This window comes from Simochromis diagramma, unplaced genomic scaffold (assembly GCF_900408965.1).
Source record: "Simochromis diagramma unplaced genomic scaffold, fSimDia1.1 OVJJ01000302.1, whole genome shotgun sequence".
In the NCBI taxonomy this organism is placed as follows: Eukaryota; Metazoa; Chordata; class Actinopteri; order Cichliformes; family Cichlidae; genus Simochromis; species Simochromis diagramma.
The window spans coordinates 11696555-11973591 of record NW_024386792.1 but is presented as its reverse complement, the minus strand read 5'-3'; the positions used below and the strand labels follow the sequence as shown (position 1 = coordinate 11973591).

Sequence of the window (277037 nt, the reverse complement as noted above, 5' to 3'; positions counted from 1 at the left end):
AACAGTGAAGCCTCAGTGTCGAGGTATGGAGAGAATGGCACTTGTGTGCCCACTACTTCCTACTGCTCTGCTCCAAGTCTCACACACTGTGCCTTGTTTACTCTCTCAGTCTGTCAGCAGCAGACACGGGGCATCATCGCCACACGTCAGGTCAGTGTCTTTTTCTGCAGCTCTAACTAAAGAACAAAAAACAGTTGTTTTTTTCATAGTAAACACTGTTTTGTGCTGGTATTTTCAGTGTTGGCGCATACCAGCCATGCTGCCTCAGACTGCAGTGTTTAAAAGTAATTTAATGCACTCATAAAAGTGCTGCACTTTTACATAACTTGAGTGCTACGATTTTATGCAATTATGTGGTACTTAAGCCCTACTACATATTTTCTGTACAGACATAAGTGCTTATTTCATATTTCAATATATATATAAAAAAACATAGTCAGTTGATAAAATGTGGTGTATTGGCTTAGACTTCCTAGACGTGTTTTTATTTTTAAACAGATTAACACTGGATTCGCTTCACCTGCACTTATCGATGACATTAAACCATTAAAGTAAATAAATCTAACACTCCTTTGGAACTACAGTAAGATTTTCAAACTTTTGATAAGTGTAGTTTGCAGATATTTCTGTTCTTTATCTTACCCCTTTAATATTTATTAAAAGTTTGTCCTGTTTGTCATTTGCAGTCTCTCTATGTTTCTCTTTCCTCCCTTCTCCTTAAGTGGAGAGTTCTTCCTCCCCGCTGTTGCCGTGTTTCTCTCTACATTGATTATCTGATTTTTGGGTCCTACCTCTAACACTGTATGGTCTAAAATTGTGAAGTGCTGCTTGTTAAGTAAAATTCAATAGGAAAAAATCTAATTGAAACTTGCACTTCAGTTAATTTGAGTATTTTTTTTAAGAATGTTATTCCCACATTTTCTATTAATTTGGACAGTGTTTATAGAAATGATGTTTGGCATAAAGTTGAATTCTATTCTATTCTATTCTATTCATATAAAACAAGTTATATTTTTTCTTAGTTTCTTCATTCTCATCATGTGATTAGTCTTTCTTTGCATCTTTGTCTTGCTAAAACAGAATGAGTGTTTTTAACCGTCTGGCACCTTTGATCCCACGAGTGCCTGACTCCAGCAGACAAACAAAGGAGCATCCAAAAGTGTGTTTGTCACCTCCTCTGCCACTTTCTTCTCCCGTCATTAAGAAGAAAGCCATTCACATCCCATCATTTGATGAGAAGGGACTTATCTTTGAAAAACACAACACAAAGCTGTACACGGCGGACAGGTAAATTAATGTGAGGTTTGTTTTTCTGTCTTGGATTTATGTGCTACATAATCTAGTAATTATTGGTACATTTTTTTCTTTCCAGATCATTTGATTCAATTTGGACATCCAAGACACCAAGCCCGCCCTCGAGGAGTAAATCATGTCAGCTTTCACAGAGAAACCATGGAGAAAGAGCTTCAACCCTCCCAAGGACCAAACCTAAAACATGCAGCTCTCAGTCTCTCTCTGCAAAACCCAGCACCTCCATTTCTCCTTCTCCTAAGCCAAATTCCTCTCTCACTCTTCCCGCTGTCAAACCAAAGCCAAGTGATTCTCTTCATCTTCCCGCCTCACAGGCGAGTGATCTTTCTCCATTACTGCACCAGCCAGCACCAAAGCCGAGTGTATCTCCAACTCTGACAGTCCCAACACCCAGGCTAAGCCCATCTCCAACGTCCCTTTGCCAAGGGACGAGCTCAGACGGTGCACCAGTAAAACAGCCTTCTCCTATTGCAAAAGAAAGACGTGCTAAATCGATTCCCATCTGTAATGTCATAGCGGAGACATCAAATGAGATAAAGCATGAAATTCTTGACCAGGATGCTTTACTGGACTTTACTCACCCCGAGATGAGAAAAGGTCGTATGAACAGAGAGTCTCAACATCAGACTTACTCAGAATCCTACAGACGCCCGGTCACATCTTCGAATCCTTGCTTTCTGCAAAGCAAACTTGGACTAAGTAAAAAAGAAAATACTGCCAAAGATGAAGCAAAGGCTCTGCAAAGGAGTACAGACATTACTGCATTACCTAAACCAAAGTGGAACATCAATCAGCACCAGGAATTTCAACCCAGTAGAATGACAGGTACACAAATATCCACTAACTCTAAAGGCATTAAGTCTGCTAACGTTGATCACCGGGAGTCTCCGTCAGTGTTTGATGGACCGGCCACTCTGTCAGGTCCTCAAAGAAAATATAAAAACTACCCTCAGAAGAGCAATTACTCTCAGACCTTACATTTTACCTCAGCTCACCCACCATATGAGCAACTGTATTGTGAGAAAAAAGCAGCTTTACCCGTGACTCCTCAAACATCCTTTTCCACTGAGCCTCTTTTTAATCAGTCAGGCGTTTCGCCAAGCATCGAGGCAAGGAGGAGACGGTTCGACCTGCACAGTGAAACAAGAGCAGAAGGAGCATTTCTATCAGCTTCTCGTCCCAGGAAACAGCAGGAAGAAGAGAACAATAATCAGACAATTACAGGAAACTCTCATAAAATCTTTCATGAAACTGGTGCATCTCAAAACATCAAGTCCCCACAGAGACCCCTCAGGTTCCCGTCGAAGGCACAGAGTCAAACTGTGGATGTAAGGTGTGCAGTGAGTCAGTCTCAATGTTTATCAAAGGATTACAGCTGCCAGTCAAGAGAAGCTGATCAGAAAATGGAGGCTTCCCAGTGCACACACAGGTTAAATCAGCTTAAGACATGTCAGGTGGCACCTCAGACCCAGGAGGCCTCCCACCCTCCCTCTGGTGTGTGCACCACCTCACAAAGGGGATCCTTTTTGAAACCTGACCTTCAGTCACACAGATGTGGCTTAGATCAGGAACAGTCTCCTCCTGACAAACAGATGAAGGTCAGCAGCACAGGACTGAATCAAACAGACAAGTTAGCACCACCTGACCACCGTGGGGTGCCAGCAAAGCTACCAGAACATCCCTCAGAGAAATATGTTGCAAGCTGGCCCCCGTCTGTAGCGCACTGCCCATTCAGCACAGACAGTTTTGGCCTAAGCTCAAAGGGGGTCTTTGACAGAGTATACCAGAGCCTGGAAAAGACAACAACAGCAACAACAGCTTCCAGTCTACTAAATCAGCTGAATGACTCTGAAACAGGCAAAGTATTTTTCTCAGAGGAATCAGAAGACCCCTATTACGTCACGATGTATTACCCAGGCTCAATTTATGTGGGTGAGTACAAATATATCCAAGTCACCTGCAAGATTTTAACAGAACAAACCCAGCGACAGCGCCTCTTTGATGCCCCTGCTTTTATTTGGAGTGGGAGTTGAATAATTTTCTAACTTCTAGGGGGGGTGGGAACTCTGATGAGGGGGTGGTTAAAGAGGATAGCAGAGGGACTAAAGGCAGCGCTTCTTATCAGTAGAGTAACAGACGTGGCGAGGAGAGATGTGACAAAGTTGGTTAGCAGACTGTTTCAAAGTGAATAGCATCGGAAGACGTGCCAAAGCAGTTTTACACTAAAACACGCCGAAAACATGCAGAAAGGAAGGCGGGACGAAAGGAGAGCAGCTCGGAGATAAAGTGTGAGTACGGTGCTGCAGCTGTATTTTTCTTCCTCTAACACCTAAAGAGTAATAACAACACAATATCACACAAACACTGGGAAGTACAGACTAACAGATGTGTCAAACTTAAATCATGTCGTAACATAGCAGGGTAGAGATTAAACAGTAAAACAAAGCACACATAGTACCTCAGCACTGCCTGGATGTTGTATGCCTATGAGTTAAAATGAGAGCTTCTGAGGCCCAACAAGGGAAAAACTACCAGACGTATTTGACACAGCAAAGAAAATATAAACTAACAGCTTCATCTGGAGTCTTCATTAGTAGATTTCTTGCAGTTAGATCTGTTAATATATTTTCTGTCTTACAAGACCCTCAGATTCAGGGTCTCTCGTGGGATCGCACCGCTCAGAAAGCCCTGTTACACTCGCTGTTAATCATTACACACTGAGCTTCCACCGGTGGCAGGATACATCAGAGCACATTTGCATTAAATTTGAAGTGCTTTAGTTCACGGCATGTCACAGCTGATAGTGTGTCTCTTCACAGAAAAGGAAGCGCGGCACATACAGACAACGTCTACATATTCAGCCATCATTATTTTAATTATTCAGCACTGTAGTTTTCCTGCTGTGACAAAATGTATTTGGGGGAAAACTTCTCTATACTGCACTTCTTTCTACATTTTAAACAGTGCATTTAGCAGACATGCAGTTGTTACTTTGCAGATAAGACTTCAAACTTTAGGAGCCTGTTTATGTACCTGTGCAAAGCCATTAAAGCTATAAGCTCTTTCTGCTCAAACGATAATGCAGCAGTAATAATGTCCCACATAGCAGTAATGTTTTTGTTAAGCTTTGCATCTACATTAACCCGTACACACACTTTAGGGTCAAATTTGACTCATTTTGATAGTTGACCGCAGCAAAAAAATCAAAAAAATTCAATATCATTCTTTTAGCTTGAAATTTGATGACTTTTCCTAAAGTGACCCAAAAATGAGTATTGTAAAGACTATAAAACAACAGAGAGCAGAATTCATCGTTGCATTAATTACTGCAAGTTGTCCAGGTCGTGAAGCAGCAAAGCAGCCCCAGAACATCACACTATCACCACCATGTTTGACTGTTGGCATGTTGTTGGAACTCAGACCTTCCAAAAGTCCACAGTCCACAGAATATTTTGCCAAAAGTCTTGGGGATCATCAAGATGTTTGGGTGTTTGTTTTTTTTTAACAAATGTCAAACGAGCCTGTGCGACCTTTTTCTCCTTGGAACTCTCCCATGGATACATATATTTCCCCAGTCCCTTATTGTTGAAGCGCGAACACTGACCTAAACTGAGACAAGTCTCAGTTTAGGTCACCAATTGAGTCACCAATGCACTCTTGGAGTAATTTTGGTTGGTCAGTTACTCCTGGGAAGGTTCCAAGTTTTCTCCATTTGTGGATAATGGCTCTCACCATCATTTGCTGGAATCCCAAAGCCCTAGAAATGGCTCTGTAACCATTTCCAGACCGATAGATGTCAATGACTTTGTTTCAAATCTGTTTCTGTAGACTGTCGCATTGCGTGTTTCTTTTTGAGATCTTTTAGCCTACATCACTTTGTCAGGCAGGTTCTGTTTAAGTGATTTCTCAATTCAGCAGGTCTGGCAGTAATCAGGCCACAGAATTAAAAACAGATAATTCACGATTTAAGAGGCAAGTGTGACAAATGTTGCACATATGAAAAAAAAAAAGAGAGAGAGAAAATAAATCAGGAATTGGGCAAGTACTTTTTCACAACATTATTAGTAAAGGATCCATCTTCTTTATCCACCAACACTGTTAAAGATCATCTCCCATGTCTGGACTTGACACTGATTATAACACAATTCAAATTGCTCGCTATAAATACTCTAGCTCTGACAGAAGACACTGTACCCAAAAAAAAATGTCCCTTTGAGATAAAGTCATATTGCGCATGTGCGCTGCATCTCCCCACTCCCTCTCCTCTTGTCGCCTTGGTAACGGAAAAGGAGGGGGCTCACGGCCAGAGGGAAGGAGAGGTACCCGGACTCCTCTTTACATGAGCGTTCCTGTTATTGTTATCAGTGTGGTGGATATATATTACTGCTTCTCGAATTCAGAGCGCCTGTAGGTCGCCCGCTGTCTCCACGAGCTCGTTTGGTCAGTTGAACGGGAGCTGGTGAGTGTGACGACCGTTAGCGGGTGCACGCTAGCAGCTAGCCGTTAACGTTATTATCCAGCGTGACTGGTGAGAGAAACAATGAGGGCGACAGGCTTTGGTAGAGCTAACGTTGGGTAGTCACTTAAAACACGCAGAAAAGGGCGCTTTTATTCATGTTATATGCTAAAGCACGTTTGCTCTTAACTTTCATGAGCTTGGCCATTTTATTATTTTTTCAAACAGGGATTTAAAAAAGGGAGTTTTAGCCTTCATGTAGCCAGAGCATCCTCAGATATCGTACGCTTCAGTTTCCTACATTTGCTGTAGTGTGTAGCTCGAAATAATTGCATTGCAGTGTGGGCTTGTGAGGGCAGGCAGGGAGGGGGCAGAGCTGCATGGCCAGTGAATGAATCAAAGTGACAGCCTCTGCCTCAGTGACCTGTATGTATGATCAGGACTCATGTATCTAGGACTGTGACTTAAAGCATGGCAGCAGGCTGTACACCCTGAAGGACTAAGCTCATCAACATCTTGGCTCGGCCTGCTGCCTGTTACTGTTACCATCTGCCTGCACTGCTTGCTTCACTTAAAGGCTGAGCTCACAAAAACATCTTTTCTTGCTTAGACCCGACTGGTGTCAAAGCCTTGCTCGCAGAGGTTTTTTTTGCATTTCTGGTCAGGCTTTTGAGATTTTTGTGTCCCATGTTTGACATTTCTGCTGCCAACCCAAAGACTAGACAGCTGATTGTAATTTCATCTGTGGTTCTCTGCCAGAATTATTATATCTGTTTTTTCCAATTAGTTTCCTGTTTTGCTTTTTTCCAAAGTGCAAATTTTAGTTTCGTTTTCATTCGTTTTTAATGATTAAAACTTGAGGTGGGACTCACCAGACGATTTAATTACAATACTCAACTCACGATACAGTATCATTGCGATTTTTAACATCTATGCTGAGCATTGCAATAACAAAAATTGCCAATCATGCCCTCAAAGTTAAACTTTGTCAATATCAGATAGAGTCAGTCTGCTATCAGTTTGGGATCAGTCTGGGATTGAATGGAGTGAAGTTGGCAGTTACATCTGCGATCTGCAATAATACATCATTTAACTGTTGTCTAAATCAGCAGGAATTCACATTTAACTATTACATTTATGCTCAACAACCTTCCAGGTCTATAGGAATAACCAGAACTGACTGACAGCCAGCTAAGTCGAGTCCCCTTGAGTTGTGCAAATTGACATCAACTCATTCAGACCGATAATAACATGTCGGCAATGTATCTGCATTTATCAATTAGACAGCAAACCTTTGACAATCTCTTTAAGAGTGACTGCAGTCAGTTCAAGTCAGACTGTGACTGTTTGCAGAAAGTTTGCCTCGTATTAGACAACCTGTGCATTTACCTTGAGATCAAAAGTAGTTGTGAATGTACAACAGGCTCAAGCTTTGGGAATTTATACAAGGAGGTTGTCGTCCTATTTTTACTTGTGTGACTGAGCCTTTAGCTTCCTCTGAATTAGGGGGTATATTTGTCAAGCAAAGTGTGTCCATTGTTGGATGGATTTTTGATTAAATGCAAGTTTGCTAGGCTAACTAATAAATAAAGCCTTTTTAGACAGGGAAATTTCTATTTATGTTTCTGTTTTATGTTAGATTTCTACACTTTTAGGCGTTCTGAATTGCTGTAAATTTGGTAGTTTTATTGGAAAAAAAAAACATAATATTAAAAATGCTGGCTATTATCTTTGCCCCTATAGTATCAGCTATTTATTAAGTATCACACTGTAAAATATAATAATTTCTTTTATTTTAAAAAAGAAAATAATCTTCAAATCAACATCAGAGTTGCTCTCAGAGGTATTTGTAATTCCACTGTATAAACATTGAAAATGTGAAAGAAAAGAAGAGTTAGTTCAGTTTTGGGGGTTAAAATGAAATGTAAATGATTTTTCATTGTTTTGACTTTTTTTTTTTTTTTTTTTGGAGTGGAGGACACCTTTATTAAGAAGACCTGAGTTTGTTCAGTCAGGCATTGATTTCTACACTTGGGGGGTGATCAGGGCTGAGACATACTCTGCTGTGTTGAGCAGATAGAAATAATAGATGGGCAACCTGGGTGTGATGAAGGCTGGAGGTTAGAGCAGCGCTTTTGTAACTCAGGTCAGGTCAGATGCTGCCCCACCTCTGCAGTCTTTCGGAGTAGTTGTTACTCATTAGTGCAAGAACTTCCCCGATTATAAATGCTAGATTTCCAGGAATCAATTAAATTATTCACAGTGCCCTAATTTCAGGTTCTGTCAGGCACTTCTGTACACCGATAGTGGATTTTACTGTTTACACTGTCTGTGTAATATGTGATAACGTAATAAAATAATAACAGCTTAACTCTCCAGTCATTATTCTCAGCTATTCTCATTTGATTTCCTACCTGCTGAGTTAAATGCTTAAGGTCGTGTGGACTCTTGTGGTTAGATGTGAGCATAACGAGTTGATTCAGTTCTGTCTCATATGTTATGTTCAAGCTCAAACTGTGCATGAGTCATCTTTTTATAAATTGATTTATTAACCCCTGGACTTTAACAGCTGATCTGTGTTTCATCAAGATTTCTGCTTATGTTCAAAACATTCTGCACACTTTTAGGAATAAGGTTTATCTCAACCTTTGAGGCAAACTCAAAAAGCACAGGCAGCATTAATCCGAAGATGAATCTTATTTTTAAACTAGAAACTATGCTGCTAAACTCAAATACTGTGTCTCAGAGCTATTTTGCTTTCAGACTTGGACCTCCCTCTCCCTTTTCCTTCCATCTCTGTCATATTCTTCAGCTTTTCTTTTTGTATATGGATGTGTGTGAAATATGAGCGCAGACATACAGTAACATCTATCTGTTGGTAAAAAAGAAACAAATGATGTTATAGCAGTTTTTCTTCTCAGTCATCAGCTTTCTTTTGTGCTTTTGTTGTGTGGGGTTTGGGTCGGATGAGGCAGTGGACTGGATCCCTCCTGAAATGTACATCTGTGTCCATGTTGGGACCTTCAGATGTCTTGATTTGTTTGATTGAACACTCAAAGATATTTACTTTATTACATAACTGACAAAGAAAAAAAAATGTTAGCCACATTTAAGTCTCTTCAACTTCTCTTAACTTTTATTTTAATCAGTTGTTCATTCATTCATTCATTCATTCATTCATTCATTCATTCATTAATACAGTTCACATGGTTATGAAACTTGAAAGTGACAGTTATGCATTAATTACATTTTTCATACGTAAACTCCATGTGTCTGCTAGCCTTGAGTACCACAGCTCCAGTCAGTACCAGATTTTTTTAGGAAGGAGGAAGGGGAGGAGTTCATAAACTGTGATCATAACGTATTCTCCTTTTCAGTCCTTTTTCAATGCCTCAGTATAATGTCAAAAACAGAAGATGTTCCTAATATGCTCATCTCAGACATGAGAACAGAAATCCCTTTTGTTTACAAGAGGCAGCCAATGAGAAGAAGACTTTATGGGAGAGAATAGGGCTAAAATAGTATTTCAGACAGTGGATGAAATAAGCGGTAATTGAGACTCACTTTAAAGTAAAGAAACATTATTCTGAACTGTGAATCATGCAAAGCTACTCTAGTAGAGTCTAAGAATAACAGCATGGAGTTGGACATGAGCACAGTAGGCGCTCTTCAAGGAAAACTTTATTGTAAACATCTGATTTTGCTCACCTCATAATGTTTGTATAGCTCCAGCTTCATATTTTTAAAATAAACAGATAAAACGTTTGTTTTACAAGCACCTTTCATCATAACCATCAAAATCTGGGAAGCAAATTATACAACTACACAAATTATACAAAGCAGTGTTTGCCTGACTAGATGAATGTGAGGATTTTTCTGTTGTTTGGGTGATCGAAGCCTGCTGCAATAACCCATTTCTTCAATGTAGAACGAGTAACTAGAGGAGAGGCCTCGGCTGATCCACTGACCTACTTCCTCGTCATTTTTTCAGTGTGACTTATTTTCATCTTCCTTCCTTTTCTGTAGACATGTCAGACATCGTTCCTCCAGAGGTTAGACCCAAACCAGCTGTCCCTGCCAAACCCCCAAACGTGGGGGCTCCTTCTCCTTCTAGCCCCTTCCCACCCCAGGGCCTGGGTATCGGAGGAGGCGGCATCTCTGCTCCCCCACCGAGCGCCATTCCAGTTCCCATTGGAAGTCATGGTCCGAGCCACGGTGGCAGTCACAGCGTGGGTCATGGCATAGGACACAGCGTTAGTCACGCTGGAAGTCATGCTGGAAGTCACGCTGCACCACACAGCGGCGGTCATGGTGGCTCCCACAGCTCCAGCGGGGGATCCACTCTGCTGGGATACATTGGTATCGACACCATCATTGAGCAGATGAGGAAGAAGACCATGAAGACGGGTTTTGACTTCAATATCATGGTAGTAGGTACGTCACAGTAGACTTGCTTTATGCCTGGACACTTTCTGCCTCTATGGTGCTCCAACCTTAATTCTTCTGCCTTTCACTTCAGGTCACAGCGGTCTGGGAAAGTCAACCCTGGTGAACACCTTATTCAAGTCCCAAGTGAGCAGGAGGAGTGCAGGATGGGCTCGTGATGAGAAGATCCCCAAAACTGTGGAGATCAAGGCAGTGTCTCACGGTGAGTGCAAGGACAGAGAGGCTGCTCTTTCTTTAGAGCCAGGCATTTATATAGCACTTAATTAAAGAGAGAAAATTAACAATCTTTGGCCATGTTCTTAAAAGTCCCACATAGCCTACTTATAGTTCATCAGTGCACCCTGGAAGCTGCCAAGAAATCTAAGCAGCTGAAGGATGGGCCAACTTCTCCCTCTCCTGCAGGCACTTTTAATCACTTGTTGTTTTCGACTGTCCGTGTGCTGGGAATTTAATTGTCATGAATTAATTTTTCAAGCTGCTCTGTAATAACTCTCTTATGTGTCATATAAATCAATCAATGCTGAGACCTACCTTATTTGCGTTCTGTAGCTGTACAGACAAAGTCGAAAGAAGGTTAGGTTTTCATCGCTGTCTGTTGGTGAAATCTCTAAAAATGAACAGATGCTGAAATTCAGTTCAGAGATGGCTGAAAAACAGCAAACAGATCTTTGCTCAGTTTTCTGCTGTCATGTGCCAGTGCACAGTTGGGCACACTGTGGGTTTCCAGGCAATGTGTACAATGTAGACAAGTTTTTCATTAAAGACAGGCACAAAATCAAGGGCAGGGATTGCTCAGTAGGTAGAGTATTCTCCCCATGATCGGAAGCTTGGGGGTTCAAATCCACTGAACGGCTACCCTGAGGTACTATTGAGCAAGGGTCTCTACACACTGCTCCCTGGGCGCTGGATTGGTAGTTGCGTACTGCTTCACTGAATGAATGGGTTAAGTGCAGAGGACTAAGCAATCCCCTACGGTATTAATAAAGTATACATTATTATTATAAAGGTACAATATCCAAAAATAAATAAATAGATAATAATAACATTTAAAAAACAAGCTGACAGGAACATGTAGCAAGAAATATGATGGAAAACCAAGGCTAAAGATCTGATAGTAGCTGATTGGCAGCAGAGGTGTAGAGGTCAGGTGGTGCTGAATGATCCTCCTGGCATGGTACTTGAGTAGTCGATGTTCAATGCAGAGATTTGCACACATGTCTACATGTTGTTGCTGCATGCTGTCACCAGGAGGCAGTGTTACATGCATGTGGAAGAACCTCTAATGTGGTCACTGCTGTTTGTGCTTGTTTGTCCTTTAGCTTAGCCTCTGCAACAAAGACAATAGTAAGAATATACAAAACAAACTGTTTTATCTTTATTGTTATTTTATGCTTCCTCTCCTGTTTGTGGTTGACTTTGATGTTCAAGCCAACTTAAAAAAAGAAAACTAAAACTGTTTGTTTGGATATTTTGTGTTCTGTTGCAAAAAAGAAAATACTTTGCCTTGTGGATATCCATTGGATTTGTCAATCTCAGGCTGCTGGAGTTTCATGCACACTTAAGATAATCCTTTGAATATGTTTTTGCTCATACTAAAGACTGCAGATTTCTGCTGCCGCCCTGTTTACTTTGAAAGTACAGTGATAGTGGTGGAATAACTTCAGCAAAACAAAATAGCTATAGTGTTTTAGGATAGACTTGGGAAGTTGTGAGCTTACCTTTTAAGGCTGGGTCATCATGTTTTATAACACAACATCAAGTAAAATAGGCTTCTGATATTTCTACACTTTTTTTACATCTCGTTTATGATGGACTGTTTGGAGTTTGACAGATTAAAAAGGAGCTTCAATTTTGTATTAAAACTTTTTTGTGTTATTTTCTTATCCAACGTTTAGATTGTATGGCAGATTTGTTTGGTCTGCTGCTGCTTATAGTTTATTCTGTCTTTCTGTCTGTAATTGTTTCTCCAATACACAGATTAATTAAGAAGAAATCCTTTGGAAGAATTAAACATGATTTTTTTGAGATACAGAATCAGTTATAATATTTGGCAATTAGACCCATCATAGCAGGACAGAATGCCAGCGTCCAGAGTCCAGACACTGGTGGTGGTGAGGATGAAGATGAAGGCTTGGATGGAGCTCTGAGATGGTGAGGAAGTGGGTTGCCGAGATTTAAAGTATGCAGAATGCAGGCTTATTGGTTCGCTGAAGGCAAGCAAGAAGATGATTGGGAAAGAGCAATGATATCAGTATTGACTTTGACAGCATTGGAAAAGTGGATGTGTTGAAAAGTATAGATCATAGCAGCTGAACACCCAGGATAGCAGGCAGATGAGTGATAACAGTCTTTTTTTAAGCTCCAGTGCATTTGACCTCACAGGGCCAACATATTGCAGGGTGTTGCTCACTATCATTTTAAGATCTGCTGGCGTGCTGCGTGTGCTTTCATTTCACTGTTGTTTGACTGACTGGGGGTTTAAAAGGGTCTTACTTAACCTCAGTGAAGTTTCTGAGAGTGCGGGCAGTCGGTCATATTTCACAGGAGTCACAAAGCACCATATCGCTGAGCTCAGTTTGTGGAGTCTGATCAAAGCTAGGACCAACCATGACCCAATTTAAAGCCCAAAGTATTTGTGAGTAAAATGCGAGACAACCTCAGAGCTCAGAGTTATGTCTCCATGGTAACAACCGTAGATCAGCCTGACAGCTGATGCAAAGATGTAAACATAGCTCAATTTGTGGCTCACTTTCAAAGTTACAGGATGAGGAATCAGAAAGCTGTTCTTGTAGAACATCTGTGTAACTGAGAAGCTTTCCACTCAAGTAACAGGGGCAAGCAGTGACAGTCAGCCGTGTGCTTGATTTGAATAAAGTTTTAAATTATCCACAGTGCAGCCCAAACGAATCGCTATTTACAGCTACTCTGTATAACATTTGAAAATGTCGTATTTTGGTGCCCCTCCCCCACTATTAGTATCAAATCCTCACTGTGGCAGACAGCTCACTATGTAGCATTCAAGCCTGTGCTCATTATGCCTTCTGGGACCTAGCTGCCATTTGCACGTCCTTGACGACTTATGAGCTCCCGAGGAAACTGTAGGGACATGTCAAGCCCGTGGGCTGCTACAGTTTACGTGATCATGCTCCCATTGCCTGCGGATGACAGTGACCTGATATTATTATGCCAGGAGACGAAGCATAAAAAATTCTGGCCATACTATTAATATTGTATTTGCTGTTTGTGTGATTATAGCAAACACGAACATTCAGTCAATATGTTGAATATTCAAGTTTTTATTTGTTTTTAAATAAAAACATTAAATGTGTTCTTCTTCTGTGGTAAAGGTAAGTACATCCTTGGTTTAGACACTACCTTTGCCCCCTTCAGCATACATAACTTCTTGTAGGTGTGTAATTGCCCAAGAGACTCTGGGATCAGCTTTCTGCGACTTTCTATGTGAAATTCCTTCAGTTATTGGATGTTAGAGGATGTTGGCTGTGCAGGAATTGGTAGTTGCACAGACTGCGTCACATCATCCTGAAGAGCACTTTGAAATGATGCAGACGCTGCCCAGACCCCGGACATCTCCTAAACTGCTTTTGCCACTGTCTTGTTTATATAAAAGAGCTGGTCTTTGCCTTTATTGCCACTGGTAAACAGTCAGTTTTCTCTGATGCTCTCTTTGAAAAGCAGAAGCTATTTCCTGGCATGGAGGTGCATGCACTACCTTACCTGCAAATCCTGTGATGAAATTTTGCAGCTCTGTGAGATTTTAAATAATGGGCAGCATAGTGGTTAGTGAAATCATCTCACTGATTGGCTTGGGCCTCTGTATATGGAGTTTTTGGGTCAGTTTTGACTCTGGCTTCAGGCGATAGATTGATTGATCCTGGACAAACGAATTTCTTGTAGCCACTTGTAGATTTTTTATTTTTATAGTAGAACATCCTAAATCTCTGAGGTTTAGTTCCACTACTTGGTACATAATCTGGAAAATTTCAAGGTGAAAATCATGTACCTTATTTTTCCAAATAATTTGTTTATTATATAATTAAGTTTTAAAATGACTTCTGAATATGATGTTTATCTCTCACTGTATCACTTGTATCTATGGCCATTGTTCAAAAAAGAAGAGAAAGATTTGCATGTCGAGTGCACTGCCTCACAAATGTGCTTCAGGAAGAATGGTTACATATTCCCATAAACACAGGCCTATACCTTGTGCAAAACCTTCCCAGAAGACTTGAAGCTGTTATTATTTATTTTGCTGATTTCTTTGTGTGAACATGTTTTTTTTTTTCTTTTTAGTTATTGAAGAGGGTGGTGTGAAGATGAAGCTGACAGTTGTCGACACTCCGGGCTTCGGAGACCAAATCAATAACGACAACTGGTGAGATTTCCAGCTCCGGCACTGTTAAAGCATCATAAATGTCATAATAACTGCCTTATATCACCGAGGACAAATCTCCACCTTTCATCTTTAAAAACTGTATTCAAGGTTTAGGAGTGAATCAGTGCTCCCTCAAACATGTTTTTTCCTGCCTCGGTGATGTTTTGCTTCTGTTGTATCCACAGCTGGGAGCCCATCTCCAAATACATCAATGAGCAGTATGAGAAGTTCCTGAAGGAGGAGGTCAACATCACCAGAAAGAAGCGAATCCCGGACACCAGGGTGCACTGCTGTCTCTATTTTATCTCCCCAACCGGACACTCGTAAGTTAAGCTTTGGCTGTATGGAAGTAAATCAATCAGACCATCTTTAAGTATCTGATTCTTTAAGGGATGTGGGTTTTTTTTTAAGTAATCTGTAAATGGTAAATGGCCTGTATTTGTATAGCGCTTTACTTGGTCCTTAAGGACCCCAAAGTGCTTTACACATTCACCCATTCACACACACATTCACACACTGTATGCTGGTGAGACACACACGCACAAAGCTCACAGTGTTAATGTCTCTTTATTCAAAAAACATTTAATTTCACATTATCAAAGCCTTAAATTGAGTGTGCTACTTTATATTGCAGACAGCACACACCTCTCTCTCCTTTTCACAATTAGCTCCTGCTGACAAGTGTGAAATTGCTTTCTAATGAATAAGTGGATACAGTCTTTTGTGTATTACTGCCAGCGTATCTCATCTTTCTTAGCCAGGGTAATTGAGACCGACAGGATGTCTTATGTGCAGGCAAACAAGAGCTGGGACACAACCTTTGTTCAATGATAAGCCCACTTGAAAAAAAAAAAGATTCTCACTGTAAGTCTTCTGTAATCGCTGCAAGGCCAAGGAAAGGTAATGAGACGTATGAGAAATGACAAATGAATTCCAGACGCCTCCTTCTTTTATTCAGTGTTTATGAGCTTCCACATCTCCTATATCTGCCCTCATGACTCACTGTAATTATTTGTCCTTCTGCTTCAGTCTTCGACAGCTAGATACTGAGTTCATGAAGCGCCTGAGTCACTCGGTCAACATTATTCCCATCATTGCCAAAGCAGATACACTGACCATTGAGGAGAGACAGGAGTTCAAGCAGAGGGTGAGTTTCACCAGTAATCTGACTTCAAAATGTCTTTCTTCATAGATATTTACTGATGAGTGTGCAAAGCTGCTGTAATAAACATTTTATACCAGCAGTGGATCCAAGTTACTAAACTCTACAGCTAAAAAGTTTTCTTAGTGATTTGACTTCTCATCCAGAACCTCAGTGACCTTCAGTAAACATTTTTCTGATCACTTCATGGTCTCAGGCACTAATTTTTAAGTCTTATTCAATGATCCCAAGGCCAGTAAACACAGTATGTTGGGCGAACTGTTTGCCAGCCACTAGCAATTTGGCCCAGTGACAGTGATTTACCTGTCAAGTCATACACCTGAAAATACCAACAAACGTCAATCATCAAACCGATTGTTCAGATAGTTTTAAATGTGAAGAAATGCAGTATTTTTACCTGTTCCTGTCCATCCAACGCAACAGAATTAAGAAGGAGCTAAAAGAACATCTGTGTGCAGATAAACTATTAGTTTAATTTGCTAAGAAATTCAATTCAATTCAATTTCCCAGATTTCTTGTATGCTTTGCTGATAGTAGTCATCCACCCCAGGATTCGGTGTTTACTCCACTACATTTATTTTAAAGTTTCAGTTACTAATTACATTTCTGACATAGATTTATAATATTAAATCTAAATCTACTAATAGATTATTAATCTATGGTAGGTTTATAAATTAAGCTAGCAATGTATGAAATCATTTTCCTGGTTGTAGGCCAGTAAAAATACACAAGGGGCTGGTAAAAGTCTGTCCTGGCTGTTTCCCAGTAGAGAAAAACTGAATGAATTAATTAAAAAAGACTTTTGGTCCTTTGTGCAGTGTTGGGTACCATTGTGACTAGTGGTTTTTTTTTTAATTCATTTTTCCTTGCTTTTGTCTGCACTCCAGGTAAGGAAGGAGCTGGAGATGAGCGGGATTGAATTTTACCCACAAAAAGAGTTTGATGATGACATGGAAGACAAGAGTGACAACGATAAAATCAGAGTAAGTCGCTTTTTTGTCTCACGCGATATTTGTCGAGCGATTTTCTTCCTTGGCATTAGAATGAATCTTTGATACTCAGCTTTAACCCAGCCTCTTTCACAAACATGCAGCGAGTCCCCTAAGCAGAATGCCAGGGCACTTGGGCGTGTGGTGTATTTGTTTCATCTCATAAACCTCGCGTAGCTCTCTTCGGTACACTGAACCATGTTCAAATGTCTCTGTTCACAGGAGGCGATGCCCTTTGCTGTGGTGGGGAGCGACAAAGAATATCAAGTGAACGGCAAACGGGTTCTGGGGAGGAAGACAGCGTGGGGAATTGTGGAGGGTGAGTCAAACGCTCTCCATGAACGAGTTTCTCTGTTTGGTTTTTTACACAGGACTGATGTTGATGGATTTCTGTCTCTGTTTTTCTGCTTTGTGCAGTTGAAAATCCAAACCATTGTGAGTTTGCTCAGCTGAGAGATTTTCTGATCAGGTAAAACTTTCTTTTAAAGCATCTTTTTAAATAATGCAAAAAAGTGGAATAAAGAAATGAAATAAAACAAAGAAAAAAATCACTTTTCTCTATTAGTAAACTTTCTCAGCATTTTAACAGTAACACAAATGTATTGATCGCCAGTAACTGGTCACTTTATTAGGTACACAGTGCTAGTATTGGGTTGCCCAATACCGCCTGACTGAACTAATGATACAAGGCAGAGTATCCATGCTTTCAGGATGTTAAGGCCAAAATTCTGACTCTAGCATCTGAATGTCACAGCAGAAATCAGCCCTTTTCAGACCAGATGACATTTTTTAATTTTCCATTGTTTTGTAAGCCCCTGCAAACTGCAGCATCAGTTTCCTGTTTCTAGCACTGCTGAAGTGACACCTAGAGTGCTCTTCTGCTGCTGTACCCCATCTGCTTCAAGATTCAGTGTGCTGTGCATTAAGAGATGCTCTTCTGCATGCCTGGGTTGTAACAATTATTTAATTGAGTTAATGTTTCATTCCTACCAGCTTGAAGCAGTCTGGCCACTCTCCTCTGTTCTCTGACATCAACAAACCTTTTTCTCTAAGAGAATTTCCACTCACTGGATATTTTCTTGCTTTCAGACTACTCTCTGTAAACTCTAGTTATGATTTCTGATCCTCAATTTGAACTTCTACGTGCCTGGATGCATTGAGTTGCTGCCATCTGATTAGCTAATTAGATATTTGTGTTAACAAGCAGTTGAGCAGGTGTACCTAACAACGTGGCCAGTGAGTATAAATTTTATTTAAGTGACCATTTGGTCTCTGAAACGTCAGAAAAACAGTTAAATTTGTAGGGTGGATTTTTGTTCTGATAAACTGGGATAGTTTAACATCACAGAAAGAGCAAATATTCACATTTAAAATAAATTACATTAATTAATTATAGTTTTATGAAGATGGGTCCTGATCAACTATTTGATAAAGCGATTAAAGTTATTTCCTCTCTAAAAAAAAATTAAAGCACTTTTATTATAATAAATGTGAAATGTTTTCAAAGCGGTTTTTGAATATAAGACTATGCAATTTTCTTTGATTGTGAGAAAACGTTTGTTTCTTGTGTTTGCTGTTGTGGAGGATTTTACCATTTTATTACCACAACACAAGAACAACAATACTGTATTTCAAAACACAGTAACTCTTGTCCCTTCCTCTGTCAAATGAACGTACTTAACTAATAACTCGCCCACTCTCTGTATTTACATTCATCTTTTGAAGGTCTCACCTGCAGGATCTGAAGGAAGTCACTCATAACATTCACTATGAAACGTACCGTGCCAAGAGACTGAATGAGAACGGAGGTCTGCACCCCATATCGTCCGCTGATACCCAGGAGAGCAACCTGTAGTCAGAGAGAGAGTGAAAACAATGAGTCCAATAGATGAATCTACAAAATACTATAATCCTTATCACCACAGCATTGCTGCATGCGTGGAAAAGAAAATTAATGTGTTAAGAATTGGTGTCATTTAATCCCCAAACTCCACCCATCCTTTTCTTCATATTCTTCCCCACCAAGCATATCAAACCCCTCTGTTACCATTTTCCATTCATCCCAGTGAGTCTTTGGAGGAAAGACATAATGTAAAAGAGACTTACTGCCGGTAACGTTTTTTCCACTGCCAGCGCCTTTTCTCATTGTTCAGAGTGTACATGGAAAGTGCTCGTGTCTCTCGTGTACGGGAGGCTGATTTTTAAGCCTGTGTGTTGTGTAGCAACTGACAGCCGAGTTTAGACAAACAAAGTGATTTGCTCTAAATATTAAAATCATAATTCCTGTGTAGCAACGGTGCATTAGCCGGCTCTGCGGCTGGCTCTGTTGAAATTGCCAATTTTAAATTCTGAGCAGCAGCTGTTCATTTAAAGGAAGAATCCCAGCGGCTTTGCTGTCAAGAGGGTTTAACGAACATTACAAGCTGTGCTGCCTTCTTTAATAACCGAGTCCACGAAGGAAAATAATGAACTTTCTCTTGAGAGTTGCAGCATTAGTCACATGTAAAATGCAGTTTATAAGGAGTCCACATGGTGAGTGACTGCTCGCTGACGATTCAGTGATTCACAGGTAACAAACACAAATTTAGCTGTTCATGCAGATGCAGCTCACCGTGTTTTGTTTCAGCACGGTACTCATACAGGAAACTGCATCTGTGTTCACTTGCAGCAGTGAGCTGTGCTCTTGCACTTCCACCATGCATATTTTATCAAGGTTCAGACTGATTTTTGTTAGATGTTTCCTGTTTAAATAGTTGACAGGCAGTAGATGCAGGATTTATAACAAATTGCATATACAAGCTTTCCCAGCTGGAATGACTTGTTTTTGGTCTTTGAGAGCCACTACTATCAGTGCAAACGTTGTTTTGTTTAAATATTTTTGGTTGTTGTTTTTTTCTTTATCATGACCATTCATGGCAAGTAGCCATTCAATAAAATATTATATTAAACCCGAAAGAAATCCCATCACTGGTTTGGTCATCGCATCTTTTTTTGCACACAGGAAAGCAGGAGAATTGAAATATTTTTGATATATTTGTATTAATATTCAATTCCTGCTGTGCACCACTTGGTGGCAGCACGCTGCCACATTAAAGAAGTTTAACGGAGCAGCTCCATCTGCCCCAGATGTTCTGACTGCTGAGATTTTTTTCTCAAATATGTCACATCCAGTTCTGATGAAGTTTACTCTTCTGCTGTCAGCAGCAAAGACATTGGGTTTACAAAAAACTTTGATAATATCACCCTTTTCATAATATTATAACATTGCCAAGGTGTTTACCAGGTTTTCTTCAGGAACTAAATATGATATTCTGCCACAGGCTGTCTGCATTAGAACACAAACTACAAATCTTTTAACATATCTCAATCTTTTTTTAAATCCATTCAGCCTTTTTAATCAATCATATGTATTTGTATGATTTTGAAATCAAGTGTGTGCAACAGTATGGTAGTAGTTGTCCGTGATTGTAGTGCAGTCAGAGGTTTTCGAGCAGAAATCTGAAACAGTGTTAATGAACCATTGTTCCTACCGTGTTTGTGTGCATGCTTGTGTTAATATTGCCTGTTTGATTACAGCCAGTCGGTTCACTCATTCCTGCAACTTCACATCCACTAACAGTTACTGTGTTTCTGAATGTGTGATGTGTAAATTTAATTGATATATCACAAGGTAAAGCGCTGCTGTCTTACCCCCAAACTAAGCTGATGGCCCCCACGCACACACGTATCACCCAGCCCTGTCACTCAGTGAAAACTCGCAATGTACATTTATTTAACAACTTCTCACAAAGTTGCTGTGACACACCGATGTATGATTTCCTGTCTTGTATGGAGTTATTTTTACATTATGTCTTATTATTGTAACTTATTCTTTATTTAATAAAAACACATGATCATGTTCTTAGAATTTTGTCATGATTTCTCTTCTGAATGTTCACATAACCACCTGTGTGTTGTTGTCTTTGTTGTTTATAATGATGTTACATACTGTGTCAGTGAGGTCCATAATTTATTGGAAAAAGATGCTCTTTTTATAGTTTTAGTGTACACCACCACTGTGGATTGTAAATCAATCAATATGCGATTGACGTGCAGACTTTCAGCTTTAATTTGAGAGGTTTTACAATTTCAGAGGTTAAAAATTAATGGGACAATTGACTCACAAGCAGTTCATGGCCAGGTGCTCCCTTGTTGTTTCATCAGAAATGAAGCAGACATGAAGTCAATTCAAAGTGATTAATTTTTATTTTATAGCTTTTCATTGCAATTTTAAATATGAATCCAAAAATAATCTCAAGTGCAAGCGAAGAAGATCATCATTAGACAGAAAAAGACTGAAGAAAAAACTTGGATGAGTGACGACACATTTCTCCTACTGAAAACACTCCGTCCAAATGAAGAGAATCAGCTGTCTAGGATGTCCTTAACTTGATGAGCATCAAGACAACAATACGTATTCTTAAAAAGAATTAACGTACTGAACAGCTCAGCAGTACATGCATGGTGACAAAATTATTTACACCATTAAAAACAACATTATATTATCTAATCAAGTCCAAAACTTGAGGAGGTGTCATTGTCAAACTCTAATATCAACAGACACCTTGAAATAAAGGAGGTTTACAGCAAGGTGCAGACCACTGGTTAAAAAAAAACAGAAAAGCCTGCACAAGTTTGTAAATGAAAATTAAAAAGAAATATTTGGACAGATGAAACCAAGATGAACTTGTACCAGAATGATGCGAAGAGAAAAGTGTGCAAAATGAGAGAAACAGGTCTTAATGAAGCATATCACGTCATCTGTCAAACATGGTCAAGGCAGTGTGGTGGCACGGGCATTTGCGGCTTCCAGTTATTGATCACTAGTAGTTATTTATCATGTGACTGCCAATAGAAGAAGCAAGCACTCTCTGCTGATTCCACCAAATGCTGCAAAACTGACTGCACAGAGCTTTCAAGGATTCAAGGAAGCTTTATTGTCATTCACATCACATGTTTAAGCCCTGTGTTTTCCTTTGTCTCTGTTGTGATCTTCATCAACCCTCATTTCATGCTGTGTGTTCTGTCTGCCTGCTTAGTTTTTTTGTGTTTTCAGTTTAGTTTTTGTATTCTCAGTTTAGTCAGTTTTCTGTTTTGCCATCTAGCAATAAATCTAAGTTTGAGTTGACTTTCTGTCTCCAAGTGTCTGCACATCCTCCTTACCACCACTCCTGCCTGCACACAGCCTTCACGTGACACCCAAGAGCATCTGGACTTCTTTAAGTTTCATGAAGACGTTTCACCTGGCACAACATAGAAGAGCCACCTCGATGGGACAAGACTCAGCTGTCCATCTGCATCTAAAGGACAAAGGTCACTCTTTCAAGGATGCCAATGTTCAGATGGTTTGAAAGAAGCCATCTATGTCCAATGTTAACAACCATCTTTGAACAGAGGCGGTGATTTACGACACCAACTGTTTGCCATCTATAATCCAGTTTTGAGATCCCTTCCCAGACGCCTTAACGCCCCCTCACATCCTGGGCCATCTGACCTCAGGAAATCACATGATAGGGTGGGGGTAGGTTTCACAATGGTTTCACCTGAAACCCTGGCTAATTGTGACCTACACCCGTTTTCACACCTTGGCTCGTGTGATTATGTAGAGGATCAATAGGGGGTCCATGACCCCCTTGGGGGGACACTCCCATAAGGCTTAAAAATCATAGGGTTTAAAAATCTGGGACTCTCCACCATTTTCTGTTAGAACTAGAGTTGGATGTCTCGAGACCACTTTTGCGTGGTCTTGGTCTCATCTTGGTCTCGACGGACTTTTGTCTCGGTCTTGTCTTGGTCTCGACTGACCTTGGTCTCGGTCTTGGTCTTGCGTTCTCAAATCGACAGAGTGTTCGGGCGATTTGGAGTCAACCATCAGCGGAGCGGGGGGGGGGAGGGTGGCTTACTGGGCTTAAGCCCGGGTCATTTTTTCAGAAGCATGGGGTCTTTTGCAGTGCAATTTGTTAGTTAGATGCCTGACTGACAACTGTATAAAACAAACAAAACAAAACAAAAAAACACACGAAGCACAGAGCGCACCGTCGTAAATTTCCCCTAATATTGGTATGATCCGAGCTCAGGCACTAGGCGACTGAGCACAGCAACAACGTGAGCGAGGGGGGAGAAGCTGCTGCTTGCGATTTTGCTGGAGACAGAGGAGAGCTTAAGTTTGACCAGGTACCAAAGCAAATCATTCATACTGTACAAATAATGTAAATATGACGGTGTATCACAAAAGATTGATATCAAACTGATCACTTGGTTGCGTTAATTGTTAATTAATAAGAAGACTCCAGACGATTCCATTCTGAGCTGAAGAAGCTTCTGATAGGTTAGTAGAGTCCATGTGAGTAAATTGGTGGCACACCTGTGGATGCATATAAGGCAAAACACAGAGTCTGTTTCTTTGACATGGGAAAAATCAAGAGATATCAACCAAAACACCAGGAAAAGAATTATGGAGCTCCATAAGTGTGGCTCAATTTTGAATACAATTTGGTGCCATTTACAATTAAGAAATACATAAAATTTCTCTCTTTACTCTTAAAGTTAACAAATATGTTTTTTATATTCATCAATCTAAAAAATAAATATTTAGTCTGATTTGATGTTACAATTAAAAAAGTGTTTGTGTTTTTATCTGAAGAGTATGTAAATATCTGGTTTCCACTGTATATTTGATGATGTTGGCATTTGGCTTGATTGTCAGCACAAAGAGGGCGAGAGAGGAACAGAGAGGGAGAGAGAGAGGAACAGAGAGGGAGAGAGAGAGGAACAGAGAGGGAGAAGGAGAATGAGGACAGAACAGAGATGGAACAAGAGCCAGGTGAGACACACATGTTAGTCAAATGGTTGTTTGCCAAAACTCATCAGAACATGTATCTAGTACTTACTGTAACTTTTTAGATACCATTTGTTACTTTTCAAATTCTACATTTATTAAGTTATGCAGGCTTGTTTGCCCAACAAGGCTAATTATACAGTCTTGATACAGTCCCGACTTTGTTCTGCCTTGCTGCTTAATTTAAAAAAACTAGTTTAAGGTGTCCTGCATATGTAATTTTTTTTTTCCTATATGAAGTCATTCTTTTTTGAACAAAACTCAAAACAGAGCCTATTAATCTTTCAGTCATTTCTACTAGGGCTGGGCGATATGACCCAAAATTCATATCTCGATATTTTTTAGCTGGATGGCGATATAAGATATATATCTCGATATTTTTTTAAAGCCATAAAGTAAGAACAAAAAGAGAGTTCTTAGTCAAAGCTGTGTCCCAGACGTCACACAGGCACTTTTATTAACATAAAGCATAGATGTACATGAAAAAAACTACTCAAAAATAAATTATGAGCATTTATTAAAAATAATGCTCCATAAATAAAAGTATGTTGTTTTTTTGCATAACAAAAAGCTCACAATTGTGCAGTCAAAATGTAAACTAAAAGACGCTGAGCACAATAACATAGGCAGATTTCACAGCTGCTCTGTTCCCAACTTCTACTGCGTGACTGGCAGCCTGGAGTTTGAAATCCGCTTCAGGTGCCATTTATGGTCCTTATACACATACAATACGGTAATATTACGTTGAAGCACAGTGCATATTACTACGCGAGGCTCCTCGGTAGCCGTAATGCTCCAACAATCCATCAAGCGGTGCAGCTCCGTAGCTTACCAAAGTCGTACTAAAACATTTTTTGACAGAATGCTGAGCGCCGTGTTCCACATAAAATCGGTTTGCGGTCATCAAGCACAACCAGAATTCATACATAAGGCGCGCTGTCAACTTTTGAGAAAATGAAAGGATTTTAGGCTGTGCAGCCCCTGTGGGCTGCATGGCGTTAGCGTGGTTAGTTCGTTACCGTGGTTAGCTCGTTACCACGTTGACGCCGTCCAGCCCCACCCACGGAGCGATGCGCAGTAACTCGTTAACGGAGATTTGCCGTGTTCATCTTGTCGTTGCCTGCAGGTGAAGCTATGGGGGAGGAGGGGGAGTTGTGTTCAGTGAAGGAGAGGCGAGGCCAAGTAACGTTGCATAAAGACAAAAGTGGACGAAAGAGAGGCAAACTTGTATATATATATACGTTATAATTATAACGTATATATCGTATATATATCGATATAAAGGATATGGTCACATCTCATATCTCGTATAAAAATGTATCGATATTTTTAAAAAACTCGATATATCGCCCAGCCCTAATTTCTACCCTCACTTAATTTCCTTTCGCTGCTCAGCTCTCACACAGTGGCTCAGCTATGCTCCAATCCCTTCATATTGTGGCCAATCACATGCGAGGATATAGGATAATATCATAATATCATTATGTGAAAAACAGAGAGGGTGAGAGACGCGACAGTCAAGTGGAGCATGCGTCTGTCCTCTCAGTAAGTGAGTGAGACAGTAGACAGCGGTGAGGAGGGCTGTGCGAAAGCAAAAACACATAAATATGCCTGACACCAGTAAACGTAGCAGAATCTGGCTGCAGTTTAAAGACTTTTTTTGTCCCGGTGTTGGTCTTGGTCTCGTCTCAACTTGGTCTTGTCTTGGTCTCGATACCCTCTGGTCTTGTCTTGGTCTCGAATTAGGCGGTCTTGACTACAAGTCTAGTTAGAGCTGAAGAAGCTTGTCAGATGAGAGGTCTTGAAGAAACTTTATGAAGTTCAGACGCTTTACTTTTCAAGCTCCTTAGACTACGATGACCTGGATGACTGAGAACCTTCGCAGACAAGCAGAGCATGCTTTTTTTCAGTTAATGAAGACAAAACTGAAGGCTGAAACCAGCAACTAAAGGCAGAAGCAACAAAGGCCAAGCAGAGCATTTAAGAGAGGAAATTTGGTATTTGGTGACTTCAAACAGTGATTGACTTTGAAGTATACAAAATGATCTGTTAAATTATTTAAAAATATAAAAATTATGATATTACAAGGGAACAGGGCTCACCTGGCCTTGAAACTGCTTGTCAATCTATTGTTTAATTATTTGAGCATCTGAAAATGGGAGACTGTGACTGTAATTCTTTACACAATTAATGAAACAATAAAATACTTTTGTTAAACTACTTGAATTAAAGCAGAAAGTCGCCACTTTAGAAACATTTTGACTGATTTGCTGTGGTCGTGTACAGAGGCAAAGCTACAAGAACTGTCTTTGTTCAGCAAATTTTGGACAATTGTGAACCATATACAGTCATGACTTTCGTTTTTGGAATGGCTTCACACGCTTTAAATATTGTATTCAAACACGTTGGTATATATTATACATACACGCACACAGTCTTTGAGCTACAAACAGTCAAAAGTTTTAGAACGCCCTAATTTTTCTAGTTATTTATTGCAATTCAAGTCCAATGAATAGCTTGAAATGGTACAAAAGGTAAGTGGTGAATTGCCAGAGGTTAAAAAAAAAAGGTAAGGTTACTCAAAACTGAAAAATGATGTACATTTCAGAATTATGCAAAAAGGGAACTAAAAATGTATTAATATGTTTAAAACTGTTCTGCAGCAATGGAGGTTGATCAAGCCTTGAAAGCTGGTGCTACTAATTGCTACAGGTGTCCAACTGGATTACTTTTTTTTTTTTCCAAAAAACTTTTCTGGATTACTAATAACCCCCTCTGAATAAAAGCAGTGTTGGAACACACTGTGGTACCATACCCTTGTGAGCATCAATTGAACAGTATTGTACTGCAGAAAGTAGTGTGTTGCTACAAAAATGGTGAGAAAAAGGTAAGTAACAATGAAAGCGAGACAGACCATCACAACACTTAGGTCTTGTGTAGGTCTTTCCTACAGAGAAATTACAAAGAAAGTCAAGTTGTCAACTTCCCTCACCATCAAAAGACACTCGGAAACTGCAGCAAACTCTGACAGGAAGAGGTCTGGCAGACCCAAAGCCACAAATGAATCCTGCCGGAGGTGAACGAGGGTCCATGCCTGCCGGAGGTGGACGAGGTGCGCGAGGACCTGCTCCTGCTGGAGATGGAGGAGCTGTGTGAGGGTCCGTGCCTGCTGGCGGTGGGGAAGGGGCCGCGCGAGTGACTGCTCCAGCCGGGAGTGGCAGTGGTGGAGGGGCGGCACACAGGGCCGCTCCAGCCGGGAGCAGGGGAGCCTGCTCGACTGGAGCCCGAGGGCAAGGCATGCGACAGCCCCCCCAAGCCAAGTCTGGCTTGCTGGCGAGACCAGCTTCATCTTCATCAGAGGCCGGTGCGCCAGTTGATCCTGTACGCCGGACGTCGGTCCAGCCACCTGTGAGCTGGGGCTCACGACCGAGTCTGCCGTGCCACATCCACCTGCCACGCAGCCGACCTACGGACCAGCTTCGACGTCACTGCTGGATACGCGTTTGGCCTCCTGAATGGACACATCCCTGTCGCTGGGCCGGGGACCGGGGGCACCGACGGTCTGGGGTGATTCCCTCTCCTGCTCGTGCACGGGGGAATAAGTTCGGATGGATGGCTCCCCGGCCTCAGTTGGGCGATGGGGGTATGTGGCGGGTGTGGTTGTGGCGCGGTTGCAGTAGAAGCAGACCCACCGGAGCTGCATCGGCTCATCACGCCGCCTGAGTGTGTGGGTGTTGTGGGTGATGTGTGCGGCTTGCAGTGGGAGAGCTGCAGCCAAGTGTGTGAAATAATAATAAAACTTTTGACCGGTAGTGTATAAACCAAATTATGACAGTATTAAAATCACCAATCATATGGTGCAGGTTTCTGACACTTGATACTTGTGGATCACTGTGTTGCAGAGTGGGCCCTCTGAGGATCAGGCTTGTTGGAGCATATTCAGGGCCATTATTTATACATCAGGGCAACCAAACAACCTCTGGCTAAGCGGATGGTACAACACAGAAAGCTAACTCGTCAGGGCAGGACTTCGCAGCCTAATAACACCTACAGGCCAGTGGCCACTCTTTCAATGACGGGAATGCTGGTTTGAGCAGGAATTTGAGGAGGGATTTGTGAAAAGGCCAAGACGATCTCTGAATAGAGATTGACAGACCACGTGACTTTCGCGCATTGCATACCGCATTTGCAGCACCGCAAAACGTTCATTCTCCGGTTCCAATACCTTCTTGCTTTTTCTTTGCCCCCCAAAAAAGGTATGTACAAAACGAAGGAGAACAATGCCGGTCCGTACAAAGACAGACTTGATGAAAAGTCAAAGAAAAGATACGAGGAAAAAATCAAAGGAGTGAAAGGGTTAGACCCTTACGAGCACACAGAGTGGACAAAATACCTTAGCGTGCTGCCCAACTTTTACCACGCTCATATTTATAATTATACAGTTCTTGGAGTGAGTGCATACATTCATGAAGTTTTTAGGAACTTCAGGTCACTGCAACAAGCCCAGGTACAGTTTACCGACAGATGGGTACAGGACCTTGAAATGCACCGTGTAGAACGAAAGACCATCGTACGAACAAACGTAAGTTTACCAGTGTCACAAATCTTCTTCATAAATACACATTCGTTAACCATTTATTAATAGGACCTTTGAGCTCAACCGTAATTAATTAGTAGTGGAAATAATTTCTGGTACGCATTACAGAAATGTAGCAGTGACAATAATATTGTATGCTGTAATCGTACTGGGCAATTAGTGATACAAAAAAACAGTTTTATACTGTGAATAAAAGTATATGTTTTTGTCAATGTACCATGGTAATAACAGAAGCGAAACGCAATATTTTGTCAGGACAATTCACTATTTATGCACAATAAACAAAGGAGCATAGCGCGACAATTTCTGTTCAGCGCCAGACTTGCTTGTAACCTATATCAACAATTATGTTAAGAAAAATGACGTATTAACTACTACAAAACACTTACCTTTGTGGGAATGCTTGGAGCAGACTAACATGTGAGCTGGAGTGTTCTGGGACGTTATATTTGGTCTTCGAATGGCTGCAATCCAGGCCATCCGTCGCCTCTTTGTTACTTCGGAAACATGGCTTGAACAATTTCTCTTCAACGACATAATCTGACAACAACTGATCTCTTTACCCGTCGGCTTCCCGTGGCTGTCATGCGACCGGCTATTGCAGTTAATAATACAACAGCTTCTTGACATTTTTTGTGTTTCTTTTTATCGCTGTGTAACTGATTTCAATTGAAAGCCCGCGTGCGCTAGTACCTCTTGCCACGAGTTCCCAGAATCCTTTGCGGTTTTACCCCTGAATGACGTCACATTTTCAATCTCTATTGAGGAAGGGGCCAAAGGGTACATCTTACACCATCTTACGCTGCTGTGATTGGTACTCATGACCATTAGTCAATGGTCATAACAATTTGCATATTAATGATCATGAAACTGACCTTACAGCCCATTGTTAGTCAGTGGTGCTAGTTCTGCTCATTATGCAAATGTACTGTTTATAAGGTTAGGGCAGGGGTGTCGAACTCCAGGCCTTGAGGGTCGGTGTCCTGCAGGTTTTAGATATCACCCTGGGTCAAATCACCTGAATCAAATGATTAGTTCATTACCAGCCCTCTGGAGAACTTCGAGACATGTTGATCAGGTAATTTAGCCATTTAAATCAGCTGTGTTGGATCAAGGACACATCCAAAACCTGCAGGACACCAGCCCTCGAGGCCTGGAGTTCGACACCTGTGGGTTAGGGAAACATGCAGTCAGCTGAGATTGAAGAAGTCCCCTCGATGAGTGACGAAACATTTCTCCCACTAAAAACGTTACGTCCGGATGAACACAATCAGCGTTTTGGGAGCTTTAGTGAAGGTTGCAAATTATTTTCTTATGGTTGCTGACAGTGGACTCTTATCTGTACTTGTCCTGATAGACCTCAGTTCAGCATTTGATGTTGACCATAATATTTTATTACAGCGAATAGAGCATGCTGTAGGAATTAAAGGTACTGTATTGCCATGGTTTGAATCATACCTACCTAACAGACTCCAATTTGTTCATCTAATCGGAGAGTCCTCTACACATACTCCAAATTAATTATGGAGTTCCACAGGGTTCCATGCTAGGACCACTTCTGTTCACATTATACATGCTTCCCTTAGTCACTATCATTAAAAGGCATAGCATACATTTTCACTGCTATGCAGATGACACCCAGCTTTATTGTCCCATGAATCTAGATAGAATAGAATAGAATAGAATAGAATTCAACTTTATTGTCATTGCACATGCACAGGTACAGGGCAACGAAATGCAGTTTGCATCCATCCAGAAGTGCTTTAGTGATATAGATATATTACAATATATATTAGCAATAATATAGATATGTAAGTATATTACAGAAATGGGTCTATTATGTTATGTTATAATGTACACGGTATGAAGTATGTTGTGAATATTCTATAACTATAAGTATGTACAGGCTGTAGTGAGTACAAGCTATGTACAGGCTATGAACAGGATATAAATATGAAATGAAAAAAACTATACAGAAATCTGAGATATACAGTTATACAGAAATGTGAACTATGGAAGTTATAAACAGTTGTAGGATTAAAAATTATCATATGTACAGAGTGATTAAGATAAGACACCAATTAAATCTCAGGAATGTCTTAAAGACATAAAGACCTGCTTCTAAATTCTAGATTATAGATACCTGGGGAGCATTACCTTGGCCTCCAGTAACCCTGCAAGGGATTTATCAGGATGTGTCCTTCAATGTGTATGTTAAACAAATATGAATGACTTTCATGCATTGTGCACAATAGCTCTAAAATTAGATGCTGAAGCTGAAGCTTCCAGGGCCCTCTTCTGTGGAACCTGATCCCAGTTTAGATTTGGGAGACAGACACTTCTCTATTTTTAGGATTAGCTTTAAAACTTAATTTTTTGACAAAGCTTATGGTTAGGGCTGGATCAGGTACCCTGAATCCTGCCCTTAGTTATGCTGCAATAGGGCTAGGCTACTCAGGGGTTCCCATGAGGCACTGATTGTTTCTTCTTAACTCACTTTTTTTCACTATGTGTTTAGATACCCTTTTGAATTTTTGCATTAGTCATTATTCATCTCCGAATCTCTTTCATAGAGTTTCTTATCCTGTCTTCCTGCCTTCACTGACCGCTGGTCACGAGAGATGGCTGCCCTTCCCTTCCCTGAGCCTGTTTCTACCAGGGGATTTTATTCCTGTTCAAAGGGAGTTTTTCCTTCCCACTGTTGCCAAGTGCTTGTTTACAGGGGGTCATTAGATTGTTGTGAGTTTTTTCTGTATTATTGTAGGGTCTTTATCATATACTATAAAGTGCCTCAGTTTGACAGTTGTTGTGATTTAGAATAACATAAATAAAACTTGTTGAAATTGTTTTACAGAGGGGAGCATGGCAGTTCTGGAAGAGCCTGCTGCAGCAGGAGGAGTTTTTCCGACAATGTTTGAGTGTATGCTTGTGCAAATTAGCATTAGATAACCAGCATCACATGTTGCCTGTTTGAATGCTGGGGCTGATTACAATGCAGTTACCACATGGTGTAAAAGAATATCCAACCTCACTTGTTTGTGGGCTGCAGGCTTATCACTTACAAAGCAAAATATAAATGGCAGTGAGAATATCTGTAAATAATAAGAAACAAATGGTTCCAAAAATGTTTTTGGTACAACAATGTTTTTGATACATTCTTATATAGTTATATAGTTCTATACTGTGTATTGTGTGTTTTGTTGTACAGTTATTTTATTTTCAACTTTAATTTATATATTTTATCTTATTCTTTCCCAGTTAAATTTACCCTTCATTCTAATTTGTGTTGTACAGTTATTTCATTTTTAACCTTAATTTTTTATATTTTATTCCTTCCTAGTTAAATTTACCCTTTTTAATTTTTCATATTTATTTCCTATCTTATTCATAGCCTTTTCCTTTTTCTTTTTTTTTTCTTTAGGTCACGAGCAGTTGTCTAAGCATTTCACTGCATATCGTACTGTGTATGACTGTGTAGGTGACAAATAAAATTTGAATTTGAACCCTACCTTCTGGGGGGGGGGGGTATAAAGTATGTCTCAGGCTACATTAAACCTCAGTGAGGTCTTAAGAAGTTCACCTGTTTTTCCTTGTTTTCTCCTTTCAATAACATTGATTATGCTTGGGTTTGCAAGCATGCACAACTTCCAGTCATAGCATTACAGCCATATTGACAGCATTGATATCACTTTTCCACAAAAACATGTGCTGAGTCACCTTGTATCAGTAATGTCACTGCATTAATGTGTGTGGAGAAGCCCAATTGGTTTTAGAGCATTTGTGCTCCACTGAGACACCTGTAAAAAGGCATGGCCATACATCAAATAGAGTGCTGAGCATTTCTGCACTCCTGCAAGCACGCTAATTAAAAAGCAAAAAAAAAAAAAACACAAAACAAACCTCCCTTATGCAAGTGAGAAAGAAGCTGCGTTGAGAGTGCTTTACCACACCGTACAAACATCTAGTCTTTTCTGTTTCACTTTTATTTTACAGTCAGTATATATGTGTGTAAAGCTTGCAGAGGCAGGAAGAGCTTTTCAAAGACACACAAAAGTAAATCAATCTGCGTATAAATGTGGACATACAACTCAAGTCAATGGAAGTCCTCTTCTGACCACTTGCACATGTGTGTATTTACCATTGACCTCAGTCATGTAGCCAGCACACCATAACTTGTGGTTTAAAGCTTTACATGTAGGACCATTACATGTGGCAACTGTTGGGTTTCCAGCGATGACTCAACAACTTTACAGCAATGCAGTGAAAAGGCAGGAGGTTGTTTTTTTTTTTTGTCCCTTACTGCCCACACTACTTGGCTCCCTGCAATTTTCCCCCAAATTAAAGTCAAGCTAAACGGTAGCACCTTTAATACAGTTGAGAGCAAATATATACAGTTGATCAAAAAAAATATTTCCAGTGAAGAGGAAAAACTGCACAAGGACATTATTATGAACAACAGAGTGGTTAAATTAAAATTTACGTACACCTGAATGCAGTTAAGAAACTATTTGATCATACCATTCATCTGTCAGTTACCACTTATCCACTCCAGGGGCGCAGCGAGAGGGACTAGAGGCTATTCTTGCTCTCTCTGTGTGAGTAGAGACACCATGAATGATGGGGAGTTCCATGTGTCAGGAACCCAGGGGGTCTCCCACACAAACTTCTGCATAGCAAGGTAAACACGTGTCTCTTCTCTTTTCCTGCTGGAGATCATGTAGGAGCCCCAGCTTGTTTAGGTTAGAAGAAATGCATGAATCATGTGGAATACTTTGTCTTTGGCCTCCAGTGCCTCATCTGCATGATTTGAGCAAGTGGGAAAATAAAAACATGTGTCCCTCAGGTGTTGCCTGTGCTCAGTTGCAGGGCTTCCTCCTTCCTTTTCCTGTAACTACATCAGGTCGTAATATTCACTAAACAACGCCAGAGGTATTAAGAGATTGGTAGAGAAACCTGAAATACTGATCTTCAGGGAAGTCAGTGTGAGTCACGGGTGTAACCAAGTCAGTGGTGTTTTGGCCATGCCTTTCCCCAAGGCTAGATAGGCAGTATTAAAAAGCAAGAGGATAGGTTCTGCTGTCCTGCAAACCTCATTCAACAATCTGACAGGGCTCTCTATGATCAGGAGGCCTCATGCAATTTCTAAACTGGTAAGCCATCAATACTAGTGTGCAAACGGTGATCCTTTGCTCACTGTAAATGTGATTTTAGAGCTATCCGGTCGTTAAGTGATGACGTGACAAATCCTACTTCCGGGCCTAAAGTAGTCCGCGTTTAATATGGCTTTTGTGTTGTTAACATGTTTAATGTTTTGTATTTTCTTCTATTTAATCTCAAAAAGCTCCTAAAACAGTCAGTGATCACTGTTGACCTCCCTTGGCTTTTATTACCGCTAAGCTCAGTTTTTAAAACCTTAGGATGTAACTACAGCCCAGCCCATGCAGCAGTATATGAATGACTAACCTCGTATTGTGGATGGATTATCTCAGTTGTTCTCCTGGCTGAAGTTTGGTCCTTTTACAGCATCCTGCCATGCGATTACATTTGTTCCTGACCACCGAGAACACTCACGTTAACTTTTATCGAATGGAAAAAAAGTTAGCTTGTTTATATTATGCTAACATAGCTGTGTCGCTAGCGGTCACGTAGCACATCATTATATACCAGCTAGCCAAACTACATTGTCAACATAATTTTCATGTGTCAAAAATTTTGAAATTATTAAATGTCATGTGGTTAGCGATTATGTCTGCAAAACTTCAAGAGAACTCAAACAGCTTTGTCTACCTCACAATTTATGACAACCTCCTGAAAATCTGAAAGTTTTATTTCTTTAACTGTTCCAGGCATCATCATGGGAATGTGAGGTGTTTGGACAATAATATTTGTGAAGTCAGTGAGCTGCTTAAGACCCAAAGGGAACATCATGAGTGTGGTTTGATGTGTTGCAGTGAGATGTTGCCACGGTTATTTAACTGTACCTAGCTTCAGGACTTTGAGGTGGACGGTTAATCTTAGCAGTAAGGAGATCGCACTACACCAAGATGGCGGCGCGTGAACAACGCGAGGCTCAGTGTTTCTCCAGAATCTGCTATTTAGCGGTTTTTTTTATCTACTTTTAACCGGATTATTCGTCCAGAATTGCTGTGCGTTGCTGACCTACAGCAGACAAGAGCTTCTGGACATCTGGACTCATAACTCCAACAGTTTTATCGCCGATCTCCGACTCATCCCAGAGATCTCCAGGACACCGGAGGCTGCCCACTCTCCCCGGCCGGGCGGAAGTGCACGCAGACGGCGCCGAGATCGTAAACAAAGGCGAGGTAGGCGCGGAGGGCTACGGGCTAAGCTAAAGCTAACACCACACCGGCTGCCTTTACCCAGTATTTTCCTCGCCAATGTCCGTTCTCTGGCAAACAAAATGGATGAGATACGGCTCTCCATCACAAACAACAGACGGATTATGGACTCAAATGTCATGTTTTTCACCGAAACATGGTTGAACAACAGCTGCCCGGACAATGTAATCGAGTTAGCAGGACGCCACACACACCGAGCCGACAGGCTAGCAGATGACTCCGGCAAGACCAGAGGTGGAGGTTTGTGCATTTATATTAACAATGCTTGGTGCATGAACTCCACTACTACTGAGAGTCACTGCTTACCTAATGCGGAGTTTTTAATGGTCAAATGCAGACCTTATTATCTCCCCAGAGAACTCACTTCGATCATACTCACTGCCGTGTATATCCCTCCCGACGCTAATGCTAGGTTGGCCATGAAAGAACTTTCTGCAGCCATTAACAAACAACAGAATAAACACCCCGAGGCTGCTTTTATTGTTGCTGGCGATTTCAACCACACCAACTTAAAGACAGTCCTCCCCAGATTCCACCAACATGTCTCCTGCCACACCAGAGGAGACAAGAGTTTAGACCATGTGTATTCCAACCTGGCTGGAGCCTACAAAGCCACACCCCTCCCCCACATTGGACAATCGGACCACCTCTCCCTGTTCCTCACACCTCGGTATTCACCACTCATCCAACGTGTGAAACCTGCTGTGAGGACAATTAAAGTGTGGCCAGAGGGGACAGACGCAGTGCTCCAGGACAGATTTAGAAACACAGACTGGAATATGTTCACCCACACAGACCTGGACCAGTACGCCTCATCTGTACTGGATTACATCTCCGAAACCACAGACAGTGTCACCACCCAGAAACGGATCACCATGTACCCCAACCAGAAGCCTTGGATGAACCGGGATGTTCGTCTCCTCCTGAAGGCCCGCAACACCGCCTTTAGGTCAGGAGATGCACACGCCTACAGTACAGCCAGGGCTAATCTAAAGAAGGGCATCAAAAAAGCCAAACACCATTACAAAACGAAGGTAGAAGAACACTTCTCCAACTCCAACCCCCGACCCATGTGGCAAGGACTCCAGACCATTACAGACTACAGGACCACCAAACCCTCCCCCGCATCCTCTGATGTCTCCTTCCTCAACGAGCTCAACAACTTTTATGCTCATTTTGAGCGAGGGAACTTCACAACCACAACCAAAGCAGACGTGACGCCAGACCACCAACCTCTGACTCTCTCCCCCACCGATGTAGGAGCGGTGCTGAGCAGGATCAATGTCCACAAGGCTGCAGGTCCCGATGGCATCCCCGGGCGTGTTCTCAGAGCGTGTTCTGAGGAGCTTGCAGGAGTGCTGACAGACATATTCAACCTGTCCTTGGCCCACGCTGTGGTACCGGCCTGCTTCAAATCCACCTCCATCGTCCCGATACCCAAAAACTCCAACCCATCTTGCCTCAATGACTACCGCCCAGTAGCACTCACCCCCATCATCACTAAGTGCTTAGAGCAGCTGGTCCTAGCACACTTCAAATCCTGTCACCCCCCACCCTGGACCCCCACCAATTCGCATACCGCCAGAACAGGAGCACAGAGGATGCAGTCTCCATCGCACTGCACTCTGTCCTCTCACACCTGGACAACAACAACACCTACGCCAGAATGCTGTTTATAGACTTCAGTTCAGCATTCAATACAATCCACCCCTCACAACTCATCAGGAAACTGACAGACCTGGTCATCAGTTCCCTCATCTGCAAATGGTTACTGGACTTCCTGACCAACCGCCCCCAACATGTCCGGCTGGATAACCGCTGCTCATCTACAATCACAATGAACACCGGTGTACCACAAGGCTGTGTGGTGAGCCCTTTCCTCTACTCCCTCTTCACCCACGACTGCAGACCAGCTGATGGTTCCAACACCATCATTAAGTTTGCAGATGACACCACGGTGATTGGCCTCATCAGTGACAACGATGAGGCCGCCTATTGGGAGGAGGTGGATCATCTGGCTGAGTGGTGCGACACAAACAACCTGCTGCTTAACACCGAGAAGACCAAGGAGCTCATCGTGGACTACAGGAGGAATGCTGACCCACATCCACCCATCCATATTAAGGGGATGGCTGTGGAGCGTGTGAGCAGCTTCAAGTTCCTGGGAGTCCACATCTCCGAGGATCTCACCTGGACGACCAACTGCTCCAAGCTGGTAAAGAAGGCTCACCAGCGCCTCTTCTTCTTAAGGACTCTGAGGAAGAACCACCTGTCCTCAGACATCCTGGTGAACTTCTACCGCTGCACCATCGAGAGCATCCTGACCAACTGTATAACAGTCTGGTATGGGAACTGCTCTGCCTCGGACCGGAAGGCGTTGCAGAGGGTCGTGAAAACTGCCCAGCGCATCGCCGGAGCACCACTTCCTGCCATAAAAGACATCTACAGGAAGCGGTGTCTGAAAAGGGCTGGGAAAATCATCAAAGACCCCAGTCACATGGACTCTTCACCCTCCTGCCCTCTGGGAGGCGCTACAGGAGCCTCCGGACTAAGACCACCAGGTACCGGAACAGCTTCTTCCCCACAGCTGTCAGACTCCTGAACTCTGCCTCCTGACATCTGACCCACGTTAAACTCATGGACTGAACATACACACACACACAATGGACAACTGTACCCTCAAACACACAATAATAACATGGAGTGAACCACCACTCACAACCACTAGCACTTTATATAGCCTCTGTAGAAATTATCCACATATCTCACTTATCTTAACTGCACTACTGTATAGCTCTGTGTAAATAATCATTCTGTACATACGATAATTTTTAACCCTACAACTGTTTACAACTTGCATAGTTCCCATTTCTGTATAACTGTATATCTCAGATTTCTGTAAAGTTATTTATTTCATATTCTGTATAGTTTTTCATATTTATATCCTGTCCATATCCTGTACATAGCTTGTACTCACTACAGCCTGTACATACTTATAGTTATAGAATATTCACAACATACTTCATACCGTGTACATTATAACATACCATAATAGACCCATTTTTGTAATATACTTACATATCTATGTTATTGCTAATATATATTGTAATATATCTATATCACTAAAGCACTTCTGGATGGATGCAAACTGCATTTCGTTGCCCTGTACCTGTGCATGTGCAATGACAATAAAGTTGAATTCTATTCTATTCTATTCTATTATGGCTGAAAGTAGGGACATCCTGGACATAAAGCTGTGAAGGAGCATCATTGCCATTGCTGTTTGAACCCAGTTTGAATAACTGTAATTTTCTAATCCCTCCATTGACGGACGCAGATGTAATCCAGATGACTGTGAATAAATGGATAATGTGACCCATATTCAGCACTAGGCATGCACCTGAACCAATATTTAACATGTTAGATGAGGCAACATGAAAGATTTAGCAAATTTCCCCATTCTATTAGGGAACAGCACAGTTTAGTTGATATTTTGGTTTTCTGGTCTACCAGTATTTTTTCTCAATGAATCGTTATGCAACTTGGCACAACCTTGTCCCTGTGTATGAGCCCTTAGTGCGCAGGGAGCCACCAGCCACCCGCACAGTACAGAGTACAGAGATGGTCGGAGAAAAGCGAGGAGGCTCTTAAGGATTGTTTTGAGTCGACTGTGTGGGAGGTGATCTGTGACGACCATGGAGAGGACATCGACAGCCTTACTACATGCATTACTGATTATATTAATTTCTGTGTGGATAACACCGTACCTACCAGGACTGTACAGTGTTTCTCCAACAGCAAACCTTGGATTACCCCAGAAATTAAAGCTGTCCTCAAGCAGAAGAGGAGGGCCTTCAAATCCAAAGACAAAGAGGAGTTGAAAAGGGTGCAGAGAGAGTTGAGGGGACTGATAAGGAATGGGAAGGACAGCTACAGGCAAAAGATGGAGAACCAGCTTCAGCAAAACAACGTTGGTGAAGTCTGGAGAGGCCTCAGAACCATCTCAGGCCACAAACATCAGAACTCTCTGCCTGGGAGGGATGTGAGGTGGGCAAATGAACTGAATAATTTCTTCAACAGATTTCATTCAGCCATGAGGCAGTCTCCAACATCGGCTGCAGACTCACCCACCCCCACTGCTGCTGTTCCACCTCTGACACCTCGGACACTTCACACCACCTCTATTCACCCTGCTCACTCCTCCCCACCCCCAACAACAGCATCCAATACACACTCAACACAAGGCTCCAGCCTGTCTCTCTCAACCACCCAGGTTAGGAGGGAACTGAGGAGGATTAATGGCAAGAAGGCAGCGGGCCCAGATGGCATCAGCTCGAGGGTCATCAGGTCCTGCGCGGACCAACTGTGTGGGGTGATGGAGCACCTCTTCAACCTGAGCCTGAGGCTGGGAAGAGTCCCACAGCTCTGGAAAACCTCCTGTGTTGTACCAGTGCCAAAGACTTCACGCCCCAAGGACCTCAACAGCTACAGGCCGGTGGCTCTGACATCCCACCTGATGAAGACCCTGGAGCGGTTGGTCCTGGCTCAGCTTCGGTGCCTAACAAGCTCATCACTGGACCCACTTCAGTTTGCCTACCAGCCTGGCATTGGAGCGGATGATGCCGTCATTCACCTCCTACATCGTTCCCTCGCTCACCTGGAGACCGCTAGAAGCACTGTGAGAATCATGTTCTTTGATTTCTCCAGTGCCTTCAACACTATTCTTCCCTTGGTTCTGAAGGACAAGCTGGAGAACTCTGGAGTGGACCATCACCTCACTACCTGGATTTTGGACTACCTCACCGACCGACCACAGTATGTGAGAACTCAGGGCTGTGTGTCAGACAGGGTCGTCTGCAGTACGGGGGCCCCACAGGGAACGGTTCTGGCTCCGTTCCTCTTCACCATCTACACTGCAGACTTCTCCCACAACTCCACCCAGTGCTTCCTGCAGAAGTTCTCTGATGACTCTGCAATAGTCGGCCTCATCACTGATGGGAACGACAAGGAGTACAGAGGACTGACTCAAGACTTTGTGGACTGGTGCCAGCTGAACTACCTCCAGATCAACGCCAGTAAAACCAAGGAGCTGGTGGTAGACTTCCGCAGGCACAAGCATTCCCCACTGCAACCACTGAACATCCAAGGTATGGACATTGAGGCTGTGGACAGCTACAGGTACCTTGGTGTTCATCTGAACAACAGACTGGACTGGACTCATAACTCAGATGCCCTCTACAGGAAAGGGCAGAACAGGCTGTACCTGCTGCGGAGACTCAGGTCGTTTGGAGTGGAGGGCCCACTCCTGAAGACCTTCTATGACTCTGTGGTGGCCTCTGCTATCTTTTATAGTGTGGTCTGCTGGGGTGGTAGCATCTCTGCTGGGGACAGGAAGAGACTGAACAGGCTGATCCGAAGGGCCAGCTCTGTTCTAGGATGCCCTCTGGACCCAGTGGAGGTGGTGAGTGACAGGAGAATGGCGGCTAAGCTGTCATCCCTGTTGGACAACATCTCCCACCCCATGCAGGACACTCTGACAGCACTGAGCAGCTCCTTCAGTGGGAGACTGCGGCACCCACGGTGTGGGACGGAGAGATTTCGCAGGTCTTTCCTCCCCACTGCTGTCAGACTCCACAACAAAGACTTTAACTGATCAAACACACACATCCACAAATGTGCAATAACACTAATGTGCAATAATCTTTTCTGGCATCGTTGTATTTTTACTCAGTTGTATATAGCATTTGTATTTTATTTTTATCTTATTGTATATTTTATTCTATTTTATTTTATTCTATTCTGTACAGTTGTGTACTGTATTTATTCTTATTGTATTCTAATTTTTGCTTCATAACTTTTGCACTGTCCACTTCCTGCTGTGACAAAACAAATTTCCCACGTGTGGGACTAATAAAGCTTATCTTATCTTATCTTATGCTGCATTGTGCAAGAGTTGACAAACAGTGCTTCAGTTGAACATTAAGCTTATTCCTATTTGTTCCTGTTTGCAAACAATAAAAACATTTTTTTTTAAAAACAGTAATTTTACTAAAAGAGAATCAGTTATGCTTTTTCTTGTCTGTGCATGTTCTCAGTCATCCAGGTTATATTAGTCTTAAGTGCTTTATCTGAAGGCAGCTCAAGAGCTTAAGACAAGGGGTTAGTGGGTCTGCCCCCTTGGAGGTGGTCCTGAGAGTTGAGGACCCTTCCTGTGATGACCGCCTTAACTGAACACTTTGTACACTGCCTTTATCTGACAACAGAGCTCTCTGCAGGTATACCGGCTATCCTCTGACTTAGAGCGGTTTCTGAACCATAAATTCCCATAATTCAGAGAATGACAGGTTGGGTCAACGAATTTTGGGAACACATCCAAGGGGACCACCTCACTAGGGGTTTTGCTGGGTTCCAGCATCAGAAATCCTGCATTCTGAATTAGAATTGTGAGCTGGAATGCCTTCTCCGGATTTCCAAACAGAAAGTTGGGAGAAGCCGCACCAACCCCATTTATAATCCAAGATGGCAACAGTGCAGAAAAACAGTAGTAATATAGTAAAATCCTGTAATCTGCAATGAAACTGTTGAGCACTGAGCAGACTATCCGTGGATGTGTTGCAGCTGTGTTTTTGAGCATCAGTGGCTCTACCACTATTTTTCCTTGCTTTTCCAACTACAACTGTAACATGGTCTGAGAGATGTGACTCCCTGCTCCAACTTTTGTGGTAAGAGGAAGACAGCATTAAAGATATGGGATACAGATACAGAATACATATACATGTATTGTTGCATCCCTAATATATACATATACATGTCACAGTGGCGGAAGCACGTCCTAAATACCGCTGTGCCATTGAGAGCATCCTCACTGGATGCATCACCACCTGATATGGCACCCCTTACAACCGCAAAGCTCTCTAGAGAGTGGTGCGGTGTGCTGAAAGGATAATTGAAGGTGAGCTTCCCTCCCTCCAGGACTTCTACAGGAAGCAGTTCCTGAGGAAAGCGGGGAGGATCATCAAAGACCCCAGTCACCCCAGCCAACTGTTCAAACTACTTCCATCAGGTACTGCAGTATCCGGTCCCAAACCAGCAGACTGAGACAGCTTTTTCCATGGCCATCAGATTGCTAAACACTTCATAGACACCTCACCTTCACTTACCGAAATGTCGACATTATGCACTCCATACTGTACATAAATGGCATTTCTTTTGCACAATATCCAACTGCTAACCTCTGTATATTTTATTTATTTTATTATATATATATGTATACACACACACACACATATATGATTTGGTATACATATTCAGTAATGCGCATGCATTCTCATATTTGTACATATATTTATTATAATTCTCATATTGCTATTCTTATATTTTGCTTTGTTATTATGTTTCTTGTATTTTGCACACCTCTGTTGCTTGTGAAGCTTGCACACAAGAATTTCACTCACATGTGCTGTACCAGTGTACCAGCACACATGATGTGACAATAAAAGTGATTTTAGTCTTTTTTTCCCCCAAACAGTCTATGATTTCAAATAAAGAGGTCAGCAAGTACAAGTTACAAGTAACCGCTGCTAGCTCAATTCTCAAGCTTCAGGTTGCTCTAAACGTTTGTTTTTTATATTCTTGGTTTGACATGATGTCAGTGACAGCAGATATCCTCAATATGGCCATCTCTGGCACACAGTGGGAGATGTAAGCACAGAACCCCCGCCTACCTGCTGTTCAAATCTTTTCTTTACAAGCACTAGCCAATAAGAGGAATGCTGGCTTGAAAAGGAGGGGGATGGGAGGTGGAAGGTCTTGTTCCACAAGCGCTGAGCTGAGGGGTTCCACCCAGGCTCATAAAGATGATTTTGAACAGTGAATCATAAAAACTCTGAGTCCAAGAATAAAATTTAGGAGTTGGACATGAGCTCTGAGTTAATGAAATGGGTCCAGTTAAAGTAGTAACCAGACCGAAAAGCAGCGCACATTTCGGTGCTTTTTTTTCCCCTGAGATGTCATACACTTTGGATTCTAGCCAATCATTTTACCTTTGCAAGCGTAGTAGGTGGGCCCAGGTACATACGTTCTTTTAGAGCAGAGCTACAGATTAAAAACGCCCAAGACGAAGCGGTCAAAAGTCTGGCTGTACTTCACAGCAAAAGATGCAAACTCAACAGCCTGCAACAAGTGCTTTAAGCCGATACTGTACAAAGAAGGTAACACCTCGAATCTGATGAAACACCTGGCGACGCGTAGCGTTTTTTTAAAAGCCGAGAAATGCACCGTATTTGATAGCTTGCTGCGAGACCTCACATTGAGCACATCTACTGCAGGTGGGTTGCCTGTTATCGGACCCTGAGTTAGCAACATCCCCCAAAACTCCGAAGAGGAGAGTCCTGGCCCCTAGCCCTGCCAGTGTAGCAGAAATGATGACGGATGATGATGGCCGCAGCAGCAGCCGTTCTTCTCTGGGTCAGTAGCTTAATGTTGTTCGTGTGTAATTTACGTTGAGTAGGCTAACCACGTTATTAAATTAATGCACGTAAGGTGAACTAGCAAACACCGTCGTAGTTACATGCGGCTGTCTTCTTGTTTGATGGCAGATACTCCCTTCACCCTGGCCAAAAAGGCTAAAATGACCAAAGAAAAAGTGGAAAACAGTTAAATGAGAGGTTTTTGGACAAAGTTGGTGTTTTGTTTTTTTCCCCCATTGTTTAAGCACTGCTTCCAGCCAAGAGTGATACCATAAATCCCCTATAGCTGCAGAAAAGGCTAACATTGTTATCTTTTTACAAAAAAAACAGCTAAACATGAGAGGTTTTTGGACAAAGTTTGTGTTCTTCATTCTTTAAGCACCGGTTCGAGCACCGTTTAAGCACCGGCACCGTTTCAAAAGTACCGGTTTGGTACTGGTATCGGATAAAACCTAAACGATACCCATCCCTAGTCCCGTCGCAGTGTGGACACTCAAAAACGCAGACTTTCTAAAACAATGACGCATTTTAGTCATGTGATGCAGTCATGTGACCAATTAAACAAAGATAGCAGTTGTTTTGATTGCTCTCAATTTTGACAGCTCTAAAAAAGATTAATATCACTTTGTATATGGTCCGGATAGCTTTTCTTCAAATTCTTTAATTCTCACTCGCTTTTGCGCATGCGCAGGACTGGAACGTAAGCGTTTTCAACTCTGTGAAAACGACTGAAAACGCTAGTGTGGACGCGGAGCGTTTTCAGACGAAAAAGCTGTTTTCAAATCTATCCGGGCTAGTGTGGACGTAGCCTAAATTGCTCCACTCCTATAGGTCTGAACGTCAGTGTGAATGGTTGCTTTGTGATTGGATGCTTCCACATATAGTGAAGTCCTGACAATTGTGAATTTCTAAACAGTGATGTCATGAAACTCCTACATCTGAACCATAGGGAAGCTGGTTCTCAAATTTGTTTCTACACAGCATTCAAATTCCGGAAACAGCTGTCCCGATGCTGAAAAACCCATGTAGGCTTGCTTTTTCCCCCACACACATAAAGGTCGATCGGGATCTAATAATTTCTCTAACAATTTTTCATCTATAAACACAAAATTGATAATAACATTGCTATATAAAAAGTGTTATCTCTACTATGGCAGGAATAAGAAATCTCTAAATGCAGCTGAGACACCTTATGTAGTTACCGCCATCTGTTCAGTCCGACCTTTATTTAGTGACAGCTTCTCCTCCTACAGTGAGGTGCCAGACTGGTGAGAGGACACAATCCCAATAAATAAGAGGATCCCACATGATAACACTGTTGCGTCAATTGGGAGCTTCAGAGAGAATTGGTTGTTATAAAGGTAACTGATTGGCTTCCTTGGGCAATAAAGAATTGAAGTGTTAAGAAGTGTGAAGTTCAGGGTTAGAGGTCTAACTCTTGAGTGTTAAAGAATGTGGAAAACTTTACAATATATATAAATTCAACACCTAAACAGCAAAATCTATTTCATGTATACCAATGAGTTCATATTTAAAAATCCTCAGAGTACTAGCAGGCTACAAACAGACTAATAAATCACCAGAGGCCTGTTTTCAGCAGTGTCCTTATCTGATGAATAAATTATGAAAATTCTAGGGTTAAAAAAAACCTTGTATTTCTACTTCTTGAAGTCCAACTATCAACTTAACATGGGTTTCTTCCCAATTTAAAAGATGAGGTCAAAAACGTTTGTAATTACACTTACTTGTCAGATGATGACACTATAACAGGTAGCCTTGGATTCAGGTAAGGTCTAAAATGGATTAGTGTTAAGAGTCAGGATTTATCAAGTAGAAAATGCATTTAAATTACTTTCACTCAATTTTCTTCTTCTTAAAGCTTTTCTGCACCTCTAAACACATGCTATTTGGAATACCTGATTTTCACTACACGATTATTGCGACAACAATTGCAGTATCTGTGGAAAATTTGAACTTTTTTAAAAGTGTTTTTCATTTCCTCTTGGCAAACCAATTTCACTCCAAATACGAGTGGAGTAGTGATGGGTCGGTCGCGAACGAAATGGCTCTTAGAGCCGGATCTTTGACGTGAACGACGCGAGCCGGCTCCTTATCGCGAGCCGTGGGTTTTTTTTTTATTCTTTCTCTCAGCCTCTCTCGCACTTTTTTTCGCTTCACTCAGCATGCGGGCCTTGTGCTTTACGCTGGGAAGAGGGGGGAGGGGCGGTAGTTACACTCAGTAGCACAGGAACAGAGCCGGAGAGAAAGAGAGCCAGGGACAACAACGTCACATTAGAAAGGTATAGTAATCATCCATAACTATTTTCATTTGCAGATGATAAAGGATTCAGAAAGTTTATTCATGCAGGTCCATATGACAGAGAATATGCATCTTCTTTTTGTTTTCATATTTTAATTTATATTTAATTGTGTTGTGGTTTGCAGTGTTTTGTGTTGTTTCACTTTAAATTTGTAAGAGGAAAAAGCTGAAAATTTAAATAGTTAAAAGTTGAAATGTGAATAGTTGATTTTTGTATTATATGATTTATTTATTACATTTTATGTGGAGTGAATAAATAAAAGTATATTTACGGTGGCCCCTACAGACAAAGCACATACAAACTTCAAATCACGTACGAACTCTGAAGCACGTACAAACTCCAAAACACGTAAAAACTCCAAAACACGTAAAAACACGTACAAACTCCAAAACACGTAAAAACTCGGAAGCACATAAAAACTTAAAACACGTACAAAACACAACAGAAGTGCTCCAGGATGCTAGGGGCAGTGTTGAACTTTTGTTACATAGAGGCAGTGTTGCCAACTTAGCAACTTTGTCGCTATATTTAGCGAGTTTTCAGACCCCCTTAGCGACTTTTTTCCTAAAAAGCGACTAGCGACAAATCTGGCGACTTTTTCTGGTGTTATTGGAGACTTATTTATGACAACTTTTTGACGTGAAAGGGCGTGTTGCTCTTACTCTCAGCAAGCAGCGGTGTGGCCGTGGGCACCTCACCCATGCTAAAGCGCTCACGGGCGGAGGATAGTCCTCCCCCAGCTGCAGGAGATGTTTACACCTATGCGTCCAAACTGCAAATGAACCGCACATGAGCGAAGCCGCTGCTCCCGCACTGACTGTAACGCAGTCAGTTCTTCTTTTACTCTTATGCTGTTTTGTGGATCACAAGGTTTAAAATTACTTATAAACACACACAGACACACACACATAAAGTAACTCCACCAGAGTGCCTATTTCGGGTCACTTTTGCCGGTCGAAGCCCGGATAAAGGAGCAGGGTTGGAATTGTGACATTAAAAAAACAATAATTGCTAAAAGAAATTTAATTTGTAGTTCTAAATAAATTCTAAATGCATTTAGGATGTTTTTTTGCTCACTTTATGTCTCTTTCACGATGTTATTTCTCTCTCCAACAGCGTAGGTTACAATTATATTAGCATGACCAATTATGCAAATTAGGTGATGACATCATTTAGCGACTTCTAGCGACTTTTAGGACAGCCAATAGCGATTTTCCTTACTGAGGAGTTGGCAACACTGCATAGAGGCTACACAAGCCAGCAAGTACCAACGACCGGATTTGGTGTGTGGTAATAACAGGTAAATGAACTTTTTTTTTTTTTAATTATTTGACTATATATGAATGCTTGTGTACACATACATACATAAACAATACACTTATGCTTTCATGCTTTCAATTGTGTAATTTAAGTGATCTAGGTAGCTCTGTTTTGGAAGTTCAGTTCATGCTAGAAATGTGTTTTGGAGTTTGTATGTGCTTTTTGGAGTTTGTCTCTAGGGGCCACCGCATATATTTATTAGGGGTGCAACGATACTCGTATCGATATTGAACCGTTCGATACAGTGCTTTCGGTTCGGGACGCATATGTATCGAACAATACAAAATAAATTTTTAATTTATTTTATCAACTTTCCTTCTGACGATGCTGTCTGTGTTGAGCGCTCAGTGGATCTGCGCTCGACAGTGCAGCCTAGGCGGAGTAGTCGAACGCAGATTCACTGAGCGCAGGGCAAGCTAGCAGACAGAAGTTAAGCTCTCCTTGCAACATGGCAAATTGAACCTCCCCCACCCTCATTCAGATCTGGCGTTTGGAACTATTTTGGTTTTCATGTGACTTATGACCCTGAAGGTAAGCGCGTCATGGACTAAAGTAAAACAGTATGTTGGATGTGCCACGCAATGCTCAATTACATGGGTGGGAGCTAGTGTGTTAGCGCAGTTAGCTCAGTTAGCTCGTTAACGTGTTGGCCGTCCAGCCCCATGCACGGGCGATCTGCGGTAGCTCGTTAACGGAGATTTGCCATGTTGTGGCGTTAACGTCATTTCAACGAGATTTACGCTGACAGCACTAGTGGGAACACAACAAATATGACTGCACATTTACAGAGGTGTGGACTCGAGTCACATGACTTGGACTCGAGTCAGACTCGAGTCATTAATTTTATGACTTTAGACTTGACTTGAAAAAATGTTCTAAGACTTGTGACTTGACTTGGACTTTTACACCAATGACTTGGGACTTGAATTGGACTTGAACCTGTTTACTTGAAAAGACTTGATATTTCACCCCAAATATAAAATTTAACATGCATATTATAGAGATTGAAAATGTGACGTCATTCACGGGTAGAACCGCAAAGGATTCTGGGAACTCGTGGCAAGCGGTACTAGCGCACGCAGGCTTTCAATTAAAATCAGTTATACAGCGATAAAAAGAAACACAAAAATGTCAAGAAGCTGTTGTATTATTAACTGCAATAGCCGGTCGCATGACAGCCACGGGAAGCCGACGGGTAAAGAGATCGGTTGTTATCGGATTACGTCGTTGAAGAGAAATTGTTCGAGCCATGTTTCCGAAGTAACAAAGAGGCGACTGGATTGCAGCCATTCAAAGAGCAAATATAACGTCCCAGAACACTCCAGCTCACAGGTTAGTCTGCTCCAAGCATTTACACGAAGGTCAGTCTGCTGTAGTAGTTAATGCGTCATTTTCATAACATAATTGGTGATATAGGTTACAAGCAAGTCTGGCGCTGAACAGAAATTGTCGCGCTATGCTCCTTTGTTTATTGTGCATAAATAGTGAATTGTCCTGACACAATATTGCGTTTCGCTTCTGTTATTATGGTACATTGACAAAAACATATACTTTTATTCACAGGATAAAACAGGTTTTTTGTATCACTAATTGCCCAGTACGATTACAGCATACAGTATTATTGTCACTGCTACATTTCTGTGATGCTACCAGAAATTATTTCCACTGCTAATTAATTACCATTGAGCTCAAAGGTCCTATTAATAAACGGTTAACGAATGTGTATTTATGACGACGATTTGTGAGACTGGTAAACTTATGATACGTACGATGGTCTTTACTTTCTACACGGTGCATTTCAAGGTCCTGTACCCATCCGTCGGTAAACTGTACCTGGGCTTGTTGCAGTGACCGGAAGTTACTAAACTTCATGAGTGTATGCACTCACTCCAAGAAGCGTATAATTATAAATATGCATATAAATATGCTACGATGAGATAGCTGACTTCATCTAACTAGCAAATGTTTTCCAGGCTACGTTGGTGATGCAGGTTTTTTTTAAAATGATATTTAAAAAAAAAAAAAATCATTTATTTATGTATGATATTTTTGTCATGCGATTTTAAAGCCGGTCCTACAAGCGCATCCAAGAATAACATGCAGCTTATCTCAGAACTGTCGGTGAAAATTATTCTTGGAGCTAGGTTTAATTGAGCTGCATTTTAAAGAGGTGCAATTTCACAATTTGTGTATATTTTCTAAGTTCACTATTTTGTCATGTGTTGAGAAAAACACAGATTTAAAAATTACATGGTCTAATATTTACATTTAGCATAACTGCAACATGCTTTTTTTCGTTGTTTTTTTTTAAAGACTCGAAAGGACTTGAAATTCAAAATTTCAGACTTGTGACTTTACTTGGACTTTTACACCAGTGACTTGAGACTCGACTCTGACTTGCCTGACATTACTTGAGACTTGACTTGAGACTTGAGGATAAAGACTTGAGACTTACTTGAGACTTGCAAAACAATGACTTGGTCCCACCTCTGCACATTTACACCGACATCATCCTAGTGCAAAGACAAGTGGAAGCAGACAAAAACAACAAGCAGGCATGCTACAAACTTTACCAGAGTCATTTAGACAGCCGTTAGCACATGATTCTCCTTATGGGGACCTGATACAGTATGTTTAATATGCTGCTGAGAATATAGCCCAGAAGAAGCATATAGTATAGCTTTTAGTTTGGAAAGAGCCATTTCTCTGTAATAAACTCTCTTTTCCAAAGATGAGTGATTCCTCAATCAGATACAGGGCTCGCAAAATCGCCTGCCTGACGTCCCGGGGCTAGCGATTTTTCCAGTTGGGCTACCAAAATCTATCTCTGCCCTGCCCGTTGGCCTATCGTAGGAAGGAAAAATATATGTCAATGCTTTTTGCATTCTTTCGGAAATGTAGCTGGGTAATTATGTCATTGGCATCGGTGAGCCACTGTCAATATGTGACATATTGAAATCGCGTTTGAATTTGCGCTTGTTTTTTGCTTTCACTTTGCAATCGCACGAACTGTGTATAGAGAGCGACAGCACTGATTGGTGAGTGATGATAATTTGCGCACCAATTCCTCTGACATCGTCTTATCAATCGTTAGCTTACTATGCAAACATGACAAGTGAAATCTCCGGCAGCAAGCTTAAACATGTGAGCGGTTGATCGCGCAGAGAATCGCTGAGCGTTATGTGAGTGCGTGTGTAAAAGCAGCAGGATATATATTGTAGCGGGTCAGGGTTCTGTTTGTAGTTATGTTTTGTTTATGTTGCCATAGTGACGGGTGACGCCCTCTCGCTGCGACGGTGTGTCCTTCCGGGGTCAGAGGGCGCCCTGTGTGGTGGTGTTGTTGTTGTTGTTGCTGTGCTGTTGCTGCGCTGAGCAGTTAGCTAACGGCAGTGTTCTTCTGCAGATGTCAATAAACGGCTGTGCTCCCTGGCTAGCTCACGGGAAGCAAGACCAAACGATACCTCCGTCTCCTCCTTGTCTGAGCTCGCCACATTGGTGTCAGAAGTGGGATGATGGTGGCACCCCATGTTCTGACCCGAGTGACTTTCTCCCCGCCGGTCGTGACCGGCCGGTGCGCCAAAAGAAGGCACCTGGACATTTGCAGGACTTTGTGTGGGGTAATGGGGTCGTCGGGGACGACTGACCCCTTAGGTGGGGGCTATGTAGCGGGTCAGGGCTGTTCGGGGTTCTGTTTGTACAGTTATGTTTTGTTTATGTTGCCATAGTGACGGGTGACGCCCTCTCGCTGCGACGGTGTGTCCTTCCGGGGTCAGAGGGCGCCCTGTGTGGTGTTGTTGTTGCTGCTGTGCTGTTGCTGTGCTGTTGCTGCGCTGAGCAGTTAGCTAACGGCAGTGTTCTTCTGCAGATGTCAATAAACGGCTGTGCTCCCTGGCTAGCTCACGGGAAGCAAGACCAAACGATACCTCCGTCTCCTCCTTGTCTGAGCTCGCCACAATATTTTAGTTCTGCTGAGCCAAATAAGACAGGTCAGGGTGAAGAAGTGACAGCCAAAGAAAAGCTTACCACAAAACGGAAAAGTTATGACAAATCAGACTATAAGGCAAAAAGAAAGTGCAGCTTTATGGTTTCATGGACTGTGGCTGCAATATGACAAGCGAAATAACCAGGGCTGCACATAAGTGGTCCGCAGGTGCGCATTCGCTGTCAAAATAAAAAACAGGCACAAGATAAGAAGTTGCAATGCATGTTTGCGTACATAAGATTTTCAGGAGGAGGACAGACATTTGTTTAGAACTCTTAAAGATGTCGAAGAAGCAAGCTCCTTTAAGCAATTACTGTGATGTTCCTCCACCTCCAAAGAAATGTCAGAAGGAGTCCGAACCACAAAAGAAGCACGTATTCTCGGAAAAGTAGTTACAGGAGGTGAGCTGGCTTCAAACAAATGATGAATGCACAGAGATGTGGTGCGGAATGTGCCGTGAAAATGTAATAAATGACAAATTAAAAAGGCATGAACATTTTTTTTGTATTGAAAAAATATCGAACCGTGACACCAAAGTATCGAACCGAACCGAACCGTGAATTTTGTGTATTGTTGCACCCCTAATATTTATATATAAACATATATAAATAAAACCACTTTTTTTGTACATTAGGAATTCCTTTTGTGCATAATTTTATATTATTGTTAATAATAAATTAATTAAAGCAACAAAACAACCTGAAGAGCCGGTTCGGAGCCGAAAGAGCCGGTTCTCTTTCTGAATACAATAGTGAAAATGATAGTGAAAATGCAACCAGATGAACTGATAAAAGAGTGACAGAGCCAAACATCTGCCACCAACACAATGCCAACTGAATCAAAATTACTTGTGAATGTGTGTGTGTGTTTAAGGAAAGACTGATGATGAGCTTGTTTGATTTACAGTGACTGTTTTAGAGCCTCTGTGTTTGGTGTCTATTTGCTAGCTAGTTACTGACTGTCTTTTTGTTGTTCTTTCATTTTATGGCAGGTATTAAGCAGCGATAAGCACGATAACGCCACCTACTACATTGGAACATTATTAGAAAGGTCCTAGCATTGTTTACAATAGTACCATGTGTATTTCAATAAAGCAGCGATATTAAATGTTTCAATATCGTGTAGTTTCTGTCGTCATATGTATACTGTGACAGGATGCTGTATCTCAATATCCTACTTAATTTTTAAAAAAATCATATTAAATGATGCAGGTTTGCTGGTTCCCTTACTGTTTCAGAAGGACTAAAAGTAGGTCAGTTGGTCCTTAGCTTAAAGGAACACCAGACCTGATTTTTTTCCTAAATTTTGATACCCATACAATAGTTATTATGACAGTTTGTCATATATATATAGATTAAATTTCCATTTAACCAAACCTTTATTCACTAACCTCATGCAATAGCCAAGACATCTATGGGAAAACACATGGGCTTTAGTTCGGCACCATCATCACGTATTTTGGATATGAAAACAAAACCAGGACTCTTCCAGGAAATAAGCACAGTTGCGATCCCCAGAAAATGGCATCATTCGGTTTCGGGAAAAGCAAGTTCTCTGAACTTCTTAGTTTAAGACAGTGGTTCCCAAACTTTTTTTGCTGGGCCCACCTTTGTTTTACAAGAAAAATTCATACCGCACCCCCCTGCAATGGCTCTGCGCCCCCCCTAGGGGGTGGACCCCACAATTTGGGAACCTCTGGTTTAAGAAATGCTAACTCATAAGCATGCTAGACAAAAAATGACACTGACAGAGAAATAATTCCCAAGAAAGAGCAGGAAGAACAGGATAATCAGGTCTAGCAATGAGAAAAGACACAGAGACCGTGATGACCTCATACTGACTTAAAAGCAGTATGACCACAGTCTTAGCAGATATTAATTAGTAAATGATGGTGATTGTTTTTTGCCACTGTCCTGTTGATTGTACTTTTCTACCAGCGATTAGGATGAAATTTACTAAACAGACTGATGTACCCAAGAAGATTTTTTTTCATTATTTTTAAACAATTAATAAAACTTGTTTCATCTTCAGGCTGAACATTTAAACACAGAGTATCTGGAACCATGGCTGTAAATGAGCAGGCTCGTTATCCAAGGAGGGACGCCCTTTTTCACATGACTCAGCTTCCTATATTGTTACCTTATATCTTGATAGAAAACTTTACAATTTTAGCGACAATACAGGCAAGGAGATGTTTTTTTTCCTTCTTCTACTGCTGGAAAGCATGAAAATCAATTTTCTGTATATGAATTGTAAACCCTTCCTCTAGATGTCACTAGACCAACAACATCTGGACCTTTTTGCTAATACTAGTCTCTAGCTTCAGTTTCAAACCTTATTTTTATATAGTGATCAAAATATTTTGCTACATTAATTTATGAACTAACACTGTTCAACGTGTTGAAATTCTGTGTGAAAACGTGATTAAAATATTAAGGGGGTGTAAACAATTAGTTACTAATTGGAGTATTTATTTTAAAGAAACAAGTAACTTACAATAGGTCACTTTTTGATTTACAATCCCAACAGTGGTTTTATGTCTGCCTCAGCGCCGGTGACCAGATTTTGTCAACACAACAGTACTGCAACCTAGAAATAACTTAAAAACTTTACCTATCAGATCAAGAGAAGGCGGGTCAATGCTGGGTGTGGTTTGAAAACTTTGTGTTATTGTATTTTATTTTTGCTCATATGTAGAGATATGTTCTCTACTCTTATAAAGGTCCATTTCAGTAACAGATTCAGTGTTTTACATAAGCTGTTTTCACAAATCCATATGGAATAATCAGTTTGGGATGCTATTTACACTTCTCTGACATGAGGCACATGGGTGGAAACAGTCCTCTTCCCACATGCTTGCACTACTGTAAATACCACACGGTTCGGGAAGGAAGCTGACTGAATGCAGGAAGCACATGACAACCAGACTATTACCAACACGTATTAGCGTAATCTGACCTTACGTGGACTTTATCTTGGGAAGACGGCAAATTAAAGACTATCTAAAGTTCGATTTGAAACTTTGCACCCTTTGTTGTGCTCATAAAGAACTTTAGTTAATTTTTAATATGATTTTCTGGCGTTCTCTTGTTTACGCTGAGACTCTAAAGGACCTGGCACACCATGTAGACAAATTGGCTGGCAGATCATGATTGTGGTTTACCATGAGCTACAGTTTCTTTATCATTGGCTTTGTGGCTGACTTATCGTGTTCAGCTGAGGTTAAAAACAGTGTGTGCGGATGGTGGTTAAAGCTAAATTTAATGTGGGCTTTGGTATTAAACTAATATTTTTAATATAATGATATTAAAAATGATCCTCCAGAATTGTTTGTCCTTCCAGAATTGTTTCTATTTGAAACAGACAACATAGCTTTTGTGGAGGTTTATATATTTAGCTTGTTAGTTTGAGGTTAGCTTCACAAAGTCAATAAAATTATACACTGAAAACAAGTGTCTGTTACTCATGCCTACCCAAAATCTCCTTCTGCTATAAACAAGCACTACAATACATGCAGAAATTTGGACACCTCAAGGCAAATTAAACGTTTATTAAATTTCAAAGTAAAAAGAAATGAATAAAGCCCTTCGGGGAAATTAGATGTGTCATTTCATTATATATTTAACTCCCATCCCAAATATTCAAGGAAACTCTCAGAAGTCAGCATTAATTAACTCATTAGGTCTCATACAGTTCATGTGTGTGTCCCGCCTGTCATCCTATGATAGCTGGGATAGGCTCCAGCGCTCCCTGGCGTCCCTGAAGAAAGTGGGTGAATGGACTTGTACCGACAAATTTTCTGACCACTCCAACTTTGCTCTCCTATTTAGGAAATCTCGAGTTAAGCTAACTGATGCTTAAAAGACTATTATAATATCATTAATAGCGGTAATTAACAGGAACACTGTAGAACTGCTGGGCAGAAAGGCCAATTGAAAACTCCATATGATGACAAGGGACCCGGCTCAGCATCGGTAAAGGGAGACCTTACCTATGCACAGACGACCTCTGGATAAGCCAACGCCTTTCTGAAAGCTCGATTAAGGTGAGAGACTGGTGGAAGCTGAGACTGCAACCTTGCAAATCTTACCAAAGGTATATTTGGAGGAAATGGGAACATGGAAAAATTCTGCTTTAAGGCTGGAGAAGAATGGACCCTGTTATAAATACATGTATACACAAAAAACACCACTCAAGAACTCACAATTATCAACAAGTATTATGTGAAAGTGTGCGTACTTCAAACTAATGCATACAAATGTAGTTTTTTTATTACTGCAGGAAGTCAAGCCTGCTGTGGGTTTTAATAAGCAAATTTGTGGCTACAAATGAGTGTGTAAAGACAGAGTGAAACAAATGCAATTATTGAGATTTATTTTTTTTAAATAAAGAGGCATGTGTACAGACAGCTTTATAACTCTGCCGAAACATACAAGCTCACCTGCCGATATAGTGAGATTTCCAGCATTAGGAATTTTAAATGATCCCGACAAATAAATTGAAAAGTACTCTAATTTTAAAAGAATTTATTCCTTCACTTGCACGGGTAACTATGCAAAAATACTTCTACCATCAAAGCAGCGTGTTATGATTTATTGAGGACTCTAAACGGTGATTCACCAAACTCTGAGAGCTTCAGCTATGCAGGCTATTTTCAGGCTGCTTGTACTGCCTAAGCGAAGGAAAATGTAAATGTTTTTTTTATTGCTGTGTGTTCAATTTATGCCCCAATATCAATGTATGAGAACTAAGCTACAGTGTAGCCTAGCTGATTTGACCACAGGGGGTGACTTGTCTAAGCTCAAGGCTGCTTTCTCCAGCACTGCAGACATGTCTGGTGTGCAAAAGGGTGTGAGAAAGAGAGAGACACGCAGGCTCTTGGAGAGCACAGATACCAGCTCCCCTGCTCCCGATCACATGGATTCTGCTGCAAAGGGACTCAGACAACACGAGGTGCAAAGGTTTAAGCTATTCCTTTTCTGGAATACCAACAAACATGAGAATATAAGACCACTATAACTCACCCCCTGCTGGCCTCTTGGGGAACAGCAAGTTCCTCAAGCACAAGTGAGTGCACAAAATGGCTGACCTGAATTAATGCTTTGTGGTCTCAGATGGAAATGACTGCAAAAAGGCCGTTGTTTCTAATAAATAGCATAACATAACATAACATAACATAACTACTCGCTGGGACCTTCAGGTGGACTCTTCTCATGTGTGCACTTCCGCGTAGAAAGTGCAACACTTCAATGTGCCTAACACCCTGCATAACCACCATGCTTGCCGATGCAGCAGGTCATGTGTAACTGTGAGTGTAGGTTTACAAAACTACAATCACACCACTGTCTGTAGTTAGGTTACAGACAAATTTTCAGGCTGTTGTTTGGCAGAAGGCTCCTCCCCCTCCCTATAACCCCTCCCCCTTACCACTGTAATGTCTCTGGGCTCTGTCTGGACACCCCTCCCCCTCCATGCCAATGTTCAGCTGCCTGTTCTCTACCACTCATTGGCTCTGTGATTCTGTCTCAAACCTGCTCCTCCTGCTGCAGGGTAACTACAAGCTGCAGCACATTTTCTTTGAGTCCTGCATATCCTCCATACTAACCGACCTAAAACATCCTGCAGCGGTTCATATACATACCTTGCCTGCTTTTATCTACCGACTTCAGCACGGTGACCAACAGGATGCTTTAAAAAAAAACGAGTGAACCACTCAGACTGCATCTCTGGACTGCGCGACCGTTAGTCGTTTAACGACCAAACCCCCTCTCCCCGGTCGCAACGTCAGCCGTTGGAGTTTTTTTGTGCGTGCGCGAAAGGAGGAGGAGTCTGTTCGCCAGTCAGAGGGGGCGCGGAGCAGTCGGTTGAATCCGCGAACACAACAGTTGTTGTTGTGGCACAGCTCACTAGTTTCCCCGGTTCATCTTGAGAACGTGGACTTGATGCAGCACTCATAACGCATCCCGAGAGCATCGGCGCTTCACACAGGGGGTCCGTAAGAGTTGGTTTGGACACCGGCGGGTGAGGAGGAGACCGTACGGAACGAAGCTTAAAATCGCGGGAACGTCGGCGGACAGCGTAGAGAAATTCGGTGAGTCGAGGTACTGCAGTTAGCATGCTACCCAAACAGCTTATTTGTACTTTTATTTAATAGCAGTGAATGTCATCCTTTATGGAACTTGTGGTTCTGAACAGAAACATTTTATATGAATTAGGGGGAAAGAATCTGTTACTGGTAGTTGGCTGCATACAATGCAACAGTGACCCCTACAGACCGGGATTACAGCAGACATGCATAATGAAAACCCTGTCAGCTAGCAGTGTCAGTGTTCGCTAAATGAATAATGGTATATTGATAATGTTTTTTTTTTTTAATCGATATCACGGAGTGAAAACATTTTATTTGCAGCTTTTATTTACAGACATTTTTAAATTTTTTTCTCTCTAATGGGTTATATTCGATTAGTTTTTTTGTGTGTGCTAGAAAAGTCGTGCACATAGCCAGTCTGGAGTCATAACATCCGTGTATGCTAGCATTAAACTGTGAATTGATTTGAATGCTGATAAATCTTACATTTGTTATTCAGGTAGTTTTTTTTTTTTTAAATTACATACAGCATATATTTTAGAACATTTGAGCTTTAAAAAAATTACATGTCTATTCCTTGATTTCTGATAAACGTTATGAAACAAGTCATCTTTATCTTTAGTTATATAAATCAGCAGTCCCCAACCTTTTTTGCGCCACGGACCGGTTTATGCCCGACATTATTTTCACGAACTGGCATTTAAGGTGTCACGGATAAATACAACAAAATAAAACTAGTACCGGTACCGAAAAAAAGAAGATTTATTCATAACACACGTGAAAAGACCCAGGAAAACCGAGTTAACGATAAAAACGATAACAAAATAACGCTGAAAACCGATAAAACCCCTGAAAACCATACATTTCACACCTGAGCCTCAACTCTTGCGGCCCGGTACCAAACGACTCACGGACCGGTACCAGTCCGAGGCCCAGGGGTTGGGGACCACTGATATAAATAACAGTCGCTTTACTATCTGCTGATTGAAGAAAGAGTTCTTACATCTCATCAGTAATCAAATACTTTAAGTTTGCTTCCCAATTCAGAATGTGGAAATGCACACTTGTGTCTCTGATGTTTTTGTACCTCATTTTATGGCTTTTTAGGTAAAGTTCTACAAAGTCAATTTAGCAACTGCGCCATGTTGGTGCTAGGAAGCAGCGAATATAATCAGCATGTTGAAATAACAAAAAGCTTTGTGGCGTCCGTTATTGATCTTCTGTGGATGCTAAATGAAAATGTGGCTTTTTTTTTAAAAATAATATCCACAAAAGTTTTTTAGCTGTTACTAGATGGTATCCCTAAATTCACTGCTACAGTATAATCTTTTTAACTTAGCTGTCTAAAGTGACTAGAAGTGAGTAGGAGAAAGCTGCATTCCTCATATTGAGTAGCTGAACCCGCCCCCTCCCCCTCTTGGTTTAAAGTGGTACAATCCAGTAATTTTCCATTTCACTCTCCTAGGATGTGGGTGTGGCCTAAAGTCAATGATCAGACAAGAGTTGAGCAGGTTTTGGTTTTTTTACCTGCCAGTGACTTTACTTAAAAACTGAAATCTCCACCTTTTATGGTTTTGGTGGAAACATGGAAAGATGTACATGATCACTACACTGCGCTAAAGATCAGACACCAAATGTCTTGGGCAATTTCTCAGTTTTCAGTGCTGTAGTCTTTCATCATATTTTCCAACATCTTACATATTTTAATTTTAAAAATCAGTTAATATAAAGTCAACAGTTTCATATTTGCTTTTAATTTTTTGAATTATGTCTTGTTTCTGGTTTCACCTCCCCCTCTTCACTTCTGCAGTGCTCACATGGTGCACTTGTAATTCATTACAGAGACTGTTGTTTCCCTACAGAACAGGAAGCAGCCCTTAAAGGCACAACCTATTTTTTTTGTGTGTGTGTTTAAAGTTATATTTGACTTTGCTGTAGCTATTTATTGTGCTTTTCCTGTAATCCAGGTTTTTGCAATTACTGTAATAGTAATATGCTATGCTACAGTTTGTAGTTTTATCTGTGTTCGCTTTAAGATTGTATTCAGTTTGGATGTGTGTTTTAACCGGTGCCCTTTCGGTTGCAAAAAAACAGAATGCTCGATTAAGCCCTAAACTCCGCACAAAAATGTTTAGTGGTCAAAACAAACTTTTTTTCCCCATAGATCTCTGTAGAACCAGAGGTTCTTTTTGCAACCACAACTGTCACCCTCTGGTGGCCGTCAGATAGAAGCCACTTCCAGGTTGGCTTCGTATATGTTAGAAATGCGTAAAACAAAAAATGTCAGCTAGCAGTGGCAGTGGCCAGTGATAAATTAATTACCTTCTAATACCATAGAATTGATAATATTACACTGGCAAATTTTTAAAATTCTGATTAATATGACATTAAATGTTAAAACAAACAGCAAAAAGCTACTTAAACATTGTCACTGTTTTTGTTCGTAACAAACTGTTTCAGGTGGGAAAAACTACCTTGTTAGTTATTCACAAGAATACATTGGAAAAAGGACAAGAAAGAGTTGTCCTCACTCTCTCCCTTTGCCCAGTTATCTGCCACACGGAATCAAAAATCTGTTAATATAATGAATTTTCTCCCAAATTTCATAACTGGAAATGTACATTTGTGTCTTGGGTATGTTCATACCTCACTTCAAGACATTAAAGGCCAGTCCTACAACATTTGCACTGTCCACTTCCTGCTGTGACAAAACAAATTTCCCACGTGTGGGACTAATAAAGGTTATCTTATCTTATCTTATCTTATCAGTGTAGCGACTGTGCCGTGTTGGTGCTAGGAAGCTGCAGACATAATCAGTGTCCTGCAAAGGTGGTAATTTGGGCGAGGGACAAAAAAAAATGACAGATCTTAATGTGTAGTTGTTTATCTTGAGATAGAAACTAATGAAGAAAGTGCCAAAGTAATAAATGGACTATGTCACTCTGTTTTGTGTCGTTGGATTGGCAGCTTTACTGAAGAGTTAGCGATTTAAAAAATACACTTGCAGGAATCGCTGTATCTTATCAAACTGCAATCTAGATAGAGCCTTCAATGTGATAGAATAGAAAAATATAATGGCTAATGTGAGTAAGAGGCAGCTGCACCCCTCCCCTCTTGGTTTAAAGTGGTACAGTCCAGTAATTTTCCATTCCACTGTCCTAGGATGTGGGTGTGGCCTAAAGTCGATCTCATCCGACAAGAATTAAGCAGGTTTTGTCTTTGACCTATCACACAAATTTACTACAAATGAGAAATCTGACTTTGTTTTGGTTTTGGTGAAATGATGTGCAGATAGATATAAGGCCAGCGGAGTGATTTCTGAACTGCATAAAAGGTCAGGCACCAAGTGGTTTGGGCAATTTCATCTGTCTTCAGATTTGGAGTCTTTCATATTTTCCAACTCCCCATTATAATGTTATTGATAACAGTGTCCATAGAAACAGAGAAAATTAAGAGTTTAATATTTGGTTTTTACCTTTTTAGAACATGGTATGGCCTTATTTTTGGTTTCACCTCCCCCACTTCACCCAGCGGCAGTGCTCACATGGTGCACTTGTAATTCATTACAGTCTCTTTCTTTTTTTTTTATCTGCAGAAGAGGAAGCAGCCCTTAAAGGCGCCACATACATTTTTCAAAAGCTTTCTTGTAGATGTTATATTTGACTTTGCTGAATTTATTTAACTTCTTATCCTGTGTAAGATTGTCTGTATTGAGTTTTATAAATCAGCAATTTGTAGAGCTAGCTTCATTAAGATTTTAAGATTGTAAATAAAAAATTATTTTGTTTTGTTTTTTATCATTAAAATTGAGACCTTCTGGGGAGCTCCATGTGGAGAAAAGGGGGAGTTAGTGTGACAGCAGTCCTGGTTTATACATGTTTGCAACCAGATGTAAGTCGGCACTGTGCAGCTGTTGGCTCATGACAAGTATAGGCCAAGAGTTTTTGGCCTCAGTGATAAATATGAGCAGAATTTGATGACATAACTCAGATTCATCTGAAATTTTAATGTGTATATTAGACAAGGGCGTAAAGTGCCATTCAGGTAGGCCACATCACTGTACCATGTCACACAGAGCATACTTGTATCTTGCAGCATTTTCTGTAGAGAAATAATTAAAAATAATATATCACATTATATAACTGGTCAAGTGACAAAATGCATATTGATTCTCAATACTCTCAATACGTGCCACTGCTGTTGTGTGACGTTATTTGTTATGTATCTTAAATTCTTACAAAGAGGTGCACTTCAACATGAAATGGTATTCATGTTGGTATATCATAGTAGTTATGGTTAAAACCATGTAACCATGGTTATTTATTGAAATTTAAGCTAATTCTTAATAGATTGATCAAATAAATCAAATGTAGAAATATAGAGATATAACTGATTTGTCCACAATGAAAAGGCAAATCAGTTTGTGTGTTTCTCATTTAATTACAGATTCTGACATTTACATGTTATGTTATGAAATTATTCTTATGGAAGTTAGGTCAGGTGTGATGCTGGCTTCCAGTACTGTATTTTTAACTTTAAATAGGAAAAAATTTGCCCTTGTTTGTGAGATTTTGAAAGCATGCCAAGTCTATGAGAACCGGTTTCAGCCAGTTGGAGCCGGTTCCTTTGCTTTGGGCTGAAAATGAGAGAGATGAGAAATGTGATCTAGGTTCAAAATTCTGTGTGCTGGTTATTCGTCGTTGATGTCTTGTTGTGCTGCTGATTAGAAATCTTGGTTGTTTCAGATGTAATGTTGTACTTCACACATAATAATGATGATGATGATGATGATGATGATAAAAAAAAGTGGTCAGGTTTTACACAGATTTTTATCCTATTAAAATGAGAATGTTTGTGCTTAAGACATGCTACCCTTGCGTATTTTCCAGCTTCATATTTTGTTGTGGCTGTTTTTAATTATTTAATCCTGGTAGCTGTCTGGTAGCAATATGAGTACTAAGGGGATGTTACACAGAAGAGCAGTGATGTGGCAAATAAAGACTGAAATATCAGGAAAGTTATTTGTAAAATTACAGAAAAAATTGACCTTTTAACATTACCTAAAGCAGTGAATCTTACAATAGTTTTCAGACTAGGTGACTATAGTCTTTCTCATGTATTCAAGTTACCTGTACAGGCTTCCTAGCTATATTTCAGTTATTTAGAAAGTTCAGTTGCTGCTACATAGGGATATGCGCGACTACTTAACTAGATGTATAGATGTTACTCCCCTTGCTAGTAGACATCAGAAACACTAGTTGGCTAGTAGGGCTGCCACAATTTGTTGACATAATCTATGACGTCGACTATTAAAAAGTTGTTAGTCCATCATTTTATTGTTGACGCGTCATATACATACCACATAAATGTGTTTTTGTAACTGCAGTACACTACAGGAAGGTATGGGGGCAGTATCACATTTTCCATCTGCAAGACTGCACTCAATATTAACAAAGAAGAGGTGTAGGCGAATGGCAAAACAGGAAGACGGAAGAAAATGGAAACTGAGATTTTAAAAAATGCGAAAGCATTTCACAGAAAACAAACTTAAATGCAGACTGTGCAAAGTAGGGCTGCCACAAACGATTATTTTGATAGTCGACTAGTCACCGATTATTTTTGCGATTAGTCGACTAATCAGATCATGCATCCATTGGACGTAAAACGTACAGCTTATTGCACTAGCATGCAAGCATGCATCTGCTCTTGTATAACTATCATTAGCTTACAGCTTTAAGTGTTTAAGGTATGTGCTAACTAAAAGTAAAGACAAGATGATAGTTTATTAAATTTTAATGAAATTTGCAGATTGTTTCGGTGGAGCTTAATAATCTCAGCCGTCTGCTCCTTGCTATCTAAAATATAACAGGACACCGGAGTATATTCTCGAGCATCTCACACTTCTGATAATCAGTTGTCTGCTTGACGTTTATTCAGCTGTGTAAAAACTAGAACTTTAATCTCAGCCAAACCGATTTACTCAGGAACAAATAAAATACTGAAAAAACCAAACAATAACATTTTAAGTTATCTAAGTGACTTATATATCATGTTTAACCTGAGTAGCGAAAGATGGCAGTGGGTTTGAAAACGATTTGCCGGGAGTCCGGTGTTCTCACCGGCTCTAGTGAGCCTTGAACCCGGGCTAGCTATCGAGCTGGTGGGTAACAGACGTCTCTGAAAACGTTGGAGCACTTTTGAAAATATGTGGTGTCTTGATACACTGAGCAGGTGTTTGAAGTTTACACAGCTACATTCTCGCCTGAAAATATGTTAAGTTTATTTTGTGACCCAGAAAGAATAATAAGAGTAATATTAAAACTAACTAGCTGCCGCCATTGTTGGAAACTGAGCTGGCATGCGCTATGAATTCTGGGACAGGGTTGGGCTACGAAGTATACACCCGACCCATCCTTCAAATCTTGGGAAATAAAGGATTCATTTGTTGGCGGAATTTGTCGCAGTCTTCGAATTTGGACAATCTTCGTCGTGTCGCTGTAACGTAATTGGCCTACTAATGCGGGCACAGGAAGATGCGGTTCCTGAATTTGGACACAGCTACGATACCGGACACTGCTTCTTCTTTGGGGTTTAAAGGCAGCTGGCATCCTTGTACATGCAGTGCTGCCAACTTCTGTTTCAGTCTGTTATTACACTCTTAAATTCTACTACTTATTCCTGTGTCTTTTGGGATCTTACAAAGCTTCAAACGACGCATCGACTACTAAATTAGTTGTCGACGATTTTGATAGTCGACGTAATTGTGACTAGTTGACTAATCATGGCAGCCCTAGTGCAAAGCGACAGCAGTAGTTTAAATGCTCATAAACTGCAGTTCATAAATATTTAAATCCCCAGATTTGATCTTTGATATCAAATCTGAATGGGTCAGTTTTATAGATTTATGTTAGTGTGTTCAAGGTTCAAGGTTCTTTATTTGTCACATGCATAGTTATACAAGTATAACACACAGTGAAATGTAGCCTGACACGCTCCTCGACATGTGCAAAAAAATTGGGGGGGGGGTGTAGAGGAAGAACATTATATATATATATATATATATATATATATATATATATATATATATAGTATATACATTGGGTGAATGTGCAGTAGTAGCAGCAAGCAGGTGAATTCTGTACATTAATATGAATAGACATCTGACTATTTTACAGGATAGACAATATAAACATATTTAAAATTAAAGGAAGTTGAAATGTACATTGTGCCTTGGTTTAGTGTCTGGAAGAGTCCTGTCTCAGTCAATTATAGATGATGTGAGAGGGCGGGTGTGTGTGTTTAGGGCACGGATGGCTTGGGGATAGAAGCTCCTCTTGAGTCTCTCTGTCCTTGCCCGGAAGATGCGGAACCTTCTACCAGATTGCAGAAGTTGGAACAGTTTGTTGCCAGGATGGGACGGGTCCTTCAGTATCTGCGCTGCTCTAGTCCGGCATCTCCTGATGTAGGTGTCCTGAAGCGGGGGGAGAGCAATCCTGCAGCAGCGTTCTGCTGTACGGATCACTCTCTGGAGAGCTTTTTGGTCCTTCACACAGCTGTTCCCAAACCACGATGTCATGTTCTGTGTGAGGATGCTCTCCACAGCGCCTGTATAGAAAATCCTGAGGATCTTTGGAGAGACCCCGAACTTCCTCAGTTGTCGTAGGTGATATAGGCGCTGCCTAGCCTTTTTGGTCTGGACCTGAATGTGGGCAGCCCATGTCAGGTCTGAGGAGATGTGGACACCAAGATACTTGAAGGACTGCACCCTCTCCACTGGAGCTCCATTGATGATGATGGGCTTGTAGTCTCTGTGCTGACCCCTTCTGAAGTCCACCACCAGCTCCTTGGTCTTGCCGACGTTCAACGCAACGTTCAGTTGTGTTGATACTTAATGTTATAATGTTATGACAATGCTTGCTAAGCGAAGACCATTTTAGTTTTGTTAGCTAATAAGTGAAATGCGATAGTAAACCATTAAACAGGAGCAGCTACACTGTTTCCTAGTTTGGGGTTTTTTCCACACAATTGCAGCCGTAATGACTAGTTGGCTTTCCATTCGGTTTCTTAACCGAATAGATAAACATCTAGTCACCTAGTCAGGGTTTTGTGGTCTGTAGGGTTGTGTAATGTCATATTGTCTGCAATACCAGAATAAATATTACATGATAAGTGTCATATCTCAATATCATTGCTGTAGCAAAGCTATGGTTATACATTGTCTAGGCCATGCAACAAAGAGATAATCCCAGGCATGTCTGATAGCAAGAGCTGACTGCCAGTCTCAGGTGATGATTTAATACTTAAAAAGGGAGCTACTTCAGCAACCTCCAATAAAGTAGTAGTAGTGTAAAATATGTAAAGAATGTTGTTTCCACTGAAAATAGAAACAAGAAACTTGTTTCACCACTTAAAGAAGAACACACTGTCAAGTACAGCCAGATTATGAAGCAGGGGATGTGCGACCGAAATGTTAAAAAAAAAAAAAAATGACTCGACTGTGCATAACTGCACTCACTAGCTGCACTCCCTATGACAGAAGGAGCAAATGTTTGATGAATATTACCAATACTGTTACATGGTGGTCAAGGAATGCTTTAAGCAAACTGGTCAAAAAGCTTGAAGCAAGTTACAACTACCCAGGTAGAAAATATTTTTCATTGGCCACACTGGGCGAATTGTGCACTCTAGCCAGTAATAAAACTGTAAAACCTGTAATCTGTGTTCAGCTATTCTTTTCACAAACAGTTGGCACATTAAGTAACTCCCGATGTTTTTTTGTGTTTTTTTTGCATATTTTTACTGGATACCCTTCCTGATGCAGTCTCAGAGAGATTTGTGTCTCCTCCCTCTGACTACCTCCTCCAGCTTATTCAGGGAAACATCGAGCCTCTTCCAGGCCATCCAATAGACGTAATCTCTCCAGCATATCTTGGGTGTACGCCTGTGCCTTCTCCCGGCAGGTTCTTGGCCGGAATACCTTACCCAGGAGATGACAGATGTCTCAATGTGGAGGTGTAGGGGCTCTACTCAGAACCCCTCTCAGATGACAAACTCCTCACCCGATCACGAAGGGAAAGCTTATCCATGCTTTGGAGAAAGCTCATTTCCATGGCCTGTATCTGTGATCTCATTCTAATTTTGTTAATAAAAAGATCAGGCCTAAATTAACAAATGTAAGGTGTTTCTAAACAACGATGCACCATCTTGTGGCAGGTGACTGCGTTACATTTAGGACACAATCATTTCATGGGATTGGGAATCTATTAAAATTTTAACAATTTATTCAAACGACTAGTAACTCTGGTAGAGAGTAGTGAAAACAGCAATGATTAGTCGACTAGTCATGCACAGTGTTGGGGAGTAACGGAATACATGTACCGCCGTTACGTATTTAAAATACAAAATATGAGTAACTGTATTCCGTTACAGTTACCGTTTAAAAAGGTGGTATTCAGAATACAGTTACTTTGTTGAAATAAATGGATTACACTGCGGTACTTTCCTGTTTCATTTTGTCGCGGGTCAGGACTGTTTGGGTTTTGTTTGACAGCTACGTGCTGTTGTTCCAGGCGGCAGCGTTACGGTTGCCATGGTTACAGGGCGACGCTCTCTCTCTCTCTCTGCAACTGTGTGTTTCCTGGGTGAGAGAGCGCTTTTTCGTTGTTGTTGTTGATGTGCTAAGCTAACAGGCAGAATGCTACAAGCATGGCTCTAAAGAATGTAGCATCATGGGCAGTGTAGTCCGTGTTGCAGGGAGAATGGACTGCCATACACGTTATGGGTCTGTGAGTGCGAGGAGGGAGAAAAAGGGGAGTGGAAAGGTACGAGTTGTCATCGAGGAAAAACGGGAGCTGGAAGCATGTAAATATAATAATAACCACTTCAGCCAAGAAGAGTGCCTGACGAGCCCAGTTGTAAGTAAGCTATTAAGACTCGACTGTACACCGTGTTCGTGTTTTCCTCCGAAAATAATAAGTTCCGTTGGAGCAGCCTTTCAACGCCTCTCTCTGTCTCTCGCAAGAAAAGTTGACCCACACAACAAAGTAAAGCTATTTTTCGGCTACGAGCCGACAGGGACCCCGCCGTATTAGTCAGAGGTCCCTTTACTACAGGTTCGGAGTCGCGGACCTTCAGTAATAGTAATAAATCACACAGCAATAGTACATTCACGTTGTTGTAAAAAGCATGATAATATATTAAGTAATCCAAAGTATTCAGAATACGTTACTGTCATTGAGTAACGTAACGGAATACGTTACAGAATACATTTTGGGGCATGTATTCTGTATTCTGTAATGGAATACATTTTAAAAGTAACCTTCCCAACACTGCTCATGCACATCCCTAACCACTACTATATATCTACTGAAGGAAATTTTGTCATAAGGCAGTTAGCTCGAGGGTCCATTCGGACGCCCATGTTTTTTGTGACCATAGGGACTCATCTGCAGAGAACTTACTTTGCAGTGTACTAATTACACATGCTGCCCAGGCTGCGGATTTCAAAGAAATATAACAGGAATGGCTACTTAGCCGTCCGGTCTTCAGCTCCGCATCAGAGTATAATCATGATTAAAGCCTGGATAACCTTTTCCTTTTCCATCTGTTGATGCCTGAGAATTTCATCTTCAGTGAGTGAACATAAAGGTCAGTACATATGTCCGCATTACTCTCCATGTTGTGCGATTGTCTATGGACAAATTACATTACGATGCACCAACAACACATGGACTTGGCAGTGGACTTCAGGCTTGATTCCTGTTATACTTTAAAACATCCCTGAAAGTCAATAGATGACAGGTGTACAAACCAGCGTAATTCTGCAGCACTAGAAAATTAGCGACCGTGTTTCCTTTGTCAGAGTAACCAGGCCACTGCTGCAACGATTGCTAAGAGCATTAATCTGTTTTCTCCAGTCACAACAAATTTGCTGTCAAACGTGATTCTACTGCAGTATTGGTAACTGTGATGGAAGGCTCTTGGCCAAGGTGCTGTGAAAGATCACCATAGCCTTCCATGTCAAGTTGTTGTGGGCTCTTTCAACCTAGTTAGTTATATTTCTCAGGAGGTGCATGTCAGGTTGTGTGCAAGGTTACAGTGTAGCATTAAAAGGAGTTTCTGGTTATGTCGTAACTTACAACGTAACCGGCACTTGTGTAGGCAGAATCACCCAGACCCCACTGCTCTCTGCCACTTCCTTCATCTGATTCTGTTCCCAAGCCACCTAATGGTGTGTCCTTGGTCTATCTCAGGGACTTCTCGGAACACCTGAAAAACCTCATCTAGGATGTGTCAGAATAACCATCCAAGCCATCTCAATGGGCCCCTTTTGTATGGAGGAGTACTGTCCCTACCCTGAACCTCTCCTGAATGACTGAGCTCCTCATCCTGTCTCTAAAGCAGGAATTATACTCTCCTTGTCAGTGTGTCCGCTCGGATCCCAATTACATAAATTTTGAAGTCACATGTTTAGCATGAGGGTTTGTGTGCTTTCCTGTTTCACGTCCATGGAGAATTTACATTAAAATGCACCAACTACATATGCTCCTCAGGCAGCAGAATTCTAGCTGATGTCCAAGAAGTATAACAAGAATGACTTCTTGACTGTCAGGTCTCCAGCTGTCGATGTTCGCTTCTGCAACAGAGTAAAATCATGACTTAAGGGACAGGCCAGCCACCTGTTCAGCCTTGCAGGGTAACTTAAAAGCTATACGTGGGCCCATCACAGGAGGGAGCGTAGGGGTTTGGTGCTTTTTCAACTGGGAAGAGGTCTTGCCATTATAGTTTGAACATTTAATTATATGTGATATTTGATATGTGAATGTGAAATGGGTATGCTTGACCCAGCTAGGTTTGGTTCTAAATAAGAACTAGTGAAAGGGAAAATGTGTCCGCCTTTAATTTGGAGCACTTGGACTTCAGCCAAGTTCATAAAGGTGAGCTAGCCTTTACTACATTTACTAAATAGGCTAAGCCTAGGATTGTGCCATCGTCCATACATCATTTCATTCAGTCCACTGAATCTGTATCAGTGTCTGCCAAGTGTCATCGAGTCTTCCAGCAAGAATCTGGAGCAAGGTAGGGTTGTTCCCAGCTATTAATTTCTTATCAGTCAAGCTTAAGATTTAGATTAATCCAACAATTTAAACACGAGAAAACGCATTCTCTTGAAAGTTAGTTGCAAAAGCAGGATTAGCTCTCTTACCTTACAGTTACCATTGTAATACTCGGTGTGCTTGTGGGTTGCTTCATGCCACCCACAAAGTACCAATATTTCACAAATATATTTTTCAGAAGTAAAAGAGAGAAATATATGGGAAAAAGTACTAGTACTTTACAAATACTATTATTTTATTGTAGCCTAGCCAAATAGGAATACTTTGAGACATTGCTAACAAATACATTCGCTATAAATACTGTCAAATTATGAAGCTGGCTAATTTATGTTAACATGTCAACAAATGCAATTGAAATGACCATTTACTGCTGTGGGTCCAATGAATGTTAATTAGAATATGTCTTCTCCTTTTATACTTAAAGAGTCTTCTGTTTATACAAACCAGCAGGGAGGGGAGAAACAAATATAGTTCTTTTTAAAATAGAGTGGTATTAAACAGGCGTATGTGGGGAAAGGCTAGCTATATTAATTACAAAAGGCATTCTCAGGCAGTCAGCCATTTTGTGCTCTAGCATTCACTGCAGCCCATCAAAGGAATAGAGTGGGGGATGGGAAAGTGTCAAAGTTGCTAGCTTGTTGACTTGTCTAAATTATCGAGTCAGGAAATTTTAGCTGTGTCCTGCAAAGTTTTTCACAGAAAACAGTGTGTGAGTTCCATGGCCTCTTTATGCTTGAATGTCTGTTTTTAGACAGAGAGGAGGAAGTTGTTAATACTGGATTTGTGAGTCCTTAATTCTGGACTTTATTACCACGCAGCAAACTTCTGAGAAAACCCACCTTTAGACATAAACAAGGATGAGTTATTGCAGCACAGACAGAAGTAAAATTTGATCAAAAAGCTTAAGGAGAATGAACAGGTCTTTCAAAGCCAAGGGTAAAATATCTGCCTCCACAAGAGAACTAGAAGACACAACAAATCTTTTCCTGTTCAGCATAGACTTATTTAGATCTGAATATGTAACTATAGAGTCTGAATCATTTAGGTAGCTTTGAAATTGTAATTTATCTTTATAGTTCCCTCCCTTTTTATGAGAACCCCCCTACTCCTGAAATGGTTTAGTCCATGCCTGGCTGTAAACCTCCAGAGAGCAGACTGCAGGTGTGGGGGAGGGGTTCGGTGCTCTGTTGTCAGGCTGTGGATCTGACTTTGTGTGCTAGCTGTAGCTATTTCATACAGTGTGACCTAAACTCAAGTTATTCCACACAGCCTTCAGACTCTTGAAAAAATAAAATGGAGCAACTACATGCAGATGTTTTGGTTCTGCAGTTAACCAAAAGTGTGGGGTTATTGTTTTTGTTTGTTTTTTGTTTATTTAATGCCTTAAAATTAACTTAAGGTCGACTTTATTTTGGTGGATGGTGTACTTCACTTTGTATTTGTAACCATCCATAGCATTTTTCTGTAGTCATTACACAAACCCCGCTCAGCTTGCCTGATTCACATGGATCTCCTGGTTCTCCCACCCCCACCCTTTCCCTAGTTTTCTTCCCTTTTTTCCTTCTACCCAGCTCTCGCTGGAGTCTAATTTGTCACAAGAAAGGGGGGGGGAGGCACAATCACGCGTACAATGTTTGAGAAATGGTAGGCTAAAAGTCAGTGCTTTTAAACGTAACAGTTAAAATCATGTCAAAAGAAATTTCCTTTCTTTTGACTACTTTTCAGAAATTGGTTTCTACAATACTACTACTACAATACTACTACAAGACTACTTTATTTATATTTTCTACTGTAATTTCCTTATTTTTTTACTTGTTGTTTTTATTACTATGCGCTTTGGGGTTTTCAGCTAAGGGAACATTTAAAGGAACGTCACACACTGTCTTGATGGCAAATAGCTGGATATATGTAGATAAAGGAATCCCACTGGAGAGAGGAATGATCAAATACAGTGGCAATAGTTTGGTCCCCAAGTTGATCTGTCCACATGCCTGCTGAACAAAAGTGAAAACTAAATTTTGTAAATCCATAAGGAAAGCATAAAAACTGACTGTGGCGGGTGGCAGACTATACCTGATGGGCTGTGTTCAGTTTTATTGCTGTCGCTGAGTGAGTTCAAACTGCGACTGCATCCACTTATAGATGAATTATGAATTTGACAGCATATCGAGAATGTGTTCAAGGATAGTCTTGTAATTGCACCTGTTTCTCTGGAAAGTACCGTCAGTACCATCATGTGTACTTGAACACATTTTTTCCTTTTAACAGTTTTGGTATTGGACATGCTCTTCCCTTCTAAAGTGTCCACGTTTGAATGTATCCATCTAAATGTTTTCTATACATCTCACCCTGTTCAAGGTCTTGGCAGACTGGAGCCTCTCCTGGCATGCACACACTATCTCAGAGCAAACATCCGCGCACTTTTTCTCAAACCTCTGGGTGATTCAGATTTTCCAGTTCACCTGACTTTTCCATCCACTGTGGTTGGAAACTGGAGCTTCAGATTCCTAGTATTATAATATTAGGAAAGCTTTGATTGAATTTGTGTACGAATATTTTAGATTGTGTGACAGCCATAGACCCAAGGTTGCTACCTGTTTAGGGGAATTTTGAAAATTTTTCCTGTGTTTAAGGATATAAAATCACTTCAGCTAACATTAAATGTTTTGGTCAGACTTTACCACATATGATTTTTTTGGTTATTGTTGTGGTTCCTACTAAACATGAGATCTTGTTGCCGATGTAGCAGGCAGTAAGAGCTCAGTGTGCCTGCGCACAGCAGATCAGCGTGGCCATTTTAGGTTTCATTGAATCCAGATGCAGGAGGAGAGGGTGGGGGAAGGGAAGACTGCGCATTCTGCGCAGTAATGTAGGAATGCAGGCTCTGACCTCACTGGCTGACATCTTTTTTCCCTCCATAGTATTTAGCCTTCATAAAAATGTCTAATATCAGATAGCAGTTAATTGCTTTTTCAGTGTATAGTTAATCAGAAAATAAAACCAACAACATCTTGAGTGTCTGACAGGCTTAGACAGCGAAGTCTCAGGTTTACTGGTTGAAGGACATACGGCAGTCTGAAAGAGAAAAGGCGTTATTTTATTACCCAGTTCTTCAGACTTATAAAATATTTAGCAATATTTGAGGTTGTCGAGATTTTCTTAATTCTTCAATCATAGCTTAGGATGGTAGTGAGCAAGTGAGCACAAGACTTCTGGTCTCTTGTAACAAAAATAAGCTAAACCAGGATTTACAGTAGATCACTAACATGCAGAGATAACACTCAGTCGTCAAATTTGCTGTTTCCTCAAGATCTACGTATGCATATCAAGATTTCTGCAGATACGCATTGCTTTCCCCCCTCCCCCCTTCTTTTTTTTGTGGGTGGGGCTTGTTATGTGATCTGATCCAGCTTGTACTCTGCATGCTCCTCGCAGCAGCGCTGGTGGCCATTTTGTGTTTCTGTCATGGAAGAAAGGAGGGTTAGGCAAAGAGTGCACTGCAAGCTTTTATTGACTCTGGCAAGAGGGCTGTTGATGAAGACAGGTGCAGGTTGAATATGAATGACAATTTAAATAAAATTGTATTTCTATCCTACTTCACCTTATTTTGTTGTTTTTGTGTCAAATCAGGAAATTACCATAAATAGTTTTATTTCATTTTAATTTGATGAATCATTCAAAGCAAACCTAATTAGAAGATGTGATTAAAAAAATGAACCATGTAGGCTTTTGATTTTATATTTTTAGGTGTGTGTTCTTTGTTCCTCTTGAGTAGTGGAACCACCCCCGCATAGGAATGGTTTAGTCTCATTTAACAGCAGCCCTCCCTGCTGAGGGAGAGGCTGGGCGGGTAGAGGCTGCTTATTGTGTCAGACTCTGCTCTCTTTTTTTTTTTTTTTTTTTTTTTTTTACTGGATGCAGCTAGCATGATACTTTGGGGCTAAGAAAGCACCATTTATTCTCAATAAAAGATATATACACACACTTTCTTTCCTTTTTTGCTGAGATAATCTTTTAACATTCAATAAAAACAATAGACTGTATACACAGTTTGGTACAAAATTGCTTAACTGGCTTGTTTGATATGTTTTAGGAAGACATTAAAGACGTTTCAGCGGGTCTAGAACATTCTAGCGGTAGTATTTTAGATAAAACCAAAAAAAACTTCTGGTTGTTCCTTGGTAATTCTGAAAGTGCAGTATTACTTCAAAAAGAAATAAAGTAAAATTTTCTTTGTTTGAACGCCCCACCCCCACTTCCGCCCTACAGCAGAATGGTTCAGCCCATGAGCAAGAGGGAGAGGCTGTTCCAGAGAGAGCGCCTTTCTGTGTGTATGCGTGTGTGTGTGTCTCTGTCTGTGTGAAAGAGACAGATGGAGAGAGGGGGAGGGTGGCTGCAGCTTGTTCTAGGTTGAGTGTCGAAAGTGTGCAATTTAGCGCTGGTTGTGCACTGCTAGCTAAGCTGAGACTAAAGTGCACATTGTGCTGCTTTTTGTTGTGTTAGTGACTTTATTTGTTTTCTGTGTTGTTGCTTTTCATTTGGTTGTGTATATATAATGTAATGTCACTTATTTTTTTACTTTTTTTTTTTTACTATTTGGTTTGTCTTTAGCACAGACTGCGTAGTAGCTTTAGAGGAAAAACATAGACTCCTCCCCTTTACCTTTGATCGTCCTCTGCTCAGTAATTTATCTGACCTTCAGTGGATGCCATATTTTCTAGAGTCATCCTGATAAAGGTGAACACATACAAAAAAATAATTTCTATCATTGTTTAGTATTGAGGCTTTTGTTAATTTTTTTTTTTTTTTTTTTTAGAGATTTGGTGCATTGAGCTGTTTGGCTTTGTTTGGTTCACTCAGTTTGATTTTCAGTTTCAGCCTTAACAGTCTAAAGGTTTAGGGTTTTTTTTTTTCCAGTTCTGTTTTGAAAGTGTGGGGGCTCTAGGTTTTGAAATATTTCAACAAATTAAAAAAATCAGTAAACCTTTTGGTGCCTCTACCTTTCATCAGGTCTTAACACATCCTGCAAATGTATGGTCATCTTATCACTGAACAGAAAGGAAATGTGATCCTGATTAACGTGTGTGCACTGTCTACATTATAGATGGCTTAAATTGTTTATATCTGAACAATATGAATTCATGTTTATTTAAGGTTTTTTGGAGGGGTTTTTTTTTTTGCATGTTTTGTCTTGAGGAAAACATTACAAAATTACTGCTTTCTGTGAGACCTATCCCTAAGGTACTAGTGCACCGCCTGTTAATACTTATGCGATGGAAAGAATTTAAAACAGCTATTGTTCCTCCCTCCCTGGTTTCTAATAAATTCAACATTTTGTGTGAAAGTGTGGCATTTAGCATGGCCAAGAAGAGTCCTGTGAGATTATGTTACAGTCTGACTCCGGTCCTCAGGAGTCATTAGAGAGCGTTGAAAACTGTGGCTAACACGGTGCTCAGCTCAAGAACAGCAAGTCCTCAGGTTATTGGAGTAAACCATGGCCGATCATATATGTATCCAGTTCAGATTAATTCTATCAAAGATTTAGCAGAGAGCCCAGAGGGAGCAGTAAAATTTTCCCTGAAAGGGCTTAATATTTTTAATTGCATAAAAACAGTGGATTGAAACAGTTTAATATTTTTAACACTGCAAGCACAGAACAGCATAAAGTACTGTGCTTTCAAATAAACATAATGCCCTCAACCTTTTCATCATAAATGTCCTCTGCCTGTGATGTTTTTAATAAAAGGACAGATCCCCCCCTGCCCTTTGTTAAAATGGTTTGTCCCGTGCTGGCTGTAGATTTCCATACAGTGGACTAGTTTGTGCTAGAGTTGGGGGATGGGTGTTGCCATGCAACAGTCTGTGCAGGGTACTTTCCCTCTGTCTGTGCGCTGCTAGCTAGTGTTGTCATTGATAATCACTACGCTACATTTAAAAATGATAGAAGGATTAAACTTGCATGTATTTATGGCAAGCTGTAAATAAATCTTGCTACTGTGACAGCAGGAAGGGAGGAAAAAATTTAGCGGCTCATGTTATGCAACAAGACACGTTGCTGTGTCAGGAGTGCTCAACAGGCTTTTCATTTGAAAATGGTTTAATTAATAGCTAGTACAGACTTTATAAAGACTTTATATGACTGCAATGTGCTTGATGGACTGGTCCTAACTGAGCCCCTCCTCTCTTTTGTAGTCTGCTGTTGGCCTCTTAGCCAGTGCCTGCTTCACAGTCAGTAGGCCCCAATCCTACATAACCTGCTTTTAAATTGTGGGTTTTTAAATTAGTTTTTAAAGTATTTCAACAGTTAGTCTCTCTGTGATTTAAGTTGACGTCTTTTTAAGAGATCTCAAGTTAGCTTCTCCTAATGAGATTTTTTAACTTGAAGATCTAGAAGATCTTTTAACTATGTTTTATTTTAATAGGAAGAAAGATTTTTTACTTCACTCAAAAAGGTAGCATTTTGACAGTCTGTCATCATCCCCTCAAAATGTAAGTTGTAAATCTCAAATAACAATATACTGTCATAACACAGCTGCCCAACTGTGTTGTCTTAGTCCAAAGCGGGCTTTCTTGGCTCGAGTTGCTGATGAACACGTGTGTTTTCTTTGAACTCACTGGTTTATTTGTTCATGCTGACCCGTGGTACACTCACACACTGTTTCTAGTGTTTAATGGTGCACAGTGGACAAACAAACAAAGTAACGAGGGATTTAACATTAACTGAAATCTGTAGGTCAGCCAGAGATGTGACGATGAATAACTTGGCGCTTCGTCACAAACATGCTCGACAGCGTGTGTTGGTGGAAAGGCCAAGATGTTAAGCCAGGTTGTCTTATGTTGTCTTGAAAACTGATGATCAAGATGTCATTAAGTATGACCGTGTCTTCCATCTGTACCAGCGATGTTCTTCCATGTTCTGAAAGAGAAGGTTTTGATGTTGCATGTAACCACAAAGTATGAATGTCAAGTCTTGATTGTTTGCTTGGCTGCTAAAAGACTGAAGAAGGTTAGAGGTTTTCTTGCTGCAACACAAACTCCTCTCCAGTCTCTCAAAGCAAGTGACCTTGCTTCTGCTTTATTTGGAAGTAGTTATGCTTGTAGTCGAGATTGACAGAGTTTGTAATCGGCAGTTTAATGACCGCTTATCGGGGGCTGACACAGTGAGTTTCAAGGAATACTTCTAAAGGAATGAGCAGCTATTTTGTAACTTGGAGTAAAGATTTGTTTAAGTCCAAGGATGGAGTCTGAATATCTCTCCATGTCTCTTTCCTTTGATGCACCCTCTGTAGCTTCAAACAAATGAAGCAGTTGCTGTTCATATTTAGTAAGCTGTTAGTCAGAGCCTGGCTTAGAAAGCATTGCAAAAATAAAAAGCAAGTGTTAAATAAAAAGTGCATCTGTGCATAGTAAGATCGTTGAACTCTGTTTAATCACATAGTTGTGTTTTTAAGGACACGGAAACAGTGGGTGTCTGCTGTTTCAGTAGTCAGTGGATTCTCTCTTGGGAAACATTCACAACTTGTATGAATCGTCATTTAGTGATTTGAATTCCATTCTATAAACCTTCATGTGTTGGCTTTCCTATGGGTTTCTGTTGTGTGAAGTTTGATTAACGCTATGCTGTTTCTGCTGATTTAGGATAAATAATTTTTTTTAAAATAGTGTTTACCTTTTTTGGCCTAATTTGGAGTGAAGATTAAATGCCACACCCTGATGCTACTCATACACGTTATGACTGCTTTCTGCACTTTACGGTGGCAAGATGACTAGTTCTCGTAGCTGCAAGCAACTATTAAAAATCTATACACTGAGCGTTTATACACAGAACTGCGCTTTTTTTTAGTCTGTGTACAGTTTTAAAGACCATAATAATGATTAATAATAAAATCTGACAAAATCGACTCAATACTTTTTCTGCTTCTTTTATAGCAATAAAAATGTTGGATTTAAAGATCACTTTAATAATATTATCAGCAAATAACTGAGATTATGTGTGGCTTAATTAGCACTTTCTTTAAATGTTCTACAATTTGTTCACAATGTGACAGCTTGCCGAAGTGTCAGGCTGAATAGAAAACTCTTGCTAAGCAGAGTTGTGCTGCAACCTGATACACCTGAATGAGAATCCTTCTCAGCTAGCTACTGAGAGCTCGGGCTGACATTAAACAACAGATCCAGCGGCCATTTTGAGTTCCTGCACTAAATCCAGGAGCAGTAAATGAGGCCGTGGGATGGGGGAGGGGGATAGTCGGCTCTGCGCAGTGTGCAGTAACACTGGAATGTAAAGCAAACCAATAATTGTGCTTGCAGTTTTCACTGCTCCACATATTTGTGAACGCTTTTTTAGGAGGTTTTTTTTCTGATTCTTCTTGTTTTTAAGGTCAGATCTTTTTTAGGCAATTGTATTGTAATGCTGCCTTACTTATTTTTAGAACAATAGGAAGGAAAACAGCAGGAAACATGCATGCTCATGTAAAAACAGAGTAGGGAAGGCCTAACATATTGAACATGTGCGCAAACATCTCACTGTGCTGCTCAGCATTAAAGCTGGAGCTATACGCTCAGTCCACATTAGTCTTTGTGTTTTTCCATATACATGTGGCAGCCTGCTAAGCTTCAACATACACAAGGCTAAATGAGAGGTTTTTGCAGGTTGAGGCTGTTTTCCCTCGGTTCTCTCTGCACCATGTGAGTACTGCAGTAGCAGTAAAGCTAACCAAGTTACAGTGTGAAACTGACACGGCTTACTACTCCTTCCTGGTCGGAGTTTAAAGGTTTCTCATGTAGTAACCACTTTTTATGTTGTGTTTTTGCACTGAAACCAGTATAAAGACATGACTGTTTGAGGTTCCTACCATTTGAATGTCTGTTTTTGCTTTTTACCACTAGAAGCGACAGTCTGATCTTAACAATACAGTCTCATGTTGGCAGCTGGGGGAAAAATAAGACCAAAAATATAACAAAACTGTCAGTGACTGCATGTTTTTGTTTTTTTTTTTTCTTACCTGTACATAATTATCTTTTGTTTTTTGTTTTTGTTTTTTAAGTTCAACCTTTCTGCAGTAAAACATCTTTTTCTGTCCATCATTCTGGCAAACCACTTTCCTGTTTTGTGTCCTTTTGTGTTAACCTTTTGTGTGTTTGTCACCACTTTGGCGACCTTCACCGGTTTGTCACCACTCTATTGGTGTTCTTCTTAAGCCTCTTGCTAGCAGATAACTGAATAATCACCCAAAATATAATTGTGATATTATGTTATTGTGTTTATCTTTGAGTAATTTTTGCCTTGAGTTACTGAATTTTGAAAAAAAAAAAAATAGTATCGAGTTTTGTCACGTCATAAATACTATTCCTAAAAAATTCCAAATTAAGGCAATTTCATTTGCTTTACCAGCATGAGTAAGCGAAACCTGGTCACGACCGATAATTTTACACTGCAGAAACAAATGTAAGGAAGAAGCATCAGTCTTATCAAAATCCGGGATTTAGTGTCCTTAGTCTACTTTACTGTTTGCTGTTTTAAATCTGGATATAAATAAGTGTGTAAAAAAAAAAAAAAATACAGTAATTGACATAATTGCACTTTTAGTTGATGCAATTCATATTGACCTGGAAAAATATATCACTTTGAAGCCAAAGAGACAGTTAGAGCTCAAGTTTCTATGAAATTTGCTAACAAATTATTCTCATTTGTCCCTCAGGTTGTCGACAAGTCCTGTATTAAGTCCATTGTCAGGAACCCTTTGGCTTGAAGGTGAGTTCTAAATACTTTTTCTCTGCTACTTAATATTATAACACATATGAGTGCAAAAGAAGACAATTACTGCAAGTAAAGTATCTCCTGCACACAGCTCAGGTTCATTTTTACTTCTGACACCCATAAAATGAAGGTAAAATCAACACATGCTTCCACGCATATAAAATAAGTAGACATGAAATGAATCCTTGTAGAATGTGACAACTAGCCTTAACAGTAAATTGTGCACAACAATCACAACTATACGAAAAGTCCTTCATGTTTTGCATAACCCTTTTGCTGCTGCCAGCACAGCCTGAATGGGTCCGTTCTGATTTGCTGACGAGGGAACCAATAGGAGGATGGGGGGATGGGAGGAAGGTTGGGCTGCTGCTGTTGTTAACTCGGGCCACTTCTGTTCTCAGGATTGGGGCTTAGGTAAACAGGTTTTTCAGAAAAGTGAGGTAGAGGGGATTTGCAGAAGCAAGTTTAGCTTTTCTGACTACCATGAAAAAAGGTTTCCTGGCTTACTGAGCTGCTTGTTGACTTAAGTCACTGTAGGACAGATGAAGCAATGTGTAATCAGATGGATGAGTGTGATTTGGCTTGGATGCTGAGTTAAATTTGTAGTAAAGGAACGAGCTGCTAAGGAACCATCAGTTTGGTGCAGAGACAGCTGTGACAGAAGAACCTTCCAGAAAGAAAAAGCTAATGCCAAAGAGCTCTGCAGTGTCCTCTAGTGTTTTCTCGGAAACGGTGCACCCAATACTGTGCAATGCGTAAAGATCAGAATCAGGAAAGGTTAATTAGCGGAAGACACTGTGCCATTAACTTTACAGCTCTAGGTGTTGTCTGTTCTCATTCATCCCTTCTGAATGCATGTTATCTATTATCTCTACTCCACAGGCAAAGATGGAAGTTATTGTGACAGAAGAGAAGAAGAAGATTTTCCGCGCCAGGAAAACCATGAAGATCAGTGATAGACATCAGCTGGAGAACCTGCACAGCACTTTGCTCACTGTGGGTACAAGTTTGTCCAACCCATCTCCACCACCTCTGATGAATGGAACACATAAAGAGGACGGACAAAAAGTGGGCGACAAAGAGCAAAACAACATCCTGGACTTGAACACTCCCCAGACTACACCACCTGTCTCTCCGACCGCTCTGAGCTCTCCCACACCGTCCCTGTCCCTAAATTTGTCTCCTTCCCCTCCCTCTTCAAGTCCAAAAGGACTCGAAGAAATGACTGCTCCGAGATCACCAGTGGATCCTCTAAATTTTGAACTGAAAAAGGTAGAAGAAGATGAGAAGAAAGATGGCACACCATCATCATCAAGTGAACCTGTCACAGCTAGAACAGACTGCAAGGGACAACAGGAAAAAGACACTGAGGTGATCCCAGCTGAGGAAAAGAAGAAGGTAAATGCATGGAAACATGAACAAAACTGTCAGATACCTTTTGTATTTATTTAAAAAAAATAGTTTATACTGTAGTTCGTGTTGAAAGTGGAGAGCCCAAAAAATGTTTAATTGGTTATCTTTTTTAATTTTCTCAGGAGGACCACACTGTAGAAGAGGACCCAGCTGTAGATTTGGCAGTGGACCCACTGAAAGGTTCGGATACACCTGTGCCACCTGCAGTATCTGACTTCACAGAACCAATGGAAACAGATAGTGACACTACAAAGGAAATGGACACTGAGGCTTCCACAGCCAAAGTACCAGATGAAAAGCCTTCTTCTCCTAAATGTACCACTTCCGACTCTTCCTCATCTTCTTGCTCTATACCCAATCCAGCTTCTTCTTGTGCGGACCAAAAACAATCAGTGGAAATCAAAGATGATGACACAAAAGAAGTAGAGACTGACAAAGCGGATGTGAAGAAAGGCTCAACGTGTGAGGAAAAGATGGAGGTGGGCTCTGTAAAAGTGGAGCCCAAAAAGGAAAAAACTAATGTGGGACAAGCCTCAAAGCCATCTCGACCATCGTCCACTCCACCATCTGATACAGGTATGAGATGGTGGATGTTGCGACGCAAAAAGCAATTATATACTACATGACATGTGAATAGGATAATGTAACACTGTACTCAAAACATAAATGATTTGGTAAGATTTCAAGTCAGAATGCAGAATCCTTGCATATTTTACCATGGGATAAATCAGCTTCCCCTGATCCTGAAGGTTTGGGTGGTTTCTTTTTTGGAAAATTGTCACAGGAAATGTATCATTTGAGGATTTTACTGCAATAAATTTCCTGGATGATATTGCAGTTTGATACGTGGAACTCTTTCGCAGTTCTTGGAGTTGGAGGAAGTTGTGCCTTTTTTCTGTGTGACTGCAGGAGTAGGAAAAGATTGCAGTTAGTACTCTATATTTGGTGTTGTTTTTACTTGAGGGTAGGGACTCATCCAGCACAAGAGGACCCTTTGTAAGTTTACAGGGATTCGTTTAGACTTCAGTTCATATGCTGATTGGTCAAACAAACAGAAGAAGAAGAAAAAACACCAGGTGTAAACACTGGAAAAATGTTAACCATGTAAACAACGGCTCTTATTGCTAGCTTGTAAAAAAGAAAACTGAGTCACAGAGTAAGGAACCACTGGTAAAGTCCATATGAATATGGACTGAGTTTATATTAGGACATGCCTTTGATTCAATTACTAACTAACCTCTGATCAGCTTTTATATAACTTCAGCGTTCATAATGGCAGTATCAATAGAAACAGAAAATAAAGCCTTCAGAGGTATGCAGTTCTTTTTGAGGGCCCCAGGTCACTGAAAGGGAGACCCAACAAATGTTCTTATTGAAAGTAACTGTTACTGGTTCTGTGTTAAGTTTAAATATTTTGGTGTTTGTCTTTGTTTGCTAAGCAGTGAAAGAGGAGAGGAGCTCAACCTCGGGACTGAAACGAACTTTATCGGAGGGCTCTGAAAAAGATGGGCAAACTGTAAAAATAGAGGGTAAGAGGCCCAAGATGGACCGTGAGGAGTTGGAGGCCCAACTGGAACTTAAAATTACTACAAAAGCTGGCAGTCATCATAAACTCGGGAAGGTTTGTATTCGAGTATTCAGATATGCTTTTACTTTAATAGCTTTTAAACACTGGTTGCATAAAATCCATTCACACATACAGCATAATTGATGCCGACTTCATTTTTTTCACAGTGCTCTGTGGCCTTAATTATAATAATTTTGACTGATATAGCTGAGCTTGGATAAATATAAGTTTCTCTTCACCAATTTTCCTAACATTTCATCCCTTTCACCTCATTCTTCTTCGCAGATTGTGCAGCAGTTAGTGGAGGAGCGATTGAAGGTGTTGGAGCTCACCATTTTCGACAAACATTTCCAAGAGCTGAAGGACAGAGTAGACAAAATTGACTGCGCCACTAAACACCAAGCCGCCATTAACACACTCCAAGTGAGTGCAGGGTAACTTTTTATGTGAAATTAAATTTGTCCCATAAGGAGAACATGTTGGGCATTGGAAGATACTCTGCTTCCATTTGACAAGTATCTAAAGTCTACTTGGTGTTTCTCTTCAGGCCAAGATTGCCCGACTATCAAAAAAGTTTGGAGAGGCCAATCAGGTATCAGAGAATAAAAGGAAACAGGAGGTAAGATGTTTTTTTTTGTAACTTGTTAAAATGTTTCCATTTGGCATGCGGGTGATGAAAAATGTTGAAACTTCTTATTTGTTTTCTACAGGCACTTGCTGCTGTTGCTGCTGCTACTGCTGCCAAAACTGCAGCGGTTACAAATAACCCACAAGCTCAGCGGTAAGTGTTCAGGACTCATTTTCAGTCTAGATCCCTGTCAGCTATGCTTTGTATGTTAAGTCATATATTTGAGAGGCAAATCTCCATGGCTTTTTTAAAAGACATTTTAGTCCCTTCAGTGGAAGTTAACACCTTTTGACAGTCCACTTATCAGTCTGATTTGGAGGTTTCAAAACTGACAGCATCAGTGTATTTAAACATGTAATCTTTGAATCATACAGCAGTTTGTGCATGATGATATTTTGTGTGAATATAATTTTGCTTTTGTATGAACGTGACAATACCGGACTAAAGCAAGTACTTACTACACACGAAACCGTTACACTGTGAATAGTTGACATTGTCCCGGGTTGCTAAGTGTAATCACTAGATTACAAACAAATGGACAGAATATCAATCTTTACGTCCTCTAAATCCATACTTTTTTGGAAACAAGAATCCATGTCCCTTGTTCGGTTTGTCAGGACCATCTTTTTGAAAGTCTTAATTTCGCTCCAAATATTTCTAAAGACTTGTTTGGAATAAACAAACACATGCCCTAGTGTGTGTTTTGCACCTGCAAAGTAACCCCACATGGGTCCAGGTCCTGAGTCTTGTGACGTTCTACAATATGAAGCCTGAGCGTTTCTTCAGGCAGTGCAGAGTGTAGTTAAAACTGCACCTCTCCTCCCAACAGCGTGCTCCGTCGACAGACAATAGAGCCGCAGCCTGAGGTGCCCAGAGAGGGATTGGTGCCCTCTGTTGATAAGACTCCGGCACTGTCTGTCAAGATGGAGGGAGAAGACGAGGAAATGGAGGAGGAAGAGGAAGCAGATATGTCCCGCCATGTTGCCATGGCGAGAAAGCTGGCAGAGTACAATGAAGGGAAATGCAGAGCAGACATTAAACTCCGCACGATTCCCTCGCACTTGGAAAACGTGCTCTACCACAACTGCAAGAGAAGCTCAGGGAACCCAAGACCTGACCGATACGCCTCGTACATTTTCCGCTACTTAGTGCCATACGATGTCTACTGTGACTGGGTCGCAAAGGTCAACTACGTTGGATTATTGGGCAAAGAGGCCTTGCCTGTAAACTTGAGGAGGGCAATGAGGATGTACATTGAGCGTCGATTTCCTGTGCTGTCTTGTGAAAAGTGGAGAGAAATTCGAGACGTTATCAATGAAATACTGCGAGTAAAGAGAAGGCCGGAGTTTTTTCGAGAGTACGAGGAAAGAACTGGCATGTCGTTTTGACGCTTGAACTCCACAGGAACTGAAGCATACTGGGACAATTGTCATTATTCGTGGTAGAACATATATAAACATTTTGTCGAAATATCACCCTCCAGTCACTTAGATCTTTGTAGGTGTTCTTAAAAATTATCATGTTGAAAAGGATATTAATCTCTGCTGACAGACTTTGTGAAGTTGGCACCATGCTTGAAGAGAGCGAACTGCAGTTAAATACCGATGAATGATTTTGTGAAAACTCAGACACACGCTTTAAGTTTGAGTTGCGGTCCTACCACAAAGATGACTGTGTTACATGGAATAAATCTAAATGTCAGCACCTTACCTCATTCAGTCTTCATCCTGTAAAGGACATAAGCAACTTCAAGTGTCAACAACTCTAAGTATCAGCAATCTTTCTAAACAGGCCAGGCTGGACTTCCATGGAGGTAAAGCAGACATCTACAACTGTTTCTTCATCCAGCACAGCAGGTGAGTAACAAAGATCTGTCTTTAATTTTTTTATGGTAAATGTTGTGTGCGTTTTGTTTGTTTGTTCTTTGACAGAATTAATGGCTTCTTGTGGGAGTTTTGAAACTTTAGCTTTTTTCTTCATGTGGGTTTGCATGTTGTTCGTTCTTTGTGTGTACTTGAAGCCTGACCAGTGTTGGATATTTGGGACCTATTCCCAGGTTTTAGGTAGTACAAATTCAGGTATTGGTGTATTGGCTAAACAATAAATGAAAATGGGATCCAGTGCAAGCTGTGACAGATAAAGCTAGGATTTGACACAACAATGCAGTCATTTCAGAACAGTTTAGAGTGATCTTCAAATAATAGCCAAAGTATACTATATCCCTAATGCATACTTACACAGTTAAACAAATGGCACATTAGACTTGTCCTTATCTATTTACTTTCTAGCAACAGAAAGTTGCTTTTGTCTGCTTCGTTATTTATGAGCGGTTTCCACAGCAGAGATCCCTGCATGTTTGATTTGGCAGATTTCTTTATGGCAGATCTGATAGGTTTGTGAAGTAAACTATCTGTTGTGTTATTTTGAAGACATGGCTCAACTTTGCACCATAGTTTGCTCAGTTCTGATGCATACTCTGCTGCATGTGCTGCAAATAGTGGTGAGACTTTTGTAAACAGCAGAGTCAAAGCCTCTTTTTTTTATTCTTTATTTTTTGTTTTTTTTCTTCAGGAAAGTGTTATAGTTATTATAATTTTGTATTTTCTAATTAGTTTTTATTTTTCTTTCATTTTAACCTTTTGTTTAAAATTCCGTCTAGTTAGTTTGTTTTAGTATTTATTTGTTTTACACTTAGTTTGGATCTTTATAATTATTCATGTCCGAGACAAGATTTAAGAAAATCAGTACAGCAGTTAGAATCAAAAAAACACTGAACTTTCTGAAAATGGATACAATTTTTACCAAACATTATAAGTACTAAACTTTCTCCTACTCTCTTTATTTTATTTTGATTAGTTTTCACAATTTTTTTTTTTTTGAGAAGTCTTGTTTTAATTTAGTTTTCACAATACACCGAAACCCTCAGAAATAAGAAAACAGTCGACTTCTTAGTAAGTGTTTACAATGTAGCCAATTACATATAGGAAAAAAATATTGCCTAGTTTTAATTTTCAGCAATGTTAATTGAGTTGGTTACATAAACACCGCGAAAGTGAGCGTATCAAACTTCTGGCTGCTCTTTAATGTTTATTCCTGTTAAGAAGCCATGTTTGTAATTGGAAGTTTATTGACCATGACAGAATTACAGAAAATAGGTCATCTTACCTTTCATGTTTTCCAGGAGCAGTGTGGAAAAGTGTCATTGAATTTGTCTGCATGTTGTATTTTTGCATAGATGTCTCAAAATCTTTTGTCCATGTCATGCTGGGATGGGTTTTTAACTGCCATCACCTTTACTAACAATTAACAAATGATTGACAGTCTTTTGAGCAAAAGTGTACCCTGTGCAGATATTTTGAAGTCTCTTCTAACAAGTCTCTTCTCCCCCCCCCCCCCCCCCACCCCAGTAGTTCCAGTTCCTACCGCAACCCCTGCCGCAGCTTCAGCCCCCGCTGCAGCTTCAGCTCCAACTCCCACCTCCACTTCAACTGCCATGGTTCAGCAGACCCCTATCCTCCAGCTGATAACTTCCAACTCTAATCCCACCTCCACCTTGGCCACTGGCAGTACCACCCAGAGTCAAACGGGCACCCTCCTCTTGAAGACTGCCCCTGGGAGTAGCATGATGGCTACAGGCCAGCCGCTTCTCATCCAGTTGCCTTTATCAGTGAACGGCCAGGCAGGGACACTGGTCAACATCCCCGTCTCGTCTTTGTCTGCAGCCAGCTCACTGAACAAGTCCAAAACCACTGCTTCTACCGCCACGTTTATACTCAAGCCTGCATCTGTCACGACCACAGCCACAGCCTCGGCACCAGCCGTGGCCACTGTCCCAGCCCTCCATGGCTCCAGTGCCCAGATGTCCTCTGGCCAGATCTCTCTTGCTCGTGCTGTGTATCAAGGCGGTGCAAGTGGAATAACTACACCCCATGCTGGGGTATCTGTGACCACGGCCAGGACACCAGCTCAGTCTGTCTCTGTAGTCGGGGCCATGTCTTCAGTCTCTTCACCTACAACATCTGGGCCAGCAGCAACCGGATCCACTGCTCCAGGACCTCCACAGGGGATGTCTTTGACATCAAAGACAGGTGAGGGTGACTGAAGAGCACGGAGGTGCTGCTGACATTTCATTTTCCTTAACTTGGTACTAAATTTAGATTGTTTTGTATTTCTCAGACAACCAAGTTACAGTAACCGCTACATCTAAAGCAGCTGCACCAGCGGCACGACCCAAAGGCTCTGTAATTGACCTCACCGAGGACGATGATGATGTCCAAGGTTAGAGTTGGCGAACTTTTTGTTTTGTTTTGTTTTGTTTTTACTTCCCCTAATATATGTTATTAAGGCTAATTATGTTATGTTTTATGGTTTTCAGTGACTGGAGTGAAGAATGCTACTGTTACAACTCCCTCACCGAGCCCACGCACTAACCCAGTCATCAGCATCCACAACAGTAAGAGCACCAAATTACACTAAGCAAATTTTATCACTCTGGCAAATTATAAAGTATCTAGTAATTTAGACATGCCTATGCATATGTATCCTGTGCTTTAATTCTAACTTATACATATAATCTGAGTTTCTTGTTTTGTGTGCTTTTGTTTTCAGATACAGGAGCAAGAGCATCCCCTCTAAGCAATCAGAACAGTTCTGGCAATCCTCAGTTGACAGTACATCACCGCCCCCCAGTGGTGAGCTTTTAGAACTGGATTCTAAATATTTTTCATACATGCACTTCACTACTTTTCTGTTCTGTAACTTCCATGTTTAAGTCTTGGTGAATTGTTATTTTAGCATGATTTGCTGATGGTTGGTTTCTAAAGCTATTATTAGATTTTTCTCTGTTGAAAACTACAGCTGTTAGCTGTTTTGGGAGTTATCCAAGCACGAATGATCCTTTTGCCACAACTAAAAGGAAAGAACAAGCTGTGACACCAGATTTCTTTTTTTGCAGGATACTCCATTAAAATCCCGCAGTGTAACCACTACTACTACACCAACTCGAGGCTCCAGCATGGCGCTTCCACCGCTCCCTCCTGCACCCGCACCATCACGCTTACCCCCAGAGGCTGAACGGACCTCACCTCCTCAACAACCTCAGCTAAAGCTGGTGCAGAGTCAGACTGGTATAGTGCTCTCCTGGTGTGTTGGAGAAGTTGATCGGACCTGCGCAGCTGTAGAAAGCTATCACCTTTATGCCTTTCATCAAGATAACTCTAACAGCAATGCATCTCAGCAGCACTGGAAGAAAATTGGGGAGGTGAAGGCCCTTCCACTGCCTATGGCCTGTACGCTGACCCAGTTCCAGTCTGGCTCCACGTATCACTTTGCTGTTCGAGCCAAAGATGTATATGGGCGCTTTGGCTCTTTCTGCGAACCTCAGTGCACAAATGTCATCAGTTCCAGCTCTAGTTGAACCGTTACAGAAAAGACATAGCGTTTTGCCTTTGATAGTTTATGACTTTTCACCTGTTTTGTGTTAGGAACTGAAATATTGTACGCTGGACAAAAACAAACACCTGTAAATGTCTTCCCATATAACAACTGGGCAACAAACTGACTTGGAGAGTTCAAGTGGCAAACGGTTGGTTTTGTCTGACTCATCATATGTAATGTGTTTTTTGTGACTTAAGCTGTTGTGTATATAAGTTGAAAAAGTTTGCCCCTCCTGCCAGATCAGGTATTTGTGTTGTTCGCTCCTGATCTTCAGACCCAGATCTTTTTCTTTTTTTTTTCTTCCTCTTTTACTTGACAGGATTTTTTTTCCCATGTAAACTAAATTGCACAGAAATGTATAAATGTGTGGTAGAAACGGAATGATAACTTTTGTAAGTTTTGTCTGGCAACCAGACTTTCACAAGCATAATAAAGAGGTTTTATTAAAGTCAGCGACAGATTAAATATTCTGTATTTAATGCCATAGCACTCCTCTGCAGTTAGACTTTAGTCACCTAGGCCTAGAGAGCCTGGATGACTCCTTTTGTAGTTATCCTTTGTAGTTCCCATAGGATTGGCAAGTTGTTCCTAGAGGTTTGTGGGTGATGCTAAGTGAAATCTGTTTCAAAGAGTGCTGCATCCACAACGTTCTTGTGATTGCCCAATTTGTGCAGTCAAATCGTCACCGACACAGTGGCGACTGCCAGCAACCACTCACCAGCTGGTTGCGGGATACATACTTTTCCTAAACAACCTGGGGTTGCCAGTGGGTCACTGACTGATCCCTAGGCCTATGTGAATGAGGCTTCAGCAATCGATCTCAAAGCAACTGTCAACACCAGCTCCCAACTGGTCAGGGGTTCAGGGAACATGTGTATATATATATATATATTTTTTAACCTCATTACCAGTGGTTGCCGGATGATTACAGAGTGGTCATTAAGCCTGTGTGGCTCGGACCATACAGAAACCACAAAGCAGAAAACCAATGCCCAACAAAGACATGGACTTTGGTAACAGGATACAGAAAATATAGTCATGTGGGGACCAAAATCAAAAAGGTTATGTTATTGTCTCTGAATGTGCACAATAAACCTTGTCAGATGGCAGTCCTGTGACTCAGTGGATGTCTTATACTGGTGTTCTTCAAATGCGAGAACAAGATCAGAACAACTATTTGGATAAATCCTTGTGAAGGCATCAAGAGGATTATTGAAATGCTTTAAACAGCTGTAACCACTCCGTTATTTTGGCACAAGTCTGGCTGGCTGGTTTTAAGATTGGTCCCTGAAGCCATCCACAAGTCCATTTATTTTAAATGGCTGGGCTGGAGCCCTCTCTAAGATGAATTGAGAGACAGATAATTTGGAGATGCTAGTTAACCTTAACAAAGCTGTCTCTGGACTGCAAATGGAAACCCAATGAACCACATGGAGAACATGCAGAGTGCACCGGCTGACCATAATGTTCAAGCGGAGAACCTTGTTTCTGTGAGGCGACAGTGCTAACCACTGCTCAAATGTGCTACCTATCCTTCTCTAGTGGGACTAGCTGCACAACCCCATTAAAATCAAAGCAGAAATTGATTCTCAGACTGCCTCGTTAAAGAGTTCTTGGGCTTTGACCTGTGGAAGCTGGTCAAAAGAAGAATACACTTGATTTTAGTCTTAGCGGAAAGAGGAACTGAAACGAACCATTCTGGTAAAAAAAAATTGCCAGGCTGGTAGATGATCTGGTTTGGAATCTTAACAACAAGACAGTCTCATGTCTCCAGGAAACTGGCAATGCAATGTCTGGAAGAAAGGGAAGTAGAAACTAGCTTGGACTGAGACAAACTGTGTACATTGGCTGGCCATGAGCTCTGACTGACGTTGGCATGTCTCGGATGAGGATCTATAAACAGACTAGGTGGAAGAGGTGCAGTCTCGTTCTTATAAAGTGCTTTTCTACTCCGAACACTCAAAGCACTACATACTAAAATCCTCATTCATCGATTCGCGCAAGCACGCAAGTGCTTTCTACGTAACATTCACACTCCAATGAATGCATCAGGGTTCACTAGTTGGCATGCAGATTTGAGCAGCCAGGGATCAAGCCACCAACTTTCTGATTAGTGTCCTGCTAATCTACTAAAAAGTCCTGGCTTCAGGGATGGTATATGGAAGTGCACTTCCCTGGTAAGATTAGATGAAAATGCTGAAATGAAGGATGGAGGAACTCAGTCCAGAAAATCTGAAGTGCAATAGACTAAGCTCACTGCAATATGATAAAATCAACTATGGTAAATCAAGACAGATAAGCTAAGTGGTCCTCTGGAAGTGATTGGCAGAGGGAGAGACTAGTTCACCAGATTAGGCTGTGACAAGACATGCCTGGATCCAAGAGTGCTGCATCAATATAAGCCTTGGAAGATGACATCTGAAATTTTTAAATCACTGTGTCAAAGTCTTTAGTATCATTGCATTTTTGACTTTTTCATGGACCTCAAATTTGCACAGTGAGCAAAATAGGTGTCAAGCTCAATCTTCATGTTGAGGATCATCACTGGTGATAAGCTGTGCCTTCAAGAGACAGACAGTCCTCAGTGGATGAGTGGAATTTTGAGGGCATTGCATCAAGAGATAAAACTAGACCTGGAAAATATCTCTAGACTGTAACATTATGAAAGGTCCGAGAGAGAAAATTTGGGACAAAAGATCTGAACTGTGGCACTTTCCCATTGTACAGTTGTGCACATTCATCACAGAACCACCTTCCTCGCTCAGATCCAGGTTTGAGGCCCACTGTTTTGATGGATATGATACAATGTGCACTGCAAATGTGAACATGCAGTTGGTCAGTACGGAACATCCATAGAAAAAAAAAATGGAAGTAGCAAGGTTGCTGGAAGTGGCGCAGCACTGCTCATGAAAAGTACCTTGAAGGGAATAGTGACAAAATTGAAATTGGAGCTTAATGGAGTCTTCTCGATGGTCTGTACGAGCCAGTGTTGGAACTTTGAGCTGTACAGGCTATAACATCACATTCACTGGCTTCACCTTGGATGGGTACCAGCCTTCATGGAAACATTTAATTAGGTCCGACCTTAGTGATGGCTTTGGTTCTTCCAGGTCATACAGAGGCTTGATTCAATCTCCACACTTACAGACTTTGACTCAGGGGCTTTTTACGGTTACTGCATTGGTTCTACTACTCACAAACAATCATGTCACTATACAGCCCATCACCATTTGAGAACTGAGGACGTGAGAATTTGCTGAAGTATTCTTCTACAAATGATAGGTGTCGCCACCCAGACAAGCAGCGTGCAGGTATAATTGGCCTTTGAGTCCTCTCAGTCCATGAAGGCTGAGGGTTGAATGAGTGTTTCTGCAAATTTTGCCTAAAGTCATTGCCCACTTGTTATGCCATACAGGAGTGAGTGGATGTCTTAGAAAAAACTGTGGAAAATTACAATGTAAACAAGCTCACATCCAGGTAGATATTTAAAACCAACAAAGAGATTACAGATGACTGTAGCGTGCCCTTCATTACATTTTGAGTTTGTTTACCTTTTTTCTTTGTTTAGAAGTACATTGATGTTTGACATTTATTTGCTATCCACATAAGCAAGGCAAGGTTTCAAATGGAACAATTCAATTCTTTCACCATAAAGAAAGTAAACAATCTTAACTTCCAATCCAACTGCAAGTATCAAGAAACTATTGGGGTTGTCGAGATTCATATCATTCTGAGCCCTTATGAATTCACACTCAAATACTACTGAGACAGCACCATTTGCTGCCTTAAAAGATTTAGTGCTTAGGCCTTCAGTCAGATCCTGGGTTGAAGTTAAGGGTTTTGCCATAAGCTAGAAAAATAAAAACAGCAAGATGGCCAGCAGCAATGTGTCATTGTTGGAAGGCAACAATAACTCAAATATCCACTTGTTACAAGCAAAGTATACAAAAGAGCGTATCTGAACACAACATTTGTCGAGCCTATAAGCAGATGGGCTACAGCAGCAGAAGACCACAACTTCTGCCATACCTGTCCGCTAAGAACAGGAAACCGAGGCTACAATTTACGTGGGCTCATCAAAATTACGTGAGGGGTCTGCAGAGATGTTTTCTGTCCTTCTGGAGGGAAAATCCACAGCGATGATCCTGTCTCCAGACTGATTGTCTGTTGCACTCTGGCGCTGTCCTGCTTCGTGGCTGAGCCGAACCAGACAGCGATAGATCTGCACAGGACTGTCTGGATGAAGGCAGTGAAGAAGATGACCCTATGACAGGGTTAAGTTTCTGACTTGCCGCAACTTTTTCCAGACAAATTCTATATGTGAGGACCACTTTAGATCGCGTGAAGTGGTAGATCCTAGGAATCTGAAGTGATCCACAGTAACTACTGTATTGTTGAGGATGGCAAAAGGTGGGAAGGTTTGTTGGGTTCTTCAAAAGTCCACCGTCATCTCCACAGTTTTGAGCGGGTTCAACTTCAGGTGGTTCTAACTGCACCAGTGGACCAATTTATCTGCTTCCCTAACTATACACTGATTTATCCTCATTTTGGATCAGACCAATGATAGTGGTGTCATCCACAAACTTTAGGAGTTTCACAGATGGTTCTTCTGAGGTGCAGTGATTACTGTAGAGGTAGAAAAGCAGCAGACAAACTGTGAGTACGTCGTTTTTCAAACAAAAGGTAAGTCAGCTTGAGTCTAGTTGAATGCGATTGATCGATTGACCTTGGCCTTTCTGATCTACAGCTGCACTGTGTAAGGTATAAAAATGCTGCAACAGTTACTGGAGAGCAGGCAGAAGCTATTGAAGGACACACAAGACTTCAGCACAAGAGCCCTGATTGGTTTCGATGGCGTGCAGGGAGAATCACAGCTTCGGTGAGGCACGCTGTATTTGCCACAAGTTTAGAAACTCCCACCCAAAGCGTGGTTAATCGTGTGTGCTACCCTGAAAAGTCTATGTGTATTGTGCAAACAAGATGCGGAATGGAACATGAGGAGGACGCACGAAAGGCCTACACCGAAAAAAATTGCAGCACTTCACCACTATCTGCAGGTTCGTTTGTGCGGTTTTATTGTGAACACACGTTTTCCTGAACTTGGAGCATCTCCTGATGGACTCACTATGTGTGAATGTTGTGGGAAAGCGTGCTTTTAAATACAGAACGGACAGCATTAAGCAGGCAGTGGATGCGCAGGATAAAGACTTCTGCCTGGAGTTAGCTGCAAATGGACTTCACTTTTAAAGAGGACGCACTCTTACTACTGTCAAGTGCAAACACAAATCTTCGTGACCAGCGCCAAGCACTGTGACCTCATTGTATGGACCCAAAGAGACATGGCTGTGGTTAGCATCTTCCCTGATGTAGACTTCTGTGAACCACGACTGAAGAAAGCACAGTTCTTCAAAAAAAAAAAAAAAAAAAAAAAAAAAAACAGTGCCTTCCTGAACTTCTTCGGAAATTTTTCTCTATGCGTAGTGCAGCTCTGATCTAATTCTTTCTTTCTGGGGTCTGTTTTATGCCTGATGTGCCTAGACATGTTCACAATTTGCTTTTACTAATTTTGTACTAACAAAATACCACTTTACAAAATGTAAATAAAGAAACAAAAGATTTTTTTTCTTGCCTTTCATTACTTTTATTACAACTTCAAAGGCGATCAAAGTAGTTACAGTGACGAATAAGTGTCAGTTACAGTTTACAAATACATTAATGTAATGACAACGTTTTTATAACATAACGCACTACCAACTGTCTTGAAATTACTATGTCTTAAGAGAAATAATCACAATACATACAGCACGCGTTTACGAATTTTTAACAAGAGCAAGTTTCAGTTGTCCCTGGTTTTACCACCACACTGGGACACATGTTCACCAAAACGCAGCAAACCTTCACTATTTTATCAAGAAGGGTCACATCTTCACCCTCACATGGAAGAAGTAGACGGACTGGCATGGTGGTATGCAGCATTTTGAACTTATTGCGCAAAGTACCTATTACTCGCTCAACATGAATTCTTAGGTGGGCAATAGCTCTCGTATCTTCTATGTCCCTGGCATCGAGTTGACAGAAGCCCTTTGTATATGCAGGGATCTTAACCTCCGCACACATCATTCCCACAGGATCTCTGATGTCAAAGCCTCTGTCAGCCAAAACTACATCCCCTGGTAACAGCCTTTGAAGAATACCACAGTTCTCTGTGATATGTCTGTCTGATGCACTCCCACCCCACTCCTTGGAAATGAATGAAATTGCACCAAGAGGTGTAATCCCAACGAGGTATTTCATGGTGTGTGTACCCTTATACTGAGAGTATGTTTGTGCACGTGCCTTTAAATTTGATGGTCTTTCTGTACGAATTTCAAAACAATCTACAATGATGGCTACCCGTTTTCCAAAAATTCCAATAAATTGAGGGGGCATTGTGGCCTGTAAACAGTGCCTCTCTGGCCAGTGCACCAAGGCTCCTAAGCGGGCATACAAAACATCAATGATATCGGTAAAGACAGAAGACAGAGTTTTGTGGGAAACATTGAATAGATCACAAAGATGCTGGACAGGAAGATCAAGTCTGAGACGCATGAGTGTGAGTAATAGCATTTGGAAATGCGACAGTTTCTGTGACGCTGGCAGGAAAGCTTTTACATTGTCAAACACGGCCAGTAAAATTGCAAAACAAGGTAGTCCAGTGTAATATCTTACTTTTTCCATGTCATCCTTTAAAAAATGTTCATTCAGCTCTGTCTTTTTCAGTTGTGATTGAAGCTTCCTGTTCTCCTCCAACAGCCGGTTTACTTCTGCTCTGCTCTGTTCACAGCACACACAATCCTTCGTCTGTCTTGTAGCCTCTGTGTGTCTTACTGTCAGATCAAGATTTTCTACATTTGCAGTTGCTAACTCGGCCTCCACTTGTCCAACACAACTCTGGCCCACAGCCTCCTTGGCAAGGTGACTATGGTGTTGGTCTTCTGTCGTGTCCAACTTGAGCTGCTCTTCATGTGTAACTGCTGCACAGGCCTCACCTTCACACTCTACTACTCCTTTATGAAAGCCTGTCAGATACAAAGAGTACACACACAAAAGGGAAATGTTCAGCAGTATTCCAAATAAGGGCGCATGATTAATTAAAACGCTATGTGATGATTGCCGGACAGTGAGAGCACTTTTTTAATTTTAGGATCGGGGGGGTGGTGGTGGTCTTTACCTCCGACTGCCGCTCTTTGTTGCTCTCGTTGCGTTCGCCATCTGTGACGGTCAGAATTAGATGTTAGGATTTCAGAGTGCCCCATATGGAGCGTTGGAACCCAGTCAGGATTTGTCTCATCCATTACATAGGCTGGTTTACCTACAATTATGCAAAAATAATATTAGCGTATCTATACATAGAAAGTATGTCTGCGAATTTACTGGATAGGATGTTTGACCTCTGAGCGCATCAACATTAAAACTAATAGGCTATAAAGCTTGATATGTACATATTTAGAACTTACCGGACTGAAAATGTCTGGAGCACACCAACAGATGTTTGGAGATGGAAGAGGTCTTCTCACAGCTGCTATCCAGGCTAGACGCCGTCTTTTGGTTACATCCGCAACATGAGCTCCCTCATGTTGCTTCCAGGTGGGGAAAGAATGAAGAGATAAACCATTTTCAGACTTGTTCCTTTGCCGGTCGCGCGAACTAGCGTTACAACCGATTACACAGCAAGTACGAACCATAGCTAATGTTCTCCGTGTGCTTTCGCTCCTCTTTCGCTAGCGCTTTTTTTGACCCAGAAATATGGCGCCTCAACCAAAAATCCTGGCCACGCCCCCTCCCGTGACATCACGCTCCAAAGGCCTCCAAAGACTGCATCCTTGGCTCGCCTGTTTGGCCAGTAGGCAAACTGCAGGGGTTCCAGCAGGATTTCTTTGATGTCTTTCAGGAGTGTTAACACCATACGTGCCTCCCTGCCGATTTCAGTGCCCCTCCCGATAATCTCCCGGAGCCACCATTCTCCCGAATTTCTCCCGATTTTCCACCCGGACAACAAAATTGAAAAGCCATATCGCAGAATTCATAGCGCGGCCCTGCCAATTCCAGTTTCCAACAATGGCGGCAGCTACTTAGTTTTAATATTCCTCTTATTACTCTTTCAGGGTCGCAAAATAAACTTTTAACATATTTTCAGGTGAGAATGTAGCTGTGTGAACTTCAAATATCTGGGCCTGCGAGAACACCAAACTCCCGACACATCGTTTTCAAACCCCCGCGGTCTTTCGCTACTCGGGTTAAACATGATATATAAGTCACTTTGACAACTTAAAAATGTTATTGTTTGGCTTTTTCAGTGTTTTATTTGTTCGTGAGTAACTCGGTTTGGCTGAGATTAAAGTTATTCGATTATATTAAATCAATTTAACTTTATTAATCTCTCGGGAAGTTGTTTACAACGGTGACATTTAACGTTTTATGCGATAAATAAACACTGTAAAATGTATTTACCCCCCCCCCCCCACACACACACACACACACAACAGCCCTTGTGAATCTCTCACTAATTCTGAGGTTGGCAAGTATGGTTAACACTAGTCTTTCAAAGGACTTAATGACAACAGACATCATGGCGGCAGGATGATGGTGGAGATCTGTTAAAGACCAGGGTGAAGATGATGGGGGGAGGGGGCAATAGGTCAGCACAGAGTCTCAGATACAAAGGGGGCAAACTGTCCTGGAGCCCCCGGTGTTCCGTCTCTGGCAGAGCAGACAAACATCCTCTTCACAGATCTTTAATGTAGGCAGGGGGTCAGAGGGGAGGGAGTGAGGGCTGCTGGTTCTTTTTGTGTGGATGTGAGGGTGAGCATAAGGGAGGTGTGAATAGTTGTCTTTCACATCTGCAGTAGAAGGTGTTAAGGTCGTCAGTCAATTGAGGATCCTCTTCACAGAGGGGGGATGGACTCCTGTTACTAGAATGTGCTGCAGGTCTCTCCAAACTGAAGCAGGGTCATTGGCTGAGAAGTATTTTTTTTTTAACTTCTCATTGTAACTCCTCTTAGCGACCCTGATCTCCTTGCTCAGCTTGTTTGTGGCCTGCTTGTACAGGGCCCGGTTCCCGCTGCTGTAGGCCTCCTCCTTGGTCTGGCACTGCTTCCCCAGATTTGGACTAAACCATGGTTTGTTATTATTGTATGCGCAAAAGGTCTCAGTTTACACACACAAGTCCTCACAAAAACAGATGTATAATATCACGGTATCAGTGAGTTCATTTATGTCAGTGGTTGCAAACTTCAAGACCCTTCTCCATTCGTGCAGGCTGTGTGGCACTTCGACCGCCGCCCAGTTCAGTTGCTTGTAGAACCATCCTCGACTGGACTCATCATTGGACTAAACCCCACGTCCGGACAAAACAAGTTTAACAAAAAAACGAAAAACTTTTACAGCCTTAGAAACTTGTCTTACTTGTTCTGGTCGTGTAGGTAGTAGGTATGATGTGAAGCAGAAAGTGATCCGAGAGTCCAAGAGCTGCACAGTACAGTACAGTAATTGTGTCGGCCCAAGTATGCCAAATAACAAGTTCAGTTCTGATTAACTTAATGTTCTGTCTGCATTTTGGAAGTTCGTGGGTGAGGTTTGCACTGTTAAGGTCCTCTAGAATAATGATGAGGGAACCTGGGTGATTTTTCTCCATGTCAGTTATCTGGTCAGGAAGCTGTTTTTGAGTCTTTAAACACAACAGCCTACCTGAGTATTGTTGCTGACCATGAGCATCCCTTTATGACCACAGGGTAATCATCTTCTGATAGCTGTTTAAAGCAGGATAACACACCATGTCACAAAGCTCAAATCGTGTACTCAAATAACGTTCATAGTCAGCAGATCTCACACCAACAGGGCATTGCAGGGATGTGGCAGCATGGGAGAGTCAAATAATGGATGTGCAGCCAACAAATCTGTGACGCTATCATGTCAACGTGGACCAAAATATCAGAGGAATGATTCCATCACCTTGTTGACTCTGTGCCAAGGACAATTATGAGTTTTCTCTGTTGGATCAGGTAGATGTGGATGTTAGTCCAGTCTTACAGGTTACATTTTTTATACATGGAGAAAATACTACTATAAATACTGTCAGTTGGAGAGATTTCTGTTTTTATGATACAGAGTAGCCGCTGGGAGTTATTGTTAGGAAGGCTCAGTGGGTCATTTTAATCCTGTCCTTTAATGCAGCGGTCCCCAACCCCCAGACCACAGACCGGTGCCGGTCCATCAGAGTTCGGGTGTGAAATTTATTGTTTTCAGGGTTTTTATCAGTTTTTAATCATTATGTTTTTAATTGTTTTTATCGTTAGCTCAGTTTCCCTGGTTCCCTGGTTCTTTTCCCATGTGTTGTGAATAAATTAGTGCTGTCAGTGTTAATCTCGTTAAAATGATGTTAACGGGCTAAGCTAAAGCTAACACCACACCGGCTGCCTTTACCCAGTATTTTTCTCGCCAATGTCCGTTCTCTGGCAAACAAAATGGATGAGATACGGCTCTCCATCACTAACAACAGACGGATTATGGACTCAAATGTCATGTTTTTCACCAAAACATGGCTGAACAACAGCTACCCGGACAATGCTATCGAGTTAGCAGGACGCCACACACACCGAGCCGACAGGCTAGCAGATGACTCCGGCAAGACCATTTATATTAACAATGCTTGGTGCATGAACTCCACTACTACTGAGAGTCACTGCTCACCTAACGCGGAGTTTTTAATGGTCAAATGCAGACCTTATTATCTCCCCAGAGAACTCACCTCTATCATACTCACTGCTGTGTATATCCCCCCCGACGCTAATGCTAGGTTGGCCATGAAAGAACTTTCTGCAGCCATTAACAAACACCAGAATAAACACCCCGAGGCTGCTTTTATTGTTGCTGGCGACTTCAACCACACCAACTTAAAGACAGTCCTCCCCAGATTCCACCAACATGTCTCCTGCCACACCAGAGGAGACAAGACTTTAGACCATGTGTATTCCAACCTGGCTGGAGCCTACAAAGCCACACCCCTCCCCCACATTGGACAATCGGACCATCTCTTCCTGTTCCTCACACCTCGGTATTCACCACTCATCCAACGTGTGAAACCTGCTGTGAGGACAATTAAAGTGTGGCCAGAGGGGACAGACGCAGTGCTCCAGGACAGATTTAAAAACACAGACTGGAATATGTTCACCCACACAGACCTGGACCAGTACGCCTCATCTGTACTGGATTACATCTCCAAAACCACAGACAGTGTCACCACCCAGAAACGGATCACCATGTACCCCAACCAGAAGCCTTGGATGAACCGGGATGTTCGTCTCCTCCTGAAGGCCCGCAACACCGCCTTTAGGTCAGGAGATGCACACGCCTACAGTACAGCCAGGGCTAATCTAAAGAAGGGCATCAAAAAAGCCAAACACCATTACAAAAAGAAGGTAGAAGAACACTTCTCCAACTCCAACCCCCGATGCATGTGGCAAGGACTCCAGACCATCACAGACTACAGGACCACCAAACCCTCCCCCGCATCCTCTGATGTCTCCTTCCTCAACGAGCTCAACAACTTTTATGCTCGTTTTGAGCGAGGGAACCCCACAACCACAACCAAAGCAGACATGACGCCAGACCACCAACCTCTGACTCTCTCCCCCACCGATGTAGGAGCGGTGCTGAGCAGGATCAATGTCCACAAGGCTGCAGGCCCTGATGGCATCCCCGGGCGTGTTCTCAGAGCGTGTTCTGGGGAGCTTGCAGGAGTGCTCACAGACATATTCAATCTGTCCTTGGCCCACGCTGTGGTACCGGCCTGCTTCAAATCCACCTCCATCGTCCCAATACCCAAAAACTCCAACCCATCTTGCCTCAATGATTACCGCCCAGTAGCACTCACCCCCATCATCACTAAGTGCTTAGAGCGACTGGTCCTAGCACACTTCAAATCCTGTCTCCCCCCCACCCTGGACCCCCACCAATTCGCATACCGCCAGAACAGGAGCACAGAGGATGCAGTCTCCATCGCAATGCACTCTGTCCTCTCACACCTGGACAACAACAACACCTACGCCAGAATGCTGTTTATAGACTTCAGTTCAGCATTCAATACAATCCACCCCTCACAACTCATCAGGAAACTGACAGACCTGGGCATCAGTTCCCTCATCTGCAAATGGTTACTGGACTTCCTGACCAACCGCCCCCAACATGTCCGGCTGGATAACCACTGCTCATCTACCATCACAATGAACACCGGTGTACCACAAGGCTGTGTGATGAGCCCTTTCCTCTACTCCCTCTTCACCCACGACTGCAGACCTGCTGATGGTTCCAACACCATCATTAAGTTTGCAGATGACACCACGGTGAATGGCCTCATCAGTGACAACGATGAGGCCGCCTACAGGGAGGAGGTGGATCGTCTGGCTGAGTGGTGCGACAGAAACAACCTGCTGCTTAACACCGAGAAGACCAAGGAGCTCATCGTGGACTACAGGAGGAATGCTGACCCACATCCACCCATCCATATTAAGGGGACGGCTGTGGAGCGTGTGAGCAGCTTCAAGTTCCTGGGAGTCCACATCTCCGAGGATCTCACCTGGACGACCAACTGCTCCAAGACTGGAATATGTCACCAGCGCCTCTTCTTCTTGAGGACTCTGAGGAAGAACCACCTGTCCTCAGACATCCTGGTGAACTTCTATCGCTGCACCATCGTGAGCATCCTGACCAACTGTATAACAGTCTGGTACGGGAACTGCTCTGCCTCGGACCGGAAGGCGTTGCAGAGGGTCGTGAAAACTGCCCAGCGCATCGCCGGAGCACCACTTCCTGCCATAAAAGACATCTACAGGAAGCGGTGTCTGAAAAGGGCTGGGAAAATCATCAAAGACCCCAGTCACCCATCGCATGGACTCTTCACCCTCCTGCCCTCTGGGAGGCGCTACAGGAGCCTCCGGACTAAGACCACCAGGTACCGGAACAGCTTCTTCCCCACAGCTGTCAGACTCCTGAACTCTGCCTCCTGACATCTGACCCACGTTAAACTCATGGACTGAACAGTACACACACCCACAATGGACAACTGTACCCTCAAACACACAATAATAACATGGACTGAACCACCACTCACAACCACTAGCACTTTATATAGCCTCTGTAGAAACTATCTACACCCTCACTTATCTTAACTGCACTACTGTATAGCTCTGTGTAAATAATCATTCTGTACATTCGATAATCCTTAATCCTACAACTGTTTACAACTTGCATAGTTCCCATTTCTGTATAGCTGTATATCTCAGATTCTGTAAAGTTATTTATTTCATATTCTGTATAGTTTTTCATATTTATATCCTGTTCATATCCTGTACATAGCTTGTACTCACTACAGCCTGTACATACTTATAGTTATAGAATATTCACAACATACTTCATACCGTGTACATTATAACATACCATAATAGACCCATTTCTGTAATATACTCACATATCTATATTATTGCTAATATATATTGTAATATATCTATATCACTAAAGCACTTCTGGATGGATGCAAACTGCATTTCGTTGCCCTGTACCTGTGCATGTGCAATGACAATAAAGTTGAATTCTATTCTATTCTATTCTATTCTAACGCCATAACCACATTAATGCGGCAAATCTGGACATTGGACATTGAGATAGTGGACTCGTATAGGTACCTGGGTGTTCACCTGAATAATAAGCTAGACTGGAGCCACAACACTGATGCTCTTTACAGGAAGGGTCAGAGCAGACTGAGGCGGCTGAGGTCATTTGGAGTCTAGGGAGCGCTTTTAAAGACCTTTTATGACTCTGTGGTGGCATCTGTCATTTTTTACAGTGTTGTATGTTGGAGCAGCGGTTTATCAGCAGCTGAGAGGAAGAGGTTGGATAAACTCATTAGGAAGGGCAGCTCTGTTCTGGGATGCACCCTGGACCCAGTGCAGGTGGTAGGAGACAGAAGGACTCTGGCCAAAATAACATCTCTGATGGACAGAGTCTCCCACCCCATGCATGTAAATGTTGCTGAACTGCAGAGCTCCTTCAGTGACAGACTGCTGCATCCTAGATGCATGAAGGAGTGTTTCCGCAGGTCCTTCCTCCCTGCAGCTGTCAGACTATACAATCAAAACTGCTCCCAACAAACATAGAGGTTTACATCACCGCTGTAACTTGCACTATTTTATCAACCGATACACACTATAACCTGGGTTTGCCTCTTATCTGTATTTAATTTTATTTAATTTAATAACGGTACACTACTCTGTTTTTGGTAACCATTGTCCTTGATGTAAATATGTAAAAGTTGTGTATGTTTCTGTTCTGTGTCTTGTGTACTGTTTGTTTGTATATGTGTCTTTCTTGCTGCTGTTCCATCCAAATTTCCCCTTGTGGGACAATTAAAGGATTATTCTATTCTATTCTATTCTTCTATTCTATCCCCGTGCGTGGGGCTGCATGGCTCAATGCGTTAGCACCGTGCAGCCCCACGCACGGGGCGATCTGCGCTAACTCGCTAACGGAGATTTGCAGCGTTAATGTGGTTATGGCGTTAACATCATTTTAACGAGATTAACACTGACAGCGCTAGAATAAATCTTCTTTTTTTGGTACTGGTACTGGTTTTATTTTGTTGTATTTATCCGCAATACCGTAAAAGCTGGTGCGTAAAAATATTGTTGGACATAAACCGGTCCCTGGCGCAAAAAAGGTTGGGGACCGCTGCTTTAATGTGGCCACAGTCAGACCAAGGCTCTCAGTAGCTGAGCTGCTTTGTATATCTTAGTGTTTCCTTTGTGCCTTTCTAGTGAGAATTGAAAAGATGAACACATCACATTAAGCACTGAAGTGAAATTCATTTTATATTCTTTTATATTATAAATAACATCTGGTCAGTTTGGGTTAAAAACATTCTGAAGTGCCATACATTTTGATTATTTGACTTCAACAGAGACCTTACAGTTTCACATAGACAATCCAACATTTCCCATTTAGGAAGCACTTAGCAAAAAGAAAGAAAAAAAACCTCTGGCAGCAATTTACCTCAACAGACTGCAGAGTGAGGAAAACTGAGCACTGTAAAAACAACAGACAATAAACACTGAGCAGATCCAGTAGCCACCACAACTCTGGACCACACATTGCTGGCGCCACTGATACTGCAGAAAAGTGCAGGGAGGGAGAGGATAAAAGCATTAAAGCATAATCCACAGTGCAGAGAAAACAGTAGGTAAACGCATGCATCAGTGGCATTAGAGTAAGCAGATGCCTAATGGAAACTTTAAGTTTCCATTGACAGAAAAAAAAACATTGCACGATAAGTAAAACAATGCCAAAAATGTGAAAGAGGTAAACTGGCCTAAAAGAAAATGATCTTACATATAAACTTCTTTGATTCAACAGCTCTGTAATGACAAAAAGAGAAGACGCAGAGACTTAAAGGTGTATCTTTCCGGATTCTTGAATTATTATGGTTTTATTCAGCTCAGTGTTTGTTTTTTTCTAAACTAAGCATGTGAGCTACTGTTAACATGAGCGTAAGAACTGCACATTAATGCTGCGACCTCCACACTAATGTCTGTGGTTATCATTGCAGTTGACAGGTTTTGCTGTGATATTATTTAATCCTAGCTACAATAAGTAATGATATGAAACGAAAAGTCAAGTTTGTGGCCACTGTTCGTTGCTGACCTGCAGTACTTTCAGTTGCCACAGAGGGGAGCCCCGGAGCCTTCAAAATCAAGTACTGCCAATACAGCTATTGCTGTCATGGCTACAATTCTTACAACTGGTAACTCACCAAACTGTATTATTCTTTGTTTTGTGCATCATGGTCTGCTCTCCTATCACAATCGAGGTTTGCTGCAGATAATTTTTTGTTATATTGTGTATTTTATTTAAATATGCTACAGCTGAACAGCAAATCCACACAGTCCACACCAACAACATATCAGAAGAACACACAAAAGACAGAGAAGAAAAATCATGAGACTGGTGCTCTAATCTCTCATCATAATGCACGACACAATGCTAAAAGATTACTTTAGTGGAATTTTATGTCTCACAGATACATGGAAAATATTGTGGATCCTACTGCCATCATGAAGTTTCAGTCTTTCTTTCTTTTTGTCTTTTTGGTATATTTGTCACACTTACGTGTTTCATATTTAAATATTACACAAAGATAACCTAAGTAAATTCAAGATACAATTTTTAAATTATTACTTCATTTATCAAAGGAAAAAAGTTATGCAAACCGACCTGGTCTTATGTGGGGGAAAAATGCTCCCTAAACATAATAACTAGTTGCAACAAGAACTGAAATCAAGATTTTGCAATAACTGCCAGTAACTGCCGAGACTAACTGCCAGTTTCACATCTCTGTGGAGGAATTTCTCTTTCCAGAATTCCCAGAAAGTTGACATAGCTGTGGCCTGACTGCCATCTGTTAGGCCTCCCCAAACTCGACCGAACTGGAGTTTTTATCTAATTATTTGACAAATAATATAGCCTGCAGTGAATTACAGCCAGTCCAAGAATTTGTTGGGGTTTTTTAATTAAAAAAAAATAAATAAATTTAGCAGTAATCCACAGTTCATTATTGCAGCTTCCTACAGTAAGTAAGTTCTCTGATAATGGTGTATTTTATGTATTTTATCCATACCGTCTTCCAAATCTGGCTCCAAACATCCATCCATCCATCCATCCATCCATCACCAGGCCAACCGCAAGATGTAATCTCTCCAACATATCCTGCATCTGCCCCGGGGGCTCCTCACACTAAGACGTGCCTGGAACATTTAATCCCTCTGAGAGAGAAGATATCAAGGGACACTTCCACCCTGCCTGGGATATCGTTACCAGGGATGCACCCTGGAGGCAAGCCTGGGGAGGGAAGTTGAGGGAACATGCCTGGTGGCTGAGCTGATGGAGACCAAAGAAATGACATGGGCCCACCTCCTGAAGGAGGTGCTGTATGGCGTTTAGTACAATGTTTGTTGTACGGCGATCAAGAGTGGGGGCCCTGACAGTTCAATGTCGGGCTACTGAGGCTGGCTATGGAAGAAAAAAATGAACTTTTTGGCACTAATGTTAAGGATTCAAAATGTTTAGCACAACACAAGTGGGTGATATCTCTGTGGCTACAGCCATCATTTAAATACAGTCTTTGACCCACATGGACAAGTGAGGAGTCACCGTAAGAATCATGCTGCATGATGCAGTAATACGAACTACAGGAGTTGTTGGATACCCTTTGTCAAGCACACATTCCCATAAACTTTACCTGTAGGCAGCTTCATTCACAAGCTGGCAGGTTTCTGTGGCAACACGCCACATAAGCGGGATGCCTTTCTGTTTGATTTTATTACATATTTAGTTCAGGCACAAAGAATAAAAAAAATAAAATAAAGTAAAAAAAAAATGCTTGTTTTGAATTAAAACCACATGTTAGAAAGCTCCATTTTCTGTGTTGTCAGGCGAATCATACATGCACCTACACAAACTACCACTAGAGGTCTCTCACATAATCTACTGCTTTATATTTCCCACTGAATGAAACTGTAAATAACACACTTTCTGCACCAAAGAGAAGGTACAGAATCATACCTGTTTGTCTATTGAATTAACACAAGTCAGCGATGGAAAGAGTAAATGAATTTAAGAAAAAGAACAAGAAAAACTACAAAATCATAACAACAAACCTATATAAGTTATATTTTCACAATTAGAAAAACTTAGTTTCACACTGCAACAGTAATCCTAACATATATGTAACTAATACTCAAAATTCCCAGTTCTACCACTCATATTTAGTACAATAAGCTGAGCGTATATAAAGACTTCAAGCAAAATGTAACTTTTTTATATACTGATGAGTGTAAATAAGTGTAAATTCTATTTCACAGGCTGATTGCGTGCATATTTTTTATGTAAATAATTGAGCTGTAATATAAAAAGTGAACACACATCGAATACAGTAGATAACCCAATAATTGAAAAAAAGCTGCAGCCTACTGTGTGTAAGCAAAGAATTTCCATTAGCATTTTATTTGGGCCTTTACTGAGCTTTTATGGGGGTGAATGTATAAGCACAGGAACACAGAACACACTGTCAAATATACACTCACCTCTCACTTTATTAGGTACACCTGGTTAACTGCTTAACTGTTTAATGCAATCAGATGACACCAACTTAGTTGTTTAAGCATGTAGACAGGGTCAGGACAGCCTGCTGAAGTTCAAACTGATGAGCATTAGAATAAGTAGGAGAGGTAATTTTGTAACTTTGATTCATGGTTGCTGGTGGCAGACAGCTTGGTCTGAGTATTTCAGAAATCATCTCTATTGTTTAATCTCTATTGTCATAGTGTTAACAGAGAATATCCACTAGCTCACTGGATATTATGAAAATGCCTTGTTGATGCCATTAGTCATAACCACTCGTTACAACCAACATGCGCAGAAGAGCACAAGTTGCCACTTCAGCTAACAACAGAAAAGTCGGGCAACACATTCACAGAGTAAAGCTGGGCAAACACTGTGCGATTTTTTTCAGTCGTGTTATTCAGCTTCTGCTCAAACTGTACGATTGACTCGCAGGGGTTAGAAGTTCGTAGGTCATAACCTTCATTTTTATGGACGCACAGTGTGAGCACTCGGGTCGCATCAGAGCATCGTGACCTACGAACTTCTAACCCCTGCGAGTCAATCGTACAGTTTGAGCAGAAGCTGAATAACACGACTGAAAAAAATCGCACAGTGTTTGCCCAGCTTAATGTGTGCTAAAATAACCACTTTAGTCACTACATAAAAAAAATCTGTACTTTCCACTTCTTACATTTTGAAAACAGGTCGGATACTTTTGGTTTAACCGAGGGAGTTTTTGTTTCACGTGCAGGCCTTCAAACATCAAACCGAGTTGATCCTGAACACATGAAAGTCAGTCCTGTTCGTGTAATATTCACCAGAGGATGTCGCATAAACAGAGGTCAAAGAGGCATAATCGTGTGCCACAGTCAGGGGTAAAAGTTTTTTTTTTTTTGTTTCACAACACCACGATCACAAGGACTGCACGTATCCAAAAGTTTTGGTAGCGGTACTTCAGCATGTAGCTAGCCCTATGAAAAGTAGCGAGCATGAAGGAAGCAAGGTTTTTGTTTTGTTTTTTTGTCTGTCAGAACTGTTGTTTGGAGCGACGTTTTTTAAGTGGCAGGTCATTTCAAACGCTACGTTTCTTTCAGCTCAACAAACATCAACAAACACACGAACTGATTGTTGATGTTTGTTGCTAGCTTAACGTCCAGCTGCTGTATTTCACAGGGAGAGAAAAGAACGAGCCAACTTCACTCAGAGATGGAGAAAGATGGGGAGAGGAAGAAGAGAGGTTAGATGCAAAGGTAAGGACTGCTCAGTGGGATTTGATAAACTGGAAATTTAAAGTTTACATGTGAGTCCTCATGTTTCTAAATCAGATATTTTGGTCCGTACATGTGAGATAATCTGTTTTCATATTGTGTGAAATGGCTAAACAAGCTGAGGTTGACTGTGTTATGGATCAAAATCATTAAAAGCATGAAAATCCTCTGCAGATTAGTGCAGGATTAACAGGTTAGATTGCTGTACTGTGATGGATTTAAAGTAAAGAACAAGTGTGGGACTGGTGCACAGTGACTGTCTAGTTAGTATAAACAGTGTGCCCTCAGTGCAGAGGATGGAAACCAGCCAGGACAACTCATGAAACATCTGCTGACATCTGGTTGATTCAGGTGTATAAATTTGTAAAGAGCAAGACGTAAGCTGATCACAGTCTGTACATTAAGAACACCCCCCCCCCCACTGAATCCCACTTTAACTCTTGACACATTCCTGTTATAAGTCAAAGAAAATAGAGCTCTCTCTTTTTCACATTTTCCTTCTTTTTCTCTGCTCATGTTCTGGCAGAGTAATTTTTTTATTATTGAAATTTAGACTGAAACAAAGTATTTATTCCAATTTACTAATATTATTACATTATAATGCCAAAATAGAGTTTAATACAGTTTTAAGTTGTGACTTTCGGCTTTGCAGAACTTTAGATTTTTACTTTTTTGTAAAAAGCATCATTAGCAGTCCTAATGTACTTTGAAATGCAGGTGTTTTACTTGTAATGGGGTATCGTTTCGCAGTGTGGCACTGTTCTTTCAGCTCGTTCCGCTGTCTCCCTCAGATGCTGCCGAGTCTAATCTCCAATTAAAACAGAGCAACAACAGAGGGAGCCATTGCTTTCTGTATTGGAAACAATTTTCTTGACAATTGTTGCAGCAGCCTGGCTTCACTGTAGCATATCTCTAATTCACAATCCTACAGAGGGACCCACCTCCACATCGCTCTCTCTTTCTCTCGCTCTCTTGGAAGGAGGGGGAGGAGAGCGAGCGCAGTTTGAGTTGCGCTCGCCGCTCTACGCCAGCCAGAGGTGTGTTTCGGCTCCACACTCTGTATCTCTGCGTAGCAGCACCCAGCCATGCAGCCAGCCTGAGTGCCATGTCCAACAGCTGTGTTGGCAAAGGGTTACCGCTCATCTGAAGGGAAGGTAGCGTCTTGCTTTGAGGAGGACAGAAGATAAAAGAAGACTGACCAGTTGCAGAGAGAGAGAGAGAGAGGGGGGGATATAACTGAAAGCCCCCTCCTCGCCTCACTAAACAGAGCAAAAACGGAAGGCTTTGGAGTATTCAATTTTTTCTTTCGTTTTATATTTTTCTTATTCCTCATCGCAGTGCTGGGAGGTGCTTCATCTTTTCATATAGTCTCTCTCTCCGTCATTTGCCTCCTCATCTATTTCTCCATCTACCTGGTGTACAATTTCTTATATTTATGAGTGAGATAGAGGGGAAAGAAGGGAATTTTGTTTTTCCAATTTTTTTTGCCCTTTCTTTCTCCCTCTTCACTCTTCCTTCTTCTCTTTTCACCAAACCATATCATTCCTGTCAGTCCCTCCTTTGCATTTCACATCAAAATGCTGCTCGTCAGGTCATCATACCCCATCCTACGCCTCTTTCTGTGTCTAAAGTCTGATGATTAATGATCTTGGATGATTTTTTTTTTCAAAGACAACTAAAAAACTCCTCATGAATGACTATTTTTCCCCCCCTTTTCCTTCTCTTTTGGTCCCCTCCACACCCATTTCTTTTGCATCACACTCTTGCGGGATTCTTAATTGTTACTCTAGGTAGGTTCAATATCGTTTAGTGTCTGTCTATCTGTCTGTCTGTGTGTATTTGTGTGTGCTTTACGTATACATAAAACACACATTAACACACACATGCACACGCACACTAAACTATGCCTAAAGGATGAGCGTTCAGTGAGTCGATATCGGTCTGGTCTCGCATCCTTCTCCTCATCTGTCCTCATCATCATGGCCAAGTGCGCCCATTTTTAATTGTTGTCTTTGAGAAATCTTTTTTTTTTATCTGTACACATGTCATGATTTAATAATAAAAAAAAAAATCTTTATATATATTTATTTGTTTTGTAACGCGTTTGAAATGGAAAAAAATGAGTTTGCAGTCTCACTGGTGTAATTTTATGGACTTTGACAGCCGAATTTTGGCAAAGTTTGGGATATTTGTCCTAAAAGGAATGATATTCTTTTCACATGATCTGCTGAGCTGCATTCAAAGTTTGGCGCTAATGGCCATCTCAAGTCATTAATAGTGTATCTCATTTCATGCTTGATTTTGTGCTTATTTTGATTCTGCCAGTCCATCAGCAGCCATTAGTACTTTTACTGCCTCCCTGCCCCTTCCCATCCCACACACACACACACACCAACGCACACAGACACACAATCTTCCCTCTTCAGCATGTTTTCAGTTTTCCTCCCTCTTTCACCCAAATCTCTCCATTTTCTTTTATTCCCCCGCTTTCATTCTCACTCCCTTTCGGGCCAACAGAGACCGGTTACCATTAGCTGGATGTTGATCAGTGGATTCAGCGGGTAATTCCTCGCTGTGGATTTAAGGTGTAATAGACAGCAGGTCTTTAGATAGAGACAGACTGATAGACAGATTAAAATAGGTAGAACTTCACGCGCCATTTCATCACTACCTTCCTCTTTTCCTCTGTCACATTTGTCCCCTTTCCCTCTGTGTTTTGTTTGATGCTACGTCTCTACTTCTCACCGCCACACCTTTTTTGGGAGAGCTGCTTTAAAGCGTTACCACTGCTAGTCTATTCTCAATTAGCCCATATACACATGGACATTTAACTGAAAATTGCCTGTGCACTCAGCCGTAAGGTGAAAAATTTTGCCTACTAGCATAGGCCCACACCAGCTACTTTAGTCTCACCGCCCACCCCCTTCTTATGGACTGATAAAGAGGCTTAATGAATCCCTCTTTCTTGATTGTTCTGAGAGTGGGATGTCGTCATGAAGGAATATGAAGGACCGCTCGTTTTGCTCTGTCTTTGCTTTTGTGTCTCAACTCTGCTCCTCTGTAAAACATCTCCACTACAGTCTATAAATTATGTGTTACAGAAAAGAGTTAATTAGGTGAGTAGTGAATTAATAAAGCACTCACTTCTTCTTTGCAAGTGAGCGTATGCACATGCATGAAAAGAAGGTGTGTACCCTAAATACGTGTGCAAGAGCACAGCTGACGGAGCAAGAGTGTGCATGCGTTTGTGTACATTCGGAAGTCTGCATGAAGCTGGTGGAAATGTATTCTGCATGAACTTTCATCTGCAGGTGATGGCTGTTTTTGTATTTTCCACCACAGTTGCTTGCACGGTTTCACCTTTCGTCGTCGCTCTGTGACTAATTGGTTGTTTATCCACTTAAAAAAAAAAAGTCTGTAAAATTGAGATTACATCTCCAAGAATTTCACACTCTCACACGTTCAGCTGCATTTCGGAGCACAAAATATCCCTCACTCATGCACTATTTCTAACGCGCAGAATGAAGCTTATACCAGGTGACTCACTCAGTTAGTCCAGTGCAGCGTGCAGGTGCATGGATTTACATCTGTTCATTACTATTCTTTCATTCCTTATTGTGCGCCTGAGCTGGTGGAGGTGCGTTAGCCAGTGCCAAACTGATGTCATCCTCCTCCTGCGTTACATTTCTTCTTCTTGTTTCCTCCCCAGTGGGTCTGCGACAGATCGTTGACAGTGAATAAATCACAGACCTAATATCACTCATACACCAACTTTGCTCTAATTGACTCTTCAGCAGGACTTTATTGAGTACAGTGCACACTAAAGGCGATGCAAAAGACTGTATGCTGGGAATTAGGCTATAAAGTCCCATTTCAAATTAAAATGGTTAGGTAAATAATACTAATATTTAACAAAGTTAGGAACTGCTTCACAGGGAGAAATTTATAAGCTTTAAAAAAACTCCTGGAAAAAAAAAGAAAGGCAAATAATGAAAAATAAAATAACATTGCTACCTTTTAAACATCCATGAAAGCTTTTCCATAAAAATGTTTTAAGAAGAGATTTAAAAGACAGTAAAGAAGTTCCCTTTTTGATCTCAAAGGTCGGACTGTGCCACAGTTTGGCAGCTCTGACAGCAAACACCTGCTGACCTTTGTCTACTAGCAGAAACTTTGGGATAACCAGCAGATCGCCCTGTATACGCCCTGCCCTATGTAACAGGTTAATAAGCCCTTAATGTGCTTCAGATGAAAGATGTATGATCAGTGAGGTTTTAAAATCAATACAAAGTGAGAATTTGCCTGTACTCAAGTAATGTGTTTATATTCTTGATGCCAGTTAGCTGTTAAAAAGTAAAAACAGAATAAATATCCTAAAAATGATTAAAATGCACCATTAGACAAAAGAGAGCAAAAGTGAACTGAGTCTGTAGGTAAGAATAACTACAGGATAACAATAACTAAATAATAAGAGTCACACCTTTTAATGATCTCCTATTAATTTAATCTGTTTTGTGTCAGTATGAAAACAGTTTCTAGGCATTTCTCATAAGCAGCTGTAAAATAGAACATGATTTTTTGGCAGTCTTCATACATGATGTTGGACTTTCTCTATATAGACCAAAGTACTGGGCCACACATTACACCAGCCAGTTGGTCATAGAAGCCAAAGCCATGAAGCTCCCGGCGCACAGTTTTTGTGCTGATGTTAATGAGTGTTGGCGACTTTTACGCACTGCTCTGTAACCTGGCACGGTCTAAGTCCTAAAGCCTTCACCTTTGCAATAATATATCTAACAGCTGACTGTGGGATATCTAGGAGGGATGAAATTTTAAAAACTGACAAAGTTTCCATGCTATCACAGTACCACGCTCAAACTCGGAGAGCTCGTTTAAAATTCTTTCACATATATTTGTACAGGCAGGCTGGCCATGTGCTTGATTTAAACATCAGTGGCAACTGGGCTGAAAACACCTGAATTCAGATGTGTGGTTCAATACTTTGGTCCGTTAATGCTGTTTTAATATTGTAGAGATCTTTACCGTATACATGAAAAACACAAAATCACCATTTAAAAACAAACTAATTTCACATGCCATAAAACAAGTAATCAGTTAGCCGCTGTTCATTTTGAGTAATATTGAGTTACGTATACATAACCATAAAAGCATTCACATTTACATCCATAAAATGGCTCTCTGGGATTGCATAATTCAATATTTTGAGAAGCTGTTGGTTCATAGCGAGGATACTAAATGAATAAACAAATAAGCCTTGTCCAGTTGTTTAATGCAAAAGGTTTATGTAAGGATGTACCGCATTATTCTACGAGTCAAGCCATCAGAATTATATTAATGCCACTATGAGAGTCAGAGATAATTAGAAGGAGTCAGAGAGAAAGATGGATTTTTGTAAATAAAATTTGTTGAATGAATAATTCATTTCACTGCCAGACGGGATTAAAATTCTACACATGCACATATCCTCTGACAGTTTTCCTAAGGGCTAAACTCTGTGTACCTACATATCCTGCATCTACTTCAAAATGCAATAAATACGCACATGTTGCCAGAAATAGGCATATCCTATCTTATGAGCGTGTGCCAGTAAAGATCTGTTAAAGGATGAAAAACTAGACATAGCATACATTAGTCAGGCTACAGCTTAGATATTTTTAATACTGATGGATCATTACATCATTTTATACCACCACAAGGGAACTTAGTGATTTGAGACCGCGACCATGTGCAATGAACTTGCAGGTTTCTTGCCTTTGTAATGGTTATGCATAGATGGGGACCAGTTACTGTCCTCGATGCATCAAGACGGAGTTAGTCTGCTATTAGTCTGTAAATTAATAAGGTCAAATTGGGAATTTGACCTTATTAATGTGCAACATGTTTGTGATCAGTTGACTGTGATGAATCTCAAATGCGCAGCTATCTGCATACACAGCAATGCACATTAACTCCTTACATTCAGAGTTGAGCTCTAACCTCAGAGAGATGAAACAGAAATTTAAAAATTCCTCCGCAAACTGTGGTGGGCTGCGAATCTTTGGAGACAGGTTGCCTCCGCAGTCACCTTTCAATCTAAAGTGGTCGCCCAGATGATGAGGATGTTGCGTGCTCGATGTTTGGGTGACCTTGTCTTTGGTTGCAACTGGGAACCGCTGATTTTTCCAGGTCACAAGCTGGTGGTCATCTAATGTGACCAAGCCATCACAGAGCACGAGACTGATGCGCTGCAGCAACTCTGGTCCTTAGTGGAGCTTTTACACGATACACAAAAACATTTTGCGATTTTGAATTGCAGTCAGTTAAAACTTAATCAGTGTTTTGAAGTTTGTCAGTGGTGGCCGGTGAATCGTATTCAATTTTTTTATGCGATGTCCGACCCAGAGTGAGGAAAAACCATTTAATTCAGCTTACAAACCAAATGTAACATTCATTTAATATGAGTTCACGTAGTTCTGTATAAAAAAACAACTCACCGTGAACATTTAACTATGATTTCTAACACTTCTTAAACACTTCCTTGTAAAAAATAACTTACTTTCAAAGTTATTTGTACATATTAAGTAAAATGTTCCTGTAGTGTGTAAATAATAATTAGTTGCTCTGCTTGTTCTTTCGTAGAATAATGCACAGTGCTGTTAATTTCCTCCCATAAATGTTTCATGTCTCTAACAGCCTAGGCTTTACCCGTTCCCGCTGTTTTAAAAAGCAAGCACGGAAAGCTAAATAATGCATCTGCATGGCTGCATCCAACTTTTGCTGCACCAGTTAGAAGTCCTGCATATATACTGTGTTTTTCAACCTGCTGTCTGATGATGACGTGCACTTGTTTTTTACTTGTACCTTCTTCTCCCCTTTAAGACACCACGTAGGAGTTCAAAAGATCAGCTGACGATGATTTAGGGTCGAATTAAAATCCACAACCTGAGTCACAATGCTGCGCCCAAATTTAGCCTAGCCTCAATACAAAGCCTGTCACTTCGACTCTTTAATCTCCACCTTCTGTGTTCTCTCTCCCTGATTTTGTTCTTGATTGTATCTCTGCCACTTTGGCCTTTCTTTCAAAGTTTGGTCCCTCTATGCCACTACTCTTAGTCCACTTGCAGAATAAGTTACGCCTCTAGTAGTTCGCCCAAAGAGCGTTGTCCTAGATACCTCAAAGCCAATCCTGCTTTTTATTTTTATATTTTTATGCATAGAAACAATAGCAAAATCAACAAAATAGATAAAGGTAAAGGCATGCAATATCTGAAGCTTATAATCTGCATGACAATGTCGCTGTTTAATGAATGCAGGACAGGACAAGCAGAAAGTCAGAGCTCTCTGGTTCAAAAGAACTTTAGCCCTAATTTTATTTTCACCATTGATGCAAACGACAGGGAGGTAATACAGAGAGAGAGAGAGACAGAGAGCTGCCTGGCATGAGGAGAGAGCCCAAACAATCAGATCACACTTTTTTAACTTAAATGACCCTGATAGTGTTGAGAATTTAAGCTGTCATCCCTGAAAGGATATCATCTTTCAGTAATGTATGTAGATGTATGTCTTCAGACTCATGGGAAAGACAAAGTAGGGGTGATTTGCAGGCTTTTTATCCCTGAGACTGGTTTAGATCATTAAGGGTAGGAAAGTTTGGATTTATTTATTTATTTATTTCCTGAAGCAGGCTGGATGATTCCTGTGATCAGGTGTTCATGTGCCAAATTACATCACAATTAAAAACACACCTTTCAGATTTTCACGTATTTTGAAACTGGGGTTGTTTTTTGTTTTGCTACATTGAATGTAAATGTCGCTGTCTCTAAAGCACTTTAGGTCAGCTTCTGTTGTTTAAATATGCTAAAAATAAAATAGACGTGACAGTCAACATAAAAAGGTTTAAACATTTTTCATACTGCATGTCTGAGGTCTATTTTTTCAACACAATTCAATTAGAGGATAGAAACAAAGTATCGATCCTATTGTGCTAGTATCGGTCCGACACCAATACCAGCGTTGTTATCAATACTGTCGATATTTGGGTTGATCCTCCCACCTTTAGCCTACGCTGCTTTACTCTGTCGGCCCTGGAAGATCTGTGTAAAAACAGGGAACAAACAAGTTTAAAAACAATCATTTAATTTGCACATAGATTTAAGGATTCTGCACATTTGAAAAACAATAAATTGATCAAAAATCAATAATGACACTTTTAACCATGGAGGGCATCACACCAGAGACTTTTTAAAGGACCCTAAGCTTAAAGTCAAAAGTACTGTCCTGCTCCCATAAAACTCCCAGAAGCCCATTGAATTCTTTACAACAGCCACTTGTTTTGTGCGCTGACCTGAGCACATAGTGGAATAAATATCTATAGCTATAAAATATTAGAGCCTTGAGGATTTCAGTCACACTCTACTAGCCAACTCCTGTTTTTGAATATTTTAAATTCAGCATTTTCTACACCCTTTTTAAGCTGTCTTCTTCATGCCTATCCCCACTGGTGTAATGTGCATCATGTGACATGTGATAAATTGAGGGCTGCAATTCTGAAATGATCAGACATAAACAATCGCAATCTGAAACAGTAACAGATGAAAACCAGGATGTGGATGTATAATCTCCTAGTGTGCTCTGTGTTGGTATATATTCTGGCAGAAGAAAGTAAATTTTTTAGCATATCTTTCCAAAAAATCGTACCTAAAAAAATCAGTGTTGCATTGATTCATTAATTTAATAACGAGCCTTAAAGCCAGCGTGTTTATTGAGTACAGGCAGACCTTATAAAGGCCTGAGAAGGAAAAAAAACTACCAAAAGTATCTCCTGTGAAAAAACAACAACAACAATGTAACAACATTCAGCACATTCAGATTGCAGTGAAAGGGGCATGTAGACACAGCGGCTTGACTGAGTTAAGCATTGACCTCAGAGGCAATTGACTTGTGTACACAGTGGCTTTCAGCCTTCACCAACAACACTTCAACACGCAGCCTTACTCGGCCATCTGACTCTTTCCTTGTCTCTTTCAGACGAGGAGCGGGCCGGCAAGCCGAGGATCATGACTGGCTAAATTAAGCAAAGGCACAGAGCGACAGAAGAAGGAATAGAGGGAAGCAGGAGAAGAAGAAAAAGACGAAGAGTACGCGCACATATACACACACTGCTGCTCATCTCCTCATCTCCACGGCAACAGTATTCACACACTTGCAGACTTGAGGAAGGAGACCTGCATCACCAACTTTGGAGGAAGAGGAAAGACAATCAGATGGAAAAAGACGAATGAAAGTCCGCCCGTTCGACACTCTCCGTTCGCCATCACTCGGCTTTTCTTCCCCATAAGAGTGCTGACATTTTGAGTTGATGATCCGTTTTTAAATTCCTCTAAAACACTCAGTGAAAAGCATTTTTCAGCCAGTTTGGATCTGGTTCTTTGCAGATTAGACTTTTTGTTCTTGGTTTTTTTAAACCTTCCTGCTCTCCCCCTCCCCACCACCACCACCACCACTACCACTACCCCCTCACACTGATAACAGCCCAAGCATCACCCCTCTCCACCCATCAAGCACAACTCTGCTCATCCCTCAGCCTGCTAGACCTCACTTTTCAGCCCTCCGCGTGTGCCTTCGTCTGTCCACCATCCCTTCATCCGAGGCTATGAGAGGAGGAGTCGAATCCCAGATCACTCCATCATGCCAGTTCTGAAGAGTAGAGAGGAGATCCGGGCTGGCAATGTTCAAGGTAGGCCAGTGATTTAAGTAATTGGGGCTGTGCACATGTGTCCATGGGTATCGCTTAAAACTTCACCCCAAATTACATCTTTGATAAGCCGGGGAATCAGAAAATGGTGAATAAAATCTCTATCGCAGCAGCTCAGCGGAGTCTAAGGTGACACACACAAATATAAACGACGTGCAATTTAAAATGACATTTAGCAGCCATGCAAATACAGATTCTTTTTATTTCAGAGGCTGCAAATGGGTGGCATTTCCGACTGAAAATTGACTTAGATTGCCTTGTTTTTCTCACATTTCACAGCTTTTACTACTTTAATCAACTTAATGAACTTTCACATGTACTGTAACACCTGAAACGCTGCCACCACTGTGACCGCTGATATCCGGCAGTTGCGATTAACTCAACCCTTATTTAACCTTCTTAGAAAATGCCCTCGTTCATGATAATTTCAGGTCATGTAAACTACGAGAGGAGGTGGAAATAATGGCTTAATGGCCGCTTTGTGAAATATGAAGGATTTCCTTCATGGTTTGATCGGGTCAAACTAAATGTATTTTTCCGTATAGTTAAAAAAAAAAAAAGGTCTGATAATAAAACACTGCACATTTTTCATGCAGTTTAAATAAATCTTCAGTTCTATTCATGCACATTGCTTAACAAAAGGCCTGTTTTAGAGGTTAAGTCGCTTTCTGTGGCCATGTTTATTTTCAGTAAGAGTGAGCAATCACAAGAAACAGAAGAAACAAAACATTTATAGTGCAAAAGGAAAAAAAGTACAAATTGCGTGTGTGTGGTTTTTTTTTGTTTTTGTCACTTGTTCTTTCTCGTGGTGCTTTGTGAGGGAGCTCGGTGTTGAGATAAGGGATAACGAGACACTAGCTTCAATAAGCCCATCAAAACGAGGAGTTGTGCCGCTTCACGAGGGAAAACAGGTCTAGACAATAGTGACTGCATAAAGCAACAGAGTGGAGGAAGCTGGAGCCGATTTTATTGCTGAGCTCGTGCTCCTGGCAGCCGCTCAGGAGTTCGACCGATGAAAGGCATATTTAAAAGTTGGAGGGGCGCAGAAAGACAATGGAACGAGGTGTCTGAGAGGCGCGGTGACAAAGGGTGCAAGTAAAATAAGCCTTTAAAGGAGAATTTGCATGGCTTTCATTAGCAACAGAGCGCACCGTTAGATCAGGGGAAAGTGCGTTCGTGTCTTCCTCGACAGTTTTGAAACAGAATATGTGCAAAATCCTTTGTTCTGTCACTGCGTCCGGCTCCTGCCAGCAGAGCAGCTCTAGGATTTGTCTCCTGGTGGCATCGCGGATTAGATTCTTGGCCGGATTGGTTTTTAGCAACGGGTGAGGCCAGTTTACGCTCCCAAATCTTTGAACTAATTTGCGCTCGCCGGCTCACAGGAGTCTGATGTAACTATCTGATTATGATGCACGTCTTTGCCGAAGCGTGACTTGGAGGAGGTGTGACAGCTGGTGTGTCCCTCCCTCGCAAAACACAACAGCTTCAACAATGTACCGGCTGTATTCTGCTCACTTATTAACATATGCTGTTCAGGCTCCGCGGTGTCCAAATTCCTGCCCACAGTATTTCAATCAAAACTTCGTTTTCCATTTCAACACTCTGATTTTCCGTTATGATGACAGCGAGCAGGAGAGGGGTTAAGGCGTGGCAGACAAAAAAGAAAAAGGAAGAAAAACAGGCAAAGATCCAGGCGCAGGCGCCAAATCCTGAGGGAGCTTCACTGACACTGGATGAAGGAGGCAGCTTTGTAGACAGATGTACCTCGGAGTGCATAAGCAGCAAGGCCTTGGAGGGGTGTGCGTTGTTGTTGCGCCGCTGTGATGCTGCGTGTTTTTCCGGAGGGCGGGTTGGGCAGAGAGGATTACTGGATCTGAGCACTGGCTCTCTTGTCAGGCGGGAAGCGTGGCCCTTGGTTTGATCGGTGAACCGTGAACGGAGTGGCAGCAGTGAACTGCCATGACTGTACGGGCGCCGAGATGTTGATGCTGGAGCTCAGAGACAGCCGGCTGAGTCAGTTTTGGACGCGAGCCTCATGTGACCAGCTTTACAAATGTTGATTGAGTCGTCGAAGGATTACAGGTGCTGAGCAGCCTGGTGTTTATTGTTTACCCAGAGCCAGAGAGAGAGAGAGGGAGAGGCAGAAGTGCAAAGCAGCTAAGGTGCAGAAATTCCTCATCCACCCATGCATTTGTGGGGTTCTTCCTTCGTGTATAATGATAAAAAAAACCCCTGAAAAGATGCTCTTCACTCAGTCGCCAGTTCACAGCTGAAATCTGGATTCTTCCATGTGTATCTTGTTTGGTATTTTTTTTTCTGCTTCCATGCTTCCAATTAGTTTGCCTGGCACGCAGGTCCTCACAGCATCTTACTGTGTTAATATTTCAGGTAAATACAACAGTCCCGCCTGAAGGTAGAACTGACGCAACACCTAACAGCTCTGACACCTTATTAGAAACCAGATTGAACAGATAAGACGTGCTGCCACGTTATCAGTTTGAATGCATTTCAGTGCAGCCCCCTTCCACCGTGCTTATCGACGACCGGTGGTCTGACGAACGACAGCTTTAGATCCAAGTTTCATCAACTTTGAAACCAACAATTTAACATTCACACTCACTCCACGCAGCGATTGACGCGCTCAGTGCAGGTGAGAAACCCTCAGAGCGTAGCCGTGTGAATTTCTAATAGTAATTGTGCCTCCTCTCTTGAGATGACGGCCAGCTTTTCACTTCACCTTCAAGTGAGGCCCTTCAGAGCTGATTAGGTAGGACGACATGTAGCGAAAGCTCTTTAGTCTGACTTTCCTTCTAAATTACGCTGTAGGAGTAACATTGTTCTGTTCTGGTTGCGGCACCTCTGCTCGCTCGCTTGATCGACGGTACGAGTAGCTGTACGGGAGTTGCCTTTTTACGGTCAACAAACAGCCTAATTTTTCATTGTTATGCAGAGCGACTGGTTCCTCGCGTCATCTCTCAGGTGATTTGTTGTTCCTTTTATTTATTCGTCAGAATTTGTAAAGTCCCTGGGCCGACCCACTGAGCAGTTTCCTGGTGATTAGGTGTCTAAATGGTAGACAAACAGTGAGGTTAAAATTGCTTTTTGTTGGTGTAAAAGTGATGTCAAACTCACACCCAGCTGCTGTTTTGTCATCGCATCAAAAAGAAATCTTGCAACAGGGAACAAAGAGAGAGAAGCTTAGGTGAGACTCATGTCTGCGACACATGAACTGTGAAGTCATACTTTCTAATATTTAGCACACAGCAGGCTACTGCTAAAAAACACTTCAGCGTGTCTTAGGTGAGGGTGCTGCTTGCATCGAGTACAGGAGGCAAGAATCAGAATGCTCTTCTACTAAAAATTATTTGGAAGTAATTTTAGGTAAATAAGCCAAACTGGATGAGCTACTCGGCTGTCACGCAGGTTCCTTCAGAGCTGCCTTAATTCTTTATGGCACAGATTCAAATAAGTGCTCAGAGAGTTTGAGCCATGTTGACACGATAGCATCTCACAGTTACTGCAGATGTGTCAGCCGCACCATGATGTGAATCTCCCACTTCACCAATTCCCAAAGGTGGTCTACTGAACTGTGATCTGGTGAGATGATTTGAGCCTTGTGACACGATGCTTTCCTGCTGGAATCAGCGATCAGAAGATGAGTGCTCTGTGGTCACAAAGGTTTGGACATGGTCAGCAACAGTACGCAGGCAGGCTGTGGCGTTTAAATGATGCTCAGTTGGTACTAAAGGGCCCAAAGGTGTGCTGAGAAATTAGACGACCTGACAGCAGGCGATGCCGAGTGAACAGCAGCCTCACTTTCTGTTCATGGGGGACAGGAATGACACCCGGTCTTCTGCTGCTGTAGCACATCTCCTTCAAGGTCTGACAGGTTGTGCTTTCAGAGATGCTCTTCAGCATACCTTGGTTGCAACAAGTGGTTATTTAAGTTCCTGTTTCTATCAGCTCAAATCCATTCTCCTCTTACATCAACAAGGTATTTTCACCTAGAGATTCTATTCTCTGTAAACACCAGGGATGGCTGTGTGGGAAAAACCCAGTACATCAGCAGTCTCTGAAATACTCAAAGTCATTTAAATCACTTTTCTTCTTCATTCTGATGGTCGATGTGAACTTCAGCAGATCATCTTGACCGTGTTTACATGCCTGAATGCACTGAGTTGCTGCGGTGTGATTGGCTGACTAGATTTTTGCATTAACAAGCAGCTGAACAAGTGTACCCAATAAAGCGAGTGTGTCACATTGCAGATCTGCATCAGTGGAATAGAATAGAATAGAATAGAAAAGAATAGAATAGAATAGGCCTTTTATTGTCATTGTACATGTACAATGAAATTGTGTGTGCTCCACACCAACTGTGCTAGAATAAAATATAAATAGTAGTAGTAGCAGGAATAAATAGCAAACAAGAGAAATATATACAAATATGAGAGAAAATAAGAGACATTGTCACCCCATAATAAGAACCCATTGTGTTGAGGTTCTGATTATATGCGCTGTCAACCAGATGTTACTTTTACATCCAATAAATTTCATTTATTGGTCTTTATCTGTGCATATAAGCTCTTAGCTCAGAAACCATCTGGCTGTGAGAATCAGCTTTTAGATAACCAGCTATTTCACATCTTTATCGAGCATCTTTTGATATTTACGGCTGTATTGGTGTTACATCATTTGTAATGCCTGGCCTAACCTGTGCTACATCTAGCTTTGGCAACATAAAATGGCAATTTAAATGTGTTTACCGCAACATACGGGGTTCATATTTATACGTGTTTGTGTGGCATGTAAATTAAGCGATGAATAATTAAACTGCCCGGGCCAAAAGTGGTCTGTATTTAGCTGGAGAAATAGCGTAGCAATAGAAAACAATGGCAGCCCAGCATAGAACTTTGTCATTTGGACAGTCAGTTGCACTTTTATACAATTTACATGATAAAAAAAATAAAAGATAGATTAAAATGGTGATCGGTGGTTCATACAGACAGTGTGATAACACAAAGTGTACACGCAATCTCATTTTTATTAGAGAGTGAGAGAAACCCAAGATGCCTCTTCTACCTCTCCTCTTCAGTACCTAGTCATGTGTGACTGCGAGAGAAGGAGGAAGAGCTAAGAATAGAGAAAAGGGGGCCCGATGCTGTGATGCCGCCGCTACCCACGTTCTGTAACTGAGCGTGCTCTCGACACCATTTCTGCTGGCCTGTTTGTGCAGGCTCTGCTCACCATATACACTGCAGCTACCTCAGTGGAAATACTTTTCTTTTCGTCAAGGTATCAGATGCAGAAGTTCAACTAGAAATGGCTCTTTCATCCTTCCTGTGTTCGATAATAACACGATCTGACTGTCACACATGGAGAGATTTAATCAGAAACAGTCACTCTTTATGTCATGCCAAGGGGAGCCTGTTTGAAGCTCCTCCACCGACAGGCAGGGACTAGAGCGAGAGGCTTTTTTAATCGGTTTTCTTTTTAAAACACAGATAGAAGAGACTGAAACAAAAGACAAGATCTGGCACCGAGGGCCGAGGTGCAGAGACAAGTAGAACTGATGGAGGGTTAGATAGCAGAATAAGATTGAGTCATATTTGATGATATTGTCCTCAAAAGGCTCACAAGAAAGAGACACCGGGACTCCCGAGAAATCACGTTGTGCAGATGACTTCGCTAAGAGGGGATTATAAGGCGATAATTATGTTTTCAAAGAGGGAGATGATGAAAGATAGAGAAGGAACAAATATATTAGAATCAAAAGAAGAAATAGGTTTGTGTGATGGCACTCATCAGAACAAAAAACTTGCTGCCAGATGGCTAATTTATTTACAGATATGCTAGAAACACCACCTGCTGGATAAGAAAGTAACATAGTTTCCATCTTCTGTAAGGTAAAATCAGGATTTTACTGCAGGGCTTGCTGTGCCGTGCCGTCTTGTTTATATTTAGCAGCGTTAACAGCAGGTGGTATCTACTTGCCAAACCTGTTCAAAGTGTCAGTGAATCTGTCTCCATTTGACCCTCAGTGGGGGCAACTTGTCAATTAATTAGCCGTGACTTGAGACCGAGAGTGGGTTTGAAGCGCAGACAGCTGCAGGAATGAGGAGGAAAATGCCCCCGCTCAAATACAGAGCCGAACAAGAAGCAGCGAGATGTACTTATTGGGGAAGGAGCTGCGGCTGTCAGCGTTTTTTCTTCTTCTTCTCCCCTTAATGAAGCTGTGGAACAGGTGATCAGTGAGACAGAGAGGAGGATTAAAGGTAGAGTTAACCTCTCGGGAGGGTAAACTGGAAGGTGAGCGCTTCTGCGAGATTTAGGTCTAAGTGTAGGAGTGTGTGTGAGCCAAGCGCAGAGGGCAGATCACATCCTCAGTGTATAAAAGATTTCAATTTGCCCCTCCCGACATTTGTTGCAATCAGTCATCAAATGCCTCCAAGAGCTGAAAGAAAGCTCTCACATTAATATTCAAACTAGAAAATGCACTGAAAACCTCCAGCAACAGCAGCCGTGCACGCCTGCGATGCACTCACAGGTGAACTTCACGGGTAAAACACTGACCTGATGTTATGATTCACTGAAGAGAACATTGGAGATCCAAGTGCAGGGCTCCGGAGGCCAAATAATTCAACAAAAAAACCCCCCAAAACAATCTTTTAGCATTCATTACATACTTTTATTTAACCAGGAAGCCCCATTAAGCTGAGATTTCCTGACAAAGCGAAACATGGCCAAGGTAGCAACCATACAAACGCAATACATTTTACAAATGCCACAGATACAACATAAAATGCAAGCTCTACAACATGATATACAATACACAAATACCCGCAACAAAGAAACACAAGTTGCCTTTCAGGAAAAAACCACAAGTCTCTTCACCACATTCTGTGTGATGCTTTTAAATTCAGCAATAGAGTTTTTCCCACATCTGTTGAAACCCTCAGCCCATCAAAAACCATCCATTTGGAGGAGAATAGCAGGAAAATATTGGAGCTGAGACATAACAAAGGCTCAGAAGTAAACTGGAAGCACACCCAGTATCGCTTTACAGATACTATTTTTATTTAAAACCAGTTTCCTGTTTCCTGAGAGTTTTCAGTGAAGGCCAACCCAAATGATGGAGAATGTACTGGTGGAAAGGTTTTTAACAGAAAAATACTATGTGTGTACACTTTCAGTGGATTTACCCTCAGATATAACAATTCTAAAATCATCAAACCCTGATTGCTGATTGCGCTTACTGTAATGTACTCAGTCGACAGCGTTTACAAGAAAAGTTTAATCCAAAGAGTCCAGGAATGCACAGCGGACCATCGTGACACAAAGCAGATGACAAAGGGAAAGACAGGACTGTGCAGCGTACACACTCAGAGATGACTGTGGATGAGACACAGATGAAAGCAGTTCAGCTTATCTATTAGACGTAGGTGGATCAATCTAAATATCGATAGTATTGATAACAATGCTGACAGTGATATTGGATTGATACTAGCATGATAGGATCGATAAATTGTTACTGAACAAAGTCCATCAAGTTCAGTAGCCCACTGAATTGTGCTAAATAAATTGTTCCTTTTGAAATGAAAGAAATATACGTGTTTTGACTGTCACCTCTGTTTTATTTATTGCCTATAGCACATTTAAGCAGAAGCTGACCCAGAGGGATTCAAAGACAGACACATTTACATTCAAGGTCACCAAAAAAAATCCAGGTTCAAAATACATCACACAAGTGATGATGGTTCATCTCATAAACCATGACACACTGCTCTGCCCTGCATAAACTGGCGTTATAGGCTTAAGGTATCAGCATCGGTACTGGTATCTGCAATTCCTACTTGATACTGATTGATACTAAAATGTGCAGTATGGCACAGCGCTATGAACTATACGATGACAAAAGGTGGGAAAAGAACAGGACGTGAAACCAAAACCTTCAAAGTAAAACAGGAAGTAACAGACTGGGATATTTTGGAAAATGTAGCTTTTTCTTAGCTTTTTGGATTTTCATCTACACATAAATTGTGTTTTAGGTCAATGAAAATGGAGCTTTTGAAAAAAAAAAAAAGACCCCAAAAAGGACTTTTAGGATGAAGATTTTCAGAAACTCTATATAATCCAAGAAACCCAAAACAAAGATTTTGTTGTACAAAGTGCACACTTTATCTGTTCTTTTCTTCACATCGGCCTGTGTTGTTGTTTATAGGCTTCTGATAAGCCAGACGTTTTTTAGTGTTCTGATTATATTACCTGTTTGTTTGATATGCTCTCGTGCATTCATGTAGGCTAGATTAAAAATCCCTCATTTAAAAAATAACCGTATACGTGTGGATGCAGCCTGACACTAAACACGATGAAGGAGACAGCGTGTGGATGTGGTAAATATAAAATATAAAGTGGTAAATATAAAACCACTGTGTTACAGCTGGTCACAGTAAAGCCTTGGCGGTACTGCGTGGAGGTTATTTACCTCTAAGATATGTTGTTAAGCTTACTGGGTTTTAATTAAATACACACATGTTCACAGTTGGAATACGTTTTATTAAAAAGCCACCATGTAGTTGTAGTTATTCTTAAAAAACAGCCCCACGGAAATAGAATGTTTCATCCTTACAGGAGATACTGTACGCAGACTGTGAAGACCATTTTTAAACAAAGAGGAGCTGATTAGAAATTACCAACAGTTTGATTAACTGATGGGGTTTTTTCCCTCTGTAAAAATGCCCATTATGAGATAGTCTCTCAGTTGTGGGGATTTGCTGCTCAGTTTTAATTTAACTGTAAGCCTAATATCATTGGATTATGAGTTGTTTGGACAGCAATTTGAAGAAAACTTGCAGATCAGTTAGTAATAAAAATAACTGTTGCCCTAGTTGGATAAATCCCCTAAAGCCTTTTCACTGTGTAATCACGACAATCTCAAACTAAACTGAAACAACAGAAACTGAACATTTTAAAGAATAAATATATAATACATTAATACTGAACACAATAATCTTCTAATACTGCAAATATCTGCTATCCACATTTAAGCGTAACACTTCATGCGGTGCTCATGTGTTAATCTGAATGTTTCAGCTGGTGATGTGTTGCATTGTGCAGCTTGTCTGTATGCAGTGTCCTCATCATTAGCAGCTCTGTCACTGTGTTGTCACGTTTTAAGGAATAAGCTTGTCTGTCTCTGCTGGATCTGCAGAACTCCACAGTCTTTTCTTCTGTCTGTGGCCAAGATTTTTAATGACTGTACTTCAGAAACTCTGGTTAGATAATCACAAAAAAAACAAGCAAAACAGTGTTGTCTGGCAGGTTCAGAGTCACAAGCTTTTGCAGTTGAGTTTTCATTTGTGGGAATATTAACAAGGTTTCTCCTGACTTCAAATGTGGGGGGAGTGAGTCTACATACTCACTTCTGTATCCTCTGTATTTCTCAACATTTGATAAATGAAATATGTTCACAGTCCTTCTGATTTTCTTTCGATGGAAAGTCAAAACTCTTTTAGAGATGCTAAAATGTGTTTTATGTAGAAAACCCCCCCAAATCATTGGCTCAAACACATTAAATTTGTCAGGTCTTTATTTGAATTTCCACCTTTTGCCACGTGCAAGGGAGAAAACAAAACAGAAACACACCATAGCCCTCGGTGTGACACGTGCATCCGCACACTGAGGAAAACTTGGCCAGAGGTTGGAGCAGATGTTTTCTGGATGTTATTTGAATGGTGACCAGCTGACAGAGCTGAGAGGTTTGGTGCCGAGCGTTTAGACTCGCTCTAAGACACATCAAGAACATTTTTTCCTGTAATATTTGTTATCAGTGGTTGACAGTCTGGGTATTATATTTGCACAACAGCTCAGTAAATCCAACAAAATGACTTGTCTTCTTGGCACAGAGAGGGCAGACCAGCTGCCGATGCTGGAGGAGGTATGACGATGTGTAGTAGAGGAATTCAAAGGTCTGTGGCCTCAGGTAATTAAGGGGAATTATAAAACAGACAGAGTGGATAGCCACTGAGTTATTTTATCTACTCCCTTGATGCCACAGGCTTGCTATCAAATCCTCAAGAGAGCTGTAGCTGTTCAGCACTCAGATTGTGCCACCAGAGAAGCAGTTGAGACCAAAATTGCTTGTGGATGGAAAACTACGGTATCATGTTTCTACTTTTCAGAAAGGGCACTAAAAGAAACCTGCGAAAATACATTTCAGCCGAGGTTGAAAACATGGTGTGAGTGGCTTTTTATACACTGTGCTGTGGGTAGCACATTGTATCAGAGTGAGTTACAAGACCCTTTTTAAAAAGAAAAAGAAAAAACAGTGTGCACTGTAGGCTATTGTACCATTACATACATATTGCAGAAGCATGCACCGACGAAACAGAGGTGGTCCAGACCCTATGAGGCTCTAAAGGACCTGGACTGCTGTGGCAGTGTAACCTCAGTGGAATAAATGGCTTCAATGAGGTAATGAAGACCTCAGGGGATAGATGGATCCTGCCTCAACCCTGTGTTTGTCATCGTCCCTTTGCCTGAGTGTGTAGAGTGAAGAGACCATATAATGTTGTTTCGAGGGCTGAGGCAGCCTCAGTACGACAGTAGAGATCCACAGTGCGTCTCGTTATAAGTGCAATTAGCAGGGAGAGGATTCTTGACCAAACTAAAGTGCACTTAATGAAACACCCAAGACCCTCTTCAATAAGGCAGTGATTTTTCTCTGCCATTCTGCCCCGTATGCAACGCAGTGCGCGAGGTGACAGGTTAGTCGGTAGGGAAGAAGTATTAAAGATTACTTAAACAGATTTTAGTCCTCTCTTCTTTCCAACGTTGCTTCGGTTCATTGAAGTTTGTGGAGATTCATATTTGGAAAGCTGTCTTAAGCATTTCAAGTGGTTTGAGGTCTGGACTTTCCAGTACCTTCATTCTTTTATTTTCCAGCCATTCTGTTGCAGTATGCTGTGCTTGGCATCACTATCCTGTTGCATGACCATTTTCAGCCAAGCTTTAACTGCCGGACAGATGGTGTCACATTTGACTCTAGAATACTTTGGTGTACAAAGGAGTTTGGGGTTGGACTCCGTGACAGCAAGGTGCACAGGTCCCATGGCTGCAAAACAAGCCCAGATCATCACCTCACCGGCACTGTGCTTAACAGCTGCTGTGAAGTGTTTGTGCAGATATGCTTTTTGCAGAAGTCTTGTGTTCAGTTGCACCTTTGCAATCCTAAACTTTGCTGCTATGTTATTTTCAGAGAGAGAAGCCTTTCTCCTGGTAACCCTTCCAAATAAGCCATACATGTGCATTCTCTTTCTAACTGTTCTGTCATGAACTTTAACATTTAATATGCTAACTGAGGCCTATGGAGTCTGTGAAGTGGCTCTCAAGGTTTTTTGCAATTCCTCTGAGGATTGCAGGGTTTGACCTTGTGGTAGGTTTCCTGGGACATCGACGCCTGGGAAGATGTTTCTAACTATACAAAGATTACAAATTGAAATAGTGTTATAAGCCTTCTGAGATTGATGGGTGGTTACAATTGCTACTAACTACCAAAACCGCTTTTGCTGCTTTTATGGAGGTCCTCACATTTGTTAATGATCAGGTAATCAAGTGCATTTGACTAGCAGCACCTTGGTGTTACTGACCCTCTCGTTTGTGAAGGTGTACTTAGATTTCACACACTGCTTCTGCTTCTTGGCTTAGGTTTAATAGGCCATATTTTGTTGTTCGTCTGAGGTTGTATTTTACAAACTGAAAGAGAAACATTTATTTTTATTGCTTTAATATGTAAAACCTTAGAACTTTCAGAGGGTCTACTTTCTTTTTCAAAACTATATATCTTTTTATCTGCTTTCTCTCAGCCTCTCTCATCCCACTCAGTGACTAAATTAAAATCTTGAAGCATCCAAAGTGTCAGCATGATTCAGTGCAAGAGGCTCTTTATTTATCTAATGGTCAATGCATTCCTGATATGAGGCAAAAACCAATTAACAAGTGCGATGTGGTTTATATGGTTTATTCCTTACAGACCCTCCGCTGTAGTTTAAAAGAACACACGCATATCCACACAGCTGTAGCTGTCGACGTTTTTCTTTAGTCTTTAAATCACCATCCCGCAGCCTTAAATACTCATTTGAGGACCAACTTATTATTTGTGTTTAGTATTCGTCCACAGCTGGAAATAGTTCACGCAAATAAACAATTTGCTCATGTTTGAGAAATATTGGCTGAAAAATGAAAGGACCGGGCTGTTTTAATGAGGTCTTTCGTCTTTTAAAAAGATGTTTAGATTCCTGTTTAAGAGGGGTGAATAATATTTAGGAAAATGTAAACGGGAGTGGCACAGATAGAGCAGGGTGGGGAAGCGTTTAAAGATGGACCGAGGCATATTTGGTTCTGGTCATTTGATTTCACGGTGAACAAAAGCAGCTTAGTCTGTATCTTTTTATCCAGTTATGACTGTAACAGTACAGTGGGGAGGCAGGGTATTTTGCTGCTAACAGCCAGGCCTCGCTGTCAGTTGACTTTGTGAGACTTTGTGAGAGTGAATTGAATAATTATAGAGGATGTAAATAGAACTTTTGTTAGCTTCCACCACCTCTGCAGGAGAGTCATTATAGCTGCATGATGTCTGATTACCTGAGTGAATACAACGGTGTCACATGAGTCTGACTGACACATCACTTTTTGGTGAAATACAAGCTGTTCCATGGAGCACACGTCTTTTCCATCTATGAAACAGCTCGTGAGTCAGTTTTCTAATTCTGTTAAAAATAAAAAGGGTTACATCCTAAAGAGCTGTGACATCGAAACGCCGAAAACGACTGTCCTCAAAATGAAAGTGAGAGTGAGCGCTCAAAACCCATTTTCAGAATTTCACTTCAATGTGTCGTTTAGCAGCTTAAATAACAAAAATTATGTCAGCAAAAAGTTAAAATAAATTAAAATACATATTATATCACCAGCACATGAATGGAAGCATTGAGCTAAAACGTAAGATCAATAGGTACTTTCACTGTGGTCCCCAGTCACACAAGCTTGGAGATCGGTCAGTGACTGCCTGGCAACGACTGGTCGCTAGGCAAAAATGCCTGGCAGGAGGTTGCTTGGTGTCACTTGGTGACACTGGTCGCACAGAGGTTTCCTCCTTTCAAGTGCTTTAGGTGGATTTTGCATGGAAGTAAAACACTCACCAACTACTTGCTATGCGGCTATGAAGGGTTCAACATTTACCTTGAATAAAGCATGACCAGAATTATTGCCAAACTTGCAAGCTCAATCTCTGGGTGACCAACTGGTTATGGCAGCTACTTATAGCAATGCAATCAGAGTCAGGAAGTTCCCCTCCTATTTTTATTCTAGTGTGACCAAGGTATTGTAACGGTAATCTAATTACCGTTTTTGCAATAGTAATCCCTTACTTTACTTGTTACTTAAAAAAAGTAATCAGATTACAGTAGCGCGTTACTGCCCATCTCTGGTTACCAGCTGTCAGCTACGTAAAAAAGGATCCTGGTGTAGAAAGTAATATTAAATAAATTCTAACAACAGCTTATTAAGCTTAAACGTGCTGCTGTTGTTTATCCGCTGGTTTCCTCTTTCTGGTGTAAAGTGGGCCAAAAACAAACAAGAGAGACGAGAGTCGCGACAGAAAAGCCGATCAGCTGATCATTGATCAGTGTCGTGATTGAAGTAGCAACAGGAGAGGCAGGGGGAGAGAGGCAGTCACTCCATATATCGGTTGTTAAGCTTAACGTCAGAGATGAACTTACACACTTGCTTTACTTCTTGGATAATTTTTTCGGAGATGAAATGCCGGTTTGGTAGCGAGGCTCCAAATGCTCAACCAGACCGCCAACAGGTCTGGTACCCCAAAGCCGCTCTATCATGTTACGCATGCTGCCCCGACCTGCTAAGGTTATCGGCTGAGTTACGCCATGTCGCAAGTTTTGTGAGGTGCTTTTGTGATATTTAATGGATTGGATTACAGTTTTTATTTCTCTCCAATATCTGATCCAGTAATTTAGGTCAGTATCAGACCGATACCGATACGTAATATCGGATCGGTCCATCTCTATTTTAAACTAGCTTCCTTCTGTGGTTTTAAGGCCCCTTTGGACATTGAGATATAGTACGCGAGACAGTTGCTGATTTGCTCCTGTGTGGCTGAAAAACCAGTCTCCCAATCTCCACCAGCTAATAGAGTACAGTTTTGAATTATTGATGCTGTGTTGGAGTTACGACAATAAGCAGAAATGTCAAACATTGTCACCTGCTGCTGCGTCTCACCGAGGGAAATCCAGACCTTTAAATTAAATAAAAACCCTCAACGCTGAGATTTCTTTTCCGCTGTTGGACTGTCGGCTCATACTGTGTGTATTCCTCGAAGTCAAGTAGTTTTCTAATTCACCAAAGCGTCGAGTTTAGTGCAATTTGATATTACTTATAAGTCATGTCTGATGCAGCGTGTGCTTCAGCTCGGAAGAGAAAAGTACCACTCTTACCTTTAACTGACCACCCACTGAATGTAAATGGGCTCCTTAATAGATATGCCTGTCAGCTTATGTTATCCACAATGCCTTTCAGTCACTATACAGTTCAACCCACCACATCAAGCCCCCAGGGATATAGCAGGGCCTGGTAATGATGGCCTACGTATGTTTCAAATAAAGTGGCAGCTTGAGTTTTAATGTCTCAGACGGCTGCTTAGAGCCTGTGCAGCATACACCCTGGAGTCTGTAATCCACTGCAATATCCATGGGAAACATGTGACCAGTAAAATCCTCACAAATTGGGGGAATTGACAGGGGACAAGCTGATCAAAGCAAACTATTGATGGACTGATTGATCATGTCGATTTTTCACTGGCAGATTGGAGCCCTGTGATGGCGAGCTTGTGCAGTTGCATGTCTTATGCAGCTCTGGTTATTCAATTGGTGGTCTGTGCCATTTGACAGACTTCTGTGATCAATGTTCTTTGTAAATGTTAAGGCCGATACGGTTGATGGCGCCATCTTATTGGCATGATCTAGCTCAGCCCAGATGGTGCTGTGCGCACATTAACCTCACGGTGTGCGTGTGTGTATTGGTGCATGTAGGGAGGGCACAAACTCATCTTTTCACACTGGGGAAAACATGAGGCCACGTACTCAATCAGGAGGGATGACATGTCTGAATGTATTAAGGATTTAACCATTCTCCAGATCCACACTCCTTATCTTCTGCTCATAATAAGTAAAAAATATTTTTTCAACTGCAGGCTTGATGATGAATCTGTTCACTCTTAACCTGAGGCACACCTGCTCTAGCCTTACATTATCAATTCTGTATTACCAAATAGCAACATGAGCACATGGCTCATTAACATAGCGTTACCTAATGCAAGAAGCTATTTCTGGACCTATATTTACACTCATGCTTGGACCAACACATAGGACATTTTTCATTAAGAGCTATCTTTATTTCACTCACAAACAGACTGTATATAAAAGATGGACATAACCACCACACATTAGTTAACAAGGTCATATAGTGAAGCCTCAAGCTGAGCATTTTTACTGTTGCCATTTTGGCTTTTTAAAGCAAGTTTGACTGGGAAACCCAGGGTACTGCAGGTGTGGATTGCCTAAGAGTTGTCCACAATATTACATGTGATACAACTGCCAGTTGCTAGGGAAAAATGTGTTATCCTTGCCTGGCTGGCAGTGGTTCCTGGCTCTCACTGGATTAAACTGGATGCAAAGAAGGTGCTGCACCAAAAACTTCCAAAGAGATTGCTTTGGTTGCTAGCAGATTGCCATAGTTGTTTGTAGTTTTTCATGCATGTCTGTAAATACTGTGTACTAGTAGTACAACTTGGAAAAGTGTGACACAAATGGTAAATTGACTTCAAAATAGAATTGTTCCTTGGAACTACCAACGTGTTTTAAAATGTGCAACTTTTACTTTTAAGGCAAATTCTCTCCATCTCTGAATTGTGTTGCACTTTTCACTCTTTCTGATCTGATCTTTTGTACCTGGCTATAAACTTTTTAACATGAGAACTGAATCCACACTGGAGGCAGCCTCTAGTGGGACCTATTGGAACTGCATTTTTTGGCTTTGTTTTTCACCTGCAAATGTTGCCCTTTGTGTTGTATATGCTGCCTTCCAGATAGCTCGGAACATTGCAGGAAGAGCAGGAAAAACAGGATTTGTGTTGGTTCTTAGCAATGTAGAGCCATTCAGGTATCACTAGCAATACAGCATAATAATTGTTTATTTGCACTTAAAAACACTGCACAGGACATTTGTGGATAGAGCTTGGTCAGTGCTCTGTGCATAGCTTAGTTAGCGAGTCATAAATACACAACAGTGGCAATATAAATTAAAGGTTTTGCAGTTTTACTACTGTTTACGTCCAGTGCTGCCATCTTGGAATACTAACTCAGAGTTGCTGGGGTTGCTCTAACTTTCCAAGTGGTAAAAGCTGAGGGAGTGTTCCAGATTAAAATTAGAACTGGGACATTTTTTTGTCATAGACATCTATATTCAAGCTTTTTTAATTATGTAATCAGCAGAGTCGCCCCCTATTGGCCATTATTCAAGTTTTTGACATTGTTAAGGCCATCTTTTATATACAGATCATGTTTTCACCATAAAACCTGGCTCTGTTTCCCTCACAGCTGTTTCGCTTAACTTTAACAATGCCTGTCTGAGAAACATAATGAGAGACAAAAGTGCAGAGGGGTGTATCGAAAATTTGTTGGTTTCAGAAACGTGTTTGACCCACGGAACACACATTTGGGCTTTGTGTCTGCACATGCCGTTTAATCACGTCTGCAGTAAATTACTGGATACAAGAAGTGCACTCATGGCAGTGTCTTGTGTTAGCGCCCATTGCCACTTATCCATGTTCTCTTTGTAATTGCTGTGCGTGCGCTGTAATGGGCACGCATGAGCACATAGATTCAAATGTCAGCTCGGATTTGTTGATGCTGTTTTGTTCTATTAGGCTGTGAGTAAATAATCCACTCTCGACACCCTGCGTTTAAATGTTATTAATTGGGGGGGCTGTTAATGACGGCGGAGACGTTGCATGAAGGTCTGATTAGTCCGCATGTCACAGCCGCTCCCGCTCAGTGTTGCCGGCTGGCTGCTCCCATCCATCGTGTTATTTCTGTTTATTTGCCGGTAGCACTTCTGGACATCCATTTTTAATGTGAGGTACGGTCAAAAAAAAGAAAAAAAAGGAGGACTGGATCTTCTCCGTCTGCAGGAGCGCGTTAACTCACCTCACAGGTGTTTGTGTGGATGTGCGTGCGCACACGTTTGCTTGGAAGGGGCCCTCGTGCTGTTTGTTTTATGTTACAAGTATTTTATTTTTGTCAGTGAGAGTCGGCGCCGGCAATATGCGCCAGCTTAGATAAAAAGTAAATTGTGTATTATTAGAAGAGGGCACGCACTGCATGTAGTGTACTGTGCGGGTTGTGTGTATCTTCCTGTCCGTCAGGGTGTTATGTGGAGGCATATTTGAATTGTTACCATGGAAACCGAGCTCTGCCGTTACACAGGAACCCGGATGATTCTGTGCGTCTCTCCGCTCTCTCTCCCTCTCCTGCTGCTGTCACACTTCTTGTGGGATTTTAAACATTTTTTTTTCATACTTTCTCTCCACTGCCCTCTCTGAGTGATTTCATCTGCTCATTTTCAGAAGTTCAGCCATTTTTATCCAACTTACTGTACACTATAGCTTTCACAAAACAAAAATAGACCCCAAAACATTTCATTAACCTCCTCCCCACCCTTGGTCCTTCTTTTATCATCTCATGGTAATCATGTCTTCTTTTAATCTTCCCTTCTTCCACCTTCCACGCCTCCCTCCTTCACTCCCTCCTTTGGGTTTCTTATTGCTGTTCCTTCCTCCACCTCCATCTCTTTTGTGTATGTCTCTATTTATTCTCTCCTCTCGCCCCTCTCTTCTCTCTCCTCTTCTCTCTGCTGCCTTCCTCCCACTCGCTTCCTCCTCCTCCTCTCTCTCTCTAGGCTCTGGTGTCTTCATGGAGAATTCAGCTCGTTTACAATTAGCATGTGCACCTGCAATTAAGCCTGACAAACCTCTGGTAATTAGACCTTTTAGGCAAACTGTTTGGTTTTTTTTCTTTGGTATGTGGCGATCACATCCAGGCGGTTCGGCCTCTTTCTTTTAGCGCAGATTTGCTGGTTTCTGTCAGACATCAGCAGTGCTCACAACTTCTCTCTCCCTCTTTTGGTTTTTTTGGACTTTTATGCTATGGGTGCTGACTGTATCAGCTCCGCAACACACAGGCTGCTTGATAAATAAAAGATTAGCAAAGGTGTTGTGTGAAGGAGGTAGAGAGACAAAGCTTTTTACTCTTACCCTTCATTTATCCCTCTCCTCAAGTGCTCCTTTGTGCTTAATTTAGAATAGAGGCATAAACATATACTCATTAGGATTCCTCATCTTTATCTGTGCAGAAAATATGCCCAAATTTGCACTCCCTGTTCACTTGTATGTGCGCGCACTCAGAAACCTCAATTCTCACATCAGGCTATGACTAATTGTGTTTCTCCCTGCCTGTCACCTCCCTCTGCTTACATCTTTCACCCCGCCTCTCCCTTTTCTATCTCTCCCACTTTCTTTCCCTTCGCCCCTCTTCCTTCCATGCTCGTCTCCGCTGATCTTTGTACATGTGCTAATAGTAGCAGCGAATAACGGCAATAATACTGACTAACAGGTCTGCAGTTGACTTCAAAGATCAGCAAATGGGTCTCAGAGGGTTGAAGGGAGCAACCAAAAAGACAGGTTTGGAGGGCTAAGGAGAGAAAAGCAGTGGAAGCAGTGAGGGAGGGAGAGGGAGGGAGGGAGGGAGGGAGGGAGAGACACTCAGTGAGTGTCTAATGGTCACTTAGCCTGGCAGCAAGTCCATGAAGCTGTGAGGCTGTCAATCTGTCAAAATGCACCCAGTGCTATCATGACTCCCTTAAAACAGAGACGCACACACACTCACTTACACACACACAAAACTCCCTCTCTTTCCTGCTCTGTCTTTGATGTGTGCCACAGGGTTCCTCCGAGGAAGTCACGGCACAGTGTAATGGATGTGGCGTTGTCACTTGATGCTCTATGAGAGCTCACAGCCCTCTCTCTCTCTCTGTGAGGTTTTATTTCCAGCTATATGGGTCACTTAGCTTGTTCTGCGGTTAAAGGGTCAAATTGTCTGTATTTTGATAGCCTGGCCAGAACTGGGCTTATTAGCCTTATCCTTAACATAAAGCAAAGAGCAAAGACATTATTACTGCTCTGGAGTCCAGTGGCAGCATGCTTTACACCACCGGATTCGGCACTTTACATTGTGCTTGGTGATTTAAGGCTTGAATGCAGCTGCTTGGCCATGGAAACCTAATCTATGAAGGTCTCTACACACTGTTCTTCAGCAAATCTGAAGACCGCATGAAGTTTAGAGGTCTGTAGCGATTGACGGAGCAGAAAGCTCTGAGATTTTATGTGACCTACCACTTCATGGCTGAGTTGCTGTTGTTCCAAATCTGATCCACTTTGTTATAATAGCACTAACCGTGGACTCTGGAATATATATTGGTGAGGAAATTTAATGATTGGATTTGATGCACAGGTGGCATCCTTTCATGGTACCACGCTGGAAGTCACTGAGCTCCTGAGATTGACCCATTCTTTCACAAATGTTAGTAGAAACAGTCTGCATGCCTAGGTGCTAAATTTTATACACCCGTGGTCTTGGGAATAATTGGAACATCTGAATTCAGTGATTTGGATGGGTGAGTGAATACTTTTGGCAATATAGTGTATGTCCGGCAAGCGTAATGGCGAGTTACTGGCCCGTTTGAAAGGAAAGCTGTAGTGAGACTGAAAACAGATGTCGGCAAACTGAGGAGTGTATTTAGGAACATTTGTGCAAACTTTTGGGAAAAAATATTATGTTGGACACAATTTCAAGTCCTTAAGTTGTGAGGTGATCTGAATCCTAGCCCTGTTGCCAGGGGTTGTCCTTTCTCAAACAACAGGACCTTGGCAACCCATGCCAAAACAGCTCAGGTATTTACACCTTCAATATGCAAGATGTTGACTGTGAGATCCAGCTGCTTACAAGCTTAATAAAAGAGTGTCAAAAAGCTGACTCGCAGGCCAGAATCAACCTACAAAAGGGTCCAATCAAGCTCAGTGGATGGAATTGCAGCGATTTAGGCTACACCTTTTGGCTTTTTCCTGTATTTTGCATCAGGAAGCACTCGGTTGCAAGAAAAGGTCACATCCCAAGAGCAGAATGATTTATCTCCGGGAATTATTATCTGTGTTATTGTCAGTTTTACAGCGTCCTTTCTGCCATACCACCGAAGTAGGACGGCTAATTCGAGAAGCCGTGCCAACGCATTTTTGTTTTATGACAGTAATGTTTCTTTATAATTACAGCAAACCGACAGGTAAACTGAGTTATATTGTTGAAGTTTCTCTTATGTTTTTTCGCAAAGCTGAAAAAATGAGAACATGATGATGATAAACTTTGCAGGCTGTTCATGACCTGTTTTGCAAATTGATGTGTCATTGACTGTTTTTCTGAATGTACTGTGATCTGATATGTCCCAGCTCTTGACGTGGGCTGTGGTTACTGTCATTTTCTGCAGGTGGTCGTGTTTTGCATCATCACTGCTGTGTATTAATTAATTTATATTTCAGTTCATATTTAAAGTGTTAAACATCATTTTTCAGATGTTTTGCATTTATCTTCTCTTTCTGTCTCTGTTCTCTTTGCCTCCAGGGACGGCATTTACACTCCTCCACAATGCTTGTCAGCCTCCACCGTTCTCACTCCCATCTTCAGGACAAGCAGTTGATCTCCCCCTCCTCCTCCTCCCCCCATCCTCCCTCCCCTCCTCCAGACCGGTCATCCTATCACCCTTATCCGTGCCCTCGGCTGACGCTGCCTTTCCTCTCTCTGTCCTTCTCTCTGCTCCTCCTCTCCATTGTCTTCTTGCCCGTCTGCGAGTCCCGCAGGGGCGGAGGTCCAGGAACTGGGCCTGGAGGTTCCCCAGGGGGACAAGGAGGCCAGAGGGGAGGCAGCAACCAGAGGGGTGTAGTTATCCCTCCGCATTACTCCCCCGGCTCTCCAGCACTTCCCCCCATCAGTCCCAAGTTGATCAACTCGCTCAGCATTGCTGTCATCCTGGTGGGCAACTCTAGTGAAGTAGCCTTGGGGGCTGGACTTGAGAAGGAGGACTTCCTCCACATCCCGTATCCTCCCAAAGTCGAGGTGGTCACCATGAACGAGACCGACCCCAAAAGTATCATCAATCGGATCTGCGCTCAAATGACAAGGAACCCACTGCAAGGCGTCGTGTTCGGTGACGACACAGATCAGGAGGCCATCGCTCAGATCCTGGACTTCATCTCTGCACAGACACACATCCCCATACTGGGCATCAGAGGAGGATCTGCCATGGTCATGGCTGCTAAGGTAGGAGAACTCGGCTGAGTGCATCAATGCTTTGATCCACAGTCCACTATAATCGGGAACAAATATTAAGGTGAAGGGAAAAGAGATATACCTCATCCTGCTGTAGAATAATGCCTCCTAGATACAATTTAGAGTAATGTACTTACGACTAATAATATAATTCCCGTGCAGGTTTCTAGATTAATCATATCAGCTGCAATAATTCCAGTCAAAATTCACTGAAAGAAAACAAATAGCTGAATCATTTTTTCTGAGATAATGAACTGTTTTTTTTTATGAGTGTGAAGTCTATCAGTAGTATCATTTGTTAATTTGTCCTTGTACTTTTTATGTTGCATCAGCCCCTCGGTGCTCGGTGCTGCTTCTTATTCCAAACCAGCCTCTCGACTGATTGATTTTGCTGTTAATAGACCCCCCCCCCCCCCCGGCCCTCCGAGCCTGACGTCACATCGGAGCTCCTGACAGCGAGTCGACTCAACGTTCAAAGCACTCACAGTGGGAAACAAAAGAATACATAATAAGTCAAAAAAACATCTCTGTGGGACTGAGTTACACGAGATTTGGCACAAACTGGGCTGCACAAGTAGAATCCATAACCCCGAAATGGAAGAACAGCTTTGAAATGTAGCCTCAAAGATGTCGTGTTAATAGCCTTTTAAATTTCTCAAAGACGAATGGCGGGGTCCGTACAAGCGTGCAGGAGGAGTTTTTAAAAAATTTGTTTTTAGTTTTTTTTTAAATTAACTTTTAGATGCATGCTCGCTGTGAGGCGTACAGTAGATTCAACATATTGTTTGTTACCAAGTGCAAAAGTTTCTGTTGACCTTGTTATAGTTTGGAAAAACAAATCTTACCTTCCAGCCACATATCTATTAGTGGAATAAGTTGAGTGTGTTTTTTTAAAGTGTATTGAACATTTTTAAAAGTCCTGAAAGTTTTATCGCAGTACTGCATTATGTTAGAGGCTGGTGAGGACTTTAAGGAAATGACAGCAATTAAATCAGGGATTTGGGTCGGCTCGGAAAAGCTCCATTGCCCATAATTTTTCAAAACTCACATAAAAGTCAAACCACTGTATGCTCATACTGATTGAAAACCTCCGATGAAAAAGCTGCAAATATTATCATGCAATAAATAGCACATGCATTTTTCTCTACTGCATACTTGCAATTTTTCAGAGATGAAAATAATCATTAGAAAAAATTACAGATAGATTGCTTAAAACTGCTGCAGTTAAAGACTTCACATTAGCAGCTCTCGTGTGTATTGTGAAAATGTAAATTCTCCAACACCAACCTGAACAGTTGCTACACGGCAACGATCCGTTTTTTCACCCTGCCACCTAAATGTTGCGGCAGAAATAGAGATCCATCAGACCAGGCAATGTTTTTCAAATTTTCTGTAGACCAGTTTTGTGAGACTTTTAGATCGAGTGTCCCGTTCTTCTACTGCTGAAGCCCATCTGCATCATGCTCCAGTATTTTTTAAATTCAGTGCTCTTCTGCATACTTTGGTTGTAGTGAGGGTGTTTTTTGAATTACTGTTAAAAACAGTTTGCAGATCAGCAGCTTCTAAAATACACAGACCAGCCCGCCTGGCACCAACAACCTTGCGACATCCAGATTCACTTAAATCCCTCTATTCTGATGCTCAGGTTGAGCTTCAGCAGCTCGGTTAGGCCAGGGGTTGCTGCCACGAATAGCAGCAAGACCCAGCACAGAACACAGCAGACATCAAAAACAACAGCACATATTAAGTTAGACACAGAGTGGAGGTGGGCTGCAAAGTAGCTTGCAGATATGCATCAACTGTAGGCAGGCTAAAGTGACTTAAAATACCACAACTTAAATAGCAATCCATTAGAACTGGGTATTGATTGAGCTTGAGCTGAACTGAAATCGGCCTGTTATGGCTGCTGTGGCTTGAATTTGTGCCTGCTTGAACTAATTCTGTGCTCGAATATGTTTATTATGGATCATAAAATCCCCCGAAACAGCAAGTGAGTTTAATATAATCTGGAAATTGCATTTTGTGCCTTGACTTGTTGCTTCGAAGAACATTTTCAATCAAAGATACCTCTCAATTTGAGTAAACAAAGAATCAAATGAATGCTCCACATCAAAGAGAGCTGCTTTAATGTCCTTGCAAGAAGGAGCTCTCTCCAGTGAGAAACACTCAGAGCCTACGCAGCCTTTTCTTCCCCGCTTCTCTAAAAGACAGTTGCATGGACGTTGCGTAGAGAAAGAATACAATGAAGAGATGATACTGAAGAGATGAAGACAGAGCGAACAGAATAAACAAGGGGGGGGGGGGGGGGGCTGAAGGTTATGACATAACACAACGTGTGTGGGTGTGAAGGAGGAAGAGGAGTTTGCTTAACCTATAATTATCGCATTTTGCAGCTGACAGGGAGACAGAGGCCACAGGCTGAGAGTGACAGAGGCGAAAGGATTGATAAGAGTGTGAGAGTCATGTAAAAGCACTGCTGAGGAAATGCGACGCATGAGAGAGAAATGTGTGTGTGCGTGCGTGTGCGTGGGTTAATGCATTTGATGCTGAACACAGTTTTTCAGGAAATCTCAGTAGTTTCTCATTCTCAGTGATTACCGCTCACTTGGCTCGTTCCCCTTAAACCTTTATTCTTCTTCTGCTTGTTGTCAGTCACACACACACGAGGGGGTGAATGCAGTGGATACGGTTGGCACGGCAACCACTTGCTTATACATTTCCCTGTACGTACTGTATAAAAGCAATTAGTGTGAGATAGAGGAAAGCAATGATTATTTCTGAGTCTGACAAAAGCAGAGCTGAAAGAGAAAAGGTCATGGCTGCTAAGGAAGTGGCGGTGGGTGAGGTTTTGAATTGAAAGATGAAAAGATTAACGCTAAAAAAAAACGAGGTTAAAAATGCAGAGAGGATCCAAAACAGGCCAGCGAGACTAAGAGGAAAAGTGATTTGCCTTTCAGTGGCGTAAGTTCAAATTTTTAAAGCGGCTGGATTTTATTTTGAACTGTGCAGTCACACAAACTATTAAAAATTGCCCCGTTTTTCTGATTTAGATTCATGTAATCTGTGTAGATTCACGCAAACAACAGCTGTGACACTTTGCAAACTAGTGTAAAATAAATTACTGAATTGTGCTCGTGGACCAAATTTGTAGCGGTTCCAGTCTTTGAAAGAGCTGCAAGGTCAGCCTTGAGCAGTACGTGTTGTTGGATGTGGTGGCAAAAGTCACAAGATCTTCAGCTTTGAGAGTTTTATACTTAAATTTTGTTTTCATTCAGTGGTTAGTTAGGTTTAGGCGGACAAAAAAGAATTTGCTGAGAGCAAGAAGCCAAAACTTTGTGGTTATGTTTAGTTGAAGCTTGTGGAAAATATTTTATCTTCCAGTTTACCTTTGTGATGAGTTCCTTCAGGGAATAATCTCAGGAATGCAAGTGCAAAATCATGCTTGAAGCAGTTTTATAAAGATATATTTTGGGGGTTGTATCCCTCATGGGTATAAATGGAATGGTACTTATATAGCGCCTTTCTACTCAATTCAGCACTCAAAGCACTTTCTACTGCAGGTCTCATTGACCCAGTCACACACACACACACACACTCATCCTTTTTATCTTTCTTACAGTCACACAAACAAACTCGCACTCATGGATGTAACTCGGGGTTCGGTATCTTGCTCAAAGATTATTGGGCATGTGGCCGGAGAATCAGGGATCAGCCCGATTGGCATTTAAACCACTCTAACACCTGAGTCACTGGAAAGACGACAGGAAGCTGGGAGGAAGAAGTAGTAAAAAGCCTCTCTTGGAAATCAGTTAAAAATTATGTTGTCACTCCTGCACAGTAACAAATAGCTTTATGAGCTGTCATAAGACTGGGGTGAACATTTTGGTTTTCTAATCATTTCTACTCCAGGAGGCAAATAAATTTTGCATTTGATGTAAGTTTTTATCAGTAAACTGGGATTACTGTGTTGTAAATATTCCAAACCACTGACATTAATGTCTCCTTTAACAGTGGCGTGCTACTGCCACATCAGTTTTTTTTTAGATTTTGGTCAGTTCCTTAACATAAAAATTCAAGTAGCACCACTCTGACTTGAGGTTTTATAGTTCGAGGAGAGGACCAGCCTGGAAAACCTTACATATATGGCAAAAGTAATGGAGCCATATATACACCTAAAGGACTCGTGACTTTTATGTACTATGCATCTCCACGACAACACTCTTTAACTTTACTGATAGTTGATCGTGGATTATCTAAGAAGAAATAGATTTTAGAGACTGATTTGTTGCAGTGGTGCCATCCAACTACCAAACCAGTGACCTCTCTAAAACGACACCGTTCTTTCATAAATGTTTATAAATGCAGGATATACGGCTTGGTGCATGATTTTATACACTTGTGTGTATTTCTTTTTTAAACCAAACCCTGACCTTCTCCTAAACCTAATCAGCTGGTCAGTGAGGTAAATCTAAACAAATGTGAGTGAAATCGAAACACCTCTGCAACCCCTCCTCTTCTTGTACTGACTTTGCTGCTCATTCAAAAAAGGAGCTCTTAACAGTTCACATGTGTGAACTGTTGAAGACCTCTGACTTAGTTTAAAGCAGCTGGCAATAGATACAGGAAGTCGAAAAGACCAAACTAGAAACACAACAAGTTGCAGAAACATGTGTTTGCATGTTTGTGCAATTATGTCTGCAAAAAAGCAGTTGGATGTCAGGTTTAGTGATGGAGGTGACCCCAAATGCAGACTCATAGGTTGGTGTCAAATGAAAAAAAGCTTTATTAAAGAAGGAAACCTGGTCCATAAGGAATCACAGGACCTCCAGACATACACACAGAGAGCTATGAAACGAGACGACAGGAGCAGTAACAGGAAAAAAATAAGGGGAAACAAGGGTTGTAAACACATACAAGGTCATTATGGAGATGGAAACACCAGGAAACACAGCTGTAACTAATCGGCAAAACTTGGAATTGGAAGCAAAACTAAATACAATGTACATGACACAGGAGAGTATCAAAAATCAAACAGGATGTCAGGTTTGCTGTGTGGCAGGAAGAGTAGGACTAACTATAGGAGACAAGAGATTAACTAAAAGAAACAGTTTTATTGCTGTTAGAAACAATGAATTAGGTTCTAGTAGAAACAATTAGTACCTACTCCGATCAATTTGCCACAGTTTTCAGGGTTTTCCATCAGGACATAGTACCTGCTTAGCTGGTGTTCCAAGCGATCCGAGCAAGTACTAAAATGCGACATTGTCAGACAGCATTCGACTGATTGACTGGTCAGTAGCGTCATTTGATGAGGTATGAGAGCATCTCGTTCACAGAAATTAAAACCACCATTTTTGAAACCCAGCAACGAGGGAAATGGCTACAAAAACAACGCGTTGGACCGAGAAGTCACAGACCAAGCAGCAGGTATATCGTTGCCTCGAATTTTTAGCATTGGTCTCATATACTAATTACGTCACAGGGGCTTGGACGTGTTGCTATAACAACAAGCACGGACATTAGGTGGTATGAAAAACCAGTCGATCTGATTTGAGCTGTGGTGAGTCGATCCGAGTAGGTACTAATAGAAAAGGGGCTTAAAGCAACAAGGGAAGCAAAACTGAACATAATGCACTCAAGACGGGAGACTATCGAAATAAAACAGGAAGTAACAAACACAGAAACCAAGACTAAAAGACACAAGGGAACAGAATGGAGATACAGAAGGGGATGAACAGCCTCCCATTAACTTAAGGCACAGATCATGGAACAGAGCTACAACATCATAACAGAAAGCCTGAATGTCAACAATACAGAATATAGAACTATATAAAGATACAAAAAACTAGAAAACTCCAAACTATGACGCAGGAAGAGCTAAACAAGAGAACATCAGTGACAGAGACTTAACTATGCACAATGGACACGAGGAAGGCAGGGTAAATATCATAAACAGTAACTGGAACAAAAGCACAAAGCTGAAAACTGAATAAACAAACTAAGAATCAAACTGAAGATAAGGGATAATCAACGCAACTTAGAAATCCAAAAACACAAAATGCTGGCGCAAGACCCAGGACCATAACACGGAGAGGTTTTCCTGCATCAGTAACTTAGTTCTCATCAGGTACTGTAACCAGTCAATTCCCTCTCAGACAGTAGATGTCTAATCTGTTGTTCCTGCTGAAGCCTTTAATTTATTTCAAACTTTAGAGCAAGCCACTCAATTTCTCAGAAACTGGTGAAAACAGCACTATACATGCTTATCCTCTTTATCGCATTCAGTCTTTTAAACGAGACTCCTCCACATGCATTACAGTCTGTATTGAGATGATGCGAGCAAATAATAAACTGATCTCATACTTTGCAGAGTCCTTGGCTTTATTTCCCTTTCCAGTACTTCATTGTAATGAAACTGTGACAGTTGCAGGTAGGCCCATTATGCACCAAACCATTTGCACGCTTCCATTTAGCCATTAATTCAGTGTGTGCCATGTGTTGGTATTGGCATAATAGGGCGACAGAGTTGGTCCTGGCCCGCACTCAACTGTGGCTCTGGAGACTAATGAGGTCTTTCAGATCTATTGTTGGGACTTAAGCTGTGTGTCTGTGCATGCATGTGGATACGTCGAGCATGCTGGTGTTCAGTGATAATAGCCTCTTTGCCTGTGTTTGGGGAGATTACAGCAGTTGTCTGCGCCACAAACAAGGTACCTAGAGGCATACAGCATCCAGATACTATTTCTCATAAATGGTCTGCTTGTCTTAAAGGTGATTTTTTTTTTGCCCAGTCTTTTGTTGCTCTATTCAGTACTTCTTACTGTGTTTTTTTTAAACCCATACAGGGGCCTTGCAGCTTGCACTTCTTGCTTGTTTAACGTCTGCCTCTCTTGGGTGAAAAACTGTCTGTCAGGTGGGCAGTAATACAGCACATGGATGAATGGGCTGCTGTGCTGTGGCTTCGTGGTTTGTCCATTTGAAAGAAATGTAAACTTCTTTGTATAAGAAGAACAAGCTGCTTTTGTATCTCCTCAGGATAAAAAAACAAAAAACTCTTTTTTTATGCAGACCTAGCTCTCTCTGCCACTGAAAACTGATTCACTGCTCCCTGATTGATTACTGCAATTATACACCCTCTCTATCTTAAAATAGGCATTCTTTTCAGAGAAACATGTGTGGACTTCTTCTAAGGCAGACATGATCGGAGAAGTAAATTATCTTCCGGACTTGTTTGGCCACTTTGTCTGACATTAGTAAGGCCAACTGCTAGCTGTACAGTGATGCGTGTCCTTGCCAATCTGTTGCAGCTGATGATTTTTTGAGCCAAGGGTGCACTCTGTTTCCTCATGCGATTGTTCTCATTCCCAGTTTGTGGTTTTATGGGTGCTGTCCTTTCATCCTGCGTGCACCAGGTATCCCATTATGCTTGCTAGTTGTACATGAGGGGATAATGGGCAACCACCGTAATGCCCCCTTTTGGCAATTAGTTCAAATCCAGAAAGGCAAGAGAATTAAGGCGCAAACTACAATAACAAACTGCATGTATGCCTATTATCACTTATAGCTCATCAGCTTTCCTGTTTTTGTCACTTTCATTTTTAAATCCTATTTCTTCATTTCCAGAAAATGTGCAGAATATAATCATTAACACAGGGCATCTGTAATGTGGAAAGCCAATTTGTGCAGGAGATGTCTGCAATCAGTCTCATAAATGACACAGGCGGGAGTGTCGGCCCCATTTGTGTAGTGTCACCGCAACAAAAATGCTCCATATGTCTGATGTAACTTCCACAATTGATGCTGATGCACTTGTACTGCAGTGATACAGCTGGTTTACAAAAGCAAAGAAAAGTCTGAACAAGACTTTTCTTGTCAGTTGGAGCCGCTGGCCCCAATTCAGATTTTATCTGTGGCATTACCTTTTTTTGGATTGTTTTTATTTGGGCATGTTAGGGTTACTTTGTAGGCTTGCACAGTGAAGAAAAGAAGTGACTGGATTTGGATGGGGTAAAACAACAGGCACGCTTCAGTAATGATTACTCTATTCATTCTCTCTCTGTAAAACGAATCCCATCCTATTAGAGCTTTAAACATACTTTTCTCTCTCGCTCACTTTGTCTTCGTGACGTACCGTGGCAGTCTGCATTTGATTGATGTCCCTATTTTCCTAGCCTAGCTGTACGTTTAACCCTTTACCAGTCTAACAGATGGAGGCTGTGATAGGGAAGAAATCTGCCTTGAAATAATCCTGCTTGACAGTCGTTCTTCTGGCCTTCGACAGCTGAATTTAGGTACTGTATGAGGACACGAGTGCCTGAATCTCAAAGCTAAAAATCAAGGCAGCCCAGTCTAATCTGAGGTGTCGTGAAACAACAAAGCCTGAAGCTGGTCTTTCGTAGTGAATCGCAAATGGAAAGGAGTTAATTAAATCTGTAATGACGTCCAGGTAGTTTTTTCAGGGTGAGTTTAGTGATTTGGTTTTTAAAAGCCCGCAGCTGCAGCTCAATTTTCAGACCTGTCTCCTACAGTTTGCATGTAAAATGGGACACGGTCTGACGCACGTCTTTTTGGTCCAAATGAGGCAAAAAATTTAATGAACATATCAGATAAGTTGAAAAATGTTCACTGACAACTTACTTTAGATATTTTCCCCACAATGCCAGCACAAGCCCGCTTATGCCAACAATATTTAGATCACTTCTTCTAAAAAGAAGAAAAACAGTATTATATTAACAAAGTGAAATCTTTGCACATGTAATCCGTTTACACCACTCACTGCAATATTTCAGTGAGTAAAAACTGGAGATTTTGGAGAATCTCTCTGCTCATCCTTAAAAAACAACTGTGGAGTGGAGGATAAAAGTGGGAAACCTAAAAATCTATCTACAGCAGATGAACAGTATCTGAAAATCATACCTCAAGAAATACGAAACAAAATCCACCTTCTCACTGGACGATACATAGACTGCAACTTACACGACATCACCCATTTATCTGTCGCATCAATTAAATTTTTGCTATCCATCAAGAGTCTGACAGCAAAGTAATAGATCAGATACCGAAGTTGATACTGTACTCCTTTAAGGATGATATGTAGTTTGAGGGGCTACACATATATATCACAGCATTGCCTAACATAGGACAAATACAATATAGTGCAAAAGTCTTGTGCTACCACTCATTTATCAGTCATTATTCATGAATTGCTGAGCAGCTTACCAGAGTCATTGTCTGCAGTGAGAATTTTCTGCATCATCTAGTAGTTGCAGAGTGGATTCAGTCCATGCTGACTGATGAAGAGACTAAGGCCTCAGTCACAAAGGCCTAGAAATCAGTCAGTGACTCCTGGCAGCCTTGGGTCATAAGGGAAAACTGTAGGTTCCCTGACAGGTTGGTGAGTGGTTCCCTGAGGTTGCTGGCTGTCAGCAGTTGAAATCAGTCTGAAGAGGGTTCTACATGAAGAACCACCTTGAAATTGCGTTGGTGACAAGGAAATAGCCACAGTCAACCATAGTTTGCATGAAAGAAACTAACTTGACAAAGACTCAGTCAGACCAGGAAAGGAGAACTGAGTTATTATTTTATTATTATTCTAGATCAGCCAAACGGAGGTATGTTTAGTAGGCTGATAGAATTGTGGCCTAAACATAATAACTTGTTCTGCCACCTTTGGCAGCAAGAACTCCAATCTCGCATTTGTGATCACTGGGAGCAAGTCTTTCACATCACCGTGGAGAAATTATTGCCCACTCTTCTTTGTTTTAACTCAATCACATCAGAGGATTTTTGAGCATGAAAAGCCTGTTTAAGGTTATGCCAGAGCATCTCAGTCAGATTTAAGTCAGGACTGTGACTAGACCACTTCTAGAGGTGGACTTGCTGGTGTGTTTCTCATCATTGTCCTGCTGCATAACCTGACATCTGCTTGAGCTTCAGGGCATGAACTGATGGCCGGACATTTTCATTCAGGATTTTCTGCTAGATAGCAGAATTCATGGTTCCATCAAATATGGCTAGTTCTCCATGTCGTGAAGAAGCAAAGCAGCCTCAGACCATAACACTGCCATCACCATATTCAACTGTTGCTATATTGCATTTTTTATGAAGTGCTGTGTTAGTTTTATGCCACGTGTAACAGGACTTAAACCTTCCAAAAGGTTCAACGTTTGTCTCTTCAGTCCACAGAATATTTCCCCCCAAATTTTGGGGGTCATTAAGATTTCTTTTAGCAAATGTGAGAGAAGCCTGTGTTTCTTTTTGGTGAGCAGTGTTTTTTTCCTTGAAACTCTCCCATGGATGCCATTTTTGCCCAATCTCTTTCATATTATTGAATCATGAACCCCGTTGTCAACTGAAGCAAGTGAGGCCTGCAGTTATTAAATGTTGTTCTGGATTCTTTAGTGACCTGCTGAATGAGTCATCGATGCACTCTTGGAGTCATTTTGGGAAACCTTCCCACTGCTGGGAAGGATTTGCAACTGTTCCAAGTTTTCTCCGTTTGCAGCTCTCACCATGGTTGACTGGATTTCCAGAGCCTTAGAAATGACTTGTTGATGACTTTGTTTCTCAGCTGTTCTTGAGTTTCTTTCGAATGTGGCATGGTGTGTTGCTTGTTGAGCTCTTTTAGCCTACTTTACTTTGTCAGACGGGTTCTATTTAAGTAGATCTCAGGCCTGGGTGTGGCTGGACTTTTATGCTCGTTGTGCTACTAAAATAATTACTGCTCATTCTTATTAAAGATATTATTCTAACTTATCATCAACTGTAAGTTACTACTCAAAAAAACCCCAAAAAACGTAAACATTATTTTCTAGTATTAGTTTGCAGACTTTTGAAGTAAAGTATTTCCTCTGCCTCGGAGGTTATGTTTTTGGTAGCATTTGCATGCATGCGTGTCAAGTTTTGAATAAATCCTGATAAAAACTAGGAATGTAGAGTTGAGTCATGTTAACGATCCACTAAAATTTGGCTTACATCCACCACAGTCTTCAAGGTCAACTTAATGACATACTGAAAATAGACACAAAACATAGAGACTGTGATTGTTACGAGTGTGGTGTGTCAACATATAGAAAGTACTGGTATAAAGATTTAAAATATAATGTCACATTTGACCTCTGACCTTTAAATTTTACATCTGTCTTTCTTCCCAAAATGTGTTATATCTTTAAATAACGTGTTGTAAAGAGGAAGACTATGAGCTGCCTAGTTAGTTAAAAATACACTATTGTATAATATTATATAATCAGCTCAAGCTATTCATGTCCACTTATTTACAAATCGATACTTATTATCCATTACCCACTCCTACATAATGTTTGTGTAGTCGGAGAAAACATCTGTCACGCTCTTATCTAATTTGCACGACTTCTTAAAGTACATTAAAAAAACAAAGAAAACAAAATGAATATATATAAAAAATACAATACTGTTCCTTTATAAGTACATACTGTGCAGGGAGCGAGCTGCCTTGGTGGGGGTTTGCACTCTTAGACTGCTTCTTGTGTTTTAAATTAAAGTTTACAGTTTGGTTGTTGAGCGTCTAACCAAATCATTGTGTTACTTAACCACATGCCCCCCTTCTTCTCTGCCGGCTCACTCAGTAGGGCTCCTGGTAATTTCTTTGCTGTGGTCACTTTTCCTGTTTTAAAACATATTTATGGGAAATAAAATGGTCTGTATAATTTATTTCAATGAGCCCAAGTTGTAATTTAGCATCTAATTCCTTCTCCTAATGTGTTGAAATCCCAGCTGAATACTCGTGCATGAGTGATTCTACCTTGGCTCATTATGGCCAGCACAGTTCTGCTTTCTTACAGCTTACATGCAGCGGCAGCAAGAGAAAACATTCAAGCTGCCAGTTTGTGGAGCTAAAATTTTAATGTCAGCGCTGTTTCCTGACAGTGGGCCACTTAGATTGTTTTCAAAGCGCTCCCAGGATGAGACAGATTTACTCATACCGCTTCAAGCACTTTCTCTCTAACACAAACAAGGGACCGCGGGCATCGAGGTTCAGGTAAAAGGCGGTGTGCGGCTAAAGTGTTTTATCCCATCGCTTCCTCATCCCGTTTCATCTCCTCATCTTCATCTTCTGTACGGGAGTCTTTGAAACAACATACCATAGACTGTTTACGAATGTGGTCCCACACTCACTGTCCTATGATATCAGGCCGCGCGCACACAATGAGCTCGTTCTCTACTCTAAGTTTTTCTTGATAAATTTCTACATTTTAATTGTGCCCTTCAAATGAGCTGCAAATCCCCCTTTTCCTCTCGCTTTCTCTTTCTCTCCCTCCTTGTCTTTCTTCCCGTTTAATGAGTTCGTTTTATCAGCCGCTGCGCTGTGCGTGGACAGTATGAGTAATTTTCGAGATCACAGGAGACTTCTCTGCATTGCACTCGGTTACAACAGGTTGTCAGAAGGCTTTGGGAGCCTCACTTGGCTTCTCCCTGCCAGCAGTAACTATCCAGCTTTTTAGCATTCCAATAAATGAGGCCTAATTACCCGGCTAATCTTATTAACTAAAGATGGAATATGATTTAAATGGAATCAGATTAGCCTTTCATGACACCAGCAGATAGATATTATATTTCAAGCGCCTCTCCAACCAAACAGTTTGAGACCAGTTATGTTAACACATATTGATCAACACGACTTTTTCTCTTTAAGAAAACTGTCTCCATTTATTTTGTTTTTAAACGTCAGTATTGATTAGCACTCACCAGCCACTTGTTAAGTGAACCTGTTCAGCTACAGGTGTACAAGTGTACTGCTGCAAATATCTTATCAGCCAATCACATGGCAGCAACTCTGTGAATTTAAGCATTTCTGAACTTCAGCAGGTGAAGCTGACCTGCTGGAGTTCAAACTGAGCACCAGAATGGGGAAGAAAGGGGGGTTAAGCCATTTCGATTGTGACATGATTGTTATTGTCGGAATGGTTGGTCTGAGTGTTTCAGAAACTTCTGATCTATGAGATTTGATTTTTTTCACACAACCATATCTAGGTTGAGAATTGTCCAAAAAAGAGAAAATATCCAGTGAGTGAACTTCTCGGGGAGAAAATGCCTAGTTGATATCAGAGGTCACAGGAGAATCGCCTGACTATTTTGACCTGATAGGAAAGAAAATGTAACTTAAATAAACACTCACTACAACCTAGTTAGCAGAAGAGCATCTCTGCACCTTGAAGCAGACAGCTAGAGGAGCAGGAGAGCACACCAGTTGGGTCAGAACCTGGTGTAAACAACATGAAAGCATGGATCCACCCTACCTTGTATCAACAGTTTTGGTTGGTGGTGGTTTAATTGTTTGGAGGATATTTTCTTATCCTTCCTTAGCCCATTAACAGCATTGTTTTAAACACCACAGCCCACCATAGTATTATTTCTGAACATGTCCATCCCTTTTATGACCACAGTGAACCCATCCTCTGCTACTTACAGGATCTTAGAAAGCTTAATCTCAAACTAGTTTCTTGGTGTCAGTGAATTCACTTCACTCAAATGACCTCCACAGTCACTGGACTTCAATCCAATAGAGCACCTTTGGGATGCGGTGGAGCCGGAGATTCACATCATGGATGCCCTTCTGTGTTATCATGTCAATATGGGCCAAAGTCTCTGAGGAATGCTTCCAGTTCTTGTTGAATATGTCATAAAGATATATGTCATAAACACCGAGCAGGGTGTCACCTAAAAGCTATCCCATCTTTTAAATTCAGTGCATGAGTTCATACAAACATGTTTCTGAAAATAGTTCAGAGGAGAAAGAAACCCCTGACTGACATAAAGTAGCTCAGACTTTAAGTCAACTTGACGCTCCCACAGTGCATTGGGGGACTGGTTACTGGGTTTTTAGCTTGCATTATACCTCATAGTTTTTATATTGGTACTGTGAAAATGTTGATTTTTAGGCAATGTTAAAAATTATGGCGCAGTTAAAAATAAGAACCTGGTTTTACTGCATGAGTCATTTCTCTTGGAAAGCACTCGGATATCTTTTTGTCGACGGGGACGTCAGATTAGGAAAAGCTCAAATGTGTTGTTTTAGGAGGCAGTAACAAGCAAATTTTTTTTTTTTTTAAGTTTAGAGGACTTGTTGTGATCACAGACTGACAAAGAATTGGTTCCCGTGACCTTTAAGAAAAAAGCAGTGATCAGATTGAGTGACGGACCATCCTGTTGCTTTCTGTGTTTTCTGTTTGTGTGCCAATCACAGCTGCTGTCTGGTTGGTTACAAATCTGAACATCAAGTTGTTGCCTGTGGGATTGAACATATTAATGCTGACAGATGCCTCAGTTATGGCAAGTAATCATGGACTTTCATGGAGTAAAGCCTGCCTACATTAAATCATCTTGCATAATAATCCTGTAGTTTTACAATACAGAACACTAACATAACTCCACACCATTCAGATCCCAAAGCCTTGTTACACCCCAAAAACTCACACTATGTCGAATTTGTATTTGCTGTGGATATTAGTGCAAGCTCCCGATGCCATTGCTCATGAAACTGACCTTCATCGTGGTACTGTTTGTTATGTTTAGGGAATACAGAGATATATAAAAAAAAAAAAGTCGACGAGAGATAAAAGATATAAAGATAAGAGCCAGAGCTTAAAAAAAAAACTGTCACAAAAACTCTGGTGGTTTTCATGCTTTTGCATCAGGCTGAGCAAGGTCTCTTAAATACAGAGAGAGCTGGCTGACTTGTGGGTATTTAATCCCAAACAGGCAGGAAGGTTGAGTTTGTTCTAATTGCATGGAACAGGGGAGAGCAGTCATTTACATTCATCAGCGAACCTCCATTTGTTGGGATTGAGATAAGCGAAGAGAGAGCGGCGGCGTGGCAGCAGCGGAAAGAGACATTTTGGTGCAGGATTGAAGTTTTGTTCTCGTATCAACGAAATTCCACAATGTGCTGCTCCACGCTGTCTATAAGTGCAATTTACCGTCATCCTATTATGATGCATTTTGTCAGTTTCAGCAAAAAAAGAAAAAGTTGAGTGAAAACACAAGAAGTACAAAATACAGAAAGAAAACTTCTTTTTTTTTTTTAAGTGGAACCTGCTTGTATGTCTGTAACTGTGGGTTTGCAAAAACCTATAATTGACCATGTAGCGGTGTTTTAGTCAAACTAGTCCTAGGCAATCAAAGATGAAGCACTAAAGCTGTTGAGAGATTGTTTTACATGCATGCACTTTACACCAGATCCCCAAAGACACAGGATCCAGTGTGGATTTTGACGGAGTCCATAGCAACAAACTGTTGTTTCCAATCCATGCTGTTGTCATGGATTGGAAAAACACATCTTAAGCCCATTGCATCTCTTCTTTCAGGAGTCATTTTAGGTTGAATGTGTTACTCTGGGACACTCGGATGTGAGGTTAGGGAGAATCTGGAATCAAATCCCCAATCCTTCAATTAATGGCCGGCCCACTCACTTCGCCACCTGAGCAGCTTCCAATTATGTAATCCTGTCTTACGTTGAGTGTATTTGCACAGTAGAAACACTGATGCCCTTTTTAAAGAATGAAAATGTGCTCTCAGCATTGTCTGAATGCAGAAACATGTTTGCTACGTTCATATCTTCCCCAGCCGAGTGTTTGTTTGCCACGGACTGCGAGCGTGCTAGTGATGGAGAGCGGCGAGTAATATCTGTTGGTGACAGCTGGCGAGTCTCTCCAGTAGGAGAGACTGACACATCCGGCTCAGTGGTCTTTATCTGTGGTGAGAGTGACACCCAGTGAGTGGCACCTTTGCTGGCACTTATCTCAATCAGCTTTGGCCTGAATCTCAACACTTACGCTACGCTGCACTCGGGCCTCCTGCTGCGGCTTACAGCAACATCGGCTGTTAGTGTGCACTTGAAGCCTCGCTTTGCTTAATTCGCCTCAGATGGAAAACATACAGTGGAGCGTGCACACTGTGCTTCAGGTAGCTTCAGGTTGTTGCCGGCTGCAGAGCCATCAAACTGTCACTCTGCAGAGGACCGGGCCTGCAAACTGTTGCTGAGACAGCCAAACGATGACAGTGACGGAGTTATACAATGACTCTACAGTACAATAACTCCTGTATTAAATATCAGTGGTTCTCAGCCCTGGGGGCTGCGTTCTATATTTAGTACAAGGGATGTGAAATGCAAGCACACAGAAAGCGTCATGTAAGTCTCTACCACTGCAGATACAGGATACTTTATTGCTAACAGTGTGATTGTGAAATCTTAGCTGATGCACTACCACAAAGCACCTTTGGAGAGATCAGTAGTTGTCACGAGCTGGGTTTTTCTGTGAGTATGCTCACTCTGAGGCTGATGATACCAAGGTGAAGAGGGAATGTGACAGTGCAGCTGTTAGACCCTGCAGAGTGTTATCACACACAGTCCAGTTCATTCAGCAAGCACTGCCGGGGAGTGCCAAATCCCAGAATGTGTAGCTTTACTGTATATAAATTCTGCCTGTTTCTGTGTGTTCACTGTTTTTCTCATTTTTTCCCTATTGTTTCTGCGGATTCCTCACTGTCTCTCCTTTCCTACTTTATCTTTAAACCACATCTTTCTCCTGCTCGTCTCTTCCCTCTAATCTTCCCCTATTTCCTTTTTTTTCTTCCTTCTGTTCTGCTTCAAAGTAAGCCAGAGCTTCCCGGCAAGCACCGGCTCAAAGCTTACGTTCTCGCCCTTCAAAGCCACTGCTCGGCTATAAGTGAAGCAAATTCAATACAGCTTGCATTTTCGAGATGTCAAGGGAAATACGAGTATAAATGGTAAATTATAGAAGTGCGTTTCCTCATTCAGGGTCCTGTTGTACGTCGACTTACAAAAATAAGTGTAAAGCTTCTTTTATGATTGTGAAAATTAACAAATGAAATGCTCTCAGAAATCTCACACACACTCAGTGCTTAAGGTAAAACTGTCTTCTCTCAACTAAAGGGATGCAACAGAATATTATTTTGGTTTAATTTGTCAAATTTGATCAATATATTAAAGACAAATATCAATGTTTAATTTGACCAACCAGAGTCAGTACATGCCTTTTCACATGGGCTCTTACTAAATTAAAATGTCTAAAGGGGAAATTGGCAGAAGGGGGAAGAAAATCAGAAACCCAATTAGAGGGTTTAACACATATATAATAAAGCTTTTTGCCTGTTTAGGAGCATTTCCTCCTCAGTTATCACACATATTTTACATCATACCTAACAAAATTTTGTTATTAGTTATTCTGTGAATCTCATAGGTACTTTCGGCTTCTCTCATATTCCCAAGAGGTCGCCGTGGCGATCCACATGATTTGATTTGGCACAGATTTTGTGCCGGATGTTCTTCCTGACACGCCATCCCATTTATCTTGGCTTGGTATCAGCTTGAGACCCCCAACACCGGGTTTGTCTCTCCCCCTCGTCTTGAACCAGGGACCTTTCACACGTTCCCATAAATAATATGTAAAATGTAATAAATGCAAACTAATGATAATAAAGTAAACTTTTCAGGCCAATCACACCATTATTTTTCATGCAGACTGACTTTATTGTTAGCATAATGTGCATTTTTTATGTTTGTGGTAGTTATTTCAATCAGCAGGAGGCGCTCCTTTGATCTCACTTTAATAGGTGAGTGCATTTAAGGAGGGTAAAGTAGAGTAGTGTAAATGTTAAAAGACGGTCTTGCACAGGGTTGATTTATTTTTACCCGTATGGTTCTGTTCTGGGACCTCCCCACCATACTTTATGCATATATGAAAGGCATGAGGTGGAAGAAGATCAACAAGAAACCCATCGCAGCAGAAGGCAGATGGTCTAATATTGATCAATTCAAACACAACATGAAAAGGAGGAACTGGGATAGAGGTGGGTTGCAAAGCAGCTTGCAGATTCAGAAAGATCAGAATCAAATGCTTTTTTAATCCCTAAATGTCTTCTGGTTCTGATTCTGATTCCAAATATTCTGAATCTGTAAGTTGCTTTGCCACCCACCTCTATCCCAGCTCCTCCTTTTCATTCAGTCTTTGAGTTGTTTAATATTCACAGCAACTATAAGGATACTAAAGTTGCTTAAATAGCACACCCTATATGAGATGCCTGCCTGGGCTAACGCTATGCTTGATTATTAGAAATCAGTGAGCTGAATTAGTGGTAAATAAAAATTGAAGTTTTGCTCAAGGACGCTGATCTGTCTCATTAAAGCAGAGTTGTGGGCTTTCTTTTAAATAGGTAATATGTTTTGTTTAAATGAAAAACCTGAATGTATCCAGCATAAAATAAGAGCTAGCAGGAATCAGCTTATTATATCAACTTATTATAAATCTTGAAAAATAAAATGTTTCGATAGCAAGTAGCGGCTTTGTAAGCTTTCCAAATGTCAGGTTGTGATGCTAGTCTTGCATGACAGTCTCAGTCTTTGTGGGGTCTTTTTTTTTAACATGATATGATTAATCATTACATTTTGAAAATACTTAACAGATTATTCAAAAATGATTTGTTACTTGCAGTCCTACAGCAGCAGGCCCATGTTCATGTGCTGTAGGGAAGGGTGTGGTGGTGGGGTATTTTGTTCTGATGAAACGGTGACATAACTCTGCTTCCGCTGTTGTAGCGAGGCCTCATTATGTTGAATCATAAGCCACGAAACAGCAAAGATGTTACAAGGATACACACACACACACGGCTCGCTCTTCATTATAGGCGCCAGCTCATACGACGAGCAGGCAGGACTCAATATACAGTCCACTTCTGTCAGATTGAGTTAGCCTATTTTAGTTACATGTAGTAGACTCCATGTGTGAGGACGAGTGGGCGTTTTGCGATCTGCAGACCGTCAGCGTCAATGAGATGATATACGGAGAATTTGGCCCCCTCAGCCTGATCTGAAGGAACCGATTTGAAGAGCAAAGTCAAAACAAAATTGGGACTAGTACAGCTAATAATATTAGCGAGACAATTTGTCACTTCTTTTCCCAAAGGGCCAAATGTGTAATTGAGCTACGAACATAAGTGGCCTGTAATTGAGCTATTATAATTGACCTCAGGTGTGTGCATGAGTAAAACTACGAGCAGGAGCGCGCTCACGTGTGCGTCCTTCTCGCTCTCTTTTCAAATGCAGACTAAGCACATAGGAACGGATATGTTCCTATATTTGTGTGCATACAGTGCGGCGGAGTGTAAGTAGGTATTTTTTCACACTAATGGCATCTTTAGCAAGACCGTTTCTATAGAAACCGAGTTGCCACGGAAACACTGCACGTCTCTTTGAATTAGAAATGTCTTTCTCTATCCCTCGCTTCTCCCTTCTCCGCGTGTCTCTCGCTCGCTCTTTGCTTCCCAGTCCTCTTCTTCCCCGACTTCCCTGGCTTTGACAGGCCAGCTGCTGTCAGTCAAAAAAGTCTTGCACTGTCGAAGGAGACGTGCAGCACAAATGGAGGAAATGCGGGAAAGATGGGTTGGCATCTGTGCTGGAGGAGAGGGACAGAGGGAGGGAGGGCATCCTATTTTTTTTAATTTTTTTTATTTTTTAGAGGGTGAGAAGGGAAAAGGCAACATATTGAAATAGGAAGGAAATGCTGAATGGTATTCAGAAGATAACGAGGAGGAAGATGCTGTGAAACAGAAGAGCGGGAAGATTGAAGGAGGGAGGGCTACAAAGACAGAGGGAAAAGATAGCTGATGAAAGGGAAGGGGTGAAGTGATTGATTTTTGCTCTCTCTGGTGCCCGTGGTATCTGTGTAACCATGCTGCCACACTTATCCGGCCTATCTGATTTAACCGAGGCGCGCGTGATAAAGGGATGGGAGAGAGAGTGATACAAGAAAAAAAAAGAGGGCAGAAAAAGTGCAAGCGACTCAGAGAGGCATAGAGAGAAGAAGACAAAGCAGAGTGGAGGCATTGGGATGATGACATATTGGGGGGGAAATCGCCTTCATTCACCGGGCTCTCATGAATGTCTGAAAGTCGCGGAGGAGTAAGAGATTGACGCTTCAAGAAAAGTGGAGGGAGGGGATGAGGGAACTCTGAAAGGGAAATGGAGTTAAGACGTGATGAGGGAAGGCGCGTCATGACAAGGTTTTGAACCGCATGTCTCTCTTTGCGCTGCGCTCTTGACTTCAGCCTGCACTCTCACCCTGTGTGCTTGTTAGAGAGGAAAGCTGAATTGAAAAGGCTGAGTGTGGGGATGCAGGGAAGATAGAGGGAAGCAGGAGGGTGAGGCAGAGGGAGGAGAGAGGGCAAATATGAGTTTTGACACAGTTAAAGGCTCACTAAAGGCTTACAGCTGTAGATCAGCCTAGTAATGCAGTGCAGTATGCTGCGCATTCACAGTGCAGATTACGACCTTGTTTCACTTTAATTGCCTGATTTGTCTTCTTTTAAGCAAATATTGAATCTCTAGTGTTTATCTGCTTTGATTTTACCTTGCAGTTGCTGCTTCCTGCTCCTCCAGCAGCACCGCAACAGATTCACGTCACATGTGCCCTCCCTGTGTGCGGAAGACCTTTTCTTTTTCATTATTTCTCCTCTTGATGCTCCTTTTTTTCTCTTTAAATTTGCTGTCAAGCCATATGTCTTCGATAAATGTTCCACATTCAAAGCTTTGAGTTCCCCCCCTTTTCCTGCAAGGCTTTTAATGTGAAAAACCTGCAGGAAGTGCAGGATTTTATTGACAGCGCAGGGTTAATCTGACTGCAAATAATTAGTGAATAAGTGAAAGCAGGACATCTGTTAAATATTGAAATGAAGTGGCGACAGTGTCACGAGCCTATTCTGCTAATGAAACACTGAATTCCCCATGTGAGCGATCAGACTAAAGGTACCCGTTAATTGCTTCAAGAAGGTTTTGAGAGGATTTGTTATTGAATTCATATCGAGCTCTGAATCCACTTTTTATTGGTGGCTTTGGCTCCAGCTGTAGAATAGATTGTCTGTTAATCACGGGGCTTGGTAGTAAAATCCCCGGCCCCTCCGCTTCTAAAAAGAGACACCGAACCTTAGATTAGCCTTGATGGCAGTCCAGAGTTACTGAAGCTGCCATCAAAACTGTTGTTTGTACTGGCCACACATGCAGTCGTTTTAGTTGCAGCAGATGTTATGATTCAAAATGAAATAGCTTTTCTGCTCCTGATGTGTTGAGGAGTGAAGGGTTTCTGTTCTGTAACTTCCTCTTTTATTTTGTAATCCCTGGTTTTTATGCTTCCTATTTGCTTCCTGCCTTTGTTCTTTTCCTGACAGTTTCATGCATTCCCTTTCCCTCTCTGTTCGCCAGATTGTGTTATTAGTTTAATCAATCAAGCTTGCAAGCCAGTTTGCATTCCTCATGTTTGTTTGTTTGTTTGTTTTTTAGTTCTGCAGTTCTAAGATTTCTTGTATATTTTAGTTTCTTTCCTCATTTTTCTCCTTTTTCCACCCCTGGTTTTGGACTTTACCTTCCTGCCTGTCATCCATTCATGACTTTAGTCCATTTATTAAAGACTCTGCTTTTAGGCTTGTACCTATTATTGGTCTTCTTCTAAAACAAAAACACTTTCAAGTGTTTTGTAGATCCACAGAATGGATTTTAGATTTATGATTAGCGTTAAACTTAAACCTGAGTTTCTGCTGTCCTGAGCAGTTCTTTCATTGAGTATTGTGTTTCTGCTGTGTGATGTGCTACGTGCAGGATATGGATTCTTTGCACTCCGAGGACTGCATATAAAACTAAAATAAACACAATGTTCCATAAATACTAAGTAAATAAAACAGATTTTATTTTATTATACACTTAAAATTACCTGCAGGTCAGAGAATACTGTCTAAACGTTACAGTTGGTTAATATTTGTTCCTCTCAAAAGTGTCACAAGTTCTTATTTTTACACGATGGCTTTCAGGTAAATATTTAATTATTCATTCAACACGTTTTTAAAGGGTGATTTATGTGATTTAGTTTCAGATTTACTCTGAAACTAGATTTACTCAGATTTACTCTCTGCTCCACTATCTTCAGTCAGTGTTTCCAGCTGTTGAGTTAGCACATGTTTGTTTATGTTGCCAGCTTTATTTCCCTTCACACACACATAGGAGATCATTAGAGACCATTTAAAAGATATCATGAAGGTTATGTCGGCAACAGAGCTCAACAAATCCAATGATTGTACTAATCAATCAACCCTTTTGGAGTTGAAGAATAATGTTATCAGTCAAATACATACCACCAGAAGGCGGCCTCCTCCGTCTTACCAGTAGGTCATTATCGCCTCATTAAATGGAGGCTGTGCACCCTGCTGTACAGAAGCAGTACACAGCCATGCGTTTCCAGGTTAAAACAACAGCAAACATCCATATTTGAAGGCTGAAGAGGCGGCGCTGCCTGAATCCACTTTGCTCTCTGCTCTGGTCAGCTTACCTTTCATTATCTCGTGACATTTCTTCTGTTTTCACAAGCTGTATGGTTAGGTTTGGGCAAAAAACGCACAGTTAAACAGGTGATTCTACAGAATCGGTGCCATTTGTAGCTGAGAAAGAAACAATTACATTAACAATGTAAAAAAAAATGATGTGACGTGACTTAGTAGTGCTTAGAAATCAGTTTTCTTATCTTAACATCAAATTTAGATTAATATTTTCTGAAGCATGACAAACTAGGATTTAACCACATAACATTGCGTCTGTAATTTAACTTTTTATTTTTACAATAAGTTTATGATCATTTCTTTTAGTTTAACTGTCCCTCACAAATTATTGCAGATTCTAATTAAATATAAAAGAAAAGAAAATACGTCAAACACCATCCGTTGGAGGTTGCAGTGAATAATTGGTCATCCAGCTCAGCATTTTCTCTTGAAATGTGCTGGAATTCACACAGCTTTGTCACATATTGATGGTATATTTTGTTTATTTAATACAAAAATGTAACTTAACAATTTACAGAGGTTTAAAATCAAAGGGTTAAATAAACCTCCACTTTTCTTCTAGTCCTGCACCTTATTTGTCTCCCTGCCATTTTTTATTTGCCACTGTTGAACCTGAAAATATATAAAACTCAATCACCTCTTTTTATATCGTTTGATTTTATCAGCACAGAAACATAAATCATGCAGCTGGATCGCGGGAGGGATGGAGCCTATTCCAGCTGTCATGGGGTGTGAGGCAGCGAGAGGTCAATTTACCCTAACATGCTAATATTAGGGTGATATTTGTGGACTGTGGGAGGAAGCGATAGCCCCACAGAATCACAAGAAGAACATTCAAACGGCCGAACAGGAAGTGTGCTAAATACTGCACCACTGCGCTGCTCTCTGGGTCAAACAGTGTAATCTGTTGCATTGTGAGAAGTTGGGGATATATTTCACATATTTCAGTCTCTGCTGTGTCTGCCCTCATTACATTGCAGTAATTGAATTAGTTTTAAAATTGACAGGGTTCATGAAAAAGTGATCATACTTTATAAAAAAATCTATAATCCATCTATTAATGCTCATATGTGTCTCTCCTATTTTTATTTGGCACACCAGTCGCTTCTCCGGGCCACGTGATAGCCGGGGTCAGGTCTAATTATGTCTCGTGCTCATTTGGATTGGTGGGATATGGCCCAATCAGCATGCAAGCTCCCATGTGTCAGTGATTAATTACCTGCGTTCTCCGCTGTGCTAACGAGCTTAATCAACTCCTCATGAAGGAGCTTTCTATTAGCAGGCTGGGCCAGAGGTGATGCTCCCTACCCTCCACCTCTCACCCCCACCCCCTCCACCCTGTCTCATTGTCTTACTTAGACTTGCGATGTCTGACAAGCTCCCCCCGTCCATGTTTTATTTTAGTCGGAGATTGCTACGTGGAGCAAAAAACCTACATTCTCACCTTTATCTTCTGTCATTTTTTATTATAATGAACAGTTTCCCGTCTTTTACACATTTGCTTTGCAGACTTGATTTAATCTGTTGTTCTCTGCCGTCTTCTCTGCCACTCCGTGTTAGGACAAGGATTTGGTCTTGACTGACATAACGTGAGTGCTGCCGGAGCGTCACATGTAACAGTGGGAGATTGAATCAGACAATTAATTGTATCTCCCTCTCGGTGCACACAGTGGTGATGGAATGGTGGAGAAAGCTTGAGGCAAACAGTGGTTTTCTGTGCTTTCAAAGGAGCCCTTGTGTTTCTGTGTGTGTGTGCGTGCTGCAGGGGTTTACTGGGCATTACATGTCATTTGGTGTGTGTAAGTGTGTGCATGTGTTTATATGTAGTAGCGAATGTATTTGTGAGACAGGGAGATTAATTTGTTCTAATTAGACATTCAGTTGATGATTATGTTTCAGTAGCTAGTGGTGCAGAATCGAATCCATGATGGAGTCTTTTAGAGGAGATAATAGAAACCCTCTGGTGTTTTAATGAATTCTGATGGCAGAGTGCTGGTTGTAGGTTTATCACATCTGGTTTACCATAAGAGAAGAACTCGTAAGGGGAAAAAAACATTTTAAATCAGTGTTTATAGCACTGTGGAGTCAGAACTTTCTTCTAATTTCCTTAAATAGTCTTCAGGAATAGTTTTCCAGGCTTCGTGAAGGACATTCAGAGCTCTTGTTTGGATGTTTGTTGCCTTTTGTTTAGTTCTCTGTTAAGATGATACCACACTGCTTTAATAATGGAGAGGTCTGGATTGTGGGGAGGCCAATCCATGACCAACAGTGCTACAGCGTATGTTTTTCTACCCAGGTATGCTTTGACTACACTGACAGTGTGTTTGGGACCATTACCAGCTAGATTCTTTCCAGATGGTATTGCATGATGGATCATAAATCTTAGGCTGCTGGTAACTGCATAAAGATACAATTTAAAAGTGTCCTTTGTTAAGTTGTCCATTATGCACAGACACAACAGTGGTTTATCCCTTGAATTAGGTGCCTTTCTTGTGCCTGAAGGATTCCTCGCTCAATGATAAGTGGCTTAAAAAAACAAGAAAGCAAACAATACATACACCTGAAATGGTACAAAGACTTAACTGAAGATGGGTGAAAAAGCAATCAGTGTTGAGAGAAAAGCTTTAAAGACCTCTAGAAAGTCTGGAAAAATATTGCTTAAGACCACTTAGAACAGACTCTGAAGCAGAAGTGCAGAAATGAGGGGTGACTGAAGACCTTTGCACAGTGAAGCACCTAACTACTTACACTCTAAACAGCCCTCTAATATATCCTGTCTTCGTGATGGTTTAGTTGAATCGCTTTAGAGAGGGCTTGATGGATGTGATCTGGAGGCTGATGTTTGGGCTGGCTTATTGAATTGCAGCTGTCTGAGTACACTAAAGCACTGCACAGGTGTACCTTCCGGTATTTCATTCAATTTCAGTCTTCAAAAGGGGAAGTAAACAAATATGAGCACTGCCTGCATTCATTCAAATAATAAGCTTTTTAAGGGACAATTTAAAGTTTGATGTAAAATCATAAACCCTTCGAATATAACACAACACAAGGGACTTTTATTCTCTGAGTGATAACTGAATGCAGCCGCCTCCTCTGAGTCTGTCAGCTGTGACCTAGCGCTGCTCGCTTAGCCAAGTGTGAGCCATGTGGCACTCTTCCTCAGCCAGTGATTGAGCCTTTTTCTCCCTGCTTAGTGTGTGATTTGAAGATGATGTCACTGTTTAAAATGGTTTGGGTCTACTCCTGCCTCTAGAGGGGAGGATTACCGCAAATCAATACAAAGTTGTTCTGAGTGATCACCTTTATCATGTGATGAGACATTTCTGTCCTGTGGGGAGTGGTCTCTTCCTGGATGCCACCACCTCTGTTCTTCCTGGAAGAGACACAAGAGAGCCCTGAAAGGTTGGATGAGTATGAAGTTGATGTGAATCATGTGCTACAGCCTTGCTGTGGTGCATCACCTTTCTGAGAAACTTTAGGCTGGATTTTGCAGCAGGTTCTCATCTGTGAATAACAGATCCTGCTGCAGCTTAATGTCTTAAAAATGATCAATTACCTTTAAACACTTTATAACATGACTTCATATGTTTACTCTATTACACACTTTCATTTTGACATAGCAGAGGGCGTGAGTATTGATAATCCTGTTATTCTTCTCAGAATAGCTAGAAAATAGTTTGCCTCACTACTGGGGATAATAGAGATATGACTCATAATTTCGTTAGTATGACTGTAATTTAGGATGATCTAAGAGGACCAAGAAGGGAAGGCTTAAATGTACTGAAACCGAGACTGTGCACAAGTCTTTAGCCACCCCTCATGGCTCTCTGTTTTGCTTAAAATGGATGAACCAGTGTCGTGTGAACAGATAACAGACAACTTAGCAAAGAACCAAATTGAAGTTGTGTCTTTAGGCCCTTTGTTACTAACAGTCTGTCACAAAAACACATCATTATCTGAATGAATGAATCTGTGATAAATGTCAAAGGTAATTTAGTCTGACAGGCAAAGGGCTGTTAATTGAAAACTTTGCATCTGCTAGTGTGGTGTACTGTGCGTTCTCAAAAGGATTTGAGAAACCTGGTCAAGTAAAGGACAAAAAAGAGGTGGCAGCTCTATGATAGGTCAGACTGTCTACAACAGGTGACATGTGTCTGGAAATCACGTGTTAAAACAGGAAAAAATCCACCTCAGACCTGACGCAGGACCTGACCATTCATTAGATCCATCTGCTGTCGGCTGAAACCTCAGCAGAAATGATCTCAGTGTCTTTCAAGATGTCATTCTTTAGAAAGGGAAACGGAGAGAAAAGCCTGAGGTACACAAGAACTGGATGAAAATCGGTGGCGACAGGTGTGATGGAGTGATGAAACCAAATTGAAAATCTTTATTCAAATCATTGGCAGTATGTACTGAGGTCAGGAGAGTGGTATGCCAGTGCTTGTAAATGGTTTATAGCTGCATTTTAGTCAGTGGTGTTAAAATTCATGCAATTATGAAGACAGGAAGGTACCGTCAGATTTCTATCCACTGGGTAATAACATCTGGAAAGCATCTGATTGGCAAATTAACTCATTCACTGCCAGCCATTTTCAAATCAGGTAACTCCCCACTGCCAGGGTTTTTGAGCATTTTTACTCATTTTTGAAGAGCCACAGAAAACTGTGTGTTATGATCATATAAACGCTGAACCTACCAAAATGAAGAACAGACTCTCTTCTTTCATCCAAAAAAAAAGCTTGTTTCTACCATTTTCCATTCTTTAGTAATCAGCTGTAGAAGAGAGGTGGGTTCCACCAAAAATGCCTGTTTTGACCAAAAAAAGGGAGAAAACGAGCTTTTTGTGAAAAATACATTTCAAGCAGAAAAGTGCCTTTGACACTAATATTTCTTGCTTTGTGACACCTCTAACATATAAAATAGTTTTTCACTTCTATAAAACAGAAATAACACTGAGAAAGGTTATGTTTTATCAAAACAATTTATTTACAAATATATGAAAAAATAAAATGTACATAGTGAAACATTTATTCACAATGAATAATTCACTTTTGTGTGGTAATCATTATAACACTTTCCGGGATGCAAGGGCACACAACAAGACTTGCACCACATTTTTGTCTCACTGCGCAATCCCTTACATGCGCAAACCATGAATGCAAGTCTGATATTCACTGACAAGCTGCCCGAGGTTGTATTCTAGCCCCTCCCATTGAAAAACGTAACTGACGTCTATAGACGTCAATGGCAGTGAATGAGTTAATTAATTTTTCAGCATGTCAATGAAAAAACTAAACACTGAACGTAAAAGCATACCTGACAACAAAATCCTACAATTGATCGCTAAAAGTCATAGATTGGCCTCCCAGAGCCCAGACCTACACGTTATTGTAGCAGTGTGGGATCATTTTAATAGAGAACAGAACAAAAGGCAGCCAACATCCAAAGAAGGGCTTTGGATGTCCTTCAAGAAGCCTGCAGAACTGTTCCTGAAAACTACTTAAATAAATTAGAAGAAAAGCTATTTTGAAGAATAAAGGCAGTCATACTGCATCAAAATGTGCACCACTGCATAACACACACAACATAAGCGCATTAGAGTCGTAAAATCTCTGTTTTTGCCTCATTTGCTGTTTTTCCCTGTATATTTGCACATTTCAATTAATTCCCGCACCTGCATTCTATTGTGATAGCAAATTGTGAGAGGTAGCTTGAGACTTTTGCACCGTACGATAGGGAGTAGAGATGGACCGATCCGATATTACGTATCGGTATCGGTCCGATACTGACCTAAATTACTGGATCGGATATCGGAGAAAAATAAAAAATGTAATCCGATCCATTAAATATCACGAAAGCACCTCACAAAACTTGCAACACGCCGTAACTCACCTCAGAACGTTAGCACGTTGGAGCAGTATGCATCACGTGATAGAGCGGCTGTGGCATGCGGGACCTGTCAGTGGTCTGGATAGCATTTGGAGCTTCGCTAGCAACCCGGCATTTCATCTCCGACAAAGTTATCCCGAGAGAAGTAAAGCAAGTGTGTAAGTCCATCTCTGAATGTTTGTAAAGCATTCCTGCGTTAAGCTTAACAAGCGACTGCCTCTTCTCGCTGCTACTTCAATCATGAAACTGATTAATGATCAGCTGATCGGCTTTTCTGTCGGGACTCCGTCTCTCTTCTTTGTTTTTGGCCCACTTTGCACCAGAAAGAGGAAACCAGCGGCTGAACAACCGCAGCACGTTTAAGCTTGATCAGCTGTTGTTAGAATGTATTTAATATTACTTTCTACTCCAGGATCTTTTTCTATGTAGCTGACGGCTGGTAACTGTGCAGGGGCGGATCTAGCAAAGTTTAGCTAGGGGGGCCGATAGGGCATGAACAGGGAAAAGGGGGCACAAAGACATACTTTTCTTTCTTATTCTCATTTAAAATGTCTAGCTTTTAATAAATAATTATCCAAATCTTACACCCAAAGTTTTAATTTGATGTAAAATGAATAAAGTCAATTACTGTATATAGTGACTATTAAGTCTAATATACCCTAGTAAGCTATAGTACTTTTTCCTTTGGGAAGGTACCATCTGTGCAGTCTGCAATTTTGTTGAAGAAAGATGTTGAATCTATTTAATATTTCTTGAAAAATAATTGATTTCTGTGCATTTTTTTCACACTGCATCAAATTAAGGTTGATTACGTCGATTAAGCATCATGAGGTGGAGCGTGAGGGGTGGTTCCCTATTTTTTATTTATTTATTTTTGTTGTTGCTGGGAGTTGGAACCCTATTAGTTAGGTTGCTTAATATTTACGCTAAGTACTCTTTAAAATACCAGAATAGGGAGGATGGTGTAGGTTTAAGTTTATTAGATTGATCAGTATTGCTGAACTATGAAATATTTTTTTTTGCATACAGGTATAACAGAATAGCTTTAGTGTAGTTGTTGTTTTAAACTTGAGTATGAACTTATACAAAATGCAGCAAGATATTTAAAAAACAGTTTTGTTGATTAAAAAACACTATATCGGATTCATATCGGTATCGGCAGATATCCAAATTTATGATATCGGTATCGGTATCGGACATAAAAAAGTGGTATCGTGCCATCTCTAATAGGGAGTGCAGAATTATTAGGCAAGTTGTATTTTTGAGGAATAATTTTATTATTGAACAACAACCATGTTCTCAATGAACCCAAAAAACTCATTAATATCAAAGCTGAATGTTTTTGGAAGTAGTTTTTAGTTTGTTTTTAGTTTTAGCTATTTTAGGGGGATATCTGTGTGTGCAGGTGACTATTACTGTGCACAATTATTAGGCAACTTAACAAAAAACAAATATATACCCATTTCAATTTTTACCAGTGAAACCAATATAACATCTCCACATTCACAAATATACATTTCTGACATTCAAAAACAAAACAAAAACAAATCAGCGACCAATATAGCCACCTTTCTTTGCAAGGACACTCAAAAGCCTGCCATCCATGGATTCTGTCAGTGTTTTGATCTGTTCACCATCAACATTGCGTGCAGCAGCAACCACAGCCTCCCAGACACTGTTCAGAGAGGTGTACTGTTTTCCCTCCTTGTAAATCTCACATTTGATGATGGACCACAGGTTCTCAATGGGGTTCAGATCAGGTGAACAAGGAGGCCATGTCATTAGTTTTTCTTCTTTTATACCCTTTCTTGCCAGCCACGCTGTGGAGTACTTGGACGCGTGTGATGGAGCATTGTCCTGCATGAAAATCATGTTTTTCTTGAAGGATGCAGACTTCTTCCTGTACCACTGCTTGAAGAAGGTGTCTTCCAGAAACTGGCAGTAGGACTGGGAGTTGAGCTTGACTCCATCCTCAACCCGAAAAGGCCCCACAAGCTCATCTTTGATGATACCAGCCCAAACCAGTACTCCACCTCCACCTTGCTGGCGTCTGAGTCGGACTGGAGCTCTCTGCCCTTTACCAATCCAGCCACAGGGCCCATCCATCTGGCCCATCAAGACTCACTCTCATTTCATCAGTCCATTAAACCTTAGAAAAACCAGTCTTGAGATATTTCTTGGCCCAGTCTTGACGTTTCAGCTTGTGTGTCTTGTTCAGTGGTGGTCGTCTTTCAGCCTTTCTTACCTTGGCCATGTCTCTGAGTATTGCACACCTTGTGCTTTTGGGCACTCCAGTGATGTTGCAGCTCTGAAATATGGCCAAACTGGTGGCAAGTGGCATCTTGGCAGCTGCACGCTTGACTTTTCTCAGTTCATGGGCAGTTATTTTTGCGCCTTGGTTTTTCCACACGCTTCTTGCGACCCTGTTGACTATTTTGAATGAAACGCTTGATTGTTCGATGATCACGCTTCAGAAGCTTTGCAATTTTGAGACTGCTGCATCCCTCTGCAAGATATCTCACTATTTTTGACTTTTCTGAGCCTGTCAAGTCCTTCTTTTGACCCATTTTGCCAAAGGAAAGGACGTTGCCTAATAATTATGCACACCTGATATAGGGTGTTGATGTCATTAGACCACACCCCTTCTCATTACAGAGATGCACATCACCTAATATGCTTAATTGGTAGTAGGCTTTCGAGCCTATACCTCTTGGAGTAAGACAACATGCATGAAGAGGATGATGTGGACAAAATACTCATTTGCCTAATAATTCTGCACTCCCTGTATATGGTTATTTTTAAAAAGTCATTCTGCAGAAATCATGTGTTTTCTAAGTAAACAAAAAGGTAATCTTATAGGTACGTTTTGACCAACTGAAAACTCGCCTGAGGCGTTATACCAAATGAAAACATGGAAATAAGTGAAAAAAAAAAAAGATTTAGTCAGTACGTGAGTGAAGAAGAATAAAAATTGAACTTCTTTTAGCTGTAACATTGTAGTCAGAGCTACTTAGAAACATATAGTGAGCTATTTTATAAATATATATATATTTTGAGGGGGAAAAAAGGGTCAGTGTGCCCCATTTTTGTTTTCTGGAGCTCTGCTTGATTTTTTTAGCCGTAGTGCTGAAGTTGGTTAAACTGCTGTTGATCCATGCTGGTACAGCCTCTTATGCTGCCGTCCACTGTCATTGACTCGTTCATCACCGCTGTCAGCATCCCAGCAGTAGAGACGCATTATGGTGAGAGCTGAGCTTTTATTTCTCTGTGTGGAAATCTGAAATTTCAGCACCAGATGCTCTGAATGAAGGCATAAAATTCAAGTCCCACTCGTCAGACATGAGACTCTTGCAGACTGCATTGGCACTGTCGGTTCACAGAGGACTCGGTTTTATATTTGCCATATTTAAGGCAACACTCAGTCGAATAAGTGTTTATAAAGATAAAGAATAATTAGGTGACGGCATTAAAAGAAATAATTTACAAATTCATTTAGATTGTAGGGACCACATAACCAAGGATCCTGCTGATGGCAGTCGGTACCTTTAGGCAGAAGTGTGCTGTTTGTTAACCAATAACAGCTTTCTGCAGGGAGCTGATGCACTGAGCCTGCTGTAAGGCTGTAGCATGTAATTTGCAGATGTGTGAGCTTTACTCAGCAGGTGGGGAGGAAGAAAGGAGCTGCCTTCCAGTCACTAGTGGGAGACTGAACATATAATTATTTTTGGATCCACCGTGCTTCCATGTATACATTCTGATGCAGTTTTGTAAAGACAGATTTAGTTAGAATAAGTATCCTTAAAAATCTTTAAAAAGGGTAATTCAATCCAGATTCTTCAGTAGAAGAGAAATTATTTTCAAAGAACATTTGATTATGTTTTTAGTTGTTAATAAACTTGGTGGTAATTACTAATAATTATGACTACAATTGTCGTTCTAAATTAATATAATCTGAAGCCTGAAGATGGGTTGTGGGAACTGAAATAAACGGGTTCATTTCTCTTCTTTCACCAGAAAACAGGGTGTATTTGCTTTATTATATATAATACGGCATATACACAGTATACTGTGTAAAGCACATGTAATGCAGCACACCTGTGGTCCCTTTTAGACACGCCCCAGCATTCTGCAGGTATCATTTTTAGACAGATGCTCTCAGCCTGCAGGTCAGTTTAAAGCAGTCTTGCAGATTCAAAGCTTGATACGAGAAAAGAAAAAAAAAGTTACCTGGCACTGTTTTTCTTCACTCTGGCATTGCCTCCACTCTAGCTGATTCCCTTGCAGGAAGGGATTCGATTTCCCCCAACCAATTACTAGAAACTAATATAAGCTCTTGAAGCCAATGGCAGCATTTGTAGCCATGCCAACATACTGAGTTGTAGGAGTATAGGAGCGGATTCATACAAAACAGTTTAGATTGGTTCACCATGTGCCTCCAGGATGGCATTGGATATTTAAAATATCCTGGTGGAGGCACTCCACTCAGCAAATTTTGACAATGGTCTTAGCCCTGCTTTAGTTGAGTCATGATCAGCTAATCATTACTCCTCTTGCGGCACATATAGGACAGGAAACTGCTACGCCAGACGTCCACTTCATTGAGAGGACTTGAAGGTGGCAAACTGAGTGAGCAAGTGGTCACAGTTTTCATTTAAGCTCGTTCCTAATTAATCCGTGCTGTCACAAATATACAAGTGGTGGATGGAAGAATCTGAAAAAAAGTCTTTTCTGCCTGTTTAGGCTTGTTGAACAGGTAGATGTAAAGAAAGCAGACGCTGCCCTTTTACTGTCTGTGGATGCCTTAAAGTTGAATTGGATGAAACTGTAGTTAAAGTAACTGTCTGGTGGTGAAATTCATATGAGACAGCCATCTACCGCCTCCCCCCACAAGCCTTACCGAAGGCCCTGTGTTGTGTCAGCCATCCACATCCTCAGCTCACTTCCTCAGAGGTGTTTTTGGGGAAGAAAATGACCTCACACTTACATATGAGGATACCCTTCTAAGTTCTGTTCACATCTCTAAAAATGGTTGACCTTGGAACATCAAAAGCTGGCACATCACGCTGGGAACACATCCAGTGGGTCAGTAAAAACAAAAAATAAAGACGTCTAAATGTTTCCTCGCCTGGTGCAGAGCACCCATTTAAAAGCCCGCCTCGATGTCCTTAAGTCGCTCCACATCCATTTACATTTCCATCCTGAGGACTGCACATGGCTGCTCTGCTATGCCTTAATTTAGAAAGAAACATTCCATTAACATTAATATGAGGTGGCACACGCGCACACACACACACACACACACACACACACACACACAAAATCTAAGGACTGCTAGAATACGCCGCGATACACATTCGGTTTATGTAGGCTTCATTCATTTTATTTTAGACTCTATGTAAGGACGTTGGTTTGACAACAACAGTGACCATCTTTTTAAAAATCTGTTTGCGTAGCATGTGCGTGCTCGCGTGTGCGTTTGTTGAAGCCAGGGGGAGAGTAAGCGTGTGTAGTCTTTGTTAAATCCCACAGCGAGGGGGAACGTTGCTTCCCAGGAGGTTTGCTTGGACCGTTCTGCTGTTTTCTAACATGGAGTGGCCTCTGGTACTTCTGCAAATGTTCCCAAAACAGTGTCGAATTAAACCGTCACTTTTAATTACAGCAAAAAGCTTCATTAGGTTACTTGTTAAGGCAAATGTAGACAAGCGCGCTCTCAGTCATCTCCACAGCCTCTCTTTCTCTCTCTAAGCTTAAAAAGAAATTTGTCACTATGTTTTTTTTTTAATTTAATTAATTTAATATATATATATATTTGTACATTTTTTGTTTAATTTATTTAATTTTTAAAAAATTGTAATAAATTCTTATTTATTTATTTATTTTTATTCTTTTATTTATTTTTTCGTTTCACTGACTTGAGCCAGTAGCATGGGAGTTGTTCAAGCATGCACTAATGATTACATTATATTGCTTAAATTACTCCGTTATGTTTACTCCTACATAATTATGCACATGATAGGGGACCAAATAGAAATCAGCTCTTTACACCAGCAGCGCTTAATCAGTCCAAGCCAACTTTTATCAGCGCTAACAATGTTTAATGAAGACATTAAATGATAACGAGTTAATGAATGTTGTTTTTACTCGCCGTCTGTATGTTTTATGATCTCTAATGCTGCCTCGTATCCAGACGATGGGTTTGTAAAATAACCCATCACCACCACCGCCGCCGCCGCCATCATCATCATCGCTCCACTGGCAGTTGTGGGAGTGAATCATATTTCAGCGCTTCTGAAATCATTTCCTAGACCCAAAATAGCAAGGGTAATTCAATCAGAACATTATGGGATGTTTAAAACGAAGTGTACTGAATGGAGCCGAGGATTAGACGTCGAAACAGGGTCATTGATAATTAAACAGCCGAATATAAGATTAATTAAAGCGCCGTGTGTGTTTGATTAAAAATATGATGATGAAGCAAGCTGGGCTCAAACTGAGAGATTGACAGCGGCGATGGCGGGCGGCGGTGCTCGGCATGTGCGGAGGAGAGATAGACAGAGGGAGAAAGATGAAAGGTGGTGAAAGACGAGTGTGATGAAGTGGAATAAGCTGAGTGTTGGAGGGATGTGTGCGCACTGCCACTCGTGCACATGTTTTGTGTGTGTGTGTGTGTTTGTGAGCCCTCGTCTCTGGGAGTTCTTAGGGTTTGCCTGTTTTCTCAAGCGAGACTCTACCCTACTCTTGCTCAGCCTTAACAGCTATTGCTCTCTCTCTCTCTCTCTCTCTCTGTCTCACACACACACTCACTCTCTCACTCTCTCTCCTCTTTGTCTGCCTCTCTTCCTCTCTGCTGTCTCTTTACCCTTCAATCCTCTCCCACCAGGGCTTGTTGAGCGGTGGGCCGATATGTCGCTCTTCCTCTGCAAATCTAATTGGAGACAGGCTTTCATTGGCATGACATGGAGATGAGTTGCCAAATCCTTTCAGCCCTCCTGCTAGAGGCTCTCTCTGCTCGGCTCTCGTACAGTGCCGTGCGCTGACGCAGAGGCTGCAGCCACAGAGGCAGCCTCGACTCCGGCCACGTATCCAGAGAAGTGTCTGTGACGATCTGAGGAAAAAAAATCAAACGCACCCAACGCCCGCTGTCCTGATGGGTTTAAATCATGCAGCAGCCACTTGATGCTGTTCCGGCAGACATAATTCATTCATACGTGTAAGAATGAGAGGGATAGTTGCCAGCACAGCGGGGACTTGTGCTTTATGTACACACAGATGAGTGTGCACATTAAAAATACTGGGTATCTCTGTCGTCCGCTGGGTCTCGAGTGAGTTCAGCGAGAGTGCGGAGTCACTGATTTAACTGTAGGTTATGCTCACTTGTTAGGCAGCAGTACCTCAGGGAGCTGGAGGAACACACACACACAGAGGTTTGTGTTCGTTATCTGGCTCTCTGGTGTCATATCTACCCAAAGTTTGAATAATGCCTCTCAAGTGATTCCACCAGCCTTCGTCCGTCCCCTCAATTGACACAACTAACTGTTGCAGACTCTGTGGTGCTACACCTAGGCCTTTTAGAGATTCCTGTGGTGTAGCCAAAACACCAGAGCCGTGTTTAATGTGTCTGGATGAAAAAGAAGCTTTGGCATGATACAAAACGAGCAAGTGTGGTGATTAGTGTGGGAAAAAAACAATTGTAATACAGTAAATGGTCATGACATGCCACAGGAGAAGGGGAAAAAAGGGATGGGGCGGTAAATGTGCTGCTTTTATTTATTTATTTATAATTAAATTGCTCAAGAGTACAATTTTTATGAGCTTTACATGTGCTCTGTGAGTGTGAGAGAAACAATGATGGCAAAATTAAAAAATAAAAATAAATAAAGCAAATTGAGCACCAAAACAGTTACCCTCCCATTTCTCCACAATAAACGTACCTCGGTGCTTTGCGGATTTTTTTTAGGAACTAGACAAAACAAGTGGATGTGGTAAAAAAAAAACCAACTTATTAAAACTTGCCCTTTTTTTTAGCAAGCTGTTTTCTTGGTCTTTGAGGTTTTCAGTTTTATTTGTCATATGCAAGTTAGGTGTATTCACAACTGGTCGCAACATCAGGTAAATTCACATTTAGTTTGGATTTTTTACACCCTTCCTAATGCAATGCCAAAGGTATTTTGTGTCTCCTCCCAGGACTGATTCAGGGATTGTTTGCTTGTTAGGCGAATGTGAAAACCACTACACTATGGAACCACTAGGCCTTCTTGACGTTTATAGTCTATAAATGTAATTTAGTTGTCTTTGGGAGCCATAATGTTTGCTGGTGGGCTCTTTACTGTTGTTACTGTTTTTCAGTAATCTACATCCTGTATTGATTTAACAAGCATTATTAATCCCATTCAACATACAGTTCAGAGCAATACCTAAAAAAACAATATATAAATAAATCTGGCAACCGTTTGTGCTTTTATGCTACAAGTGATTTTGTGTTAATACAGATCGTGACGAGTTCCACTGTGTCTTTTGTGGATCTAGGGAAAGCTGATGATAGGGTGCCAAGAGAGGAGCTGTGGTGCTGCATGAAGGAGTGGCACAGACGTATGTGAGGGTGGTGCAGGGCATGTATGAGGAGAGCAAGACTTTGGTGAGGTGTGCAGTAGGAGTGACAGATGGGGTTCAAGGTGGTGGCAGGATTACATTGGATCGGCTCTGAGTCCTTTCTTGTTTGCAATGATGATGGTGTCACGGTCACCGAACCTCTCTGCTAATAAGAGCTAAGCCTTCCATCTGACGTCAATCCAGGGGCAACCAGAGCGAGGCGCTGCACACAAATGATTGAAAAACTTTGAATTCAGGTGTTCCAATCACTTCCTTGTCCATAGGTGTATAAAATGAAGCACCTAGGCATGCAGACCGCTTCTACAAACATTTGTGAAAAATGGGTCGCTCTCAGCAGCTCAGTGAATTCTAGCGTGGTATCGTGACAGGATGCCATCTGTGCAACAAGTCCAGTCGTGAAATCTCCTCACTACTAAGTATTCCACAGTCAGCTGTTAGTGGTATTATAACAAAGTAAGAGTGATTGGGAAAGACAGCAACTCAGCCACAAAGTGGTAGGTACATGTAAAACCACAGAGCGGGGTCAGCGGATGCTGAGGCGCATAGTAAGCAGAGGTCTGGGTAGAAGAGTTGAGGGCTATTATAGCTGCAAAGGGTGAGAGAATTGTAGAGGAGGGATAGTGGATGCATTGGACAAAGGATGTTGAATAAGGAGCTGACAGGTAAGAGGAAAAGAGGAAGACCACAGAGAAAATTCACGGATGTGATGAAGGAGGACATGCGGAGGGTTGGTGTGACAAAAGAGGATGATCGGGGTAGGGTGAGATGGAGGCAGATTATCTGCTGTGGCGACCACTAAAGGGAGCAACAGGAGATGCACACAGGGAAGATAAATCTTCCTCTTTCACAGTCGCATGCAACCATTTATGCCACTATCTATGCTGCACTCAGTGCAGCCTCTGATGTGAACAACTCTAAGCATGTTCATGATATTTAACCTGGGTCGTAGGTCCCTTCACATATTTAGTCTCCAGTGTGCAGACACGGTCCACACCCCATTTTTACTATCCATCCACTCGTTACTTAACGAGCTGTGTTGGGGTGAGAGGCAGGGAACACCCTGGGCAGGTTGCAAATGTATTGCAAGGCTAACACAGAGAGACAGACGACCATTCACACCTATGCTGAATTCAGTTTCACTAATTAATGTAATGCGCAGGTCTTTGGACTGTGGGAGGAAATTGGAGTAGATAAAGAAAACCCACACAAGACAGTCCTGTCCTGTCTTGTGTGCTGGCTCACCTCTCCACCTTTACTGGATTTGAGGAATTTATAGTCAACCAGAAGCAAGCAGCATTAGCACATTAGCACTACACAACGCTCATCAGCAGGGTTATATAGTCAAAATGCAACAACTATGCTTATCAGCCAAAAAGTTTTGTGATGACATAACAGTGTTTCAGGTTTTCTTAAACTTCGGATTAAGAACCTATGAACGACTGCATAAAAACAATGTGGTTTTATTTCCCTGTTTTACACATCTACTGCTCAAGCTGAGCCTATTAGTGTTATTAAAAACCAGTCATGTACATGAAGCCCTTTTCGAAAATTTTATAAAAAGACAATTTGAAATATTAAAATGTCTGTTAGAAAAAGCCTCAATTTTTGTCAGTTTAATTATCTTCTACTAATTATCCATATCCATTAATTCTATTAATTATCATATAATCATCCATCAGTGGTGAAAGTGATGGCCACAGACGAGAAACGCAAAAGCTTCTTTCATCAGCGTCTGTCTAGAATAAAAAAAACGTTGTTTGAAAAATGATTCATCTGCTTTTGTTATTATTGTAAGCGGCCTGTTTAATGGGTGCAAATGGAGAGCTTGCAACAATAACTTCAGACAGTAGGGCTTAGTGAACAGTCGACTATGATGGCAGTGTATATAGTGTCTTCAGTTCATTAGAAATAATTGTTTGGTTTTATCAGTGTGAGTCTCAGATGTAATTGCTTTCAGAGCTCAGTCCTTTATATTTATCCAACCTGCAGACATTCTCAACAAATCAGACACCTTAAATTAGACATTGGAATTCATGTCACACACACACACACACACACACGCGCGCGCACACACACACACACACACACACACACACACACACACACACACACACTTGTGATTTATAGAAAAAGAGACACAAAAACAGAGCTTGAAAATTAGGTGACAAGCCGCTTTCGCAGGCTGTCGGTCAAGCGGCGTGTGATGCAAAATGACAGGCAGGATAGCAGGCGGGCAGAGAGGCAGGCTGCCTCGGTAATGGCACACACACACACACCTGCAGCCCACAGGACACTTCACACCAATGTGAAATGAACTAATGGAGCTGCAGGACATTATGTAAAATAAACGACAGAGAGGAAAAAGACAGGGCAAGGTCAAAGGATTCAAGAGAAAGAGAGAGGGAGAAAAAGGAGACACTAATGCCATGCGAATAAAGGACAGAAATTAAATTGGGGGTGATTAGGATAAGAAAGAGAAAGTAGAATGAGATGATGATTAGCTGTAATCTAAGTAGCAGAGAATGAAATAAGTAGTGCCCTCACAATCCGTCTGAATGGCAGGTTTGGTCTCGCGAGTGATTAGACCATTCTGAGCCCTCTTAGAAAGTAGGAATCAGGAGAAAGGCGATACCAAGACAAAGAGGGACTTTAAGGAGAAGGGGGATACTGTGTGAGTAAGTAAGTGAGAGGAAGTGATAAAGAAAGATAGGGAATGACTAAGTAGCTTCGATGTACATGAGAGGTGGCGGCTGCACAAAAAAAGAGTTAAAGAGAGTAAATGTTTAAAGGTGAGCGAAGCAAAGTGGGTCAGTTTTGCCAGAGCGCCACTTCAGCCAGTTATCTGTTTTTGCTATCTGACCTCGCAGAGGGGTTTGGCCTTATTTGGCAGCCCCATTTAAAGTGGGATGTGTTCTTGTGGTTGTGTTTTTTCTGCACACCTTTTAACTAGATTAGTAGATTGGTTCTTACTCCTATAGACTGAAAGTGCTCATGTAAGACCGTCGAAAACAGGGATGCAAAGTCATTTTACCTGCTGGGCCACATACAACCCACTGTAAGGTGAAGTGGGCCAGACCAACACAAACATTACAGATAAGGTTCTGGTCGATCGTTGCTCAGACTGTCCTGTTATTATATATTTAGAGTATAGTTTTTTCATTAATTCTTAGTAAATGTTCTTATGCTTTTGGTGTAGTGTGGGTGGCAATGGGCGGTGGGGGTCTTTATTATTAGAAAAAGCTCTAATGCTTATAATAAAATACAGTTAAAACTTCAAAATTTATTCACTCAGTCACATTTTCTAAAGCTGTGAAGTGGGCCAGATTGGAATATTTGCCGGGCCCATTTTGGCCCCTGGGCCTTATGGTGGACACCTGTAATCTAAAGCATTTTCAGCTTAAGCCCTTAAAAGTTTGAACCTTTTTTTTCAATTTTTTCCTGAATTTTTTTGTTTTGTTCATTCCCTGATTCTCTATCCTCTGATAAAACAAAACAAATAAAATATGAATTTGCAAATATCAGTTTAGATTTGTGTATTATTTGCTACATCTGGCATTTATTTATTTTGCAGTTTATTGCTTAAAAATATATTCTGCAATTTATTGTAATTTTTTCAGGAAGAAAAACATCACGTCAAGTCAAGTCTCAAAAACTCAGAAAAAAAAATCATGTATCAAATGTAATACACTTGGTATTACCAAAAAATAAATACATAAATAAATAACCAAAGTTGTGTATAGTTGGAGGAGACATAGGTGTAATCGTGAGTCTTAGTTACGTCAGTCTCTAACTGTGGGGCGGCAGACAAAATATAAACAACTGATAAAAAGTGTGAGGTGTGTTTGATCAGTCATATAATATTCTGTGTTGTATTTTACACATTCCCGCCTTTTAATTATGCTTACATGCTCCTCTGTGTTTGGGTTTGCTGATTAATTTAATATGCCGCCAACCTGCCGGGGCCTGCAGATGAAAATTAGCACGTGTGGCTAAATGTGGTATATTTACATGATGAATTGAAGTGCTAATGTTAACTAATATGCAGGGTCAAACATAGACATAGTTCACAGATGGATGGATCCAGGAAACACACATTAAACCTGTACGAAATTATCATTATTATTATTATTTATTTAAAAAGGAGGCTCTCATTCTTTTTATTTATTTTTTATGTTTCATATTTAATTAATAGAGATAATTGTACAGTTATGATTGAAGGTCAAAAACCTGTTTTGAAACCTCTTTAGGGCCACGATTAAAACTCCAGCATGTTATCTATTTATACGTTTGTTGGCATAAAGAAGTACATTCTGAGAATCGAACATCTTATAAAACAGCTACAGCATTTTTGAAGTGCAGTATTTAAATATTTCTTCAGGTTATTAAATTACACAGATTTTCAGAAAGCACTTGAATGAATAAACTGCTGTTGGAGTCCGTAATTAAAATTTTTGTGTGCCAAAGGTGCTCTGTTGTATTGAGATCTGGTGACTGTGGAGGTCATTTGAGTGCAGAGAACACGCACAAGAAGCCAGTTTGATGTGACTTGAGTTTTGGCACATGATGCATTATCCTGCTGGAAGCAGTCATCAGTACACTGTGCAAATAAAGGGACATGGTCAGCAACAATACTCGGGTATTCTGTGGTGTTTAAACACAGTCAGCTGGTATTCCACGCACCATTACACCAGCAGCTATCACGGTTCTGGGTCATTTTCTGTTTCAGTTTATTCTGGTTTAGGGTTTTGTTCTTAGGTTTTGTGTTTTGCGCCCTCGTGTTTAGTGTAGGTTTAGTCCAGTGTCAAGTCTGCGTCTTTGTGAATTGTTTCCTGTTTTACTTTGAAGGCCCATGTCTTATGTCAGTGTTCTAGTTTTGCTTCCTCTGTCTCGTTAGGTCTAATTTCTCCCAGCTGTGTTCCCACCTGTTCCTTGTTCCCTCATGTGTATTTATTGTGTGTGTCCTCCAGCGCTCAGCGTTGCGTCGTACCCTCAGAATCGCCTGTGTGTGCTTGTCTTAGCATTCTCAGTTTGGTTTATGTTTTGTTTTGTGCCAGCAATAAAGCTGAGGTTCTTTGAGTTTGCCATTCAGTCTCCAAGAGTCCTGCATTTGGATCCTCACCTCCACCTGCCCGCACACACAGCCCTGACAGCAGCAGCCTGAACTATTGATACAAGGCGCTCTTACATGTTGTTTACACCAAATTCGGACCCTTCCATCCGAATGTCGCAGCAGAAATCGAGACTCACCAGACCAGGCAATGATTTTCCAGCCTTCTATTGTGTCATTTTTATTGAACTGATCTAGTTAAATAGCTCACTAAACAGTATATGGTTTGTGGGAGGAGAGTTCTCCCACATTTGTGCTCGCAACTGTCTCAGAAATCTTGGAAATACCAAATCCCACAAAATGATCAAAACATCCAGCCCTCAGTGCTTCACTGCAGCGCTGTTCTTCTTACTCTTTACTCAGAGAGAAAGTCTTTAAGAGCGGTTCTTCAATATGAAATATCATTTTAAAAAAAGCTTTGAGCAGCAAGCTTTGTAGTTTTGGGGATTTTTGGAAGATACTGCTAATACAAGAGGAAACAGTGCACTCGTATTGTCAGCTGTTGGTTAATACACTCCGAGAGCACATTTATTTAGGGCACGGTCTACGGCATCCATGCTCTCTGTAATGACACCTCAAGTCACGTATTTCAATAGTGTTTTTTTAAACAGCCTCTAAGAACAGAAGGCACGGCAGAACGAGCTGTTTCAAATTTGGCTACACGGGCAACACGTGTTAGCAGGATGACATCATCCTTCGTTTTGGTTCACGCGAACCGTCGCGTCGCCGATAATAAAAAAATTACATTACATTATTATAAAGAGTATCGCCAGCCTCATCTGTTTAAAGTGAGGACGTGTGTGAAAGAAGAGGGTAGTATAATGTCAGGTAAACCACATGTTGCACTCATCCACACAAATTTAAAACTCAGCAGGTTGAAGCTGCAGTCATCAAACAATGATGGATTTTGATGGAAGTGTGAGGTTAGAGATGAATAGTGCATTAGCCGCCGGTCATGCGTGAAAATACCTTCATTACCGAGTTGAGTGTATGAACTGTCAAAGCAGGGAATACGCCAGGCTTCAGCCTGCTCACACACACAAATGTAAACACTCGACTTTTCTACTCATTTCCAGCGTTGCCAGCCCCTCCAACGTCACTTGACACTGCAATGTTGTTAGCATATAATCGCAGTGAAAGGTAGGTAGTACATCCTTTCTCCCCCTCTGGGTAAGAAAGTGGTGGAATAGGGAAGACTGGCTTTGATGTGGCGTGGAGGTTGTGAATGTAACCCGAGCGCTGCTCTGCTTCCTGCATGACTAACATGTGCATATGCAGGTTTATATAATTAGTCCGTGCATGGGTAAGGTGTTCCACAGGGGGCAAATAGAAGAAAGCACAAAATACTGAATCTTCTACTTTAAAATTGAAGATCGTGTAAAGCGAAGCAAATGAGCGCTAACTGATTAAAAGTTTTCTTTTCTTGGTGCTGCTGTGAATTATGGCCCAACATTTCACATCGGTTTTTGCCACAGTTTATCTAAAATGACAAATAAGTAAACAAAACAGAATTAAAAAGCAATGTAAATTATTTTAATCAATCCAAGTCACAGGAGACCTTTGTCTACAGTTATGCCTGTAACATCTTTTTTTTGCCTTATGTTGGACCAACAAACCCCAATAAAGCTGAAAAAAAGAATAAATAAGAACATGGATGTAAGCTGGTTTTAATTATGTACTTTTAGCTCAAGCCTCCTTCCAGACTGCACCTGGCAACCAGTCATTCGTGGACGGTAATTTTGAAGACTTTTAATTTATTGCCATGGCCATCTTTGTTTAGTAACCAAATGGATCACATTTTAATCAGAAGTAGAGATGGGCAGTTATCTGCTAACAGTACCAGCTGCTAGCCTTTGCTGGTAGATCATTTTAAGTTGGATTCCAGTGAAATTTGGTACACAAGTTTGTGTTTATCATTTGGTCATCCTGATCACTGTCACATCCCAACTCTCACCTGTTCAACGTGTTGCTCTCTGGCAGGTGTTACAGGTTCCTGAAAGCAAGACCTCTCCCCCTCAACACCACTACCACCTCGTCTTCCATTTCTCCTTTACCTCCTTCCTGCAATAATTTCGCTCTTGTGCAATATCACAGCCAATAGAGGAATATCTTAGATCATCAGAATCCTTTGTGCAATAGTGTCTATTGTCGGTTAAGTCATTGTGAAATTGCAAAATTCTTGAAACTCACTTGTTGTTATCACATTACATGGTTACCATACCTTGCGTAGATGGGAATTGATAAGAATTTAGCAATTTCGATTCCATTATCAATATCACTTATTGATTTGATTCTCTTATCGATTCTCCTTGTGTTCTCACTGGCTCTGCTTTGTGTAACCACTATCATTAAGTAGCATATCAAAGATATTACATTCCTGCAAATTAATTCTCGCTGTGTGGTCAAATGTCTGTGCAGGTTGGGGGTATTTCTCTGATTTTTTTGGAGGCTGCAGCCTGACTGCTCATCAGTTTGTTGCCTGTTCAAGTTCAATGTCTGGCTGCTGGGCTGGGGTCAGGGTAGCATTAGCAGGCTGTCTGGCTAACTTAGCATTAACATGCTATCTGTGCAGATGATCGCAAGGAGTGAAGTTGTGTTTACAAAATAATGTACTTATTTCTGTCCTGGATGCAGTTTGCGCTTTACCATCACAATATCATTCTTTTGTGCAATAAAAATAAAAGCAATGTCCATATCCATGCTGAAGACTACACCACTGTTTTCCTAATCCTGCACTTGAACTGAAATCAGCTAATTGTAGTACAAGTGCAACCAATAAGCAGGATCATTAGGCCAGCAAACTAATAGTTCCAAGGAATTAGCATTCTGGGAACTGGTTCTCAATTCCCATCCCTACTATATAATATAATATATAGTACATTTTAAATAGTTAAATGCAAATGACTGCATGTTTGTTCTTTATTTTTCTTTTTGCATCTGAAGGTGTAGCCTCTCTGCAGTTTTGTTATACGTTGCATAATAGCAATAAAAGACTTCTAAGTCTAATTCTAATCTCCTTGTAGCACCATTATCACGCTTTCATTTGCATAAAATTTTCTTTTATGCTCAAATACTGTCAAGATTTCCGTTTAAAGGTGGACTCAAATACAGACCAAACCACAGAGTAAAACAAAAAGTGAGCTTTATTAAAACCTGATAATTAAAGTCCACAGAAGCAACAAAAGGTAAACAAGTCCAGAAGGGAGAAAGAAAAGCCCCAAATAACAGACAACACACACATTTAGACATGAAGCCTGGAAACGCTGAAAACTGACACAAGGGAACCGGGAAGTACAACAGACGATCCAGCAAAGACAAAGAAGCAGACGGGAATATTTATACACAGAGGGCTGATTAGGGAATCAGAAACAGAAGGGCAACGAGACGCTAGTGAAAACAATCAGGAGGCAAAACTTCCAACATGAGAACAGAAAGCTAAATTGAAACTCAAACACAAATGTGTTCAATAAAAATTGAAAGCAGAACTCAAAGATATAAAAAAGGAACCGTGCCAAATATCTGCAAACCTAAAGAGATTTCCATCAGCTGCACTGCATCTTGTGATTGCCTTAACGATTATTAGTTAAAGCTGGCATGCTAACAGGTTAAACTGAGATGAGGGCATGGTCAGCTTTTATAATAACAATAATAAATTCTATTTTTTTGGCACCTTTAAAACAATAAGGTTCATCTAATACAACATCAGAATAGCAAGAATAATAGGAGAGATTAAAACCTTGGAATAATATGTGAGTGTAAAACATGTCAAACACTATGGTTATAGTTGACCCGCTGATGTGAACAGATGAGTTTTCAGCTATGATTTGAACTGTGTAATAGAGTCTAGTTGACGGAGGTGAAGTGGAGGTGAGTTCCAGTGCAGCTAAAGGCTCTGGCACCCGTGGTGTTAAGTCTGAAGCGAGAGGGGCTCAGGAGTGGAGCTTAGGCTGAGCAGAGAAAGGGTGTGAAAGGATGATGGAGGTCTGAGAGTTATGGAGGGGGGTGCCATGAAAGTGAGGAGCAGGATGTGTTAGGGAAAAGTGAGTGAATGAAGCTGGATCATCATAAATGTAATATGATCGGGTGAGTTCTGAACCATTTGAAGTTGATTAAGAAGTTCTGAGGGGGATAATCCAAACAAGAGGTGGCCAGGGCGCGACCCAGAACTTGTGAGGTGTTGAGAAAGAAAAAGGGCGTAGACTAGAAATGTTGCGTAGTTGGAAGAAGGCTGAATGTGAGACATTATTGATGTTGGCGGTAAAGGAGGGAGGATTCTCCGAGATGGCTCCAACTTCCAAGATTTCTGAAATAAGCGAAAGTGTGGACTTGAAAACATGTATAGAAACAATATTGAGTTTATTTTGAAAGTGAGTCTAAGCATCAGTGTCTTACACGCATGTTTTAAAGAACTACTGGTAGTTCTTTATACAGCTTAATGTGAGATTTTAGTACCTTAGCCTCATTTTACATTGTTTTACTTTCACACACAGGCTGTGTTTCTGCTTAACTCTCAGATCTCTATTCTAGTCACCCGTTAACAGAAGGCCTCATTTTGGACAGACTAAAAAAGGCTGCTGACACGATGCTGTTCTCATTACAGCAGCTCTGTCACGTCTCCTCGGAGGGAGGACGTTTGTAAATAATCCATCGTAACTTCTTTCTCCTGATAAGTTGTTTGGTGGTTTTACATGACTGACCTTCCCTTAACCGCTTCGTGACTCCTGGAGCAAAAAAAGAGCTTTCTTTTTTTTTCCTTGCAGAAAAATGTTTTGACTCCTGCTGCAAAGTTGCTACCCTGCAATAAATATCATTGAACCAGGTGGCCATCTTAATTGTGCACTCAGTAGCATAGTAAATGTGATGAGGCTCTCTGATTATGAATGTCACCTTGTCTGTGTTAGAATATTCATAAATATCTTTAAGATATCAAAAGGGTTTGCATCACATGCGCTCTGTGACTGAGCCACAGAGTATTGGTGCATATTCTGTGGTGCAGTCAGACAGCATTAAAGGAGGATGGTAAACTTTGAGCTACAGACAAGACTATATTTGTTTCTCTGGCTTGCAGGAGCTGGATACGCTCCATAATCATCTGTGCCCTACCTTCCAGTTCTCTCTCATGCTGTATGACTCATGACCTTATTTGCTGATTGGCTCTGTGTATCTCGTTTCCAGGACGACCACTCCATGTTTTTCCAGTTTGGTCCAGCCATTGAGCAGCAGGCCTCCGTCATGTTGAACATTATGGAGGAGTATGACTGGTACATCTTTTCCATAGTCACCACGTATTACCCTGGTTACCAGGACTTTGTCAACAAGGTAAATAAATACACAAAACAGACGCTTTCAATTATACTGCATCATGAATTTGTTACTATGTAGCCAATGTGTTAGACAGACTGTACCATGACCTAAAAAAATGAGTCTTTGTCAGATATTTGCTTTAATAATGCACCAAAAGGCACCGACAATGTGCAGTAAAAAAGATGGACGTAGCTACCATTAAGTGACATCACTCATTGGTTTTGACTTGTGCATTTTGAAGCTTCAGCAATTTGTCTTGTTGGTTTTATTTAGTCACACCTTCATGAAGGTGTGGATTGCTAAGTTATTGCCTCACAGCAATGAGGTCCCAAGTTCGACTCCACCACCTTTCTGTGTTGGGTTTGCATGTTGTTCCATGTCTGCGCGGGCTCTCTTCAGGTGTTAATGTGAGTGCGATGGTTGCACGTCTGTCTCCGTTGGCCCTGCGTCAGATTAACGACCTGTCCAGGGTGTACCCAGCCTCGTCCTGTGGCAGCTGGGATAGGCTCCAGCCCCCCCCCCATGGTCCTGATAAGGATAAGCAAAAGAGAATGGAAGGAGGCTGCCTTATAGACTGTGTAAAAGAAGGACAAAGATTCTTGGTTGCAAAAATGGAGCCAATGCAAAAGTGCCTTGAGCTGATGTTGTGATGGGCAAGAAGGCAATTTCACAGTCAGACCCACCCCTGCCCATCACAGCTGTTTTTTTTTTTTTTTGTTTATTTGTTTTATTACTCTGAGATGGCAACGGTGAAATTAATTTAGAGGCTTCAAAACGAGACAAGATTTCAGAAACAAATGGATAGGGTCACGATAGCTACATCCATCATTTATAGAGAGGCTATGGGGAGCTCCTTGGGCTTGACCTGGCAGTCAGACGAACCACACTCCTGACTTCAGGGTTGAATCAAATTTAAATGAATGAAGTATGAAAAAATATAATAAAACAAAATTCCCTGATTGGTCAGTAAAAATCTAGCGATTGCTTTGGTTGCTAACAAATCAGTTACCCATAGTGTGCATGGAAAACACTGACTTGTTCGCAAACACTCGCCAGCTACTCTTCGTGCAGTAGTGAACTTGTGGAAAGTGCGGCATAAATTAGAACTGGAGACATTTCAAAGTAAAATTCAGCTGCAATGCTGAAACAAAAACACATTTACGTAAAAGTATCTTATCTGCCTTTATCCAAAATATACAACTACTTGATAATAAGTTGAAATCAGAAATATAAGGAGGAGTATTATCTGCAAAGATAAATGTATTCCTGTGATAAGAACTGGTTTATAATGGTCGTCACGTTTTTCAACCTTAGATTCATCCAACAGATATGTTTCACACTGGGTATTATTACTTTTGTCTTTTGGCTACCTATTATAAGAAGCCTGAGATTAATGTACTTCCATTAATAAGATACATTCTCCTTTTAGTCTCCTTTTTTTGTAATTTTTTTTTTTTTTTTTAAAGACAATGAGCAGTTGGGAAGGTGGTCCTATTTCTGAGAACATGATTGCCACAAATTCAAGTTTCAAAAAAATGATACTATTTGGAGTTCGGAGTGTGAAGAACGTGGGTTGCTAGTTCTATTTTCTGATTGCTTCAATGGTAAAAAGCAGACAGGCCTTTTGAATTTTGCTGCTCGGTGGTTTCAGCCTTCTTATCTGAAGGCCAAGAACGCACTCTTTAAAGAGGATTGTGTGAGATCCTGAATCACTTTGAACATCACACACACATCTGAGCAGAATAAAAACTTTATTGAAGCCAAGCTAATCACATTTTGTAATAACAATTCAGCAACGGCAATGTCTTTCCTTTGAACAAAGTTAAAGAAACAATCTGTTTCTTAAAAAAAAAAACATATAGAGGGTATTTGGAGTCTGGTACTTCTCTGGGGAGTCGTATTATCTTAACATAAACTCTGTGTGTTTGGAAAATAAGAAAAAAAGCCCAAAGAAAAAACTGATTGTATTTCTATAGTCACTTTGCATGAGCATCATAAATCTCGTTGTGCTCTCCTCTCTCAAGCAAATTTTAAAAATGTTTCGAAGACCCAAATTTTCTTCCTTAATTACAAAACAAAGTTAATGCTGTGATGAGAAGTTGCCTATTTTTAATCTCGTACAACTCAGTCTGAAATGATTCCCTTGAGGAACAGCTATTTTCAAAAGCTGCAATGCTTACTGCATCCAAGTGCCATATACTGTTTCAGTTAGAGATCTATAAATACAGATTTGGAGACAAACTAAATAAAAACTCACGTCTTCCTGCGTTGCTCATTTATCTGTTTACAGGTGAGCACGGAAAAATAAAACCAGCACCATCTCCTAGAGAATTTTCTTTCTGTGTGTGAAGATATAGCTGTAATATCTGGGAAAAAGAGATTACCTAATCTTTTTTTTACCTAATCGACCATGGCTTCCTCCTCCCAGGAGATGTGTAGAGACTAACTGTTTGGCAGTCTCGAGGTTGGAGGAGGAGACATCTCAGTCAGTTTTGTTCCAGTATATCTCCTTCACAACTACACTGCATGTGTGCAGCCCACGCGTCTTCAAACAATCTCCTGCTTTCTCTCCAGGTCCGCAGCACCATCGAGAACAGCTTTGTAGGCTGGGAGCTAGAAGAAGTCCTCCTACTGGATATGTCCGTGGATGATGGCGACCTCAAGATTCAGAACCAGCTAAAGAAACTGCAGAGCCCTGTCATTCTGCTCTACTGCACAAAGGAAGAGGCTACCACTATTTTTGAAGTGGCTCATTCTGTGGGCCTCACAGGTTACGGCTTCACCTGGATTGTGCCCTCGCTTGTGGCTGGTGATGCAGACCACGTTCCCTCAGTCTTCCCCACAGGTACACCCAGACACCAGAGCAGAAGAAAGTCTGTCAAGATTTTAAATTTTAGGTTTATGTGTCATATGGTTGAAATGGACCTATTAGATTGATTTGCAGCAACATCATTTTATTCCTGAACGCTGATCGAGCCACATTTGAAAAGATTTTGTGTGATTCATAGATAAACACCTTTTTTTTTTTTTCATATTGTGCCTCGATTTATCCTCTTTAAGAAGCAAGCCGTTTCAGCTGTTCACCCTTTAAATCATCTTTCTTCTGATTGGCTGTCCCCTCATGTTACCGACATGACCAAATGAAAAATATCCCATCTCTTTGGCACCATGCACATGCTGCAGTAGAAAGAGTCTGAAAAACTCGAGCAGTCTGAAGCCTAAGCTCTCAGCTCACATGGATTATTTGCACTTGACCTCGTTATTTGAAACTTTGGCCATGTTTAATGTGAGCATTTCCAACATGAGCAAGGGAAAGCATAATACTTCAGTTTCAAGGTGTATTTTAATGCAGCCCATTAAAAATAGAATGTATTTATTTTAGTATCACACAGGATATTTATGGTGATGCTTTAACCTGAGTGAAAGATCCACCTCGTTCTCTCTCTTCTTGTAATATTAGTAGATTTCTACTGTTTAGAGTTTCGTTTCTAGAGTTAGTCAAGTCAGGAGGACACTTGCGATGAAGCGGGGCTGAACTTTTCATTCTTTATGTTTCCTAAGATTTCTAAACTTCCAGATTAACACGTGTTAAACAGATTTAGTTTATCTGTGTTTATTTTCCATGAATTCTGATCAGTTTTTCAAGAAACTGTTGAGCAATAATCCGTTCCGCGTTGTCGGCACGGGCCAAAGAAATGTTGCCAACATCTCTGAGGGGGAAGTTCTGAGTGACTGAGCTGCCAGGTCGCATCCCCAGGCGTATGTGGCAGCGCTGAGTGGGGGTTTTACGCTCACAGCCGACAGGTTTGCTGGGCAAGGATTTAGTATTTATGCATCAGAGTGTATTCAATGAACTACATTTTTCACATATAGTTTGGAAATAATGGGAAGGCTTGATTGCGTCATAGCTTGGCTCGTGCGTAGTATTCTGTCATGTTGGCAAAGTGAGGGCTCTGAATTCAGAGTGGAAACAACAGAATGCAGTTCAAAAGCTTTATTGAAAATACACCAAGTAATGCACCGAAACGTGGAGCTGGGTCTGAGCAGAGATAAGCGGCCAGAAGTTCTGTGAAGGGGAGGAGAGGAGAAGATTATCTGAGAAGGAGAAGAGCTGCACAGGTATGATTGTGGAGTGAGTAATGGAAACAGTTTTACTCGCGAGCTTCTGGTCCAGAAAGGAGGTTTTCTGATGGAAGTAGGGTTTTGCGAATCCTTCCAATGCAGGGTGTGACTGAGCAGTAGCCGGGGCTGGAGACAACGCTGACCTCCACGAAACGTCAGATGGGAAACAAAGATAGGAATTTAAACGAGGAGTGAGTTAACTAGAAGAGACGGAGCAACAGTATCGATTTACTTGGAAAACAGGTTCCTGATTTCCAACAAGGAGAGTCTGATTACACTGCAGAAATCTGTCTGTCTAACCAAGTCTTACAATCTTATATCCAGCCAAAAAGTCTTTTAGATTTTGTTTTGAGAGTGATATGTTAAGCATGAGCACAGGGAATAGGATTATTAATCTCGTTTTGAGAATATATGTCTTTTACTTCTTATTTAGTATATAAATTCTAAAAGTAGTTGTTTGAGATGACATTTCCAGCTAGAAATCTTGTTTCAAGACCTCTTAGTAACATTTCACACACTTATACACCACTTGATTATAGTCTGGATCTTCTCAAATTAATTTTTGTTTTAATATATTTAGATAGCCAGTTTTTGCAGTGTACCACCACAGAGGTTAAGACAGTGTGGTGAAGATCTGCTGCCAGATAAATCTGCTGCCTTCAAAAACTGCTGAGTTGATTGCATTTAATCTGAGAAGTAGTGGAAAGGACTGACTAGACGACAATACCCCACCTAAAGGTGGCGCGCACCACTTTGCCTGAAATTCGAGGACGTGTTAGAAAAGAAAAGACAAAGGATAACCCGGCCTGCCCCTTCCCATGACGCTCTTAATCGTGGGGTCTTTGGACGGCTATTCCTGTGCTGCATCATATTTTATACTGGCCATTCATCGTTTTATTCTGCCTCACTACCTGTCAATGTTCATAAAAATTTCTTTGTTCCTTTAAACCAGATCATTGAGGTCTGAAGTGTATTGTTAAGGCTCCACAGCAGTCTCATAACATCTTGTCTGTCCTGTGAGAGGACTCTCTCCTGAGCTTTGTAAAAATGTAATGTGCTTTGAATTTACACAGTCTACTACACGCTGAAGGACTGTAGTCTCGGTTTTTGCATTTCCATTTACCAAGCTGACATCAAGATGCTGAAATGTCTGCAATGTTGCTTTATTCTGTGGTAGGTTCTCATAAGACTTTGTAACAAAATGTGGGCACAATTGACAGATGGGCCTGTTTGCATATATGCAAATGTTCTCCTGCTGTATTTGCACCACACCAGTGGCAGTCAGTGATTAGGTACACGCTGATTTTTGTGAACTGAGTTCATAATGTCCTTGGAAATTAATTTTATCGTGTGTTATCGTTTTGCATCCACTGATTTTTCATGAATAAGTGATAAATCATGACTAAACACACATTAATTTTATATTGTAGCTATTGTTTTACTAATAAGCTGAAGTCTGGCCCCGTTGTTACCAAAATTCCCAGTGATGGGTTCAAAGTATTTCTCCAGGGATTCAGGTCCTTTTTGCAGTGGCTCTCCCTAGAGCCCTTCCACTCACTGAGCATGTTTAAAGCCATTTATTTCAACTACAGTTAATTTATTACCGTATTTCCATTTGCCTGAGAAGGTGAAAAATCAAATTTTAACATATGTTTGAAACCAGCAGAAACACCATTTTTAGGCTGGCTAAAAATGGTGTTTTGGCTTTTCTCTTTTTTCCCAATAGATTTACAGCCCAGGTTTCAAATGACACACATAATCCTAACCAGCCATGAAAAATTACCTGAAAACGCAGTTGTTTCTGTGTGCAAGAAATGGATGTTGACGTGTGATAGCCAGCGGTTTCTCATGCTTGGAAAACCAAGCATAACAAAGTGAGCTCAGGAGTGACCGTAGTCTCAACTGATGCTCATATTTAGCTCTTTCTTTTTCTTTCTTTTTTTCACCTTTTCAATATTGTTTTCAACATTTTAGACATTCCTTCTGAGTTTTGTCTCCCCTTTTGTCTCTTTTTTTTCACCTTCTCTAAAATGCTTTTATTTTTGTATATCTTGCACCCTCTGGCTAATTTTCACAGCACTCTGCTCGCCTGTTTTTCTCATACTACTGTCTCTCTCTCTCTCTTCCTTTCATCTTTCTTTTTTCCCTCTCTCTTTCCATACATCCCTTTCTCTCACCTCATTTCTCTCTCCTTTGCTCTCTCACTATCTCTCCCAGGGCTTATCTCAGTGTCATATGACGAATGGGACTACAACATCGAGGCCAGGGTACGCGATGCAGTGGCTGTCATTGCTACGGCAACCTCTACCATGATACTGGATCGAGGGCCACACACCATGCAGAAGTCAAGCTGCCTCGGGACACCTGACAAGAAGAGCTCAAACACCGGACACTCCAAGGAAATACTGAAGTGAGTTGGCTGGATGATGTGCATACATGGTGAAATGTGTAAAGAAATCAAACCCCTCAACTCTGAATGTCCCCGTCTAATGAACCAGACCTGCAATGCAATACTGTGCTTACCTTGGAAAGCGGCGTGATTCTTGAGAACCTATAATCTTCATCACGAGAGAATCCAGGCAGTCAGCTGCCTCTGCGGGACGTTTATTGTCTAAAAACACATGAGCTACATTGTTTACTACACTTGCTGCTTTCCTAGCTCCTAAAGCTTCTCAGATTGTGGCTCGTTTTTCTTTGTGGCCTGTGTTCATTGATCTTGTTCTTTGAAGTTAGCCTGTGGTAGAGGGTGATAGAGGATACCTCCAACCACCTGCCACGGACAACTTCCCAATAAAGCATGTCGGGTTAGCATTTTCTGTGTGGCTGTAATAAAAGTGTTTGCTGGTGTTTATCCAAAGATAAGTGTCTTTCAGTAGCAGCTACTTCGTGTGGAAAGGTTTAATGTTTTCAAGGTTAATTTTTTTGATTTTTACATGGAGCTTGCAATAATCGTTTTCTTGGTTTTACTCATTTTTGATATTATTTGGACATTTTGATGGACTGATTAGCAGAGACAGACAGGAGTCTTCATGGATGATCATATTCACAGACTACATTGTGACCTGCGGTAAGAGTAAGGAGCAGGTGAAAGAGAGTCTGGAGAGGTGGCAGTATGCTCTGGAGAGAAGACGAATGAATGTTAGCATAAGCAAGATTCCCACTGTCCATGGCTTCTATTGGAAGGCATGGACAGTGCACTGGAGAGGTGATGTAGAGAGTGCAGGTAGGGTGGGATGAGTGACGATGAGTGTCAGGTGTGCCAGAAGGATAGCAGCAAGAGTGAAAGGAAAGGTTGCTATTTACCTGCTATGGTAAATGGTTTGGAGAAAGAGCTGAAGCCTGCAGAGTTGAAGATGTTAAGATATTCATTGGATATGATTACAACAGAGGGACATATTAGGTTGAGCAGTTTGGAGACAAAGTTAGAGAAGTAAGGTTGAAATGGTTTGGACATGTGCAGAGGAGGGTTAGTGGATATGCTGGCCAAATGAAGTTGAACATAGAGCTGCCAGGCAGCAGGAAATGAGGAAGACCACAGAGGAGGTTCATGGATGTAATGAAGCACACCATGCAGAGAGCTGGTGTGACAGAGAGAGATGCTAGGGATAGGGTGAGATGGAGGCAGATGATCCACTGTGTCATGTGAGAACAAAGAGGCTGACAGGTGAGCAGGTGGTACAGCAGTAGCTAGGTGGGGTAGGACACAAATCAGTGGGTTAGGAGGCTGCCAGTTGCCCCTTGAGACAAACTGGTTTGCTTTTCCGTCATATTTTTTAGCACCAGTTGTCTTGAAAGCTTTAAGAAATACGTGCATATCAAGACAACAACAGAGGCAGAAGTTGGGTGGAAAACAAGAGGAGACAAATGTGAAAAATCAACAACTTGTTTTATCTTGTTATTGCTCCACAATCACTCTCCTTTTCATTTCACCTGCCATGCAGTCACATGGATGTAGTGTACAAGTGGAACATCTATTTTCTTTTTCCACTTTTGGTTTTCCGTTATTGTTTGTTTCGGTTAAGAAAAAAAACAAATTTGGCTGTGTGTGGAGTATAAGACATTTAGCTTCTATCTGCCATTCTCATAAATCCAGCACTGAGTGGTTCCAATCAGTATATACACGGTACATGAAGAGTCTTGAGTGAAAACCAGCTGCAAAATCAACATATATTGGTGTTCAGACATTGTTTTAATACGAGCACCATCCAGTAAAGATAATCTCCCTTACAGAAAAAAAACAATAAGCTTCTTTCACCTAATTTTATAAAGCTTAAAATGTATATTTGCAGCCAATGGACATGGTGTGTTACAAGAAAATTCCTTTAGAAGTAAAATATGTTTTTAAATTAATTATATCAAAGCCAAAGCAGCCATCTGGTTTTTGGTTGCCGGAGCAAAAACTACTATTACAAATCTAGAAAATGTGCGACCCCACACATGAAATACAACGTGGGCACAAAAAAATACGCACAGACATTGAACAAAGCAGAGACGTTTCCTTCGGGAGAGCCAGAATTTGTTTTACTGGCCAATAAAAACTTAAAAAAGATGAACAGAAACATTAACTCCCTTCTTATCTTTATCTTAACTCACAGCCATCTTTAAAGAAAAACATCCTTCTCGCCCCCCTCTCCTTCTTCCTCTGAACTTCCTTGTTTTGCTTTTTTGGCACATTACAGAACAAGACGGAGCATTGGTATTCAATAATTAATCCCCATTTAACTTCATGGGGCATGCTTTTAGTGTTCACATTGATCACAGATTCCACAGCTAATTGAATGCTCGGGGACTGCCGGATTAATGGAAAAAAAGAGATCCATAGAACAACAGTGGGGTTATCACTCGCACACAGAAACACGCATGTAAACACAGATGTGTTGGTATAGCGTGACATTTAAGTGCTCTTTAGGGCTTATTTTAATAAAAACTAAGAACTCCTGAGGTCATCTCCTCTAATAAAAGCGGTGCTTTAGCCTTACAAAACTACTCACCTGTCTGCCTCTCTCTCCTTCTGTTTTTTATTTGTTTTGTTTTTTTCACTGTCAGTTTGAATTTCAGGATTGCGAAGAAACAGGGAGATATTAGGCAACCTCCCTTGCCACTACTGCATTAATCTCCAGGCTGAGGTTGATGTATTACTGCAAATTTGGGTCTTGTCTTTACCCTTGTTTCTGGGTTGTTGTTTTTTTTTTTTTTATATGTGGAGCACTTATGCGTGCCATCGAGGTTTAAGCCACCAACAGGACAGAGATAACAATAGCGCCACGGCCATGAATATTTCAGTTCCCAAAGGACGCTATCAGACCCAGGGTTAGCTCTCAATCATCCTTCGGGCACACACCTGGGATGTTGCCGTGCTCTGTTTGTGTGGGTGTGTGCTGCATGTGTGTTGATACTGTGTGTTTTCCAGCCATCCGTTCCACTTTTCCCCGTTTGACTGAGTGAAGCTAGAGAATTTGGACCACTGGATCCTGATGGTGACTCCAGGGGCTAGCAGGGGTCTAGAACACACATACTTAAACAAGCGCGCACACACACACACACACACACACACACACTGCATATGCATAATTCCAACTCTTCCATTCACTCATCCCAAGAGACAAAAGCAATAATAAGGCCATATGTCTCTATGAACTCCTATATAGCTACAGGCCACAGTGGGCTGCATGCATGCTGGATTAGCATGGCATCCTGTCAGCGCTGATGGACGGAGATGGGAGATCCCGGTGAGTCACGCTCACAAATTTGTTTAGGAGCTGCTTGACCTCACACACACACACACACACACACACACACACACACACACACACACACACACACACACACACACACACACACACACACACACACAGGCTGCAGTTACTCCAACACGGAAACGTAGACAAATAAGCAAATGCACGCACAAGCGCACAGAGCTCTAGAGGCCATCCATTGTTTCCTGCCTGACAGAGAGGACAGGAACACTGGGGTAATGAGAAAATGTGCTCCAAGTGGTTTCTGGATGAGGCGCTAAGGGGCTTATTTGTGTGTGCAGAGAAAGTGATGTTCTTTATTGTGTGTGTGTGTGTGTGTGTGTGTGTGTGTGTGTGTGTGTGTGTGTGTGTGTGTGTGTGTGTGTGTGAGGGCTGGCATTCAAAATTCTCTCAAATCCCTGTGCTGTTACAAATTCCTCACCGGTAGATATGATGTAAGACATGATAAATATTTTGTAGTGAGTGTGCTTTTATGCAGTCTGACAAGACATTTTCCTTCACGGCTGTGGGCTCGCTGCATGCCATTCTTTTGAGCATTCAGTAAAATTCAGCCCAAAAAAGTCACTGCTGCTTCCTGTGCACGCAAGGCAAGCGTGCTCCTCTCGTTTTCTTTTACCTTTAACCCCCTAAGACCAGAACTCTTCCACGGCATGCATTTTTAATTTCTCTTTGATATTTGGTCACATTGGGGCCCGATGAATGTAAAAACAAAGAATTACCAGATTTCTTTTTTTTTTTTTTTTACCTTATTTTTGTTTTTAATAAAAATAAGAGCCACATATGAGGATATTCATTTAAAATTGTGATAGAACAGTAGCAGTATAATGTCCTCATAAGTGGATATCAGGCCCTTGTAGAGCAAAATTCTGTATTTTGGTCTAAATAACCCAAAATGTGATGTCCACATATGTGGATGCCTAGTCCTAGGAGGTTAAAGTATTTTTTCCTTCCTGTTTTTTGTCCTGCAGCGGGAGAGCACCATTATTACATTTCTTAATATGCACAATAAAAGTGTCTGTCTAATAAATCTGTGTTTATTAGATGGCAAACAAGCCATTGCATTGTGCTTCTGGGAATCCTCGCCACTGAAGAGGGCTAGAGTTATAGACTGTAAATAAAGATGGTTCCCACCATGAGGTCCAGCTGGGAGCATTTTTTGCCAACATACTACTGATGTTTAATGTACTTGGTGGGCAGTTCTGACTGACAGACTGAGTCTGAGGAACTGGACTTTTTTTTTGTAACATACAGACTGTATGTAAAAGATGGGGCTTCATAGCGTTCCAGTTTACACATCTGTCTAACATATAAACTTCCACAGTTTGAGACCTGGTGGAAATGCAAATCCACAAGAGGGTTTGATCTGGTGTAAAAAATCTGCCTGACTGTGACCCTTTGTGAAAAGGAAACAACTGAAAGAAGTTTACATTTAATATTAAAGGTAAATATACCCTTTTTGGGCAATATCACACATGATAACCTGATTTGCAACATAAAAAAAGGGAAAAAGAGCAAAACAAGAAACATATAAATAAAATTCTTGTGATATCCTGCAATAAAACTTGTGATCTGAAATTGTAGAATTCCAGGTATTCAGTGAGTCTCCTATCAAACGTTAAACCTGCTTCAAGCAACCCTCTGAAGTCTACAGGAATACAGTCATAAGCTAACTTGATCTACAAACGGTTATATTATCAATGCTGTTTTTTTAAATATAACATGATGTTCATTTTAGTTCTGTTATGGCCCATCTACACTGAAAAAAAGTTGGATTTATGTAAGCGTCTTGCGTGTATTTAACAGAATTGCCTCATGCTTTAAAGTGAAGTGTAACTATATAGTGTAGAAACTACATGATATACAGAGAGGGTAGATTAAATTGTTCATATCATGTTCGAGTGAAGTAAGTCAATAATATAGCAATGTTAAATCTCGCGACACTGCACAGGATTTCAGTCTCGCGCGCTTTGGATCATGGTTTCAGGAAGGCATCCACCTCAGTCGAGCAGCCGCCTCTACTTTCTTTGGTATACTGGAAAAAGTAAATTGGGTGGTTGTTACATTAAAGTCCACCCCTACACACTCCAGTATAAAGCAACAGCACCGGCAAGTAACAAAAGGGTCTGCTAGTTTGGGTGCGCCGAGGATGAATCCACTGGTCATCCATGGCAGCATCATCAAATATGTTATCTCCAGGAAATGAGCCAATCCGCATTCCCCATCCTCCAGAACCACCAATGATGGAAAGGCACCTGCACACTTAGATTTGCATACAATACATTGCATACATACATTAGGACAGCAGTCGTAACAAGGCCCTATTAGAGTCCAAAAGGAGGAGGACTTGTTTTAGGGCATAGCTGTCCCCATCCTTCTGTTTCTCCTCACCAAGTAAAGAACTAAAAACATCTGTACAGTGTTAGTACAGGAGCTCAGCTTGAGGCTTTATAACTGGACCTCACTAACCAATGGGTGACATCGTGGTGGTCGCCATCTTTTATTTACAGTCTGTGAGTCTAACACACTTTAGTAGCAATGATGGGATGGGAAGGCCTGTTTGCCTTCTACAAAACACAGATTTATTATAGATGAAGCTTCCAGGTCTGAAAGAACCTCAGACCTGCATCGATCTTCTCTGGGTGCAAAATGAAGTCTGATTGTATAGAAGTCAGTAGAAAACAAGGCATCAGTTTCTGCACACCAGTACCTGAGCAAAGATGAATAGATGGATGAATTTAGGGCAGGCCTACCTTTTCTTGCTGTTGCTTTGTGCTGTATAAGCTTGACATGTTAATAGCTTATCAATCAAAAGCATCCCTCAATCATCACATCTGGTTTCAGTCCAGTAAGATGGCATCAGCTTATAAACTTAGGTCAGCTCTTCACATGAGGAACTCACTAACAATGAGTGAGGCCACTGTGACTGGTATTCATCTTTTAAATGCAGTCTATGCTATCTAAATCTACAGACTGCATCAGTCTTTTAAATACCTTTCTATTGCTAATGCTTCTTTTTTTCCTTTTTCCACCTCTCACTCAAAGATTGTCGTCCATTTTTCCTGAAAACCTGTATCAAGTACATGTCTCAGTTACAAAATGTTGACTCAGAAAGTAATGTTTAAGCTTTCCACATCCCACCCCTCCTCCCTCTTTTGCCCATCTCATGCTAAAAACTGTTGATCCTAGTTTTCTATTTATAGCTACATTGAAAGGAGGGAGGATTTATGTGTTTCAGAGCTGAATCACTTATATTTGACATGAATTCAATTTCTATCCGCGCCCTGTTTATAGCTAATTGCTGTAAGGGAGATTTAAATGCCACAGAAATAACCAATCAATATTTCAAAAGGCCTTTTACTTATTGTATTGTTCGCTTACTGGATCAGCAAACAGTGGTTCACATCTGTAACGCTGCTCTCGGTGCTGCTGCTCCTGCTCACTTTCGAGACGATACAGTGTGTGAGAACTTAATGAAGACTGTTTATTTCTGCACCGCCATACTCATGTCAATATTTTAATTAAGCGCTCTGATTGGAAGAAATGATTAACATAATTTATGTTAATCTCTTGATTATTTTCTAAATTGTTTTTTATTGCCTTTTTCCAGACGCCAAAGGGACTTCTTAAGCACATTTTCCGACCGACCAATAAATCATTAAAGTAGAGAAAAACAGGAAATTATATCTTTATATAAAAGCAACAGCTTAAAGTTTGTATTAATAGATGTTGCAGTACAATTTAATTTATAACAGGCGCTGTAAAATAAAAACCTAAATGTATGTTTTGGATATTTTTTCTGCTAATAATAGTTATTCTCTAGTATTATTCAACGATCCCCAGGAGAAAGCACTTGGTGACAGTGACAGTAGTTTCTTCCTTTAAACAAGAAGAAAACTGCACAGATCACAAGAGACATGTGATTACCAAAATAAAACAGGAAGTAAAAGAATTACACTGGGGAGGCTATACTTAACTGAAATACAGAGAAAGGACACTCAAACCAATGTTCAAGCTGTAAACAGAATAGTTCACAACATGTTCCCTTTTCAGTCATCCGTTCAGACGTAGCCTCAGAGCGATATCACAATATTTATCACGTAATGTCGTCATATTTCAGATAATTTTGCGCTAATTTTAAATATGATGAAAATTGAACATTTTATTGATGATTGTAGCTCAGAGGCAGCAGCGTTTATTAGCCAAAACAAAATTAATGCTTTTTTTCTAGCGAGCTGCTGCCACTGATGACAGACTACCTAATTCAAAGCAGAAATCTATCACAGTGCCAACAGCGGCATCATTTTAGTACAATGGTAGTGACTCAGCAATTTATACAGTGACACAGCAAATGAGGTCAAATATAAGCACAAAAGTATCCCAGGTAGTGTTTTCTCTGGAAGTATAACATGACTGCTTAATACTTAACCTCTCTCTCAGATGTGCTTCGGTTGGTTGTCACTGAGTGCGTGCTGTTTAGTGTAAGAAAAAGTCAGTAACACTTTTTTGACATTTTCACATAAATATTAACCATTATTATCAAGGCACTGCCCCAGCTGTCTGTATTCTTTTTGCTTCAAACATTTAAATATGAGTTTAGCTTTGTACTCACCCCTTCTGCCTTTCCTGTCACCCCTGCAGCCATCCAAATTTCACTGACCTTTTCCGGTCTGTAGTTGAGCTCTGGTCAGTCAGTATGGCCCTTTAATTGGTTTTAAATGTAGATTATATTTAGTATTTTTTCTTATACTTACAACGAAAAGTTTTACTTGTGAGGAAAAACTGGAAGTTTCATTCTTTTTTTGTTTTTTTTATATAAAATTTCAACATCTGGGCGCCCTGATAACCATGTACTTAGGACTTAACCGGGTGGATTGTTGCTTCTGCATTAGATGTAAACCAACCCTAACCCTATAAAAAAAACACTGACTAGTTTAAAAATTGAGAATAAGTTTCAAACTAAAGTTTCATGTTCTGATTACCAGGTTTACAGTTAAATATTAACTATCGCGTTAGTCACTGATGATGAGATTTCAGGGGGTTGACTCCTGGCCAGTGAGCTTTTTTCCCCACATCATTCCCTGCTACCTTTCCCAACATTCCCTGTCTGTCCAAAAATGTTAAATGAAAAAAAAAAAGTAACAAAGTGAAAATCTGCTATGTGGGGCTCGCTGTCAGAGAAGAATTCTTTAAAAATTTCACTTAAATGATGTTTTTCTCTGTGTGATGGTTAAACATCATTGTGAATTTATGAGAACGTGTTTTTGGGTGGACTTTAATGTATCCTCCAGCAGTATTTAATCTGGCTGTCAGGCTGAGCTAAGGTGTTCATTCAAACATGTTCAAATGCGAGCTGCTAAAAAATTATGCCCTCTAGTTTCCTTCAGTTTAAGCTGCCTTTTGCTCAGCGTCTTCACCCACACACACAAGGCTAGCTCGCTATTTTCAGACACCTAATAATTTTGTTGCTTCTTCCCGTTTAAAAACGTAATCCTACCTTTTTTAAGGAAGCAGCAGTAGCTGTGTGTCCACCATGAACAGTCTCAGACGAGAAAAAAAATAACAACATACGGACACAAAGATGTTCCTGAGACGCTGAAAGAATAAAAAAGTATATGGAGATCACAAGGAGAAGAAAAAGAAAAGCAGCCGACACAAAAACAGGAAAGTTTGAGACACATGACTACATGACTATCACCAGCACAGTAAATTGACAAGCTTGTGCTTTTCCCCGTGGTGCTCAGGTTTGCTTTAGCTAGTTGCTACCAGGGGATATGGGATCATCTGAGGTAATTGGTCCTCTTATTGACAAATGTTAGAAATCTTCTTTATATCACCATCTGTCAAATTAGGTCTTTAGTTCTACAAATATGCTCTATTTGTAGAGGTTAACAAGGACTGATGAGTGTGTCCTTATTTACTAATTTTAAAATCAAATCAGCCACAGTAAAAAACAACAACAAAAAAAACACAACTATGAAAGGTCATTGTCATCTTCTCTTTTGCCCTTGTTCACATTTTAAATGTAAGCGATCTCTGTGATACATGCTCCCTCTCTTCAGACTCCACAGGTAGCTGTCTGATGTCTCCTGCACATCAGGGGTCCTCGCGGGCCCGGATCACACGGAGCTCCTGTGGACTCTCTTATTAAAGGCTGCAGCTCAAAGAGATTCAGAGCCTTACATCTTTTCAGTGTGGAGTCCGGCAGCACTGTGTTTGTGTATTTAGCTTTCGGGGCTGTGGCACTTGAAAAACATGGCTCAATAAATAAGAAATAAAATCATTTGGGGGATTTGGAATTGTATGTTGGGCGGTTGCATGGTGGTACAGTGGTTGGCGCTTTTACCTCACAGCCAGAATTCTTTGGGTTTGACACAGATTTTCTTCGTGGTACTCTGCTTTTCAGTCTGGAAACATGACCCTTGGCTGTAGGAGTAGAGGTTATCTGGTTACCTGGTTATCTGTATGCTCCACCTCTCGCCCAGTGACAGCTCGGATAGGCTCCAGCCCTCCCATAACCCAGGATTGGATAAGCCTGAGGATCTTTTTTTTTTGTTAAATTGTTAAATTTGATATTATTTAACTAAATCCCCTAAAATTAAAACGAACAGGGCAGAATAAAAATTTAGCGTTTAGCAACGCGATGGCTCGGTTGGCACCGATGCCTCACAGCAAGATGCTCATTTTTGGATTTGTGGAAACTCGTTTACAAGCAACGAAGCAGTTTATATTCAAGTGACAGAAAATGTTTGATTATGATACATGCTGGAGATGTCATGCTGGTCATGTAACTCATGAGGAAGGGCTATTTCAAGCTAATGAATTTGATTTGCAATCAGGCGAAACATGGAAATTATTCTCTGTATTCGTGTTCAAGACGCTTTTTTTAATAGGCTCAATTACACTTTGATTACCTCTGCAGACTCTCAGAGTGAGAACTATTAGGGCTAATCTAAAACTTGTTAGGTCACACTGTGAACCTGCCACTGTTAAAGTTTACAAATACATAGCGGTTTTATATGTGTTTGCATTGTGACGGCTGACAATCTTTCGGTTGTAGTGTTGGTGAAATTGCTGTGTGCTAAACAGTCTCTCGCTACAGTCTGGGAAACCAGTGGCTTCTTATTCCTAAAGCAAAATCAGTCGAGAGCTATAGCTTTGAGAATCTAAATGCAAATCCTCATTTGCTCTCTACATGTACTGTTTACCAGCTTTTAGGACCAAAAGTCCTGTCCTTTGCCCACAGATGCAGCATATTCATACACAGATATCTGTTTTTAGATTTTAACCTCGCTGTAACCAGAAAATATTTTGTCTTTTAATCGCAGCTTTTGCACCCATATCCCACCTGTTGCCACCTTGTTTAATTTGTTCTGAAGTGGACCTCGAGTGGCACGGCTCATCATTTCTACTCTGTATTTTTCATAATTCACGGTATTGTGAGGCTGTCCGCTCTCTACTCGCTGTCACAGCTTCTATCCTGCAGGACTTGTAAAGTGTAGTACACATTTTATCAGTAACTGGTAACTTTTGAAAGGCAGGCCTCAGGAGTCATCCACAGCAACCTGATACAGTTTGTCCATGTGAGTGTGTGTGAATACATGCACACACTTCCTTACACACACACGCGCGCCAGAGATATATATTTTTACATCCCTGCATTGCAGCGACAGAGAATTTGTGACCTTGTTCTGCTTCACTCTGAGATTAAAAAAAGAGAAATTTAAAAGGAGTCATGATATCAAATGGCTCAGAAACACATTTGAAGATATTTGGGGGATAGAAAAACACACACACACACACACACACACACACACACACACACACACACACACACACACACACACACACACACACACACACACACACGCACAAAAATAGGGATTGTGTCCATGCCATTGATGATTCATTGTCTCTGTTGCTAAAAAATAAATTCCCCTCACAGCCAGTGATTAGATGGGGAACAGTTGGTGAGCGAGGCGCACAAAGCGCTGCATATGGCTGTGATGAAGCCGCGTGAGCTTCGGTTAGTGGCTCATCCCAGTAGTTTTTATGTTTTTATTTATTTATATATATATATATTTCATATTCCTCCTCCAGAGGGGAGCTCTGACACGAAGAGGGATCAAACAGCACATAAAAGCTACATCAATAGTACAGGGCTACAAAATGATAAACAGAGCAGCCTCCTCTGCTGTAAATTCACAGCGTGCATCAGTCTTTGTAAAGGCACAGGTTAATGTACGGGAAGATGAATCCTATTGATGTGTGATTCGACGCGCTTCTCCGAGGTTAGATGGAGAGATTGATCTGAAACTGAAAGACAGCATGAGGGGAAGTCAGTAAACACTCAGGTTCAGACTAAAAAATACTCCTCTCGCTTCCTCTCCTTCAACCAGCCTCTCATCTGTGAGATTACTGTTCCCATGGCAACGCAGCTGATTGCACAGAAATTGCTGTGGTTGTGGGAGCCATGGCAACACATTGCATTAAATTATCCTGCCTGCTCATGTTGCAGTTTTACGTACGCGTGCTTGCGTCACCCGCTTGTGACGACACGTCAAAGCCGTTTTGTCTGCAGTCAAAAATAACACTGCTGAGCTACTGAGTATTACTGAGACTTAATATAGACAGATACGCAGTTATTTTTATTGTCTACAATCTTGTAGTGCTCGTCAAACAAAGAAAAGCACAAGAGAAGAAAATATAGAACTGCTACAACTGGGAATTTGGCTAAATTTGACCTTAGCTTACTTTACCATAAAACATTTTTCTGCATCACATGTGATGCTGATTTGATGGTGAAGCAGCATCTTCGCTGCTGTCAGCGAATAGGTTTTTTAAAGATTTGCAGAGAGTGTTTTGTAAAACTACAAATACTGAGCTGTCAAATTCAGATTCTCTGCAACTTGTATTTCGTTTTCTTTTTTTTTTTTTTTTTTTTTTTTTTTTTTTTTGTGTCCCGTTTGGATCTTTGGCCATCAGAATTGTTGTCTTAAGGCCAAGAAAGATGCCAAGCGGATTTATTTTACCAAGTGGATCATCATGGCCTTGCCATATTGGTCCATTTGATTGACCTTTATTATAATTATGAATTTATTTTATTTTCAGTTGCTACAAACGGGACAGACATGACTGGGGGATAGGACAGGGAGAGAGAATGAAAGAAAGAGAGGGAGAGAGAGAAAACCAAAGGGGAGAAGAGACGGTGAGAAGGGGGGGAAGAAAGAAAAAAAAACAAACAAAAAAAAACAAAACACCTGGGTCACCTGTATGGAGAAAAAAAAACAGAAGAGAAAGCAAACAACAAAGAGCAACATAATAAAAAAAACGGCACCATCACAATAAACTAGCTAGCAGTAGATATCAGTAGATACTAAATAATAAACGATATTGTGCAGCACGCAAGATAGACAGCGCACAATGTGCTTTGAGGCAGCAGCCAAGAAAGCTGTAGTCCGCGTCTGTGAATACCCGTGTGTACACCTGTGTGCATACCTGTGTGGATCAGCATGCTTGCATTCCAAAGGTTTCTCCATGTAACGATCTGCTAGGGAGTGTGGGGAGCCACAGCCCCGTCCTCCAGGGTATGAAGCAGGTATGGAGGAGATCAAAACTCCAGACATCCAGAGGCCCCCAGAACACAAGAGACCAAGGAAGACCAACAGAGGGGCAGCCGCGCCACTGTCCCAGTAAGAGCTGAGGAGAGTCCCAGATGAGGGCTCACTCAGCAGCCGCGGAGCAGAAGCCAGGGGGAGTTGCAGTGACGTGCCCGTGAGCTCCGCCGGCAGCCAGCTGTGCCTGAGTGACCGAGCCCCAGGCCGAGAGGCCGGGGGCACCCCACCTCCGAAGTGGCCCGAGCGAGCCCCAGGCTCCAGGCCCCGATAAGCGGCCGCCAAGGAGTGAGCCGGTGTGTACCCGGACGCCCACCCCCAGACACAAAGAACCACCAACGCACCGACACCTGAGGGAGTCCGCCACTGGCAGGGGAAGTAGTGGTGGGTGGAGATAGGCCTCCAAACCTTGGAGGGCCTGAAATGTCCCCAGAGAGGTGGGGTCTGATACCCAACCTGACATATAGACACAGACATACAGGCACACACAGACACAAACATCCATTCCCACCCTCATGCTCTCATATGCACTTACTCCACACTCAACCAACGTGGAGACAGACATAAAGAGACGCTGTACACACGATCACACTCCCCAAGCGTACTCTACGAACCGGGTCTAGGTACCCTTGCCCCTGGAGGGGGGAACTGCACCCAGACCCAGATGGTGTTACCCTTCTCCCTGCGGTGGGGAGAGGCAGACCGCCCCGACTCCGCAGCAGCAGGGAGGCCCCACACTCCAGACCGCAGTCGGACGGCCAACTCCTCCTAGCCCCCCCGCTCCAGCAGGCCGCAGAGAATGGGGGTGAGAGAAGACTCCAAACCTCCCTCCACCCGCTCATTGTAGTGTTGATGCATGTGTGTTCTAAGGTGCAATTAAAACCCAGGAGGGCATGGAGCTACCTGCCAGAGAGCAGCAGGTAAGAGCATAGTCCCTCCTGCTAGCCCTCAATGTCTACGTGTATTCAAAATTGAGAGGTGGGCAACGACACCAGGGGTGAGGTGTACACCCTGATGGTAATTTGGACTCCGTGTATCGTGCCCACCCCCAAGATCCTATATGTATGTGTAATGAGAGTGTGAGTAATGTGAATGTCTAAGTTGTGGGATAAAATTGAGGCAGGGGCAGCCAGAAGGGGACAGAGGGGGGGGTAGCCTCCTCTGCACCCTGGTGACATACCCCTACTCCAAGGCCCTGCGTGTGTGGGTGGTTGTGGTGGAGCGGGGAGAGGGAGGCAGCTGGAGATGGGGAGGGAAGGAAGGGAGGGGCAGGTGACCCCTCCCTGGGGCCAGCTCCCCCGCTGACCCCAGTAGGCACTCCCATACTCCGCGACCCGCCAGGGAGAGGGGGCCCAGGCCCATCCAGACCGGGGCCCAGCGCAGCAGCGCCTCCCGGCCCCACAGAGCCCGGGACAGTCCACCTAACCCCACCACAGAGAAAACTGCACCCACCCCACCATCCACTCATCTTCCAGACTACATGAGACAATAGACGCCCAGGCTGAGATCTTCCTCCACCTCTCCTGTATCTCCCCCTCCTGCAGAGAGAGTTCCTGAGGAGAGGAAAGCTCCTGCAAGGTGTGACAATCTCCCCCACCAGTTGAAGAGCCCCCCAGGTGGCTCGACGCACCGGCGGCACCCTGTATTTCGTTTTCTTTGGCAAATGAATCAAAGTCATAGAGGTGGTGAGAGAGTCTTTAACCACATGTGAACAAAGACCTATAAAAAAAGATTACACAGGGGTCGCCACAGGATCATCTGCCTTCATCTCACCCTATCCCTAACATCGTTTGTCACACCAACCCGCTACATGTTTTTCTTTCCTACATCCATGAATCTTCTCTGGGGCCTTCCTCTTTTCCTTCTGGCTGGCAGCTCCATCTTCAACATCTTTTCTCCAGTATATCCACTATCCTCTGCACAGGTCCACAACATCTTAACTTCGCTGCTCTAACTTTGTCTTCCAACCACTCAACTTCAGCTGTCCCTCTGACGTACTCATTTGTAATCTTGTCTATCCTGGTCACTTCCAGTGAAAATCTTAACATCTTCAACTCTGTCTCCTATCTTTCTGTCAGTGCCCCCATCTCCAAATCATACATCATAGCAGGTTTCACTACCATGTTGTAAATCTTCTCTTTTGCTCTTACATATAATTATTATATGTGCATCATTGATACAGTTTACATTTTTTGCCTTTACCACGTAAAGGCAACTATTTTTTAAATAGTTGCCTTTATGCAGTTATCATGACACCTCTATTGCCAGCATACCGCGTCAGGCTCTGAGGGGACACATTCCAAAACCTCCATCACATGCTGGCGCACCAAAACAGGTGTTTTCACACCTGTAGTTCATTTACTATGGCCCTGATCAGCTGATGAGCTTGTACACTTGAAGTTTTCTTCAGTGTTTTGGGGAGAAAACACAGAAAAAAATTCACATGAACCATAATGCCTCACTAGAAACCATGTGAGAACAGTTTGTAGTGGTACTCAGATGTGTCTGGGGCAGGAACAGTGAATGCACATCAGTGGTACTCTACCACATGTCTGCTCAGAATGCAAAGCATGCTTAGCTATGAGAACGCATTTAGCCCAGACGCCTGATAATTCACACCAAACCTTCTGGGTGCGGTTGTTTTGGTCCGCACTCGAGTGCAGATGCCTTTAGTTATCAAACATTTATAGTTATCGAAGGTTCACTGTTGACTACTAATGCAAAAGAAAAAAAAAAACAGTTGTAAATATCAATCAAATAAACATTATGCTGTCTCTTTAGCAATTGCTTATGCTGGGAAACATGTATTCATGGAGGTTTTTCTGTTGGTTGTGGTTCCACAAACCATCCACATCCTCTCCGCCTCCTCTTTACCCCCCCTCAGAGCTCTTACACAGTCTTCCTTCTCTACTGCTCAGATTACAACCATCCATTATTGGTATGAACCTTTAACTCGCCTGTGCCGCCTGTGCACTCCTACAGGCTTATACGCATCATATCATTACCAATAAGCGATGATACCGGCGCTGTAGTTGTTTGGTTAACATTGTGCTTCACAAGTGCGCCGTGCACCGAGTGAAATGTGCTTAAGTGATCGAGAATGGGTTTTTGCAAAAAATGGTGAAGGATATTTACAAGCAGTGTCTAACCAGGTGTAAATTTTTGAAGGCTTTTCCAGGAAAATGTCGGATTTGTGAGTTGGTGGAGGACGCTGAACAGGATTCATTGTTTTAGTCAAACTGTATTAGGAGGCTAATCCCATGTTACACGTGCATTACAGCACTTGTAGTGCGCAAGCCAGCCAGAACGCAGCAAATAGGCAATTCATGGAGGCTTGAGTCATATTATTGACTTGCTCCAAGCATGTAGCCTACTTAGAACTCTGCGTGTGTGTGTGTGTGTGTGTGTGTGTGTGAGGTCGGATATAAATATAGTTGAAGAGATCACAGATAGAAGTACCGAATGTTCTAGTGGGAGGTACTTGCGATAAAATCTTGGGCAAGTTTCAGGCCCATTGCTCATCTGTTGTCTGCAATTTATTTATTTATTTTCTACTCACTTGTGAAAAGATGTATTGTCCTTCTTTTCACACTGTTGACTTGCTTGGAGATAATGGTGGGTAAAATGTGTTTCATACATCCTTTTAAGCACACACACACGCTCACACACACTGAGCTCCTTACTCCTTGCATTCAGACAAGATATTTATTTCTCCGGTGGATTGTTTCAGAGGCAGAGCGTCTCCATGGTGATGGCAGCCCACAGATCAGGATGAGGAAGAGTGCGGGAAGGAGGCGGCAGAGAGAAAGAGAGAGAGAGATGATTCCACCTTATCTGCCACTGCTGTGCACTTGTTGAAACACATACTGTATATGCTGATTATTATCCACACAGCACTTAACGCACTCTCTCCTCCTTTACCCACTCCTCCACCTTTCACTCTCGCTTTACCTGCTCCTACTCTGTTCTTCTTAACACCATAACTATGCTTCAAACTGGGTCACCTTCGTTGTGGTCCTGGTCGAGTTAAGAGACTGCATAAAATATCAAGATTGCTATTGCTGCCACAAATAATAATTATAATAACAATGAAAAGAATATTAATAATGATGCAATTATTATGGACATTTTTTATGTAGCACCAGATCACAACAATAATTGCCTCAAGGCTCTTTATATTGGAAGGTAAAAACCCTAGAATAGTGTGAGAAACCCCCAACAATCAGACGACCCACTTTGAGCATGCTCTTGGCGATGGTGGGAAGGAAAAACTCCCTTTTAGCAGGAAGAAACCGCTGGCATAACCAGGCTTGTGGGGGTGAGGGGACGAAAACAAGACAAAAGACACGCTGGGGAAGAGAGCCAGAGATGAATAATAACTCATGAATAAATGCAATGAGATGTCTAAACACAAAGAGAGTGAAAATAAGTGAGTGAAGAAGAAAAACACTCAGTAGCCCAGGCCAATTACAGCATAACTAAGGGAGGATTCAAGAACACCTGATCCAGGCCTAACAATTTGCTTTATAAAAAGGCAAATTAAAGAAAGGCTGAGGCTAATCGTAAAAGTAGAGAGGGTTTCTGTCTCCTGAATCCAAACTGGGAGCTGGTTCCACAGAAAAAGGCCCTGAAAGCACAAGTTCTTCTTTTATATATCACAAGAACCACACATAAGGCTGCAGCGTGAGAGTGAAGTGCTTTGTTTGAGTGATACAGTACTATGAGGTCTTTCAGATAAGACAGGGCCTGATTATTCAAGATCTTGTATGTGAGAAAGATTTTAAATTCAATTCCAGATTTATTTATATACAGAAATAACAAAATGCCACATCGCACCCTCAGACCTAAGAAAGTAAAATCTTATTTTAAACCTATGACATAGACATTAAAATAAATAAAACATAAAGAATTTAATAAAGAAGAAGGGCAGCTGTGTTCAAAAGTATAATAGGAAACCAGTGGGTGTCAGATATTCAGCCTCCTTCAATCTTTTACGTTTCTGAACGACATCCCAACAGATTTCAAAAACGACAAATACAACGTTGCCAAGTAATTGGACTGAATATTTGACAGCACTGACTCACTGCCAATATGAGCCATCTATGTGGCTGAAATGTTTTGGTTGCAATATTTCAACATTTAAAAAATATTTGATTTGAGTGCACCCTCACACCGGTTTTGGAATAAGGGTACAGCAGCATCCCGTGCGCTGTACTGATGCTGCTTGCATGTTGCGTCGTAGCCCTTAAAGCTGCACCGATCAATACTCTTTTTTAAAGATGACTTTGCCTCTATGTAAAGGTGTTACTGCGATGACCTCACAGAGAAATGTCGCCCACTGTTTAGTGCTGTAGCTGCTCACACCATGCAGCAAAGTTTGTAACTAGATTCTGAACAATGTGGAGAATTTTAGCAGCTGAACGCCAAATAATAATGAAAAAAGACTTGAAAGAGAAAATTGGTTTGGTATTTGTACACATATAGCCTCCACAGCTTGTGTTATAATATGTCAGTTCAGGTTTCAGATGAATTCCTGATAATCTTTTACATCCACAGCGTGTTTGGTTCGTCTTGCTGTTAGTAATTCTGTTTTAGATCAGCGTTAAAGATGGCAAAGCAGCATTTAAATATTCATTAAACATGTTTTAAGGAAATCCAGAATGAAGTTTAAATGCTCCACATTTTGCTTTGTGGTCAACAACCGCGTGTTGATACTGGATTTTTCCATTTTCAGGTACCTTATGAATGTGACATTTGAAGGCCGAAACCTGTCATTTAGCGAAGAAGGCCACCAGATGTTTCCCAAGCTGGTCATCATTCTTCTGGACAAGGACAGACAGTGGGACAGGGTAAACCTCCTTCTCTTCTCTTCTCTTCTCTTCTCTTCTCTTCTCTTCTCTTCTCTTCTCTTCTCTTCTCTTCTCTCTCTTCTTCTCTTCTCTTCTCCTCTTCTCTTCTCTTCTCTCTGCCCTTTTCCTCCTCTGATGCTTCTGCGATGTTTCTGTCACATTTCTGCCACTTGAAGTACTCGTTACAGTGGCGTGCACATTACACACAGCTGTCCTCCCACTCACTCATACAGGTTGGCAAATGGGAGAGAGGCTCCTTGACGATGAGGTACCACGTTTGGCCTCGCTTTGAGCTGTACTCAGGAGCGGAGGAGCGTAAGGACCACCTGTCCATCGTGACTCTGGAGGAGGCGCCGTTTGTAATTGTGGAGGATGTGGACCCGCTCAGCGGGACCTGCATGAGGAACACTGTGCCATGCCGCAAACAGCTCAAACTAAGGTGAGAAATTAAGTTGGAGTGTAAGAATTTAAAGTTTTCCTCTGTTAAACCTTCAGATTTGTGGCACTGCTATTTTTTAATAATAACATCAACCTTGGACCAGCTGTGTCTGTAGTTTAATAGAATATTTTGAAGTCTGTGCTAGTTTTCTTTTTAAAAAGAAGGAGTGCTACAATCAAACACACTCCTTACAGCCTTGAATAATTCTGTTTTGCTTGCATTTTCTCTTTTTTGTGTATCTTTGGCTTTCTTATTACAGCGCGCCGCCCCTGCAGCATGCTGTAATGGTTCTCCTGTTTTTGTCTTTACTAAATGTGCCACTTGTTTTACTTCTGCTAACCAGATTACTGACTTGCTTTCTGTTCCTGTTTTTCTGCCTCCCCCCTCCTCTTCACCGTGACCCTCTTGCCATCCGGTTGTCCTTAGAGTGTGATAATTAATTGTTCTTCATTGGCCTCCTTTTCTATCAATGGCGTACCTGAAATCTCCTCAGGGTGTGCTACATCTTGGAGCTCATTGTTTTTATTGACAGATCTTTCACCGTGTTCTTTCTCCCGTTCCTCTTTTCTCGAGATTTCTCTCTCAGCAACACATATAGCATTTCAGGAGCAGCCATCAATACTTCGAAGGCAATATGCAGGAGTTATTTCTACCCAAAAAATACTGCAAGAGCCAGATTCACAGAGCGCTGCAGAGTCACCTTTGTATGCACAAAAGCATAAATAAACGGGCGCAGTATTGTTGCCAAAACCGAAATAAACATTAATAACCACTTTAGTCCATGCGCAATCATGAAGGTTGTTCATTTGATGTAGCTGAATTCATAAAACCACAATTTCGATAAATAGAAGTTGACACACCCTTGTGTGAATACAGAACACTCAAACAAATACATTTGTCCTTAGTCTGGCACTGGAAATATCCAGCAAACAGTGCCAGAGCTTCCATTCACAGCTGTTGTGCACCTGTATCTGCTGTAAGCCAAAACAACCCATTGACTGATGACGCACAGGTTGGTTAAATGTTTGCCCCAAAGTGCGTTATTCTTAGTCCCTCATGACTGTGTAATTTGGATGACAGCCTCTAAATGTGTTTACGTGCTCTCTGCTCTTGCTCTGAGAAAAGTGAGTATTAGTCGTGACATATTAAACTTTTCCCTGTGATTTGCAGTGTTAGATGGATGTATTAAACATAGCACAGGCTTCGAATTCAAGTGTAAAAGAATATAAAAGAAATGCACTAAACTAACATGCACTAACAGTTTAGGCTTCAGACTAGTCAATGTTTTTTTCTACTTTGTGCTGAAGTAAAGTCAGCTCATCATCAAGTTGTCTCATATGTTCATCTTAACAGCGTGACCGCAAAGTCAAACTGTGGTCTTTTTAGTAAATTTGTTATTAATAGGGGCATAATGTATATCACATTTTTATATATATGTCTATGAATATATTATATTTTTGTGTCACCCATTAAGCTGTTGGCAGTAGTTTGCTTTGGATTTTTGGCTGAAAGGCTTCAGATAGAAAGCTTGAATCGACTTATCTTTATCTGTTATGAATATTAAATTTTTAGTTTCAGTTCAGTCAGTTAAAAAAAAAAAAACAACAACTACTGAATCTACATTGTTAGGCTTAGTCAGTCTGGTACCCAGTGTTAGAATTAAAGAAAACCTTCAGTTATGTGCTCAGAAGTAGCAGGATATAAAAACATATATGGACATAACATATGATAAAGTAACGTAAAGTTGCACTGTTCAGAGTTATTGCAAGAGGTATGAAAGATTTTCTTTATCTGTCTTTGTAACAGCAGAAAAAATTAACATAGATCTCGAGAGGAGTCCCAGAATAAAAAAGGTGTTAAATGAGAGTAGCACGCCCCCCTTGATGAGCATGTGAACGGTCATAAGGTTGCATCCAGTAAGGATTTTTACTGTTGCTTCTGCTTCTGAGGTTCTTCAGGAATCATTTGATCTAACCAGTGAAATTTTTAATTTCTTATAGTTGAATCTAAGCCTCAGTCAATCCTCGAAAAGCCCCTTTGGTACTAATTTCACCCAATGAATGCCAGCCAATATTTTCCGGCCAGAAAATATACATTTTTCCTACATCCTGCGATTGCCAGAGGCTCTCTGGCTGGTCTCTAGGCCTATGTGACTGGGGCCTTAGTTCACTAGGGTGAGTTACAATTTCAAGCAAGAGGTCATCAACTGCCGTCTCCCTCATGGTGGACTAGCTTTTCACGAGTTTCTTACTCTTTTCATATCGGGGTGGCGTATATAAAGGAAGACAAATTTATTGACTGTATACAAAATCCAAAAGACTAAACAAGGTCTACATAACATGACTACCAAAGAGCATGATAAAGTACAGGCTGCACTACGGAGAAAGAAGACAAACAATCTGATGAGACCAAAGAAAAAAAAGACTATTCATGCATCCAGTACTGATTGGGACCAACAAACAAAAGAGGAATGAGACACAGGTGAAAGCAATCAGGATAATCAGGAAGCTCTCTCTGTAAAAAGTCTTCTCAAGTCAGCCCTCCTGAATGAGCATGTGTATGGGCACTATCTTTTGGTTGCGTCCACAAGGATTTTTACTGTTGTTACAACTGCTTCTGATTCTTTCATTAATTGTTTGATCTAAAAAAGGTCACAAAATATGGTAAAAATTTTAATTTCCCAGAGTTAAATCAAATCCTTGTTTCGAATCACAGCCAGAATACTTTATTAATCACTGAGGAAATTATTGTCCAGTGCAAAATCAGAAAAAGTCTGCTAAAAAAAAGCAAACAAACAACAATTTGCATTGTAAAAGCAAACTTAAAAAGTGTGTAAGTAAAAAAAAAGATCCACATTAAAAGTGTTTATATCTGAACCTAGTATTTCCAGGTGTGGTAATCAGTGCCAAACCTTGGTGATGTCTTCTTTCTTTTGCATTTGCTGGTTTTATGTACTCAGACCAAACAAAACTTTGATCTCGAGTTCGTGAAACCTTTTATCCTGCTCTCTGATTTGCATTTATTCCTCTTTGTCCAGCAATCAAACAGGTGATTCAGGGATTTACATCAAGCGCTGCTGCAAAGGTTTCTGTATCGACATCCTGAAGAAAATCGCCAAGACGGTCAAGTTTACTTATGACCTCTACCTGGTCACCAACGGCAAACACGGCAAAAAGGTTAATGGGACTTGGAACGGCATGGTTGGAGAGGTGAGAATATTTTCTTGTACTCTTCCAGATTCCATGTTAGTTTTTTTTAATCTTTTTAAAATAAATTATTGCCTTAGATACTGTTGCACTGCAGTAGGCAGATGTAGATATAAATGCAGTGTATTGTTGTTCAGAAAACTGATCAATGTTGTTCTAAGTTCATCCCAACACTGGAAAAAAAAGAAAGCATCAGCTTGAAAATACCCTCCGGGACGGTTTGGTCAATTTCATTCAGATCTGCTGGCAAATCAGCTCACTGTGGATTTCATAGCTGGCCGAATGCTGGAGAAAAGCACTGGAGACGTCGCCATACAACCATTATTGAACCATTAGAGAGACACAATTATAGTTTATACTCAAAATCTAAGTATTTTTAATTTCTTTCTCTGATTTCCATCATAACGATTGGACTTACAGTATAACTGCAGTGCTTTATATTTGTATAGCTCATCATTGGTAGCAGTGTGTTGCTGATGGTGGTGCCTACCATCTATTGTATTATTTGCATTCATTCATTCATTCATTTAGTCAACATGAATGAGGTATGACAGAAAAAGGTGCACCATAAATAGACAGATTCTGATGCAGACATTGCTTCCTTGCACAATAGCGGCCGATTGTTTGATTGTGTTATTGCGATTAAGAAAGCAAATGCACATCTTTCTTCATCTTAGTAAGAGATTTGATTGACAACTATTTTGATTATGAAATGGTTGTGATCTGAGAGCCACGTGATGTCCATTCCACGTGCACAGACTCTTAATACTTGATGATTTTTTTCAATGTATATCTCTGTGTAAGTTTGTGTTATTTCATGGCAAACTTGCATGCAGGTTGTTGTCTGTCAGTCCTCAGTCGCACAGGCTAACAACTCCCTGGAAACCTCAGGTCGCTAGGGCAAAAAGTGGAAGTTTCTAACTAAGACCAGGTGAAGAGGTGTGCTGCACCAAAACCTCCTGCGGTCGCTAGCAAATTGCTTAATCTTCTAGTTTACATAGAAGATGCTGGGTTTTCTGGAACAACACGTTCTCATCCCAAAGCGTAACATTTTACGCTAGGTGACAAATCGTCAGCATATTACGTTTTCAGGCACCCAACACCTTCCTACATGACGACATCGGAAAACTGAGGACCTGTGAGAACCGTTTGGACTCAATCTACACATGTTTGCTCTTCTCCTTAAAATCGCTTGCGGACACACTATTTAACGTCATTAACGTGGTGGTTAAGGTTAGGAATAAGGTTATGGTTAGGGCTAGGGAGAAGGTTAGGTTTAGGGCTGGAATACAGGGCTGGAACGACAATTTGACAAATGATCAGGAAATAAACATTTTTCTTTACAACCTGTGATTGCCAGAGTCACTGACTGGTATCTCGGCCTGTGTTACTGGATCCTTAGTTAGCTCACTGAGATACGTTATTGCAACTAGAGCAAGACATCATAAGCTGAGGTTGCATTGCTTTTCATGAATTTATTACTTTTTCCTTTCATGGGTGGAGTGTATAAAAGAGGACTTGAAGTGGATGCTTCAAGAACAACATGCAAGCCATTCATTGACTGCTTATACCCCCCCCCCCCCCCCCCCCCCCAAAAAAAAAAAAAAAAAAAACCCAAAAAGACAAACCAAAACAAAAAAAACCCATAAAAGTCAACATAACAGGAATCTAAAAGAGTATTGAGATCACAGAAACACACAGCAATCAGAAAAAGAACAAAGACGAAAAATATCGTGAGACGAAAGAAGCAGACAGGAGTAGTTATACACTCAAACAAAAAGTCAAGACTAGTTATACACCCTGAGCTGATTGGGAACAAGAAACAAAAGAAGAATGAGAGAGAAAAGTGTGAGCAATCAGGATCATCAGATAACAAAAGTAATATATATATATATGAAGGAAAACTGACCTTAAAGGCAAAACAGGAAATAAAAGAAACACACAAGCATAACTAAGCATGGAACAGGCACAGAAAACAGTGAAGGAGCTACAACTTATAAAAACCACAAATCTAAACCAAAACATTGGATTGCAAACCTGAAACTCATCACTAGACTAAACATAAAGGTAGAATAAGGACTCAAAATCACATGAACTATGACTCACACCTGTACAGTGTCACTAAAGCAGAAACCCAAAGATCGCTAAGAAACAGTAAGACCAGCACATTTTATATGTGAGTGTTTTGTTCAGTTCATTTTGTTGTAGATAGTGAAATAATTTTTGAAACAGCTCTTCTACAGAAACATCTCTTTGCTAGAAGGCCCTAAAAAGGCAGCCAAGTGACCGTAATTCTTTTCATTTTATAAATATTTATTAGTCACTTATTAGCCAGTGTTGTAACATTTGGTGAGAGCTGATATCCAAGAAGAGTAACAGAATTAAGTGGAAGGCGAGCACTTAACATCTGTTAATTAACAGACATTTTTCTTGACAGATGTTTGACTTGTCACAGTAGGAAAACGACAGGTGTATTAATGATGGCTGCATTACACTGGCACATTACACGTACAGGGTATGAGATTATAGCAATTATGTGATAGGTTTAATGAAAGCTAAGCTGTGTGACATGGATTGAACCTTACCGTTGAGTGAGACATCAAATTTAATGCATTTAGACTGCATCATGATAAAACTGCTGCAATTTCTCTGCTATTTCTTTCCACACTGTGTCATTCCTGGTGTGGTCGTGATAACAGCTGGAGGACACATCAGGAAATAACTGCCAGAGCTCAGCTACAGAAAACCTGCTCTGAACATTTTACCTCCATCGGTTTCATAATGCTGCCATTATCGTGATGTTATCTATATTGTTTATTGCTCCTTTTGTGGTTGGGTCATAGATTTATGTATGTTATGTATAGCAGCGTGTTAAGTTTTCTCCCAGGCTGTCTTTGGTCTGGGAGTCTGCCTTTGGGACTGTGGACCCAATTTGAATGTATTTAGTATGCTTTATGTTTATTTATTCAACATATTTTCATTGTTTTCTAATTCTCCCCAGATTTTTAATGATTTGTTTGAAAATATCATTAGAGTACACAGACTTTCAGATTTTAAGCATTTTAAAATCAATTAAGCAATCAAGTGCCTAAAGTATGAAATCAAATACAGATACTGCTACAGTCAGTAAGTGTTATGCTTTAGTTTAATTATTGGTTATTTTTATAGTGAGTTTTATTTCGCTCTAACTGTATATGACGCAGACAGAAAATCCTGTCTGCACACACAAAAAAACAAGCAATGATTCAGTGAACAATGACCAGACTTTCCAAAATTTCCAGTTTTATTATTTTAACTGTCTGCAAGTATCGAGGCCATGTCAAAAATGTAGTTCTTTGAACGGCCTTTGATGTATAACCTATAAATAAGAGAGACATTACTTTGCCCGAAATCCTGGTCCAGCAAATCTCCCAGCGTTGAGATTTTCCTCAACGCTGGGAGATTTGCTGGTCCAACTGGGGCAGCAAATGCTGGTGATTTTTGAACAGTGTTAGCATATGGCGCTAACTCTGTTTGGATTGTGATCAGTGATTTCTTATAAACCAGAAGTTTGATCATCGCCTATTTGTAATGTTACTAAAACACAGTACGCAAAGAACTGCAACAGTTTGACATCTTTGAGTTAATCATAGATAATAAACTTTTCCCATGTTAATTTAGAAGTTTTGGAATTTTTGACGTTAAAAAGAGGAAAAAACCAAAACAAACCCTTTCAGCTTGGTTTTCGCACACTGCGTCATCTCTCTGTTGGTTTCTCACTGCTTCAGCACTTGTTCCCTATAGCTTGGCCTTGGGTGGGGAGAGGGGTGGGGGAGGCTGTGATCAACTCCACAAAAACTCAAGAGGACGCTATGATGGTCCTAATCAGAGATGGGGAAAGAAAAATGCATGTAGAGAAAGGCGGAGTGATTGGGCAAGAGAGGCAGAGAGGGAGAAAGCAGCCTCAAGGAAAGACCCATTTCTCTCCTGCACACATTGCACATCCACCACAATGCAGCCTTCACAAATGAACGCGATGTCAGACCTAACTTATCATGACATCGAGCGAATTATTTCATTATTACGATGGGAACATTGATTAGTGAAGATGTGCAGTGTAGTGTAAACTAAATAAATCTCCAGACCAGTTACCATAGATTGTGGTGTAAATTTGCTGCTGTTATACGTTGGCATAAAGGCAGTGCTATTCAAATGTGCAATGCACCCATGCACAAATTCATTAGTACACATCCTTAAATGCTTAAGCAAGCAGCTAATGATTTAATTTGAATGGGGGAAATAGGACAACAGATGCAGAAAACAGAACAGAACGAGAGAGCAAGAAGAGAGCGGGCCACTATGAAGAAGTGTGACAAACAGAGGGAACAAGCAGCATGCAGGATTCCTGTTCACTCTGGCGTACATACATCCCTTTTTAACAGTCTTTTGTGCTCCTTTTTTATTCATGGCTTGAGGCTCCAGAAACTTTGGACTAAATATACCTGTACACACTTAGAGGGAGGCTGGGCTGGTGGGGAGTTCAGCTCTGACCCAGTGTGGAAATGATCTCCTTTTCCTCCTGATTTCAATCTTTGGGAAAAGCCTGTTGGTCTCTTAGCAAACATGGTGGATAGTTTAAAAATGACAGCACTGATTTACCATCCCCCTTAAAGACCTGGGAATATTCAGCACTGAGCTTCTATGTTCCCCTCCTGTCCGTGTCTGCCTGTTTGTTCCTCAGGTAGTGGATAAGAACGCCCACATGGCGGTGGGTTCGCTCACCATCAACGAGGAGAGGTCAGAGGTCATCGACTTCTCTGTGCCGTTCATTGAGACGGGCATCAGTGTCATGGTCTCCCGTAGCAATGGGACCGTCTCCCCGTCGGCCTTTCTAGGTAAGTAAAAACACACCTGATGGTCCTGGCAGATGTACAGCACAATCAAGAACAATCAGATGCGCACACACACTCGTATCGCATAATAAATGCAGAATCACAGACAGAGACGACACTAGGTTTTCAACAAAATGAGTACATTGCTTGTTTATGGTGAACAACCTGTTCTGGCAGCAATAAAACGAACAAGTTTAACAACACAGAGACATAAAAAGCAACAGGGAGCAAGATATCAGTCAAAATCACTTGAAAAAGGTATGGCTGCAGTGATGAGTATTGAAAAAAGTTTCAAGAATCATTTTTATTGTTGGCATTCAATGCAGGTTTACAGAGAAATGATAAATTTATGGCCTTGAAAACAGCAGCTGACAAAAAAATCTCACTACAAGGTCCACAGAGAGGTTATTCTGAAAGTTTAATGGAATAGCAGATGTTCAACATTTTTAGGAATTTTCCTTCTTAATAATTGAAGAAGGAGCTTAAAGTTCTGTCCTTTTTCCTTTGTGCCAGAGAATCTCATTTCATGTTGCACACGGGGGCAGGCGTTTTTCACACATTTATCAGGACACTCTTTCTGTTGTTCTAAAGCTCATTGGGATGTTTTAAAGTGAAAAAGGAGTAGGCAGAAACTACAATCGTCTTGTTTTGTCAGCTAATTTTTCATGATTTGACAAATGCAGTGTGTTTCCAGTGCATGTTTCCGTCAAAGTAAAAGGTCCTCTGTCCTTTATTAGTTTAGCTATTTATAATATTTAAAGCGCTGGCAGTAAAAATATAATAAGCCTATTACAAAAACACGTTTCTTTCTTCTTTCATTTCTTAAGTTGAATCTACAAAAAAAGCAGGTATTAAATATTTTTGCACTAACAAGGTGATTCCCAAAGAGCTATTACTTAAAAACTTCAAAAAATATTTGAGGAAACTGCACAAGTGGAGGACAAAATCCATTATTAAGCAAAGGACACACAAGAACTGGACTGAAAATCAGTGACAATAGGTCTGATGGAGTGGCCCTGTCATGGTTTGGGGATGCATTTCGGCAAAGTGTTGTTGGGGATCTTGTCAAAATTCATTAGAATTATAAACATCCATCAAAGTTTGATCCACCGTGTAACACCATCTGGTAAGTGTCTGATGGGCAAATTAATTAAGTAATAATTACGTTTTCAGCATCACAATGATCCCAAAACACTTAAAGAACTATTCCTATAGAAAGAAATGACAAAAATGCTGCCTAAGAGAGTTGACGTACCAAACATCGACTCTCAAGCTCATTACAATTGTACAAACTCTTTTTTTCCTTATATACTTACATGTTGTATTTCCATATATGTTTACACACATTTCAATAAAGAAAATGTCCCATTTTCTAAGCAAAACATAATGAAATGAGGGGTTGTTAAGACTTTAAACAGTACTATAAATATGCTGATTTGTTATTGTTTAAAAAGTGATGTAATGTAAAGAATGAAAGGAAAAGAGTTGGACCTCATGAAAGTGCTTAGAAAAATGAAACTGCAAAATACTATAGAGCTGAAAATTGGACAAATTTAACTGAATGTGAACTGCTCAGGAAGAGCTGTCTGGTGAACCTTTGGTGGGGATTGTTTTGTCAGCTACAACACTATGGTGTTTGTCACAGACCATAATATACGATACAAACTACAAAGCAATTGGAAAACGTGCCTTCTTCTCAGTGTTTCTCTTCAGAGGTGCTTGTTAGTGTTCACAGAAACTCAGACAAAATCCATAAATGTGACAAGCACAAAGCACATAGCGTCTGAATACAAATAAGCATGTTGATACCCGAGGGGTGGTGGTGGGGAGGAGGGGGTGGGGGGTTATATTATAATTTACTTTCATTTGCTTTAATGAACTTCCTTTCTCTGTCTTCTCACAACCTCCCTCCCTGTTTCCCTCTCTCTTTCAGAGCCCTTCAGTGCCGACGTCTGGGTGATGATGTTTGTGATGCTGCTGATCGTGTCAGCAGTGGCTGTGTTTGTGTTTGAGTACTTTAGCCCGGTGGGTTACAATCGCTGTCTGGCAGACGGACGAGGTGAGAGGACACACACGTCCATTAACACACAAACCCAGACCCACTCGATTCCTGCTGCTAAAAGGTAACAATGAGGTACATTTTTAGGCAATCTGATGTGCTCTAATGCAGTCTTAGCCAGCAGGCTTTGTTAACTTGAATGCAGCATTCAAACTGAGCCCTCCAGGCGCTAAATTACTTTGACAATCCCGTCTGAATGAGTTCAACTGGAGCTCTGGGACTTCCTACTTGATGTCTTGAGTGCTTATCTGCATCTATAGTCACTTAAGCTCTTTCACTAATGAAAAGGATCATTGGCAAGAACCAGATAGCTGATCTTAAGTATTCTTAGCATCGCTGCGCAAAAACAAAGACTCCTCTGTTCCTGCATTACAAAATCGTTTCTGTTCTCAAATATTACAGCAGCATTACACCGCCACATCTACGGTTGTAAAACTGCTGAATACAGTTAACAAGATCTGGTACCTTACACTGAAAATGTATGTCAGGTCTAATGATGTCTGACAGTATCAAACAACACTACCCTGTTGAATCAAATGCAGTCTCAGCACTCCATTCATATCAACTTGCCTATCAAAATCAATGGCTCAGATTCATTCTGGGTTTCCTTTTTTTCCCTCTAGCTTTTATATGCTCGCTCTGTTTGACTCTGAGGATTGTATTAGGTTGCCACAATAGCAACCTCTCAAGATAAAATCAGAGAAGTGTTATATTGCTGCTTACAGCCTTTTTTTTCTTTCAAGGACCGAAGGGAATAAAATAGTTTGGAGTAATGTTTCCTACAGTGCTGTTTTCTGAATGTCTTATGGGTTGTGTCACTTAATCGCTGGGTTGTGTAAGGCTGTTGTCCTGTACTGCTGCTGCAGCTGTAGCATATGTAATTGCAGCCTGCTGTGCGCCCATCTCCCCCCCACCTCCCTTCGTCCCTCTCCTCATTTCTGTGGTAGGTAGTGTATCCTTCCTGCCACCTTGTCATACTCCCGTAGAGGTAGGTGGAGCAGAGTTAGTAGTGTGTAACAGTGGGTTGTCATTGCCATGTCTGGAAGAACAGATGTTGACTGTAGAGCACATCCTGCGATCACTGACAAACTAAAGGATGGGGCTAAATCTATGCCGTGTTGCTCCCATCCATCAAATGAGTCCTTCAATGAGTAAATGCAGATAAAGCAAGGTAATACCTGTGATCTGTGAAACTGATCCCTTTTTCTTCTCCCATTTTGCTTTGCATCCTCCTCCTCCCCCTCCTCTCCTGTCATTCTGTCTCCCAGAGCCCGGCGGCCCCTCCTTCACCATCGGTAAGGCCATCTGGCTGCTTTGGGGTCTGGTTTTCAACAACTCTGTCCCTGTGCAGAATCCCAAAGGCACCACCAGTAAGATCATGGTGTCAGTGTGGGCCTTCTTTGCTGTCATCTTCCTGGCATCCTACACTGCCAACCTGGCTGCCTTCATGATCCAGGAGGAGTACGTTGACCAGGTGTCAGGCCTGTCAGACAAAAAGGTGTGAATTTAAGGCAATGTGATAGTTTGTGGGGTGAAGGAGCACATGGGTGTGAACACATGTGAGAGTGGGCTACTTAATTTGGAGTAAAACTAGTGTCTGTTTTATTATTTTTTTTATTAATTTGCTTTTTCTATTTAGAATGAATATTTAATTCAGTTTTATTTATATAGCAGCAAATCACAACAACAGCCACCTAAAGGTGCTTTATTTTGTAAGTTAAGGAGCCTGTATTACTGCAGACAGCAGCCTGCTTTGAGCAAGCACACAGTGGGAAGGAAAAACTCACTTTTAACTGCAAGAAACCTTCGACAAAACCAGGCTCAGGGAGGAACAGCCATCTGCTGTGACCGGTAGGGGGTGAGGGGAGGAAGATGAGACCAAAAACCCCTAAAATATGGATGAGTGTTTCGATTCAGTGCTTTGAACTTATTTGATCTCTCTGCTAACTTGCTACTGTAGCTAGTTTTCATGCAGGTGCAACATGTGGTTTTTCAGAATGGGGCCGTTAGCTTATTGTAACTGGTAGTTTAATGTAATAGCTCAGTCACAGAGTAAAAATAGACAGAACCTCCTTACAACAAATGAAAAAAATGCTTGCCTGGCGGTTGCATTTAAATTTTTATTTTTCCTCTGTCCAGAGGTCGAGGGTGTTACACTCTCAACATCTTTCCACACTTGATTGCAAAACGATTGCACAGGTTGCTTCTCATAAGGGGACACAACCCTGTATGGATGGATGGATGAGACTGATGTGCATTTTGAATTTGCCATTTAATCTAGAAAAATTAAAAAATTAACGACTTCATCAAGTAATTAAATAAGAAATAAAACTAAGAAACTAAAACTGCTGCTTTGATCTTTTCAGTATTTTTATGCTTCTAACATAAATTGCACATCTTTATTCTGAACTTGATCTGATGTGTCATACATATTTGTCTAAACATGTCCAAGGATTCTTCACATCTCTAAACAGTTAGTTGATTTTAAGCTTGCTAAAGTCCTGCTTAACAGTGCATTAAAAGGCTATTTGATGCAGCTCACTGCTCTTTTCTCTGTGTGTTTTCTTTTCCCGAAACCCCCCACCGCAGTTCCAGAAGCCTAACGAATTCTCGCCGCCGTTCCGGTTCGGCACAGTGCCCAATGGGAGCACAGAACGCAACATCCGCAACAACTACCGGGACATGCATGCCTACATGACGAGCTTCCACCAGAAGAATGTAGACGAAGCCCTGTACAGTCTGAAGACTGGGTGAGGAGCAGAGAGATAGCGGGCCTGATGTGGGACGCTAGGAGGGAGTTGAAAAGATTTCAGGAGGGAGAAGAGAGACTGTGTTATGGAGCCGTAAGGTCCTGTACTGATGCAATACACAGAAAAGATGATGAAGGAAAAAGGAGAGGGAGACAGAGGAAAAGAGAGCATTCTGGGTAATGTGGGTGGGCAGCGTATCTGCCTGCCACTGGCACCCAGAATAGCAGCGTAGCATGCGTTTGCTCTGAAAGCTAGGTAACATCTTTACTTCCTCTTCACTCTTTCTCTCTCCCTGTCTTCAAACGCTTTCACCCACCACGGCTGGAGAAAACAGAACAGGGACGAACCTGTGATGAAGGGCACAGAGGTCCTGGAGCCCTGAGGGGCCCTTGGTGGAGATTTGTCACCAATCTGAAGACCGTCATGTCATTGTATCTGTTAACCCAGGGTTAATATGGATAGAACACAATGCAGAGGTTTTACAGGAAACATGGCAGTTCACCACCCCAGACCCTGAAACACTTTGGTCTCATGGTCAGTTTAGTTACTGAGCTTGAAGATTCGTTCTCAACACTGGAAACAAAAGTGATATATTTTACTTCTTCACATCTGAATGGAATTGGTCATTTAAACAGCGAGGTTTATATTTGAACTCTATGACCGGTGTTTAGGTGTTATCTATCACATGATGACACCTAAACAATTTCCATGACAAGAGAACAACCTAAAATAGATTCCTTTCCTCATTACAGAAGAGTTAATGGCCTAAATTTCTCCTACCTGGTTTACTGTACTAATTTATATTTTATTTGTATTTTAACTGAATTGCCTCTGTGCTGTTACTGCCTTAAAAGATCACACCGTCTTGCCTTGTAGCACTTTATATGAGAGAAACTCAATTTCCTTGTAAATTTTCTCAGTGTTTTGCAATTTCTTATTAACTGTTACCTGAAAAAAGAGAATTAATACCAATTAATCATAAACAAGCATAGCTTGGAGTTTGCAGTCAGTGCAGTGGATACCAGGTCAGGTCAACATGCAAAAATGTGCAGAGACAAACATATCATTAAAAATGACTTACCTGCCTTTTTTCTTTACTGCCTAATCACACCGTACTTTACAGGAAACCTCTCAGACCATTCAATGACACAGATGATTGTGATTCAGTGTCTTAAAATCTCCATTTGACATAATGAATCGGTGATTTGAACATTGTCACTATTTGTGGTGAAGGTGGCTTCACAGCTTTGACTTCCAGCTCATTTTTCTTCTGTCATCCTTCACAGCAAATTGGATGCCTTCATCTATGACGCTGCAGTGCTAAACTACATGGCTGGCAGAGATGAGGGGTGTAAGCTGGTCACCATCGGGAGCGGCAAAGTGTTTGCCTCCACCGGATACGGCATCGCCATCCAGAAAGACTCAGGGTGGAAACGGGCCGTAGATCTGGCTATTCTGATGCTATTTGGAGATGGTAAGGACTGAAATGATGCAATACAGGAAATTAATAAATATTCTAGTGTCTCGTATCTCATATAACAATTATACAAGTTATGCAAGTCATCACAGTCTTAAAAGATTAGATAACTGTCATGTAAATTTAGTATTTTAAAGATAATGATGTGTTTTTAGTGTCATAACTGCAGTGACTATTGCCTACTGCAGAGAGGGCTTGGGCAAGTAATGTTGTGATAGTGATATTACAGGCAAATTAAATAGACCATTACTTTTAAGAAACTTCTGCTGCAGCCTTAATTTGTACAATAATCATTCAGGTTGAAAATAACAAAGTGAAGTCATGCTATCATCGGGGTAGTAAAACTGGAGTCATGGAAGGAGCAGTGACTCAGAAGGTGGCCGGTGCTCGGTGACAACCCAAGAGCCTGCTGATGAAACCCAGCAGTCAGCGAGGCTGTCGAGCTGCAGGATGAGGCCTCCAGAGCCAGGTTGGCTCATCGCAGGCCTTAATCAACAGCGCGGTACCAGCAGGCCTGAAAGGCTGCAGCTGCTGTGGCTGTAGAAATAAAAGTTTCAACGGGGGATGGTTTGGTTATTTGGTAGCTCGGGAGGTGTTTTTGCAAAAGCCCGCTTTGGCAAAGAAATTAAATATTGACCTTAACTGAACATTGCTAGGAGTAACGCTGGACAAAGGTGGTCTTGAAATGCTGAACCCTGTAGATGTTGTTCGATTGTTGTGATCGTCTTATGTCTCCACATTGATTTCAGGAACAGGGCCTACGGAACGGCAGAGTGATTAGGTGGAAAAACCAAATTCAGCTCGAACACCTTATTTGATTTGTTCAGGCTCGGTCTGGAGCACATCAGTAAGGATGGTCCTATACATATATCAGTGACGTGATTTAAATGTTTGTCTGCAGCAGTAATGTATCGAAGGGGGTTAAAAATGTTATATTTTGATTTTGACTCTGTTAGAGTCAAAATCAAAATATAGTAACTTTGCTTAAGTCAAAGTTTTCTTTTTACCTTTGTAATATTGAACACCCATAGATCATCCACTGTCTAAAATAAGCAGTTTTAGCACCTCTTCTCACTTTAAGCCTCCTTTACTATGATCGACTGCCCCTCGTGAACACAAGGTATGGACAGCAGGTGGGTGTGTTCATCTCAGGTGGGTATGGTTACCAGGTAGGTATCGTCTGGTGGGTATGGTCATCTTAAACAGAAAAATAGGAATAGGGATGTTTACTGTCATTCACAAAAATCCAAAATTAGAAAAAAAACTGGCCATATTTTATCACACACACACACACATATACATGTATTTATATATTTATATATATATATATATATATATATATATATATATATATATATATATATATATATATATATATATATATATATGTATATATGTATATATAAATACATATATATGTGTGTGTGTGTGTGTCAGAAAAGAATAATAGGTCCACTTGAAAGTAAAGTCCTTCCCATTTTTTGACTGATGTACAGTTTAATAGATACAGACATATAAAAACTTTAAAGCTCAGTCTACAATGAAAAGTACATACATTTTTTAAAACCTTCACCACCTCCACTGGGTGATACGTGATATGTGCAGGGAGTTCTGGGGCAGGCAGCACTGAGTGCTTATAACCAGCACATTTATCTTTCTTTAAATTGGTGGTGCAGCTTCATCATATATTATGGTGGCACCATTACATCAATATGGTGTTATTTCAATATAAAGGAGGCAGAGTCCTGAATACAGGACTCAAAGGAGAGGAACTAGAAAATAATGGTGTTGACACCGTCTGTGAAATGTGATACTGTATGCATCACAGAGCAATGCTCTCAGTTTGCCGGTTCTGTTTTGCTTTAAGCTCCAGCTCCGTGTGTTTTGGGTGGTGACTGAAAGAAAGCAGCAGGATGTTTGATGTCATTCTAAAAGAGTGATGATGATGAGAGCACTGATCCACGAGAGGCTTAGTATTGAGCTGCCACCCTCTACATGATCAGAGTATTGGGCTAGCAAACAAGGTTTGGGTACACAGTGATGGTGCAAACTTTGCAACTCCTTTTGGACGAGGGTTGGCTACAAACTGCTGGCAGAGGTTCGTGCAGTGAGATAGGTGACAAATGAAACTATAGTGAACCTAGAATGAATTCAGCTCATCTGTATCACAGTCCTGTGAAAAACCAAGTACACTCCATTATTCAAAGCTTGTAGAACCACCTTTAGCAGCAATAACTTGAATTTTTTTTTGTATGATTTTTGTCAGTCTCTCACATCTTTGTTGGGGGATTTTGGCCCCGTATTCTTTACACATTGCTTCAATTTATTGATTTTTGCACTCATTTTTTTATGCACAGCTCTTTTAAGGTCTGACCACGACCTTTGATGTGTGGATTTTGACTGGGCCATTGCAACAGCTTAGTTGTTTTCTTTTTCAGCTATTCTGTTATAGATTTGTTGGTCTGCTTGGGATCATTGTTCTGTTGCATGAACCAAGCTTTAGGGAGTTCATGGCTGACTGAATGACTGCAATGGGCCAAGGTCCTGTGGCTCAAATCATCACCCCGCCACCACCGTGCTTGACAGTTAGCATGAGGTGTTTGCGCTGATATGCTGTTTCGAGTTGTGGTGGTTTTCTCCAAACATAGACTGTGCATTCTGGCCAAAAATCACCTTGGTCTTGTCTTTCCAAAGAACATTATTCCAGACGTCTTGTGATTTGTTCAGATAAACTTTGCAAACTTAAGTTGTTTTGCCATGTTCATTTTTTTGAGAAAAGCAACCTATCCAAACAAGCCATACTGGTTTGGGCTTTTTCTAATTGTACTGTCATAACACGCTAACTAAGGCCTGTGGAGTCTGATTTGTATCTACAGAGTTTTTTTTGCAGTTTCTCTGAGTCTGACTTTGGGGTGAATTGGAGTTGCTGGGATGTCCACTCCTCAGAAGATTGTGGCATTGTATTAACATACACCTTAATGCTCCAGACCGGAAAACTGAAAACTTTTCTGCTTTTGTAGAAGTGTATACACTAGATGTCAATCATTTACTCAAGCCCGTAGCATCTGGCTGCTACTTACCCTCTGAATTCCTGAGGAAGCAGTAATGGTATACTTAGTTTTTCCTAGGACTGCACTGAAACCTGGGAAAGCTCTTTTTTTCATGTGACTGTACATACTGTAAATCACCAATTGTCACCAACTTGTCAGTGGTGGTAGTTTCTCCACCCATGAAACGTGCAACTGCTGAATGTAGACTGTGTTATTTGTATAAATTAGTCCAGTCAGAAATGTTAACAAGGGAAAAGTTCGAGGGGTACTCCAGGGGGAACTAAAGCACCCCAGGAAAATAGTTTGATGTCCTTAGCATATTCGCTCCTGTAGCTGTGAAAGGGAAATGCAGTCTAATTAATTAATTTAAATGAAATGACCGACCCGGGAGGTTAAAAAGCAGTGCTTTTAGCTAATGGCAACTCTGATATTTTTTTTATTTATATTTATTCAAAGCTGAACATGAACAACAGTTGTTCTCTGTGTTTAGATTCACACACGGAAGGCTTTACATATGAAAGGAAGGATCATGTAAAACACACACACAGTGATTTACTGTAAATGAAAGCAAAAAGTAGCAGAGGTTGTCACACTGAGCTAAAAAAAAAAATCTGTTTCATGATTTTCTCTTTTGTTTCTACGAGGGGTCCAGGCTACCCCCACCCCACCCAAAGATGGTAGGATTTATAAGTAGGATTTATCACAGGGCTGTTGTATTAACCTACATAAGTGATGTAGACCTAATGAACTGGAGAGTTGATGGTATATCTATTTGCATAGACAGGAAGAGTCTGTCTGATATTTGTGTGAAACAGAAAATAGAGTCTGACCTTTAAAGTTATATATTCAATATTGTTCAAAAGTCTCGAGCCATCCTGCGTTTCTTTATATTTTGTTTCCAGACTTTCTGGTAATTTTTTAAAAGAGGTCTTGAGGCTTTCAGGAGGACTTTCAAAGTGTTTCTTTGGATATCGACTGCTTTTTCACTAGTTTTCAGTCTAGTTCTTGTAGCTGATTATTTTCAGGGATTTTTTTCTTCTTTTTTTTTAACCACATAACTGTGACCTATGAATTATTCAAGCATAAAAAGACACCACACTCAAGGTATAAAGGTGTTGTGTCAATACATAACAGACAACCTAGCAAAGATTCTGCTGAAGCCTAATCAGAAATGGTCTCTTCCGTAACCCCTTAGCAGTCGGACGTACCGTGGGCGGTACGTCCGACTCCTAACCCTTTTAGGCAAAATTTGTAGGACTGCTAAGGGGTTAAGAAGCCAATCTTACCATGATACCATGCATCTGATTGGCAACAGTTTCAGTTTTCAGCATGACAATGATCCCAAACGCTCAGCCAGTGCAGTAAAATAGAACCTGAATAATAATGGATTGGATTTATATAGCGCTTTTCAAGGCACTCAAAGCGTTTTATAATGCCACTATTCATTCACTCTCACATTCACACACTGGTGGAGGCAGCTACAGTTGTAGCCACAGCTGCCCTGGGGCAGACTGACAGAAGCGAGGCTGCCATATCGCGCCATCGGCCCCTCTGGCCAACACCAGTAGGCAGTGGTGTCTTGCCCAAGGACACAACGACCAGGACAGAGAGCCCAGGGATCGAACCGGCGACCTTCCGGTTACAGATACGCCTCCCAACCCCCTGAGCCACGGTCGCCCCGTGTTACACTTTCTATTCAAAACACTGAGTGTTTTGAATAGAAAAACACTCAGTGTTGATGACTCACCTATCAGTCATGGATTGGTCTGCCCAGGGCCTTGACGGCAACACTGTTGAAGCAGTTTAGGATCATTTTGACTGAGAAGAGAACAAAAGGCAGCCAACATCCAAAGAAGAGCTTTGAATGTCTTTCAAGAAGCCTTCAAAAACATTTACTCAAGACTACTTAAAGAAACTACCAGAAAGCTTGTTCACAGAAGTTCATGATGTGTTGAAGAATAAAGGTGGTCATACCAAAAATTTACTTTTAAGTTTGTTAAAACTGTACAAATTCTGTTTTACTTATTATCTTTTCATCTGTGATGGCATGTTTCAGTAAACTTATTCCTCATTTTCCAAGCAAAATTTTAAAAAATGAGGGGTGGCTCAAGACTTTTGCACAGTACCCTACTGTACTAAAAAAATAATAGTGAAACTACCTCCTTGGTCTTGGTACTACCGTTACATTTTGTACCTCAGGAAATAAAAGACACAACTGCTCCTGATGTGAATCTTTGCCTTCAGAGAATACACCTTCTCCACTTCGACTGATAGCATGTCCTCCACACTGCTCACCTCACTACCTGCCAGATCTTATACTCTACAGCACGCTGACACACACTCACACATACACAGACGTGGCCTTCCAGGTGCTATCACTTTCCATTGTGTCGTGCGAGATGGATAAAGAGGTCAGTACGGAGAGAACATTCACCTTGGGTCAGATCGTTCAGAGTCAGATTGATCCAGACGTCGACACACACTGTTGGGAACTTCCCGAGTGGCGTACATTAAAGTGCTGGCTTGTGAAAGGATGTGATTGTGACATGTAGCTGTGTGGATGCTTGAGTGTTGTGACACGTCTCCACGAATTTATCCAAATGGAAGTAAAATCTTGCCGTGTACACGAGGCCAGCACATCAAGCATTACCTCTCATTACCTCTTGCAGATTGTTTGGCTGTCAACACACATACAGGTTAAGAGATCAGACTCATCGATGTTTGCTCATTTCTGTTGCTTCCTGTTTGAGTCAAGTTGTATGCAGAGGGGAAGGGGTCAGTAGCGGCTTTGCAACAGGAAATAGTGGAACTGCATACAGAACAGCCAGGAATGATGCAGGATCAGGAGGAACAGGTAAAGGTGGAGGAGAGGGGTGGGGTGGGAACAATGAAAAATAAGAATAAGCGGAGTAATAGGAGAAGAATTTTAATCATAGATATTTCTTTCACATGATAAATTCTGCTCATTAATCTAATATATCATCAATTTGGTTCACATTCTACAAAAAAAGCACACACTATGCAGATTTAATAGCAGTAAGTATTCAGTTTGGAGAGCTGTTGCAAACTGTTTAGATGAATCAGTCATGCTGGAGCTAAACATCTGTTTGGAAATTTAAAGGGAATCAATGAATTCCCATTTGTGCTTTGTAGACACAAGTCAGTCTAAAAAGTAGGTTATTCTATCAAATATTTCTCAGGCAATCTCCCACCACTTTGATCATTTAAATTGCCTTTTTGAGGCCATTTATTTCCCAAATCTTTCTGCCCTAATGTGACGTGATGCTCATTCTATTGTTTCAGCTCTGTTGATGTGACAAAAGTAGTTCTTTAATCACCAAAAAAATCACCTTGCAACGGTTTGCATTTCCCCAAGTTGAAAGGTTATACTCCTTGTTTTAGTCCATCCAATGACTATCTGTGTGTTACTCATCAGCATGAAAAAACTGTCAGCCCCCCACTTTAATACTACCACATAACACAGTGCTCTGTATCCCTCACTGAGGCTCATTTTGGTCTTAATGTACCAACCTACTGTTTGTCCCAGCAAGTCTAGTACTTTTATTTTATCAATGGAGTCTCAAACACGTGCACAGCTTTGCCGTCTTCATTGGCACTATGTCTCTTACTCTCACCTCGACATATGGACATAGATGACATGCATATTTTGTTTTTTTTTAACATGCAGGGTTAATATTTTATCCTAAGCAACAATCTTTCCCTAAACCAAAGTAGTTTTTCGTCAATACACCCAAACAAAAATTAAATGAACACAAAAGTTGAAAAATGTAACTAAAAACAGAATGCATCGATTTGCAAATATTCTAAACCCATGTTTTATTCACAGTAAAATGCAGAAAACATGACATTTTGAAAGTGAGACATTTTTATTTCATAAAACAAATATTAGCTCATTTTGAATTTGGCAGTAACACCTTTCATAAACGTTGGGTAACAAAAGGCTGGAAAATTAAGTGGTACTAAAAAGAAACAGCTGGAGGAACATTTTGTAACTAATTAGGTGAACTTTCAACAAGTCAGTAAAATGATTGGACCATCGAGCGGCAGATGGCCGCCCATCCCTGAGCTTCATTCTTCTGGAGGTTTCTTCCTGTTAAAAGGCATATTTCCTTTCTACTGTCACGCAAGTGATTACACATGGGCTACATGTGATTGTTAGGGTTTTCTCTGTATTATTGTAGGGTCTTTACCTTACAGCATAAAGTTGTATTGTTGTGATTTGGTGCCATATTAATAAAACTGAATTGAACTGAACTATAAAGAGAGCATGTTTGACAGGCAGAGTTTCTCAGAGGCAAAGGTGGACAGAGATTCCCCAATCTGCAAACAAAACTGTGTCTGCAAGCTGTGGAACTTCATCCTAATTATAGAATATTGTTCCGCAATGTAAAATTGCAAAACTGAAGTTCTAATCATGTATATTACATAGTATCAGCAAAACATCCAGAGAATCTGGAGAAATCTCTGTGCGCAAGGGACAAGTCCATAAATCAATACTGGCTGTAATCTTTGGGCGCTCGGGCAGGACTGCATGATTCTGTCATAGAAATCACTGCACGGACTCAGAAACACTTCCAGAACTCAGTGTCTGTGAGACGACTGCGTCATCTAAAAATGTATGTTGCAAAAACGTAGTCATATATGAAAATGATCCAGAAACACCGCCGTCTTCTTTTGACCTAAGCTCTTTGAAAATGTAATAAGACGAAGTGGAAAATGTCAATTTTGAATTTAAAATTCTTTTCGTAAAACATGGATCCTGCATTCTCCAGACCAAAGAGAAGAGGCTCCATCTGGCTTGTAATCAGAGCTCAGTTCAAAAGCCTGAATCTGGTGTTAGAGCATTCTCATTCCCAACGTGTAACATACCGACGATTTGTAACGGCCCGAGGCATTGCATAGTAACGCGAAAGTTACCCTTCCACATCCTTTTGAGACGATCCGGATTCTCAATTGAATCTAACAGATTACCGCTTGTGGCGGTAACACATCTCCGTTTCCGGAGCAGAGGCTCCAGCCCTCCATTCCAGGCCTAACTATAACCTTAATCCTTAACCAAAACCTTAACCCTATCAGATCGTGTTTTCCAAAGTGATTCCAAACAGCTCTCATGCCTCCGAGCGCATAACATACTGACGATTTGTCACATACAGGGAGTGCAGAATTATTAGGCAAGTTGTATTTTTGAGGAATATTTTTATTATTGAACAACAACCATGTTCTCAATGAACCCAAAAAACTCATTAATATCAAAGCTGAATGTTTTTGGAAGTAGTTTTTAGTTTGTTTTTAGTTTTAGCTATTTTAGGGGGATATCTGTGTGTGCAGGTGACTATTACTGTGCATAATTATTAGGCAACTTAACAAAAACCAAATATATACCCATTTCAATTATTTATTTTTACCAGTGAAACCAATATAACATCTCCACATTCACAAATATACATTTCTGACATTCAAAAACAAAACAAAAACAAATCAGCGACCAATATAGCCACCTTTCTTTGCAAGGACACTCAAAAGCCTGCCATCCATGGATTCTGTCAGTGTTTTGATCTGTTCACCATCAACATTGCGTGCAGCAGCAACCACAGCCTCCCAGACACTGTTCAGAGAGGTGTACTGTTTTCCCTCCTTGTAAATCTCACATTTGATGATGGACCACAGGTTCTCAATGGGGTTCAGATCAGGTGAACAAGGTGGCCATGTCATTAGTTTTTCTTCTTTTATACCCTTTCTTGCCAGCCACGCTGTGGAGTACTTGGACGCGTGTGATGGAGCATTGTCCTGCATGAAAATCATGTTTTTCTTGAAGGATGCAGACTTCTTCCTGTACCACTGCTTGAAGAAGGTGTCTTCCAGAAACTGGCAGTAGGACTGGGAGTTGAGCTTGACTCCATCCTCAACCCGAAAAGGCCCCACAAGCTCATCTTTGATGATACCAGCCCAAACCAGTACTCCACCTCCACCTTGCTGGCGTCTGAGTCGGACTGGAGCTCTCTGCCCTTTACCAATCCAGCCACGGGCCCATCCATCTGGCCCATCAAGACTCACTCTCATTTCATCAGTCCATAAAACCTTAGAAAAACCAGTCTTGAGATATTTCTTGGCCCAGTCTTGACGTTTCAGCTTGTGTGTCTTGTTCAGTGGTGGTCGTCTTTCAGCCTTTCTTACCTTGGCCATGTCTCTGAGTATTGCACACCTTGTGCTTTTGGGCACTCCAGTGATGTTGCAGCTCTGAAATATGGCCAAACTGGTGGCAAGTGGCATCTTGGCAGCTGCACGCTTGACTTTTCTCAGTTCATGGGCAGTTATTTTGCGCCTTGGTTTTTCCACACGCTTCTTGCGACCCTGTTGACTATTTTGAATGAAACGCTTGATTGTTCGATGATCACGCTTCAGAAGCTTTGCAATTTTGAGACTGCTGCATCCCTCTGCAAGATATCTCACTATTTTTGACTTTTCTGAGCCTGTCAAGTCCTTCTTTTGACCCATTTTGCCAAAGGAAAGGACGTTGCCTAATAATTATGCACACCTGATATAGGGTGTTGATGTCATTAGACCACACCCCTTCTCATTACAGAGATGCACATCACCTAATATGCTTAATTGGTAGTAGGCTTTCGAGCCTATACAGCTTGGAGTAAGACAACATGCATGAAGAGGATGATGTGGACAAAATACTCATTTGCCTAATAATTCTGCACTCCCTGTAGTGTTGGGTTGTTATGTGTTGGGATGGGAACATGTTTGTTAGAGTCTAATGAACTGGAAAGGCACCATTGATGCTGAAAGGCATATATAGGTTTAATTAAGAGCAACATTATTATGCAGATAATAATGGACTCAACTCGTGATGTTGCTGCCATCAAATTCAAAATGACCTTATTTTGTTCTTACATTTTCTTTGTTTAAACATGTTATATGTTTTCTAAAGTGCAAAACACAAAACTCCTAAACGATCTACAATGTAATCTGCGTGTGTTGAAAATACCAGCAATAATTTTAAAAAATGTGCATATGATACAAGCGTAAATAATCCAGAACCACTGAGCACTGGTTTGAACAAAGTCACTGTGCTCTGCTGCTTCGTGATATTTTCTATGTAAACTCAGCAGTGGGTACACAATGTTTGTTCATACTTGTTTATCCATGTCTTTTTATTTATTTCGTTTTTACTATTTGCCTCATTAGGAAGAATAGTGGAGTCAAAAAGTTCTTATTGGACTTTATTGGTGTTAATTTGTTAGTATTGTTCACTGTAAATTGACAAACACTGCAATAAATGCACAGCAATCGTAATTGTGTGGGGAAAATCTGATATTGTGTCAACCACTTCTCCCTCCACCGCTCCAACCTCCTGATGCAGACTCTATTGTTCCATAAAACAGGGCCATTATCTCGCTGTATTTAATCATCAGGACACTAGTGTTGAAGGACTTGTGTGTAATTCTGTGACACCCATCAAATCTGGTAGAAAAGCAGAATTTGACCCCTCGGGATACAAACAGAGTGAACACGACCACACCTATGTGTGCAAACACTCACACACGCAATAGTTTTATGTAAGCAGCAGGAAAATACCTTATACACACCATAAGCTCATACACAGATCAAACAAATCTCTCTGGACGTGTCCTCCCCCTTTAGTAATCTCCCCGGGGATGTGGAACTGGCGGCGACACAGTTTTTAGACGGAAACCCTTCTCACATGACCATGCACGCTTCCTCTCCTAGGACTGCTGAGTCCCAGCAGGCAGTTGTATTTTTGGTCCCCCCCCCCACCAACACAACAAAGGGGTTAGCCTTGCATAAGCAGTCCTTAATGAGGAGGCTTGTCTGGGGGGCATTCAGTCAGAATAATAGAACGTGACATTTGTTGCATGTACATGAGACCTGAGCTGTTTTTGGCAACAATGGCCCATCTAAAAAAAAACCAAACAAGTGCCGTCTTGTTTTGTACACATATTTATACATTTAGACACCTACAAACCCATCTGCATGTCACACTTGACCAGCGCTTTTGACCAGTGTGTATGTGTCTCCAGGTGAGATGGAGGAGTTGGAGGCCCTCTGGCTGACGGGCATCTGCCACAATGAGAAGAACGAGGTGATGAGCAGTCAGCTGGACGTGGACAACATGGCAGGGGTCTTCTACATGCTCGGGGCTGCCATGGTTCTGTCATTCATCACCTTCATCTGTGAACATTTGTTCTACTGGCAGCTGCGCTTCTGCTTCATGGGCGTGTGCTCTGGAAAGCCCGGATTCACCTTTTCCATTAGCAGAGTGAGTGTGCTCGTGTTGTATTTTAGGTCTGACCTCTGTCCTTCTGACAGAAAGATCACAGGAGTGGCTGTTTTAAAACCACTGGCTGTGGTTGAGGTGGATGGAGTCAGTCAGGGAGATGCGATGACTCACCTGAGCTACCTGCGGCTTCTTTTTTTTTTTTTTTTTTTTTTTTAGCCCAGGCTGTTGTTAACAACAAAAACAAATTCTAGTGATATAAAAAAAATACTCCAGATAGTTAGTTAACATCTATTTCATATTTTATTTAGTAGAATTAATGCAACAAGAAAAATTCCTATTTTACTTTATTGGTGGATTACTTTAGAGATCATTGCAGGACAGTAACATAACTGACCTCTGAAAGCACTGATATATGGGTTTACAACAGCTGCATCTTAAATAAATAACATAGGCAACAAATGTCCTTCCAGAAATTGATCTTACCCTCTGGCAGCCATCTTGGTAACACCTCTGGGGAACTTATTTGGCATTTAATTCGAGGTCCCTGTCACACTTAACAGGGAGAAAGCCATAACTTTAATTGTAGTGGTTACCAGAACTGCATGTTCACATGAAATAGTGAAAAACGGCTTCAAAAGATAGCACTTAGACTACACTTATGAGAAGTTATGCAACGTTACAGCATCCAGGAGCGACAACAGCAGCTCTTCCTAAAGAGCATGGAGCAAATGCTGTGCTAAATCACATGATCAGTACAGTAAGACAAGAAATCTGAGTGAACTTGGGTGCATTTTTGTCTTTTCTATGATGACAAGTCAATATGTTGATGTTGAAGCTCTGCTGTTCACATGTCAGTGCAAAAACAGAAAAAAGAAGAAAGGACGCTTCATGGCTCTGATGTTCGATCCTGCAGGTGCTTCTCAGCAGGCCAGGTATAAGTACAAAAAAGAGAAACAAAGCCCAGGAAAACGTAAAAAAAAATAAAAAATTTCCAGCCTCTGCAAATATGACCGTAAAGAAGTACTGAGACGCTTTGTCATCAGCTAAACACCCGATAACGCCCATCAACTCTAACACAAATGGCTTATCCTGTATTTTTATCAGTTTTGTTACATCCTCCTCCCTTCACCTCCAACCGGTCACGGCAGATGACCGGCCCTCGTCGATGACAGCCTCGTTCTGCTCTAGGTTTCTTCCTGTTAAAAGGGAGTTTTTCCTTCCTGCTGTCACCTAAGTGCTTGCTCATAGGGGCATGAGCACAGGGAGTCATATGATTGTTGGGGTTTTCTCTGTTTTCTCTGTATTATTGTAGGGTCTCTACCTTACAATATAAAGCACCTTGAGGCAATTATTGTTGTAATTTGGTGCTACATTAATAAAACTGAATTGAATGGAATTGATTGGTTCTTTGGAAATAACAAATGAACACAAAAGTACCGGTAGGCATTTCAGAGGCTTGACACAAACTGTTTGTTATCCATATCTGAAAAGCAAATGTGCTTCTGTCTGTTAGAAATAGCTGCACTTGGAGCTGAGGTGAAAAGCGAGCCATCGTCAAGAAGCGAGACACAGAAATCATTAAGATTTGGACACATTTTCAGAGCCTCTCTCCTGGAAGTCATTCATTGTGCCGTGCTTGTTTGTAAGCAGAGGGAGTTAGCATGCTAAAAATGAAACCTGAGAGAAGCTGAAACCTTTTTTTTTTACCTTGTCACCTCCTCCCCGTGTAAATTGGGTCCATATAAATAGTCATTTGAGGTGTCAAGCATTTGCATAATGTTACCTTTTAAGAAGCAGGTTGCTGTTGTATGCAAATTGCCTTAGTTATTATTGCCCAGGAAAAAGGGACACTGCTGTTTATGGGTTTGGTCTTAAGGATGAAGGTGTTTCTAATTGTAAGGTAATCTGGTTTACACCTACTCAGAATGACCAGAAGGACAATAAAAGAGAGTGCAGGCCATAAGCGCTACTGAAGCACACTGACTTCTGTGTTTTTGAAATGGTAGCAACCTCCATCTGTGTTAGATTTCTTTTTTTTTTCTTTTTTTTTACAAAGCGTGAGAAGAGCTTGTCACTTGTTGAATTAAATAAATTCTAGTTGCAGACAAATTTCAGAATTGCCTCCTACAACTCAAGAGCGGTTTAGTCAAGCAGATGTCTGTCATACATTTCCATGCCTGCTTGAAGATTGTAGCTGCGCTGCGAGAAAGGAGAAATATTTCCAAATGGCAGGGCAGGTCACATAAAGCAAGAAGGTGACAAGTGATGGGACAGCAAGGGGCTAAGAAAATTCAGAGACAGATCAAAAGATAAGTTAGCAACAGTCATGATAAAAGAATAAAACTGGTAACAGGACAAAGGGTAGCAGAGAACAGACACAGTGGTGTGCCTAGAACCTGTGTTTCATTACCTTTCACTGCAGCTGTAGTAGCGATAGATGCAGACAGATAAAGACAGACAATCCCATCGGAGCGGCTGCTGCTCACCAAAGCACCCGGAAACGGAGATAAGGCAGACCCAAAGACAGAATGGAGGCATAAAGGAAAAGAGGGGGTGGGGGTGGTTGACGAATCGCATTCATGAAAGTGACTAAGAGGCAGACGGAAACTGTTTCTGACAAGTTGACGCCTTTGAGGAATACTGGCCTGCACACTGGCTGGTGGGTAGTGCGTCCTCGACCTTTCAGAGTTGGCTGTTGCCTAAACCAGAGATTCCCCCAGTCCCCATTTAAATATGCTTGTTTGACTCCACTCGCAAAATCTTCCGCTCACATGAAAATGCTGCTTCTACTAACCAACCATAGCAAACACACACACACACACACACACACTGATGGATGGTGACCTTATGAGTAAAATTTAGTCAGTGGTTATATCTTTTACCTGTGAGACAAAAGTGATTGATCCCTATTTTTTTTGTTTGTTTGTTTATAAAGAGAAACAAGTAAGTAGAAAGACAGCAAGGCGAGTGTCTGCTAAATTTAAATGACATTGATCAAACCTATTGACTCACTTGCTCCCCTTGTGATATCAATTAAGGCTCTGATCTGCTCTGTCTCTTCTCACTCAGTTCTCTGTGTCTGAGGTTGAGGGCTGAGCAGCAGCTGTGAGGGTCCTCGTCGTTCCCCAGAGAAAATTCATTTATGAACTCAGACCCTATTACTGTTTAATAGTGTGTAAACAAGAGGGTGGTCATAGAGAACATGGCAATGCATTAACCTCTCTGCCTCTGCCTGTTTCTGTTTGCCTCCCTCTCCCTCTCTCCCTCTCTCTGTCTGTCTCTGTGTCTGGTATCTGCCTCCGTCTCTCTTAACATTAAACCCTCCTCTGGTTCTTGACTCCTTACTCCTGCCACACATTTTGCTGTTATTGTGATCTCTCTTGGGAGTCATACCTTATCACACTCACTCTTTCTCCCTTCCATGGTCTCACCCTCTCTTTATCTCTCTCTACCTTCCCTTTTCTTCTCATTATCACTCTGCAGGGTATCTACAGCTGCATCCATGGAGTCCAAATCGAGGAAAACAAGTCCACCATAGACTCCCCCTCATCCACCATAAAGAAGAACATGAACAACACTCACTCGAACATCCTGCGGTTGCTCCGCACTGCCAAGGACATGACTGCCGTTCCGGGCGTTAACGGCTCTCCACACGCCGCCCTGGAATATAGCCACAGCGGCCGTGAGTCGGCTATATACGATATCCAGGAGCACCGGCGCAGCCTGGTGGGTCACCCTGTAGACTGCAAGTCTGCGCCACCCTACATGCCAGAGGACAACATGTTCAGTGACTACATCAGCGAGGTGGAGAGGACTTTTGGCAACTTGCCCCTGAAGGACAGCAACTTGTACCAGGACCATTACCGGCACCACCACCCGGCTCTGGGTATGTCCGGCCCCCCGCCAAATAGGCCACGTAGCTTAGGCAGCGCTAGCTCGTTGGAGGGGGGCATGTTCGATTGCGACAGTTTGGGGGGAGGGGTAGCGCCTATCTTCACCACCCAGCCCCGCCCCTCCATGACTCACAGGAATACCAGTAAATTTGACCTGATCGCTGGCCACACCCCTGCGGATTCCAGCCAGGGTGGGTTCAAGGGCAGCAATGTGTACGGCAGGTTTTCTTTCAAAGGAGGTGCATCCAGCACGGGGCTCATCGGGGGGCATGACAGGTACTGTGGGGGTGGGGGAGGCTCAGGGGGTGACGATGGGAACATTCGCTCTGATGTGTCGGATATCTCCACGCACACCGTCACCTACGGCAACCTGGAAGGAAACGCCAAGCGGCGTAAGCAGTACAGGGACAGCCTGAAAAAGAGGCCAGCCTCTGCCAAGTGCAGACGGGAGCAGGACGAGATAGAGCTGAGCGGCTTCAGGAGGAGACCCCACCACCACACCGTCCACCACCACTTCCCCCACGGGCCCCAGGCACACCGCACGGTCTCACCACCCCTGGAGCGGAAGAGGGGAGGAGGAGGGGGTAATGCTTCACCTTACTTATTCCGCAGGGATAAAGAGAACCTGAGGGATTTCTATGCGGACCAGTTCCGCTCCAAGGAGGGCAAGGCCATGTGGGAGCAAGAGGGTGGAAGTGGTGTGGGCGGTGGTAGCGGTGGTGGTATCTGTAAAAGCTTAGTACCTGTGGAAGACTTCCTCAAAGGTAAAGAAAAGAAATCGGATGGGCTTGGCCCGGTGTCGGCAGGGCAGCAGGCCCACACCTGCTGGGAAAAGGGGGTGTCAGGGATAGGAGGGGGTGGCATAGCAGGGGGTGACTGGGAGTGTCGTAACTGCCACAGTGTGTGCCACCATAGTGGAGGAGGCAGCACTTGTCCAGTTAGTGGAGTTGGGGGGACCAGCAGTCGTCCCAGCTCCGCCACATCCAAACGCTGTGACTCCTGTAAGATTCAGCCGAGCAACCTTTATAACATTAGTGAGGATAACAACATGATGTTCACTGGCGTTAAGGGTAGCGTAGGACCCAGCCAAACACAAACTCAGGCACAGCGCAGGAAGCTAGGGCCGGGCGGGAGGGTGTTACGGAGGCAGCACTCATACGACACATTTGTGGACCTGCAGAGGGAGGGGGCAGGTCGCATGGGGATGGGTGGGGGCGTTGGCGGGCAGTTTCAACAGCCCCGGAGTGTGAGCTTGAAAGACAGAGATCGCTCCATGGAGGGCCCCAGCCCTTATGCTCACATGTTTGAGAGGTATTCAGGTGATAGAGAGTCTCCCATGTTTGGAGGGATAGGCGGGGATAGGGCCAAGGGAGGCTCCTCCTGCAGTTTGTTCCGTGGAGGCGAAGGTGGGTTGCATCGGCGGTCGGTGGGGGAAAGAGACCTGAGGGACAGAGATAGAGCTATGATGGGAGGTGGGGGCTGTGGTGGTGGTGGTGGTGGTGGTGGTAGCAGAGGGGCCGGGACTTACTCCTTGTCTAAATCTCTCTACCCAGATAAGGTGAACCAGAATCCCTTCATCCCAACCTTCGGCGACGACCAGTGTCTTTTACACGGTGCCAAACCGTACTACATCAAAAAGCCACAGACGCAGCAACAGCAGCAGCAGCAGCAACTTCTCAACAACAGCCGAGGAGGAGGGGACTTCCGCAGCTCCATGGGAGCAACTTCCTATTTGCCCGCGTCCGCCACAGCTGGGGTGATGTCCAATGTGGCCCCCAGGTTCCCCCAAGAGCTGTGTCTGGGCGGGGTGGGAGGGCCCATGGGGAACCACCACGGGGGCAACAAGCTACTGCCTGGGGGCAGGGACACGTTAGGTTTGGGGCAGGGACAGAGACCATTCAACGGTGCCAGCAATGGACACGTTTATGAAAAGCTCTCCAGCATTGAGTCAGACGTTTGAGAGTGAAGACAGTGGAAGAAAGAGAGAGGCGAGAGGGAGGAGTTGAAGTGGGCGAAGAAAATGAGGAGAAGAGGAAAAAGCAGAAACAGCACAGGCTGATGACCTCTCTGCGTGAAGAAAATGACAAGGCACAATTGTGTGTATGTGTGTGTGTGCGCGCGCGCGCGCACGCGTGTGTGCTGTTCTCACTCCACTAAATGGAAAGAATTTGGACAATGCGCACAGGCCACTGCCGGCTAAGCTGTGGTGAAGTCCGGCGGGAGACAAGTTTTTAATGAGAAGAGAGGATTCTGGTGCTGCTCCGATGCTCAGTGAAAGATCTAAAGGGAGGGAGGGAGGAATGGGAGGGAAGTAGTAGGGAAGGGGGGGTGAAATCAAATTTCCAGCCTCTGCTCTCGTCACATGCTCTTTGTCTTTCCCTCCCTCCTGCAGCTCCTCAACACCAAAACAAACGTTTTGTTTAGCAACGGAAATACAATCATGAATGAGAAATCAACACTTCTGCTGAAGTAACAGGGTACACTAACAATAACTGTATTGATAATGTTAATAATATTATTGAATATTATTCCAGTGTTTAATGATGATCGGTTTGGATTGTTTTTAAAGTTTATTTATTTGAATAGTTCATGTTACATATTTGTATGATGTTGATTCTTTCTTAGCTTACCAATTTACAGGAGTCTGATAGACCCGATGTCGGTACAGATCTTTTTTTTCGTGGGGGGTGAGGGTGAGGGGGGGTTCCTGTAATTTGGACTCTTCTTTGCTATCAATTCTTCATGTTTTTTGTTTTGTTTTCTTTTACTTTTCTCACTTTTGATTGCCGTGAAGTGTACGTGAAAGGCATGATTTGCTGAGTACATCGTATGTACTTGGAAAATTTGCAAAGGTCTTTTTTTTCTCAGCTGCAGAAACGACATCATCATACTGATTTGCCGTTTTGCTGTCATTTCTTTCTGCCTGGCAGTTCCAAATGGGTCTCACATTTTGAGCTGGATGTGCCTTAAAGGACTAATACTGATTCTCCATCTATCTTCTGTTGGAAAGACAGATTCACCTGCGAGTAATTAATCAATTGGTTTGAAAACTGAACATTCAAGTCACCATTTCCAATACGAGAGCAGAGTTCGAGGTGTTTAGCTGACTGTATAACACAAAGCTAGACACGGAGGAAGCTTAAATTTGCACTTTGATCCCCGACCAATAAAAGAAAGCAGCGGCAGGATCGCACAGTTTAAATGCAGAATCGTCTTCTTGTATTAACGCCACAGTTAATCTAACCACAAGTAATTTTCCTTGAAATCATTTACCTCCACAAGCTTCATCACTCCTCCCCTCCTCATAACAGATGACCCAGAAGTCAACTATCCATTAATTATGTGTAAATCGTATTTAATGTCCTCTTGTTGCTGCCGTGGCGTTTCATTGGGTCTGGCTCAATTGGCCGTGACAGTTTTTCTGTTCAGGACAGGAACATAATGGACTTTCAGAGAGAGGCCTCTGTTTCTGGTATGAGCAGTTAATTTTTTTATGATTACTGTTACAAGCCTTGCCTGCCACATTAGATAGTCACATTTGAGGAATGGCAAGTGGGGTTTATCGCTGTATTGTGCAGGTGTCAACGACCACAGCGGGCTCGTGAATTTTTTTTTAATACACAGTCCCACATAATTATCTCATAACTCAGAACAGTGCCACCACAGTTTAAAAGACACTTTTCAGAGGATCTGTACATTTAAAAAAAAGTTTGCAGTCAGCTTAGCTGAGCATAAAGATTGAAGATAACAAGGGGAAGTAGCTAACCTGGCTCTATCTTGGAATAATAAAATCCACATACCAGTGCCTCTAAGGCTCACTAATAACATGTTGTATCCTATTAGTTTAATTATCTCAAATTGACATAAACACTTTTTCAGAGAGCTTGTAAGCTGTTGCCATGCCAGAAACTTCCATTTTTAGCACATCCAGCCAAAGGTCCAATAAGCTTCTGCCACGGTAAAGCATCCATCCACAATTCAAAAGAATCGCTACTCCTCCGAGAGTATTAGTTAGATTTCAGTGAAATGTGCACACAGTGATCCCCTAATCAATCATCCTGATAGTGCTCAAGGTCAGGGTCACATTTGTAGGGGTCATAAGCCTACTACATCATTGACGTTCTGGTTTATTAGCAAGACAGTGACTACTGTTTTATACTCCTGTTTTGAAGCCTTAATCCTAGTATTATTGAACTCATTGTCTGTTTTTATTTCTTTCTGGAAGCAGAAGTGACTGTTAGCATGGTGAATCTATTCACTGGACATATAATTCATTGTAGGCATACTGCTCCTCATCTATAAGAGCTCAGTAACATAGAAATAAAATACCACATGGCTTGGACAGTTTGTTACAGCATGTGCTTTCTTTACTAATATTATTAAAATTGCTTCAAAAGCCACAAAAACTGTCAAAATGTCCAGTTTACTGAATTAGCTGAAGTTAACCCTTAGCACACAGCTAGTAGCCTAGCTTAGACTAGCCCCTCCCCCTGTCATTCCAAACAGCAAATTATGTGTTGGCTAACTATAAGATTTTATTAAAGTTAAATGGATGAGTTATACAAAAGAACCTCTTCCAATTTATAAAAGAAAAAATAAGCTATAAAGACCAAAAACTGTTATTTTTTTAACAAATTTATTTTTTATGTAAAGTCAGCCAACTTAATATGGAAGTCTATAGGGAACTGTTTACCTCGAAACGCCATTAAAGGAACTACAAAACAAATTCAGCTTCATTTTTCAGCCCTGGGCTTGCTGGTTGGTCTCCAGTTTATGCTAACCCAAGCTAACTGACTGTAGCTTCATAATATCAACCTTCTAATCTACATTAGCAACATGTCAGCTTTTTCCTCCAGGTTATTATCCTGCAGTGGACCTGGATATATAATAAATGTACCCCTCTGTGCTCTCGGTCATCCTTTCTACACTCATCATTAACAAATCCCTCAAATAAAACATAAAAAAGAAATCTCAGTATGTACTGTAGCCCTGATTTATCCCTCCACCCGGCCCTGTTTCACATGCTGAGATTTTTGATGAAGAAGAGAATTTGCCCTCAAGTTCAAGGTCCTGTGTGGATTGTGTCAACTGCAGACTTTTGTAAGGGGGGAAAACAGAGTAAAGAGATGTAGGTGCACTAAAATAAGGTGGGACGCTGTGTGAAAAACACCACCTTTATTATCGATTGACTTATTTTTATGTTGCTAAAAAAAAAAAAACAGGCAGCTTCCAAATCCACATCAGACACTCAGATGATCTCTGCTCTGACTGAATATGAAGGTGAAAACTAAGTTGTGTATTTCCTAAGTTTCCTGCTCTCTCTGTCCTTTAAATTGTATTATTATTCATGAAAAGTATATTCTACTTAAAGTCACTGGTCCAGTTTGACTTGAAGTCATGTTGCCAAACCAAATTTTGATATCTACAAAGCACAATCCTGTCTGAATGGATCTAATACTTAGTTTGTAGAACATCCCGGTCAATTTTTTAGAAGACTTTCCTTCCCTTGGTGGACAAGTCAGTATGTATGATACAAGGGTGATGATGAGGGGCGGGGGGTGTCCAGTGTTTGTAAGCACTTGCATGTATACACTTTTCTTTATTTCTGTTTTTTAACTTTCAATTTTAGCCCAAAAAATGTGTGTTTTTGAATGATATTTGGAATTTTATCACTTTCACTGGTACTGATGATCCATGTAGTACTATAGGTGTGTGTGTGTGTGTGTGTGTGTGTGTTTTTGTAAGAGAAGAGCGATCTAAAAGTCAAAATTTTTCAGTTTCACTCAAATGCCGAATCTGAGTAAAACTTTTCACTATGGTAAAGATAGAAGACACTTTTCTTTTTTTTTTACTGTTAACCTTATATAACTTTCTTGATAGTTTGTGGCTCAGTTCTTGCTTTACACACTCGCTGTCACTTAAAAAAACTTTTTTTTCCTCTCATTTCAATGATTTTTTCCCTTTTGAATATAGCTCATTATTTCTGTTATTGTATGTGCCTGAAAACATACGCTTGATTACCTCTGTGTGTGCTCATATGGGAGACAGAGTGCGTCTGAGAGATATAGCTGTTTGTTGTACATGTACTATAAAGCTGTATGTAAATACTTTACCTCACGCTCATGGACTTTTGATAAAAACCTGTACAAAACAACAGCAGAGAGTACATCTATTTGGGATAAATCTTTCATTCTGAGATCCCCAATGCAGAACTGCTTTTTGTAATGACTTCAGGCCAGGATACGTGCAGTCATTTATTATCACACAGATAGTGCACACATTTAACGAGTGTTGCGTTTTGGGGGTTTTTTTGTTGTTTTTTGACCAGTTAAGGAGGCTGTTTTTTTTTCCTCGCGAGGGGAGATCGTAAAGCACCGCCAATAATTGCTACCCAGAAAGCACAATAGATTATCTATTGCATTTTTACAGAGGTGTGGTCTCTTTTTTGTCCCTCTTTAGCTAAATCTTCTGTTATGTTGTGTTTGGTCACAGAGGAGATCGAACAAATCTATTCCCGAGCTGTACAGATTGTGAAAAATGTACATATGTCAAAAAAATCTAGTTCATCCTTGCATTTTTTTTGTATGGAGAGAAATTACTTGTGTGCAGAGAGTATTTCAAATTTGATTGAATATTTAGTAATATTGAAAAATGAGATTAAACACAGTCAATGTGAAAATAAGTGCTGAGAAATATTATTCTTCTGTCTCTTTGGAATAAAAGTGTTAAGTATTAATAAAAAATAAGAAATTTCAGCTGGTTGGTCTTTTCTTTTTCTCCTGCAGTTTATGTGCATGTCTGTAGGTTGACCGTGATGTCACACGAAGGGATCACATTGCTGTGTCCATGTGCGGTCCTGTGACATTATGGCTGCTGCAGAATGCCATCTTTTTTGCTCTTTCATTGCATCTTTTGCTTGTCATTCTCTGTTTTGCAGTGGGAAGAGAAAAACCACAAAGAGGCATGAGAGAGGCAGAGGAGATAAGGAGAACAAAAAATAATGGGAGATATATTGAGGGAAAGGAGAAGTGATGCAAACTGAACCGAGCAGCAGAGATCAAAGCCCCCAAAAACCTCTCTCTCCCCCTCCCCTTACTCTTCAGACTCTCTCTTTACTCTTGTCCAGCAACAGGAGTTATTTAAAGAAACCAGCCGGTTTGAAAATGTACCGATGCCTTGCCTACAGATTTGGAGGGAAGGTTTTTTTTAACAGCTGCAGTCCTGGATGGTTGAACAGAACAAGGTGAGGCATAGGTAGAAATAACCTTTTCATAAGTTAATCAGCTTCTGAAAAAAAAAAGAAAAACATCAGCCTTTTTTTTTTTTGCTTACTTCTTCGATCCCTCCATCAACCCAACAACCCCAGGATGCATTGCAACACATGTAACTACTTCTTGACAATTAACTGTTACCTAGCAACTGGCTCTTTTTGCTGAGATGGGGAGGGGTGTAGAAAGAGAGACGGGGAGGGAGATTTATACAGTATTCCCACGGCATCTTAACTGGATTGGATGCAACAATGCATTGACAATACAGTACCAAAATGGAAAGTACAGCCTGAGCTGAACGCCCACACGTAGCAGCGAAGGGGGAAGGGGGCGTGCAGGGAGAGGAGGGGGGGAAGAGAGGTGTGGTGGTTTGATATACAGTATGGGGGTGGGGGGATCACTGGTGGAAGATTTAAAAAAGGAAGGAATTAGCGTGCAGCTGCAAGTTGAAAGTGAGAAAAAAAGGGAGAGAATGGACACGCCACCCTGCAGTATGAGATGAGGATGATAAGTGAAGTTGTAGAAGAGGAGTAGGGAGAAGCTGGTTGCTGTAGAAACACTTGGCAAAGTTTTAATGAAGGCATAAAGTTGGCTGTCTGCACTCAAGACACGCACACACACGATCACCATACGCAAACAAACATTATAATTATGTTAGAAAATAATAGGCACCCCCTGCTGGGCCCACGAGGGTCGTTCCTGGACTTCAGCTGAAATAAATAAATAAATAAATAAATAAATGAAGATCAGCCTCCGTGAATTGGTGTAAAGCCGCGTGTGATTACGGCGGCAGACGAGCACTGACACCCTGTGGCAAAAACAGGGCATCCGCCTTGTTGGACACGCACAGGTAGCAGGAGAACAGCCTTCATCTGCAGCGTTGCAGACGTCCACGCCTCTCACCGTCAGCCCTATGTGTGGTTAGGCGGTTAGGTGTCTGCCTTTCAAAGGTTATTTGTGTAATAAATATAGGCTTGAATATTAAATCAAGTAACGCACACTTAATGTTTCCATGAATAAAATTAGTTGCGCTGTGGACTTATTTTAAGGGTGTATTTTTTTTTCCTGTTTTGGGCATTTAAAAAAAACTTAGCCAAATTATCTAAAAACCTCCATTTTTATTATGTCCTCTGCAGGCAGGACTCACGGTGAGTTACTCTGGTCTAGAAGAAAGACGGAAACCCCGACGATTTTCATGCTTCTGTTCGATTTCTTACATAAAATCATTATGTAATTATTCTGCTTGTTCCTCCTCACATAAGAACTCCTCGCTCTCCCTGAAATCATTTGTCCATGCCTAGTTACAGATATGTGGGAAAAATAATGTGTCCTTATCCTTTAGATGCTACACCCGACTGTGAACTTCAAGGACTTTGAGTGCTGTCTGCATGTAGACTATCGCTGTGTTGGTTATCATGATAAGCACCTTTATTTCAGTCAAATCAAATAGAGACCCTCTTTTTTAAAGTGCGAGAGACTTAAAAAAAAAGTGGGGTGTGAACTTCTTTCGACTTCCTTAAGTGGGGGCATGCCAGAGAAAGGTTTGACAATAACCTAATGAAACAAGTCTTTCTTCTTCTTGTTTTACGCACACACCATCCTTGCATTTTGCGCACTGTAATATATTATATTCAATCCAATAAGGAGGTGGCGTGGGAGTATTGCTTCGTTTGGGGGGGGGGGGGGGGGTTGGAATGCTCTTTAATAAAAACAATAGGAATCACGTGGCTTAAAAGTGATGTAATGGTTATTTTATTTCTAGACATTGTGCCACTCGTTAGGCATGATTTCTAACCTTTGTATAAATAGCCCTTTGAAAGTGAACCATAAATAAACATAAAACAGCCACTAACAACAAGAAGATAATTTAGTGCAAAGTTGTTGGCTGATGTATTTGGTTTTGTTTAGTGATCAGTTTCTTTAGCTCTCAACCGTCCTTGATAGCGGACAGCTTTTTGGATTATCCCTTCACATTATTTCTGTATCTAATCAATCTACACGGATTAGATGCAGAGCGGCTAAAGTAGCAGAGAGCTTCTGGGACAGCAATTAGGTTTGTGTAAGGTTGTTTCCCAAGTTGAGGTGATCCATAAAATAAAAGAAGAGAGAATGAGAAGTGGAACTGATGAGGCAAAAACCGCAATGAAATGGTGATAACAGTTTATTAAAGAATTTTAGTCTCTCACTAATAAAAATCAGAGGTTATATTGCATATGTAGAAACTTTACACTGTTTATAAAGGGATTTATAATTCGTTTCGGTAAACCCAACAAAGCCTCCAACTTTTTCCCTCTTTCCGTCGCACGCCCCCGCCCCCCAACTCTGTCCATCCATCTATGTGTCACTCTTGACCAGCTTCACTCCCCTATTCTTCATGACTCTCACCCGTCTCCTCCTCACCACCCTGCTCCCTCTGGGCGGGCTCACGCTCACTGCGGTCCTCGGGGTGTATCGGGCCAGACTCGCCACCTTCCCTTTCAGGCTGTGAGCCCGCCTGCCTTCCGCCTCCTCCTCCTCCTCCTCCCCATCCTCCCCCTGGTAGCCGTAGCGACGGAGAAATGGTTCCAGCGTTGCTAGGCGATGAGAGAGCTCGGCGATGCGTCGGTGCAGCAGAGAGACTTCCCTGAAGAGGTCGTTGACAGACTCGGACAGAGGGCGCACCCTGCAGGAGGAACAGAGGACGGTTAACTTCAGAGGACCGCTCACACATATGGAGCGCTGTATGAAATTAATTATGACTGTGGATCAAGTCTTGAAAGACTTGATCCAAAGCAATCTGTGTGGTTACAGGAGACAAAGGAGGCAAAGACAGGCTGAGGTGAGAGTAAGAAATGCTCCTGTTTGTCTTCAAATTGGATTGGTTTACTCTCTCGTGACTTTTGATGCTCCCAAAATACATTTGTGGCAGTTCATTCATATCACACTTTAGAATAAAAACTTGCTCTTCTTTTCTGTTCAGCTAAAGTTTAATTTAAGTAATCCAGTTCATAAAATGGTGAGTATATACATAATGCACTGGTGGAAACTTTCTGGGCATATCTTGCTATTGCCTGGTCCATATTGACATGATAGCATTAGACAGCTGCTGCAGATTTCTTGGATTGAGATCTGGTGACTTTGGAGGCCATTTGAACACAATGAACTCAGTGTCAAGAAACCAGTTTGATATGATGTCGGCTTTATGACATGGTGTGTTATGCTGCTGGAAGCAGCATCAGAGGATTGGTACACCGTGGTCATGAAGGGATGGACACGGTTAGCAACAATACTGTCGTGTAAAACAATGCTCAGTTGGTACTAAGGGGCCCAAAGTGTGCCAAATACAGTTACACCATTAGACCACCAGCAGCTACAGCCCCAAACCATTGATACATGGTAGGATGGATTCAGGCTTTCATGCTTTCATGATCCTGCCATTGAAATTTCACAGCAGAAGTTGAGACTCAAGCAATGCAAATATTAGCCTTAATTTTACCTCAACTTCTTAGCTGAAAGATATGGTCTTCTGCTGAGTTCAAAATATGCTCTTTTGCATATACTTTGGTTGTTACGAGTGTTTATTTGAGCCACTGTTGCATTCCTATTAGCTCAAAGCAGTCTGGCCATTCTCCTCTGATCCCTGGCCTCAACAGGACATTTCCATCCAGAAAAATGCTACTCGCTGGATATTTGTTCTTTTGTGCACCATTCTCTGTAAACCCTGGAGATGGCTGTGTGGGGAAAAATCCCAGTAGATCAGCAGTTTCTGAAACACTCAGACCAGCCATTTGGCATCAATAACCGTGCTTTTAAAGTCACTTAAATCACCTTTCTTCCTCATTTTGATGCTTGATTTGAACTTTATCAGGCCACCTCGACCATGTCTACATCCCTAAATGCACAGACTTGATTGTCTAGTTAGACGTTTGCATTAACAAGCAGTCAACAAGCAGGGCATTGGTGTACCCTACAAAGTAATGGGAAATGCGTTCACATGGTCATAATAAAATATGAAATCTCCCAGGCTGACTAAAACAAGCCTCAATAAAAATAAAAAAACACAGAGTGAACTCTTCTTGTCAACAAACGATGCTGAAGAAATAAACATTTGCCTTAAAAGCAGATACTGTTAAACAGTAGTCATCTAATCACATAAAAGCGACTCTTTTGTCTAATCCTCAGAAACTGAGTAAACAAACCTCAGGCTGATTAGACATCATGATGATGGGTGATAAAGGTTAGGCCCACCTGGAGTAGTCGGGCAGCAGCGTGCTGGGCTGTGAGTGCAGCAGAGTTTTGATCTCACTGAAGATGCGTTTTCCCCAGGCATCTAAAACTCTGGTCACACTGCGCACTGAGGCCACATTCACGCTCTCAGCTGAAAGCGAAGCGTGACACCATCAGGCTTATATTTATGGAACAACAAAACATCCTGTATGAATCATGAAAATGAAGAAAGCGTGTGCTTTAATTGTTCAAGAACTGTTTCTCTGAAGTGTCTCGGATTGCTGCGTTTCATTCAGCTGCCATAGCTCACGGCTTCAAACGCACAGTGATTTACGGGCTCCGTATCTCCAAACAGAATAGATCAAACACAGGCTTGTGATTTATACCTCCCTCTCTGTAGTTCCAGTACCCGTAATCCACTTCATTCTCCTCCTCGGCTGCATAGGCCCCAGTTGCTGTGGCAACCACCATCAGCGCCATCAACAGAGAGTGAGGGCCCATGTCGAGCAGATACACGCTCCCCCTTATAAAAGATGAAGAAGAAGAGAACAAATGTGCCTGTGTCAAAGTTAAGTTTCAAACCAACCTTTTTTTCCCCTCCTTGTTTTTAAAGCAGAAAAAAAAATGTGTTTACATCGCCGACAAAGATGTGTGGAAATCAAAGCAACTTCATGTGCCACTAATTAGTGAAAAGGCGAGCATTTTTTGTGTGTGTGTGTGTTTTGCCAGTGCGATGTGCAACTTTGCTACTGTTTTTGTTTTATTGTATTTTACTTTATTGTCTCAGTTAGGACAATTTCTTGGAATCTGCCCGTGCTAAGACTAATCACTGCTTAAAAAATGGAAAAGTGATCAAAGAAAATTTGTTGATAAAGATAGACGTAGCTTATGAGTACAAAAAGTAAACCAAAACAAAAGTGTCTTAAACATCACTTCTTTCTAATGGCCAGCAGGAGGCGCCTCCTCTGTTTGGAAATCATAGTTTTGTATAGAAATTTTTGACAAAATAAACAGACTACTCCCGCTTGTTTAAAACTGCCCTTACTAACCATAATCTAAGCTATTTTAGGTAAATTATGTCCCCGTTCAGCTTTTCTGTTTCTCTGTGAAATGATCTGTCCTGTTTGAAAACAGTAAAAACAGTACCATGCTCAGCTTCAGGCTTTATAGTGGGACTTCGCCAGCTACTGGGCTGACTTTGCAGTGGCTATGTGCATCTTTCATATACAGTCTTTGGGTCAATTGGCACACGTGTGCCAGTAATAACTGTTACTGTCTTAGTAAATAAAAGACATCTTTCACTTAAACTGTAAGAAGTAAATGTGTATAATTATGAAAAAAGTTAGCTCATTGTAATTATTCTGCAACCCTCCTATAATAATTTTGAAGCAAAATGTTTATGTTAATTCACAGAAAATGAAATTATTTTTTTAAAATGTATTTATTTTACTTTTTACTTTGGAGGCATACTGATGAAAAAACAAATAATAAATAAATATACAAATAAATGAATAAATAAATTACTATATGCAATAGTGAAAAAACAGGAACAATTCTGTCATTTGATTGTTTATCTATTACTTCATTCCTTTGTTAGAGTATGAATCGTGGTGGGGAAGGTCTTTATCAGTAGGAAAAGCTGTATAATATAAAATACAGTCCAAAATTATGCCTTTCTTCATATATTCCAAAGCTTTCCAGTGGACCAGCTTGGAGTCTTTCCCAGGCCAATTTTGGCCCCTGGGCCTCCTGTTTGACATCCCTGGTATAGAGTTTACCAAAAAGCCTTAGAACCTGGTACTTTATTACCAAAAAACACAAAAATGTTTGTGAGTATGACTGATAGCTCAAAGCATAAATGCAATGTGACTTCACTTCTTGTCTGGCAGCTTTATCTCCAGCCTTTTTCATAAAATCAAACTATGGATGTTTCGACCACAGCTTGATCCGGTGAGTCCAACAGCACCTTATTTTTCATTATTTGGGTAAATGGTTAAAAAGATCACTGGTGGGGTTAGAAAGCTGGAGACTCGTGTAATACTCCCAGTCACTGTGGCAGATCCAGGATCCACAGAGGGAAAAAGAAGACGTGTAAAAACACTTGTACGTCTCTGCTTTCCCTCCAATAAAACCCCACTGATGACAACACAGCTACTTGATAATGGGGCAGGATGCGAACCAAAAAAAATCTTGTTCCCTGTCGAACTGAAGGGATGAAGAAAACAGGCTTTTTCCAGTTGGACCTGTCTGTGTGTGTGGAGAGAGCAACAGCAGTTCAGTTGGGAAAAAGAAAAGGAAGGCAAGTTTTTGATTTTTAGAGTCCAGTTTTAATGGGGAAGAAAAGAGAAATGCTAAAGGCAGGCGACCCAGAAAACCAACCAAGCAAAGGGAAAAGCAAAACATCAGCACTGCATCCATATGACAGATCTGTGAATCATACTGGACAGTAATAAGTCGATGACTCACTGCTGAGGTATTGTAAATGTTCTCAGGAGGTCTGAATTTGGAGGCTGATCAAAGGAGGAGTGAAAATTAACTGCACAACAGCACCACGCAAACCAGCCGTCACCTGTTATGATCATGGTTTGTGGCTGTGCTGGAACAAAAACACTTTGCAACTTTGCAAACTAATGCCGCAGCGGCAGAAGTATCACAAGCTGGGAGCTGTTTCGGAAAAATGAGCAAATGAGCCGATACTCACGACTTGAAATGATGATGATGCTTTTAAGACTCAGCAGGAAGTCCTTCTCCCTCTCCCATGCGGTTTGAATACCAGATGTCTCTGCTCCTCTCGCCTCTCCACCCTGTCGCTCCCACGGTCCCTCTACTTACTTCTTCTCCCTTCTCTCCTGTTTTCTCCGACGCTCTCTCCACCCTCTTCTCCCAGCTTTGGGATAATTAAGAGAAGAGTGTGCGGCAGGTCCGGTACAGAGCTCTTTTTAAAACAAGTTTAGGGTTTGGGAGCTGTGCTAGCTTTTAGACCCCAACACACGCCCACCTCCAACTCTCTCTCTCCCTCTCATGCATATCACATGCAGACAAATTCTGCAATCCAGCTACTGCCAGATGTGTGGCACATCCTCTTCTCTGAGATGTGATTTACCCCGTACTCCTTCTGTCTCATCTTCAGCGTGGAACAGACAGGTATATGTATATTTGAGACTGTAATCTCACTCTGCTGGAGGATCACATCTCTGCACCGTGGTCTCCTTAAAAATGTTACAAATCCTCTTTATCTGACCGTTTAACACCTTCTGCCCTCCACACAGCGATATTCAACTATAAGAAGCAACTGCTGCTAGTATTTATGTCAGAAACAGAGAAACAAGAGAAACATCTTTTACTTTTCTAGTAAACTTTAATAGAAAACCTGCATGTTTACTCTACACTGTATTGTAGACCCACTTACTCTGTAAATTAAGAATACATATACAAAATATAATGTATTTTTAGAGGTTAAACCAACTAACAATATATACATAACATGCATTAGTTTGTTTTCTTTATTTAATATGTTAAAGAATATTTTCTCTGTAATCTGTTTGATGTTCATCCTCCAGCGTCTCTAAAATCCTCTTACAGTCATAATAATAAAATATGTATATTGTGAAGAAATAGAAGCTGTTATCTGCATGCTGAAAACACAAATGAAAAATAATTGTGGAAAATGTTGCAGTAAGTTAAACTGAAGTCATTTTGATTTCCTCTATATAATCTGATTAAGTGCAGGAAAGTATTCAAGTTCTGTAACATGTAACGTTAAGTATAGATAAATCCATTTAAAACGAGCATAAAGTATAAGCATAAAATATACTCCAATACGTTTACTAATACTGTGCTCATAAATAATTTTCCCTTAAAGCTTTGAGATAAAGATTCAAATGATTTAACATTAACAAGTAAATAAGGACTTATAATTGTTGTTTAATCACCCATTAAGGTTTTTAGACATGATCCGAAGAGCCTGCTGAAGTTCACACTGAGCATAGGAATGGGGAAGAAAAGCGAACTAAATAATTTTATTTCATATTTCAGAAACTCCATGTAGATTTCTGCTGCAGCAAACAGATAGTTCGGGCAGAATTTGGTGGAAACAACATGAAAGCATGGATCCCTGTGTAAACATTTCACACTGGTGGTGTTGTCATGGTATGAAGAACATTTATCTGAGTGGTGGCTACCACAGCCTACCTGAGTGTTGTTGCTCATCATGTCCATGTCTTTATGACCACAGTGTACCCAGCTTCTGATGCCTGCTTCCAGTAGGATAATGCACCAGTTCACAAAATGCAAATCATCTCAACTTGGTTTCTTGAACATGACATCAAGTTCACTTTACCCAAACGGCCTCTACAAAATACAGTAGTAGTTGCAGTAAATCAAAACTTGAACATCTTCCTTATATAATATTACAGAGCAGAAGGCTAATGTACGTCAAAAGGGAAACACCAGCTAAGTAAAGTTCCTCAGCAAAGCCTAGTAGTTCATTAAACCTTTGTTTCAGCACTGGAAACTTTTAAACTCAGGGGATGTTGGGAGTCCAATCCAGTATATTAAAGGCACATAACCTCATTTCTCAGTGCACCGATTAAAGCTAAAAAGGCAATACAGTAACTCCAGTTCAACTGGTTCAGAATTCCAGTGAGGCACTTGTTTGCATGTCAGATTTAAAAGGACCTCTTAGGTTAAGTGCCATTTTGTGCTGTGCTCCTGTAAACCTGACTATCTGTGGTTTTACTGTATACTTCACTCCCCAGGAAGGAGGAGAGATAAGAAGTGCATTATAGTGGGTATGAAATGGAAAAAGTTATTTCTCAGTGACTGGCATCCAGATGTTATTCCCCCTCTCTATGTCTGTTTTCATGCTGTGGGCTGAGGTGAGGTCAGAGTTGGACGGTAATCTCTCCAGAAAGGAAACGCTGAAAAAGTCAGGTGGACGGGTGGAGAGAAGAAGGAGGGCGTAGGAACAAAAAAGACAAATGGAGTTAAATAACAATAACTGCCACACTTTAACATCTGCACATCTCCACTGGCAGCTTCAGAGAGAGCGAATCAGCAGAGAGTTACTGCAGTGAAGAAGTCACACAACCCGCGACAGCTGGTTCACATTAACAAAAGGCAATTTGTCACCTTCAGCTAAATTCCAGCCATGCACACACACACACACACACACACACACACACACACACACACACACACACACACACACTTATTTCCGCTCCCTGCTCGAGTCTTCTCTTTCTGCTGTCATCTGAAAACCACATGACGAGGTGCGCACTCGTGGCTCACTCTGTTACTTCGCCAACACTGTCTCACTGTGGACGAAAGCCAAAACTGCAGTTTGCTTCCCATCCAGACGCTGACGTAACAGCAAACTGCAACCAGGAGAAGTCTTTCTTTGGACAAAACAAAAACTTTTAGAGTTGCCTGTGAAAAGTCTTTAACCTTTAGTGTTTTTAGACTTTAATATTGTCTGCCATGTCCTAGACTAACATGTAAAATGCTGTTTTTGCTTGTTCCCTTTTAGAGTGCGTCAGTGTCCATCAAACATTTTGGGGAAGTGTTTTTTGGCAGAAAGAGGAACTTCAACAGTCTATAGAGTCACAAAACATTGTCATCGAAAAAGAATACAGACACTTTTATCAAACTATCCAATCGCACCATGGAATCTCAACCGTTTTGGACCCTTTTCTTCAAGTTGACATGGATACCTGCATTTTTCCTTCTCACTGTCTGTTCAATGGATTCACCAAGTGAGCCACCACATTTGTGTTGTGACTGATATTTATTTGACTGGGATGAGTGTTTTCTGTTGCTTACGTGTGCGACTAACCCTGTAGTCTAGAAATAGATCGGAGAATAAATGAACTGCTGCAAATTTATTTCGTGTCCAGCGCTGAGTCATTTCAGCCCTAATGTGAACCTCTAACATGTCTTTTCACAGGTATCAGTCTGGAGCAAGAAGTCTTTGTGGCCTTTAGAGGTGAAAATCTCAACATTACATGCAATTTGATCAAAGCAGTAAACCAAACGGAAGATGGCTGCTTGACATGCTTTGATCCAAAAAACAAAACAATATACAATAATACCATCCCTACAATGGATACCAAACAGGAAAGATTTTCCTGGCATCTGGAGCTGAAAAACCTGAAGCTTTCAGGACTTTACTCCTGCCAGTATCAAACGGTGAAGGTGGATTGGTTTCTTCGAGTGACAGGTTAGTCCAAAAGAAAGAAAATGAAGATGAAAGCTCCAACTGTAAGACATCTTTATCACAGTTACTCAGCAGTAAAGTATTTTAAGGAAGGAAGACCTGCCTTAAGAAACAGATTCACTGCATTTTTTCAGATTTCTTTTTTTTAAAAGAGTAAATGTGTTTAAAAGGCTCTCTGTTAAAGACATGCAGGACATGAAGATAACTGTTTGTAATCATACAATGAGTGTAACTTCTCAACTTTCCCTTCTTATTCCTTCTTTTTAAATCTTCCTCTTTCTTCAAATGAAGCAGCGTCCATCTGTGATCCTGTCACAGATGAACACAATAAATTCAAAAGAAAGCTACTGCAGTGGCAGGGCAGTTAAAACATGTTTTGAAAATAAGATTAAGATGCTTCAATCAGGGCTGCTTTGATACATATTATTAGTGTCGAGGAGGTTGGTGGGGTCAGTGGCTGAACTACGATGATACCTTGCTGCTATTGAACAACACTAAAAATAAGAAGTTTTTATAGTTGCATCCTTTACAAATACAAGCAATAATCAAAATAAGTTGTAACACAGCTTTAAGGTGAATTAATTAAGAATAGGCTTTCAAATCCTTACAGTCCCACAAAGGGGGATCATATACCGTTTGCTATTTTCCACTGGTTCTTAAAGGGCGTGCGTACTGATGAAAAAGTATTGCGTAGTTCATACAGAAAAGAATAAATAAACAGCATTCTGTGTAATAAAAACAACATTTTTTCTCTCTTATCCTTCCAGTAGCTTTGCTATCCCTGAGATCTATCTTCCGACCCTTTGAAAGGTCCTGAATCTTCTTTTGGAAACCCCTGTACGTCTTGAGAAATTAGCCAGAACAGACGCCAAAGGCCATTTGATCTGCATGTTATCCAGTTGTGATGAAGTCCACCACAGGGTGACATAATTTTTTTTTTAATGTATTTATTTTTTGTCTTTGTGGTTTTTCCAGATGAAGGCTACAAGGAACCTGTTAACACAGAGTTCATCATCATGGCCATTTTCACGGGTGTGCTGTTGATCTTCAGTGTGCTCGGCTCATTGTATGTCTTCAGAGGACATTGGGTAAGACTGATCCTGCTGTTAAGCAGGCAATAGTTAAGAAACAGCAGGTTACAACACACCAGAGTTGTGTCACAGTTTAATGAGGGATATTTTGACAAATTTTTAACTGTATCCGGGCTTGCTCAGTTCTACAAACAAAGGTATTTAACCTCAGTGGGATGGTTGTCCCCTTTGGACGTGGTCCTGAGGGTCACTGACCCACTATTAATCACATGAGTAATCACACAACCCGAGGCATGCTCTCTAGATTAAGTTACAAGTTGGAATTTAAAATGCCCCAGTGGGAATTTTCATCTGAAACTGATTATATGACTTAATCCTGATTATACTTAAGTTTAATAAGTGTGAACAATTATACTGCCAATAACAAACAGCTGTCCAACATCAGGCAGTGTCATCTCAGTCTCAACCACAAAACCCAAATCAGACTAATGGAAATAGTCACATGCCACCAGTTTTGTCATGTCTTTATTGCCTCATAAACTGCACTGGGACTGCTGTTACTGAACTACTGAATTATAATCATTTACACACTGATTTGAGCCAAAGAAAACCTAATACTCTGATTTGCAACATGCTCAATTTCTTCATCTTATCAGTGGCTGTGCTTCTTTTGTAGTCCCTGTGGACTTGAGCTCTTATACAGCAAGCGCATTGAATGCGAAAATGAAGTTAGCGCCTTAAACTCTGAATACAAACACAAGACAAAAAACTAGAAAGGGAGCAGCTGTGAAGAAAGCCTCGTGTTTTACTCGTTTGTATGTTGCACACCTGTGATTTTTTTTTTTTTTTTGATGAATCCAACTCCATCTTTAGACTGAGAAACATGGAGCTGGCGAGAAAAAACAAAAGCAAAGCAAAGAAGAGAAGAAGGTGACAAAGAAGGAGGACGATAGCTTGGATGGAACAGCAGCTCAGTCCTACTATGCCGTGAGCACCTCTCTCCTCATCAGTGTCTTTCACCTGAACTTCCTTACATTCATGTGGTCATTTCCAACATTTATTTGGACACTGACATGAAGATCTCTTTCAGAGTCTAGAGCCTCGTCCCAGGTCTATTTATGATGTACTGGACAGCTCACCTGCCAGAAGAGAAAATGACCAAGACAAAGCCATACCCAAGAAAAAGGAACCACCCAAAAAGGTCAGCGAACTTTGAGTGTCTTTTCAAAATAACGTGGTGTCAAAATAAAACGTGTAAATGTTGACCTGCCTTTCATTTTACCTCCACAGGCAGCGCAAAAGACAAAAGACAAGGATGAAGGTGTTTTTGAGTCTGTTTATGAGAACTTTTAGATCAACTCGTGATTGTGGGATCATAATCCAGCGCTTTTCTACTTTAATCTCATCTGTGTCAGCGACACTGAGAGAATCATCTTTCAATAAAATCAACAAAAACCACAAATGCAAAGTAAAAGTAGTTTGGTACAACACAATTATTTCTAAAAGTGTGTAAAAAATGTAAATGAACAGAAGCATTCCCATCAGAATGAGCACAGTGTATCAAAAGTACTAAAGGTTTTCACTAAATACTACGACTGTACTATGTAAAAGTCTTTAGCTACACCTCATTTCTTTAGATTTTGTGCACCAATTTATTCAAACAGCCAAGGCAAAAAGAGAGTTTGAACAGTTCTAATGAGCTTAAAAGTCAGTATTCAGTATGAGCACCTATATTTTCCACCAAAGCCTGAAATTTCTTGCACAACTTTCTTGTCATTTCTGTAGTCTTTAGGAATAGTTCTCCAGGCATCTTGATGGATGTTCAATGCTCTTCTTTGGATGTTGACTGGGTTTGCTCCATTTTCTGTTAAAATGATTCCACACAGCTTCAATAATGTTGGTGTGGGAATAAAGTCTGGTCTCTGGGGAGATCAATTCCATAACTGACAGTGTGTGTGTGTGTGTGTGTGTTGTTGTTGTTTTTTTTTAATATTATTATTGCTGGTTTTCCTTTAGTTCAGTTAGTTTGGGATCACTTTCATGCTCAAAAATGGAGTAGCTAACAATCAGATGCCAAATGGTTTTGCGTGAAAGATCAAAATCCTGTGTTTATAGTTTCATTCATTTTTGACCCCCAGTTGAATGGCAGCCCCAAACCATGACAGAGCCTCCGCCGTGTTATACACATGGCTGCACATACTCTCTGTTGTACCTCTCTCCTAAGCTCCTCCGTACTGATGATGATTTGAACCAAAAATTTCCAATTTGGATTCATCACTCCATAAGACCTGTGGCCACTGATTTTCAGTCCAGTTCTTGTTTAATTTTGCACACCAGAGCCTTTTCTCCCCTTTTCCATTCATTAACAATGCTGTTTAACAGCCACCTTCCACTGAAACCATTTCTGATGAGGCTTCAGCGAACAGTAGATGGATCAACTGAAGGGCCAGATGTATCTCCACTTTTTTTCCAAGTGGAGTCTAGTGTTTGATGTCTTCTTCTCACCTTAGAAACTGTAGGTAACAGGTAGCTGATTTTCAATAAATGTGTCTCTTGTCACCTGCTTCTGTCCGGTGCTGTGGCCTTTCTACTCATTTGGGCATGTCCTTTACGTCATGCGCCACGCAATTGCCGACGCCGACCAATGAAATCGTGAGTTGAGGCTGCTGTCACTTGGACTTCCTGGTGTGGTTTGTTTGCCTGCATTGATCATGGCTGCGGAGGGCGATTTTCTGGCGAGATACCGAGCTGTGTCAAATAAACTGAAAAAGTAAGGCTTTGTTTAAGAAGAAAGACGGAGGAATATCGGGAATAGCTAAATGTTATTTAGACTGAATGCGAGGTAACGGCTTTCAGCTAGTGCTAATAGGCTAAGCTAGCGTTACTGTTAGCCATTTGCTCGTTTTGTAGTGAAATATTTGATCATTTTGAGATATTTAGCCCAGGTTAATCGAAAAATAAGCGATGAGTTGTTGATGCTGTTTGACAGCTAATTGTAAAGCGCTTTGAGGGCCCCGAAAAGCGCTATATAAATGCAATCCATTATTATTATTATTATTATTATTATTATTATTATTATTAACCCATAACTAGCCGGTAGTTTGCCACAGTACTGATATTCTATGTTTATCTAGCTGGCGTGTATCACAGTTGGCTATCTAAGATGTTTTAAAATGTGAAAATGCTTTGTTTTCTTTTGTAGGCGTTTTCTTCGGAAGCCCAATGTGGCGGAGGCAAGTGAGCAATTTGGTGAGTGCCACATTAGTCCATCCATGTAAATGCTGTGATCCAGCCTATACTGCCGCACAGAAGAGTCAGCGACTCTCCTGTGCTGTTAAATGATAGAGGCTAAATAAATGTCACCAGGCTTGTCTTTACCTGTGCTTTCAGGTCAGCTGGCAAAGGAGCTGAAGCAGCAGGACTGCCTTCAGTATGCTGCCTTCTGTAACCTGGCCATGGCTCGGTGAGTGGATCCGTATTCAATTTAACTGAATTGTGCCAAAGCACAGCAACAGGCACCTTACGGTGTAAAAGCACCTCGCACAAGTAAAGACCCCACAATAATCTGGAGAAAAACCCCAACAATTAAGCAACCCACCATGAGCAAGCACTTTGCAAAGGTGGGAAAGAAAAACTCCCGTTTAACAAGAAAAATGCTCTTGCAGAACCATGTAGAACAGCAGTGTTTGTCCTGCATACATAGAGCAACAGGAATAGCAGCTAGCCAGCCTCAACAGCTAAGGACTGGACAACCAGAGTCCCAACTAGGGAATTTGTGTAGCTAGCTGGCTTGTTGCTATTGTCACTAGTTTGTACAAGATGTACTAGTCGTTTAATCTAATTGTTTTGCATTTTAATTGATAACCAATTTTGGTAAATTGTTGCGTCCTAATGCTATGCAGCTATCTGCCACCAGATGGTGTGTCATTGGTGAGAAATGCTATAAATCTCAGCTTGATCTTTATGTTAACACCATTATCGCTAGTTTTTTTTTTTTTTTTTAGGCCAAAAACTGAGCTCGCAGATACAAGTGGTGAAAAGAAAAGCTTGCTCTGAAAGTAGGATGAGCTTTTCCTTAGCGATAGGGTGAGGAGTTCATCCATTCAGGAGGGATTCAGATAGAGCTGCTGCTCCTCTACATCAACAGGAACCAGCTGAGGCTGTTCCTTCGTTTAGAGAGTTTTTGACATTAAACAATTCCCAAGTTTAACTATACAGCTTCCTAGTTGTACACTAGTCATTTCTTAGTCGACTAAGAAATTATTAGTCACCAGGAACATCCCTATTACCAGCCCTTAACCACTCCATGGCACATATTGTGCCTGACCACTATGGCACCTCCAGCAGGTGGTCATCTCACCAAATCTGGACTTTTGGCATCTGAGTAAACAGAGGCACTGTGATGAGGTCCTCTCACCTGTACTTGTGTCATTCATGTGGCAGCGCCCATCTAGCAGTTGTTTCAGTTGGATAATGCTGCTCCTCCAGTGCCAGAGTAGTGCAGGGCTTTCTAGATCAGTGGTGTATCCTGAGACTTCCTTGGCCAGCATTAAACCTGATATGTTTCCTATCTAACATGCCTGGAACATGCTGAGTCAACAAGCAGTGTGCACTGCACAGCTGCAGACTACACTCACCCAGGAATGGAGAGCAGTTCCTCAATAACATAATATATCCAGACACTTGTGCAGTCCATGCAGAAACCGGTAAAAATGCATAGATTTCAAATACAGTAACACAGACTTATTGCCTTATCACAGACACACACTTTTGCTTTTCTAGTCTAGCTGAGCACTCAAAGTGCTTTACACAACGTCCCTCATTCACCCACACACGCACTTTTATTCTATCCTCTTTCTTTAAGTGCTTTCTGCCTAACATTTACACACATTCATATTCTGATGGGTGAGACTCTTGGGTTGGTATCTTGCACAAGGATATTTGGCATGCAGATTGGAGCAGCCAGGGATCGAACCACCAACCCTTCTGATTAGCAGATGACCTGCTCTGCCTCGTGAGCTGAGCCACTCCACTCAGTAACGAGGCGCTTGATTTCACTGATGTTCTTGTAGAAGACTGTGAGTAAATCCTTCATGCTTGTTTCCAAAATTTCTGGGATCTCTGCCAGGAAACTGCAGAAACTTGCTCATCATCATTATTTTGGGGTGAAATGCTCAAGGATCACACGCAGGTTTATTGATCAAATATTCACACGCTTGTCCTACATTCAGGTCATAAAAGATTCAAGTGTAGAACCAAGCATAAAAGACTTTAAGAGGGGGCTGACTTGAAGCTTGAAAATAATGCTCTTACTCATTGTGGTTTCACCACATAACGCTGCCGTGTAATAAGTCAATTTTAGTTATTTTTCCTACATCCGCTATCATTTTTTTTCAGACACAAATGATGAAATTTTTTGACAAAAGTATAAGTAGCATGTCCTCATGAGGACAATTAGATAAAAAAAAATTCACACTTTTATTATTATATTTATGTCATAATTAGCTTATTTAGCTTTCAAATGGCACTCATGTTTGTTATCAGTTTTTTAAGTTCTATAAATCTAATATTATATTTTTAGCTTAAAATATTTAGAGCAGATCACTACTTTTCTTGTTTAAAAAAAACAAAGAAACAGCATGTGAGGTTGTTACATAAAGGTACAGTCAGTGGAGTGATGAGTCCTCAGTGGTCAGCAGTAGTCCTAATTGGCCCACAGGGAGAGCGTAGCATTCATAGTCATGACAGTGACCTATCGGCTGTTGTTATACATCCTCGATGTCTTGACTGCAGGTGTGAGCAGACTCTCTTTAATGCTCCTGGAGAGGCACTGGCATTAACTGACGCTGCTCGCCTCTTCCTCTCATCTGAGAAGGAGAACAGGGCACTGCAGGCTCCAGGCTTTGATGAACACCTCCAGGCTGCACTCAACTGCTACAGCTTCGCCACTAAGGTATGATCAGCTCTAGTTTTCAAATAGATTTTTAGAGTTTGATGCAGTAAATGCACTCCAGAAGAAATCAGCAAATAAAGCAGATTCACCGTGGAATATTTCATTCGATCGGGGTCTGGAGAAAAGATTGTGGAGTACATTCTTGTATAGTGACTGAATTCTGATGTACAAATGAATTGCAGGTGTATATTGAGATGAACCAGCCTGTGATGGCAGCCAGCCTGTGTTTGGAACTTGGCAACGCGCTCAAGGTAAAGCTGCTGTCTCTGAGGATAAATGACCCAGAATTGTTTTTTTTGGGGATGTTTTTTTTTTTTTTTTTTAAGCAAATAATGGAAAAAATGATTCATCGTTACTCTCCTGTCTTCCTCAATAGGAGATGAACAGACCAGGAGAGGCTATTGTTCATTATCAGAGGGCTGCAGAGTTACAGACACAAACACCCATCGAAGCTTTGCTGTCGATGGGAGAAATGGCCACGTGTAAAATCCTCACCCGTGAGTTCTGTCGGTTCTGATTGAGTAGCTGCAGTTTGTTTGCTGTGCAAACAGGATCTGACGGGACTTTTGTTTGAGTTTGTGTTACTTGTGTTTTTATGATTTTCTTTTTTCTTTTCCAGGTGATTATGACGGTGCTTTGTCAGTGTTCACAGAGATGCAGCTGATCTGTCAGGAGAAAGGACTGCAGCTACCAGGCTCCATCACCCCTGTTGGTGAGCATCTGATAAAAAAAATGATATTAGCAGAGTTTTGTAAAGATGGGGTGTTATTACAGCCTTAGCAGTTTGTGTTTTCTTAACTAAAGCTGTATCCAGTATCTTAAATTGATTAACACAATTCAACTTGAAAACTGGGATAATTAAGAGCTGCATTCCCTCATGATTGTCTTTTTTTCGCTGCTGTGCAGATTTTTCATGTTATTTGCACTAAGAGGAAAAATGTCTTAATTTCTCATCTTTAATTTTACTTTCTTGACAACAAAGGTGCCTTTTTGGACATTGTGGCAAAATGTGAGATATCCAGGGTGCTTCTGCTCATGTTGCTTGAGGTAAGCTCATCGGTTTTGCTGATAATTAAAACAACCTCTCTCACTGCAGACTTGAGTGCAAAGTCATGTTCAGTGTTGTGTTTTTGAAGGTATGATTCAGGCCATTTGTTTAAATTTATGTAAATATGCACTTTAACAAGTTTTTATTTATAGGTAGTTGCAATAAATACCTTTAAATTCACTCTTCAAATATAGTATATTGCCAAAAGTATTCGTGCAGCTGCCTTCTCACTCATATGAACTAGAGTGATGTCCCATTCTTAATCCATAGTGTTTAATATAATGTCGACCCACCCTTTGTAGCTATAACTGCTTCAACCTTTCTGGGAATTCATTCCACAAGGTTTAGGAGTTTGTTTATGGGAATTTTTGACCAGTCTTCCAGAAGCACATTTGTGAGGTCAGTCACGGATGTTGGGTGAAAAGGCCCGGCTCGCAGTCTCCACTCTAATTCATCCAAAAGGTTTTCTGTCAGGTTGAGGTCAGGACTCTGTGCAGGCCAGTTAAATTCTTCCACACCAAATTCGCTCATCCTTGTCTTTATGGACCTTGCTTTCTGCACTCGGGTGCAGTTTTTTTTTTAAACAGGAAGGTACCATTGACAGACTATTTCTACAAAGTTGGGCATTTGAAATTGTCTGAAATATCTTGTTATGCTGAAGCATTAAGTTTCTTTCACTGGAACTGAGGGGCTGAGTCCGAGGGGCAACATGAGGTTCGAAGGTCTGTAGCAGTCGACTCTGCAGAAAGTTGGAGAACTCTTTGCATTGTGCGTCTCAACATCCACTGACCCCACTCTGTGATTTTATGTGCTCTGCCACTTCATGACTGAGTTGCTGTCATTCCCAATCACTTCCACGTCATTATAACACCACTAACAGCTGACTGTGGAATATTTAGTAGTGAGGGAAATTTCACAACTGGACTTGTTGCACAGGTGGCATCCTATCACAGTACACAGTTGGAAATATAGTGTACTTTAAATGCACTGCAAGGAGAGAGGAGGCACAGAGTGAGAAAAAGCTGGTCCTAATGTATCCTGACACAAGTACTGCATCTCCACATGCGACACACAGTTTGACGTGACGTGAGACTCGAGCTATTAATGCAAGCATTTCTCATTTGGCAGCTTTGGACCCTCCGGTTTCACGTCTCTTCACTGCCTCTCACACTTAATTCTCGCAGCGAGGAGCTGAGACTCGAGTGAGAGAGCTGAGGAGACACATTAGCATAATGAAAGCACCTGTTGTGTGCATTGCATAGAGTTTCATTTCTTTATTTTAACCACATAGATTCAGCAGCTTAAACACTCACCTGTACTTGAGTGTCAAACAGCCCTCCGCTGGCCAATCAGTGAACTGTTAGAAAGCAGAATAGTTTTTTAAAGCTGTTTTAAACAATGCAATTACACTTAATGACAATGTTAATTATTTATCCAGCATCTTACAGTAATTACTGTGCAACTTGAAAAATTCAGGATTGTTGGTGCAGCAGAACTTAAATGGTCTCACGTTGTTGTGGTTTTGTTTGGGTGTTTTTGGTGCAGCCTCCACCTCAGAAGTTGTTACCAGAACACGCCCAGACCCTGGAGAGATACGCGTGGGAGTCCTTTGATCCTCACAGCCAATGTAAATTCACCTCAGCACTCGACTACTTGAGTATAATAATGTGTCATTAATCCTGCGCACTTACTGAAGTTGTGTAAATGTTGTTTTTTGTCTTCTGTTTCAGTGACCTTCCTGCCTGAGAATGTTTTCCTGCTCCTGCAGTCCGTAGTGGTGAGTTTCATGATAACACGGTCTGAGTCTTCCTGTCTCGTACAGGAAAAATAATGGTCTTCACGCCCTTCATATGACAGTGATGTATTGTGTGTGTTGAAGTTTGTTTTGTTTTTTTTCCTTTGGCAGTGAAGTGATTCTTTTTTTTGTTTGTTTGTTTTTGCTTCAGCATTTGCAGTTTGCCAGCTTTGTGTAGGTTTTCTGCCTCAGAATTTTTCCCTCTTACACTAAAAATATTCATTTTTTTTTTTCCCAGTCACAGTAAAAAGAAGCAACACATGACACATTACATCATGTCGGTATTTTTTACAGAGAAGCCAAAATATAGAAGCACTGTGTGAAAAACACCTTTAGTTCTTCTGTAGGTATTAAGAGAGTAAGAAGCAACCAGGTGCTGCTAATCAAATGCACAGACGTTTTGGCAGTTTGTTGGCCTGCAGCATTCATAATCACAGTGCCAATGTGGAAGACATCAGCAATGATGTGAGAGAAAGCAGCTGTCGCTGCCCTTCAATCTAGGCAGGGTTACAAAGCTGATTCCAAACAATTTGAGGTCCATCATTCTGCAGTGAGACAGTCACAAGTGGAAAACATTCAAGATAGCTGTCAGTCTTCCCAGGAGTGGACGTCCCAGCAAATTAATCCCAAGATTAGATTATCCAGTGGTCAGAGAAACCGCAAAGAACCCAAGAGCTGCATTTCATAGGCTCAGTTAGCAGGTTACATGTTAAATTGCATGACCATACAGTTAAAGCATACGATAAAGCCTCTGCTTTCAGAACATGGAAGCGTGACTTGGGTTTGCAAAGTTGCATCTGAACAAACTACAATACTTCTGGAACAGTGTCCTTTGGACCCCAAGCACAGCAGCAAATCTCAAACAGAGAATGGCTGAAAAAGAAAAGAAACAAGGCCCAAAGTTTAGACCACAAACTTAAGAGAGCTGTGCATAAACAAAGGACACACACCTCACCACTAAGGTTGTTCTACAATTTACTGAATCTTGAGTTGATGTTTTTCACACACTGCTTCTGTTTTTTTTTTTTTTTTTTTTGTTTTTTTAAATAACTGTATAAATAAAAAAAGTTAATAAAAAATAATCATGTGTAATGTAGAGAAAGATTCTTCTCGAAGGAGCACGCTCTGTCTTTGGGAATGAATGGCCGGTAACAGAGAATAAATATTAACAAGTCAGAGGCCTCGTCAGGGTCCTCTGAATCTGCAGTTATGTTTTTATTAGTGCAGTGAATAACTGCAGATCTGTTTTGCAGATGGCGTGTCAGGAGAAAGACACAGAGTCTCTAAAGTCTCTTCAGACTGAGCTATGGTAAGCATTTACAAATGTTAATTTCCATCATGTGAGAAAATATCTTTTACTGCTTCTCATTCTTAATTTTCCATATTGATCACATGCTTTATGCGGTTTTCCCCTTGCAGGCCGTTTCTGACAGCTGAGCAGAACCATCTTCTCCACCTGGTGGTTCAGGAGCGCATCACGCCGTCTGGTCAAGGCATTTAATACAGTCCAGTTTTTATTCGCTTCCTCTGGGAACGATACTTTATATAATGGAACATTCCTGTTTCTGAATGGGTCTGTTGTAAGGCCCGGAGAAGGGTTGTTTTCAAACTCCAGTGTTGTAACTTGGACTCAGAGAAATGTTAAACTTTGTGCTTATTCAGTCACGTAGGTTTGGAAATCAAACTGAACTCTTTATGTTGTCCTCAGAGGTGCAGATTGCTGTTGCCAGGAATGCTTAGCTAAGAATAAATGTTGTGTATGTATCTGAGTGGAGACTATAAAACTGGACCACGTCATATGTTTTTATTATGTAAAAGTTTCAAATGTAGAAGAACTTACTGTGTTTACAGCTGGTTAGTAGATTAAACACGAATGCTTTGTTTTATCATTTTTATTAATAAATGACATAACATGGCTTAAATTCCAATATAACAAAATCTTCTACTGCATAGTTCTGTAATATGGTGCAATGACACCTCTGTCCTCCATCCCTGGGTCACTTAATTTTCACTTGTACAAATGCATGTACTTTTCTTATGATAGCAGCCCCCTACAGACACATAAGTAAACACAATAATAAAAAAAACAAAAAGGAGCTTAAAAATATATGATGGTTACAATGTACATAGACTGATGTATAATGTATTTGTTTTTTTCTAGCTGTAAAATAACGATTAACATGATTAAAGCTAGTTGTAAATGAAGGATTGTTATTTCCTGTTTGTTCAAGTACTACAACAGGAATGTTATTTGTTGGTTTTTACTCCTCAGTCAGAATTTTAACATATTAAATGATAAGATTTAGTCTCCATCAACCTTTCTGAACCTTAAAGGAACTGGTAAACATTTTGGGACTAAATTATTTACTATCTTGCTGAGTAGGAGATTAATACTAATTGTTTGACTTTGTACACTAAAGAGGACCAAGGTTTTAAAAAAACAAAACAAAGACCGTGACCATGTAAAGAGAGTTTCCTGAGCAGTTTTCTCTTCCCATCATCTTCTATGCAACCACGCTGCACAGATTCGCCCCCTGCTGGTCGTTAGGAAGAATGCAACTCGGAAGTTGTGACCATCTTTTATGCACAGTCTTAGCAGAAGAACTGAAAATGTGAAAACACTGGCTTCAAACCGCCGTCACCTCTGAAGTTGCACCCAGCCAAAAATGCTCATGTACAGCTCAGTGACAGTTTCACTAAAGCTAAGCTGACCAAAAGTTCACTCAAATCAAGCTTGCCATTTTTTTTTTTTAGCAAAAAACAACAAACAAACCAACCCAAAGCAATTATAAGCGTTTCTCAAAATGTCACACTATTCCTTTAAAGTACTTATGTCTGAACTACTACTACTATTTAAGACTAAATAACTGATTTATTAGCTATGTTCTGGTAATATTCCCAATAATTCAGCTCTATGAGGCGTTTTAGTCACATTATTAAAAAGAAAAAACATTATTTTGTTTGTCAGTTTTGCTGAAAAAATGTGTTTCACACTTTTAATGTTAGCATTTGCTCCATATCATTTTATATATATATATATATTTTTTTAAAAAGCTGTATAAACAAATGGCTCTCATTAGCATTTGGATATTTTGCTACAGTCGTAGCTTCAGATGGTGTTCATCAATTCTAAAAGAGGAGAACGAGCCCTGCCCTCTGTTTTTCCTCTCACTCTTTCTTCTTACGCAGGATGAAATAGGTGAGCGCTAAGATGAAGGTGAGCACAAACGAGATCCACGCCAGGATGTAGCAGTGTCCGTAACCTCCAGATGTGTCATTGACGTGGAGCTTGGCTGTGTAGATTGAGGCTCCTGTCATTATGCAAAGGCCTGCAAGAGGGAAAATTATTATTACATGCAACCAAGACAAGGCAATCAAGAAGTAATTATTTTTCTATTATAAGATAAAGCTCATGATGTGACCAGTGCAATCACAAGGAAATGAGAGACATGACACTTTCACCTTGTTAATTTTCCAGTGTTATGAACTCATGACATTCACACTTTGTGTGAGTTTCTCATGTGCTCGTAGTACTCTCACTGATAATGCATAATTAACTTAAAGCATGAAATTTTAATCACTCGGGACCTTTTTTTTTTCTTTTACATCTGACACGGTGGCAAAAAACTGACTCGGTTTGTGGTCTTTTTGTTAGGGAGGATTTGCATGAAAATGTTGTTTCTTGACTAAAATAAAAAGCAGCCAATGTCCAATGAAACTTTAAAAAACCTCCAGGAAGCCTGGAGAACTATCGCTTACTTTAAAAAGAAAGCCTGGCTCCTTGGAAGCAAAGCATAGACATGACAGGTGGCTCGGGCTTTTGTGAGTGAATACATTTTCTAGATTTTGCTTCTCAAATGTGAAAACATGATGCTTTGTTGCACATTGACGGCGAACAAAAATGTTTGGGGGTGTTGTTGAGAAATCAGCACACCTGAGAATGCTGGAGCAGGTGTGCTGGACAACTTTTTTTTTCTAGTGAACCTCATGACATTAACAGAAGCAGCACACTGTTAAATGTGATACTGTTAACTATTTGAAGTGTCAAAATCATTCATTTGTGACGCTAGCATTCAAGTCACCTAAAAGACTAACACACTGCTGTGCTGTGGCTGAGATCAGCTTCTACTGATTTTCTACAGATTTCATGTGTCTGAGATGCAAACACGCTCACCTTGCTGATCCATCACAGTTCACTGGTTATTGCAATGTGTGAGGTACACACAGAAAGTGAAGAACTTCTAATCACTGGTTCGCTGTTTTGTACAAACTAATGAGAATTCAAATCCACTGAGTAGTCAAGGGTCTCTCAAACAGTCATATCGAGGGCAGATTCATCTTGTTCAGCACCAAATGAAAGTGTTTGAACTCAGGACTACTGATGATTACACGACAGGGCTGCAGCTACCCATTATTTTAGTAATCCACCATCTATCTGTCTATTATTTTTAATGAGAAATAACAAATATTCAAAAAAGAAAAATGAGAACTGTTCATTGATTTTCAGTTTAGAAACTGCAAGAAAATAGCAAGTTTACCTGCAAACATCTCTTAATAAAAACAAACAAAAATAGACCCTTTCCTTGTTTTTACTCGCCATATTAAAATGATATTTTTAAAAGACAACACTTTCTTAATTGCAAAAACAAATAATAACAAGTACATTAATCTCAAATACATACAAGCTAAACTAGCGCATGAAAATGAAACAGCTTTTACTCTCTCTTCTCAGAAGTCTTTCTTACATTAAGAGCAGGCCAAAAGAGTTCTGGTGGTATTAATATCTCCTTAATGAGGTAGATTTGGTGTGTGTGTGTGTGTGAGTGTCTGCATGCTTAGATGTGGTAGTGAATGCGCAAATATGCCTTTAAGTATTTACGCAAGTATGTGGCGGCTGCTATGAGGAAAAGCAGGCTAATCAGCATTCTCAGAACTGAAGCTTTGCCCTGCGCTTCGATGCAACGTTTCGTGCTGCAGAAGACAAACGTTACAATGGTGTGGATATTAATAGTTAATGTTAATAATAACAATTTAGTATCCAACCTAACAGCCTCAGGTCAGTGTCTCGGAATATGACTGGCCCACTGGAAATAAATGATATAATTTAATTGACTTATTTATATTTTATATTATGAGATAAATCTTATTTTTTGCAGATTACATTGATCTAAATCTGCATAATAGCGTTGAAATTAAATGATGTGCACGCATCAGGATGTCACTGCTCTGACAGTATTACTCATGTTATCAACACTGGTAACAGGAAAGCCCTGACCACACCTTCCTAATTTGGGTGTCAACCAGTCAGACCACTTCATCCACATCCATGTAGTGAGAAGCCATTATATGACCTTTGTGTGTAAGTCGATTAAACTCTGCCCAGTACTGAAAGAGGAGTGGTGATTGTTGTGAACTGACACAGATAGATAGATGCCTCGCCATGCAATGAGTTCATTGGTCTGTTGAACGGATGAGGCTAAAAATTAGTTTAATTATTTACCAACATCCTTTATGAAGCTTTAAGTTCGAGCGTCGTGCTAACTTATTTAGTTAGACAAAAATCACATATGTCAGGTTTGTCAGTCGCACATCCTCCAGAGAAAATCATAAAGTCAGCCAAAAGAAACAAGACTGCAGGTAACTTACAGGCGATTATCTGTAAAATGCCAGTGAAGGTGAACCTCATTCCTTTGGGCAGGGTGAACAGCTGGGCCACAAACACAAACAAGGCAAGGATGGTGAAAACGCAGGCCAGCACTGAAGTGGCCTGCACCGCCTGGAGATAATCTGCAGCAACAAGATAATAAAAAAGTCAACAATAACACAGGCGTGAGGAAATATTCGGCCTTTTCAGTTTTATGTTTGTATTAACACCACTACCTACAGATCTACTCATTTCAGACTGACAATATTTACTGTAAACAGTGTAATACGTGATTTGTTCCGTCATCATCTTTGCCCTTCATTATACAAATAATGAAAAATCACTAACTTTAACAGGGGAAAAAATCTGTGGAGTTTACCTTCTGGGTAGCCTTTCAGATTTGTGTAATGCCACACATTGTTTGAGAAGTCCCACCTGCCCCACAGGTCAGCTGACACTAAATCGTCGACCCACCAGGCCTGACGACACAAAGGAAAGATTTAAAGTTCATGCAGATATGTTACACATTTTCTAGAAACCGCTGTCAGATCTCCTCCAGTTAATACAGAAAATAACATCATCTTACATTGTCAATGGCGGCCACCAGGAGCAGGATGATGGTGGTTATGTGCAGAACAACGATTGCTGCCAGCATCAACATTATGGCCTTCTGAAAACTGATAATGGGGTGGGGGAAGTGGAAGGAGGCACACCGTTATTTATTTTGCAAGCGCAGACGTATGTAACACGGACTCGTACATGAGGGAGTATTAATTACACACACAGAGAGAAACTGTGTGAAACAAAGAAATAAAGAAATAACAGTAACAGAGAAGAGAGCCGTTTTATACAAGCCCAGACTTGCCGCAGAAATCATGCAGGCATAAACATTTTTGAATAAAACACATCTGGTGTCAAACACATCAGTGCTTTCAATCTTTGTCGTTACGTTTATTTATTATTTATTATAATTAATCAGCTCAGATTCATTAGCACCAATCACTGAGCCTGTAAACGCCCGCAGTTTGCTTTGAGCCTCTTTTTTTACGTCTTTTGAGCGTTTCCGTCGACAATAAAGGCGCATTTGTTAAGACGGCATTCCCAAACGGATGACACACACAGGGCCCGCACTGTAGTCGATAACTTTAAAAAGAGCGCGATAGTACGACAACAGAAAACAATAATAAGCACAGCATAAACTCACGGACTATTCAACGCTATGTTAGTGCGCCAAATTTCCAGTTGCGCGTCTTTTTAGGACTTTTTTTGCGCTCACGGTCAGTCATATTTCTTGCGCTTAAAGTAACTGAAGTTTTTCCTACAGGCTTAAAAAAAAACCCACTTCAGCCATCCGTAAGAGGGTTTCACAGAGTGTGCTCCGTAAACCGTCGCCTTTCTACAAGTAAGCAAAGAGCAGAAACGTTACCTGAACGCTCTTTAACGCACCGCGCGGGAGTTATTTGGGAATGTGAAACTCTGTGGACCCACCCAGCTTTGAATTCACAGCACACACATCATCGTGTTTTCCCTCTTCTTCTTTCCCCTCACCAAGCCCCACCCATAACGTTTCTCGAGTGAAAAGTCCCAATGAAATAAACGGCGTCAGGTCGCCTCTTCCTGCAACTCCAGTGTGTGCGTAAAGGCGAGTAAGATCTTCGAAGGATTGCGTATCGTCAGATTCATTTAAAAACGAAACAAACAAACCCGCGACAGCTTCACACGCACTATTTTAGTTGCTTCTTTAGTGTTTTACCTGGAAAATGTTTTTAATATAGAAATATCTTCATTCTCTCTGAGCGGCTCACCTGTGTGAGCTGTAGCTTCACTTTTTTTTGTCGCACATGGATACAAAATGCCATTTTGGACACGCTTGCAGAGCAGCCATAGTGTATCCTGGACTTGTTTTCAGGCCACTCACGCGCAATTGCCGCTTCATTGTGTACCTAAATTGACTTCTCCAAAGATGGGACATTAAGAAGCCGTGCATGGAATATCGCAGTGCATTGTGAGCCCCAGGGAGCTCATATTCAGTTCAGCAGCAGTTTCACTCTGATGGCTGAGACTTACGTTCAAGCAAGTGAAAAACAGAATTCGTGTTCATGCAGATGCATTTTTGACTGTTACAAACAAATGAAAGTAAGATCGTTCCATTGATAAAAAGATATAAATAGATTCTTACCTGCGCCTCACACGCTATGCACTTTTATGTTTCCTGCGCCACTGCCAGAAAGCAGAAAAAAAAACTGCTGAAACATCAGAGGGTCTTAACATATTCATACTGTCCGAAACAATACATGGATAGTTTCTTCACTGAGAGATGTAATTACCTCTCAGTGAAGAAAAGTAAGAAAAAGGTCATGTTACTTGATGTCACACACAGACTGCAGATCTCAGTGGGCCGGGCTGTGTCACGGCTTTGGAAAAACTCTGTTTACCCCATAAGCAACCAGCCGGTACAAGGATTTGCACACTTCACACTGTGTTTTGAAAGAAAAAAAAAGAAAAAAAGATTTTCCTCAAATGTTCGTCAGTAACAAAGAAGAAAAGATGGATGTTCAAATGTAGACAAACTCCAGTCGAAATAAGAGATGGCTGAAAAATAATCAGCGCCCAGCTCACTTCATTGTGTTTCGAGGGCACATTTTAAGAGAAGTTAGTGCTCCACTCATCCATAGCACAAGATATTTATATAAAAGTCAGTAATTGCAAGTCATGTGACGTGTTCACAGTGAAATAGTTGCTGCTGTGCCAGAGCATGTTTAAACTTTTGTTTTCATTATTTATTGTTTCAGTCATCATAAAAAGAAAGTACTCTCCCTGTTAGCTCTACATATCAGGACACAAT

The 277037-nt window shown here is 41.2% G+C and overlaps 8 protein-coding genes and 2 long non-coding RNA genes across 32 annotated transcripts; 6 read left to right on the top strand and 4 right to left on the bottom strand.

Annotated features, from left to right (window-relative positions):
- Positions 1 to 1110: 1110 nt before the first annotated feature.
- Positions 1111 to 20657, top strand: sept3 (septin 3). Of its 4 annotated transcripts, XM_040024520.1 has the most exons (11): positions 1111 to 1287; positions 1373 to 3243; positions 9794 to 10201; positions 10287 to 10415; positions 14525 to 14606; positions 14792 to 14929; positions 15636 to 15753; positions 16656 to 16751; positions 16980 to 17076; positions 17175 to 17226; positions 18483 to 20657. In XM_040024520.1, exons 2-11 carry the CDS (start codon positions 1899 to 1901, stop codon positions 18610 to 18612), a joined length of 2595 nt encoding a protein of 864 aa, XP_039880454.1. In that variant the 5' UTR covers positions 1111 to 1287; positions 1373 to 1898; the 3' UTR covers positions 18613 to 20657. The 4 variants fall into 4 exon arrangements, with proteins under 4 accessions (XP_039880454.1, XP_039880457.1, XP_039880455.1 ...); XM_040024523.1 differs by lacking the exons at positions 1111 to 1287; positions 1373 to 3243 and adding an exon at positions 3446 to 3599; XM_040024521.1 differs by lacking the exons at positions 1111 to 1287; positions 1373 to 3243 and adding an exon at positions 5357 to 5630.
- A 35475-nt stretch (positions 20658 to 56132) lies between these two features.
- LOC120729082 (activating transcription factor 7 interacting protein) lies at positions 56133 to 88798 on the top strand. 7 transcript variants are annotated; one of them, XM_040024515.1, is made up of 14 exons: positions 56133 to 56772; positions 78587 to 78639; positions 79528 to 80043; positions 80181 to 80634; positions 81498 to 81679; positions 81911 to 82048; positions 82173 to 82244; positions 82336 to 82406; positions 84045 to 84109; positions 85661 to 86341; positions 86430 to 86531; positions 86629 to 86706; positions 86862 to 86944; positions 87208 to 88798. In XM_040024515.1, the coding sequence occupies exons 3-14, from the start codon at positions 79534 to 79536 to the stop codon at positions 87667 to 87669; spliced, it is 2898 nt and encodes a 965-aa protein (XP_039880449.1). In that variant the 5' UTR covers positions 56133 to 56772; positions 78587 to 78639; positions 79528 to 79533; the 3' UTR covers positions 87670 to 88798. The 7 variants fall into 7 exon arrangements, with proteins under 7 accessions (XP_039880449.1, XP_039880450.1, XP_039880448.1 ...); XM_040024516.1 differs by having other exon boundaries at positions 56133 to 56782; XM_040024514.1 differs by lacking the exons at positions 56133 to 56772; positions 78587 to 78639 and adding an exon at positions 78649 to 79417 and having other exon boundaries at positions 80184 to 80634.
- Positions 88799 to 93233: 4435 nt separating this feature from the next.
- LOC120729083 lies at positions 93234 to 95686 on the bottom strand. Of its 2 annotated transcripts, XM_040024518.1 has the most exons (3): positions 95186 to 95686; positions 94900 to 95040; positions 93234 to 94747 (listed from the first exon to the last, which is right to left on the bottom strand). In XM_040024518.1, exons 2-3 carry the CDS (start codon positions 95021 to 95023, stop codon positions 93510 to 93512), a joined length of 1362 nt encoding a protein of 453 aa, XP_039880452.1. In that variant the 5' UTR covers positions 95024 to 95040; positions 95186 to 95686; the 3' UTR covers positions 93234 to 93509. The 2 variants fall into 2 exon arrangements, with proteins under 2 accessions (XP_039880452.1, XP_039880453.1); XM_040024519.1 differs by lacking the exon at positions 95186 to 95686 and having other exon boundaries at positions 94900 to 95171.
- A 12381-nt stretch (positions 95687 to 108067) lies between these two features.
- grin2bb (glutamate receptor, ionotropic, N-methyl D-aspartate 2B, genome duplicate b) lies at positions 108068 to 246166 on the top strand. Of its 8 annotated transcripts, none has more exons than XM_040024493.1 (17): positions 108080 to 108490; positions 110245 to 110259; positions 116171 to 116879; positions 137693 to 138388; positions 185553 to 185696; positions 188256 to 188526; positions 192021 to 192213; positions 210905 to 211019; positions 211253 to 211458; positions 214496 to 214667; positions 219385 to 219538; positions 221469 to 221594; positions 222863 to 223092; positions 224184 to 224344; positions 225631 to 225818; positions 236941 to 237179; positions 240624 to 242993. In XM_040024493.1, exons 3-17 carry the CDS (start codon positions 116871 to 116873, stop codon positions 242991 to 242993), a joined length of 5274 nt encoding a protein of 1757 aa, XP_039880427.1. In that variant the 5' UTR covers positions 108080 to 108490; positions 110245 to 110259; positions 116171 to 116870. The 8 variants fall into 8 exon arrangements, with proteins under 8 accessions (XP_039880431.1, XP_039880427.1, XP_039880426.1 ...); XM_040024492.1 differs by having other exon boundaries at positions 108080 to 108933; XM_040024498.1 differs by lacking the exon at positions 110245 to 110259 and having other exon boundaries at positions 108084 to 108933; positions 240624 to 241617; positions 242587 to 246166.
- Positions 147429 to 166353, top strand: LOC120729081. Its single transcript, XR_005694844.1, has 3 exons — positions 147429 to 147440; positions 163373 to 163380; positions 165324 to 166353. It is a non-coding gene; the product is annotated as an uncharacterized LOC120729081 (long non-coding RNA).
- On the bottom strand, positions 202579 to 207042 carry LOC120729080. The gene is made up of 2 exons (XR_005694843.1): positions 206810 to 207042; positions 202579 to 204464 (listed from the first exon to the last, which is right to left on the bottom strand). It is a non-coding gene; the product is annotated as an uncharacterized LOC120729080 (long non-coding RNA).
- A 4278-nt stretch (positions 246167 to 250444) lies between the features above and the next one.
- Positions 250445 to 255527, bottom strand: si:ch211-243a20.3 (uncharacterized protein LOC100151507 homolog). Its single transcript, XM_040024505.1, has 4 exons — positions 255209 to 255527; positions 252894 to 253030; positions 252529 to 252658; positions 250445 to 250963 (listed from the first exon to the last, which is right to left on the bottom strand). The coding sequence occupies exons 2-4, from the start codon at positions 253006 to 253008 to the stop codon at positions 250636 to 250638; spliced, it is 573 nt and encodes a 190-aa protein (XP_039880439.1). The 5' UTR covers positions 253009 to 253030; positions 255209 to 255527; the 3' UTR covers positions 250445 to 250635.
- Positions 250963 to 261701, top strand: LOC120729076. 2 transcript variants are annotated; one of them, XM_040024504.1, is made up of 7 exons: positions 250963 to 251119; positions 258035 to 258260; positions 258452 to 258724; positions 259697 to 259809; positions 260626 to 260739; positions 260843 to 260953; positions 261043 to 261701. In XM_040024504.1, the coding sequence occupies exons 2-7, from the start codon at positions 258170 to 258172 to the stop codon at positions 261103 to 261105; spliced, it is 765 nt and encodes a 254-aa protein (XP_039880438.1). In that variant the 5' UTR covers positions 250963 to 251119; positions 258035 to 258169; the 3' UTR covers positions 261106 to 261701. The 2 variants fall into 2 exon arrangements, with proteins under 2 accessions (XP_039880438.1, XP_039880437.1); XM_040024503.1 differs by lacking the exon at positions 250963 to 251119 and having other exon boundaries at positions 257804 to 258260.
- A 649-nt stretch (positions 261702 to 262350) lies between these two features.
- zgc:101679 (uncharacterized protein LOC450058 homolog) lies at positions 262351 to 270635 on the top strand. Of its 2 annotated transcripts, none has more exons than XM_040024501.1 (12): positions 262351 to 262522; positions 262955 to 263001; positions 263143 to 263215; positions 265546 to 265705; positions 265888 to 265956; positions 266082 to 266202; positions 266325 to 266417; positions 266688 to 266752; positions 268299 to 268380; positions 268484 to 268530; positions 269802 to 269857; positions 269968 to 270635. In XM_040024501.1, the coding sequence occupies exons 1-12, from the start codon at positions 262464 to 262466 to the stop codon at positions 270047 to 270049; spliced, it is 954 nt and encodes a 317-aa protein (XP_039880435.1). In that variant the 5' UTR covers positions 262351 to 262463; the 3' UTR covers positions 270050 to 270635. The 2 variants fall into 2 exon arrangements, with proteins under 2 accessions (XP_039880435.1, XP_039880436.1); XM_040024502.1 differs by having other exon boundaries at positions 262508 to 262594.
- Positions 270426 to 276500, bottom strand: emp1 (epithelial membrane protein 1). Of its 4 annotated transcripts, none has more exons than XM_040024508.1 (5): positions 276372 to 276500; positions 274779 to 274869; positions 274572 to 274671; positions 274195 to 274335; positions 270426 to 271877 (listed from the first exon to the last, which is right to left on the bottom strand). In XM_040024508.1, the coding sequence occupies exons 2-5, from the start codon at positions 274851 to 274853 to the stop codon at positions 271717 to 271719; spliced, it is 477 nt and encodes a 158-aa protein (XP_039880442.1). In that variant the 5' UTR covers positions 274854 to 274869; positions 276372 to 276500; the 3' UTR covers positions 270426 to 271716. The 4 variants fall into 4 exon arrangements, with proteins under 4 accessions (XP_039880442.1, XP_039880441.1, XP_039880440.1 ...); XM_040024507.1 differs by lacking the exon at positions 276372 to 276500 and adding an exon at positions 275681 to 275778; XM_040024506.1 differs by lacking the exon at positions 276372 to 276500 and adding an exon at positions 275619 to 275750.
- Positions 276501 to 277037: the final 537 nt, after the last annotated feature.

What these genes read in the sequence shown, in the direction of transcription:
- sept3 (XM_040024520.1), top strand. Translation starts at nt 1,899, where the DNA reads ATGAGAAAAGGTCGTATGAACAGAGAGTCTCAACATCAGACTTACTCA. An exon ending in GATCAAGGCAGTGTCTCACG is followed by an intron (nt 10,416 to 14,524) that starts GTGAGTGCAAGG and finishes TTTTCTTTTTAG; the next exon opens with TTATTGAAGAGGGTGGTGTG. An exon ending in GACAGGAGTTCAAGCAGAGG is followed by an intron (nt 15,754 to 16,655) that starts GTGAGTTTCACC and finishes TCTGCACTCCAG; the next exon opens with GTAAGGAAGGAGCTGGAGAT.
- LOC120729082 (XM_040024510.1), top strand. Translation starts at nt 79,397, where the DNA reads ATGCGTAAAGATCAGAATCAG. An exon ending in CCGCCATTAACACACTCCAA is followed by an intron (nt 82,049 to 82,172) that starts GTGAGTGCAGGG and finishes GTTTCTCTTCAG; the next exon opens with GCCAAGATTGCCCGACTATC. An exon ending in GGACGATGATGATGTCCAAG is followed by an intron (nt 86,532 to 86,628) that starts GTTAGAGTTGGC and finishes TATGGTTTTCAG; the next exon opens with TGACTGGAGTGAAGAATGCT.
- LOC120729083 (XM_040024518.1), bottom strand. Translation starts at nt 95,023, where the DNA reads ATGGATGAGACAAATCCTGACTGGGTTCCAACGCTCCATATGGGGCAC. An exon ending in ACAAAGAGCGGCAGTCGGAG is followed by an intron (nt 94,748 to 94,899) that starts GTAAAGACCACC and finishes TGTATCTGACAG; the next exon opens with GCTTTCATAAAGGAGTAGTA.
- grin2bb (XM_040024496.1), top strand. An exon ending in ACCAGGACTTTGTCAACAAG is followed by an intron (nt 185,697 to 188,255) that starts GTAAATAAATAC and finishes CTTTCTCTCCAG; the next exon opens with GTCCGCAGCACCATCGAGAA. An exon ending in GGAACGGCATGGTTGGAGAG is followed by an intron (nt 214,668 to 219,384) that starts GTGAGAATATTT and finishes TTTGTTCCTCAG; the next exon opens with GTAGTGGATAAGAACGCCCA.
- si:ch211-243a20.3 (XM_040024505.1), bottom strand. Translation starts at nt 253,008, where the DNA reads ATGGGCCCTCACTCTCTGTTGATGGCGCTGATGGTGGTTGCCACAGCA. An exon ending in CTGGAACTACAGAGAGGGAG is followed by an intron (nt 252,659 to 252,893) that starts GTATAAATCACA and finishes CTTCGCTTTCAG; the next exon opens with CTGAGAGCGTGAATGTGGCC. An exon ending in CTGCTGCCCGACTACTCCAG is followed by an intron (nt 250,964 to 252,528) that starts GTGGGCCTAACC and finishes TTCCTCCTGCAG; the next exon opens with GGTGCGCCCTCTGTCCGAGT.
- LOC120729076 (XM_040024504.1), top strand. Translation starts at nt 258,170, where the DNA reads ATGGAATCTCAACCGTTTTGGACCCTTTTCTTCAAGTTGACATGGATA. An exon ending in CTGTTCAATGGATTCACCAA is followed by an intron (nt 258,261 to 258,451) that starts GTGAGCCACCAC and finishes GTCTTTTCACAG; the next exon opens with GTATCAGTCTGGAGCAAGAA. An exon ending in AAAAGGAACCACCCAAAAAG is followed by an intron (nt 260,954 to 261,042) that starts GTCAGCGAACTT and finishes TTACCTCCACAG; the next exon opens with GCAGCGCAAAAGACAAAAGA.
- zgc:101679 (XM_040024501.1), top strand. Translation starts at nt 262,464, where the DNA reads ATGGCTGCGGAGGGCGATTTTCTGGCGAGATACCGAGCTGTGTCAAAT. An exon ending in GCTACAGCTTCGCCACTAAG is followed by an intron (nt 265,706 to 265,887) that starts GTATGATCAGCT and finishes AATGAATTGCAG; the next exon opens with GTGTATATTGAGATGAACCA. An exon ending in TTCTGCTCATGTTGCTTGAG is followed by an intron (nt 266,753 to 268,298) that starts GTAAGCTCATCG and finishes TTTTTGGTGCAG; the next exon opens with CCTCCACCTCAGAAGTTGTT.
- emp1 (XM_040024508.1), bottom strand. Translation starts at nt 274,853, where the DNA reads ATGTTGATGCTGGCAGCAATCGTTGTTCTGCACATAACCACCATCATC. An exon ending in TGGTGGCCGCCATTGACAAT is followed by an intron (nt 274,672 to 274,778) that starts GTAAGATGATGT and finishes TTGTGTCGTCAG; the next exon opens with GCCTGGTGGGTCGACGATTT. An exon ending in TCTGAAAGGCTACCCAGAAG is followed by an intron (nt 274,336 to 274,571) that starts GTAAACTCCACA and finishes TTGTTGCTGCAG; the next exon opens with ATTATCTCCAGGCGGTGCAG.